General features: G+C 42.0%; 1 protein-coding gene across 2 annotated transcripts; it reads right to left on the bottom strand.

The window, feature by feature from the left end:
- Positions 1–24,367: 24,367 nt before the first annotated feature.
- Positions 24,368–241,556, bottom strand: rbm19 (RNA binding motif protein 19). 2 transcript variants are annotated; one of them, XM_078421227.1, is made up of 25 exons: positions 241,469–241,556; positions 235,130–235,312; positions 232,818–232,943; positions 230,400–230,438; positions 230,115–230,301; positions 228,109–228,356; positions 227,231–227,302; positions 226,607–226,685; positions 222,578–222,649; positions 221,429–221,629; positions 220,388–220,518; positions 217,441–217,562; positions 216,778–216,874; positions 212,206–212,316; positions 210,153–210,353; positions 206,243–206,327; positions 193,232–193,356; positions 179,744–179,804; positions 178,783–178,862; positions 176,378–176,433; positions 173,253–173,366; positions 151,346–151,451; positions 147,700–147,820; positions 85,340–85,431; positions 24,368–25,798 (listed from the first exon to the last, which is right to left on the bottom strand). In XM_078421227.1, exons 1-24 carry the CDS (start codon positions 241,502–241,504, stop codon positions 85,361–85,363), a joined length of 2,724 nt encoding a protein of 907 aa, XP_078277353.1. In that variant the 5' UTR covers positions 241,505–241,556; the 3' UTR covers positions 24,368–25,798; positions 85,340–85,360. The 2 variants fall into 2 exon arrangements, with proteins under 2 accessions (XP_078277353.1, XP_078277352.1); XM_078421226.1 differs by having other exon boundaries at positions 227,231–227,305.
- Between the last annotated feature and the right edge of the window lie 46,055 nt (positions 241,557–287,611).

Consider the following 287,611-nt stretch of genomic DNA (forward strand, 5'->3'; position numbering starts at 1 on the left):
TATAAATATAAATGCACACATAAATATATATGCATACACACACAGATAAATAAATAAATATATATATATATACACACACACATATATATATATACACACACATACATATATACCGATCAGCCAAAACATTATGATCACTGACAGGCGGTGAATAACATTGATTATCTTGTTACAATGGCACCAGTCAAGGGGTGGGATATATTAGGCAGCAAGTGAACAGTCTGTTCTTGAAGTTGATGTGTTGGATGCAGGAGAAATGGACAGGAGTAAAGACCTGAGCGACTTTGACAAGGGCCAAATTGTTATGGCCAGACGACTGGGTCAGAGCATCTCTGAAACGGCAAGGCTTGTGGGGTGCTCCTGGTCAGCAGTGATGAGTACCTACTGACAGTGGTCTGAGGAGGGACAAACCACAAACTGGCGACAAGGTGTTGGGGCGCCCAAGGCTCATCGATGCGCGAGGGCAACGAAGGCTATCCCGTCTGGTCCGAACCGACAGAAGGTCTACTGTGGCACAAGTCACAGAAAATGTTAATGGTGGTCACGGGAGGAATGTGTCACAATACACAGCGCATCGCACCCTGCTGCGTATGGGGCTGCACACGAAGGACCAACAGCGTATTAGGCAGGTGGTCATAATGTTTTGGCTCATCAGGTCATAATGTTTTGGCTGATCGATGTATATACACACATATGTATATTTATATACATACACGCACATACACACACACATTTATATACATAAATATTATTGATATATGTGCACACAAATATATATATATATATATATATATATAAATGCACACATAATATGCACACACATATATACAAATACACACAGACATATATATATATACACACACATACATGCACATTTATAAACATAAATATTAATATACATAAATATTAATACATCTGCACACAACTACACAACTATATATATAAATGCACATAAATATATATGTATACACACACATAAATACATGAATAATATATAGAGAAATTGGCTTTGTATATATAAAGATGTGCAGCAGTAAAAGGTGTTACAGTTTTGGGCCATGAATTTACTCGTTTTGTTTTGTGATCTGCCTGATTTTTTCCCTTTCCCATTGTGTTGTGCACATATCACAACGTACTCTGTGTTTTCGCTGCTTGGTTCAGAGGCTGTAGTTACCAAATAAATAATTATTTTGAAAATGCTGTCGGCTGTTTAAATTGCCTATTTTTTTTTGTAATAAAGAAATCTTCATTAATATTTTATAATGCAACTCAATCTTCTAAAAACCATTTCATTTAAAAAAAATTAAAATCTCGTCATCCCGAATCTATTGTGCTTGAGGGGCTGCCAGGCAGTCTCTGGCAGCAAGGCTCTGTGACTGGGGTTGGGTAGTTGGGAAGACCATCCTCTGTTTTATTTCTACTTCTCACTGAGTTTCCGCCAAGATTAGTAACTCCATCAAAATTTACAGCTTAGCCCCCCTCCTATCACATTCGATAAAATGCTTATCATTGCGTCTGTTTGGTTAAAGTCATGCATAATCATGAAATACATGTATTCATGTGTTGACCGCAAATTCAGATGGTTTTATGTGTCACAGGACAGTATAGCTTCGGCCCACAATGTCCATGTCGAACATGATGCCAAGTTAAAACTCTGCCTGCACATGATCCGCTAACCTTCTATTTCCTGCCTATCTAAAAGCCTTTTGAATGCCCAAACCTGCCAAGTTACGCTTCCTCAGTGGAAGAAACAGTGAATCAATAAATTCTTCGTCGTTTGACGAATCGGTGCTCTTATGTTGAACCACACTTAAAAGGGGGGCATAACGTAACAAAGTCCTACCTTCAAAGACACAGAAAAGATGTGCCCATTCCAAGCTGGACATCCAGAAATGTCACGGTCCATCAGCAGCAGCAGAAGCACAATTCATAATTCAATTATGAATTCATTCATGAATTCAGCACAATTCAATATGTTCATCACGGTGGCACAGTAGTAGAGTTGCTGCCTTACAGCGCCAGAGAACCGGGTTCGATCCTGACTACCGGTACTGTCTGTATGCAGTTTGTATGTTCTCCCCGTGACTGCGTGGGTTTTCTCCGGGTGCTCCTGTTTCCTCCCACACTCCAAAGACGTGCAGGTTTGTAGGTTAATTGGCTTCGGTGAAAATTATAAATTGTCCCTAGTGTGTGTAGGATGGTGTCAGTGCACGGGGATCCCTGGTTGTCGCGGACTTGGTGGCCCGAAGAGCCTGTTTCCATGCTCTATCTCTAAAGTAAACTAAACTAAAATACCCCTCACTCACTATGACAATCAGGATGGGAATCAATTATGGCTCAGTGATGAGCACAGAAGGGCAATCTAAGAGCAGCACCAAACATACCTACTAATGGGTTGATAACCTGGCGAAGCTGGTGTATCCACCAGCAACAGTTGCGTACAACGGACTACACTAAACAATCGCACAACCAATGGATCAGATCAAAGTCCTGCAGTACAAGCATAACTAATCGGGAATGGAAGAGAACAATTGGAGTCACAGATGCATAACGCACAGAAACAGGCCCTACGGCCCACCACGCCAACCTTTTTGCACATCCACACTGATCCCATTTGCCCATAAAAGAACAACATAATTCTCAAGATAGACACAAAATGCTGGAGTAACTCTGTGGGACAGGCAGCATCTCTGAATAGAAGGAATGGGTGACCATGTGGGTCGAGACCCTTCTTCAGACTGTCAGGCGAGAGGGATATATAGAGATAAGGATGCGTAAGGTGCGAAAATGAGATAAAGGGGATGGAGATCAAGGAAAATGTAGAATAGATCATTGTTAATAATATATTTTATTTTATTTTATTTTTATTTTTTATTTAAAATTGTTAGCTCGGAGAAGGTAATAACAAAGCATGCAGAGATAAAATGCAATGACCAGACAATCAGACTGGTCATTCTCAATCTTGTTTATTTAAGTCTGTCTAAAAATCTGTTTAAAATGCCTTTTAAACTTGTTGCATCTGATTCCAACACTTCCATTGTCAATGTGTTACAGATATAAACCACTTTTGGTGTAAAAAAAGCCTTACCCCTCAAATCCCCTTCACAACACCTTGCCCTCACTGTATGCCCTCTTGTTTTTGACGTTCTGGCCAGGTGAGTTGGATAGATGAGGTTGAAGCATCTGCAACTGTGTCCACCAACGGTACTCAGTGCCACCAGAGATCCCACCATCATAGAAGTCAGTTCCCAGCCAATTTGATTCAGTCCACATGACAGCTCGAAATGGCTGAGAGAACTGGATTCAGCAAATGCTGTGGAAATAGATGACATTGCAACTGTAATACTGCAACCTAGAAGTAGCCGTGTCCATGGCTATGCTGTTCCAGTACAATTACTGGCATCTTACTTGACCATGTGAACAATGACCCAACTATTATATCCTGTTGACAAAATGCAGGATAAATCCACTCGAGCCAATTACTGTCTCAAGCAGCCTGTTCTCAGCCATTGCAAAGTGATAGAAACTGTCATTGACAGTGCTAGCAAGGGCAACTCACTCACCTTCTCACTGATGCTCAGTGCGGTCTTCACCAAATCTGCTTTGCATCAGGTCTCATCATGTTATAAACAGGGTTCCAAGAGCAGAGAGTGGTTGGCCTTGGCATCAAGGCAGCTTTTGCCTGAAAGTCTCATTAAGCAGAGCTTGGAGACACTGAAGTCGGTGGGCATCAAAGGGAAAGTACTTCAGTGATTGGAATTATAGATACGTTGCCCAAAGGAACATGGCTGTGGTTGGAGATGAATCATCGCAGCCCAGGACTGCAGATGTTCCTCCAGGCAGTGTCCTAAGCCCAACCGTCTTCAGCTGTTTCATCAATCACTCAGAGGGTGGTGGTGATGTGAAACGAGCTGTCAGAGGAGCTGGTTGAAGCAGGTCCCATAACAGCACATGAAAGACACTTGGACAAGTGCATGGACAGGAAAGGTTTCGATGGATATGGGCCAAATGGGACTAGATTAGATGGGGCATCATGGTATGCATGGACGAGTTGGGCCAAAAGGTCGGTGTCCATGCTCAATGACTCTATGACCTTCCTTTCATCATGAATTCAGAATTGGGCATGTTTCCCAAAAATTGCACAATGTTCAACTCCATTTACAATCCCGCATCAGATGAAGTAGCCCATGCTGCACACTGTAGAATCTAGACAACAACTAAACATGGGCTGACCAATTGCCAGGTTCATCTATGCCACGGAAGAGACAGGCATATCTCCAAGAGGGAATCAGTGTTCATAGAAACATAGAAAATAGATGCAGGAGGAGGCCATTCGGCCCTTCGAGCCAACACCACCATTCATTGTGATCATGGCTGATCATCCACAATCAGTAACGTGTGCCAGCCTTCTCCCCATATCCCTTGATTCCACTAGCCCCTAGAGCTCTATCTAACTCTCTCTTAAATCCATCCAGTTCCACTGCCCTCTGTGGCAGCGAATTCCACAAATTCACAACTCTCTGGGTGAAAAAGTTGCTTCTGACCTCAGTTTTAAACGGCCTCCCTTTTATTCTAAGACTGTGGCCCCTGGTTCAGGACTCGCCCAACATTGGGAACATTCCTTCCCATCCATATCCTGAGGATCATCCCAGATCAATTTAAACCCCTTTTATCCTGGTGTCTAGAAGATCTGGTCAGAAGCTGGGTGTACTGCAGCCGGTCACTCACCTGTGATATCCCACATCCTTTCTAAAATCTAAGAGAGACGCAAAGTGCTGGGGTAACTCAGCGGGTCAGGCAGCAGAAAAAGGAGATAAAGGATGGGTGAATGTTTCATGTCGGGGCCCTTCTTCAGACCCGAAACAGAGATGGGGCATGACCTGGAGTTCTGAAAAAGATCCTTTCACTCCTGAGATGCTGCCTGTTCCGCTGAGTTAGTCCAGTCACTTTGTGTCTATCTTTGGTGTAAACCAGCATCTGCAGTTCCTTGCTACACCCTTTCTAAGATCTGCAAGACATAGAATTGTGTCCACTTGCTGTGCAGCGCCCAACATCCATCGAGAAGCTGTACATCGTCCAGGTTAGAGCAGCCCACTGATCGGTACCCTAGCCACCGTGCTAAACATACACCCCCTCTACCACTGGCACAAGTTGGCAGCAGTGTGTACCATCTATACAATGCATGGTATGTACTTGCCCTGGCTACACTGACAACTCAAATCCGCAACCTCGACCACCAAGAAAGGTGGGCAGCGGGTATTTGGAAACACCGCTGCTTGATTGTTACGGGGAATAAATTCTGGGATTCCCTGCCGAACAGGTTCTGTGGGAATTTATTCACAAAATGCTGGAGTAACTCAGCAGGTCAGGCAGCATCTCAGGAGAGAAGGAATGGGTGACGTTTCGGGTCGAGACCCTTCTTCAGACTGATGTCAGGGGGACTGATGTCAGGGGGAAGGATATAGGTGGAGACAGGAAGATAGAGGGAGATCTGGGAAGGAGGAGGGGAAGAAAGGGACAGAGGAACTATCTAAAGTTGGAGAAGTCGATGTTCATACCACTGGGCTGCAAGCTGCCCAGGCGAAATATGAGGTGCTGTTCCTCCAATTTCCGGTGGGCCTCACTATGGCACTGGAGGAGGCCCATAACAGAAAGGTCAGACTGGGAATGGGAGGGGGAGTTGAAGTGCTCGGCCACCGGGAGATCAGTTTGGCCAATGCGGACCGAGCGCAGGTGTTGAGTGAAGCGATCGCCGAGCCTGCCGATGTAAATAAGTTGACATCTAGAGCAGCGGATGCAATAGATGAGGTTGGAGGAGGTGCAGGTGAACCTCTGTCTCACCTGGAAAGACTGTTTGGGTCCTTGGATGGAGTTGAGGGGGGAGGTAAAGGTACAGGTGTTGCATCTCGTGCGGTTGCAGGGGAAAGTGCCCGGGGATGGGGTGGTTTGGGTAGGAAGGGACGAGTGGACCAGGGAGTTACGGAGGGAACGGTCTCTGCGGAAAGCAGAGAGGGGAGGGGATGGGAAGATATGGCCAGTGGTGGGGTCCCGTTGTAGGTGACGGAAATATTTGCGGATGATTTGTTGGATCCGCTGGCTGGTAAATACCGTCGATTTGTACCAGCATCTGCAGTTATTTTCTTATAGGTTCTGTGGGAAAGTCTTAACCATGGGGAACACAGCAGTTCAAGAAGGCAGCTACTTAAGGGCAAAAAAGGATGTGCATTAAATGCTGACGTTCAGATCCTGGAAAATAATTGATTTTAAAAAATCGACTTTATAAATGCTAAAGAATTCGAAAATAACCTACGTTTGTGAAAGAAGAGTCTTATTGATTGGTAACTTTCAAAAATGAAGAAGTGGAAATAAATTCAATTTATTCTTTTGGTTTTAAAAACCATACACCTATCAGTAGGAGGTTTTGTTCTAAACATTGAGAAACCTGACATCGCTGTTGCCACTTAGTTGGCCCATTTAAAAAATAAGATTCATTCAATTGTTATTTAGCACAAAAATTAAATGTGGATCCCTAATGGCTGGCCTGGTAAATATGCCGCCCATCCTGTGACAGAGACACATAGACCTGGACACCGAGGGCTTTTTGTTGTTGCTTATGTCCTAGAAATCCTTGGGGAGCTTTATCTCGTCCACATAAGATGCGCTTAATGGATGGATGGATGAAATTCTGCTGGGTTTCGCCCAGAGAGAAGAGAGAACACACGAGGCACAATGAATTATGGAGGTCTGCCTTGTTGCAGGGATAAATGTATTGCCAGCTTGCCCTCTGAATATTCTACTTAACCCAGAGTTATTTTCTTTTGCTGAGGAGATGTATGTGAAGTATATTAAATTTAAACTGAATTCAGACGATTATAATAGAGGGGAGTTCTTTAATATTCTCCACATAATAGTCTGGTGGCTTTCTATCTCTTCGGGAATGATAAAGTTTCTGTGTTGAAAATCATTAAAGTGAAGAATTAGGTTAAATATGGCTCACTGCAGCTCTAAGGCTAAGGTCATTCCTAGCTGCCCAGAGAAGAAACATTTAGTTCGCAGACCTAATACTTTGTAACATTCATTCAACCTCAGTCCATATTTCACTCAAGATTAGGCACTTGAAAACATATACTGAAAGCAATGCTGTTTTCTTTCTGTGTGTTCCATTCATTTTGCCAGCTTTCATAGGTGTGGTTTTAGGTTCGATTTCCCAGAGCTCTACTCAAGGGGAATGTACACTTCTGACACACAGTTCACGTTTCGGAGACATTACTGTTTTACAATAAAGCCTCTGGAACCCAGACGTTCTCTCACAGCTGTGTACTTCTTTTTTGCATGTGTAGAATAAAAATCACAGTAAATATATGATTAATAATGGATACCAAAGTCTTGAGCAAATTGTAAATGTCAATAAGGATTCCTGCTGCATGTTTGATTCTATTATATCAGGTGGCCTCTGATGGACACTTGCACTGATAGTTCAGGCTTGCTTTCTTTTAAAACCTATTACCGTTCAGCATCTGGACATCTTCGAAGTGAGCAAGGTATTCTTTTTGTGATCTCGTCAGTGATAATGAATTATATTTTTGGATAGAAAAGAAATAAAAATGAGAAAAGGCAATCATAATGTGTCATCATCGGGCACATCGTTTGAAAGACTTGGCTGTTGTTGACAGACAAGCTGACATTAATAAAGACCTGCCTGTGCAAAGTTTGATTACAGATGTTTGTCGGCACTGGGCCTGTCCTTGTTGGCGTTTAGAAGGATGAGGGGGGACCTCCTTGAAACTTACTGAATAGTGAAAGGCTTGGATAGTGTGGATGTGGAGAGAATGTTTCCAACTAGTGGGAAGAGTCTAGGACGAAAGGTCATTCCTTTAGGAAGGAGATGAGGAGAAATTTATTTAGTCAGAGGGTGGTGAATCTGTGGAATTCTTTGCACAGAAGGCTGTGGAGGCCGTCAATGGATATTTTAAAGGCAGAAATAGATAGATTCTTGATTAGTACGGGTGTCAGGGGTTCTTGGGAGAACACCGGAAAATGGGGTTAGGAGGGAGAGATAGATAAGCCTTGATTGAATGGCGGAGTAGACGATGGGCAGAATGGCCTAATTCTGCTCCTATCACTTATGACGTTATTTATAAAGACTTGCCTGTGCAATGGGGTAACAGGTAGTACAGTTGCCAGACAGCTGCATGGACCTGGATTTACCGATGACCTTTTACTGATGTTGTCTCTCAGACTTTGTCCGTTTCCTTGGGAGTTTCCTCCAGATGTTCTGGTTTCCCACTGTCGGGCTGATAGGTTTAAAGGCAACTGTTAATTCATGTAATTAATAAGTCCATAGATTCTAGGAGAAGAATTAGGCCATTCAGCCCATCAAGTCGACTCTGCCATTCAATCATGGCTGATCTATCTTTCCCTCTCAACCCCATTCTCTTGCCTTCTCCCCATAACCCCTGACACCTGTACTAATAAAGAATCTGTCAATCTCCACCTTGAATTATCCATCAACTTGGGCTCCACAGCTGTCTGAATCAATGAATTCCACAGATTCACTACCCTCTGACTAAAGAAATTCCTCCTGTCTAAAGGTGCGTCCTTTTACTCTGAGGCTATGACCTCTGGTCCTAGACTCTCCCACTGGTGGAAACATCCTCTCCCCATTCACTCTATCCAGGCCTCTCACTATTCAGTAAGTTTCAATGAGGTCCACCCCCATCCTAAACTCCAGCGAGTACAGGCCCTGTACTGTCAAACACTCATCATATGTTTAGAGATACAGCGCGAAAACAGGCCCTTCGGCCCACCGGGTCCATGCCGACCAGCGATCCCCGCACATTAACACTATCCTACACCCACTAGGGACAATTTTTACATTTACCAAGCCAATTAACCTACAAACCTGTATGTCTATGGAGTGTGGGATGAAACCAAAGATCTCTGAGAAAACTCACACAGATCACGGGGAGAACGTACAAACTCCGTACAGACAGCGCTCGTAGTCAGGATCGAACCCGGGTGTCCGGCGCTGCATTCGCTGCAAGGCAGCAACTGTACCGCTGCGCCACCCTGCCGCCCTTAGATTGTTAACCCAATCATTTCTGGGATCATTCTCAAAATGGAAAACAAAATCAAAGAGGAGTTGACGAGCATGAATGAGGAAATAAGTTGCCAGGGTAAAGGGAAGTCAGGAGTTTGGACCAATGTGATTACTGTCTGATGGACCAGAAGTCTTCCTCTTGTGTCATGATGAGTAGCAGTAGAGTTGCTGTCTTACAGTGCCACAGACCCAAGTTCAATCCTGACCACGGGTGCTGGCTGTATGCAGTTTGTACGTTTTCACCGTGACCTGCTCTGGTTTTCTCCCACACTCCAAAGATGTACATGGTGTAGGCTAATTGGCTTGGTAACATTGTAAATTGCCCTGGTGCGTGTAGGACAGTGGTCGTGTGCGGGGATGGCTAGTCAGCACAGACTCGCTGGGCCGAAGGGCCTGTTTCGGGGCTGTATCTCTAAACTAAAGTAAACTAGACTATAATTTCAGACTTCAGCCTCTTAGCCCAGGAGGCTGGTGCCTTCACTTTTTCTAACGAGCATGTACAAAATTCACCACCATTTACCTTCCACATCAAGACTTTAGGCATAGATTTGGGGCCATTAAGTTTGTATTGTGAAAGCTGAATCAAAAACAGATGATAAAATAATACATAACACTGCAGTAGTTCAGGAATCAAATAATTTAAAACAGACTTGGTCCAATGTCATGCGATTACATTATTGTCCATTATGTAACACTTCCTGATTAGTACGTCAGCATTACATTACATAATCACTTCTTGTCAGTATGGGTGTCAGGGTTTATGGGGAGAAGGCAGGAGAATGGGGTTAGGAGGGAGAGATAGATCAGCCACGATTGAATGGCGGAGTGGACTTGATGAGCTGAATGGCCTCATTCTACTCCTATCACTTATGACCTTATGACTTCCATCTTCAAGCAGCATCAATAAATTTCCACATCAATTGAAACTCTCTGCTACCGTACCAAGCAAACCAACTTAGAAACTCACTTGCAGCAAACTCGATCTCAGCAATCAGATGGCATTCATGAACTGCTAACATTTAAATCTTGAAATCTGTTTCCTAAACTGATTAGATTGGATTGCTGACTTACAGCTGACTTAGTGCTTTCCTGTATTTTACAAGTGACTGCTGTTTGATACAAGACAAGTTTTCTCTCAACAATTTTTGTGTCAGAACAATGTACTTGTCTGGTTGTTGGTTGTTATACACTGGTCATTTGTTGTCCAGTAGGAATATAAATATTAATATAATCAAGGTATCTGAAAATAAGAATATTTTGACCAGTCGAATTGGAGAGGGGTTATTAATTTACTTTTCATTGACATTTGGCTTTTCCACAATCGTTTTCATTTCCTTCTTTTTTCTCTCTTGCAAATCCTAATCCACGCTAAAGTCCAATTCCAAAGGAAGCCATTTTTAAGTGGGAGTAAATAGTGAAAGTTTAAAAACGAATTGACCATGGGATACTGCAATTCTAGCCAATATCTTTAGGTGTGCATTTTGCACCCAGGTCAATGGATAACAGGAGCAAAACTCTGGTTGGTTTGCCCATTCATACTTCAGAGCACCAAGAACCCATGTGAAGCATCCTCTACTCTTTTGATTGAGGTGCATCAGTTAGCATGGGAGATAAACCAGCCATTCATTGATAGAATTCAGGATGTTCACTTGAATATACGTCCAAGATCACACAGAGGTTCACCTGCCCGCTGAATAAACTGTTCAAAACAACATTTATGTGAGTCTCAATACCAGACACAGGAACAGCTTCTGTTATCAGGCTTCTGAACACCCTTCTATAAGTTAGGGTACTGTCCAATTCAACTCTACTCCATTGCACACATTGGACTTTGTCTCTGGTCCTGGTGCGCTGCAATGCTGAGAACTGTATCTGCCCTCTGTATCTTTCATTTTGCTCTACCTGTAGTACCTTGAATTTGATGTGATTGTATTTATGTACAGTATTATCCGATTTAATTGCACCCTTCTACTCTAGTAAGGCATTCCTTACATTGTACACTCGCTTCATGCAGCACATTCTACTGATAACGCTTGTTTGTAGCACCTTGTGACGCTTTGCTACATCGAAGGTGCTGTATAAACAAGTTGCAACCGCTGGTGTCAGATATGGATGCGAGATGTGTCCCATTCACCAGTTCTGATTTCCTGCTCGGAAGAAATAAAATGGAAATATATAAAATGTGTAAAGTGAATATGAATCAGAGTGTTCATTTGCCATATGTACCGGAACAAATACATTCTTACTTGCTGCAGGTTTACAGGCACATCAAACGTAACAATATTAAATATACAATAAATGATCATTTATTGTAAAGGAAAACTGGTCATGTTAGTGCAAACAGTGGTGCAACTGGTAGAGCAGCTGCCACACAGACCTGGGTTCCATCTGACCTCAGGTGCTGACTTTGTGGAGTTGGCACATTCTCCCTGTGACCATGTGGGTGTGTAGGTTAGTTGGCCTCTGTAAATTGCTCCTAGTGTGTGGTGGTGAGTGGATGGGAAAGTGGGAAAGTGGGATGGATGGTCGCCGTGGACTCGGTGGACCAAGGGGCATGTTTCCATGCTGTATCACTAAACTAAACTAAACATTTACTTCCTCATTCACTTCCCACACGCCAGCGACAATTTACCGAGGCCAATTACCCAACAAATCTGCATGTCTTTGGTATGTGGGAGGAGTCCAGAGCACCGGGAAGAAACCCATGCGGTCACAGTGAGAAGGTGCAAACTCCACACAGACAGCGTCCGAGGTCGGTATTGAAGCGGGCCTCTGGCGCTGAGGAAACAGCTCGACCGGTTGCATCACTGTGCCGCCCTGTACCTTTATGTGAAGTATCAACTTGACTGCCTGAAACATGAGCGAATGATAAGATTCAAGAACCCGTCCTCTATCTGTACTTTCTACGGGGCGACAGCATTAGATTTTCGGCACCGCAAACTGGTCGGTTACCTCTCAGAGAGAAACATTCATGCACGACAGACCGGATTTTCATCCCATCAATTTCAGGTTGCATAATGGTCAGACTCTGCAGAATTACCGCCGAGGTGTTAAAGCAAGCATTTAATTATCATTGTGTTGGAGAGCTATAAGTAATAATTGCCCTGACCTTCTGGAGGTATTCTCCTGATGGAACTTTAACGGGAGATTGGTGGAATCCCAAGAGGTGTGCGGAGCTGAGGTTTCTCAAAAGCTTTGACTGTCCCATTGCCAAAGTTAGTGAGGTATGGGGAGGGGGGCAGCTTCTGCAGATCTTACTTAATGTTTAGTACAGGAATGTGTGAAACAAATCCTCCGCAGTTTTTTAAACAAAATTTAAGGATTGAAGCAAAAGTTATTGGGGAAATCTTGCTACCGCAACATAAAAACACAGTACATGCAAGATCCTTTTGTTTAGTTAAAATTAATTATTTCCCTTGTGTCACTTGATTCAGGTGTGGAAACCTAGATTTTTTCATTCACAAAATACATTTCTTAGCACCAATTATTTTGTTACTGATGCTCTTATTTATTGATGAAGTAAAACTGAAAGATGTAAATAGGGAACAAAGATGATGGATGGAATTTACATTTTTTTAAATAAAAACAGTCTGTTCCCAAAATTGTGGTTAAAAAGAACATTAAAAATTAATGTCAATGGATCCTGTTCATCTTAAGTATTTCCTTCTGCTTGTCGTAAGAGTTATGTCCTTCTAAATTGCAGTTTTAAGAAATGGTCATTCATCGAATATGCCTTATCTTGCACCCTGTTAGGGTAAGTTTTTAGATACCTTTTCCCGTGTGGAATTAGTGGGTGGCAGGTCAGAATTCGTTACGGAAAGCCAATGCATCACATGTGCTGAGAACAAACTGGTGTTGTGCAGATGCATCGCAACACCTTTTGTGGGTTTTTGCTGTAATGTTGTTAAGGCGTTCAACTTCCTCGAGTATATTTCAAGACACGTTTTAACTTGTGTTGAGAAAATATAGATATCAACTCCAAGACACCGCTGACAAACAAAATACGATATTTGAATTCTCACACTTCAGTTAACACCTTCGAATGATTTTCGCTGGCTGGACCTTAGCTACTGCCCTTTATCAACAGTTGCAAAAACACAATTTACACCATGCCAGCCCACACATGTTCTGGTGATTATTCTAGCTCACTATAGCAGAGATTCATTAGACGTCACAGGCATCTGCATATGCACAGTACGTACTTCCAAGATACAGTTTAAAATTCTACCAGTGCCACTAAATTGAAAAAAAATTGTCCTGCAATTGTTTGAAGGAATTTAATGCATACAAATCTCAGCGAGCAGGACACATGGGAGACAGTTTCACTAATCGGGCATGAAAACAAACAAGATTAAAGTACAGCAGTCATCTGCAGAATCAGCCATGTGTGCTGTTCACAGCTCAGGACACAAGCAAAACAGCCCCAACCTCATTGTAAATTTCATCCAAACAGAAATTAACCATTCCATCACATAAAAACAATATTCATTAAGGTTGCTTCTAACAGACAGATTACAATACCTGAACACAGGAATAATAGTTGATTTATGAGCTGGCATTGGATTAACAAAGGACTGAAAAAACAGGCAGAAAAAAGCCTGTTTATAAATCAAGATTTTTTTTCAGCCTTGTTTTCTTAAGAGTTGGAATTTAAAAAAAATATTGGTTTGGGGTTAGTAGTCATTCACAGTCTGGGTGAAGCATGTAGCTCCAAGCTCCTTAAATGCTTTCTGCTCTGCTTGTAAATTGCATAAATTTATTCACATTATTTTGCATTCTTGATGTATATTTCTTTTCAGCTAAACTGTGCTCCATCAGAATTCAGTCTCCTGGATAAAATGCTGCTGTTGTGAACACCACTTCCATCTCTGCTGCAAACTGTTTACAGTCTCCAGGCCTCCCACCTCTTCCTTGCATCTCACTGAAATGTGGTGTGACACTTCTAAATTTCATGCAATTTCTTGCACAGCAGTGTATGAAATAAAACACGCAGGCGGCCAATGTCTTTCCCAATTGTTGTGACGTGTGCTGAGAGGGTAAGTAAAATTAACTGAGCGAAACTCGGCCTCTGCTATTAAATCAACATTTCCCGCTAATAAGTGAGATGGAATCTCAGCTTTTGGCTCTCCTTGAACAGAATAAACAATATGAACATTTCTGAAATGATTATTTTCATCTGCTCAAAATCTCTTTCCAGAAAGTTTGGTTTCAGTCGTGCGGCTATTTATACTGCGTCTCCTGTTCTTGTTTTGGTTTCCCTCAAATTATCAAATAGCAAAGAGAATGATTTGACATTGAACCCCAGTTAAGCTGTGCATGTGTTTGATGGAAAATACAGCTCTTCCCCTCCACTGCCAGAAAACTGTATTAAAGAACATATGCATAGATAGGAATAAGCATACCTTGTGTTCATTTCAAAGCTCCAGCAATGATGTTTCACACTAGCAAAATTAAAATGTAGATGTTAGAAAAATATTACAACGCCACATTCTGCATTGCAACTGTTTTCAAATGTTTCACCTAATGAAAATGAGCGCGTCACAAAAATAATATGTGGCTTTAAATCATACCTCCTAGGGACTCGGAACAATAGCTTTCGATGAACTGGTGATTCACATGTACTCTACAGATCTGGTGTACTGCATTCAGTGCTGATATGATCTCCTTTTTATTGGAGTAACTCTGTTACTCTAAGTCTGTCACACTAATTCTCATCCCACTCTCACTGACCTTCATGTGTGCAGCCCCCTGCATTGCACGTCTAACCTTGAGCAGCAGTGCCCACCTTGCGGTCTGGCCCTATTGTTGTCTGTGGGGCTCTGTATTGAATTAGACAACTTCAGGTAACATACAATTCCTTATTTTCTTTATGTGCGAACTGGCCTGTTCTGTGGCGTTACGCACATTTAACATTAGCCGCATTATTCTCTCCCGACAGACGCAGATTGTCGTCCTGGACATTTCCAGCATTCTCCTTTTAGTGTAGAAAGGAACTGCAGATGCTGATTTACACCAAAGATTGATTGGAATAACTCAGTGGGTCAGGCAACATCTCTGGAGAAAAAGTATGGGTGATGTTTCGGGTCAGAACCTTCGTTCAGATTCTAAGTGTGAGGAAGGGTTCCAGCCCAAAACGTCACCCATCCCTTTTCCCGCCATTCTCCTTGTGGTTTCAGGATCAGCAGTGGCATCTCTTTGTTTTTTTTGTTTCTTTGTTTTTCTATTTGACCAATGAATTAATTAACTTGTAACATTGGAATCTCCTCAGTAAACCTCAACTTCACCCAATCGAGAGATGTTCCCTCCACTGTATCCATCCCTCGACCTCTTTTCTTGCAACTTCACGAATGTTCTCACTTTCTCAGCTCTGACAACGGGTATTCAACTTGAAATGTTCCCTGTTTCCTTCTCCACAGCTGCTGCCTGATCTGCTGAGTGTATACCAGCATTTTCTGTTTTTGTATTACAAAACCAATCCCATGACTAATTTGACTTAAATAGAATATACTTTTAACTGTTTGGTGTATGCTGCTGTAAGATACTTCTTAAAATATTTAAACAGCATTTTCTAAAAATAAATTCTGAACATTTATTTCCTCACAGGAGGGAACTCCACTTACATGTTGACATTTTGTAGCTGGCACTTGGCTCAATCAATCTTAAAGATGCACTGGTGTGGACAATAATTGCTCCCATTCTTGGTACGTCAATCCCAGATGTATATTAATGAATTTGAAGGGACTCATTGTAGGTGTCCCATAAAAACGATCAGACTCTGAGGCATTTTCTATTATCAGTAATACTTAATTATCATGTTCATAATTGATAGGAGCAGAATTAGGCCATTCGGCCCATCAAGTCTACTCTGCCATTCAATCACGGTTGATCCAACTCTCCCCCTCAACCCCATTCTCCTGCTTTCTCCCCATAACCCCTGACACCTTTACTAATCAAGAATCTATTTCTCTATGCCTTAAACATATCCATTGACAGCCTTCACAGCCTTCTGTGGCAATGAATTCCAAAGATTTACTGCCCTCTAACTAAAGACATTCCTCCTCATCTCCTTCCTAAAGGAATGCCCTTTTATTCTGAGGCTATGACCTCTGGTCCCGGACTTTCCCACTAGTGGAAACATCCTCTCCACATCCACTCTATGCAGGCCAGGTAAGTGTACAGGGTAGACCACTGCATTACAATATACATGCATAGGCTAAAGCAAATTGTTAATCTACTTCTATAAATGTCCCTTACGTACAAATTAACGTTGCTTATCTTGTTCAGAAAATTACTCTACACTCAATTCTGATTTTGTTGTCTGGTTACTATTTTCCCTTTTCACCATGTCACCATTCCATCCGGAACAGGCAGCATTCAGTTGTCATTTGGATGTGCTTGCATGTCGACTGTGGGCACCCACTTATATTCATTCAGCATGGAGTGAACAAATGATCCTGAAGAAGGGTCTCGACCCGAAACATCACCCATTCCTTCTCTCCTGAGATGCTGCCTGACCCGCTGAGTTACTCCAGCATTTTGTGAATAAATACCGTTGATTTGTACCAGTATCTGCAGTTATTTTCTTACAAACACCAGGGTTCTTTTCAGTCAGGTTCAGATGATAATTGAGGCATGATTATTTAGTTTAGTTTAGAGATACAGCGCGGAAACAGGCCCTTTCGGCCCACGCCGACCAGCGATCCCCGCACATTAACACTATCCTATACCCACTAGGGATAATTTATACATTTACCAAGCCAATTAACCTACAAACCTGTACGTCTTTGGAGTGTGGGAGGAAACCGAAGATCTAGGAGAAAATCCACGCAGGTCACGGGGAGAACATACAAACTCCATACAGACAGCACCCGTAGTCAGGATCGAACCCAGATCTCAGTGCTGCATTTGCTGTAAGGCAGCAACTCTACCACTGCGCCACCGTGCTGCCCTGTTCAGAGGGCAATGTTGCCCTGGATAATTCTGAGCAAGTAGGGACAACTGATATTACTTGGCTGCAATGGGATTAGTGCAGTGTGTGGAGCTGCAATTTATTTAATGCACGTAAGCTAGAAACTGGTGAATACACAGATGGTCTGAACCCCTTTTTGCCGCAAGCAGAACCCAGTTCAGACCTGCGCCACCCAGTTAAATACAACTGGAGTGAATATGAATGACATTTTTAATTTGTATAAGTTTCTGTCAATTCCAAAAGAGAAAATAACACCATAACTCAAGGAATGTGGACAACAAACAGTAAGATTAAATCCATAAAGTTTGTAGGCAGACATCAGTTAATTTCCTAAACCCCACGGGATTAGTTTTTATGCAATGGGTCTCAGTTAGATGAATGATGGTTGACTAATTTTAAAAAAAGATACAGCATGGAAACAGGCCCTTCAGTCCATTAAATCACCCATTCACACCAGTTCTACGTTATCCTACTTTTGCAGCCCCTACGCAGTTGGAGAAATTAATAGTGACCACTTAACCTACAAACCCGCACGTCTTTGGGATGTGAGAGGAAACTGGAGCACCCGGAGAAAACTTACACGGTCACAGGGAGAACATGCAAACTCCACACAGACAGGACCTGAGGTCAGGATCGAACCCAGGCCTCTGACACTGTGAGGCAGCTGCTCTACCAGCTGCAATACTACGATGCCCACCTGTAGGAGGTGAAGGAGATGCAAGAACTATTGCTAAATTCTCTGCTCAACTGCCATTCAGGCATCGGTTTCAAACATTAAATCAACTAGACTCAAAGCATTTGCTGGAGTCCCTGCAATACGACAAATTGATTTTCATTTTTAATTTGGCAATTTACTAACCTCTAGTCTCTTATACGACCCAGCAGAGGCATTCACAGTTTACATTAGAAGAATATGAAACAAAGAAAAACTAGGCTGGAAAAGAGTATTCACCTTTGCAACTGCTACTTTGTCAAGTGTGGATTTCCTTCTGCAGCAAGAGGATCATTTCTCTTCAAGAACCTAATCATCATTCTTTCTAAAAAGTGGCTGATTTTGAAAATGATAAACCAGTATCTTTATTATAAATAATTCTGCTTCTATCAGTGGTGTACAACTGCTAGACTGGATCAGAGATGACCAGATCACCAATTTGGATTCCATTCATGCAGTCCTGAACTTCCTATAAGGTGCTTGCTGCAGAGCACCGACATGCAATGGTTCAATGGTGCTTCATGTCACATGTGCAACTGCACAGTGATTCTTTTTGCATTTTTACACATGCAAAAATGCCATGCGTGCCCGCCATTTCCCAAGTCCAGTCTGCCCGCGTGCTCGGTCTACTGGAGCAGTTCCCAATCCAGGTAAGCCCCAGGCTTCTGCAGGGCCTTCCTCTATCACTCTATCACTCTCGCCCGATTTTCTTGCGAACCGATGTCCCTCTCCTCGCCCAGGTATCTTTGTGTCCGGGGGGGGGGGGGGGGGGGGGGGGTGCCTTCTGCAGCTGACCTTGAAGGCGCTGGAGGCAATACCCTGGTTCACTCTCCTACCGCCCTTGCTCCGTGCGTCCGACGTGTCCAATGGCTCTCTCTCTCGGTAGCAAGACTGTTCTTATCAAGTACACGTGGAAGTCTGGGCACTGACACAACTTCCTTCCACTGAGTTGGCCCCCTCTATTAAAATATATAACGTCACTTAAGTTACACCATGTTTAAAATGAAAAGAAAAATGCTGGATATACTCAGCAGGTCTGGACGCATAGGTGGGAAGAGAACCAGACGTCATGCTTCAGGTCGAAGACCTTCATCAGAACTCCAACGCCTGATTACAGGCAAGATGGGAATGGGACACCAAAGAGCGTGAACAAGGCAAGTCAGGAAGCCTGGTTCGGGGAGCAGAGTAGGTTAGACATTCCTGGAATAGAAGTGGCATTCAATTTAACTAGTAAGTGAAAAATGGTACATTGTGTTTCCTAGTCACCCCTGTGGAAATGGAAGCGTAGAATCATTATTGAAACAGGAAGCGGAGCAAATGGTAGATAACGAGTCCTTGTAGAGGTAATTATCAGGCCCATCTCCTTGCAGTTTCCCTGAAGCCTTGTAAAGTATGTCCCCTTGAGGCCTATCCAATTCCCTTTTGAAAACCTTTACTGACTTGGTTTCCACCTACCCAAGAGTTAGAGACACAAGGAAATCAAATGGTGGTTTACCAAAACAAAATCCATGTTCTCCGCATATGTTGCCTGACCTACCAGGTTACTCCAGCACTTTGTGTCTAATTATTTTACCCTGGAGGTAATTAGTCCCAGACTATGGCCAGAATTGGATGTTGTACTTCAGTTGTATCCGAACCAGTGTTTTATAAAGATTCAACATGACCTTTCTGCATTTGTCCATTCTGCCTCTTTGAAGTCCGGAACTCTTTATGGTCTACTTAAAATTCTCTCAACAGATCCTGCCACTTTCAAAGAAAGATGGGCCTATAGACCCAGTTCAGTTCAGTTAAATTTATTGTCACGTGGTACAGTGAAAAGCTTTCGTTCCGTGCCAACCAGTCAGTGGAAAGCCAATAGATGATTACAATCGAGCCATTGATAAGGGAATAATGTTTAGTGCAGGATAAAGCCAGTAAAGTTCGATCAAAGGTAGCCCGAGGGTCACCAATGAAGTAGATAGCAGTTCAGGACTGCTCTCTGGTTGCTTCTAGGTTTCTTCTGTTCCAGCACTCTTTCTCCCTTCAAGTCAAGGTTCCCTGTCCTGTTGTTTTTACCCCTCCATTAATGTAAATATTGTGGCTCCAACCCACTGACCCCTTTCATAATTTGAAACATAATCATGCACCAGACCATACATGCTCAATGCCATGGCTAGATCAGTGGCAAATGATCGTTTTGTGACAGCATCTAGCAAACTAATGACAGAGGGTGGCAGCGCAAATATTTGGAGAATATTATCTGCATTTCATGTGCATTTATATATTTCAGAGATAAGTCATGAACGTAGATAAATACTGCATAAAACATTCAGATGGCTCTCAAAAGCGGCTAAGATTCCATTTGTAAGATTTTGCATAGTCTCTTTAATTAGATTTTATAAAAATACCATGTAAAACTCATGTGGAAAAAATATGCATTCCTATTCAATAAATGGAGTGTTTCCATTTAAGAGTTTCATGTGATTTTCACAAAAGATTTATACCGTGCAAACCGAAATTTAGTATTTTAGCATAAAACAAATGTGCTTGCATATTTTGCAGAAAACATATAATCCCATTATTAATGGTTTATTTGAAATGCTCAGAGTAAAGCATTATTTAATATAACATATGCACATCTTTCAAGAGAGAGAGCTGGATAGAGCTCTTAAGGATAGCGGAGTCAGGGGGTATGGGGAGAAGGCAGGAACGGGGTACTGATTGAGAATTATCAGCCATGATCACATTGAATGGTGGTGCTGGCTCGAAGGGCCGAATGGCCTCCTCCTGCACCTATTGTGGTACTACTAAGCATATCCCCACGGATGTAAGCAATCCATTTACCTGTTTATAATACAAAAATTAGTAAACCTTAAAGGAGATTGAAGGAAAAATCTCACTTTTCTAATGCTATACATTTTTAAGAAAGTCTCATCCTCTCGATGGGCCTCACGTGTGGGGCATTTGAATTTATTCAATGGTGCTTTTATTGTCACATGTGCAAACGCACAGTGAAATCCTTCTATTCCATACAGTCCAGTACAATATTCCCATACCTAAGCACGTCCTTGATTAGGATGTGTACAGAAATAGTCTACTGAGCTCACATGCAAAAGACATGTTAGCACCATTTTCAAAGTCCAGTCTGCGCTCTAGTTTTTTAAGAGCTGTGCCCGATGCAGGCAAGCCCCAGGATCGGGGCCTTGAGCCATTGACTTCCTTGGACGCCAGGTCCCTCTCCTCGCCCGACCTTCTTTGTGCCTCAAGAGGCGCTACTCGCAGGAGTCCTTGAGGGCGCGGGAGGCCAGACCCCTCTCCTACCGGCCTTGCTCCTCACCCGGCACGTCTGGCTTGGCAGCCTCCTCCTTGTAGGTCTTGTGTTTTTTTGTTGTTTTTTTTAAGCTTGCAACTATTTTATTTTGAATGACATGGGAAGACACTTTAATCAACATTTTATGCCAGAGGCAAGAACACTACCAACAAAAAAAGCCAATTACTACAGTTTAACAATTGCCGCCCCCCCCCCCCCCCTCAAATGAAGAACCAAGTGCAAGGTAGATTCCTGTGAAGGAAGGAACTGCAGATGCGAGTTTAAACCGAAGATAGACACTAAAAGATGGAGTACCTCATCAGGACAGGCGGCATCTCTGGAGAGAAGGAATAGGTGACTTCTCGGGTCGAGTCTGAAGAAGGGTCTCGACCCGAAACGTCACCCATTCCTTCTCTCCAGAGATGCTGCCTGTCCCACTGAGTTACTCCAGCTTTTAATGTCTATCTGCAGGGTAGATTCTTTCTGGATGTTGGAGTCTGACAGGGTGCGACCATCTTCCACCCAGGTCTTGTGTTCGACTGCATGGGACAGGCATGGGTCGGCTCGGCAGCTCTCTCCCTGCTGGCCGCGCGCGGTCCACCGGGAAAGGATAAAAGACCATTCCTTGATTGAAACAATACAAACATTACCGCAGAAAATGTAAGCTAGATATCAACTGCAAGCTCATTTGCAACGTGTTTGATGAAGGTACTTTCTTCAATCTAATTGAACTGTAATTTGGGATAAAATCTTTTTTTTCTTTGAAATGATGTTTAATTTTCCAATAATTGATGACTGACAAACTGAATAATGTAATAAACTCAGATATTGATTTTCCTGGTGAGGTTGAAAACTCACTGATTGGTACAATTATTTAATACATTGTTTGCAAAAGATAAGACTGTATTCTACAACTTAAACACTTGGGGAAAAAAAAAATCTAAAATGAAGCCTAATTCTGAGCCTCACACTCTTTTCTCATCGGGATTTTTCTGCAGCTTCTCAATTACCTCTCACTAGCTGACCCAGGGAAGGCAGCCTCCCAGCCTGGTGGACAAGGCTTTCGAAAAGTACCAGGCTTCTTTTACATTGGCCATTTCTAAGGCTGAGATTGACAGATTCATGATGAGTAAAGGTGTCAAGGGTAATGGGGAGAAGGTGCAAGAATGGAGTTGAGAGGGAAAGATAGATCAGCCTTGATTGAATGGCGGAGTGGACTCGATGGGCCAAATAGCCTAATTCTGCTCCTTTGACTTATGAAGTGGCAACACAAATACTGAGAAAGAGTTGGGGAAATTAAGAGTGGCGTGAGTCTGGAGATAAAGAGGGAAGCAAGTCGGCAGCAGCGAGGAAGGCAGAGCAAAGATGATAATTGCAGGAAGATAAATTATTTTTATTTTTTATAATGAGCAATGCCACAGGAGATCATCGGCTGAGTTACATCATGTAGTATGTGATTAAATGGTAAAACTGACTGTGCTGTAAACTAGAGAGCAACTTACTGATTGCTAGATAGAACTGACAGTTGTTGATGGTGACTATTCTGCTATCAGGTTTCACAGTTGGCTGAACAAGGGCACCGACAGTAAAATACATCATTTTTGCATCTCAGTTTGCCCAGGCCATGCTCGGACTCAGCAACAGGAATCGAGCACTGACTTGGGAGAAATATCATGTACTGTGATTAAAGTAAACCAATATACATATTTTGAAAAACCTTTGTGAGAATTATTTAGTTCAACAGCAAACCACCATGCCGAAATATGTAATATCTGTATATGTACAATAAATGTTTACGTGCGTCTTTGTGTTAAATGTCAGCACCATAAAAACTGGCTCCAAATCAGGCTGTAGATTATATCTGACCTGCCATATCGCTGACACTGGCAGTGGTCAGTGTCTATTGAACAAGCGCAAACCAACGGAGCCGTCTTTCAAAAAGGTTGGAAACTGGTGGATTATGAGAACGTATCTAGACAGTTCTGGCACTGCTAAACATTCAAACATAGCCCAGTACAGCACCAATCTGAGACTTAGAAATCTAGGAATTCAAGTGCGCAATACTACTTTTCTAATAGTGAAATATTTTTTCTGAAGTGAAAGGTGATAATCATTCACTTTGACAATCTACGTGAACATTACTGGGTACAAACCTTGCACTTGTGCCCCAAATTTCCAAATCAGGAGTGTGTGGGCTGTCTCTTTTCCATCTAATGTCCTTTTAAGAACACTGTTAAGAAACATAGAGCATGTCATCCTGGAAGCACCCAGGTCTTTCCAGCTCAGCACCTGCCAACTCAGGTTATTGCTGTTGTTCATTATGGACCAACCCATCTCCTGCCATACATCAGCTCGGTTGTTAACTCCATTATCACCTCCTCCCCCCACCCCTGAAAAAAGAGAACCACTATTTCCAGCCCGGCTTCTGATTTGCAGACTCAGAACTGGATCCCAATGCTCCCTACATTGATGGTGCTCCTTCCTAATTGCCACCCCTACCATTGATTCTGCCAGTTATTGTCCCAGTCCTCCCCCTTTATCAGCTCTTACCCAGTTATAGAGCCCACTCCACACAACGTATTTTGCAGTCCTGTTTCCTGCCCTCCCATCATTGAAATGCCAATCTAGATCACACTACGCCCCACATCCCCAGTAACACGCTGGTGGTCCTGATCTTTTGACCATCAGACTCAACAATACACATATTGGTCTTGAATTCATCTCTACTTCCAAGATTTATGCTTCAGTACTGCATCTCAAACACCAGCCGCAGCACAGGTTCAGCTGGACATGTCGTTGCCAATCCTTCTCTCTCATTGGAACCTGTGCTGAGAAAGTATATCTAATATTTTCATCGAAGGGCCAATGATTGAAATGTCCTTTGGCACCATTTGCTTTGACCACCTCCTCTAAGGGTGCATTAGAATTTCCAGGGAGCTCTGTTTACCATGACATTTCTAATAGGGCAAATGCTTTCTGTTCTATTCACAGAGTCAATTTGAAATTGGGCCTTTACTGCGGATGTATTTGTAAGCACAATTATACACAAGTGTGCTACTTAAAACAGTATTGCAATAATATGATCAAAATGTCAATGACTCAAGGAACATAGTCAAAACAGTGTCAAAACTAAATTAACTTCACTGTGGTGTAAGTTTTATCTTATGAAAACAAAACAGAGTGTACTTGTGAATTCTATGATTGTGAATGCGATCCCATTAAATGTTGTTTAAAAACTTCAATGTTCTACATTCACACCTTGAATTTTATTATAAAAATGATTTTGTGCACTATTTCAATGGAGCTTTTCAAATAATAATAAAAATGATCCAAGGTGAGATTAAAGAATCATAAGTAGAGCAGTCCAGTGACAGCGGGGATAGCAGCAACAGAAATCTAATCAAAACGGTGGCATGAAACACTTGAAATGCTACATAATAAACATAAGAGGTAAATTATGTAACTTACTTTTAAGCTTGCATTCAGCAATTGAGCTTTAAGGCTAAAGTGCTGAACCCTGTAACATTAATGGCTCTGAATGCAACGTTTCAGTGTCGATGTGTACATTCACAAACGTAATAACGAAACACGTACTTCAGCCTTCAGTTCAGACCTAGCACCCATTATGAATGTAAATGCTTGCAAAATGCTGATGTAATTGCTCTTTCATGCCTGCAGTACCACAAACTATGAATCTAGTATTTAAAAAAAAAGAGATTTGCCCAAAAGCCAAATAAATACTCTTTCAATGGAATATGGGATAATCCAGTTGAAATGTTTAAGATTTGCATTGGGTCTGCAATTATAAACATATTGTTGTGTTGAATTCTTTATTCTTCAGTGGATGCCACGTTTGAAACTACCTAGCCTCAGCTTGTTGGTGTATTTAAAGGTTTGATGTGACCAACACAACACTTCAGAACGCAAGGCACACATGATATAAACTGTCATCCTTTTACTGAGTTTTCGCGAAAAGCTGAGCTTAGTTTTAAGACAAAAAATAGTTCAGAAAATATCAGATAGTACAATACTTTAAATGCAAACTCATAACAATAGCAATGGTTCATTAGGAATAATTCCCTCCCTCCCTCACAGCCAATACTTTAAAAATGTACAAAAATAGAAATTCAGTGAAATTCGTTGCCATTAATCTTGAAAATCAACAATAAACCACTGACTATCCACATTCTCGGGCTTATGACTGATGTACAGATGTTGTGCTATTCCCTCTCTCCAATAGCAGGATCAATACAACTGCACGATATTCATGCGCATGGTAGATTTCTTCTGCTATTAGTTTTCATCTTCCAGTCACTATGTGTCAGGCTTCAAATTACCTCATAAAGTTTATTTAGTATTCCATGAATACATAACCAGTTGGCACAACGGTTTTTCATCATGTGTTTGAGATGGGAGTTGAAAAATCGATTACACTGCCGCTACTTTTCACAAACGTTGCTCAATAGGTTGTAGAGTGTGCCATTCATGCATTATGATTTATGACCAGACTGCAAACACTCACTGATATCCATCAGAGTTTGTGCAGGCTGTGCTGTTTGCAGTTAAGAGTTTCTCAAAATACAGCCAAAGAACATTTCAGATTTAAAAAAAAGATGGCCATTTGACTTCTTCCAATTTGCTGATGGGACCAAGGTGTTTTAAAAAAAAACTTGAACTTGTTGGTGCTTTTCTTTGTTGACGCTGTCCTTTGCGTTTCTTGGGACACCTCTGAAAAAGAGAAACAAAACTGGAAATAAAACTGAGGTTAAAATACAAAAAAATAACTGTAATGACTTTCACTGTTATTTAGTTCCATCAGTAAATAGATATAACATCTAAGGTTGCTAATTCTTTTCTTTAATGGACATTATGAACATACAATTTAACCCACAAATGAATTGGCATCTAAATATAGTAAAATAATTTTTCTTCAGACTTTGCCTCCCCATCTCAATTTTGCTCAGCTTCAAATTTAGAGATAAATCAGCAGATGTAAAAACACTGATGAGATGGATCAAATACAATAATTTAACAGCTTTTACCATTACAAGTGTGATATATTATGTACGTAGAGAGCTTTTTAGCTTTCTACTGCCTTGCTGTTGTATTTATTAAAGTATACATTATAAGATGATAACTGGTGTACAGATTTCTGTAAATATTTTAGCCGTGTACTGAAATAATGCCCTAAGGTTACAAGGGAAACTAATAGCCTGGCTTAATTCAGACAGCCCTGAGGACATAATTGCAAACTGAAGGTACCTTTTGCAGCTGATTTAATACTGTAGTTCAGAGGCCAGAAAATTACAGTTAATTATTTCATTGTTCCCCAATGCTACAGTCACTGTGAGTAACCAGAGCACTTTTTCATAACAGTTCACTATTGCTTAATTCTTTAATTACTTGATCATTCTACAAAACTTCAAAGAAATGCATTAAATCTACGTTATTGAATGTTGATACTGAATGTTGGTATCTTCCAAGATTTGACTAAAAGGAATGATCAGATTGTCGGAAGCTGTCCATGGCCTGAACCCGCTGGCTGCGGTACCTGCCTGTGTTTACTTTCTCTATTTTTAGAGGATTGAGTGACCATGCTTCTGCACCCAGCAGATATCCACTGGGCCAGAGCAGCCTCTGAGCGGCCGGCAGGTCTCAGGTATGCTCCCCTGAACAACCCTCATTGGCTTGTTGGCCAGTTAAAGACTGTAAAAGCCTCCATAAATGTTTTAAATGCTTGTCTGATAGAGAAAGACATTTTAAAAAAAGTATTACAACGGAGTTGTCATTTAAAAAAATAAAGGCATATTAAAAAAGCAATAAAAAATAATTAAGTAAATAATTTGCCTTTTCCCACAGAGCTGGTGATACCATGAGATTATCATTCCAATGTCAGCTCTTCCTCGTATAAGGTTGAGGACTGGACATGCAATGCATCCAGAGTCTCTTTCCAACATCTTACCTGTCTGCCACTAGATTCAATGGTGAGCCTCATGTGCAGTGGATAATCAAATACATCAAAAATATGTTTGTCACAATTCTTTTGCAACAACCTTTTACGTTTTTAGAAAGAGAAATGTAAATCACAATATATGCAGCTTAAGGATAAAGCTTCCGGAGGTACAGAGTCCTGAGAGTCTGTGGTTCCCTTTGGTACAACAAAGGCCTATGTATTCTGCATGTAACTACTGGATAGATGAAACATATTGCCAAGTTGGCAAATAATTAAGATTGCACTTTCAATAGTACTATTTATTATTACCCAGTGCATGCAGTTCAGTGCAAAACCTCGATTCAGAACAGTGGAAGAGTTAAAGTTAAACATTTCACCCGGAATTGTACAATTGCAAATTACAGCCTGCGACAGTTCAAAGTTTTCTAATTTTTTTCCAATGATGACAGTGCCTTGAGGTAAAATGCTTCACCCAAGTAAATGCTTTAAAAAGATGCACTAGTTAGTTGATAATAAATCTACATCCATTAATAATGGTCAATAGGCCGAGTCTATTGCCATTCTGCCACTAACAATGATTAACAAGATGTACAACATATCATGAGAAATAGTTGAATCAGCTGATAGCAGATATGATCTTGGACAACACACAGAGAGGGGGATACACAATTCACTAGTCCAACTTTAAACATAAGATTTACTTCACTTAAAAAAATATATTTATTAATAACATAATGCAAGTTTACAACTCAAGACTTTATCAAGAGCTTTTTAGCATAATAATGCTCTCACTTCAGTACAACCTCTTTACCATGACCATGTTATTTTCTGTTTCATTTCACATTTCATTTTTAAATAAATAAGTTACCCTTTCTAAAGAAACATCTGTTTTTTCTGCAAACTGAATTGATTTTTTTTATCTGCCTGTCCGCCCGCCTGCCCACCCCCATTTATCTGATCATGGTGCCACTCCAGACACTTTTTCGCCAGCTTCATCTTCTTCCACTCCTTATTAGCCATTGTCCTTGACAGTTCTGTATCTTGGATATCTTCTCAAGACCACAATGTGAGCAGAGAGCTAAGAGGCAGTGGAGTACACAAACATGCTTTTGACAGTAATGGGGCTTACCTGTCACACTATTAAAGACGTACTTTCAACAATACAATCTCTAAGTAAAGAAACAAACTTAGAATGAAAAGGCAGAATTCAATTGGAACTGCAACAAACAAATATACTGGGTACAGACAGGATTTATAACTGAATGGTTATTTTTCAGGGATATACCATTTGTCCGGCAGGCCTATAATGTGCCTGTGAGTGCTTTATATTATTAGGACTGACACTGTTTGATAGTTTATTTTTCTGTAAATTATTCCTTTCCATTGTGTATTCAATGTTTCATCTATTTTATCTACGCCCATGCATACAAGATCTCACACATAAACCAATCTTGAACAGCTTTATACAACTTGTGAAAGGTGCAGATAGGAATAAATGTGAGAAAACAACTTAAACAGGAAAGTAGTAGATTTAGAATTTAACCTTTAAACAGTATGCAAGCATACTGCAATCCAATATGTTATTGCCTTAAGGAATAAAATAAGAAAATCTGTTTTTTTTTAGGATTCAATTTGTTCTGCAATATTAACAGAGTGGAAAAGAGAGTTTGAATGAGGCTGTTAATAGACATTATTCAGATTGACCAATTATATAGGGCTTTAAAGACACTGATACAGAGAGAATGAGATAAATTTGCATCTAGTAAATTGGTTTCTGACAGGACTGCAACAACCTTTCAAGTTGGTGATGCATGGAAATTAGAAAAATTTAGCAGGCAACAAGCTTCACCACAAAGTTTTACGTTTATTTCGCAAATGATTCGTACATTCTAGCTTGTAATGTTTTACAAAATTGCAGGTATTTGTAAATCTCTTGTTCTAAAACCTCTTTAGAGAAATGGTGAACAGTGCTTGAAATCAAATACCAGGATAGAAACACAGTAAATTTCACTTGACACTATGTTACAATTGTTCATATATATTCCACAATGATTTTGTAACAACCACTAACAAAAATAAAAATGTGACTCAATATATCAGGAGTAAAAGGCTGATTTACATTCCTAATAATAGGCAGTAAGACCTAAAGTCGAGTCACATATCTGTGTGTAGATGTGACATGCTGTGTGTCCATGTGTCAAAAGCCATTATCATACCTCTTGTGAAAAGTCAGCATTCTGATCCATGGGTGCCGTGAAAGTGCAACTTGCCACAAATATAGCATAGCAAAGTTGTATGTAGTTAAAATTAAATACATACATCAGCTAAAAGAGGGCAGAAACTAGTCCCAAAAGAGCAGCAGACGAGACGCTTGTGTGATAGGGTAGTAACCAGTTATTGTAGTTCATATGGGAATCAATGACTGGTCAAAACATTTATGAGGTGTGGCTCTGAAATAATGAAAAGCTAGGGTCAAAATTAAAATGCAGAACCTCAAGGGTAGCAATCTCAATAATTAGTATATCAACATTGAGTAGAATGGATCAGAAAGTTGTATGCGTGTTTCATAGAATGGCATGTGACCTAAGAGCACATCGGGCAATAGCAACATTACTGGGAGATGAGAGCTATTCCAATGAAATGGATTTCAGTTCATTTGGGCCGGGAAAAGTCTAATTGAATGAATGAAGGAATATAACTTTATTATCATTCAAACCTATACACCAGACGAGTGCATATTTGAACAAAATTCCGTTGCATCTGGCTCACAATGTAACACCAAATAATAAAAATCGATTAAAAAAAAAAAGTGACTCGCACATAAAATAATGGCGACGGATTATTGCGAATTCAAGAGTCTGATGGTTCGGGGGAAGAAGCTATTGCAGATTGACACAAATAGCTTGAAGCTATTTACACAAATAGTTTGAAGGATAAGCTGTGACCATTGGGAAGTACCTAATTTCCAAACTGTGCAATGAGATAAAATTAATTGGAAATCAAGGGAAAGGCCATCACAATCTATATACTAAAACCATCGTTTGTTTGTTTGTTTGTTCCTGAACTACAGCCAAAACGGTACACGATAGCGCGACAATTTTAGGCCCACCGTACTCACCGTCGACCCTTTGGTGCTAATGGAAGAAGTTTCATTGAAATCGGTGTTATATTTTTAAAGTTATTCACATTTTAAAGTTTAAATCTATCTCCTAGGGAGGGAGGGGGAGGAGGAATGTGGGAGGGGGAGGGAAGGGGGGGGGGGGGGGGGAAGGTGCTGCACCAATGCATGAGAGGTTTAGGCCCAACGGGTCCACTTGGTCTAGTTTAATATAAATTTTGAAGCAGCAGGCAAGCAGTTCCGTCAGAAACTAGTGCCTTTAATTTGAAACCAACTAGGTGGCTGGAAAGTTTAAAGACCCCTACTTCGATGAGAATTATGTGTTTCGGTCATCTAAGGTGGTAATTAAAAAGGCATATAACATACGCTATAGACTTTCAATTTTAGAGACAGTGCAGAAACAGGCCATTTTGCCCACCAGGTTCGCTCCGACCAGCGATCGCCCGTATACCGACACTATCCTACACATTCGGGCTGATTTAGCAAACTTTACCGACCAATTAACCTACAAATCTGAATGTATTTGGAATGTGGGTGGAAACCAGAGCACCCGGAGAAAACCCACGCGGTCATGGGGAGAACGTACAAACTCTGTACAGACAGCACCCGTGGTCAGAATCAAACCCAGGTCCCTTTTAATACTGAACATATGGCATAAAGCATGTAAGCAAGTGAATGAGAAAAAGTTAGAAGTCACAGCAGTGATTAACAAAAAAAATGAAGAAAAATTATGAGTAGCCAAAAAAAAAGAAAATTTGTTCATAAAAGGTTCTACAGATGTGTAAAAAGATAAACAAAAGCCACAATGGGCTCCTTGGGGGTGAAAGCAAGTGCAATTGTGAATGGGAGCAATGAAAAGATGGAGGCATTTAATATTACCAATGAGAAATGAGTTCCTTGGATGTGAGGATCATTGGAAAGGCTAACATTTATTGTTTATACCTAACTGCCCTTGAGAAGGTTGTGCTGAGCCACCTGCAATTATAATACGGCTGAATAATTTGTGAGGCCTTTTCAGTGGATAGTTAAAACTCAACCACAATGCCACAGAACTGGAGTCACATCTAGGTTTTTACAATTCAAAATAATAGTGTTATAGAGATGCACAGCATGGAAACAAGCATAAAAGGGACTGTTAAGATATCTCAAAGAAAGATAGGCAACTGGTTAAATGGATAACCATTCATTTGTATGTACATGAATCAGTGAAGGTCCTTCTACTATCTCCAATTTAATAAATAACTTTGATTAAAAGATAAAAATATAAGTTGTGCGTTGAATAGGAAAATTCAAAAAGCAGAACCTCGTAAATGTTTGTGAGAAGACAGAACTGGAAGTGTGGCTTTGAAGCAAGAAATAAACATGCAAATACAGCAAACAATCAGGTTAGAAAATAATAAGTTGTACCTTTACTGCAAAAAGGGTGGATTTCAAAAATAAGAAAGTCTTGCCAATATTGAGGAAAGATACATTGGCCTTGGAATAAGTGCAGCTGTGGTGAGGGGGTTAATCTTTGTAGGGTAACCAAGACCTGTGGTCACTGGAATGTGGAAGAATGAGATATAATCTAATTAAGTTGTACAAGATTCTGAGCAGGATTGACATGGTAGATACTAAGAAGCTGTCCGGAATGAGAGCGCATTATCTTAGGACAAGACAACTTGGACTGGAAGAGTGATTTCTTTGCATAAATGTTGGGAATTCACCTCGGGAACCAAGGATGCTTGGTTATCAAGTATAATATTAGAATTGATAGATTTTTGAACAGTAAGGTGATAAAGGGACATAGTGATTGAGTGAGAAAGTGAATGTGAGATACAGGACAAATCAAGATAGTACTGATAATTGGAGCAAGCTTGGAGGACTGTAAGGCTTACTTCTGCCATTATTCATGCTCCTATATTTTTATTCCGACTAACTTTATAGTGAAAATGCGGGGAAACTTTGTTAATCATGGCAAGTCAACAACTCTGTGTAATATGGTATTCCTTGTTTTTCAGCTTTTCTTCATGAACTACTACATCAAAACATATAGAACAGGCCTGAGTTTTAAACTGAGTTACTCATTTACAAAGACAAAATGGTAATTCATTTACATTTCAATAAAACAACCAGTGTAATTAATTGGAAAGAGTAATTATCAAATTTTCTTTGGACAATTGATGGTGACAATATAGTTCAACATTGATTGGCATGATTTAGGATTTCTAGCTTAGAACAGGTTCAAAGATCATTACTGCTCCACACATACATTTTGGTTTTGTTTGGAACTTCTAATTACATTTCTGGATAACTTTCATAAAGGACAAGCATTTATTTTCACCCATTTGAAGCTTCTTTACATAAGCTACAATCAAAACTGTCAGTCTTTTACATTTCAGTCATAGAGCTAATCAGTGTAGAACCAGGCCCTTCGTCCCAACTAGTCCATGCTAACCAAGTTAATTAATTGAGCTAGACCTACTTGACTGTATCTGGTCCAGATCCCTCCAAACCTTTCCTATCCATTTACCTGCCCAAGAGTCTTTTAAATATTGTAATTATACCCACCTCTACCACTTCCTTTGGCATATAGTGTAAAGTTATAAAAAATATCCCTTCTTAAAAATGTATACTAAACAAAAATCTGGAAATTATATATATATATATTTTTTTCATATTTTAATATTGTGTTTCTTAATTATTGCTAACTTCTGCAAGAACAACCGTGTAAAGTTGAGAGAGCTTCTCTTGAATAACTGGTAACATATCATAATCAAGTAACATATAAAATGCATAAAAAGGGGGAGGTTATTTGCTAGATCATTTCTATCTGGCTTTAAAGTTATTTGCGAGATAATTTCTACCTTGCTCTAGAAATTAAGTAGCTATAAAGAATCCTACCAACACCGTCTACAAAAAGTATTTTTTGAAGAACTTTGAGCTACCTCTTCAGACAAAGAGCTTTGCAGGACATGCCTTAAATGCACAAATTAGCATAGTAATTTAACATTGAAACTGCATTAGATTCTTGACTCCTCATAAACAATGCCACCGTGATCAGGCATTATTCATAAAAATATGCACAAGCAAGATCGAGGAAGAGCTTGAACCAATGTGTCGGGGGAAGGACACAAGCAGCATGAAAAAGACAACAAGCTGCACAAAGGATTGAAAGGAGTGAATAGTATTCGAAGAATCCGGGGTCAGAAAGATGCGTGGCAGACGAAGGTGGCAGCTAACATCCAAATATAGTTGATCGGTTGCAGGCACAGCAGCAAAATGGGATTAGGATTGTGTGCAATAATAGACATGGATCAAGTAAGAGGAGGAGAATGTGCACCGCATATTCTTGGCCATAATACATTGAGGAAGGGTAGAGAAAAAACATGGAGGTGCAAAATGGCAAAATAGCAAAGATACGAACAGAGCAACAGAAAGACATAATTTATCTGAAGTCTATTTCATTGAAATGAAGACATAAAGGAGTGACCATCTTGTTTGGCGTGGACACTGTGGGCCAAAAGGCCTGCGCCTTTGCTGTATTGTTCTATGTTCGATGCTATATGCCATAGGCAATCAAAGAATTGAAAGGAGATGCAGGTAGCAGAATAGTACAGAGAATGGCTGCAGAAATTAAGTGGTTTATAGCAGAGAGAGGTTAAGGCATCTGATGGAAGGGTTAAAAAATTTGAAGGGATCTGCAGGCAAATAAAGAAAACATGCCCTACGAAGATGAAAGATTGGTAAAAGGAAGGTGGATTTAAGCTAATTGGTAGAAGAGCCAGAGCAGTGGAGATTTTTTTTTTCAAGTAAGATATCAGGATCTGGAAGTCACTGCAGGAAAGTAGATTCAATAATCACTTTCAAGAAGATTTTCATTGAATTCCCAAAAAGGGGAAAAAATGCAAGACTATGGGAGAAAAGTGGGGGAATCATTGGAGTGTTCACTCAAAGAGCTGACCAAAGCTCAATGGACCAAATGGCCTCACTGTAATGCCTCGGTTTATGATTTCCTAGAATGCTTTCATGACAACAGAACCAGCTGCATAACTTTTGTAACTGTCTTTACCTTTAAGAATCAACCTCTGGTATGATCCCAAAGTTCAGTTATTATTATTCTGGTACTATTATATAAAGCTTATCTTGGAAGTATCTGATTAAATTTATGTTTGGTGAAATAGTGGAAATAGTGTCAACATATTCTAAATGTATTACATTTAGTTGAATAAATTATATATTAAAGATGGAGAAAAAAAAATCACAAGGAAACTTTGTATGAAGTTCTATTTTAAATACTGTAGGAATATAACTTATTTTGTGCATTGCTATTCATTATTTGTTAAACAGTGGGACACAAGTGGCATGCGTAAAAGATGCATTAAAGAAGTAGGTAAATGTGATTGTTTGGAAGAAATATCATTGGTATTCTGTGTCTTCCTATTCGATATTGTAACAGGACTTTTCAGAAATAGGCTGTATGTCGGCTCTGTGCAATTCAGAGGTCATGAATGCCTTTACGTAAACACAAGAATTCCCCACCCCCAACACCATGCAGGTAATATTTTGGCAACATGCATTTTCTAGCTATATGTTTTATTTGTCTCTGGTACAAAGTAGCTCTGCAATTTAAATTCATTGGATTTTCCAATCAGCCTAGCACGCTCCACCAGAAACAATAAAACAGTCTCCGCCGTTCTTCTGCTGACTAGCCATGCAGCAAAGCAGCTCCCCGCTACACACATCAGTGGGCCTTTTGGAGACCAAAGCTATTCCTGTAGTGTATGTACGCTCACTGCCTACCAAATGATTAATAAATCTGAAGGAGAGACAGAAAGCAAATATATTTGCCTCTGTATTGTTAACTCATCCTATGTTTTATTGACAAAAAGTAAAGGCAACCAACCATCAACCTGAAATATGTTGACTATAATTTCAGATTTTTATAGGCATACTGTTTCTGTGCTTCAAAGTCCATTAATAATATGCAGTGCAAAAGCAAGATAAATCCATTTGAAAACTATGAACAGCACCATTAAATTCCACCTTTATTCTAATTTTTAAACAAAGCTGAAGGTAGTTGCACAACATTGCAATTTATTTTTTCCTTCAGTGATGGTAGAATTACTCTATTAATAAACTTAATTTTTGTTGCTGAATCCCCCTATCTTATAACATGGTTTTATAGTTAGGGTGTATTAACAGAATTTCCTATTGCTATTTTAAATGTCAGAACCAAACAACATCAAAACTCCAGGCATGTACAAAAATCAAGTACTTAAAGGAATCTAGAGGTGGGACTTACTTTAAGATCCAGTTAAATTTAGAGTTGGAATAAATAACAGCTTGTGATAGAGATTCCAAGGAAAATTACAGAAACAAATGTCATACTGAGTTATCTGTCATCAGATCTTTTCTTCCCACTAATATTTGATGCACAGTTTCCATACAGGCAAATACTGCTACACATTGGGGATACATGAGCACAAAAAAACGTCTGCACAAAAACATACATAACCACACATGACCTCCCCCTCCCCTCCCCTCCCCTCCCCATACACACACACATACACACACACACACAGATAATGAAAACTCTTAATGATGGCAAACTAGGCAAAGTGTAAGGGCAAACATAGGAGACTATGAGATTAGGAGGGGAATGGGTAAATAAGTGTCAGAAGAACTGACTTCGAAAATATTTTAAGGTCACGCATTTTGGAAGTAAAAATAAAGAATGAAAATACGGTTTAAATGGCTTTGCATATAAAACAGCGGTTATGCAGACACACATAAATCCTAAGAGTTGGTGGCCAGATTGAAAGAGCTTTTACTAATGTAAATTGGATCTCTTCACATTGGTATCAAGAGGTGTTGAATACAGGTTATTTTGTTCCATGGCAAGTTGTAAAATTGAACTCAATAAGTCCATTAATTAATTACCCAACACGTGAAAATGACTGATGCCTTGTTATAAAAAACACGTTTAAAATAGAAAATAAGGTATCTTTACCATTGTCTTATGCCTTGACTTTGCACCTTAATATTTTCAAGGCAAAATAGGGAGGGTAATAATAATAACAACAGCTTGGCAATATTTTCCACAGTGCAAGAGCAAAATGAAGTAACACCTAAATTATCAGTTGCAGAAGCCTACAGTGATTTCAGCAATGTGCTCAGTAACTATGGTCTACAGAGTATGAAAATACAGAAGAAACAGTGCAATAAAAATCTTTATGAGTTGCTGCGAGATGATTTTGTAGGCAACGAATAGCAAAAGGTCCAAGTGTATCCCAAAGAAATGTATAAGAGAACAGATTTAAAAACTCTATCAGAACATTCTCCATGACTTTGTGTGAAATAAAAAAAAGGGAACTACAAGGTTCACAAAAGATAAACTGACCTTGAGGTAGGTGCAACACAGGATCACCAGACTGATGCAAGGACGGGGAGTAATATTACTGAATTATGACGTCGGGTCTCATAAAGTTCTTGTACTCCCTCATATGCAAGATTGAGCCAGGCGTATTTGGGTAATTTCAGCACTTCTTCATGTAAGTACCAGCAATGTTTTGGCTTTTCACGTGAATATGGAAGGCCCAAGGTTGCCCTCAGTTGGTTTCTTCAGAGGAAGTATAATTGGAATACATTCAGATTCCAGTTAGAAGCTCCTAGGTTGTGACAACGCTACAGTACTGACCGCAGCGACTGTGAACCTCAATGGACTTCCTTTGGTTGCACTGACTTGGGTTTTTGCACTATTATCATGCTTATTACTTTATTGGATTAAAAAAACCCGTTATATATAATCTGTGCGTATCGCATTTTTTGGCCTGTTAAGTTGCTGTAAGTATTTTATTGTTCTGTTGTTGGTACATGACAATTAAACACTCGACTCTTGAATTCCCAACATTAATGGTGAGGAATCTGCACTAACACCCAAAGGCAGGTTGCATCCAGATAAGGACTGCTCTTTATTAATCTTAAAGGAGGGGGAGGACTGCAAAGAACTGAGGCAAGTAATTGCAAATATAGATTTTTTAAAAGTTTATTTAATTTTAGTAATTTTATGCTTTATGCGGTGTAATGTGTTTTAATCATTTTCATTGTTTTAAAATTTTTGGACAATTTCATCTGCAGGCCAAGACTTGGCACAAAGCATGGATTAGCCATCTGTCAAAGTTTGTTTCAGCATTTCCAACTCTCTGTACCCAACTCTCATGTGATCCCAGAAAAAACAGACAAAGTGCTGGAGTAACTCAGCAGGTCAGGAGCGTTGCTGGAGAACTTGGATAGAGGATGTTTCGGGTTGGGACTCTTCTTCAGACTGATTGTACTGGGGGGGGGGGGGGGGAGAAAGCTGGAAGAGAGGCGGGGCTGGGCCAACGCGTGGCAAATGAGAGGTGGTTACAGGTGAGGGAGAGGGGGGAATTGTTTGACAGGTGGGTGGACAAAGACACCCAGATGGAAAGAAAACAAAAAGCTGTGAGATAAAGAGATAAGGAGGGAAGATGTGCAAAATGAGAAGTCAGAGGTAAGGATATAGATGGAAGGGGATGAGAGAAGGGGAAAGGGTTGTTGTTGATTAGTTACCTAAAATTGGCGAATTCAATGTTTATACCATTGGGTTGTAAGCTATTCAGGCGGAATATGAGATGGGATTCCATTATGTTGCGGCCAACCCCGTCAACACACTTGCTTGCGGTAAACTGGCTCTGGATGCTTGCCCCTGCCTGGGTGACGTCAAAATCTTGGTCAGAGGTGAGAGTGGGCAGCTTGCTGCTCTCAAACCAAGGAGAGGATTCAAAATAGTAAAGGAGAAAAAAAAGGAGGACAAGCCAAAATTAGAGCCAGCACATTTAGTCATAAAAACAAATAGCTTTTCTTTTCACAAAAACGTCAAAAATGATGGGCTGATTGTTGGTCTTAAGATTTGAACCATCTTTTTGACAATCTGTGGAGCAAAGTCAAACACAAATCAGTTTGTGACACAAACACAGATTTGTGGCACAAATCAGCAGAGAGGCTGAATTGTTTCGCCAGGTGTTCCTAGCTTCCAAAAGATTAACTGGAAGTTAAACCTCTGTACTGCTTGGAGAACATTTTCAAACCACTGCAATGCTGACACCCATACCAGTTAGATTATTAATAATGCATTAATTATCAGTCGTCTTAATATTGATAAATTCACAACTAAAAAACAAATCACTGTGGACTGACTGTTTCACTTTTAAAGAAAACTTATTTTTGTAAGTTGAAAGGTTTATATATTGAACATGAAAGCAGATGAGAGGTCCAAGATTCCAAAAATCCAATTGTATAAATTACTGTTTCCAGAGAAATTAAATTGACCACTGAATGAAAAAATAACTGGATCATGTGCTGACTTTTCTGTTTGAGATATGGGCATTTTTTAGAATACTTACAGTCCAAACGTATCAATGACACCAAAAGTTTATGATTATTACAGCTTCTTCATTCTTGGATGGGCAGGAACAGAAAAATAAGCCAGAAAAAGAGAGCCTTTCTGTTTCCAGATCATTAATGCAAATTCCAGTGTGTGGATTTATTATGTAAAGGTAATTTCTGGTACATTACTGGAGCCATTGCTCATTTGCAGTTGTCTCAAGAGAACTGCGGATAAAAACCTGTGCTACGACAATGCCTTTAAGAACATAGCACATAACTATTTTGCAGAAGGGGGCCAGGGTTAAAACTGGCGCAGGCTCAGTGGCTACATTCATTTCCATGGCAGGAACAGTGCTGAGGAGGATGGGCAAGTTTCAGGTAGTTAATATTTTTCCAAATTAATTGGTTTTCTTTAAATATATGTCACAGTTTTAAAGTATTTTCTATTGTTTTATTTATATTTTTAACGTAAGATTTTTAAATGTTTGATTATTTATCCAACACTCTAAAAATCGTTTGTGAACTTTGAGAACTGGTATTCTGGGTGGCTGTGAATGAAGGATGTGATTTACTTTTGATTTTTGGGGATGGGGCCTGCTACTGCATCAGGAAGGCCCCATGCTGTACCGACTTTAAAGAGACAGCTTCAGAGACCAAAACTGCCTGTTAAGGCATGCGCAGGTGGGAGAGTAAAAGAATGGGAGATGCAACGCTCACTGAGGTGGGTCAGACACAACTGTGTTGTGGACTGCTTTAATGTTGGAAATAGTGTAGCAAGAGCTTTATATCACTCACACACTCTCGAGCGAAAGTGAAGGGTTAAGCTTCAACCACTGAAATTCTGGAAGGAGGAAAGAAATTATCTCCGAAGGGCAGAGATGGTTCACTGACACAATACCCATCCTTGCACCACAGTAAAATAGGCTAACGTTAGCAAAGTCTAGTTGACTACATCTGCAGACGGTACAAAGACTTGCATGCCAATATAATTTTATTACTTCTATACACCAATTAATGTTCAAATGCACCAAAACCTGCTACTACGTGCAGGACTTAAAAGAGTGCTTATACAGATGTGAATGCACATTATTTTACACATTGAAGGCTTCTATCAGCAAATCAGTAGTCTGCTTGGCCATGAATCACTGTCAACTGCAGTTGACTTAAACTCACTGATCAAACCCATCACACAGCACTAAACAGTGGCCTGGAAGTGAATGTTTGCTATCTGATGCATATGGATCACAGTGAACGTGAATGGTTTGATCTGATTCTCACATCAGCAGCATAAGCAGTTTGTGCTGTCCATTGAGCAGAGTTTTGCATCTCTGAAGGTTTTTAAATAAATTGAAGGGACTTGGTAACAGCTCATGAACATTACTATCATGAACATTACTGCAGTATATATTCAAAAAAAAGTTATAGAAGATGGCCAGCTAAGAATATCCAGATTAAACAGTCAGTCATCATTATTACACAGCTGATGACAAGAAAAAAAATCTCTCCAACCTTTTGACCATGTTTCCCCCTGGTCTTTGAGGCGTTCATTGTAATCAAACCCTTTCGCCAGCCCCACCTGCTCCTCTGCATCTTGGCAAAGTGACTATTTACCAGGGGAAAGCTAGTGTTTTGATCACACTATTTTGCTGCATTGGAGGGATAACTTAAGATTGAATAGCACTGATGACTGGGAACTCTGGCTGTTTTCATGCTTTATCTAGCAGCGATTTGCTAGTTATGCATGAGCTATAGTCTCAACGTGGGAATGTCCTGGTCTGTATAGCTCAATCTGTTAACAAACTGAATTTTGCAGGATGGCCAAGGAGAAAGGCCATCACCACTCTTAACATTTATCTTGAAAATATTTCCAACCAAATAAAAAAGATATTCTTCAAAATGATGCAAAGTGGCAGCTGTAACTTAACTACCAGTAACCAGGTTTAACCACATCCCAATATACCACAGGTACAGAAAGGCCAATGAAATCATGGAAAGAGTTAACAACGTGATTTCCTAATCCATCCACTTTGTCTCTGTGCACGTGTGAACATGTGCATGTGTGTGTGTGAGTGCGTGTGCATGTGCGCGGGCATGCTTGTTGACTCACTAACAACAGAGACATTTGTAACATTGCTCTTTGTAACATGAAATATTATGCCTTTGACTTCCAATTATTGGCCTTTTTGCATGAAACACAAGAATTAAATATTGACATTACAAAGACAATGATGGAAACCATTTATCCAATTATAGACAATCAAAGAAATTTGGATTCCATAAATTGTAGCTTAAAGATACTTTGCTTTCCTTTCACCCGTGTTAAATCATCATGTTGTGTTAGATAACTGCCAAAAATAATCCAATGAGCTAATGAAATTTTTAAAATTTAAATCATGACATGGAGAAGATTCTCGTAGTGACCAAATAAATTTATTTATACATAATATATATATTTATATAATATGTTTATATACATCAGCCAATTAACCCCCCCCCCCCCCATGTCCCTCAACTGTATCCACCTATCACTTTCCAGGCATTGTGCCATCCCCACCTCTCTCCCAGCTTTCTATTACATCAAATTACATGTAAAAAGGTCCCAATCCAAAACATCTTTTGTTCATTCCCACCACAGATGCTGCCTGAATTGCTGAGTTCCTCCACCACTTTGGGTTTTGCTCAAGATCCCACAATCCACTTTCTTGTGTGTGTCCTTTCTACCAGTGATATGTGTCCTTTCTACCAGTGATATGGGTGAGCATGCATATGGTCTCGTGGGCAAGTTGGATCGATATACCCCCCCCACTCCTGCCCTCCCCATCCACGGAACACCCACATTTTTCCCACCATCTCCCAGTCACTGCTCCTTTCTTTTTCCTCGTTTACATTCATTTTCCACCCTCTGTCCTCCTTCTCCTAGTTCATACATTTCCTTTTTATCCCACCTCTTTCAACTCCCTCCCCCCTGCCCCTTCTACCCATATATTCCTCCGTCGTTGCATTATAATCCTCTTCTCGTATCACTTGCCTGGCTTTAGCCCACCCCCACCTCCCTTTTCTAACTTTCTCCTTCCCCCCACCCCTGCCCATACGCCATCAGACTGAAGAAGGGTCTAGACCCAAAATGTTAACTAATCATTCCTCCCCAGAGAGGCTGCTGCGTTCCTTCAGCACTTACTTTTTTGTTCTCCCTGGTATAAAGGCTGGCATTACTCTGTGCATTAGAGGCTAAACAGAGATATGATTTTTTTTGAGCGAGATTTCAATGGATTACTGTCACTCAAGTAACAATGAATCACTGTTTTTAGCAGGAGATTGTAAAAAATTGGAAGGTACAGGAAAACTGAAAAAAATTGATTTGTTTTTCACTAATTAAGAGTAAATCAGGTTCCCTTAACTAATGAGTTTGAACCTTACGAGCTCAGCAGTGGATGAATTACTCTTCAAAGAACCACCACTGTCATATTACATCCCATCCACTTATGCCATCAACAAACTATTTTGAATATGGCTCCAAAGAAAAATAGATCACCATAAATGAGTTGCCAGAGGAGGCAGTTGAGGCAGGCACTATAGCAACGTTTAAGAAACATTTAGACAGATACTTGGATAGGATAGGTTTAGAGTGATGTGGGCCAAATGCAGGCAGGTTGGTCTAGTGTATTTGGACATATTGGTCAGAGTGGGCAAGTTGGATCGATGGGCCTGTTTTCTGTATGACTCGAAACATGTCTACTTTTCCTATCACCTCATACATCCTCACTTTCACAAGCTGAAGGCAAGAGCTGGAATGACTATCAGGTAATTTAGCTCCGTCTCAAAGCAGCATGGTGGGAGGTTTTGCTGAGATGTTGTTGAACTGTCAGTAATTGTAGGTAGTGCAGTAAAATTTAAACAAACTTTGCTTTTATGCCCAGTAAGGTAACAGATACCAAGTCTGAGAATGAAAAAGTATTTTGCTTTGCATGCCATTATTGCACCCTGATGGCACCAAATATTCTCAACAGAAGGTACAGAATATCCATAGGTAGGATGAGGTTCCCTTCACTCTTCAAGAATCCAAGACACAGAAGATAACCCCTCGTTAGAAAAAGGGGATGTGTTCTTTTATCTCAAACCAACCATCCTGTGTGACCCTCATGCCTGAAATTTTAATTAAGACAGAGCTTTTAGCTGTCTCTGTGTTGTCATTATAACTGCTCTGGCCCAAAGACATCCAGACAATATAAAAGAAAGAATTTCATCCCTTGAATTTGTAAGCAGAACGAGAATAAAATGTGCAGCTCTGCACACCGTCTCCGGTGCTTGGATGAAATGACCATTGGAAAAGGCCGTGATTTTAACTATTAGCATACTATAAGCAAGCTCTATGATTAATGATTCACTTGGTGATGTGCGATTATGTGATTTACAAAATACCATACTGTAATTTGAACAAATGAAGAGACTATGATGGTTTAAAGCCTTGATTTGCTTCAATATACCATTTTTTTGAAAGGCTACAACCTTTACATTTTTTTTATCACTTACCAATTTAAAATATTTTGTAGGCTTTTCTTTACAAAAAATGCCCACGTTGCTTCTATAGATTCATCAATCAGGTGCCTATGGCACTGCTACAGGACAAATCTGATCATTATTAATCAAAGATTTGTTTTCCCTGAATAAAATCAGTGTGTGCAGCATTGATTACCTAATTGAAGAAAAGTTTCTGAAATCTTTACAAGAATAGTTTAATGCAATTAGAAACAATTTTTCAATGTTTAAGTCCTTGATATGCTCACAGACAGACACATGTGGTCTTCTATCTCCTTTCCATACTTCCTTTCTAAAACAATAGCAGTGGGTTCGTGAAACCCATGCAGATTTAATTTTGTATGCTAAATGGGTAAAAAAAATACATATAGCAGGAATTTAATGTAACTTTGTTAAAATGCCAAAACAGGGAGTGGAAAGAATGAGAAAATGAAGGCAATTATAAGCTAAACTATTAAAAAAACAAGAAACAAAACACTGAAAATAGTGAAAAAATAACAGAAAGAATATAGATTAATAGAAGAAAAATAAAGTAAAACTTTCTGGTTTAGAAGATCAAATCCAGTTAAATAAAATGCAATCTTCTATAAGTCCTTAATTCTCACTCTGCTTAATAAACAGGAATCGCTCGTGACGGTATAATGTTGTGTCTTTAAAAGGTGTATAAAATATTATTGCAAAGGAGTTAAATCATAGAAGAATTCTGTAATTTATGATTGCATTGTTTATTAGATAACACAGGCTTATTTAGGGCAGAATATTTAATGGCAGGTGGAAATTCCTTCATACAGCACTTGTCCACAGGCTTTGACATTTTTCTGGCTACAAAGTGACAGCTGACAAAATCATTTGGGTCCACAAACGGCCACTAGGCCACAGGTCATTTGTCTAAGAGAGCCCAGATCCAGGATTCATTACTTGAAACACTGCAAATGACACGGCCCTTCAGGCAAGCACTGCACACTCTACACTACTGCCTCCACCAAATAAAAAAAACATGCAATTTCCAGCAGCCTGAAGGAACATAGAAAATAAACTGCAACTACATTAATTGCAAATTGGAGATGCTGCCAGTATTTTCTTTCAAGTAAAATGAAGAATAGTTGTTCTTTGTGTGCGACAAAGTGGAACTTAAATGACATTCAACGGCTATAAAGTTTAAATTAGAATGACAGAAATGTTGCATGCACAATATAATTTATTTATTTTTGTTATGGAGAATGCTGTCCACGTTCTTAACTATTTAAGAACATTTTGTATTGCTGCACAGAAATATTTAATGTAGAATAGCTTTTACATCATGAAACCATCCCAAACAATACTGCATTAAGCAATTCAATATTCCAAATTTCCAATTGTTAACAGTACCTATATTACCAAGAGTAAATGGTCTCTTTACATGTGAAGTGGTTTTTCGTACAGAAATGATGCTTTAGTACTCGGAAGGTTATGAAAAACTAAGTGGAGAAGGGCAAACTAATCAGTCTGCATGCCCTTTCACCCCCAGGACCACGTGCAAGGCTAATACGTTCTAGCCCAGTCGGTTTACAAGTGACCCAAGGTCCAATGCTGACAAAAGGCCTATCTTCCCTCAGCCTAAATGATTTAAGTTCTAATCAAACATCATTTATACTACATCTCATAGCTGTCTCTCGAGATCTACTCCCACGTGAGCTGTTGCCATGACAACTGGTGTCTCATTTCAAATGTGTCAGGTTATATTATTGTCTTCATGGTTCTCTGATAACCTGCATCTCTCCAACATGCTTTTCTCATTCCCAGGAGAAACACACAGCTACCCTCGAGTCTGCTTGTGTGTTTTTGTGTCATTTTATTTAGCTAGATATGAAAATGAGACACAGATGTTTTGTCTGCTATCTCGCTGCTGACTATTCTGGCGGTATAATCGGTCTGCTCAGCCACTGCTGTGTTACACACTGACCACATCTACACAGCTAACTGCAAATGCTGTTTTACATACTGGAAAATCAGCTGTCAGTAGACCTGGGTAATGTAACTGAACCAATGCCAATGACAATTTGAAAGCATTCAAAAGCAGTGTACTAAAATAATCACTTCTTCTGACAAATACTTGCTTAGAGCAAAATGCATCAATTAATTTTTGGGGTGGGGGATTAACCTCTTTGTTATGCAAAAGCTATCATTACAATACCATGTTGTGGATACCACCAAGATGCTAGTAATTTTAGTCAGCAGTATTTTTACTTATATCTTTAGCTGAGTTGCATTTCTGAAGAGGATATTTCTTTCAGTGAATCCAACTGAATAGGGAATGGCATTACTTTTGCAAGATTTAGAACAACACTATAAACTGAAATGCAGATTTTAGGCAATGAAAAGTAGAAAATTTGATCAAATCTAGGTACAGGATAGAACTCGATGAAATTGCAACATGGGTCAATAAGGCCACAAAAAAATCAAACCAGGCACCATGGTTTATGTCTTGAGGGAAAGAACTGAAAAGTAGATAAACTTCTATTGAACCTTGGTTACCGCACATTTGGTCAATCGTGCACCAGTCTGATTGCCATATATTAAAAAATACTTACTGGAACAACTTCAAAATTTTGAGGTTATATCTATAAGCAAAGTGTGTAGAGGATTGGTCTCTTTTCTTCTGAAAAGGCTGAAGGCTGTCAGTATACCAAGCTTTAAAATTGTGAAGGGTTTTGATAAGGGAGGCAAAGATAGCGTTTGCATTTGTTAAAAAGAGAAAATTTGGAGGACCATTAAGTTACCAAGTAGTCAAATGGGAAATTCAGTCCAAATTTTTTTTAGGCAGGATGGTGACAACGTGGAAGTCATGACAAGTAGTTGAAGGGGTGGCAAGATAAACACGAGGGAAAAGTGAATGGTGGGTTATGCTGATAATTGAGTTAAATGAGGAAGCAGAGGTGGACATGTGAGTGGGGCTTGGTAGGTCAAATGACCAGCTTCTGCGCTGTGCTTTAAATGTACAACATAATGGCTAAAGCTCATGTAATAGGTAGAATGTTACTGCTGATGCTTAATAGGTTAATATTTATATTCCCAATAATACAAAACCCTCCTGTAAATAAGCATAAAACACAAATGGAAAAACATGGGTGGGATAGTGACACAACAGCACCAGACACCTGGGTTTGATTCAGACTATAGGTGCCATGTGTGTGGAGTTGTATGTTCTCCCTGTGACTGCACGGGTTTTCTCCGGTGGTCTGATTTCCTCCAACATTCCAAAGACTTGCAGGTTTGTAGATTACCTGGCTTCTGCAAATTGCCACTAGTGTGTTGGATGTGAAAGTGGGATAACATAGAACTAGTGTGAAAGGATGATCGATGGTCGGCATCAGGTCGGTGGGTCGAAGGGCCTGTTTCCACATTGTGTCTCTCAACTAAACATTACTTCAGAGTGCTGACCAGGTAGCCCTAATTTTGCAGCAAGTATTTTCAGTGTATATTATTTAGAATACAGAACACAAATAACAGAAAACAGAGATAAACACAGTTTATTCATTTTGTTAGTTTGCATGGGAAAAATTAAGCTGTTGAGATTAGAACTATGACTTGCTTCAATACAATACCCAAAATCCAACAGCCTATGTTTCTTTGAAGTGAAATTTCAATTAGTAAAGAAATATAAGCAAGCTTTACAATTGAAAGCAATTGCGCAATATCTGGTGAAACTACACTATTGTAATAAAGTTCTCGTAGAAATTTGTCCTTGGTTACACATGCAATGTACAATATGACATCACTGGATGCTTTCTAAAGTATGGTTCTATTAACCTCAAATCAACTTATGGAGTACAATACACAACTGCTACTCTTTTGCATGCTTAGTGTAAATGACTGAGAACTTATTTCTGTGTGTTAGCTTTTGAATGTTGAAAGGCAATACGGGGAGAAAAGATAAGGTACGAGGGTAAACCAGCCAATAATATAAAGGAGGATAGTAAAAGCTTTTTTAAGTATGTAAAGAGGAAAAAAATAGTCAAGGCAAATGTGGGTCCCTTGAAGACAGAAGCAGGGGAATTTATTATGGGGAACAAGGAAATGGCAGACGAGTTGAACCGGTACTTTGGATCTGCCTTCACTAAGGAAGATACAAGCAATCTCCCAGATGTTCTAGTGGCAAGAGATCCTAGGGTGACAGAGGAACTGAAGGAAATCCACATTAGGCAGGAAATGCTGTTGGGTAGACTGATGGGACTGAAGGCTGATAAATCCCCAGGGCCTGATGGTCTGCATCCCAGGGTACTTAAGGAGGTGGCGCTAGATATTGTGGACGCATTGGTGATCATTTTCCAATGTTCTATAGATTCAGGATCAGTTCCTGTGGATTGGAGGGTAGCTAATGTTGTCCCACTTTTTAAGAAAGGAGGGAGAGAGAAAACAGGAAAAAGGGAAATTATAGACCAGTTAGTCTGACATCAGTGGAGGGGAAGATGCTGGAGTCAATTATAAAAGACGAAATTGCGGAGCATTTGGATAGTAGTAACAGGATCGTTCCGAGTCAACATGGATTTATGAAGGGGAAATCATGCTTGACTAATCTTCTGGAATTCTTTGAGCATGTAACTAGAAAAATTGACAGGGGAGAGCTGGTGGATGTGGTGTACCTCGACTTTCAGAAAGCCTTCGACAAGGTTCCACATAGGAGATTAGTGGGCAAAATTAGAGCACATGGTATTGGAGGTAGGGTACTGACATGGATAAAAAATTGGTTGACAGACAGAAAGCAAAGAGTGGGGATAAATGGGTCCCTTTCGGAATGGCAGGCAGTGACCAGTGGGGTACCGCAAGGTTCGGTGCTGGGACTGCAGCTACTTACAATATACATTAATGACTTGGATGAAGGGATTGAAAGAACCATTAGCAAATTTGCAAATGATACAAAGCTGGCTGGTAGTGTGAACTGTGAGGAAGATGCTATGAGGTTGCAGGGTGACTTGGACAGGTTGTGTGAGTGGGCGGATGCATGGCAGATGCAGTTTAATGTGGATAAGTGTGAGGTTATCCACTTTGGTGGTAAGAATAGGAAGGCAGAGTATTATCTGAATGGTGTCAAGTTAGGAAAAGGGGACGTACAATGAGATCTGGGTGTCCTAGTGCATCAGTCACTGAAAGGAAGCATGCAGGTACTGCAGGCAGTGAAGAAAGCCAATGGAATGTTGGCCTTCATAACAAGAGGAGTTGAATATAGGAGCAAAGAGGTCCTTTTGCAGTTGTACAGGGCCCAAATGCGACCGCACCTGGAGTACTGTGTGCAGTTTTGGTCTCCAAATTTGCGGAAGGATATTCTTGCTATTGAGGGCGTGCAGCGTAGGTTTACTAGGTTAATTCCCAGAATGGCGGGACTGTCATATGTTGAAAGACTGGAGCGACTAGGCTTGTATACACTGGAATTTAGAAGGATGAGAGGGGATCTTATCGAAACGTATAAGATTATTAAGGGGTTGGACACGTTAGAGGCAGGAAACATGTTCCCAATGTTGGGGGAGTCCAGAACAAGGGGCCACAGTTTAAGAATAAGGGGTAGGCCATTTAGAAAGGAGATGAGGAAAAACTTTTTCACAGAGAGTTGTGAATCTGTGGAATTCTCTGCCTCAGAAGGCAGTGGAGGCCAATTCTCTGGATGCAATCAAGAGAGAGCTAGATAGAGCTCTTCAGGATAGCGGAGTCAGGGGGTATGGGGAGAAGGCAGGAACGGGGTACTGATTGAGAATGATCAGCCATGATCACATTGAATGGCGGTGCTGGCTCGATGGGCCGAATGGCCTACTCCTGCACCTACTGTCTATTGTTGCCTTGATTTTGTGAACTATTCTAAACCCAGAAATGGTCACAAAGGAGCACCTGCCAAATGAATAGGCTAAATAATCATAATCTTTTTTCACATCCTTGGAACATCACTGGCTTGTTTATAACTGTTGTTCTGATAACCTGAAAGTTATTCGATTTGCTGCTCAGAAATACTTGTATAGATTAATTGCACACATTTTGTGGGTGTTCGCCTTAATTGGCAATAAGTAGGGAAAACTTGATCAGCTTTCACCGATCGGAAACTGAGGTAGTTTTGATTAGTTTTGGGCGGCACGGTAGCGCAGCGGTAGAGTTGCTGCTTTACAGCGAATGCAGCGCCGGAGACTCAGGTTCGATCCTGACTACGGGTGCTGCACTGTAAGGAGTTTGTACGTTCTCCCCGTGACCTGCGTGGGTTTTCTCCGAGATCTTCGGTTTCCTCCCACACTCCAAAGACGTACAGGTATGTAGGTTAATTGGCTGGGTAAATGTAAAAAAAAAATTTTTTAAAAATTGTCCCTAGTGGGTGTAGGATAATGTTAATGTACTGGGATCACTGGGCGGCACGGACTTGGAGGGCCGAAAAGGCCTGTTTCCGGCTGTATATATATGATGATGATATGAATATAACTGATTCAATAATTCTTTATAAGCCAATACTTAAATAAGGTAGCTAGAAAACCTATGCTTCATTGCAAGGTTGTTGCATTAAACCCAACTTTGAATATACTTCTAATCATCTAACTGAGCATAGCACTGGGCTTGTGATTTAATTTTGAAGTTTAGACTTCACCTTTCAGTTGTGCATATCTTTGATTTCCCCTCTTCATTAATCTCAACTACAGATGAGAAAGTAGATAACTCAGCACTTTGGAAGTGTCAGTGTTGCTAAATTATCAGCATTCACTAGCTGCATGCAAGTGTTTTGGGATAAATACTCTCTCCAATCTTTTCTGCCAACTTCTCTGTGTGGCAAAGCTCTGCCTTTGTTGCAAACACAGCATTATTGTTGTGAAATGATAAGCTCAAGATGCCTTTTTGGACAACTAGTAGATTGTGTAGAGGAGGTAGTTCCACAAGTGCACTTAAGTAAGGAGTTCCAGGATTTTGACTTGGCAACAATACATCCAATGGAGGTGTGGGCATTCCTATGATCTGCTGTTCATTCTCTTCCCACTCGGTGAAGAGTGAACACTTACTAGGCGATATGAAAAAACCCATGGCAAGTTGCTGCAAAGCAGCTTTCAGTACAAATTACAGCCACTATATTCTGATAGTGGATGTTTTTCAAGGTAGTACTCAGACTGTCCATCAAGTGTACCGCACTGTCCTGCAGTTCATTTGATGGACAAAAACAAATGATGCTGGAGTGTATTGCCAGCACCTGGGGAGAATAATTTTAAAACATCACAAATCGGGTCTGTAACTTACAGGCTTCTGCACCATTTAGATGAATTAGCAATCTTACGACCACCCCGATGGGCACTGAGATCGCAACCTTCTGACACGCAGGCATGGTAAGTGCATTTCCTGGATCTGCCGGAGTGATCTCCATTTTGCCTGGACACATGTTCGCAGAGCCCAAAGATTTCTTGATCCATCACAAGGAGTGAATAGCGTCATCGGGAAAAGGGAAAGGTGGCTGCGCCTGCTTCATGATAAACTTCATGATGCATGTACTTGGTGGTATTGTCCAACTCCTACTCCCCCTACCTGGAACATCTAGTAATGAAGTGCTGTCCTGCCTACTCCCAAGAGAATTCATCTGTATTGCCTATAGGCAGTAGTAGACTCCAAGCAGACATTCAGTTAGATCTTGAGGAACTGTAGCCAGGGTCATCAAACACCAGAAAACACACTCCAATGCCTTCTCCATCATTGTGATGGACTTCAACGATGGCTAGCTTGAAGAAGATACTTCCAAATTACCTTCAGCACATCTCCTGCAGCAGTAGAGGATCACAAACCCTCGACCACTACTACTCCACCATCAGAGACATGTGTCACTCCATCACTCACCACTTTGGAATCACCTTGCTGGGCTATTTCTTCTTGCTCATAGATAGCGATTGAAAAGTGCGGCTCCGGTGAAGACGATTGTGCAGAGCTGGTTGGGGAGGCAGAGGAACCACCCTGCAACTGCTGAGACTTGGTAGACTGGCCGATGTTCAAGGACTAGGCAATGGACCTGAATGATACACCATGGTTGTTACCTACTTTATAAGGAAATGTGTGGAGGAATGTGTTCCTACCTAGGTCATCCGAATGTTCTCCAACCAGAAGCCTTGGATGAACTGGAGATGCAGTCTACTGAGGACCTGATCTGCGGTGTTCAAGTCAGGTGATTCAGAATTATGTAGGTCCAGGTACACTGTCCAGCAGACCATTGCGAGCACAAAGAGACACTTTGGAACTAAATTGGAGGCTCACGCGGGCACTTGGCAACCGTGGAAGGGGTTATAACATCGTACAAGGCTCAAGTGACAGCAATGTATCACTCCCAGACAAGCTCAAAGCTTTCCAAGTTCACTTCAAAATCTCAGTGCCCAAGATGAGCAAGGTGACATGACTCGACAACTACCAACCAGTGGCACTCATGTTCATTGTGATGAAGTGATTCAAGAAGTTGGTTATGATGGTTCTGCCTCAGTAATAACCTGGACCCACTTCGATTAATCTCCCTGCACAACAGATTGACAGCAGATGTGATCTTGCTTGCTCTCCATTCTGCACTGAACCACTTAAACAGGAACACATTGGTCACGCAGTTATTCATCAACCACCGCTAGGAGTTCAGCACCATCAACCCTTCCAAATTCATCATCAAACTCAGGAACTGGGTCTCTGCTCTTCCTTTTGCAACTGGATCCTGGATGTCCTCATCACAAACCTCAACTAGATCGGCAACATCTCCTCCTCTGTGACCATCAGCACAGGGGCAACCCAAGGCTGCATGCTCAGTTCCCTGTTTTACACTCTCTTTACCCATGACTGTGCAGCCTGTCACAGTTCCAACATAATCCTGAAATTCACCGATCTCACCAGCATTGCACAGAGTACAGGAGGGAGATTGTTAATCTGGTTCAGAGGTGCCAGAATAACCATCATGCCCTCAACATTAGCAGCACCAAGGACTGATCGTCGACTTCAGGAAGGGAAACCCAACGGACCATGTATCTGTCTTCATTGGCAGTTAGGCAGTGGAGAGAGCGAACAACTTCATGTTCCTGGGCATACACACCTCTGATGATCTGCCTGGACAGCACCACCTCAGTCACTGTCTCTTCCCACTGCTATGATCAGGAAAAAGGTACAGGAACCAGAAAACTCCAGACCCTTCTTCTGAACCAATCTGAAGAAGAGTTCCACCCAGAAACATTGCCTGCCCATTCCTTCCCCAGATGCTGCCTGACCAGTTGAGTTCCTCCAGGACTTTGTGTATTGTGTCTTCGAAGAACTAAAGCAACTTAGCAGACTTCAGGCTGGTATAATGTACTTTTAATAGGAAATACTATTGTATAGCAAAATTTGTTTCACTTTACATCCAGGATTAAGCAAGTCATTTGGAAACGGGTTATATTTTGTTCATCAAACGCTTTTGTCTATTTAAAGAAACATTGAAGATAGTGTAGTGGTATGGACAGAAAGAAGTGTTCAAAAAGGTAAAGCAATGAGCAATTGGTTTGCATATTTCGAGCGTGAATCAAGGATTGCCTCTGCTGGGCTAAAGCCTCACTGCTGTTTTGCCAAAGGTTTTGGGTGAGTGGCCAGCAGCCTGCAGCAAGCTGGTAATGATGGTGGACAGATGACAGCACCAGCAGCTTAAGTGCACCATTAGCACAGGTGAATGGTGGTGTCGCTGCTCAGCGATGAGATTTTGATTCACATGTTACAGAGTGAACTAATAATAAAGTCACAACTTCCAAATTAACATTGAGTTTGGCAAAGCCCAAACGTGATTATAATTGCAGCAAATCAAATTCAATACCATCAAAGAAATGTCTCAGGTACATGAAGAATCAACCAGGAAACAGAGTAACTGGTGTCAACATTATTTGTTTGTACTTATTCAACCACAGGCTATTTAAGAATGATATTCATTCTGCCATGCCTTTATATGATATTGTTTTTGAAGTAAATTCTTTTTCAAAGAGTGTGGTCCGTAGCATCACATTCTGCACGAAAAGGTTTAATAAATAGGAATGAATCTATATAAAGTGAAGGAGCAAACAAATATTCCAAATGTGAAAGTTAATTAGTATTTTGATGTGCAGAGTTAGGCAGTGCTGAAATAGAGCTCCCTCCAGATATTCTTAACAAGGTGAATTCTTTATTCAACATGCAAGGGCCAGGAAGATGCTTTATTGAGGCAAGAAGAAAGGGCAAATGAAGCAATTTATTTCACTCTCATCAACTGGCTAACATCTAGGTGAAAATCGTGTTACAGAAATCCTTACTCAAAAGTTGCCCCATCACTTTCTTGGTCAATAAATGTTGTAGAAGTCATTTTTTATGTGCGTTGAGCAATGCTGTGAAAATGCTATCTGACAGAAGAACATTTGTTTTTGCAAGCTTAAAAGAACAAATATGTGACTGAAAAATACATAGTGAATACCCTGATGGAAACTGGCTTAAAATAAGTAAAATTGCTTGCAGAGACTGAAGAAACTGCAGATGCTGGAATCTTAAGCAAACCACAAAGTGCTGGAGGAACTCAGCGGCTCAGGCAGAATCTGTGGTGGGAATGGACAGCTGGCGTTTTGGGTCGGGACCCCTCTTCAGACTAGAAGGGTAATTTTTCCTCAATTTCCCTTTCTTCACACCTCAAAAAATGCTTATTGAAATAGAGCACAGAAAATATATTAAATTGAATTAACTGTTTGATTATATATTTGATTTTTTCCTCTGTTTTGTTTAAGTTTACAGATACTTGACATCGGTTAACAGGGTATAATTAATGAAGGCATTCCTTTATAAGTGATCCTTTTTTCCTGAGCACTATTTGATTCTCAGTGTATTTAAATCAGTCCTGACAGCACTTACTTAATTACAGACAACAAAGTGGGTGAATTTAATTTCTAGTTGGACATTCCAATTAGAAGACTTCAACTCTATTCGCAAGAAGTGAAATTTTAGAGTACAAGTAGGAAACTTAGATTTAGGAACTGCAGTGCGATTCTGTGAAGGAAGCTTTTAGAGACAGGTTGCCAACTCAGCCAGCAATAATAACGAGAGATAAGTGTCCCTTTGAGATAGGTTAGGTCATCAATAAGCTATTTCCCCCTTTTTTGTATTTTAATTAGAACCAAAAGAATGTGCAAGATATCCACAAGGCTCCAGTGTGCGTGCTAAAAGGGGAAGCAAATGCACATTTCCTTGACAATCACATGAAACTATTAATGATCAACGTAGAGAAAGTTCGAAGAGTGATCTTAATCACGTCAAAAGAGCAAAGACAGAAAGCACAGAGATAGATTTTTTCAAATGTCCAACAACAGTTAAAAGCTGAAAGAATGAGTCTTCACACATGCAAAAGTTAATTTTCAGAAAAATATATTGTGTTTGGCAGTAATTAAGGCTGATTATGCTGTTAAAAAGGATAACTGGACTGAAATGGGTAAGACTTAAGTTTCTGGGGACAGATTTTGCCAAAATCTACAACTTCTATGACGCTTGAGTGGAACTGAAGATGAAGCTATCGAGTGAAGTTTATTTTAATGTAGATTCTGGATGAGTAGCACTTGTTAGGTAAGAAATTCTGGATCTCCACATTTAACTGTGCATGTCTAAATTTGTTGTCAGATATGTCATAAATAATGATGACCTTTAAAAAAAAATAAAAACAGTAAATTCCTTTCAAGACCTCCAGGACAGAGATTCATTGGACTTCCACAAAGAAGTGATGTAAAGGGAGTACAGTTAAACTGCATCTCCTTTTGGAAGGTCAAGACTTTAATTTCTTAATTCATGTCACTGCAAAGAGAGCTTTGCAAGCTTATGTAGTGTAATTTAAGGGCTCCTGCCCTTTAATAATATCAAGGCCAACATGCCTTGCCAAATTATAGAATAGGGACTACAACAATCACTGCATAGAAAAAAAAACTGTTTCCTTTTCCATCGGCACATTCAAACATATTTCTAAGAGATCTTTGAGCCTAATTATAATAACAGAGAAGTTGATCAAACAGAATATTAAAATGATTATTAGGGGTTTGCGAAATACCGGATACATTTGGGTTACAAGCAAGTTTAATGACAATGCTAAAAGGGGAATAAGATATGATTTATAGTGGCTTCTCTCCAGTCTTTAGGAAGCACCAATTATTATCAGATTTTATTCATGGTAAATTATTAAATGTTTAAAATAGATACTTTAAAAAATGGCATGCCATGCAGAATACCCTTGCCATGTGGGTGTTAAAACTTCCTTCAATACACATGGATGCCCAAGGATGTGAGATTAGGCATTTCCCTTGCGCTGTCAGATTTAAGGCAGTCATTGTAGAGTGTAGACACTTTTCAAACCTCAAAATGCTTTAGTGGAATTAGAACCAATTCAGCCCATCATGAATATGCTGGGTCCCGAGCAGAGCAATTAAATAATTCAAACCTCTGGCCCATTCTCTGCAACGTTGTGAGTTTTCATTATCTAATTCCCTCCTGAAAGCCAAAATGGAATTGCCGCCACCAAATCTGCAGGCAGTGCATTCAAGATTCCAAGAGCATGCAGTGTCAAAAAAGTTTTTCTTTATGTCATTTTATTCCCTTCCCCTTTATTTCTTTCTACCTGTGACCTCTAGTTATAGATCGCTCATCTAAGGGGAACAGCTTCCCCCTTAGCTCTGTGCAGACCCATCATTCACAAACATCTGATCTCTCTTCTGCTTTTATGTAAATAAGTCTCAGCAACTCCCATCTATCCTTGTATCTCGTCCCTCATCTCACGACCATTCTTGTAAATCTTTTTTGGACCCTCACTAATTCCTTCAAATTGAAGCTCTAGAGTTAACCAGAACGGGACACAATATTTAAGTTTGATCCTGAATTGCCTCCCCTCATTGTTCCTACCAACATATATCATCTCAGATTTTTCTGCACTGAACTGCATCCCATTCCACTGCCTGGTTTCTGTCGCAATTTATTATTATTCTCTTTGTAGTTCACAACTGCAAGTTTTATGTCATTGACAAGTTATAAAATGTGTAATGTTTAAAATTATTCCATCAAATTTTTCCAATGCCTGACACTCACTCCTATGTGTGAAAATAGCTTATTTTAATCCACCCCTTTGGTTCCTTTTATAGCTTGAAAACTTCAATCAAATCATCTATCAACGTAAAAACCAGGAAACACTACCCTCTCTACTTCCATCTCTCTTCATAAATTACCCTTGGAATCCAGATAACATTTGGGTAAATCAATATTGCATTCCCTCCAAGAAATATATCTTTCTAAGAAGGACTTCTCAGTATTGCTCAGGGTTCCTTGGGTGCAGTTTAACTGTTTGACTGTGTTTTTACTCCCTTCGGCTCCAACCCAGTTGATATGAAGGTCAGTATTCCAACGGCCCTGTTCTACATTCAACAACGACATTTTACTGAATTGTCTTCATGGACCCTAAATCTCTTTGGACCTTCACTGGCTCGAGCTCTTCAACAATCAGGAAAATCTAAAACTATAACCACAAGCATCTTTCTGATTTGAACCTGATTGGAAGATAACCTGCACTTGCTACTTGACAAATAGCGAACTTAGAAGACTGGTGCCTTCTCAAAGGTTGAATGATAATTTTTTAAAGATCACATCATTTTATTTTTCACTCACTCGCCAATGTGCCAAAGCTTTGACTTGCTTTATTACTAAAAGCTGTTTTCAAACTGTGCTTGAGTTTCGACTGAACATCTAGAAATAGCACGTATATTTTGTGTTAATTTAGAATTAAAAGTTCACCATAATTGGTAAAGATTTGTTTAGATGATCATTAACGAGGGTAGTATATTCAGTGCTCTGACCGATTTTTTAATACATTAACCAACATCAGAAAAATAACTGAAAACAATTAAAACCTCCATCTAAATCTTTATGCTAGCGTAGGGTTGAGGGGTAACTCTTCAATAAAATACTGAAGATTGGACCTGTCACTGTTCTATTTTAGTGCGGTAGTTGGGGAAACTGACCATTATAGTCTTCTGAATCTATCAAAAGGCCCCAGAGTTGGCATTTCATTACACGTATTGAAGTCTGGGAACAGCATAACAGGCTGAATGCCGGGGTTATGGGAATAGTCAGCATGATCAAGCCTCTTTCTCTATCCCATCCCCAACACACCAACAGAACTATTGGTATTGGTTTATTGTTGTCATATAGACTAAGCTAATAGTGAAAAATGTTGTTTTGCGTGCTATGCATGCAGATCATACCATACACGAGTACCTCAGGTAGTACAATTATTGGTGTTATTTAGACCTAGAAACTTGAAGCCCTCGATCATCTCCACTTCAGCACCAATAATGGAGAGTGGGGCGTGATTTCACCTGGTTTCTGAAGTTGATGACCAGGTCCTTTGTTTTGCTGACATTGAGATATTGTTTATTCTCCATCTTCTTCCTCTACTGTCTCGTTATTGTTCGGTATCTGTGCCATTAATAGCAGTGTCACCTGCAAACTTATAAATGGAGTTAGTGCAGATTTGGCCACGTAATCTAGAATGTAAAGGAAGTATAGTGTGGAGTGAGGCAGCCTTGGAGACACGCCGTTGCTGAGAATTATCGTGGAGGAGGTTTTCCATACCTCAAGACTGCATGCACGTTGAATCACCATGGTCTTGTATAACCGCAGTAAAGCATTTTCATTCAGCAACTCAAAGTCCCTCCAAACAATAGGCAACATACCATTTGCTTCACAACTGCTTTTGGACCTGCACATTATCATTGTGACTTGCATCCAGACATTTAGGCTCCATTCAAAGTCTGCATTTCTCAATCTCGCACTATTTCCAAAACAGTGTCATTTTCCACTCTGTTTACTAAAATGCTAATTGGACTACACCCCAGGGTTCTGAAAGAGGTAGCTTCAGAGATTTTGGAGACATTAGCAGGGATCTTTCAAGAATCACCAGTCAGAAATGGTCCTAGAGGACTGGAAAATTGCAAAGGCTTTGTCCCTGACTCTGTCTGAAGAAAGGTCTTGACCTGAAACATCACCTATTCCTTTCTCCAGCAATGCTGCCTGCCCATTGAGTTACTCGTTTTTTGTATCTATCTTCGTTTTAAATCAGCAACTTCAGTTACTTCCTACATCCCCCCCCCCCCCCAATTCTATATGCACACACCGTATTGGTCAACCTCATGCCTGGAAGCTTATTGAAATCCATCTGAAAATTTAAATAAATCACACCCACTGCTTCCAATGTACTCCCCATCCCCCAAGAAATCCAATAAGGTCAGAGAAGTAAACATAAACCTATCACTTCTATAGATGAATAGACTTTCTGGCAGATTTAGATAATTACAATGTGAAATTTACAAAGCTGTTTGGATGGTAAATTTAGTTCTAAATTTTGAATATTTTAAGGCTTGGATTGATAGAAAATATAAAATATGATAAATTGACGTTGACTCTACGTCTAACAGTGGGATGATAGACTGCATTCACTCTGGTATCTCAGACTTTGAGCTGCAGGAACATTTGAGGTTCTGGAACAGTGGCTTATCCAGAGGGATGTATGAGGTCAGAATTGTGTTCAAAATGTAGTCTGCGTAGGAAATGAGCTGTCAGACTCAAGTCTCTACATGTACCCACAGATTATATCAATGAACCTCTCTACAGAAATCTGTGGGCAAGGCGTAAAGAGGAACAAAGGACTTTAAACAGAGGACAGTTCCATGGGTGATGATAATAGCTGTCTGCTCAGTTTAAAAAATACGCAAGAGGTTTGTCAACTGATGCAGTCACAACGGCACCTCTAACAAATGTAGAATTTGTGTTTCATGCTACTATGAAAGTTTTTTCTTGCATAAAGGTTGAGGAAAAAATAGTTGGTAGTAAATAGATTATTGTTTAACATTAGAACAGTGCCATCTACTGGACTGTTAGCAGCATTGCAAGCGTTGTGGCTATTTCTTCGTTTTTTAAAGTTCAGGTGGTAGTCGGCTGACTGCATCAAAGATATATTGGCGTTTGGCATTTTAAGTGTTAAGTCATTCCTTGGAGAAATAAAAAGAGAGCTAAGCAAATGCTTTAACAAAAAATATTCTCCTTTTTCTCATTTTCATTGCCTTCTTGATTGGACAGTATCTTCTGAAACAATGTCATAGCTGTTTTGTAGATAGGCACAAGGGTGGTGATTTTCAAAGTATAAACCAGGGAGGAGTGTTCACACACTGCCATTCCTGCTAATGATCCAGCTCCCCTTAATCTTGATCCAGTTTGGAATTATACTTTCACTAAAAAACAAAGACTAAATTAACTTTCAATTATCAATGGAAGAGTGTGTGTTGTGCATACTCTTCCCATCGGTATTGTGATGCTCAGCAGTTTGCTCAATACAAGTGATCCAGGACAATCTCTCACCTCACTTTTCTCCAGGATCTCTCTGTTGTGGGAGCATCTATCTACAATGATCTGTAACATGAAGCTTAGAAAGCAAATGGACAAACCTGCACCTTATCATCACATTTCTCATGGATAGTTTACTATTCACAGTTTATAATGAACTGGACTATGAAAAAGGTCCACCTCATTTTTAGTTAAAGTTTAAAATTGTCCAGAATAAAATACCCAGGAATGGGTTAACTTCTGTTTGTAAATGTTGAAGCAGATTTTTTTTATTTTATCATTGGTTACATTGAAAGAGGCATGAGGTGATATTTGCCTTTATTCACTCAAACAGAATGTGCTATTACCACCCATTTTGCTCTCCACGAATGTGATTACATTACTCATCAGTGTCGTCACAGAGATAGCTTCCATGTGCACAATCTAAAGATTTGGGAAGAAATAATGGAATTGTTATCTGAAATTTTAATTCTGTTTTTCTGTCTGACTGACTTTCTGAGGATTTCCACCCTTGTCTGTTTTTGAGTTGAAGCCTGATGATCTGCAGTGTCTGGAACCTGTCCAATATATTTTTCCACAATATCACCATGGATTCTTAACACATTCAGTTCTTTTTTGCCATTTTCAAAATAATCTGATGCATCCTTTTTGACTACGAAGTAGACTTTGTTACATCTACCTACAATTTGCCAGGTATTTATTCACAAAATGCTGGAGTAACTCAGCAGGTCAGGCAGCATCACAGGAGAGAAGGAATGGGTGACGTTTTGGGTTGAGACCCTTCTTCAGACTGATGTCAGGGGGGCGGGGCAAAGGAAGGATATAGGTGGAGACAGGAAGATGGAGGGAGAACTGGGAAGGGGGAAGGGAAGAGAGGGACAGAGGAACTATCTAAAGTTGGTTTACCAGATTTTTGCCAGATACAATTTGCCAGAATACTAACTACTCATTTAATCTGCACGTATCTTTTTACAACTCGTTGTTTTCATCTAATCCTTCTTACTTTAACAAAGTTATCAGTAAATTTGGATATACAGTTCTCAATTCCTTCACCATACAAATGTTATAGATCTCGAAAGGACCGCACAGGTCACATCCTGTCGAATGAAGAATATATTCAATTATTTTTACTACTTAATTTCATGGAGTTGCTTCCAATTCCATGTTGCCATTCTTTTCCTATCATTGTATTGTGTGAACCCATTGAGTATGGCTTGAATAGAATGCCTTGCATTGAATATAAACAACATCAAGTCTTTTTTGATTTAACACATTAACTGGATTTAAAAAATTCAATTAGATTGACTTACACTTTATAAATTTATGCCAGCTCTCTGATCAATTCTTATTTGTTGGAGTACTCAGTTTGCTCCTGACAGGCAAGTAACGTTGTCACAATGGGCATTAGGCTAATAGGTCTATAATTTCTCAACTTAATCACTCTCACACTTTTAAACAATGGAGTAATGTTGCCAAATGAACTAAAGGATGAATTTCAAATTAAGATCACTTAGCAACCTTGAGTTGAGCATTTACAATTCTGTCATCTTTTAATATCTTGGAATGGTATGGGATAGGTGATGATGGTGGAAGTGCTGGGTCCTGGAGGATGGACTGTCTCAGTATTTCCCCGTTGAACTTTAAAATCTAATAAGTTGATCTTTTTTTAAATGTTTCCTCCCGCAGAGGTATTTTATCCTTTTAGTTCATTATGAAGATCAATGCAAAGAAAATATGTAGAGAGCTTGCCAGTAATTGACTTTCAATTATAATATCCTGGATTTTGCACTAAAATTACTACTGATATTAAAGGCATAAATTGAATAAATGCTTTTATTAACCATACGTGCACAGTTAAATGCGGAAATGAGAAAGTGCCATGCTCCTCCAGAGGCCTTGCTATTCTGGTATTTCCCCAAGAGACATGGATCAGTATAAAGTTGACATGTTCCTTTACACACCTACCAAACATGGTAGGCAAACATGTTGGTAAATCTTTGCTGCCATTATAGATCATTACCCCCACTCAACCAGTCAGACGCTCAGCTGCTGTGGAAAGTAATTTCTTCAGCTTTAAATTATTGCTGGAGATTTTTTAGGACAGAATATGTTTTTTTGTATGCTATCTCCCTACATCTTACATCTCCCACTCTGACTTTCTCTTGCTATGCACCTCAATAAAAAAACATTTTCAGTCTGGTTGAGGAATTACAAAATCACTAGCTCTGTTCATAGATATCTTGTAGCGAGCACCATGCCAAAATGTTCTTCCCATCATAATAGGATAGAGTAGTAGAGTAGAGCATGGATAGAAAGACTGATAGTAATGAATGGTTGGTGCCATTCATTCACCTCTGTCCACTGAATCCGTTCTAATACCATCTGCATTTGTCTTTAAGGATATAAGAAAGTAACTGCAGATGCTGGTACAAATCGATTTATTCACAAAATGCTGGAGTAACTCAGCAGGTCAGGCAGCATCTCGGGAGAGAAGGAATGGGTGACGTTTCGGGTCGAGACCCTTCTTCGGACTGATGTCGGGGGTGGGACAAAGGAAGGATATAGGTGGAGACAGGAAGATAGAGGGAGATCTGGGAAGGAGGAGGGGAAGGGAGGGACAGAGGAGCTATCTGAAGTTGGAGAAGTCGACGGTCTTTAAGGAACCCACTTTACCCTTAATCTACTTTCCAAGTGTTTTAGCTGTCTTGGAATATTTGTCTTCAATTTCCTTTTTACAGCTCTTCCTACTTGCTTTATACAAAGCTCTCTTTTAATGCTCATTTACATCCATGCAATTACACTATTATTTGTATTAGTTTTATAATTGTATGCATTCATTTCTTGTTGACCAAAACCAAAGCTTTATACAAAGCAAGTAGGAAGAGCTGTAAAAAAGGAAATTGAAGACAAATATTTAGGAATATGTATAAGCCTTGTTCCGAATGCATTTTGATCCTATATCTCCCCCTGGTCACCTACCCAACATATAAAGACACATACACACGCACACACTTCATCTGCAGGTTTTGCCTGTTATTAGTGGCACAGTGGTGCAGTGCAGGTTGTAGATTAATTGGCCTTTGCAAATTGTCCTCAGTGTTTAGAGAGTGGATGAGAAAGTGAGATAAAATATCGATGCCTATCCAAATCTCAAACCTCAGAGGATGCAGAGATTTACTGGACTGATGATGGACTCGGGGTAAACAGACTGGGATTGCTCTCTTTAGCATAGAAATAGTTAAAGGGAGGTTGATTAGAAGCTTTCAAGATCATGAAACGATTTGACATGAAGAGAATCTATTTCTTCCGGCGGAATTATTTCCAGCAGATTTAACCTAACCGGCAAATGTAACATAGCACTTTTGTTTTACACACCAACTTAAGAGCATAAGTATCCCAACTGGTGAAAGTAAAACTAATTGAAACCATCAACTGTGAAAAGATTTAATGCCCATTCAGTTACATTGCCCCAATAGTTCTGCCCTTTAAAAAAAAATCTATGATGCCATTGACTGATTGGTTGAAAGACACAACATGGAAACAGGTCCACCAAGTCCATGTCGACTATTGATCTCCCGTTCATACCAGCTCTATGTTATCCCACTTTAGCACCCACTCCATGCACACTCTTGGGGCGATTTAAAGAGGCCAATTAACTTACAAACCCACATACCTTTGAGGTGTGGGAGGAAATCCAAGCAGTCAGAGAGAATGTACAAACTCCTCACCGACAGCAATTGTCAGGATTAAACCAGAGATTCTAGCACAGAGGCATTCTAACTGTGATAATTATCTGTGTTTCACAGTATGGTTACTGTTCTAATTTTCTGTGCATTTTAAAATAATATGTTCTTGCTGGCAGTAGCCACACATACTTCGAGTGTTTTGATCTTCCACTCTTTTAACATGAAATACGATTATTTTTTTTAATCAGGAAATTGTTGTTGTTTGGGTTTTAATTTAGTTGCACTGTGTTGTACAATGACAAAACCTTTTTCCAAGACATTGGCTTTAAGCAGCTGTTGGCAGAGGGATTAGCGAGGGAATTTTGGAGCTCACAGCCTGGCAAGTTAAAAGGTACAGTCACTATTGATAGAGTGGTTAAACCCCAGGTCCGTTAGCAGGCCAGAACTGAAAGAGTGGAGATATTTCAGAGCATGGATTTATTTCAGAGCATTACAAACTTGGATGAGGTGATCGAGATCGGCAGGTGGAGGTGGGCAATGGCTAGATTTGTGCAAATATTAAACGTGATACATTGCTTAACAGGTAGCCAATTTAAATCATGTTATCACAGGGGAAGCCGGTAAATGGAATTCAGTGCAACTTTGAACACCTGCAGCAGAGTTTTGAATGAGGAAGGCCAGCTATTCAAATCGTCAGGTGACGAAGTGATGACATGGATTTGGGTTTCTGTAGCAGTTGATCTCAGGTATGGCTAGATTCAAACAGAACAAATGCTTCTATATTTAATCTCGAAGAAATTTCTCAACCTAAATGTCAACTGTGTATTACCCTCCACAAGTGCTGCCTGACCATCTGAGTTTCTCCAACAGAAAAGATACAAAATGCTGGAATATCTCAGCTGGTCACGCAGTATCCCTGGTGAGCATGAATATGTGATCTTTTAGGTCTGGACCCTTCTTCAGACTGATTCCAATAATTTGTTTTTGCACCAAATTCCAGCATTGCAGCTTTCACGTCTCCTTCGTTTGCATCCACACTATCAATTCATACAATATTGGTACCTTCATCTTTTGATTTTTTTTGTATTTTGTGGCTGTTGAAATGAACAAGAACTTTTAAACAGTTTTTAATTGAATGTTAAACCTTTCAAGTCCTACTATATCGACACAAATGACTGAGCTTGCTCTTTTATAGCATCCATATTAATACATTGAATATTTATGTCTTTTCATAATTCCATAACTGTTCAAAACTGCAAAATCACCAGAGTTTGGCTTTATTTTATAATGTACGTTTCTTTTGGATGTTCCCATAAATAACGCAAGTTTAATTGATCATGAACTTATTAAAGAGTCCAAAGCTCTTGACGTAACAGTTCACTGTGCCATCAATTTTACAATGCCTGTTGCATTATTATAAATGTTCTTGCATTTGAAAAACTAAAAGTATTTCTGAATCCTGCTGCAAAAGCAGCTGTCACTGAAACCAAACTCCTCTATAGTATGCAGATAGGATATGACTGTACAAAGACTTTGGACTTGCTATTTATGAATACCTAATTTAGGCTGAAGCAGTGTTGCAATGAGGATGTGCTACAGTCAGAGGTGCTTTTTTCTGATAGCAAATGACTAGAATATGTGTTTGATATGGCCAGATTTTTTTCCATAGTTGGCACCAAACTAAATCGTGTCGTTAACCATTAATTTACTTTTTGTGAGGTATTGCCATACCTGCTTATTTCAAAATGATGACAATATAAGCAGACCACTATCAATAACTGACCACAGTTTGTAGAGAATGCAATATATTTCCATATAATTGCAAGTAATATTTTCTTTTAAATGAAAAATACTGCTCATATTAAATGTGTATTCATGACTCGGATTGTGAGTGCACAAGTAACAGAAATCAAGAACAAACTAGATCCGATCCCCAGGCCATGTCAGGTTCACTGATCGTACCCTAAAAAATGCAAGAACGTTCATCCTAATAACAATGTTTCCCTCCTCTATAGACAGGGAACATTGTGGGAGTTGTAATAATTTTATTCCACCTCAGTGCCATTATTGACCCAGCATTTATTTGATTAGTACTTTAACTGATATGGTCATTAGGAGGAGGATCTATGAATATATATTAGGGAAGGCAAGCTTTGCAAAAGCCATTTTACTTTCCTTTTCCAAATGCACATTAACTTACCTAACTCGTGAAGATAATTAAAGGTGAAAAAGAGTCTGTTTTTTCTTTCCGCAGATGCTTTCTGACCTGCTGAGTGGTTTCATCATTTTTTAATATTCATTTCAGATCTCTAGCATCTGCAGTTTTTGAAAAAAACCCATACTTTTCAGCCTTCAACTCAAGCTAGCTGGAATTTACCCTTTATTGATTTTTCAGTGTAGGTATTGGATCAATTTCCCTCCTGGGATAAATAAAGTTCTATTGTATCGTATCGCTGGCAAGGACCGCACTCATTTTCGGGCCCTAGTTGTCTTCAGGAAGTCACCTTCCTGAGTGCCTTAATTCTTTCTGGTGAAGGTACAGTGTGGATGGTTTTAGCTTTTTGAATGTTGTCAGAACTGCACTCATCCAGACAAGAAGGGAGTATTCCACTGTGTTCCTGACATATGCCCTGCAGAGGATGGAAAGATTTTGACGTGTCAGGAGTTGATTCATTCGCCCACAGATGCTTGGCTACAGACCTACCCTTATAGCCACAACATTATAGCCTGGTTCATTTGAGTTTCTGGTCAATGGTGACCTTCAGGATGCAGAAGGTGGGGGTTTCATCAATGACAATAGATATCAACCGCAGGTCGTTAGACTTCCTCTTGTTGCAGATAGTTATCGCCTGGCCTTTCTGCAGCCACACATCAGTCCAGGGGTCTGACTAAACAAAGACATGTATTGTGCAGGAAGGAACTGCAGATGCTGGCTTAAACTGAAGATAGACCCAAAACGATGGAGTTACTCAGTCGGTCATAGGTGATGTTGAGTCGAAACCCTTCTTATTGCCACATTTGGTGAGGTATACTGCACATGAAATTCAATATTGTGCCATCATCAAACATCCCCTTGTGATGGAAGATGATCATTATTGTTGCTGAAGATGCAGAGGCCAGGAGACTGTCTTGAGGAAATTCTGTAGTGATACCTGGTCAACAATGAATGACCTTCAAAACCAACATCTATTCTCCTTTGAGTCCTTTGTATGATGCGTTTTCACCTGGATGCCCACTAACTTCAGTTTTTACCACTGCTCCTTAATGCTGCCTTGATATCAAAGGCAATAATGCTCCTACTTTATCTCTGGCACTCAGCTGTTTGGATCAAGGATGTGATTATGTCAGGTATGCAAACTAGGCATCAGTGAGCAGGTTATGGTAAGGTACGTGGCCCTTGACTGCTTTATCAATGACATTTTCCATCATTGTTGATGATTGAGGGTAGACTAGCTAGATGGTAATCAGCAAGATTTGATGGTCCTGCTTTTTATGAACAGGCCATACCTGGGCAGTTTTATATGTTGACAGTTGGTTATCGGTGTTAGTACTGATACAGCTTTGACAGAAGCACGGCCTGTCCTGTAGTGTAATCTTCAGTACTACAGTTGAGATGTTATCCGGTCCCAGAGACTTTGCTGCATTGAGCACTCTCAACAATTTATTCTTTCAGTTGCTGCAAGTCAAATTGGCTGAGGTCTGGCTTCTGCAATTGTGAGTATCTCAGGAGGATTTCCAAGATAGATCATGCACTGGGAACTTCAAGCTGAACATTGCTGGTCCTGCTCGCTTTGATGATGATGATTTTCTGAGAGTCTTCTTTTGTTAGCTGTTTAATGTCCACTAACATTCATGGCCAAATGTGGCAGATCTGCAGAGGTTTAAATCTGATAATTTCTTGTGGATCGTTTAGCTTAGTTTATTGCATGCTGTTTAGTGGTCCCATAATCCTTTTGTTGCAGTTACACCAGGTTCGTAACTCATTAAAAAAAGTCACCAGTCTTTTTGCAGTCCTCACTCAGTCAGTTGATCCAAAGGGTATGCCAAGATGAAGTTCACTGTGGTCGTGAATATTTCTACCTGCTGTCGATGATCCTGTGCACTTCATAGATGTCATGTTTTGAACTGGGGTGGAGATCTCTTCTAAAACTAACCCAAGATCAGATTGCTGTTTGACCATGTCAGACTTTTGTTTGACTTATTATCTGTGGGACTCCCAATTTAGACACCTGATGTTGATGAGGAGGGCCTTTCATAAGTGAGTGGGTTAGGAGATACCACTGTTAGAGAAAGAAGGAAATCGGCCAGAGTGCCCAGTCATCAGTGCTATTCAATCTTAAGCTACTCCTTCAATGCAGCAAAATATTTTTCCCAAAGTATAGACACTAGCTTCCCTCTGGTAAATAGTTACTTTGTCAAGGCGCATTGGAGCAGGTGAGGTTGGCGTAAGGGGTGTGATCACAATGAATGCCTCAAATTAATTAATTAATTAAAATCGTTGAAAACACTAGCGACGCAGTGGTGCAGGTTTCCGAAGGGCACGGTGAGGATGCACCACACATCTGCCCTCCATACAGCTGGCAAGCTCTTGTCTCTACATATGCGTCTTCCATCAACGTCTTAGGTGTCGTCTTGTTTGGTCGTCCTGGTTTCCGTCTTCCATGGGTGGGGTCCCACAGCACAACCTTGTTTGCTGGTGTTTCTGGAAGGCGGTGGCAATGCCAGCGAGCCTCATCCTTCTTGACCTGATCTTCTCGGTCAGAGGTGGAATCTCCGCATAGAGCTGGGCGTTGATGGTGTGGTCCCTCCAACTGACATTTTGAACTTTTCTGAGCATTCGGGTGTAGATACCATCGAGAGATATGGACAGTGCTCGAGTGAGAGTCCATGCCTCACACCCGTACAATAATATTGTCCCTACATTTGCATGGAAGAATCTCAGTTTGAGACCCTTAGACATCCGAGACGTCCAGATTTTCCCCATGTTATTGAGGGCTTTCCATGCGAGCACTTTCTGGACCTTAATGTCATTCTCCGAGCGCTGCATCCTCGCTCCCAGGTACTTGAAGTCCTCCACTTTCTTGAGAGATGCACCACCACTGGTATTAAGAGGCTCATGGTCACCACCATGAACGCCATGTACTCCGTCTTCTTGGCATTGAGGTGGAGGCCCACTTTCTCGCACTCCGTCTCGACAAAGTGGGTCGCCACCTCAATGCCAAGACGGAGAACGTGGCATTCAAAGGTGGCGACCATGAGCCTCTTAAGACCAGAGGGAAACATTGTCAAAAGATTGGAAAGATATTTTCCAATCATCAGCACCTCTTCTAAGTGTTGTTTAACATAGAAGTGTACCGATTCATCAGTTGACAGAGGATGTAGGTGGTAATCATGAGAAGTTTTCCTTACTCATGTCTGCCTGATGCTGTGTGACATCTTGGGATCTCGTGTCATTGTTCTGGACTTCCAGGACTATACCTTTCCACTCCTACCAGCAGGTGTGTCTTAGTTGTGGGATAGGTCAGCCCAAGGTATGGGAGGAGTCCAGCATACGTTTTTATGGTATGACTGTGAGTACAACCATGTCAAACGGTTGTTCGACTAATCTGTAGCACTCTTAATTTAGACACCTGATGTTTATGAAGAGGGCCTTTCAAAACTGAGTGGGTTGGGTGATATTTACCTATTAATGCAACTGGTTTTATTCTTTTCCTGCTTCAGCAAAACTGTTATGGAACAACTAAATTGCAGAATAGGCTCAAGAGTCTGAATGAACGTAAAATGTAATACTCCAAAATCCTCCCACTTGTCAATACATAGAAATATTGTTTTTAAGTGAGAACATTCTTGGACATTTTTTAGACTTTTCATGCTATACAAGCTAAACTTTAATGAGCCATATTACTGTCAGAGTGAAACAACTTAGTTCTTTAATTATAGTTCTAATATGATTATTTTGCCAATCTAAAAGCTGGATCACAAAACTTTACATTAGTGGATTCAAATAGTCAGAAGTTGCATTCATGCACATGTAGTTAAGAGTCAAGAGTGTTTTAATGTCATATCTTCCAGACAGAACAATGAAATTCTTACTTGCAGCAGCACATATGTTAGAACAGAATATGCTAAACAACTGAAACACTGGTAAGTTAAAAGGATCAATATTATTTCAAATGCAACTATAGTTGACAGAACAATGATCGCCACAGGCAAAAGTTTAACCAAGTCAGAGTAATGGTAGAAAACAAAAAAGGAAAACATTATTTTCTGTGCATTGTAGAAGAATATTACTCCGTGATCCATATGCACATTTATTTCCAGTTCATATCATTCAGATTATATCTGTTTTATGGATATAATGTGGCTGAAGTTAAGTAGACAATTTGTTTCAAATATAATCTCAATGATTAAATTGCGGAATACCCCAGCAGATAATGTGTCTGGATAGAAATGGTTAAGACAGGAAATGTTGAAATTAACACTTTTACGGTTGGAGTTATAAAATGTGTCAGATTCTAAAAGAATAACCAAGAGAGATCTCAAGGCATGATTCAAACAGGCACATGTGGCGAAAAATTTAGTTCTAGGCAAGCACAAGCAGCCCAACTACAAATGATTCTTGTGATTTTAAAGATCAAATATGATGCCTCAAAATTATGGTCAGAAGCCAAATATTTTCATGCAAAAGATTTTTAGATTAATACGTAAAGAATAAAAATACTATAAAATGACCAGGCAGTAACTTGGCAAAATCATAAACCACTGAATGTTTTCATGAGCAAAAATGTTATCATCTAATGATATAAATAAATATATCAATCATAATTATAACAGTGGGACAAAGAACGGCAACTGCCAACTTATCCCGGATCTTTTTCAGAATATTCCCAGTATATTTTAAAACAAACCAGGAATTTACAAAGCATTTTATCCCTTTAAGGACTTAGAAAATAACTCACTAATTTGCTACATCAGTATATTCTTTTATTTGAGTCTATAATGTTCATTGCCAGCTATTCTCATTTCTGTTGTCAGAAATTCAATAATCGAACTGTTAGTCTTTGTCTGCGCATTCAAGACAGTCTGTATTTCAAACAGAAAATTAGTACTCATTGGTGTCCCCCAGCAGGACTAATGTCAAGTAAAAGAATGATCAATCAGCACTCAAACACAATGAAGTGTTCTTAACATTTCAGCAACAATGCTCAATGTGCTCACAACCACCTCCACACAGCACCATGATTGCATCCTTTCCATTTTGACCCTTGCTTTTTCACCCCTAACGTCAAACCCAAATCATTTTTTCTGATTCTCCCTTGCAGCAAGGACTGACAGGTGAGAACGAAGCCCTTGAAAATCATCCTCTCCAATTCCCTTCATACGCATCAGCCAGACAAGCCTGGGTGATTTCTAGCTACAAACTGAGAAATTACCATTTGAAAAAAGTGCCATCAGACAGTCTGTCTCGAGGGTGAAAATTAAAATCTTCTACCTTGCAAGATCCAGAGGGAATTCATATTCACAGAATTTCAACCCTCATCATCAGAGGAGCTTGCCATAGAACTGACATCTTTTCATTTCATCAGGCTTATGCTAATTTTAATAGTACATGCCCAACTTTAATATAGAAACAGGTTGAGCAGCACAGCATGCATGGCACCCTATTCAACGCTAGAAAGTATTGTTAATATAACATAAGCATAAAAAATTTATTTTATAAATTATGAAATTGAACTTAATTTTTTGGTTTGAATTAAGTATGTTTTAAATCAAATTCAGAGAGAATATGAAATAGTAAGAGTGATATTTTAATACTTTTGTACATTATTTTCCTGGAATATAAAAATGACCGTAAACAATGTTATAATACTCCAAGTATTTGGTACTTATTTTAGGTGTGGAATTCTCTGCCTCAGAAGGCAGTGGAGGCCAGTTCGTTGGATGCTTTCAAGAGAGAGCTGGATAGGGCTCTTAAGGATAGCGGAGTGAGGGGGTATGGGGGGAAGGCAGGAACGGGGTACTGATTGAGAGTGATCAGCCATGATCGCATTGAATGGCGGTGCTGGCTCGAAGGGCTGAATGGCCTACTCCTGCACCTATTGTCTATTGTCTATTGTCAGGTTAGAATTAAACCCTTGAAATCCAAGAATAGTATATTTAATACAAGTTCCATGTAGGAATTCTAAAATTGAGGCTGCAACTTTTAGACCGTACATAATTTTCAACTATATATTAAACAAAGCATAACGCAAAGCACTGGAGTAACTCAGGCAGCATCTATGAAGGATTTGGATAGGCAACGTTTCGATTCATCATGCTTCTTTGGAGATGGTCCGAAGGATTCTGACCCGAAACGTCACCTATCATGTCCTCCACAGATGCTGTTGAAACACTGAGTTACTCAAGTGAATTGAATTGAAATGAATAAATTTCATTAGCCAAGTATATATACATACAAGGAATTTGCCTTGGTGCTTTGCTCGCAAGTGACATGACATACAGTAAACAATTAAGAACAAAAATTATAATTTACATATGTGAAGAATGAAATAAAATACCAGAGCAAATGGAGGCTGCAGACTTTTGGTTGTTGAGCAGAGCGACTGCTCGTGGGAAAAAAAACTGTTTTTATGTCTGGCTAAGGCGGCTGTGACAGTCCGGAGTCGCCTTCCAGAGGGGTGCTGCAAAGAGTTTGTGGCCAGGGTGAGAGGGATAGAGATGATCTTACCCACTCGATTCCTGGCCCTTGCAGTGTACAGTTCATCAATGGGGGGAAGGTTGCAGCCAACAACCTTCTCGGCTGATCGAACAATGCGCTGCAACCTCCGGATATCATGCTTGGTGGCTGAGCCAAACCAGACCATGATGGAGAAGGTGAGGACAGACTCTATGATGGACTCAAGTGCTGTGCTTTGCTCAAGATTCTAGCATCTGCAGTTCCTTGTGTCTCTATATAGAATAGATTTAACATTCCTGTCCTATTTTTGAAAGGATACATATTTACGATATGGTTATGCAGTTGGCAGCCTTCTCCATCCAAGTGAAAGTGAGAAGAAAGGAAATTGATGTGCAAGCATTGCTTTGCTGCTCATGTTTAGGTTGTAGTCATAAAGTAACTTAGTTCTTTGACATAATAATGAGCAGATATGAACCTGACCGAGGTGGGGAAAAAAATTCTACTCCCTGCAGAAAATGCACAAACGAACAAGCATGGATTCCGTTTTACCTTCAACTTTATAGATTTATATTTCTAGTATTGTAGGCGTTTCTTGCTTCGTGTATCTTGTTTGTATTTATTGGCTTTAACAAACAAACCACATTAATCCGAGCTATTACTTGCTTGTTTCATTTCTCCTTGGTAAATCAACGATTTTTGAGAGAAATAAATTTGGCTACCAATGCATTTGTAGTATCTTTGTGATACATTATCATATCTTGTTTACAATCTGAAACACGATATTCAATTAAACAATATCCATGGTACTTCATTGGACCACATCAGTACCCGTTTCCTATTCGCACGTTGCACTAAAACACGCCCAAATAATGAACAACTGAAGATTTAGGAATATTATTACAACAAGAGCATTTTTTCCGAAGTATAATACCTCATGTAATTTTGTATCTTTCTTTGTGGTGTTCTCACTGGAAGTGAGCCCATGTTTCATAGTATTTTAGTCATCCAATTATTGCATACAACATGTCAACAACATCAACCAAGGAAGGGCATATATACTGATTTACAGTATTTTCTTGGAGATATCCAAACATCTAATATTGAGTGGGAGGAAAAGACAGACAAAAGGGCGCAAATGGTTTTGCTGAAGGTTGAAAGCGAGTGAAATGGATGATGTGAGAAATAGAAAGTAAAGATTTTTCAGCATTATTACTTGGTATTACAATTACATTTTCATGTAGTCAATGTTGCCACTAAATGAGGGACCAATAAATAAACTAATATTTATATCTATCCAAAAATGTACCAATTTTTATCAAGTAGCTTTTTGTTATTGTCAGCAAAATACAAAAAGCCCCCAAAGTATGGATGCATTGTAACCATCCATGAATGTCACTTGTTCTTGGCTGTTCTATGACATTACTCTTCACTGCTAATTATGCATACCTATAACCTCGCATTCAAACAAGCCTTCTTCCTTATTCATATATTACATGTGTACACTCCAGATATTCTCAACCCTTCTACACCTACAAGGACTTACTCAAAATTCAGCGAAACTGAAGCAAACCGATTTGTTTTTTTTAACCAACTAAATAGACAATATCTTTTTAATTCACATCATAGCCAAATGTTTTTTAACACATGTCAATTCCAACCCATGGAATAATTTTGTGGAATAAGTGTTTACATTTAAAAGAGAAAGTCAACCACAAACAAAAACGAGAAATTTCTCGTGTTAAATTTACAACACTAATATTTCTTACCTAATTAGTTTGTGGAAATTTGGTGCAAGCGATGTATTTTCAAAATTGGCAGAAGAAGATACTTTAAAAAAATAAGTTAGCTGAAATTAAAAATGCCCCAGCATACCACCAAGTAGCTGAGCGATAATCTGAAAACAGGTTGCTCCTGTGTAATAGGATTAACCCGTAACCATTATTCCATTTAAGAATACCTTAACAAACTGTAACATGACAAACAGCGTAACATTTTACCTGCATCCAATCTAACAATGCTTTGTTTCTTTCTTCCCCTTTTCCTCAAGGACATGGGGACGTTGCACCCACCCACTAAAATGTGTGCATTTCTCTTCCAAATCTCACGTGTGTTTGATTTGTGATTATTTGCACATTTGGTTATTTATTCTTTTTAAGCGTAACAGATGTAAACATCTACAAAGAGCTTCCAGGACGTCTGTTTTAAAGACATCCTGCATACCAAACAATATTTTGTAAGATACCACAGAAATCTTGATAGCAATAAATAGAACGATGAGAGAAGTGGCAGGTAACTTTACACACTCGTTACACTAGTGCAGCATTTTTCATTATTACTAAACTCATTATCGTATGATTTTTTTTTAGGAAAGGCAAGTGGAGAAAGCAGAAACAGTCCAATAAAGGGTATAAAACAGGAAAATAGTATTTTATTTGAATCATATTTTACAAACTATGACTGTGACCATCTGCACTATGCATCACATTGAAATTGCCCCGCATTAAAAATTCACCATCAAGTGAATTTTCAAGGGATTTGCAGTAATTAGATGACAAAATGCTGGGAAATCTCAGCCGCACTGAAGATGTTACTCCGGGGTCAAAGACTCAACACTTTCAGCTGGGTAATTTGTAAGTGTCAATCACGCTCAGCCATCAGAGAACAGATCTAACGGCTGAATTCTAAGTAACTTCACAACATAGCCTTCAGCTATGAAGCCTGCTTTTGAAGTACAAGGGTATTTATTACAGAGGCCAAATTTGAAACAAGCTACATTTTAAAAAAATGCACATTATTATACCAATGTGGATTTTGAAGCATGCTGCTCATCACCAGAAGCAGGATTGAATCTACCGCCACATTCATCCTTTACAATCATCAACATCACCTCAAAAACATGAGAGCAGTAAACACATCTTAATGTTGGTAAACAGACCCTCGCCCTAAGACCAGGATCATTATCTACATGACAAGAAGCTTACAACATGTTATTTTAAGTGGCTCACTAACACATCTGTTGTTTGGCATGATACTAAGTTCTCTTACACGGCATCAAATTTGAACACGTAATTAGCTGCGAAAAGCAAAATAGAGTATTTGTGATAGCAACCACAATTCCTTATCACAAATTAATGATGCTCATTTCAAATTGACATCTCCATTAAAAGGGTAACTGCATTTTCCCTTTCCAGGTCAAATGAAACCAGACTAAACTGACATATCCTAAAGCTACAGTACATCAAATGTATTATGCAAAAAAAAAGTCAGTGTGGGTCAAAGACTATGTAAATAACATTGCAGCACCTACAGGAGAAACCTTATCCTTATTACAACACATTGCATAACGTTTTTCCAGAAGAGTTAAGGGAAAGAGATCGAGAAAACGTCAGTTTCACAAGTCATTTGAAAATATTTTAATTTTCATTAGAATCATAAAGCTTGTCCATGCCGACCAAGTTGGTATTATGGGATATGCCTGCATTTGGCCCATCTCCCTCTCAACATTGAGGGATATCGACCTCCCTATCCATATGTTTGTTCAAATTACTTTTGAAAGTCGTAATTGTATCCCTTCTATAGCTTCCTCTAGCAGCTCGTTTTATCACAAATAAACTGCGTAAAAATATAATTCCCAATACTACTTTGCACAACAGTTGTGACATGGATCAGGATGCAGATTTCCAGCTTGCTCTAGAGATCTTTTTGGAAAAGTATTTAATTTTGTTCATACATGTAATTTATTGATTATTCAACGAGCGTTTTTCCATTTCTTTATATCTTCTTGGACCATTACTTCAATTGTTCCTTTTCCCACGTTTGGTTCTGGCTGATCTACTTTCTTTCACAGAAAACTATTTCCAACTTCTGAGTGACAATGAAGGACCAATGTACCAGAGAGAGTTAAGACTGAACATGGTGCTTCATTAGTTTCTATTACGTTCCAATATTGTGTCTTCAAATGTTTTTGTAATACTCAATTGCTACTAACGTTATAGCTGAGATTTGATATTTTAAGGGAAAGCTTACATTGGTTCTATGTGTAGGCCATGTACTCACTCAATTCACCAGCTTCAGTGTTGCTCTGGCTGCCAATAGGTTAATAAAACCAAGCTAAATAGAGTGCCCTGCCTGACATATTTCCCTGTGAAGAAAAGCCTGGCATCTGTCATTTACATTTTCACAGCAACATGGATGAGATCAGGAACTCACTGCCTTAAGGATTAAATCGACGGTGTATCTGGTTTTCTAAAGAACTATGCCAATATGTTACAGTGGAAGGTCAACAATTTAAAATAATGGAGGTAAGCTGGGAGCCTCCTTACTAAAACAAAGGAGAAAACATATTCCACACAAGAGCCACATATCCAAAAAAAAATAATTCTAATCCACGTCTCAAACTGAATATTGTGGTCATTTATTTTTAAATGTTGAAATAGTGATATCAACTCGTGGAAATAATTAAGCGGCAAGCAAAATCATATAATATTGACATTTGCTCATCAGTATTTTTTATTTAATAATGATTTACTGATGGATGTCTTTGTTTTTGGTAAATGAATTCACAACACGCATAAATCCAATGATGATTTACAGAGGTGCAATCAGACAAAAATATGGAGAGTGTGGGAAAGTAAGTAATAGGAAAAGGTGAGAAAATGCTTGATTGAGCGATATGCTATTCCTTCGGAGTTAGCAAGGGGAAATAAAGTTAAAATAGAGATGTACTTTGGAGGTGCTTTTTGCTACTGCTGGTATGTAATTAATTGTGCTTTCTTAAAATCTATTTTATAGTTAATGAATCTTGTGTCATTTTTCAATCATTCAATTCCCTCGCTGTAAGAGAAGGCAAATAGCCTGCCTATAGGTCATTTCCAATGTTGATAAGAGGTGGCTGTTTGCTGGAGTTTGCTGCCATATCAAGGCTCTACCTTTGCCTACTAATAGTTACTGCAATTCAAAACTGATTCATGTGTGAAGTGCTGCGATTCCCTGTCAGCATTCACAGATGTTTCACAAAGCATGAATTGTTTAAAAAAAACCCAGCAAATGTCATCATCCAAAAGTATAGTTGCAGAAAGAAATTCTGCTCCAGAAATGCAGTACAATTTTAATGAGCTTTATCCAGTTATGTGCATCCACTCCCAGTCTTGCAATGCCAAAATCCAATATTTTAAAGAAACTGATTAAATGAATGTAGATTAATAAACAACTACTTAAATACTTAAAATAAGTTCAAGTTTGTGTCCTTAAATTATGACAAATTTAAATTAACTCTAACACCTTTCAAAATTCAGTAACCTTAAATGTATTTTTCAAGCAGAGTTGAACCATACTCTCATACAGCTTGTTCAGAAGGACTTAAAATGCAAAATAATTCATGAATTCTCACATCTCTTTTTTAATTGCCTCACTTTTGTAGGTGTATTTTCACCATTCTTTTTAAATATGCAGAGAACCATTTGTCATGAATGAGTAATTACTCTGCATTATCTATGAAAATATATAAGTATGAGCACGAGCCAGTGAATAATGAACACTTATTTTATTCAAGTGTACCGATGAGTTTAGTGTATGTAGAGGATCCACATTTGAAAGCAAATGCAGCCATTTCTAAAACAGCGAGGGTGCAAACAAGCTTGCTGTACAATAAGTAGATCCACATCCCTAATACTCGAGAAAATAACGTTAAAAGCAGCCCATCCTACTCCTAGGGCCAATGGTGTGTTTATGGCAAGAGAGCAAATTGCTTTCAGTATAGAAATTCCAGCCATGACATATTAAAAAAAATTCTACATACAAGTATAAAAATAAAACATCCAGAGATTTTGAACTGAGCAGAAACAGATCCCATTGTTAGATATAACTTTACATGCACTGTACATCCTTATACTTATTAACAGCTTAACAAAAAAGGTTTAAGTGACTCATTAGATTCTGTCACATGATCAATTTTCTTTAGCAATCAGAGGTTGCTCAGTGATTTCCTTCTATTTCTCCACATGGATTCTTTAAGAAAAAGGAAACAGGTGTAATTTTTTTGACAACTGTCATGTACTTGTAGATGCATTAAGAAAAAAAAAAAAATTCATTGCGCTATGCACAATATTGTTTATTGAAGCAACTTCCTAAAATCCAATTCAAGTTGAAATCATAGGTGTTAAGTTTCCTTTCAATATTCCTGCATTCTTTTTGATTAATCAGCCGGCGGAAGCCCACAGGTAGTCCAAGGTTTCACTGAGCTTGCTACCGGCACACCTCATTCCCTGATCTCATTCTCTGCAGATCTGAAGACTGGCATCTCTGGTCCAGATATGGACAAGTGCCCAAATCCGGAATGGTAACACGGCATTGAAATGGCAAAATCAGGCGACGCAGAACAAGTCCTCCCATGAAGGGCCAGAAGGCAAAGCCTTTGAATAAAACGACCAACCTTTAGAATGGAGGTAAGGAAGAATTTCTTCAGCCAGAGGGTGGAGAATTGGTGAAATTCTTCGCCACAGACGGCGGTGGAGGCCGTCATTAGGTATTTTTAAAGCGGGTATTAGTAAAGGCGTCAAACGTTACAGGGAGAAGGCAGAAGAATGGGATTGAGTGAGAAAAATAGATCAGCCATGATGGAATGGCGGGGCATAATCGACGGCCAAAATTCCTAATTCTGTTCCTATGTCTTACGGACCACTGGAAGCCGTTGGTTTGAACCTCGTGGTTATGGAGGAAGTCCCTCGAATTTTAACATAATAACAGATTTGTGGGGTTGCTGGAGGACTCCCCATCTGACAATTTCCAAGGATTGCATTGGAGAATTACCAGGTTGATTTCAATGGGTATTCAAGCTCTGCAGATAATAGGGCAAAAGGGAAAGTAATTTTTGTTTATTTACTTAGTTAGCTTTCAGATTATTTCATGTGGTCTTAATAATTTTTTATAAGATTTTAATAATGTAAAATTAGTTTCTTCAATTTATATTTCTAAATTAAATGCAATTCTAGTTTTGACAGAAGTCAAATCTCGACCTCCAAGTTGGTCTTCCGTCAAAGCTTGTCGGGGGCAATTTGCACTAGGCAATGTGAGATCAAGTTGCCAATAAAATTCTTGCCACCAAAGTTGAGGCTGTTAATGTCTGGTGACAGTAAAAAGCATTCAAAATGTATTAACAATCTAAAAATAAACCGACTAAAAGAAAAAGACACCTTTAAATCATTAAAAACAGCAAAAGCACAAATAATTAAAATTTATAACAATTCACATTTTTCCTCAAATTTTACAATCACTATTCAAATTAATGGACAACGCTCCTGCTCCAAGCCTATCTTGGCACAGGGTCTAAGAGCAGTACAATTGATAGTGAAGTAGAGCAAGCTTCTGCCCTATTGTTAAACTCCCTGCAAGGAACAGTGATGGCATGCAGCCAGGAAACGACTGGCAGAGCTTAGTTGGAAGTTTAGAACTTCTGCGTTTAAGCTCGAGTCCCAAAATTTGCTGGCACATCAGAATTATGCATATGGTATAACGGCCAAATATTCAGTAGAATTTTCCGTCAGCGACTAACTGCCCATGCTCGCTGACAACTACAAGTTACAAGTGTCAGCAAAACAGAACCATCAAAATTTATTGGCAAGGTCTGGTCTAATAAATTGCTATGCAAGATTATAAAAGAATGTGGAGAAGTTAACCTGCAGAACAGCCAAGATCAAACTGAACAATGACATACACCAAAGAGACTGAATCACATATGGAAGCTTGTGTCCATCAAGCTTCCTTTTTATTGAACTTTCAGTGAAAGTTTACTGACAAGTGCCTTTTGTGAGAGAAGAAAAAGTCAGCCACTTAACACCAAATTAAATCCAAGATTATGCTGGTACTAGTGATCACATTTCTACTGGTTATTTTTAAGGCAACAATCTCAACAAAGCTGATTCTAGTCCTGCTGGTGAAACAGCACTCAGTGTGCGCGCGCTTCAGAATGTAAATAACATTACTTATCATAGCATGAGAAAAATTCAAGCATAGAAATACTGAAATAAGTCTGGGTAGGACATATAGGGTAGGTCTGATAGGCACAATCCATGATCAAAACTGCCACGTTTGCAAATTACTCCAACATCAATGAACATTAAAAATTACTCATGCCACTGAAAAATGTTTGTAAAATTATCAAATTTGTATTCATTTGTATTGAAGCAATCATGTACATTTAACTCGAAACATGTACATCCCCTGAAACTGGCCCATCACCCTTGCAACTGTTCCCCTTCACTGAAATGAATAGAGTTGCTGAAACTAGTGCATACTCAGTTGCTTTAATCTAGGGCATACTAAGTTGGCAGATTCCATAATAGCTATTGGAAATCAGCACCTTCAGGAAACTTGAGACTTCAGAGCTTATCACATTTGTGTGAAAACCACTATCTCGACTATTAGTAAAATGGCAGCTGTTCTGCCTCACAATAAAAAAAATACCTGATGAGTACTTGGGGGGGGGGGGGGGAGGGGGGGGGGGGGGAAATCAGCCTTTCTTTTCTTCTCTATGGCCCTACATTCGTGGTGTAACTTATTGCAGGATTTGGGAATTGATCCACCTGAGCAAATGCTGGGGAATTTCAATAAACAGATCTGTGTTGCTGAACTCATTGGGAAGTCCAATGGCAGACCGGCTTGACAGACACAGGTACAGATACAGTGCCCACTGCTGACCAGGTAGTTCAGGAATTCCATTTTTGACGAGTAATATGTGGCAGTTTAAACAGGCCCATTTATCATTACCTGTAACACGAAGCTCCTGAAACAGACAATCTATTTGTATAGAGTTATAGAGTGAATGTGGAAACAGGCCCTTCAGCCCAACTTACCCACACCAGCCAACAATGTCCCAGCTACACTAGTCCCACTTGCCTGCGCTTGGTCCATATCCCTCCAAACCTGTCCTATCCATGTACCTGTCTAACTGTCTCTTAAACAATGGATAGTCCCAGCCTCAACTACCTCCTCTGGCAATTTGTTCCATATATCCACCACCCTTTGTGTGAAAACGTTACCCTTCGGATTTCTATGAAATCTTTTCCCCTTCACCTTTAACCCATGTCCTCTGGTCATCAATTCCCCTACTCTGGCCAAGGGACTCTGTGCATCTACCCGATCTATTCCTCTCATGATTTTGTATATCTCTATAATATCCTCCCTCATCCTCCTGTGCTCCATGGAATAGACCCAGCCTAATCAAACTCTCCCTATAGCTCACACCCTCTAGTTCTGGCACGGGACACCTTCTTTCCCTCATGGAAAAGGAAATAGATGAAATCATTTCATTGGATAACCTCTCTGATATAGCAGTATTGGTATTTGAGAGCCATGTGTAGCAAGGTACAATGAAACATTTTGCCAGTAAGCAGTAAATTGGAAGATGTAGTAGAGATCCAAGGCAACCACTTATTAAGATCTGTGACCTTGAGCTCCACGAACAGCACAGTCCAGGCGTGTGCATAGTCAACGTGTTCTTGCAGAATATCTCATTTCATTGATGAAAGCCTTGGAAAACCGGAGCCTACTAATGTATTGTTGTCCAGAGGGCTGACAGGATGTGGTACCACTGAGAATTCTGTGGGAGTGAATACTCATTGATTACTCTGAAACTGCATAAACAGCTCGTCGTGACCATAGTCTCACAAGGAGCACTGTTAGGAGTGTCATTGCTAAGAGCATCTCAGGAAATAAATACTGGAGAAAACCATCCCTGTCATCAAGGAAATGAGGAACTGCAGATGCTCGTTTACAAAACAAAGACACAAAGTGCTCCAGGCAGCATCAATGGGTCAGGCAATATCTCTGGAGAACATGGATAGGTGATGTTTCAGGTCAGGACCCTTCTTCTGACTGGTCATCGAGGTGTATTCTCGGCTAAGGTGTCCAAATTGTCTTCAATCAGTTTTGAAATTGCCTAGTCAGGCTTGGGGATGTCAGCCAAGTAGCAATAAAATATTTCAACGTATTATTTCTGGTCGATTGAGATGTTGCAATATGATTGTAGTGTCAAACTTTTGTATTCCAAATCACATCGACAAGATGTGTGACATCATCAGCAAACGTCTGATACCAGTAGTAGTCAGGAGCATGGACCGAACAGCATTTAAAAGTGCATGTCCCCGTTTCACGATTGGCCTCATTTCATCTAGAAATGAATGGCCGTGTGATCTGCTCTGGGCAAAATTAAATTCTGCATGATTGGTGTCTATGGAAAGCATGCTGTACGAATTCAGTTTCCTATTGAACAATCAAGAGCTAGTAGTTGATAGTTTACTTCATTGTTATCTGTACCAAGGTACAGTGAAAAGATTTTTTGATGTGCGCTACCCAGTCAGCAAAAAGACCATAATTACAATCAAGCAGATACAGTACAAAGGGAATAATGTTCAGTGTAAGATAAAGTCCAATAAAGTAAATCCATATTCATCCCAGATGCACTTGTTTAGACTCCTCACATTTACACTGATGAATCTGCCAGGTTGGACCTGATGTATGAGCAGAGCACCCATCTGCTTGTACTGTATGTGATTATTACCAGCATTGCTAAGAAGAAGCCAAGATTATGGTGCTACATTTTTTAAATTATTTGTTCGTTTCATAATGTTAATTATTTGAAAGTCTTACATTTTTTTTATTTTTGTCCTTCATTTGAAAAATAATAGCTTTAAAATATTTTAAATTATTTAATTCAGTAGATGTTAGAAGTTAATGTCAAAGCCACTGAGAAACTTTGACACTTTTGCTGACAAAGCCAGGTATGACTTTGCCAGCTGATAGGCTTCCAGAGGAGAAATGCAACATAGCTTTTTCTGGCCCACCCATATTTTCCCTCTATTTTATTCAAGTTTCTGCCAGTGCTCAGGGCGTTGCAGTTCTGCTCACCTGCACCACGGGATTTGGGCTTCTGCATCTGTACAAGTTCATGAGAATGGGGAATGTGAGTGGCTGCCCTAGGCAGCAGTTCCTACCAAGGACCATCTGGCCTTTTATGGATTGCATTTAGTTGCTACCTAATATAAATAAATCAGATCTGAAAAATGTATTTGCATTTTTACCAAAATACAGAATGACGTTTGTGAAAGGCATCCAGATAATATAATGCAACTCAAATATTTTGGAACTTGGGGATCAGGAACTGGCAACAACTATGTGGAAGCCAACTACATTGAAAATGACAATAGGAAAAACATGACATGCTGAAATACTGTAAATATCAAATATTAGAGGGCACAGCTATAAGGTGAGAAGGGTAAAGTTTAAAGAAGACGTGCGGAGCAAGTATTTTTACCCAGAGGGCGCTGGGTGCCTGGAATGTGCTGCTGGGTGTGATGGTGGAGGCAGGTACGATAGCGGTATTTAGGAGACCGGTGGATAGGTACATGGATTTGCAGGGAGTGGAGGGATATGAATTATATGCATGGATATAAGAGTTGGTCTTGACATCATATTTCGGCACAGACTTGTGAGCTGAGTTACTCCAGCATTTTGTGTCTATCTTGTGGGCTGAAGAGCCTATATCTATGCTGTACTGTTCTATGTGAGATGGATAATGTGTGCATGAATATACACACAAACATATACAGAGAGAAGACAAGTTTGCAAACACATGCAAGTTTGAAATATTCATCGGATAGATGGGTCATTCATTATCTATGTAACATTTTTAATAAATCCTTATTGCAGGAAAAAAAATCTATTTTCATTTGAATTATTTTATAGAATTCTAGGCTAAACTTTGTTTCATGTCAGACATATCTCCTGAAGTGGCAAACCGTCAACTCTTCTAATTGTGCAGATCACTACGCAGGAAAGATGAAATACAGGTTTTTCTAGAGGTAAATCCAGCTGAGTGCTGAAGTAAAACATTATATTGTGCCTACTAGCAGTACGTTTGTTTAAAAATAAAAGAGAACTAAGCAAATGTTTCAATCATAAACCCCCCCCCCCACGATATATTAGTCCATTTTATCTTCAAATTATCTGCAATGGTAGAATGGAAATGGATACTAGTTTGTCTTTGGAGATATGCACAAATATTCACACTCTCACCGTTTTGAAAACTGGCAAGCCCATGTACATTTACATGGGATGGTCAAGTCAAAGCTTGCTTTGTGAACCAATTTAACCATTAGAAGATCTTCTCTCGGCAAGCACAAACCTACAAGTCGACAGAATGGCAAGTGTGGACCCTGGAAATTCTGGACCATTGCTATAATCCAATTCAAAATATCAGTGCATATCATATCATGCTGCAAACATATAATTATATACAGTCAACAAATCCTGTCTGAGCCGCAGAGTATTTCCAGCATTTTCTGTTCTTATTTCAAATATTCAATACCTTCAATTTTTATTTTACAAATTGACAAGGCACTAGCGTAGGCCCATCAATTCCATTACAAGAACTTTACTGTATACTCTTATTGTTGTCATTGGCACCAATTCTTTTCATTTATTTTAAACAGTTATAGATCCCAAAAGGGTAGATGGTCATTTTTCTTTTCAAAAACACATTGTTAACAGTTGAATATTCCAGTCAAAATAACAGCATGGGTAATGACACCAGCTACTCTATTTGCAAATGCTACAACTTCAGGCAAGGAACAGATGTGTAGTTAAACAAAAAGAAAACAAAGCTGCTATTTAAGTTCTGTTACTGCACCATTAGTTTTGTGTAAAAGGAATCTTGCTGTTTGGCTTATTCCTGAAGGAATTACGTTCCTCTCAAGGCACAATAGATATAAAATAAGTTCACCATAGATAGTCAAGTTTGGCCCATTCCAGGCTCAGAACCCTTAATAACAACCGAATCAAGCAGTAACAAGCTAGAGTTTTTTTTTGTTTTGGTGCTGAAAATTAACCATGATTTGAATGAAAAGGCAAATTTATGCTCAAAACAATTTAAATGTAATTCTTCCTGGTGAGCATTTGTTCCCGCTCTGTTAACTCTATATTTCCTTTACTTTTATTTTCTGCACCTGATTCGGCACTGAATTTGCACAAATCATTTGCACCTTTTTTGGTGGTGTGCAATTCATTTTCCAATTTTATAAATCTGACCGTACAGGATATCCAGCCAGTCGGTACTCAGGCACCATTTCCCTCAGTAACGGTAACACCTGCACTTTCATGTATCTGCCACCCAAGAATTTAAAACGTGCAAGAATAAATATAACTAATGGCAGATGTCACTGAATGCCCTGATTAGCAAGTTATGACCCATTAGCAAAATATCACAATCATTATATTATACGTCTTCACCAGCTTTAGTAGCAAGTTAACTCTACTACCTTCAAAGGCCAGTTTTTGTCATTTCTTTTGGAGTTATAATCAAAATAGTGAAGGCAGGCCAAATTCTGCATCCCCATCCTTAAAAAAGACAAATTGCTTTGTATTGCATTTATAAATCTAGTCTTATGTACATGGTAGAGCAAAAAGTCATTTTAATGTCGAAGGGTTAACATTTACTTCTAATTATATGCACTGCAGAATGATTTTGAAATAAAATATAGAATAAAACTATACCTACTTTCAAAAGGATAAATAGTGATTAATCTTCTCCTTCCACATCATCCATAATTTCATCCAGGATTTCGGCCCGTTTCTTCTTATTTGGAGAATCTATTGTGAATGAACACGCAGAAAGAATAAAGAGAATTTAATAGAAGATATGAATTTGAAGACAATCAATATGCAATAATTAAATTTGATTAGCCCCCACACCCCCATTTCTTGAATCTCATTTGCTCAGCAGTAATAAATAGGCCATCCATACAATAGGCTGGGAAATTGGATTTGGGGAGTAGTAATAGTGGGATGCCTAGAAATAGAACAGTAAGCAGCAAAGCATGAACTGTCTATCATTTACATCATTAACACCAACAATAGGCTGGCATGCTCCTGCAGATGAGCAACTGATTAAACCAATGGCTATTAATGCTCGGGCACAATGATAGATTTAAATTTTAGGTGAAGGAAAGGAATGAAAATTAAATACATACAACTAGGTTTCTCATTGTTTAAGGGCAGCTTCAGTATGCGGGTCACTTTTGAGAAATTCTTAAGATAAAGGTATTAATTGTTACGATGCTCCTATTTTTTAAATTGTAAAATTATGCAGGCATTTTTGTAGTTAATTATATGCAACCATCACGACATCTCATTTGGAATAACATTGTGAAGAATCTTTTTTTTTAAATCACATCATTTATAAATGGCATTTAGTTTCCCAGTTGTTACACTTCCAATTAGTAAATACAAATTATGAATAAATTAATTTTCCTTTATTTGATAATAACTGGATTTCTAAAAGAAGTAAATACGTTAATAAAACTTGGGGCCACTACCCTAAAAGGCAAAAGAATGCTCACATATTGCTGTACATATGCACATAAGCAACACTGCACATATTGCTGCATGTTGAAAATACGATGCACAATTCATGCCCAACTTTTTTTTTACCCAACAAATCATTACGTTTTTATTAAATGAGACACAAAGTCAATGCTAACTAAAATGCACGAACTGTATAGACATATTATTCTGAATCTTATGTTTCCATTTATGGCTTGTCTTCTCTCCTAATTCATTTGACGCAATGGATGCTGGAAAGCAAAAGGCTTCAGTTTTTAATACAAACCTTCCAGTTCCAGCATTCAAAACCAACTTGCAATACTATTCTTGCAAGCAGTCAGTAATTATTTGTGTGTGAACAAGATAAAAGCAATTTCCAGCATGTCGTGCTGCTAAAGGAACCTTTTCTCAGAAGTGAGGCAGATAGGACAGAGCTTGAGAAAGATTTAATCAGAATTTGCTACTTTTTTTGATACAGAATAAAAAAGTTTACTTATAGAAACAGGCAGGGTTTTGAAGTACAGGCAGGTTTTATTTTAGAGAAAGAATGATCAGATGTGATTACTGTATAAAAAGAGGTTTTCTTAATTTATTCTGGTAACAATGATTGTTTAAAGATGGGGAATTACGTGCATATATCATTTGGATTAACAAATGTGTTCCGATCTTTAAAAGTCAAATTCTTAAAAGACTTAACAGTCATTGCATGTCACATGCTGGGAATTGTTTTTATCTTGTTCATGCACAAATAATTACTAATGGCTTTGTGGCCAAGTTTGTGGATGATATGAAGATAGGTGGAGGGCTAGGTAGTGTTGAGGAAGTAGGGAGCTGCAGAAGGAATTGGACCAGTTAAGAGAGTGGGTAAAGACGTGGCAGATGGAACATAGTGCTGCAAAGTGTGTGGTGATGCACTTTAGTACTAGGAGTAAAGGTACTTTCTAAATACAGAGAGGATTCAGAAATTGGAGGTGCAAAGGGACTTGGGAGTGCTGGTGCAGGTTTCCCAAAAGGTTCATTTGCAGGTTGAATCGACGATAAGGAAAGCAAATGCAATGGTAGCATTCAGTTAGAGGAGACTAAAATATAAGAGCAAGGATGTAATGCTGAGGCTTTTATCAGGCACTGGTGATGCCACATTTGGAATATTATGAGCAGTTTTGGCCCCCATATCTGAGGAAGGATGTGCTGGCTTTGGAGGGGGTTCAGAAGGGGCTTACAAGAATGATCCAGTAAATGATTGAGTTAACATTGAGGAACATTTGATGGCTTTGGGTCTGTACTCTTGGAATTTAGAAGGATGTGGAGGGCATCTCATTGAAATCTACCGGATAATGAAAAGCCTGGTAGACTTCCAGAGAGTGATATAGAGTGTACGTGGAAAAGATGTTTCCAGTAAAGGGAGAGTCAGGAACCAGAACACACTTCCTCAGAATAAAAGAATGGACAAAAGGGGGAATTTCTTGAGTCAGAGGGTGGTGAATCTGTGGAATTCATTGGCCAAGTTATTGGGTATTTTAAAGCAGAGATTGATAGATTCTTGATTAGTAAGAATGTCAAAGGTTATGGGAGAAGGCAGGGGTATGGGATTGAAAGGGAAAAGCAGATCAGCCATAATTTAATGGCAGAGCAGAGTTGACGGGCTGAAAAGCCTAATTCTGCCATATGCAATCTTTGATGAAAATTTAATGTTTCAGTGATTACAATGGATTTTGAAAGCAACGCAATTTAACTCAATAGTATGAATAAAGATGTAGGAAACGATTTTAAAGATAGCAAAGGTGAGTATAAAAAAGGATGAAAATTAGGAAGGAACATATGGAGCAAAATGGATAGCAAATGTTAATGAAAATTCAACAGTTTTGATACTCAAGACCTATAAAATTGGACAAAGTAATCAAAAATAGATATTTGCAATTAATTAAATGCCTTGTTCATCAAATTATTATTGAAACTATAACAGAGTGTTACTTAACTGTGTGTTATATGCTAGTTGTAATCTAGGAATATAATCTATTGCACAATTTACAATGTTATCACACATTATCTTTTTAATTTGTAGCTTCTAGCTACTCAGAAAGAGTAAGAAAAGGGTGATGGAAAAGTTAACAATGGATATTAACATGGGAAGTGGCAGTAACCATTTTATCAGTTTTAAGTTGATTAATTTTATGCCCTTTTACATAAAGGTTGTCAAAAAGTCAAATTTATTTTGGGTAATATTGCCTGTCAAGGATCATCAGAGTACCACAACAATCAGCTAAGATCTGCATTTATAGACACAAAAACTGGAGTAACTCAGCGGGTCAGGCAGCATCTCGGGAGAGAAGGAATGGGTGACGTTTTGGGTCGAGACCCTTCTTCAGACTGATTTTCGATAGGGGTTATCTAACTTCAAACCTGAACAGCATTTCTTTAAACATCATAAATCAGTCTCTAAGGGTTTCTGTATTATCACGTTTCTAAATTATAGGGGTGTACATTCAATTGCCCTCACATCACACTTGCTGGGGGCCCTGGACAACGCAATTTATTTTGCTGTGGTTCCAAGCACAGACTTTTGCTGGGAGGCTGGCTACCAACGCGTTAGTACAATGCAGGGTTCAAGTTAGTACAATGTCCAGCTTCAAGTTTCTGGGCACTCACATTTCGGAGGACCTAACATGGTCCAATAACACTGCTGCGCTGGTCAAGAAGGCACAGCAACGACTGTTCTACCTAAGAACGCTGAAACAGTCTGGTCTACCCCAACAGCTGCTGACGACATTCTACCACTGCACTATAGAGAGCATCCTAACACATGGCATCCCTGTGTGGTACCTCAGCTGCACAGAGGCAGAGAGGAAAGCTCTTCAGCGGGTAGTCCATAGAGCTCAGAGGACCATCGGAACACAGCTACCAGCCTCGGAGGGCATCTCAACACACGATGCCTCAGAAAAGCCACCAGCATCCACAAAGACTCTTCACACCCCTGCAACAGTCTGTTCGAACTCCTTCCATCGGGCAGACGATACAAGGCCATCTACGCCCGCACCTCCAGACTCAGGAACAGCTTCATCCCCAGGGCCATAGCTGCTATGAACCGGTCCTGCTGAGCAAGATGGTCACATCGCAGTGAACCGGCACAGATCTACTTGCACTTTATTCTGTTTTAAAACTGTTACAATTTGTTTCATTGGGTTGTTTAAATTAATACTGACTAGCTAATTAAATTATTACATCGTATGGGAGGCGCATTCTCAATCTCGTTGTACCCCTGTACAATGACAATAAAAATATATTGTATTGTATTGTTTCTCCTAGCTGTATCGATAGACAGCTTTGGGCTTCGTCTTTGGTCTTTGACATCCACATTCAAAATCAGCGTTAAAAATATTATAATGATTATTATAAGAATTAATGAGATCTTCCCCATTGTTTTGAAAGAGTCAGCCATTTTTTAAAATAAAAAACCTCCTTTGAAAAGAACCTCTAAATGAACTTGATTTAAAAACTATATTTGGTACCAATTTCTCTTTTACAATGTCATAAGAGATCAACTAGCAAAGTAGGAAAAAACAGGCTTCACTTCCTGTCAACTTCTTAATAACAGATTATTGGACCACTCTCATTCTGGAAACTGCCTACTAAAATAGCAAAACAATAACATTTAAAATAAACAATCAACAGTCCTTTGTTATGCAACTTCCTGAGGAGTGAAGAATATCAATCTTCCCTTCTACCCAAACTATTGTAGTCTATCTATTGTACTTGGGTCTAACGTCATTGGATTTATTTATGGCACATCTGATCTGTTTGGATAGAATGCAAAACAAAGTTTTTCACTGTACCTTGGTATACTTGACAGTAATAAACCTCATATTATCCCCTATTGCTTCTCAATGCACAACGCTGTAAAATTGTCTTCTCAATTCTTAATACCTCAAATCCGATTGGGCCAAAAATGGTGGCATTCACCTTCTTATCATTAGATTAAGAAACAAAATAAACATAGCTAACAATTAATCATAGTAAAATATTTAACGGTAATGATGGTCACAAATTGCAAGCTTGAAACAATTAAGCACAACAACTTAACCATAAAATTATCACTGACTCAACTGTGCAATACTCATAAATGCAGTCTGATTATTCACACAATATTGATTGGTGTCCTGCTGATAGTCTCAAGATCTGGAAATTTATAGTAACATAGAAAATAGGTGCAGGAGGAGGCCATTTGTCCCTTCGAGCCAGCACCACCATTCATTGTGATTATGGCTGATCATCCACAATCAGTAATCTGTTCCTGCCTTCTCCCCATATCCCTTGATTCCACTAGCCCCTTGAGCTCTATCTAACTCTCTTTTAAATTCATCCAGTGAATTGGCCTCCACTGCCTTTTGTGCAGAGAATTCCACAAATTCACAATTCTGGGTGAAAAGTTTTTTCTCACCTCAGTTTTAAATGACCTCCCCTTAATTCTTAGACTGTGGCCCCTGGTTCTGCACTCCCCCAACATTGGGACCATTTTTCCTGCATCTAGCTTGTCCAGTCCTTTTATAATTTTATACGTCTCTATAAGATCCCCTCTCATCCTTCCAAACTCCAGTGAATACAAGCCCAGTCTTCCCAATCTTTCCTCATATGACAGCCCCGCCATCCCGGGGATTAACCTCATGAACCTACGCTGCTCTGCCTCAACAGCAAGGATATCTTTCCTCAAATTAGGAGACCAAAACTGCACACAATACTCCAGTTGTGGTCTCACCAGGGCCCTATACAACTGCAGAAGGACCTCTTTACTCTTATACTTAAATCCTCTCGTTATGAAGGCCAACATGCCATTAGCTTTCTCTACATCTATTTTCTCTATTAGGACGTTCCTTAAGGTCTGCTGCTTAGTTTTCCACCCTCATACCATAAATTGTTCACTATCAGTTTTGTGTCTTATAATACTGCAACGCATTTTGTGATATTTTGATTATATCAAGGGCAAAATGTAACTGGAAGATGCAATTGATATAAACAACATTGATAGCATATGCTCTGACTCGCCACTACATACATACAGGTATTTACAAACACCAATAGACATTGGCATATTACATGGTAAAGTATTTCTGTCTTTCAGAAGTCCAAGCACAAATTAATTTAGCACATAAGACATGTTAGGCATTAAAAAGGCATGGCTGCATGATAATAAGGACAGGGAACTAAATGTACTAGATTATAAGGTCAAGGTAAAGGAAAATGGTCAAGGGAGGTGTCGCCATGGTGATTAAGAGAAACCCATTTCAATTAAGGCGACAAAATGAGTAAATAGGAAGTGGAGACTCTGTGATTAGGACAGCCTAACATCCTAGGCTGGGAAATTACCAGAGTCAATAATTAAGGACTGAACACTTTAAAATTTGGTGAGAGAGTCTGCATCGAATTGCAAATAGAAGGTCATGATTAACACAACCGATTGATTTTTTTTGAAGAAGTGGCAATTGTCGACAGGGGAATGGCTTTATGTTATTTCATATAGAATACCGGAAGGCATTTGAAAGAGTCCATCATAAGACTGCTAGCCAACGTTAAAGTGCAATGAAAACAAAACTTTGACTAGGTGAAGAAATGTCATGGACATCAGAGGAGAAACAAATTGATGGGAACTCAATGGAACAAATTTGATATGTTCACTTTTTAATTATAAATACTGGTATATTCCTAGCATTGGGCCAACAGTACTGCATTTATAAACAACCAAATGTTTACGGACTAGAAAACCATATATCTTAGTTTGCTAATGACACAAGGATTAGCAGGATTGCAAGCTATGCAGATGGAAGAATGAAAAGAGCAAAGCGATTTTAACAAATAAACAAATCAGGCAAAATTATGATAAATGCATATCAATAAAAGCCAAGGTAAAAATCAACCTATTTGAACCTAAAATGATAATGTGCACAATTTTCTAAATTATGAAAAAATTAGACAGTCGAGTCTAAAGACACTGTATCTGACCACTTAGGTCACCAAATATTATGGACAGTGCAAAAATCAAACAATCCAAATTGTTGTCTTCATTCAAGTGGTTGAAGACAGATTATGCAAGGATAAAAGCTATGCTGCAACAATGAAGTCTTAGATGATGGAGGAAGCAAACTGAGCATCAAATATCATAAAGGATTATTTTCCTTATACTTGGGTCTCAAATGTCGCTGGAAGTAAAGGATTTAATGGCAATTACTGATTACTTTTTTTTATTTTTTTAAATTTTATATTTTTATTTTTGAAAAGCATATGTACAAATAGAAATAAAAGACAAATTTGTTACAAAGTTCTTACATAGCTTCAATTTTTAAATTTTTAAAGAGAGAAAATAAAAAATAAAGAAGAAAGAAAAAAAAACTATAAACTATTGGGAAGAGAGAATAATTTTTTTTTTTAAAAGGTATAACTATAAAAATTAAAGGGGGTAGATCCGGGAGACAATAACCACAGTTGTACATCCAACCCTAAACTCAAGTTTCAACTTTTAATTTAAAATTTTTATTTTAGTCCTGTGCCAAACCCATTTACTTTTCTAAAAATTCAATAAATGGAGACCATATTTTAAAAAATAACTCAGGTTTGTCAATTAAGGCAAATCTTATTTTTTCCAAATGCAGGGTCTCTGTCATTTCCGTAGTCCACATTTTAATTGTGGGGGTTATTGTTTTTTCCCAAAATTTAAGTATTAATTTTTTCGCAGTTATTAAACTTTAATCAAGAAAATGTACCTGACTTGTTGTAAAGTTTGTAGTATGTTCTGATAATCCTAATATAATTAATTTTGGATCCATATCCAATTGCTTGTTAATAACTTTAGAAACTATTTTAAAAATCTCCAACCAGAAATTTTGTATTTTTATGCAAGTTACGAAAATATGAGTTAAATTAGCTTCTTGAAATTGACATTTATCACAAATAGGAGAGATACTAGGAAAAATCCTATTTAATTTCGTCTTTGAATAATGTAATCTATGTATTATTTTAAATTGTATTAAGGAATGTCTAGTATTTAATGAACATTGGTGTATATGTTGTAAACTTTCATCCCATATATCTTGCATTATGAGTTGATTCAATTCGTCCTCCCATGCTCGTCTATATGATTCTGATGACGGAATGTCAGTATCTAGGAGAGTATTATAAATAAAGGATATTAATTTATTTGAATTATAATGTCGATTCAGGCATACATCAAGAGTTTCTGGACCTCTAAACTTATATTCTTGCATGTGTAATTTTACATAATCTCTAAGTTGTAAATATCTAAAATAATTATTAACATGTAATCCGTACTTCTGCTGTAAATCCTGAAAAGAAAGAAAAGTTCCCTTATGATAAAGATCTCCCACCCTTTTAATTCCATAACTTTTCCATTGAGCAAATCCTCTATCCAAGACAGACGGTTTAAAAGAAGGGTTATTCGCAATAGGGAGGAAAGCAGATAATTTACTCAGTTTTAAAGTAAGATTTAATTGTTTCCAGGTACGGATAACACTGTGTATAAAGGGATTACCTTCATATGTTTTTTTATTTAAATTTATTGGAGCTAAGAGGATCGCACCAATATCAAATGGTAAACAATCCTCTTTCTCCATCTTTAACCAATCCGGTTGTTGATCAGTGTCATCCAACCAGCAGGTTATATTTTTAATATTAACCGCCCAATAATAAAATAAGAAGTTAGGTAAGGCAATTCCTCCATTAGTTTTAGACTTACATAGATGTGTTTTATTTATTCTATGAGTCTTGTAGTCCCAAATAAAATTAGTAATAATTGAATCAATTAAAAAAAAAAACTTTTTTGGAAGATAGATCGGAATTGCTTGAAATAAGTATAGTAGCTGTGGAAGAAAGATCATCTTTATAGCATTACTACGACCAACTAATGATATAGGAAGTGTTTTCCAAAATTGGATATTTCTGTGTAATTTAGTAAGTAAAGGAGGAAAATTTAATTTAAATAAAGAAGTATATTTCCTAGTCACAATTACTGATTACTTTTGAGAAACGTACAATAACCCACCATCCTGAACAACTGCAACACTTAGAGTGGAAGGTTTCCTAGATTCTGAGCCATTTAAATAACAGTAGCCAACAGTAATAGTTGGAGGAGATGTGCAAGTTTGAACGCGCTTGATGCCCTTTTCCATCTAGTTAGTATAATAGTAATAGTAATAGTTTATTTATTTGTCATTCCACTCCTTACAGATCATGCAACGAATGGGACGAAACAGAGTGCCTCTGGGGGCCATAGTGCAATAAAAATGCAAAACATATAGATAGGGATGACAGTGCAGTACAATACGATACAGTACAATACATATAGACAGGTAAACGGTAAAAGGTAAAGCATTTAACCTAGAGTTTAAAGCATGTAAATGGTGAATTTAAAACCATCAATGAGAGCAGGTAAATTATTGATTGCACATTAAATGAGATTGAGATTATAAAGTACAGAGTGCTAGGTGAGGTGCTACAACCCCCCCCCCCCCACCCCCACACCTCCTTGGGTCAGGTGGGGCAGTTCAGTAGACGAACATCCTGAGGGAAAAAGCTGTTCCTGAACCTGGTGGTTCTGCAGCTAATGCTCCTCAGCCTTCTTCCGGAAGGCAGCGGGTCAAATAGACCTTGGAAGGGGTGAGAGGAGTCCCTCATGATGCTGCAGGCTTTACTTTTGCACCTTCCTCTGTAAATATATAACAAGTTTACGACGCAAGCAGTGATCATTCAGCCCGTCATGTCCATACCACCAAAAAAATGGACAACGGCTGAATCCCACTTGATGTATCCCTGATCCACGATACTGCAGACTATGAGTCTTCAGGTGTTCATAGACACCTTTGAAATGTGGTAAGGGCTTCTCCTTCCTTTGTTTTTTCAGAAAGTAAAGTCAAGGCAGCTACCATTCAATTTCTTCAACTTCCCTTCTACCCGTCTAAAATTATCTTAAACCCCCAAACCCTCTGGTTTCTGATGCATCTCTATTCAGAGAGGTAATCCCCTTCTGCTCACCATATTTAGGCCGTTCATAATTTTAAATAATTCAAATTGTCACTCAGTCTCCTGTTTTCCCCAATGCAAACATCCTAACCTGGGCTTTCTTAACTCGTATCTGTAATTTACAAGCCGACAAAAGTCTTCAAAGTCCCTGATTATGCAATTTAGGATCCACAGGCTTTTTTTGTGCTTTCATAATCTTTGTGTCAAGTGGTGATCCAAAATGAGCACAGTACTTTAACAGATGTTCAATGCTTTATACTGTACTCGCATGAGCTCCCTGGTCTTGACTTCTATGTTTCAGCCAATTGAGGCAAATGGCCTATCACCACCTTGTCTACCTGTCCTGCTATCTTCCGGGGTTTGCGAAGACGCACACCAAGTTCCCTGCATTATTTGTTTATCACGTATTCTCTTCCCCCTTTGCCTCCCTGATACATTTCAATCCAGAGAAGTGAGAAGTAATGTAATTATTCCATTGTTATCCTCTTATAGCTCATAACTGTCTCTCCCACTATCAATGTTTTAATTTTACTATTATTTTGAATTTCTTAATTGTGGCCCTTCCATTTAAGTCCAAATCAATTATGAAAAACAAGGGGCCCTAGTACAGAGACGTATGAAGTCTCATTGCTCTTGAGTCTCAGATTCCTGCTGATCATACACATAGGATTTCCACAACTTGCCTCTTTCCCTTGGATACTCATAATACCTGACCGTGAATTCTAATAAATGCTGTAGTCAGAACTGTGCATATTACTTCAAAAGCTGTATCCTTATCAATGCTCCTTGTTATGTCCTAAAATAAAATCAATTGTTAGTCAGATATGAATTTCCCCTAACAAATCCACACTGACTTGTGCCTGTCCAAATTCTGATTTATACAGTCCCTTAGATTTTTTGCCCGCTACCAATGTCAGATTGATTGGCTTGTAATTACAAGGTCTATCCTTTCCTCCCTTCTTAAACTATAGTACCACATCAGCATCCTTCCAATCTCTGCAACTCTGCCTGAAACCACAGAACATTGAAAAATTGTAGTAAAAAACTTTGCTAGTTCCCCCCTGGTCTATTTTCGGGATCTAGGGTGTGATTTTTCGACTCTTAAAAATACTGAACTCCTTGCAAATGTCCTCTCTTTTTTATCCTTTCTATTACTTCACATTATTTCCTCTTAATGTCATCATCAACCCTTTCTACTGTTAAGACTGACGGAAATTATTCATTGGGAACCCAGGCCTCCAAACTCAAACTGCCATTCTGGCCTCTGGTCAGGCATACTTTTTCTGACTTACCCTCCTTTCCTTTTATTAAGAACATCTTAGGATTTTTCTCGACTGAGAATTGAGAATAAACCCTGCAATGAAGTCTGCAGAAGGGTGATGCTGGGGGAAAACAAACTGAGCAAGTTACAGGTGAATAATAGCAAATTGTTATTTTGCAATTCTTCCCTCAATTTGCCAGCGAGTAAGAATATATTAATGCAGCAGAAATTGCCTGGACTTATGTGTCCTGTGATTGGAGGACAAGTCTGGGCAACTTTCCATTTTGCCAGTTAGACGTTGTAAATTATTTCCAACTTGGATAGAACTGATGCTCTTCCAGAGCACATGACCTTCATCACCACAGTCAGGTCACTGTCAAGGTTCACAGACTTTATGATGTGCAATGCACACAGACTTTTCCTGATTCCATGAACCGAGCTAACTTAAGACTAGCATTTGTTGTGGTGAAAGTCTCAAAAGAAAGCAGAGACAGATGATCCATACAGTTTTTCTGGGTGAAAGTGGCTCCAAAGACTTCTAATTTGATTTCTGCACTTTGCACTTTGGCTGCACCTTTATGGAGAATGGAATGTTTAAAATATTTTCCCAAACAGAAATGCAAAATTAGTTAGAATTGAGTTAAAAACTGCCATTCTAGAAAATGATAAAACACTACGTAAATTAATTTCAGAAGACAATAATGGAGCACCAATAATATTCAACTTGGCACATGAAATCTGAGCATTTGAAGTTGCTGGTGACATGTTCCAATCTCCCTTGTAACTAACTATATATTACTTTTCACTGATGGACAATGATTCATATAGTGCGTATGTAGTGTGGACGGTAATTTAGTAAATCTAAGAAAATAAATGCTTGAACCATCAAGGGGTAAAAGAGAGAAACGAAGAGGATAGAACTGGGCAGAGCTTTTGTCACGATTTATGTAATAATATTTCTGGGGTGTACTGAAAGTTAAGTCACAATGCATTCTACGCTTGCTTTGAACAGAAGGTCAGTGGAATTATGTCATCTATTCCAACAGCCTTGGTTGCACCTGTTCCCATGGTTATTGTCGCAGATGTCAGATCGGTCTACACGAATGAACCCACGGAAGGTAACTAGCTCTGTGGGAGTCCACGGCCATGTTCACAGGCCCTGTTGGGAACCAACTGGTGGGAGGATTTATGACATCTTTAACCTCTTCCTATAGTATATCATGCTCAGGTTCCCTCTTGCTTTAAGATGATCAATATCATCCCCGTGCTACAGAAAGGCAAGGTATGTCTTGATGACTACTGTCCAATGGCTTTGACATTTACCATCATGACATGCTTCGAGAGGCTGGTCATGTGCGTCTGCTCAACATACAGCCTTGATCCACTGTAGCTTACCTACTGTTGCTACAGGTTCATGGCAGTCACCATCTCCCTGGCAGACATAAAATGCTGGAGTAACAGTGCAACAGGCAGCATATCTGGAGAGAAGGAATGGGTGATGCTTCAGGTCGAAACCCTTCTTCAAACTCATCTCTAGACCATCTCCCTTGTCCTTCACATAGCTGGAACATCTGGTTAACAAGGGCACTTACATCAGACTGCTATCAATGACTATAGGTCTGACAACACCACCATCCATAATATCAACCAAACACATCTCCATATTCATGTCCAAACACTTGGATCTTGGAGTCAACACCTCCCTCTGCCACTGGATCCTTGACTTCTTAATCCATAGACCACATTCAGTGAGGATCGGTGACAAAACATCCTTCATGATAATTCTCAAGGATGTTCTTTCTTGTACTTCCTATACATTTTGCAGTCAAATTCTACTCGAGAGATCCATTTACAACTTTGCAGATGACACCGTGTTGCGGGCCACATTTCAAACAACTGCAAGACAAAGTATAGGAAGGAAATTGAGAGAACTCTTACCAACTTTTACAAATGACCCGTAGAAAACATCCTATCAGGATGCATCAGTTTGATTTGGCAACAGGTCTGCCCTAGACAACTAGAAATTATTGAGCGTTGTGGATGTAGCCCATTCCAACACTGTGTAGTCAAGGTAGTTGTGGTAGTGTGGTAGATGGTAGTTAATAGACTGTACCCTGTGATAGAGACAGAGAGAATGAAAAAAGGAGAGAGATGCCAAGGGAAACTGAGGGCAGGGTGGAAGATTGTGGCGAAGTTGATTAAATCAACAAGTCCTGCATGGATGTAGATGCTGATGTAGCAGAGAAAAAGTTGGGAGTACATTTGGAACGAGGAGAGTTCAATGTAACCAGTAGGGGCCTCAGCAAATGTCAATGGCCACATCTATGACTTGTAGAAAGTGAAATGAAAATCAAACTTGTGCATATATACAACAATAAACTCAACTTGACTTGAATGACTGAAAGGTAGGAGGCCTCGAGCTGATTTAGACCCTTGCCTTTCCCAGGGTCTTTTGTTCAGTCTGGGGTTCTTTGAATGTTGGACTATTTGGGAGGAAACAAATTTGGCAAATATCATTGTTTACCTAAAATTAACTGCCAACAAGGTAGACCTAATTTCCACTTAGACAACGGACATGAAAAACCCTGGTGATATCGCTTAGCTCTATTCTTTAGTTGTGTTTGGGGAGCTGTTGAGGTTACTTCCCATTCCAAGCAAGGGTATGTACGGGAACTATCATCTCTTGAGTGTGAAACAAAGGAGGTGACTACATCAGCATAGGCAAGGAAGGGCTGATGAACACGGAAAGGAATGCACCGAGGGGTCCACCTACTGAACAAAGTAGGAAGTGCAGCAGGCAGTTTCTTGACTGCATATTGTGCCTGCAAACAACCAAGGAGTCATGGGCAGTCAAAGAATTGGAAGATCCAGCTCAAGGGCAGGGGTACAAGTTGGCTCCTTGAGTAGAGGAGATACATCACATGACAGATGTGACAATTGACTCAATAGCACACTCCTGGCATGAAGTCACTGTTAACAGTGTCCTGAAGTATGACTATTCAGTGTGCCCTCATCCTGCTGGTTCCATTGATATGGTACACTGTGCAAAAAGGTTCAAGGCCTTTGCACAGGAGTTTTGTGCAAACATGAGTACTGTGACACAGCAGTTAAATCATTCGTTGAACTAGCAAGTAGCATTCTGGACGACTGATCCAGAGATACAAGATCAAACCCTACCATGCCAGCTGTGAAATTTAAATACAAGTAATTAAACAAATCTCGATTTAAAAATAATTTCTGTAACGGTTAACATGAAATTACTGAATTGGTGAAACACTGATCTGGTTCTCTAATGTTCTTCACTATTGGAAATCTGCCACCCTTACACAATCTGGCTGCCTGGCCCATATGGAACCCCAGACCCACCAGTGTGGTTGACTCTTAACTGTTCCCTCACTCCATGAGGCAATAAAGGTCATTGCCAAAAATTAAAAAAACATCCTGATAAACTGCAGCAAACAATGGTGCATTCAAGTAAGATGAAAAGGTGTAACATTTGGGAAATTTTAGGCAATAGGGCAATAATAATGTTGCATGTCTAAGACCGCTTCTTAACAATTGATGGTTGAATTTACATATATTACTATTAATGATCTCCGACAGACCTCCTCTTTTCTTCTTGTAGAGGTGGCCTTAGAGCAAAAATGCAGCTCTACTTGAACATAGATACCACTCATGTAATGGAATGCCATTATTGAAATTGAATGTGGAAGTATGAGATAATGGTGATCAAACCTTGATTGCCACTTAAACTGATTTCATAAAATTCAAATACAGCACAACTGACATGATCATATATTGCATTTGCACGTTTACTTATAAACAATGTTTTAATCCTCTCTGACCTACAGCGTTAAATTTTACAGACCAATTTTACAGATTTTAAAATATAATTTCCTGTGATCCAATTAAAAATTCAACAGATGTAAAAACTACAGTAGATGCTAGTGGTTTAATTAAATAAGAAACCTACATTTAATCATTGAAAGTTAACTGGAGAAAACACAACATATGAACGGTAGTCTGATAACAAAAAAAATGGTGTTGTATTTGGTTTGCTGCTAAATGTGTAAATACGTTTAAAAAAAAATCATTTATGACTTAAGCTGCAGCAGAATGATGATAAATAGTGCAAATGCTAGAAAACACCAATGAAGTATAAATTACAGCTTTGAAAAAAATGCATTTTGGTTTTGTGATTGCAGCTAATAATGCATTTTCAATTAATATGGAAGAATGCAAATTCGTTGCACAATGCCCAGGGTACTGCTTCTTTTCTATCTGTTTCCCTAATTCTTCTCTTCCAATTATCTTTCTAATGCAACAAAGGCAACTAAGAGGATCACATATTTCTTTAACCTTCCAAAGTCGATGTTTCCTGCTGAGCTGCAATCATTTTGTTAGTTTAACCATAAAGCACTTCTTATTTTACTCTGCCTGGAGATCTACAGGCCATTTTATTAGTAGCCCATCACAGACTTATCACTATATTGTGCAAATGGTTAATGCTGCTGCTGTAAACAAATGATTTTTAAATAATATTCCTTTAAAAAGTCTAAAGATAACTTAATTTTACTCAACATGCTTCACTAAACATTTTAAGTTTGGATAAAATACATGTTAGGATGTTTGGATTTTCATAATTATCAGTTCTTTGCTCTACAGTTGGCAGAGTGGGGAACAATGATTCCATTTGTAAACGGTTTTGTACTGCTTCGCCTAAATATCAGGGCAGCACGGTGGCGCAATGGTAGCATTGCTGCCTTACAGCGCCAGAGATCCGTGTTCGATCCTGACTAAGGGTGCTTGTCCGTATGTAGTTTGTACGTTCTCCCCATGACCTGCGTGGGTTTTCTCCGGGATCTCTGGTTTCCCCCCACACTTCAAAGACATCCATGTTTGTAGGTTGATTAGCTTAATATAATTGTAAATAATCCCTACAGTGTATAGGATAGCGTTAGTGTATGGGGTGATCGTTGGTCGGCGCGGACCCGTTGGGCCGAAAGGCCTGTTTCCATGCTGTATCTCTAAATTAAACTGAACTCTGAATAAGTCTCCAAGCTATATTTGAGTTTTTAAAATATATTACTACTTTGTAATTGTTATTATATTCTGAGATGGTATTAAGATAATTTGAAGTGCAGGTTTATAACATTGAGCACTTCATAAGAATTTGATTCTGACCCACTCAATAAGGTCTCGAAGCATTCCGTTTCTTCCTCGATCGTAGAACCAACCAATCCCAATCTACTAACACTCTCCTCCGCCTAGCAGAGCTGGTTCTTACCCATAACAACTTCTCCTTTGACTCCTCCCACTTCCTCCAAACCAGAGGCGTAGCTATGAGCACTCGCATGGGCCCTAGCTACGCCTGCCTCTTTGTCGGGTACATCGAACAATCCCTGTTCCGGGCGTACACCGGCCGCATCCCCGAACTCTACCTCCGCTACATCAACAACTGCATTGGTGCTACCTCTTGTACCCATGCAGAACTCACTGACTTCATACACTTCACTTCCAATTACCATCCTGTCCTTAAATATACCTGGACTATCTCCGACATCTCCCTCCCGTTTCTGGACCTCACCATCTCCATCACAGGAGACAGACTAGTGACTGACATCTACTATAAACCCACTGACTCGCACAGCTATCTGGACTACACTTCTTCCCACCCGGTTTCCTGCAAAAAGTCTATCCCCTACTCCCAATTCCTCCGTCTATGCCGAATCTGCGCCCGGGATGAGGTGTTTCACACTAGGGCATCAGAGATGTCCTCATTTTTCAGGAAACGGGGCTTCCCCTCTTCCATCATAGATGAGGCTCTCACTAGGGTCTCTTCTACATCCCGCAGCTCCACTCTTGCTCCCCCTCCCCCCACTCATAACAAGGACTGAATCCCCATCATTCTCACCTTCCACCCCACCAGCCAGCGGATCCAACAAATCATCCGCCAACATTTCCGTCACCTACAACGGGACCCCACCACTGGCCATATCTTCCCATCCCCTCCCCTTTCTGCGTTCCGCAGAGACCGTTCCCTCCGTAACTCCCTGGTCCACTCGTCCCTTCCTACCCAAACCACCCCATCCCCGGGCACTTTCCCCTGCAACCGCACGAGATGCAACACCTGTACCTTTACCTCCCCCCTCAACTCCATCCAAGGACCCAAACAGTCTTTCCAGGTGAGACAGAGGTTCACCTGCACCTCCTCCAACCTCATCTATTGCATCCGCTGCTCCAGATGTCAACTTATTTACATCGGCGAAACCAAACGCAGGCTCGGCGATCGCTTCGCTCAACACCTGCTCTCAGTCCACATTAACCAATCGGATCTCCCGGTGGCTGAGCACTTCAACTCCCCCTCCCATTCCTAGTCTGACCTTTCTGTCATGGGCCTCCTCCAGTGCCACTGTGAGTCCCACCGGAAATTGGAGGAACAGCACCTCATATTTCGCCTGGGCAGCTTGCAGCCGAGTGGTATGAACATTGACTTCTCCAACTTTAGATAGTTCCTCTGTCCCTCTCTTCCCCTCCTCCTTCCCAGATCTCCCACTGTCTTCCTGTCTCCACCTATATCCTTCCTTTGTCCTGCCCCCCTGACATGAGTCTGAAGAAGGGTCTCGACCCGAAATGTCGCCCATTCCTTCTGCCTGATGCTGCCTGACCTGCTGAGTTACTCCAGCATTTTGTGAATAAATACCTTCGATTTGTACCAGCATCTGCAGTTATTTTCTTACACTCAATAAAACATCTGCACATTAAGTACACAGCTTCACTGGAAGCAATGTGTAGCAGTAATCAGAAGAATTTTAAGGTGGTACACCCAAAAGTATTATCAATGAAGACTTTAAAAGCATAGAATAAAACATTGTGCATGCATTTTTCTACTGACAGTGAGTTCTTCTGTAATCCAACAAAGGAATCTGTATATAGAATTCTACATTCTTACTATTCCGTGCGTAAATAAGTTTCTACTGAATTCTCTCTTGACTATCTCATAGCTCTATTTATGTACAAAAATACATTTTCTGGAACAGTAATGATAACCCTAAATTTTTAGGTTGTTATGGACTAGGATAAGACAGTGCCGCAAGGTAAAAGGTGCTAAATTGGGGAAAGGCGACTTAGAACAGCATTAGGCAGGAGTTGGGAAGAGTAGATTAGGAGCAACTGCTATTGGGTAAGTCCACATCTGACATGTGAGAGTCATTGAAAGGCCATGTGGTCAGAATTCAGAAGCAATATGTATACGAGAGGAAGAGAGATATGGATGGCAAGGTTCCTTGGATTCGGAGAGATGTTGCACATTTAGTCAAAAAGAAAAAGGTAGCATATGTAAGGTTTAGGAAGCTGAGTTTGGACTGGGCTTGAATACAGTAAAGGAGGCAGAGCACAAAACAGGAAATAAGGTGGGTTAAAATCATGTCTAATAAATCCGATTCAGTTTTTTGAGGAGCTGATTGATGAGAGTAGTGTAATGGATGTTGTTTACATGGACATTAGTAAAGCTTCTGATAAGGTCACCTGTGGTTGTCTGATCCACAAAATTAAGACACATGGGATCCATGAGGACTTGGTAGATTAGTTTCAAAACTGGCTTGGCCACAGAAGTGGTCGTGGTAAAGGGGTGTTGTTCTGACATAGTGTTGTCAATGAGCATCGATCAGTGCTGAGACTTCTGTTCTCAGTGATATACATAAATAATTTGGACAAAAATGTGGGTAGCCTGATTTAGTAAGTTTACAGACGACACAAAAATGTTTGAAGGGTCTCGACCCAAAACGCCACCCATTCCTTCTCTCCAGAGATGCTCCAGGATATAAATCAGTTGGAAATGTGGACAGATAGAGATTAATCAGAATAAGGTGAGGTACTGAACATTGGGAGGTCAAATGCAAGGGTAAAGTGTATGATAAATGACAGAACCATGAGGAGCATTGAAATACAGAGGGCTTTCTTTTCACAGAAAGTAAGAAAGCCAGTGTAAGAAGGAATTGCAAATGTTGGTTTACACCCAAGGTAGACACAAAATACTAGAGTAACTCAGGGGGACAGGCAGCATCTCTGGAGAGAAGGAATGGGTGATGTTTCAAGTAGAGACCCTGTCTGAAGAAGGATCTCGTAAGAAATACAGTCCGTTCATCCTCCCCACATGTACTTCCAATGGCATCTTTTGAATTCTTCTCCCCATCCTCTCCTTTGCCTCTATTATTTACATTGTATGGGAACCATAATTGGAGACATTATTTTAAGTGCAGCTTAATGTGGGTTTGAAATATCTTTAGACTAACTGTGATACCTTGAGCTCAGACACAGAATAACAAGTTAACTCACTGCTGACCGGAACATGACTACACAGCTGTACTGTGGTTTATTCAATCATTTACAATCCTCCAATCAAAGGTGGCGCTATTACAACTCCTTCCACCCTAATAAAAAAAATATTTCCTTGTGGACATTTTGTTTTGAAAATAACCAATGGTATGAAATTATTACAATCTTGTCGGATAGTTTAGATTTAGATTTAGATTTAGATTCTACAGCGCGGAAACAGGCCCTTTCGGCCCACCAAGTCCGCGCCGCCCAGCGATCCCCGCACATTAACACTATCCTACACACACCAGGGACAATTTTTACATTTACCCAGTCAATTAACCTACAAACCTGCACGTCTTTGGAGTGATACTTTTATATAACCTGAATAAAATGAGGGCATCATGCATATATGTTGCATATACATTGATATGTGCATTTCAGAAAATAAGATCATAAATTTAACCTAACCACTGGGTTTCTACTTCTTTCTGGGTATCTTCCCTGACCAAAAGTTTCTGACTGTTCAGAACCACTTGGACTCATTTTTAATCGAGTCAAGCCTTCCTTTTGACTTACATTCATAGATTCCAGTCCATCAGTCAATTTTGTTTGGCTGTCAACCCCACTTGAACCTCCATTTTCAGGCTGATTCAAACGCTCACTAACTTGTGTACCTTCTTGTACCATTTTTGGTTCATCTGGTACCTGTACTTGAGTGGTAACCCAATTATCTGACTCGTCTAATTGGTCTGATTTCAACCCTGTCATAGGCATGACATGGTCAATGTGTACTTTCCTCACCTTTCCACTTCCAAACATCTTGACCAAGTATGTCCGTGGTCCGCACTTTCTCACTACTCTTCTAGGTAACCACTTCACCCACTTGCGATTATGGTTTTTCACCTTTACCTTCTGATTCAACTCAACACTCCTTTCCATTACTCTACTTCCATCATGATATGCTTTTTGTTTCTCCTGTTTCTCTTCTACTGTTTGAGCCAAGTTTGGTTTCAACAGTGAAAACCTTGTTCTGGGTTTTCTTTTCAAGAACAGTTCAGCTGGTGTTTGACCAGTAGTGGAGTGAGATGTATTTCGATATGTAATCAGAAAGTTAGCCAGTTTGTGAAACAAAGACAACTGTCTTTTCTTTGGATTTGGATCCAGCAGTTGTTTGACTAATGTACGCTTCACAATTTGCACTGTGCGTTCTGCTGCTCCATTGGAAGCGGGATAGTGTGGAGCTACTCTAGTGTGTTTTATAGCATTCCCTTTCATGAATTGTGCAAACTCTTGTGAACAAAATTGTGGTCTGTTATCAGACACAATTTCCTCTGGAAATCCATAGGATGCAAACAACCCTTGCAAAATGTCCATCATTTTGCTGGATGTCGTATTTTCCATCGAAAACACCTCAACCCACTTGGAGTGACTATCAATCACATTGAACAATTGTTGTCCATCTAACTCTGCAAAGTTAAGGTGTAATCTTTGCCACACTCCAACCAGCCATTTCCATGGCTGTAGCGTACTGTGGGTGGATTATTTCCAACTGCTTGACATGTGCTACACTCTTTCACAGTTTGTTCTATGTCCTTATCTAGACCAGGCCACCATAGCTTCTAGCTAGACTTTGTTAGACACATTCCCAAATGCTGATCATGAAGATCTTCTAGCAATTTGACTCCATATTTTTCAGGTATTACAACTCTCGCTCCCCACATGACCCAACCTTGGTCTACTGAGAGTTTGTTCCGACGTACAAAGAATGGTTTCAGTTCTGCCTCTGAATTCGGCAGTTTGTTTGGCCATCCATTTGTAATATATTCCTGCACTCTTGACAAAAATCTGTCAGTGCGTGTGGCCTTCCGAATGTCCCCTGATGTGATAGGTAACTCATCTACATGAGATAAGTAAGACAAGTCCTCTCTGTTTGGGGTAACCTCTGATTCCAAAGGTAATCTAGACATGGCATCAGCATTGCTGTGCTCTGCTGCCTTACAATACTGACTATCATACTGGTATGCAGACAATATCAATGCCCATCTTTGCATTCTGGCTGCTGCCAGAGTTGGTATGTGTGCTTTTGGATTTAGGATCATTGTCAACGGCTGGTGATCTGTCTCGATTACAAACCTTCTACCATACAAGTATTTGTGAAACCTTCTAACGGCAAAAATCTATGCAAGAGCCTCTCGCTCTATTTGTGCATAATTGGCATTGAGTGTTCTAGATGCAAATGCGATTGGGCTTTCCTCTCCATTTTCTAACACATGAAAGATCACAGCACCAACACCGTATGGTGAAGCATCACATGCTAACTTCATTGGCTTATTGACATCGTAATGAACAAGCATTGAACTCTCTGCCAACTGAGCTTTACATGACTTGAAAGCTTGATCACATTTACGTGTCCACTTCCATGGTACATCTTTTCTCATAAGCTCATTCAAGGGATGTAAACAGATGGACAGATTTGGCACAAGCTTCCCATAATAATGCACTAATCCTAAAAAGGATCGGATCTCAGATATGTTTCTGGGAGCGGGCGCATTTTTGATCGCATCAACTTTACCCTTGGTGGGGTGTAGACCATCCTTGTCTATCTTATGACCCAAGTACTCTTCCGAGTTCTGAAAGAACTCACATTTCTGTGCCTTCACTCTTACTCTGTGTGTTTCAAGTCGTTTGAGTACCACTTCCAACCTTTCATCATGTGTCTGCCTGTCAGGGGCTGAGATGAGGATGTCATTCAAGTAACACACCACACCTTCAATTCCCTCTAGAATTTCTGTCATTACCCCTTGAAAAATCCTTGGGGCTGATGATATACCAAATGGAAGCCTATTGAGTTTTTAGTTTGCTGAACTGCAGCTTGTTCAACTCTTCCGCTGGTTGTCTAGAAGTTGTCCAAACTTCTCTAGAACCCCTTTCTGCCATATCCATTGACAAAGCAGTTTTACAAGCTGTTTCAAAAGTCAGGTCATACACTGTCATCAGCTTACTTCGGATCTGCTCACTTCTCAGTCCACACACGAAACGGAACCAAATCTACCCAAAACTTCATCCTCAATATTGATGGTCTCCCAGTATCCACCTCCCCTCACATCCGGAATCTTGGAATCATCTTTGATCAAACCCTCTCCTTCGACAAACACATCAAACACATCACAAAGACAGCCTTCTTCCACCTCAAAAACATTGCCCGTCTCCGTCCATCCCTCTCCTTCACAGCTGCAGAAACCCTCATCCACGCCTTCATCACCTCCCGTCTGGACTACTGCAACAGCCTCCTCTATAGCTCACCCTCAAAAATCATCAGTAAACTTCAATACATTCAAAACTCCGCTGCCCGTCTACTCACCCACTCCCCGATCCGTGACCATATCACCCCCGTCCTTTACAAGCTCCACTGGCTCCCCATCCCCCAGAGAATCCAATACAAAATCCTCCTCATGACCTACAAAGCCCTCCATAACCTGGCCCCATCCTACCTGACTGACCTCCTCCACAGGCACACTCCCACCTGCACCCTCCGCTCTGCTGCTGCCAATCTCCTGTCCCCCCCATCCGGACCAAACTCAGATCCTGGGGGGACAGGGCTTTCTCCATCGTTGCTCCCACCCTATGGAACTCACTACCCCAAACCGTCAGAGACTCCTTCTCACTCACCACATTCAAAACATCACTGAAGTCTCACCTCTTCAGCACTGCCTTCAACCACTGAAGGTCACCTCATCTTCTGTCTCCTTTCTCTGTTCGTTTACTTATTTATCTATTTATTCACTTCTCTATGTTCTAGAAATCCCTGTAAAGCGTCTTTGAGTGTTTGAAAAGCGCTATATAAATGTAATGCATTATTATTATTATTATTAATGCCCGGTCTTGGAAATTTCCAAAATTACAATGAATTGATAATCTCTTGAGTGTCACGATAAAATTACTAATATCCTCCTCTGGAAGTTGGCATCTCGTTCCAAACGATAGCCAAATGCGCATACGCATTGCACACTACATTCACGTGTGAAAAATGACTATTATTTCCAACAGTCTATAGTTCTTGGCCTATCATGAGTATATTGTACTATTATAGAAAGGTTGTTGAACAGAAATACTTTTCACAACAAAAGAAAAAATTGTTATGTTTTGTTCTTTCTATTTTGCTTTTTCCTTACACATCCCAATTCTCTTGGTATAGAATAAATGCACAATGGTCATAAAATGTACGACTAAGTTATGAAGAAAGAGTTTCATTTAAAAAACTGCACATACCTAATTTAATTGAAGACATACTTGCTCCAGTGGTCTTCAACAGCAAATCACAACGGTTCATGTCCCCCCCCAACCCTACTCCCCACAACTCCCCTCCCCCCACTTTCCCCCCAAATCCACTCTCCCACCCCTCCTCCGCCACTCCCCTCCCACCCCCACTCTCCCCTTCCCCCTCCCTTCCTCCCCACCCCCCGACCCCCACTCCCTCCTCCCACTCCACTGCCCCACTCACCCTAACCCCCTCCCCTCTCAACATCAATGGGCCTCATGCCTGGCGGCGAGGCGAGGGCGGGCCGGCGGCGAGGCCGGGCAAGTCCGGCGGCGAGGCCGGGCGAGTCCAGCGGCGAGGAGGGGCGAGTCCAGCGGCGAGTCCAGCGGCGAGGCGGGGCGAGTCCAGCGGCGAGGCGGGGCGAGTCCAGCGGCGAGGAGGGGCGAGTCCAGCGGCGAGGAGGGGCGAGTCCAGCGGCGAGGAGGGGCGAGTCCAGCGGCGAGGAGGGGCGAGTCCAGCGGCGAGGAGGGACGAGTCCAGCGGCGAGGAGGGGTGAGCCGGGGCGATGCAAGCGGCGAGGCACGTATTTTGCAGAAAAATGTGTGGCGAAATCGGAATGGCGGAAATGAAATAAGAATGTGGAAACTTACCGCCAAATTCGGAAGGATTGGGAGGTCTGCTATGTATAATTGAACAGCAGTGGTCCACCACCTCCTTGTCTACCATTATCCACATTCTTCTACTGCAAACAATCACCTTTTACACCCACTCTCTAATTTCTGCCTTTGTAATTCATCATCTCTGATTTACATTGCAGCTTTATAACAATCTGGTCATGTTAAAGCTTTATAAAATTGTGGTTAGGCTGCATTTGGAGTATTGTGTGCAATTCTGGTCGCCTCAGTACAGGCAGGACGTGGAGACTTGAGAGAATGTAGAAGAGGTTTACCAAGATGCTGCTGGATTATAGGGGTTAGCTACAAGGAGAAACTGGACTGGGATTGTTGGGACTGGGACTCTCTGGAGTGTCAAAGGTTGAGGGGAGACCTGGTAGAATTTTATAAAATTACTAGCACAAGTGTGCCCGTTGGGCCCGTCCTTGTAGGGTTTCCATTGTAACCGGGAGGGGAGTGGGGGGGAGGGAAGGGGGAGGGAGGGAGGAGGGGGAGGGAGGGGGGGAGGGGAGGGGGGGATGGAGAGGGGAGGGAGGGGGATGGGGGGAGGGGGGGAGGGAGGGAGAGGGAGGGGGGTAGGGGGGGAGGGACCTCCCCTTTTCCCAGTACCCATCTTTCCCCGTTGGGCCCGTCCTCGTAGGGTTTCCATTGTAACCGGGAGGAGAGGAGGGAGGGAAGGGGGAGGGAGGGAGGAGGGAGGTGTGGAGGGAGGAGGGGAGGGGGGGGGGGGTACGGGGGAAGGGTAGGGGGGAAGGGGGAGGGAGATGGGGGTAGGGGGGAGGGGGACCTCCCCTTTTCCCAGTACCCCTCTTTCCCCGTTGGGCCCGTCCTCGTAGGGTTTCCATTGTAACCGGGAGGGGGGGAGGGAAGGTGGAAGGAGGGGGGAGGGGGAGAGGAATGGAAGGGTGGAGGGAGGGGGGGAGGGAGGGATGGAGGGAGGGGGGGGAGTTAGGGGGGGGTGAGGGAGGTGGGAGGGAGGGGGAGGAGGGGGGGAGGGAGTGGGGATGGAGGTGGGAGGAAGGGGTTGAGGTGGGAAGGGGGAGGAAGGGGTTGAGGGGGGAAGGGGGACCCAGTACCCCTCTTTCCCCCACCACCAAGCCCCCTCCGCAACGACCCCTGTTGTCCCCCTCCCCAGTCCCCATTCTCAGACCCCCCCCATTCTCTCTCTCCCCCAGACACACTCTAAGTGCTGTTTTCGCAACACTTGCCCCGGTTTCCCCCACCACCAAGCCCCCTCCGCAACGACCCCTGTTGTCCCCTCCCCAGTCCCCATTCTCAGACCCCCCCCATTCTCTCTCTCCCCCAGACACACTCTAAGTGCTGTTTTCGCAACACTTGCCCCGGTGGCCCCATGCTGATCTGTGTATGTTAAGTGACTTGCAATAAAAAAGACTACTTTAAAACAATCAGTGCTTTTTTTGAAACATTCGCGGTTACTTAGTGCTTCTCACGGCGATCTGTAAGTGCATTTCGAAACAATGTAGCACCCATCTCACACAAGCATTGTGACGTCACAAGCTGAAGACCTTGAAAAAAAAGGTTAGAAATAAAAAAAATTAAATTTAAAACCCCTGTAAAGAGTAGACACCCAATAGCAGCGTCCATTGTGACGTCACAAGCTGAAGACTAAATCCGCACCGCAGCGCCCCCTATAGAACCTTCAATAAATCAGGGGGGGCAGCTCTTTAGAACCTCTGTAACTTAAAAGATATGCGACCGAATTAAATAAAAATATAATTTTCTAGTAGCGATCAGCGTTGTGATGAAGTGTCGCATAGATAAGGTAAAGGCAGAATCTTTTCCCTCGGGTGGAAGTGTCAAATACTGGAGGTCGGCTTTAGAGTGAGAGCGGGAATGTTTTAAAGAAGATGAATGAGGCAAGTTTTGTTTTTGCAGAGTGGGTTGGTGACTGAATTGCACTTCCGGGGGGGGGGGGGGGTGTGGGGGTGATGAAACAAATATGATAGTGGCATTTTTAGAAACTTTTAGATAGGTACATGGATATACAGAGAATGGAAGGATATGGATCAAGTGCAGGCAGACCAAATTAGATCAGATCATCATGTCTGGTACAGACATCATGGGCCAAAGGTCTATTCTTGTGCTGCATTGTTCTCCTTTCCTTCTGTCTATAATGAGGGACTTTTTCAAAGGCTTTTGGAAAATCAAGTTAAAATTGCACCAGCATTATTGTCTACACTTAATTACATCCTCTAGTATTACTTGTGATTAATGCAGCACTTCATTGGGACCATTGAAAATAAGAAGCATTACATTTAGACATTTAATCACAAAATGCTGGAGTAACTCAGCAGGTCAGGCAGCATCTCGGGAGAGAAGGAATGGGTGACGTTTCAGGTCGAGACCCTTCTTCAGACTAAACTACATTTAGACATAGCCTTGAGTGGGAAACAGAATAGTGAAAGGACATGGGATGCAAATTCCAGTGACCAAACTCAAATGGCTGAAGTCATGAGTGTACACATTTACAAATATCAGAATTCAAGAAAATGTTGTTTTGACTTAAGACTCAAGAATGATACAAAAATGGGGAGGTGTTTGGATATGAAGGGATTTGAATATACTAATAGGAATTTTACATCTATGGTACTGATGGATAAGGTGCTGGTAAGCTATCATTTGCAGGGATGAGGGAGAAAAATAAGGCAGAACATATGCACTGCAACACCAAGGTGAGATGAGGTGTTGAGAGTACAAAGAGTTATATGTTATACAAAGGTGCAAGATGGAAATGTTACGGAGTTGAAAATAGGCAGTTTTTAGAATGTGAAGTGGGTTAACAATCTCAGTTAAGGATCAAAAAGCAGGCTGAAGCTTTGAACATCAAAATGAGCATACAATTATACAAATGGTTGGCTAGTGAGGGAGATAGAATTTGTAGCAAGAGCCTGGCACTTGTGGTCAGAATCCAAAGGCTTGTTCATTCCGACGTTAATTGGTGAAAGTTAATGGTCACATTTGTGCTCACACTTGAGTGTGACGCAGTGACTGGCTGATAGCTGAGAGTGCAACCATGTTGAAAATGGCACCAAGACAAGCTCAGTACACAAATAAAAGAAAACTTAAGACACCATCTTAAGATGCTTTAGGGATTAATCTGTCCAATGGAATTTAAGAGGAATGAGAAGATATGCATTGCATAACGAGATTACACAATAAAATGTGGTAAGAGCTATCTTCAAAATTAACTTGTTGGGTTGCATTTGTGGGTTGTTTATCCAAGCAGTGCCAGTGGAGTTAGATAGATCTTTTTAAGTAGCAGTGATGTACTGCAACCAATCTTACGAAGAGAAGCTAAAGATATATAGATTTTTCGTATAAAGCAAGTCAATGAAGTTGATATGTAGAATAGATTAGATATTTTTGCGTGGCTTCTTGCCCATTTCAAAGACAAACTATAAACATGTTTGTAAGTAAATCTGATCAGTGGATGTGCCTGTTTAAAGGCAAAAATTATTATATGAATTGACAGAGGACGTATTAGTTACCCTCTGCATTCCCCAATTTGAACACATAACAATCAAGATAAATTATTAAAACAGGACAATGCTAAATCGTTGGTCATAGTTATTAGAAAAAAAACTTTAGAAATTAATATGCTATTCACACAAAATTTGCAGAAGTATGACCCATAACAGGAGCAACTTAATCAGTCTCAAACCAAGCTTGCTGCCCGACAAAAACATCACATCAGCTATTCCCATGCCCATAGGCATTGCTGACAGAGCTCATCTCCAAGCTGTAAAAGGCAAGCTACTTTTTTTAAAAGCAAAGCAACGTGCAAAGTTGGCTGGAGGCTGTGATCCTCATACTGTAGCAACTTATAGAGCTGAACATAGGAAAGTGACATTGAGCAGTAACACCCTTCTCAAATACAGAAAATGAAATAAGGAAACATTTGGTGAATAGGAGACAAAGACCAGAAAACTAATTGAATTACTGGGATGAAATTTCCTGGATCGGCACTGCCAAAAACGGACTCGGGTAATTACACAAATCTTTCTGATAAACTTGCCGACAGTAACCTATGACATTTTCTGCAAATCTGATTAGCGTAACCTGTTAAGTGCAAAAAGCATTCAACCCAGATCCTGGAAATAGAGAAAATAATATAGGGCCACGTTGAATGTTGGTACCAGCATATAAAGTGTAGTAATAAGCATCAGCAATTAAATGTGTGTTTGGGTGTGGTATTTTAACTTCTCTTTATGAGTATCAAATGTAAAATATTACTTCCAGCATCTTCATGGGAACTCGTATTTTCGGAGCTGCCACCCACAGGGGTACTCAAGATACTCCAATGAAGTGATGCTTGAAGTGAGAATCAGAATTTAGTTAATGAGCAATAGTGTTACAGCAAAAACAATTGTTTATAAAAGTGGGGTGCTAGATCATTGAAACTGGCATACATTAAAACGATACAAAACCCTTATACCAGACCTCTAGATTCATTTTATGCTCAAGATTAGCAATACACTGTCGTAATTTTTGTGCATTTTTCTAGGAAAGTTCATCTAATTTGGAGGATTGAAGGTAAACCATGGAAGGCACAAATTCAGAGAATGAATGCTTCAATATTAATTGACTTAGGCAAAGGTAAAGGCTGGTAATAATACTGAAGTGGAGAAAGGAGTCTATGCAATGGAAACCATATGGTCAACCAGGATACCAAGATTAGAACATCTGAGTTGGCTTTAGGAGTAGAATCAAAGCAAAGGGAGAGTTTATGGCAGAGACCAAATACAATAGACCTATTCTTTCATATGTTTAACTACATTAACCTATAACTCTTTCAACACTGGACCAGGATAAGCAATGCTTTGAAATCATAGTACAACAATTTGGTGTATCATTTCAATGCTGTGGATGTAATGAAAATGAAATGAGAATAATCTTTATTGGCAAGCCTATGACCAAAGGTACATTATTTTTCTCTTTAATTCTCTCTGCCTCTTAAAAACATGAGAACATATCAAATAAGAATCGACCATTAATTCCATTAAGCTTGCTTACCATCTACTCCAACTGCATCTTCCTATAAATATTTATTTTCAAACTGTATTCAGACTCTCACTTTCACTCAGAGAGACTGTAACTAAAACTGCTGGGATAATAGATACTTTATAATATAATCATTACAATAACAAATCTAGTTCTGAAGGTGATGACTGGATTACACCATGCAGTTTTTATATCTCACCCTAATGTCTATTTATTTTTTTAGCTTTGAAGATGAATAACAAGAGGTTATCCATTTCTGACACATACCTCAATCTACCTTCAATTTGTAAACTGCCTGCATCTGGAATGCATCTGAGATAGTTATCAGCAAGGAATGATGCAAATATTCTTCCTGGAGCTTCTGATGAATCTGCCGTAATTTATGTTCAGTGCAAACTAATATTGGAGGGTTAATATCATATACATACAGCCGGAAACAGGCCTTTTCGGCCCTCCAAGTCCGTGCCACCCAGTGATCCCCGTACATTAACACTATCCTACACTAATGTCAAATTTGTTACATTAACAGTGGTAAAGCTTTTGGTTAAAATATTATTTTCCAGGCAAAATTACTTATATGCATGGTAGACACGTCGTGACCTAGAAATACCAAAGCAATCAAAACTATGTATAAATACCGAGTCTCACTTGTGAACCAATTACAACCCTAGGAGACTAAGAATTAGCATGAAGAAATTCAGTATGTTTGAACAAGATTGGACTCTGGTTGTAGAACCAGCATGACACTCAAGAAAACCCCTGGAGAGCAACATAATAGAATGAAACACCTAAATTCCAAAAACAAAAGATGGAAAAAGCAAATGCAACAAGATTGTCGAGTGACAATGTGCATGCAGGCAAGCCATAAATAACTAATACCATTTTATTTATTTTTTGAAGAAGTACAAATGTATTCAACGCTTACCATAAGTGAAACCTTCTGGCAACTGGATATAATGGTTAGTAATCCAATTACAACATACCAGAATGTGGAAAATCGATTGCACATGAACACTAAACCAATGATATTGCCATAATGACAAACTATAACAGGAAAATAATCTTTCAGAAACTACTACTTAACACTCTATGCTCACTTCTAGAGGCTCAAATAGCCAAAATAGTGACGTTATGAAATATTGTACAAAAAATGTTATGGAGTAAATACAAATTAAAGAAGGGATTGTAGAACACTCGTCATTTTAACCTGTTTATAGACAAATGCCATGCACCATACATTTGGAATGGCAGTGATCACATTGATATTCTCCCATTGTTTCTTAAGGGCAAAGTATAAACAGGAAATATGTTTTGCAGCTAATAACAGAACAAAAATATTTTTAATGGCTTCATTCTTTATCTTGAGCTCAATGGACAAAACCTATACTAGTTAAACAGATGAAAAGAAAAAGTATTGCAAATATGGACCATTTCTGTATCTGTCAGAAGAGCTCTTTATTCCACAGGTACCAATATCCTGGGGGGACAGTGTGTCGAGGACTGTATGCTAGCAACAGCTCATTGGTTTGGATTTTGCTCTTCATATTTGGCACAAAAAATGACAGCAATTTCTGGATTTCAGAAGATGCATTGTTCCATACAAAAACAGGGATGTATTTGTTTGCGATGTATTTGTTTGCGATTCAGCAAGCTTCAAGGGAAATTAGTGAACTGACCAAGAAATAAAAAACATTTATGAAATAGATTTGCTATCAAATATCCTAAAAACCTCCCTTGTTTAAGATGTAACCGAGATGTTAACGCTATGCCAAACCACAATTAAAGATTAGCAAACTTCTTAATCGTACAAGTAACTTCATTTATACAAATTATACAAAACACATCAGCCCACGCCATCAAGCCTCCACCTGCACCAATCCTATGTAACAGCACTTGGTCCATAGCCTGCGGATGCCTTGAGGATTCAATGGCACATTTAGATACAGAACCCTCCATAATGTTTGGGACAAAGACCCATCATTTATTTAATTGCCTCTGTACGCCACAATTTGAGATTTGTAATAGAAAAAAAATCACATATGGTTAAAGTGCACATTGTCAGATTTTAATAAAGGGTATATTTATACATTTTCGTTTCACCATGTAGAAATTACAGCAGTGTTTAGAAACATAGTCCCCCCCCATTTCAGGGCACCATAATGTTTGGGACACAGCAATGTCATGTAAATGAAAGTAGTCATATTTAGTATTTTGTTGCATATCCTTTCCATGCAATAACTACTTAAAGTCTGCGATTCATGGACATCACCAGTTGCTGGGTCCTCTCTGGTGATGCTCTGCCAGGCCTGTATTGCACCCATCTTTAGCTTATGCTTGTTTTGGGGGCTAGTCCCATTTAGTTTTCTCTTCAGCATATAAAAGGCATGCTCAATTGGGTTCAGATCGGGTGATTAACTTGGCCACTCAAGAATTTACCATTTTTGAGCTTTGAAAAACCCCTTTGTTGCTTTAGCAGTATGTTTGGGATCATTGTCTTGCTGTAGAATGAACTGCCGGCCAATGCGTTTTGAGGCATTTGTTTGAGCTTAGGCAGACAGGATGTGTCTATACACATCAGAATTCATTATGCTACTACCATCAGCAGTTGTATCATCAATGAAGATAAGTGAGCCAGAACCTTCAGCAGCCATTCATGCCCAGGCCATAACACCTCCACCACCGTGTTTCACAGATGAGGTGGCATGCTTTGGATCTTGGGCAGTTCCTTCTTTCCTCCATACTTTGCTCTTGCCATCGCTCTGGTATGTTAATCTACGCCTCATCTGTCAACAAGACTTTTTTTCCAGAACGTGGTTGCTCTTTTAAGTACTTCTTGGGAAATTGAAACCTGGCCATCCTATTTTTGCAGCTAACCAGTGGTTTGCATCTTGCAGTGTAGCCTCTGTATTTCTGTTCATGAAGTCTTCTGCAGACAGTGGTCATTTTCAAATCCACACCTGACTCCTGAAGAGTGTTTCTGATCTATCAGATTGGTGTTTGGGAATTATTCTTTATTATAGAGAGAATTCTTCTGTCATCAGCTGTGGAGGTCTTCCTTGGCCTGCCAGTCCCTTTGCAAATAGTAAGCTCACCAGTGCTCTCTCTCTTCTTAATGATGTTCCAAACAGTTGATTTTGGTAAGCCTAGGGTTTGTCTCGAACAGTTTTATTCTTGTTTCTCAGTCTCATAATGGCTTCTTTGACTTTCATCGGCACAACTTTGGTCCTCATGTTGATAAACAGCAATAAAAGTTTTCAAAGATGATGGAAAGAGTGGAGGAAAGACTAGGTGCTGAGAGCTCTCTTATACCTGCATTAAGGAGGCATTTAAACACACCTAAGCAATTACAAACACCTGTGAAGCCATGTGTCCCAAATATTATGGAGCCCTGAAATGGGGGACTATGTATAAACACTGCTGTAATGTCTACATGGTGAAACCAAAATGTATAAAAATACCCTTTAATAAAATCTGACAATGTGCACTTTAACCACGTGTTTTTTTCCTATTACAAATCTCAAATTGTGGAATACAGAGGCAAATAAATAAATGATGGGTCTTTGTCCCAAACATTATGGAGCACACTATATTTATGAAATATTGTTAAAGTCTCTGCCTTCATTATGTTGTCAGGCAGTACATTCCAAACTCCACCCAGCCCCCAAATGAAAAATTCTTCCTTTTATTCCCTTAAAATAAACTCAAGTCTATCCGCTCTCCTCATTTCTGCAAAACTCCATCCCAGGCAACATTCTAGTGAAACTGCATTGCACCTTCAAGACAATCATGTCCTTTCTGTGACAACCAAAGTTAAGTTAGTTAAGGCCCCCCTCGGTCATGGCTGACCATGGGTGATGCATCTTGGTTGTTGTCTGCTTGCTCCAAACCGCGGCTAGAGCAGCGTCGATGTGTGGTCGGATGCAAGCCTGGGCGATGTCATATGAAGGACAGGCTGTTGCAGCACGTCCCCCCTCTCCACATCGCTGATTGATCCAAAGGAACAGCAGAGCCGTTACAGTTTGGCACCAGCGCCGTCGCAGGAGCTGCCAGAATGAGGTTGTAAACAATGACAAACTGCCTTAGGGACTCCAACTCTGAATTTTTCTTGAGGTTTACTCCTGGAGCTTTTTCCATGACTGGATATGGTCACAAGGCAGTGGAGGTTTCAGATCAGAGTTTTCCCTCTCCTAGATGGACTGCCTTCCCAGGCTGACGAGCCTCATCTGCCCGAGACTCGTGGGGGCGGGAGCGTCTACCTTCCCGTCTGTAGCACTTCTCCGTGGATTGTCACCTTGTCGTGGTGGAGAAGCTTGTGTGGTCCCGAGATCCTGAGAGCGATGCCGTCTGGAGCTATGCTCCTGGTAGGGTCACCCATGGCGGTAAGGTCGAGGGGGAGGTCCCTGACAAAGAGCAATCCAACCAAGACCTCAACGGTGAAGCAGGCGGAGGATGACGGCTGACTTTAGTGGAGCGTCATAACGGCTGGGAAGGCGAATGAAGGCTGCAGTAACAACCAAAACTACACACAATATCCCAGCATTGGTTTCATCAGTGTTTATTTTACAGCTATGCCATAATATTTTATATTCGATGTCCCGACTAAGAAAAGCTTGCTTCCTGTAGGTCCTCTTTACCACCGTCTATTTGTTCTGCAACTTCCAGGATCACACAAATATTTCATTGTGAATCAAATTTTGATTGTGAAATACCCAACTGAAGCACAAAATGTACTAGATACACAGCTGGATTTGATTTTAAGTAAGATTATTTGTGGTATTTCAGTTACAATCTTACGTTTATGCTTCCAGTAATCAATCAGAATTCTGTAAAATCCGAGGATCATGCTCTGCACATTTGATACTTTGATCACAAGCCGATGAGATTTCCATTTGGAGAATGCCCCATATTTTATTTCCAGTGGTAAAGGATCTAAAGCGTTTCTAGGACATGCTGTCCTTTAGTTGAGTACCCCAAAATTGCTTTTCCTTTTCCATTTAATTATAATTTTTGATACTTTGTCCACCTGGCATTGTAACTTTTATTGATGATATTATTAGTATAACTTAACTTTCCCCATTATTTGCTAGCTAATCTCCGTCAACAACCTGACATACATTTTAAGTACCCCGTGATATTTTCCACAGCAAAGTTGCAACATAAATGCAAGTAGTGCATAAATGTGCCACATTTATGAATACAAATAGAAATACGAATCAAATACAAAAGAACTGGCTTGTAATCAGTCAATTTCATCAACTTTCAATCTACAGGTAGTTCTATGATTATGCGATGTTATATTCCTAAGAAATGTCATTTTATGAAAAAACAGTTTATAAAAAGAAAAATGGGTCAGGGGCTAGAGTTTCAGACTCGTAATTACAAAATCATTATCCCTGTAGATTACAAAAAGTTAAAAAAAATATCTATTAAGTTTTTTTTTGTTACAGCATGCTAAAATTATTAAAGGCTATATGTTAGATTTGTTTAATAGAGTAACATTGCATGAATGAATATCAGTATATGTGATTGCTTGTCAATTTTAAATGGCCTCCTCCAATAAAGGTAGCAGCTATGTTCTTTTTATCAGTGAATAATGTTTGCAGCTTTTGAAACTCAGAAATATAAAAGAAACTTATTATTGGATTTCATATTTTTGCTCTCATTTCACTCACGCCGTCAGGAAGCCGATATAGGAGTCTGAAAACTGAGACATCCAGATTCAGGGACAGCTTACTAACAACCATCAGGCTATTGAACACTACAAAGGACAAGTGAACTTAGAACTACAAACTGTTTTGGTTGCCCTAGGGACTTAGGGCATTGCTTTGTTTTACATATTTGTATATTTTTAAAAATATTTGTAATTGTTATTTATTTTTTGTAATTTTTCCTTTATTATGTTATTTATTAAGTACTGTGTTTACAAATCTGTCATGCTGCTGCAATTAAGAATTTCATAGTTCAATTCCGGTACACTTATTTGACAATTAACCATTCTTGATGATTGGCAAACTCAAACTGAATGCTCGAATGAGAATTAGATGCAACACAATCAATGAATAGGGAACACTATTACATTATTACATCAGTCTGAAGAAGGGCCTTGACTCAAAACGTCACCCATTCCTTCTCTCCAGAGATGCTGCCTGTCCCGCTGAGTTACTCCAGCATTTTGTCTACACTTTTATATTACACAGGCCTAATTGGTTATACACCAGGGGGTGCCGACGATGGCTGCCTTGCCAATGGTCTGTCTGTCTTTTCTTTCTGTTTTGTTATTTTAAGTAGGTGTTAAAAGTATGTTTTAGTTTTGCTTGGTTTGTTTTGTGTGGGGGGTAGGGGGGTTTGGGGGAAACCTTTTTCAATCTCTTACCTCGACGGAGGTGCGATTTTTTCCGTGTCGTATCTCCGTCCCCCATTGCGGCCTAACATCGTTGAGCGGTGCGGCCTTTCCTGGAGACCGACCCAGTGCTTCAACACAGGCGCGGACTTACCATCGTGGAGCAGCGATCCCCTTGCCAGGGATTGACTGTGAAGAGCTCCGACCCCTGTGGACTTTAACATTTTGGAGCCCGGTTTAAACATCGAGGTCGCTGGTTAGAGACTGTGGCGACTCCAAGTCGTGGTGAGTTTCAACTGTCCCGATGAGGGAGTTCCATCATCCTGATGCGATGGCCTCGGATTGCCGGCTGCGGGAGCTTTGATGGCCCCGACCGCGGCGAAGAAAGAGGGAGAGATTGGACTTTGTTGCCTTCCATCACAGTGAGGAATGTGGGGAGCCGCTGTGGTGGATGTTTATGTTAAATTTTATTTTGTGGCTTTGAGCCTTACTGCTTTTCACTTGGTGTGGGCGCATGGTAACTCGAATTTCACTGTACCTTTTGGTACATGTGACAATAAACCCATCTTGAATCTCTTGAATCTTATATTGTGATTTTGATTGCGAACCAGAGAACTGTTTGAAAGTAACTTTGCAAATTGGCTAGCAGAAAAAAAAACTGTCCTGGAAAAAAACCATTTCCATGTAACTTCCACACAGTAATCTGCGTCATAGCAGACAACCTGTACTTTCATGTTGAGATTTTCGGCATGTGAATCCATTAACTTAATTTCAGATATACTAGCATATTCTAAGTGCCAATTCTCCTTTTGTACACAGAAGTCACAGATTATGCTGAGCCTTTATTACCATCAGACTAAGAATCTTTCTTTCAGTACAGCTATACTTTTCTGAAGTATGGGTCCATTATCTGTTCATGCATTATTTTTATAAACACTTTCATTTGACGTACTGCTGTAATTCATATTAAACATGTATTCCAAAGATTTTAAAGCTAACGCACAAATTAAGTTCACGAAGACTACAAATGAGAAAAAATTAAAATGGTTTGACTTTAAAATGAAAATCTTGTGATTTTTTAATTAAATCTTTTTACTACAGAATAATTTCTGCAGCTTTTGAAACTCAGAGAAATATAAGAGAAATTTATTATTGGCACAAAACCCAAACTGACTGCTTGATCAACCATATGATCACACTAACCAAACAAGTCACACGGCAGATTTTTTCTTTAAATCACGTTTGGAACCAGTATTATAAAATTTAGGGAAATTGCCCAACCAGATCATTCGATACTTAAGTACATTGCAGATATTGTTTTGAAGCAAGATAAAATGATGAAATCTTAATTACATTTTGTTTCTGACAATAAGCTTATCTAAGCATAAACAAAGCACACGACAATGAAGAGTGACCTTTGAAAAATGAATGGAATAAGGTTGTGATTTTAAAGCCAGAGTTCACATCATTTGTTTAAGCTGAATATCAACATTACCAATTTATAACAGATTCAGATTCTGTGACGTACACGCCACTGGAGTTAAATGGGATTACTGTGGATAGGGTGAGCAGCTTTAAATACCTGGGAGTCCACATCACAGAGGATCTGACATGAACAACACACATTGCCGTACTGGTGAGTAAGGCAAGGCAGCGCCTTTACCACCTCAGACAGTTGAGGAAATTTAGAGTTTCTCTGAGGATCCTTCAGTGCATCTACTCTGGGGCTGTAGAGCATCTTGTCCGGGAACATCACAATCTGGTTTGGGAACAGCTCTGCCCAGGACAGGAAGGCTCTGCGGAGAGTAGTGCGTTCGGTTGAACGCACTATGGGAACTACACTCGCCCCCCTGCAGGACCTATACATCAGGAGGTGCAGATCCAGAGCCAGCAACATTATGGGGGACCCCTACCACCCCAGCAACAGACTGTTCCAGCTGCTATGGTCAGGCAAATGCCTCCGCTGTCACGCTGTAAAAACAGAGGATGAGACAGAGTTTCTTCCCACAGGCCATCAGGACTGTTAACTCTCATATCACCAGGAACTAATTTAATTTACTGTAATTTATTTTTTGTGTTAATTTTTTTTTTTTCTATTCTGTTTTGTAGTTTAGCACAATCTGTGGGCGTTGCTACTTTCATTTCACTGCACATCTTGTATATGTATGTGACAAATAAACTTGACTTGATTCTATCAGTATAGGGAAACCTTCAGTTATTATATGGACATGTAATTCTGTTCAAACATAATACAAGCACTGATTTGAAAGCTTGGCTTTAACAAAACTGAAAGTAACCACTTCCATTGGGATATGTAACAGTTTAAGATTTTTCTGTTTATGTAAAAGTCTTTATGAGAGGAACAAATGTAGATACAAGTGCCAATTCATGCTGCACAGTGAATTCATTTAAAAAATGTCCCTCAACATGAATTCAACTCTTAATAACAAATGTTGAGACTGTTTGCATTCATGTAATCAGAGACATATAAAAGCTATTGAAATTGCTGTAAAAAAAAAAATCACATTAATTCATATCATATTAGACAAGAAATAATTAACATAAATGAATTAAAGTAAAATAACTATGGAATAAGTAATTGAATTGACTTGCCTTTCTCCTCCTAACTTGCAGGTTTGGAATCCCATTTGGAATGAAATATTTTTTGATCCTTTATCAGATCTGGCTTAGGTAGGCAATGAAATGCTGAATTCACAGCATGATTGGGCTCACCAGTGGACGCCACATGGAGGCTGAACCAGCAACCCATAGCCAGTAAGGATAAAGGCATTCAGCAGCTCCCACATAGGTGTCACAGATGTACATCCACTCTCTTATGCCCAGGATATGCTAAATGACAGGTGCTGGCATATGTATGGGCTTACTTGCAAGTCAGGTGACCTTACTGAAAGACATAGGATCACTTGGGGGCACGATAGGAAACAGCTCGGTATGTTTCCACGACAATCTTGAATGAGGTGACATTGTTATAAAATTAGGGGACAGTAATTTAAAGCTAAGATATGGAGGAACATTTCCTTGTGGAGTATGGTGAATCTCTGGAGGTGTGGAGGCTGATTAGGTAACAGAGAACAATGGGGAACTGGCAGAGAAGAGGAGACAAGGCTTGGGGAATCCATCCATGACCATATTGAATAGTGAGGCAGACTTCAGGGGCTCAGTAGCCGACACCTAGACCTATTGAGGGCGTGCAGCGTAGGTTTACTAGGTTAATTCCCGGAATGGCGGAACTGTCATATGTTGAAAGACTGGAGCGACTAGGCTTGTATACACTGGAATTTAGAAGGATGAGAGGAGATCTTATCGAAACGTATAAGATTATTAAGGGGTTGGACACGTTAGAGGCAGGAAACATGTTCCCAATGTTGGGGGAGTCTGGAACAAGGGGCCACAGTTTAAGAATAAGGGGTAGGCCATTTAGAACAGAGATGAGGAAAAACTTTTTCAGTCAGAGAGTTGTGAATCTGTGGAATTCTCTGCCTCAGAAGGCAGTGGAGGCCAATTCTCTGAATGCATTCAAGAGTGAGCTAGATAGAGCTCTTACGGATAGCGGAGTCAGGGGGTATAGGGAGAAGGAAGGAACGGGGTACTGATTGAGAATTATCAGTCATGATCACATTGAATGGTGGTGCTGGCTCGACGGGCCGAATGGCCTCCTCCTGCACCTATTGTCTATTGTCTATTTTCTTATGTACTCCATATCTCCAGCTAAAGAATGAAGTAGCTATATAATATTCAAGTTATTACTTCTATTTTATTAGAAGGCTAGTTTTGACACAATGGAGTCGGCTCATTAATAACAGATTTGTGGTTTCCCAAGTGTCAAAAATCCCTTATTGTACATCGAAGCACACACCAGAAAAAGATCTCACAATTCACCATCCATCAAGTTTCATAGATTAAATTAAATTTTCATCGATACATTCATGTCCAGTGCAGTCTAAATGTCCAATGTAATAAAATAAGTCAGACTGGCTATTGTGAAAGACTGCTTATTAGATATTGACTTTGAACTTTTGTTCCCAGGAATGATGGAGCAAGGAGCTTAATTTTACATAAAGTATGGAATCAGGACAGTAAAGGTCAAAATAACTTGTTAGGGGATACAGTTCATGCAGATTTAAAATAGCCTTTTGACAGGTCATCAGCCTCAAAAATAGTTCTGCTTCTCACTCCATGGATGCTGCATAACCCACTGTGTTTCTAGCATTTTATGTTTTCTCACAGTAGTCACGCTTGTTTTATAGAGCGTGCTATTTTCAGAGAATGTTTGTGATATAATTTATCGCTCAGTAGTATTTCCAAAACAAGAGGTATACAACCTGGTGTACGAAACTTTTGAAATCCCTACTTACACTTAGCAATAAATATAACATGAGGATGACAGGAGATAGATCAACAGTGGGACTGCACCATGGTGCAGCGGTAGAGTTGCTGCCTTACAGCGCCAGAGATCCGGGTTCGATCCTGACTACGGGTGGTGCCTGTGCAGAGTTTGTACGTTCTCCCCGTGACAGTGTGGGTTTTCTCTGGGTGCTCTGGGTTCCTCCCATATCCCAAAGACGTGCAGGTTTGTAGGTTAATTGTCCCTAGTGTGTATGGGTGATCAATGGTCGGCGTGGACACGGGGTTCGGAAGGGTCTGTTTCCGAAGGGTTTGTTTCAAACTAAACTACATTTTCATCTATTTAGAATTAAACTGGTGAAACAGAAAAGAAAATAAGTAAAAGATGGACAGAACTGACCATCAAACATAAGTATTCACAAGAGCACATTTACACATTAAAAAATTCTTATAGATTTCATGTTTAAATAAAATTATGTAAAATAATGTAGATGGACAATTTTTCAGAAGACAATGCAATATTAATCTCAACCTAAAAGTTATTTTTAATCAAATTGAAATAATTCAATGCAGAGCCAAAATTTGGTCCTAAATTAATCACAAAATAAAATGTACTATATTTGTTCCACCTCTCCAATTTCAGATTGTGTTCATATTCCATGTTATATAAGAGCCTAAAGATCTTATAGATTACTTTACAGCCTCTTTCAACAAATATTGCACACTTGCTTGTATGATATCACAAACAATTTGATCCCAAGCAACTTTATTTTCTAGCATATCTAGAGAAGATCGAATAAATTATTGGGAAATTCATTGATCTGAATAAAGTAGGCAAACCATCCAAATAAAAGCTTAGCTCAAACTCTAGAGACAGAAACAAAAACATGAAAATTCAATATTAGGTAGGAACCTACACCGAAGAAAAAATATATATTCTAAAGTGGGTGTTGCCGTTAACAGAAATAATTATAAAAATAATTATATGCTGGAGACTTAAAATATTTGAGTCCTGGAGTTATACAATACAGAAACGGGCACTTCAGTACACCATTCCCACATTGACATAAGGCACCCAGCTACACTAATTTTATGTTATTCCCACCAACCTCCATCTCCATCCTCATCTCCACCGCTCCCTTCTGATTCCTAGGGAATGAATCGCGAGGAGCAATTTACAGTATCTCAATAACCTTTCAACTAGTACACCTTAGGCATGTAAGAGGAAGTCAACGTCGTCACAAGGACTGTAACCAAATCAAGGATAAAACCAGTCTCTGGAGTCGTTATGCTGAATCACTAACTGGTGTGCTAACAAACAATTGCAGAATCAATACCAGCTGATCTTGATACCAAGTTTTGGAAATTATCTAAAAAGCAAAAGAATATGCATAGGAATAGATGGATGAGGTACAGTTGGGATAATTCAGGGATAAATAAGATGGAATCCCGCTTTAAAAAACTGTTTCTAATTAAATAAATCTGAAAACGTACTATTCTAAATACGTTAAAATTAGTTCCAAAGCGCCATTGTCTCTAAGCATTTTGGGCCAGACATTGCGAAAAATAATGCAAGTGCATAAACAGATTCATGCTTAAACTATATTATGCACGTTAGAATATTTTTCAATTTTAAAAGGTGTTACATTACATAATTGGCAGTTGACTGTAAAAAATCTCTTATTGTTTGATTCTTACAAAATGTCATGCAATTTATCCTTAACCTTTATGGCTGCATTCTCTATCAGACCCGTTGAACTATTCAAGTTATATTTACAAAACTACAAAGTCAATCTGAATGCTTAGAAATACTGCATTTTCTCCTTCATTTAACATTGAAATCATTGTGAAGAACCATACTGTTCCTGAATAAATGTAAATCATAAATAAGTTATGGTAATAATTTTACCATTTAAAATTGCTCCTGCTTATAAAGTGAGTAAAAACATTAAACTGGTTCATGTTTCACAATATTTCAGATTACATGGCTGTAACTAAAAAGCAATTGAAACCCCGCGGGCAACACATTTTATTTTCTCCGTTTGGGGCCTCATCAAATCTTGCTGTTAATACAGTTCTCCAGATGAAAGAAATACACATCATCAGATCAACAGTGCATCAGATTTGCTGTTGGCAAAATAACCTAGTGAGAACTCATTTCCCCTGGTCAGGGTACTGTGAATTGCAATATACTAATAAGCAAGGAACAGAGCTTCATTTTTCTTTCCAGGTGAAAACACCAAGGGAGCAAAAAAGGTGCAAAAATTTACACCTTTTCCAGTTTAAAATTAATTTTGAGAATAAAATAATTGTCCTAAATGTGATGCTATAAGCAGCTATGGTATGTATGCTATGTTATCTAAGCAACTGCAACTTAAAGAATTTTAAAAATATTTTCAGCCACAAAGCTTTATACCAGTTCTGAATAATAGCACAAGTATGAATCATCAATTTATGTCAAAAATACACAATTACTCCAGCTTTGTAATGTCTCATACAATTCCTCCATTTTAGTCATCATGTTTTTGGTAATAAAATATTATTTTGAAAAGAAAATAATCCTAAAGCTGTAGAACTGCACTGAATGATAAAGTCAATGTCATGCATGAGACACATGGAAATTTCAAAGCAGGTAGACACAAGGCAGGTCATGTGACAGCAATAAGATCATCCTTTCTAGCATTACTATACATATTAACCAGAGGCTATTTAATATTCACTTGCAAATATTTCAGATGACTAAATGGCAACACTGTCTATGCTAATGCAATATTTGAATATATGTCTATAAATAACTGGAAGTCGCTGCAGTACCGTATCACTGCTATTTGCCATGACAATCACGCTCACTTCTAGCACTTATCAGGCAGGTTTATCACTTGCACTGCAACACTGGAAAGTAACGATGAATAAAATCTGAACAATTTGCCTGGGGAACACACATCAAAAAGAATTTTTGTTCTGGCAATAAATAGCTACCACTAAATCATTTTTGAAGGAACTAAGAAAAAAGTTGTATATTCTAACAACCGTCTGATTGTCGGGCTGCCACAGGGGCTGAAATCTTTGGACTCTAGTACAAACTAAAAAACTGAATGGAGTAAGATTAGGCTTACACCATGCTGTCCTCACTCACACACATTTATCTGGGTTGGATGCAAAGGATTGAACAAGATGGGCCCCACATCCCCCCAACCCGCCCCCCCCCCCCCCACCCCCCACTGGAAGATGTCCATTGAACTCAAAGTAGGCCTTGGCTGGCACACAGTTAAAGAACTACCAATAAACTTCCTTGACAGCCTTTACAAAAAGGTAAGGCTGCCTTCTGACTAAGTCTTAGTGCCTCTGTAATAACTTAAAACATTTTGAAACATTTCAAAAAAATGTTGCTGTCTTCTTGTTGCGTTTGGGCAGCAGAAGTTATGTATCGCCCTCCAGGCACTGTAATAACTAATAAATCGCAACGGTTGCTGTAATAACTAATAAATCTTTTTTTTTTAACTAATGAAAATATTAAACTATTGATTATTAAAGTTTTAAGAGTGGAGCCTTGTGCAATACTGGTAAAAAGCTGTGGTAAATCACAAATGATGTAATTTTAGTTTTTTTTAATCCAATACGATTTTCATTCAGAAAAATGTTGAGTATGCAAATTGCTGTACTTATTTATAATAATAAAAATCCTTTGATCGTCCAGTTAGAGCCAAATTCAATGAATGAATACAAATTCAATTGACCTGCCCAAAAAAAAGCATTAATTCCAGCAGAGTATAAACGAGCATTGTGATGGTTTGAATATTGTGGAACAAAACTCAACTGAGATGATCACAGGCAAAATTCATTATGTTCCAAAAGGAACTGCATTGTGCTTAATTTTTCTAAAGCAATCTTCTATACATGTAATAAAAAGCAATGCTGGCTATTTCTACCAGTTCTATGGGAATTATACTGCTTCAGTCATGGTTGAATCCCTGTAGAAATATTCCAAGAGCAAATAATGTTTATCTTTCATCTCGTACTTTCAAAAGCTTAATTTGTAGTCAAACTGGTTTGGTGGCATGGACCATTAAAAAAAAGAGTCGACCACAAACAGGTAAGAAAGTCATGAAAATGCATTGTTAAGAAAGGGAATTGTGCTTGTATTTTCCAATTTACACACAGCTCTCAGGGAAAATAGGGATTTATGATAGGGTATACTTTCATAGACAACAGATAACCACAACCTACTAACCTTCCTTATGAATGGAGAGTCACCATATATAGCTCTTCGGCCCAACGGAATCAAGGTATATGGGGAGAAAGCAGGAACGGGGAACTGATTTTGGATGATGAGCCATGATCATATTGAATGGCGGCGCTGGCTCGAAGGACCAAATGGCCTAGTCCTGCATCTATTTTCTATGTTTCTATGTAACATTTGATAATCGGGCCATATTCAAAACTGTTTACTTCGCAGTTAATAACCTGTGCATCATCTAGCAATTTTACCAAAGATAGCTGAGTTTTTGGATTTAATTTACCTAGCCGACATATCCTTCAGGAAATTGTATAATTCTTCAATCCACATTAACAAACTTTTCACTGATTAAAACCTGACATGAAGAAATGTTTTGAGAATCAATATTAATGACCAATACAACTGCACACACAATTATTACTATTCACCAAAAAGGCAAGGGTAGGATTTCAAACAGTTTAAAGAGAGAGATCATGGAGTGCATAATTCAAAGATAACAAGATATATAGATAAGTCCCTTTTAAAATACAAGGGCAAAGATGTTATACTGGAACAGTAGCATGGCTATTGTTGACTATTGTGTGCAGTTATAATCACCTTACTACACGAATCTCATCATGGCATAATAATGTAAAAAGGAGTTTTTCAAGATGTTTCCAGAGGTAAAGAATTCCAGTTTTAAAGTGAACTTGGCGAGGATCTTTTTTTCCTTAGAATGAAGAAGGCAGTGAGAAAATTTAACTAAAGTACATGAAATCATGGAGGAGCTGAGATAGTGCAATTGCTTTCAACTTTTCTACTTTTATCTGCCTTCCTTATTTTTTGACCTCAGCTATGAGACGTAGATACAATAGATAAGAGATAAATGAGAAAGAATGGCTGAAGGGGATTTAAAGAGAGAAACATCACTTAAGTATGGGTAGGGTTTCAAACTTTGAAGTGGTGGTTGAGGCAGGGAAGGCAAACATGCTTTAAAAAAATGGGAGGATGTGAACCACATAACTTACAACGATACAGCCTGAAAACTGAAATTAAAACAAAATATCATAGAAATGTTCAGTAGGTCAACATCTGTTCTCTCTCCACAAGTGGTACCCGAACTCTTAACTATTTCTATCGGTTCCTGTTTTTATTTCAGACTTTTAGCATCTGCAGTTGTTTTGCTTTTTGAAAATTGTGAATACAGGAAAAGCTTAACTCAAATTTTGCCCATCACGGAATGATTCTTCTTTGCCATGAATTTCAGTGTTTCATTGTACTTAATGAAACAGTGAATCGATCTATAAATGGAATTTCGTGCACATACACATTTATCCAAATCAGCAACATAATATTCAAGCAGATACCCGCACATATCAACACATACGTAAACAATCATAAATACATCGTAGTAAGGCAGTATACAAAGGTGTCATCTATTTTATTGACTCTTTCAAATCAACTCCTAGCACTAATCAGTTCGGACTGGCACAACACAGACTTCCAGTTGCGCACTCTGGATAAAACTTAAGTATTAATTCAAAGAGATTCACTTTCCAGTTTCTTTTTTCTTTGCTGCTGGGAAACTCCTTTTTTCTCAGTATTTTCAAAAGTCTAAGTTGACATTAGGAGGTCACTGCATTTAGAACTGAAAGTATGAATTAGCAAAGAAATATGCCAATGAAAGATATATTAAAATGTGCAACTGATGAATCAGCTGTCAAGGTCAATAGAGACCCTCAACAACTTCTCCTTTGACTCCTCCCACTTCCTCCAAACCAGAGGCGTAGCTATGGGCACTCGCATGGGCCCTAGCTACGCCTGCCTCTTTGTCGGGTACGTCGAACAATCCCTGTTCCAGACGTACACTGGCCCCATCCCCGAACTCTACCTCCGCTACATCGACGACTGCATTGGTGCTACCTCTTGCACCCATGCAGAACTCACTGACTTTATACACTTCACCTCCAATTTCCATCCTGCCCTTAAATATACCTGGACTATCTCTGACATCTCCCTCCCGTTTCTGGACCTCACCATCTCCATCACAGGAGAAAAATTAGTGACGGACATTTATTACAAGCCCACCGACTCGCACAGCTATCTGGACTACACTTCTTCCCACCCGGTCCCCTGCAAAAAGTCTATCCCCTACTCCCAATTCCTCCGTCTACGCCGCATCTGTGCCCGGGATGAGGTGTTTCAGACTAGGGCTTCCGAGATGTCCTCGTTTTTCAGAAAACGGGGCTTCCCCTCCTCCATTATAGATGAGGCTCTCACTAGGGTCTCTTCTACATCCCGCAGCTCCGCTCTTGCTCCCCATCCCCCCACTCGCAACAAGGACAGGATCCCCCTCGTTCTCACCTTCCACCCCACCAGCCAGCGGATCCAACATATCATCCACCAACATTTCCGTCACCTACAACAGGACCCCACCACTGGCCATATCTTCCCATCCCCTCCCCTCTCTGCATTCCGCAGAGACCGTTCCCTCCGCAACTCCCTGGTCCACTCGTCCCTTCCTACCCAAACCACCCTAACCCCGGGCACTTTCCCTTGCAACCGCACGAGATGCAACACCTGTCCCTTTACCTCCCCCCTCAACTCCATCAAAGGACCCAAACATTCTTTCCAGGTGAGACAGAGGTTCACCTGCACCTCCTCCAACCTCATCTATTGCATCCGCTGCTCTAGATGTCAACTCATCTATATCGGCGAAACCAAGCGCAGGCTCGGCGATCGCTTCGCTGAACACCTGCGCTCGGTCCGCATTAACGCCACTGATCTCCCGGTGGCCCAGCACTTCAACTCCCCCTCCCATTCCCAGTCTGACCTCTCTGTCATGGGCCTCCTCCAGTGCCATAGTGAGGCCCGCCGGAAATTGGAGGAGCAGCACCTCATATTTCGCCTGGGCAGTTTGCGGCCCGGTGGTATGAACGTTGACTTCTCCAACTTCAGATAGCTCCTCTGTCCCTCCCTTCCCCTCCTCCTTCCCAGATCTCCCTCTATCTTCCTGTCTCCACCTATATCCTTCCTTTGTCCCACCCCCGACATCAGTCTGAAGAAGGGTCTCGACCCGAAACGTCACCCATTCCTTCTCTCCCGAGATGCTGCCTGACCTGCTGAGTTACTCCAGCATTTTGTGAATAAATCGATTTGTACCAGCATCTGCAGTTATTTTCTTATACTGTCAATAGAGAATGATGTAAATGTATCATGCAAATGTATGCAACACTGTATAATTTCATCCCTTACATGCAAATACTGAAGCAACCTCAAAAATAAATCTTCACATGGTTTTCATATCATTATGAAAATATTTGATTTATATTGGGAAACAAATAAAACTGCATATGCTGGAAACTGTAAGAACTCAGCCAGTCAAGCGGCATCTGTGGAAAGTGAACAAAGAACATTACAGCACAGGGGTAAGCACTTTGGCATCAGTCTATGCTGACCACAATGCCAAATTAAACCAATTCCATCTGCCGGCACATGATCCATATCCCTCTGTTCCCTGCCTGTCATGTGTCTGTCTAAATGGCTCTTAAACATTACTATCATATCCGATTCCAGCAATCCACCTCTCCCTCTCTCATATCCCCTAGTAGCACATTTCAGATTTAAACCTTCCCCCTCTCACCTTCATGCTATTCCCTCTAATATTTGACATTTCCATTCTGGGGAAAAGATTCTGACCGTCCACTCTACCTCTCAGAATTTTATAAACTTCTATCAGGTCTCCCCTCAGCCTTCGATGCGCCAGTCAACATTTCTGGTCAAAGTCCAAAGAAAAACACAAAGTGGTAGAGTAACTCAGCGGGTCAGGCAGCATCTCTGAAGGACATGCATAGGTGACGCTTTGGGTCAGGTCTCTTCCTGCATGTCCATCCAGAGATGCAGCCTGACCCGCTGAGTTACTCCAGCAATGTGTTTTTTTTGGTAAACCAGCAGATTGAGTTCCTCCAGGTCAAAAACCCTTCATCTGAGACAGATGAAGACACTGGGGTCTTTGCACTTGAAACAAACAAATTAGTGGTAGTCTAATAAGCATTAAGCAAGACAAATGGTAAATGGGGTTTTGTGATAAGGGTGTGGGAACAGAGGAATAAGGAAGATTTCCAGGAACTTTACAGTGCTTTGGTGAGATCACACCTGGCGTATGGAATATTGTGGTCTCCCCAAAATTAATGAAGAATAGAGTCATTGTGATGTTGGCATCGGGCTTCTGATTTTGGACTTCAACTAGGAACCAATGTGAAGCTGAGCAGGCTGACTCCATACTAACTACGGACGACAAAAATTGGCCATTTCATTGGAAAAACTCAAGGCAGATTGACTATCACTGCTTCCTCTTGATGGAGTGTATAGAAATACTGAGATACGGAGAGATTTCTTCACTCAGACTGAGTCTTTGAAACTCTCTACTGCAGAGAAATATGGAAACTTGAACGTTGAGTACGTTCAAGGCCCGGATGCATGGTAAAGGGAATCTAGGGCAAGGGGGAAGAAACATCAGACAGCAATGCAGACTCGAGGTAGAGGGACGACCATAATTTTACCAAATGGTGAAATAGGCTCAAGGGGATTATGGTCCGCTGCTCATATTTCTTATGGTTTTGAGTCTTTAGCACGGGGACAGAGACGAGCCAAGAGAAAGAAAACAATAATGTCCAACACAAAATCGGTGCTACATGCAATACTTCTTCCTTCTCTCCTGAGATGCTGCCTGACCTGCTGAGTTACTCCAGCATTTTGTGAATGCAATACTTTTCACATATATATAAACAATTACATACACCAGTGAATAGATGCAACCATTTCTTAGTTCACACAACAGTGAAAAAGCAAAATATCGTTGATACAGAACACTGAAAAGAAATAGAAAATGCCAAAAATATTCAGTAAGTCAGGCTGTATCTGTGGCTGGAACAGATTAATAATCTGCTGAAGTCACTTTCTTTAAGCCATGGGCATCATCATGCCAATCTTGACAGTTTTTATTCTCATCCCTCCAGTATAGGTCCAGCATCTGAACTAACCATCTGCAGCTCTGCAGGTCAGAATGAACTCCAGGCCTCTCTGATACGAATGTTCCGTGAAGCAGACCAGTCTGTAAGTGGCAAATTGTCCTCAGGTGATGGACTCAAGAAAGCGAAACTGGAGATGCTGGACCTCTCTCAAAGGTGTTAACTATTTCTAAGAGATTTTAGTTTCCTTTAGAGATTCAGCGTGGAAAAAAGGGCCATCAGCCCACCGAGTCTCAGCCAACCAGCTACCCCCATACATTAGCACTGCCACACACATGGGAAAATTTACAAATTTTTACCGAAGCCAATTAACCTACAAACCTGAAAGTCATTGGAGTGTGGAAAGAAACCGGAGCACCCGGGGAAAACCCACGCAGGTCACGGGGGGAACGCACAAATTCCGTAAGGAGAACACCCACAGCCAGGATCGAACCTGGGTCCCTGCCGCTGTAAGGCAGCAACTCTACAGTGCCAACGTGGCGCCCTTGTCTTTGACTATCAGCCAATAAAGAATAGGTGAGAGATTTAAGTAAACAAAATATGGAAAAAAATTAACATACTTCCACAAAAATACAGTTTAGTTATAGAGATTGAGTAAAATAAAAACTCACTTGAGTTCATACTTGCATCAATGTTTTTACTCCAAGTCAACAACCCCAAATGAATGGGATCTCACTATGCATATAAAACTGAAGGGTGATCAAAAACAGTGTGCATCAAACTTCTCAGTTCTGCACAACTTCATTCCACTCCCAGAGTTCAGACAAAGTGGGAAATCAGATTAACCAACAGAGAGCTAAATGTTTCTCCATGGAACTGCCATAGAATTATCAGCAAATCATGGTTTGTTAACTATTTCTCTCTTCACAAATGCTGCTTGACATGGACTTCTGACTTTTCTGTTCTGCTTCACAGAAACGTCTCTTTCATGAAAATTATAGCAAATGGACAGGTAATAGTAACTGAAATAAGCCATGTTCAAATTCATATTATTAAATATATAATATATTGCAAGGGAGAAATAGTACTTTCTGTAGATCAGTGCATGTTCCTTTAACATAGTGACCTCACCACTACTAACCACTCCCCATTGTCTCTTGTATAATTGTAGCTTCCCCACCTCCAGCTCGCTCTCTAGTTCCAGTGATGACCACCTTCAGCACACCGTTCGGCAGGTTCCGTTTCCTCCGCATGCCTTTTGGGATCAACTCGGCAAGCGAGGTTTTTCAGCGTACGATGGAGCAGCTGTTTGCTGGGTTGCCGTGCGCCATCATTGTGGATGACATCCTGGTGTACGGGAGGGACGTCGCTGAGCATGACCGACACCTCCGCCAAGTCCTGGACAAGGCTCGTGAGATCAATCTCAAGCTTAATCGAAGGAAGTGTCGGTTCCGCGTTGAGGAAGTCACCTACGTCGGCCACGTTTTCACGGCGGGGGGCCTGAAGCCAGACCCCGAGAAGACGGCGGCGATCACCGAAATGCCCGCTCCCACTGACGTGCCCGGCCTGCAGCGCTTCCTGGGCATGGTCAACTACTTGGGTAAGTTCATACCCGACCTCAGCGAACTGAGTGCCCCCCTGAGGGAGCTGACCAAGAAGGACAATGCCTGGGTCTGGCTCCCGCACCACCAATCGGCCTTCGTGGCCCTGAGGTCCAGACTCGCACGGACCCCCACTTTGCAGTTTTTCGACCTGAACAGGCCAATCGTCCTCACCTGCGATGCATCTCGGTTCGGCCTTGGTGCTGCCTGCCTGCAGCTCTACGACGACCGACAGCTGCCCGTCTCCTATGCCTCTCGCACAATGACCCCTGCTGAACAGCGCTACGCCCAGATTGAAAAGGAGCTCCTTGCCGTGGTGTTCGCGTGCTCCAAATTCAGAGACTACGTTCTGGGAAAAACTTTCACCATCGAAACTGACCACCAGCCGCTGGTGTCTATTTTAAACAAGCCCATCCACGCAGCCTCGTCCCGCTTGCAGCGAATGATGCTGCAGCTGCAGCGTTTTACATTCGAAATCGTGTACCGCAAAGGCAAGGAGATGTTCGTGGCAGACACTTTGTCCCGTGCCCCACTACCTTCCATTTCCCGCCATCCGTACGAATCGGCTGACCTGATGGTGTTGAACGTCAACATCGTTCCATCTTGGCAGATGCAGTCCCTGGTCACACACACTGCCGCTGATCCGAACCTTCAACAGCTTGAGGGCGTCATCCGCCGTGGCTGGCCTGAACGACGGTCTTCCCTGCCGGCTGGTGCCGTGCCCTACTTCCTGGTTCGGGATGAACTGGTGCTGCACGCGGGCGTGGTGGTGAAGGGTCACAAGGTTGTGGTGCCGGCTGCGCTGCGAGATCACTACTTCCAGACTGCCCACAACGGACACCCAGGGGTGGAGGCCACGTTATCCCAGGCCCAAGCACAGTTTTACTGGCCTGGCATGGTCAAGGACATCCGGGACAGGGTCTCCGCCTGCGCTGCCTGCAACAGCCTATTACCTCATCAGCAGCGCCAGCCTCTCCTGCAGCAGCCGGCTCCCGAGTTGCCGTGGATGGCTGTTGCCGCCGATATTTTCGAGTGGCGTGGCAAACACTACCTGGTCCTGGTGGACTCCTACTCCAGCTGGTTCGAGGTGGACCTGCTGCCGTCCCTCACGTCTGCTGCCGTCATCGGGAAGCTTCGCCGCCACTTCTCTACCTTTGGTTCCCCGGCATCTCTCCAGTCCGACAACGGCAGCCAGTTTACCAGCGCGGAGTTTGCTGCTTTCGCCACCCGGTGGAACTTTCGCCACATCACCAGCAGCCCCGAGTACCCGCAAAGCAATGGACTTGCAGAGCGCGCTGTTCGCAGCGCTAAGGAACTGATGGAACGTTGCCGGCTTGACAGTTCGGACTTGTACCTTGCCCTCCTCAACCTCCGCAACATCTCCCGGGACCCCGCGCTCGGTTCCCCTGCCCAGCGCCTCATGTCCCGCACCACTAGACCCCCTATCCCCGTCTCCCAGCAATCCCTGCAACCCACGGCTCGGAGCACTGCCGCTGTCAGGGAGCGCATCACTGAAAAGCAGCTCATTCAGAAGCGCTCCTTTGACAAATCGTCCCGTCCCCTTCCACCTCTGTTCGCGGGCCAGGTTGTCCGGATGGAGTCCACCTCCGGTCACCACCGGCTGGCCGTGGTCGTCGGCAATGCTGACTCTCCACGGTCGTACCTGGTCAACTACGAGGGCACCGTGTACCGTCGTACCCGCCAGCACCTGATGCTGGTAAACGAGCCTGCACCGCCTCCCGCGGTCCCGTATTCACCTCCCGTCCAGTCCCCGGTGCCTGATGTGCCTCCTGCTCCGGTACGTCCGCAGTCGCCCCAGCCCCCTTCCCCTCCCTCGCCTGCGCGTGTATCGCTTCCCAGTCCTCCTCCTTCCCCTGGTTCCCCAGCCTCTGTACCCGCACCCGTCCATGCTGTTCCTTCGACCGGAGGGGATGGTGGGTTGCGCACCCGCTCTGGGAGAGTGGTCAGGCCGCCTGTCCGGTACGGTGTGTACGAGTAGTCTGTGTTGTGCTGCATTCTATCTGCTCCCTGCTTGTAGTTTGAGCCTAGCGCATGAGCCATGGTCACTTTTGTTTCCAAGAGGAAGGATGTAGATCAGTGCATGTTCCTTTAACATAGTGACCTCACCACTACTAACCACTCCCCATTGTCTCTTGTATAATTGTAGCTTCCCCACCTCCAGCTCGCTCTCTAGTTCCAGTGATGACCACGGACAGCTAGGGCATATCTTGTGTAGTGACATTAATAAACAATATCCAGTAAAAGACTCTGTGTGCAAAGGACGTCTCTTTACACTTTCTTCTTTGGATTAAACAATCATGTCAAACTTCCTCCTCTGTTGCATTTTTAAAAATTTCTCATTTCCACTAACTTTTCAGTGCATGGTTGTATAATTTTTTAATCTTGTGTGTTAATACTTTGATCAATGCTGCGAGCAACAGCAGCCTCCATAATCATTTCCAGATTTCACCTGGCAGGAGACTACAGATGGCTGTTGGCAGCAAAGGACTGAAATGTTGGCAGTACACCACAAGAACAAGTCAATAGTAATTTAGCTCTGCCTTCACAAAATTTCCTCATGGCAACCATCAGACTCCCTGGAGTCTAAAGACTGAAAGCTTGAATCAATATTGTTATGTAATACATAAAGGGTAAAAGAAAAATACAGGTGTTTAATCATACATCAGAAATTATGGAAGTGGATCCACAGTCACAATATACAGCTCTACTATTTAGTTCCCCACAAAACATCATTGTCTATCAATGAAGATTTCTTACTCTATTTCCCAAACTTCCAGTGTTGATGACATGTGATAAAGAATACATGGACCATACACACATTTAAAACAATTGTATCTTCTTTCACGATTAAGATTTAGCGTGAAAATCAAATTGCATAAACTACTTGATGCATTCAAAATATCACTGTAAATTTTGTTTCTTAAAGGTTGAACAACTCTTGACCTTTAGGTCTTTCATCATAGTAATTCCTGTGGTTCTTCGCTATACTTGCATTATAGTTGGAATGGGAATTTTGAAGATGTCGCCTGCTAATGTTACGGTTGCTTGACACTGTATGGATTCCATTTGGTAACGGAAACAGCAGGATGCTTACAAGGCTGAATAGATGCTCCCAAGTCTGGTTGGAACGAGTTAGTACTGACTTCAGCTATAAGCCGCAGGCTAAATAAACTACAGTCATCTCAAGACTATTTACCAGACTAACCCCTATCTTAGACTCGCGGGTGGTAACAGAACCGCACACGGCTTATGTAGCACACAGAACGCTAAAGCACAGCTGTGCAAATGAAAGTTTAGCTCACTGTGTTCACAGTGCATGCAGGGCAGAGAGAACGGGCACAAACTAGATACAAAATATTAAAAACAATGGCCTCTTTAGATTGAAGACCAATCGTTCAAGGATGAGTAACGCCGCTGTTGGCCAATTTGTAATAAAGAAGTTTCTTCTGAAAGTGAATTCAGACTTTATGTGCAGTCTTTCCATCTGCAACATTCTGTAAACGTAGCATTATAATTCACCTTGCTGCACCCACCGGGCACGTTAAATAGCAGGTTTACTCACATGCCAGGATATCTTTCACCTTCACTTGAAACTATTTCTGCATTTTCAGAAGAACCACAATATATATACTGCAAACGCAGGTTTGTACTTATTGCATTTGCATTGTCCTTAACCTTGTAAGAACACAAACTTAAGCAGAAGCAGGTACAAGGTCCTTCAAGTCACTTCAGAGATGCAGTTATTTAATGGATCAACTGATTTAAAACTTCATCTCCATTTTCGTGACTGGATCACCATTACGCCTTAAATCCACAAGTCCAAAATTCCCAGCCTTATTTTAATGATTCAGCAACCATAATTCTCTGTGGCAGTAAAGTAAAATGAATCACAACCAGCAGAAGAAACAAATTCTTCTTCATCCCAGTTTTAGTTCACCACTTTTTCTCCTGTGTCTGGATTCTATCAGCAGGGGAACAATCCTCTTTAACTAATCCTTTAACTAGTTAGCATCTAACTAGACCGGGTCCTTCAGGGGACCTTTACAGTTCAATGAGAGCTTTTACTCTTCTTCTAAATTCCATGATGCATTCTGACTCAACTGTTCAACCCTCCCTCATAAGACAATTACTTCTCCTGAAGAATCAATATAATAAAACTTTATTGCATGGCTTCTAAGGCAATTGTACATTTTGTTAAGGACATCAAAACTATTCGTAATACTCCAGGTTGTCTTACCAAAGACCCATACCATTCTAATAAGACTTTCCCACTGTGGGAGATGACTTCGTTTTTCATTTATGAGAGCTGAACTTAAGGAATACTTTCTCAATCTCTACAACTCTATCTTTTAGATGTCAAACATGTAGACCATCTATAGACACAGAAAGCTGGAGTAACTCAGTGGGACAGGCAGCACCTCTGGAGAGAAGGAATGAGTGACGTTTCAGGTCGAGATCCAAAACGTCACCCATTCCTTCGCTCCAGAGACGTTGCTTGCCCCACTGAGTTACTCCAGCTTTTTGTGTCTATCTTCGGTTTAAACCAGCATCTGCAGTTCCTTCCCACACATGTAGACATCAAGTCCAGTAGATTTGTTGGTCTATATTCTCATTAATTTGGCAAGTACCCCTTTCCCTAATTCCCCCAGGATACTGGATGTACATGGAAAGTATCCAACATTGCCAGAATGGCAAAGGTTTAATACTAAAATAGCTCAATGAAACTAGCAGCAGTGAAACTGCTCGGCTTTACATTGCCAAACTAGAGTGTAGCATATATAGTGAAACTCCAGTAATATAGTACAATCAGGACTCTACCGATTTGAATGTTTTTAATATCAACACCCCAGTTTTTATTAAAATGGAGATGCAAGGAAATTGAGATGCTGGAATTTTAAGCAAAACACAAAGTGCTGGAGTAACTCAGTGTCAGGCAGCTTCTGTAGAGAAACTGGATAGGTAACGTTTCACGTTGGGACTTGAAATATCGTCTATCCACACCCTTCACAGATGCTGCCCGACCCGCTGAGTTAATCCAACATTTAGCTTTTTTAATACTTTGTTTTTGGATGTTACACAGAATTATGATAAAATTCCCAGAGAACAAGTAAATTAAAAACGAATGAGAGCACAACAAACATTACTTGGTCAGCCCATGTCAAACCATAGGTATCTCCGAACAGTTGGTTAGTGGATTATTGGAATTTTATTGTAGCCAACCTGTACCACAAAGGTTGCTGTTCTTTCCTCAAAAATGTCAGTGCCGCATCCTTCAGCATTTTCTATCATGTTGTTGACCTTGAAGAACTTGTCCAAATATGCCAAATAAACACTAAATGCTTCTTTCACTTTATAGAATTTGAGAGTTTCCAGCAATCTCATTTTGAGCCCCTTGTTGTGTGTATTAATATTATTTTAGTTTTGACAAATGTCTTCTCTTATACCATGTTTTTTCAATTTGTACACTCAACCAATCTTTTCCAGAGCCTTTGACTCTGTGTATCCCATCTACATTGCCTGTATAGCGTATTGTGGGTACTTTTAAACTAGTTGAGAGTAGAATTTCACATAATCAGTGCAAACACAATCAGATCATAATCAAACACAAGAACACAACTGCTGATTATGGTAGTTATCTTCAGTTGAAGATGCCAACAAGGGGCACAGTGTTGCAATAAGCAACCAAGTGCCTTGGATTCCGAAGGCAGTTGCAACATACTAATTTTAAAGCAGCATTTTCTTTAATAGCTAAGAGACATACACCACATCCACTATCTATCACTAACTATCCATGAATAATAACGTTAACCATTATCAACCCCCTCTCAAGAATATGAACATGTCACCAGTCTATATCCCCCTCACTGTAATCGGATTACTGACATTACCCTTATAGCAAAATAGTGCTTATGAAAATCACAAAGGACATGAGCATGTAGCATCATTCATTCCTGCCCTCTGTGACTGCTCTGCAGCCTCTGACAGTGAACTACATTATCATCCTTCAACACATTTACTCCATCATCCCCACTTTTAGGAATTGCCTTAGCTTGTTTCCACTCCTATCTATCAATCTCAAAACAATAACTCTGTTACCCATTCTATTATCTCTGGAAACGCCAAGGATCCATCTCTGCCATTCTCATCAACCCTTATTTTCATCACCTTTGTGTTATCCCATAGTGAACATTTTCTGTTGATGATACTTTGACCTTTTCCCTCAACAACTCAGTTAACCCCTCCAGTGAGTTTTTGTTGTCAGACTACACGTTTATAATCCTGCATTTCATTTGTGGGAGCTGAACTCAAGGAATGAGGAGCAATATAATTATGATAAAGCTCTTTAATGAATTCATGCAGTCAGAATTCAACACAAGAGAAACTCTTGGAGTTTAAAATACTGCTTTTCCTGAATTATAAATGCAAGAAGATTTCAGGGAAACAAAAGTATTCATGTTTGATGGTGTGCTGAACACTTCAAAAGGAATATTGTGCATAATTGCCCAAAAAATAATGACAACATGCAAACTCAACAAATCCTTCCTGAGTAGTAAATTGTGCAGTTTGCAATAGATCTAATGGCTGGCCTTCAACGAAAGCAAATAGCTATTTAGATAGATGAAAGCCTAAACATTATATAAATGTTATATGCATACCAGATTTCAACATTTCCATTTCTGTGGAGATTACGTGAAAAAAGCAGAGCAAATAAAGTGAATACTATGCAAGAAAATTGGAATAACGTGGAGGTTGGCAACTGAAGACTTTCAAATAAAGCAAGGAGGAAAACAGTAAGAGTTTACATGAAAGGCACAATGACTGAGAAACTAGTCACGAGCGGATTAAGACAAAAAGTGAACTGCCCTTCTACATGCTTCTTAAACTTCACAACATACATCTCAAGGCACTGTAAATGGGACTAATGCTGTGTCTGCAAAATCTTCCAAATTCACTGGAAGGAGCTTGGTCAAGAGGAGGTACTTTGAAAAAAAATGCTCATTAATATGCTCACAAGTTTCCCTGAAGAACTACAACATCCCCAACAGCCAATGGGAGACCTTTGGCCCAACACCACTCAAAATGGAGGAGCATTGGGGATGGTATTGAAAACCTTGAATTCATGCATCATAAGCACAAGGAATTATGTAATTGGCAGAAAAATGCAATTTCCCCTTTAGCCTCATTAGCCAGTTCTCAACCCACAAAACCATAGGAAAAGAAAGATAATGCGAATCTTGAGGACTCACGTAAGAAGAAGAAAAGTTAAAACTCCAGGTCAGAGGATGCATTTAGGAATGCAACACTCCAAGTTATTACTCAGGGTGAATACAAAACAACCATGGAGTGAACCACAAAATCAATTCAAAGCTCTTGAAATCATTCTTAATCAGGGTTGGGAAGAGAGCTGGGAATGTGCTGTGTTTTGCAGATGACTATGTGGGTCATCTCAAACTGTATGATTTCCAATGCTGATTAGGGGTTTAGAGACAATACTGAATTGAGTAGAAAAAGGAGTGTTACGGGAAGAGATCAGCAATCTTCAGAAGTGGGAAGAAGGTGGATTTGGTAGAGAGATTTAGTATATAGAGACTGCATAGATTAAGGTAATAGCACAAATGGTAACAAATGAAATTGTTGAGAGAAGCAAGATAATATTAGTTTTCCATTTTCAGCTGGGGAGAGTTGGAAGATCTTGGCTTCAATGGAGAGGTGAAGTTGGATTATATATATACAGTATAAAAAACAAAATTCTAGAGGAACTCAGTGGGTCAGGTAACATCTGTGGAGGAAGTGGACAGATACCATTTTGGGTCGGAATCCTTCACATAGATATATGGGCCTTCTTTTTGGATAAATGGATACACAAGTGGAAGAGAGAGATATCATAATTAACTCTTATTTTTCTTACCTGAGTAATGGGAAAGGTACAAGGACACTGTATAATCAGAAGCCATGAAAAAATGAATACTCCACATATTAAGGCCTGAACAAATAAAAATTACCAGTAACATACTGATGATTTTTATTTGCCAAAATATATTGCGTAATACTGTGGGTTGTTGGGAATATAAAAAGTTCATTTGGCTTGATAGCACAAGAAAGTGGCAGAAGTTCAACATATTAGGTAGTATCAAATAAATAATTTCCATGGAGATGCTAGAGGTTGGAAAGAACCTTGAAAACAATCAGTGTAAGAAAATAACTGCAGATGCTGGTACAAATCGAAGGTATTTATTTCACAAAATGCTGGAGTAACTCAGCAGGTCAGGCAGCATCTCAGGAGAGAAGGAATGGGTGACGTTTCGGGTCGAAACCCTTCTTCAGTCTTGAAAACAATCACATTAGTTTTAAGTTTCTGCGGACTGCACACATTTATTACAGGCTTTTGATGAAAGGCAACTGCATGCAAGTCATGATGCAGGATTTTGACCGAAAACAATGACAATTCCTACCCCCCCTCAACCTCACAGATGCTGTTCGACCTGTTGAATTCCCCCAGCAGATTGCTTATTGCTCCAAACTCCAGCATTTGCAGTCTCTTGAATCGTCAACTACCGTTTTTTTGGCTATTGCCATTATGGTATATTTAATTAAAGTATTAGATATCACAATATAGATTGATTTCCCAGTAAACTTAAAGGTCAGGGATTTGGTAGTAAGTAGCAAACTGGTAGTCTTCACAATAATCTGATGATTACTTTTGCAAGGACTATCCTTTTGCTGCTGGTTGTCGTCAAACGTCAACTAATTTATAGGGCAGCACTGTGGCGCAGCTGGTAGAGCTGGTGCCTTACAGCGCCAGAGACCCAAATTCAATCCTGAGCACAGATGCTGTCTGTGTGGAGACTGCATGTTCGCCCTGTGACTGCTGGGTTTCCTACTCCAGTTTTGCCTCACATCCCAAAGACGTGCAGGTTTGTCAGTTAATTGGCCTCTGTAAAATTGCTCCTAATGAGAAAGAAGGATAACATAGAACGTGTGTGAATGGGCGATCGCTGGTCAGCATGAACTGGGTGGGGCTATTTCCCTGCTGTATCTCTAAAACCAAAAACTAAATCAGTTCAGATCAACAGAAGAGATGGCCTGACCCCCAAGGAAATGTGAAAGGCCATATGTGAGCAGGAAATACTGTGAAATGCTTTTGTGGTTGAAATCACTAGTGCAATTTTTTTTCCATTAGTGTGTGTGATTAATGCATTAATTTGCAATTGTGTTAATTGTGCATGTTAACAGTGATTAATTAATTGCCTTTGGCTCCCAGCTACTTTGCAGACTGAGTGTTTACCTAAGCAGTAATAATGACTTTGGACATCACCAAACATTCATGGACCTCATCTATCAAGTGTAACTTTTTCAGGATATTTTAAGCAAGACACATTTGCAAATACCTTAAGTTCACCACGATATTTCAGCTCCTCAGACTCTGGTGGAGTAGACTGGCTCATTGAGAGCAGTTTTGGAATCTGTATATTAAGCAATACATCCAGCAACAAATAACAAGCTGCTGTCATTTTGACAGTATCACAATAGCAGGTGCTGATAGTTTTGCTGTATTTACGATTGAGAAATACAGGCTAATAATAAATTGAATCAATTCTTCAAAGTTACAGTTTTCTAGTTTTGTTTGTGATTTTACTTCACTTGCACTTTGAGGATAAAGATTCATGTTGTTTGAAAGAATTGCAAAGAGCTTGTACAGCACAGTCATGCAGTGGAAATAGAATATTTATTTTAAGTATAGTAGTTGGCATCAATAGCAAATAGCATCCCATATTCCTTGACTGGTACATCATTTTTTGACACAACTATCCGATCTTACCTTGTCCTGTGCTGTCAAAATCCAGGATTGCATGTAATGATCAAAGATTTTGACTAACCAATTTTGATTTTGGGTGGGAGGGCACGCAAGATGGAGGCAGGGAGGATGATAAGGAGGGAGGGAAGGTGAGAAGGAGAGAGGGAGGGTGAGGAGGAGGGAGGGAGAGTGAGAAGGGAGGGTGGGATGGGAGGGTGAGAAGGAGGGAGGGAGGGTGAGAAGGAGGGAGGGTGAGAAGGAGGGAGGGTGAGGAGGGAAGGAGGGTGAGAAGGAGAGAGGGAGGGTGAGAGGGAGGGTGAGAAGGAGGGAGGGAGGGTGAGGAGAGAGGGAGGGTGAGGAGAGAGGGAGGGTGAGGAGGAGGGAGGGTGAGGAGGAGGGAGGGAGGGTGAGGAGGAGGGAGGGAGGGTGAGAAGGAAGGAAGGAGGGTGAGAAGGAGGGAGAGAGGGTGAGAAGGAGGGAGAGAGGGTGAGGAGGGTGAGAAGGAGGGTGAGAAGGAGGGAGGGAGGGTGAGAAGGAGGGAGGGAGGGTAAGAAGGAGGGAGGGAGGGTGAGAAGGAGGGAGGGAGATTGTGAAGGAGGGAGGGAGGGTGAGAAGGAGGAGGGAGGGTAAGAAGGAGGGAGGGAGGGTGAGAAGGAAGGAAGGAGGGTGAGAAGGAGAGGGTGAGGAGAGAGGGAGGGTGAGAAGGGAGGGAGGGCGGGTGAGAAGGGAGGGTGAGAAGGAGGGAGAGAGGGTGAGAAGGAGGGAGGGAGGGTGAGAAGGAGGGAGGGAGGGTGACAATAGACAATAGGTGCAGGAGTAGGCCATTCAGCCCTTCGAGCCAGCACCGCCATTCAATGCGATCATGGCTGATCACTCTCAATCAGTACCCCGTTCCTGCCTTCTCCCCATACCCCCTCACTCCGCTATCCTTAAGAGCTCTATCCAGCTCTCTCTTGAAAGCATCCAACGAACTGGCCTCCACTGCCTTCTGAGGCAGAGAATTCCACACCTTCACCACTCTCTGACTGAAAAAGTTCTTCCTCATCTCCGTGAGGAGGGAGGGAGGGTGAGAAGGAGGGTGAGAAGGAGGGAGGGAGGGTGAGAAGGAGGGAGGGTGAGAAGGAAGGAAGGAGAGTGAGGAGGGAGGGAGGGTGAGAAGGAGGGAGGGAGGGTAAGAAGGAGGGAGGGTGAGAAGGAGGGAGGGTGAGGAGCGAGGGAGGGTGTGAAGGAGGGAGGGAGGGTGTGAAGGAGGGTGAGAAGGAGGGAGGGTGAGAAGGAGGGAGGGAGGGTGAGAAGGAGGGAGGGAGTGTGAGAAGGAGGGAGGGAGGGAGAAGGAGGGTGAGGAGGGAGGGAGGGTGAGAAGGAGGGAGGGTGAGAAGGAGGGAGGAAAGGAAGAAGACCAGAAGACAGAATAGACAAAAGCCCAAAAGAGATGGGAAGGGGTGAGTATGCCCCAGGACCATTATCACAGAGATCTCTTCCTTTCCTTTCTCCTTCTGTCGACCACCAAAAACCCGACCACACCATCTCTCTTACTCTTGGAGCAAACACAAAGCTGCTTACATCGCTCCATTAATGCCCTACAGTGTGACTAATCACAATATCTTTCTAAATAACTATTCTCAATAATTTCCGCCTATTGAAGTACTAATTTGCAACAAAATTTGTTTACCATAGTAATGCTCGGCTGTTTTTCGGCGTAATGCCTCCAACGTATCTTCAGAGTCAGCCCATTCCAGTACTAAACGTCGACCAAACAAGTGAGTACTATGGCAAAGAGCATTGAAGGCTTTCTGCAGAAAAAAAAACCTGAATATTTCTGACTTCCTATCAATACATTTTGTGCTAATTACTATTGTTGCCATTCCCAGAAACTTCACAAATGATAAAGAACAATTAAATAAACTACTGACTTATGTTTATTGCATACAATATGTTTAACACTTGTATAGAAAACAGCTGCAAGAGCAGAACTACTTAGTCTTATCACAGTACAAATATTTGTTCCACAATTGGCAAGGAAGTATACGATAAATTCAACCACGTTGATACAAAAATGCTATAGAGCCAAAATGGTCACGTAAAATGACAAATCACCATTAAGCTGAAGAAATAAAGCATGAAATGAAATAAAGACTGAAAATTTTAACTGCTGGAATTAGTTACCACTGTTGAGTACAGCGAGAGTTAGTAAAGCCTGCTGGATAATCAGAATTGCTTGATGCATTGTCTGATACTTTTGACTGCTCTAGAAAAGCATATATCTAGAATTTCATTGGGACCTGCAAATTACTGGTTTTGGGGAACAGTGTCAATAACTGAAGGGGTTTTAGGGAAAACAATAAATATTAAGTAGAGAACAACGGAAACAAAAACTCGTCTATAGTAAAATCTGGGCCAGGGGTTTATGACTAATTTGCTGAACAGACTTAAAACTCAACTGCCTAGAAATGAGCTGGCACCTCGACAGGCATGTTAATTGAGTACAGCAGAGTACGCCAATAACCCCTTCAGCCTTTAGTCTGCCTCCTGAAAATTCAGGAGTAGTTCCATGCAAAGTATGGGGTGCTTCAAATTTGTCCCATTACATTTACATTAACGTTGGGAACTGAGTGGAAGTTAAACTTGTATTAAGCACAATCCACTGATGATGACATTCCCTGTTACTATTAAGATCTTCTTAAGTCTGTAATGATTTAAACTCTTCAATACTTCATTTTATGGTGATCTCAATAACCGCATCCATAACATGGTAATATTCCAATTTTAACGCAATTGTTTGACAGGGAAAATGTTTAGGACGATATGCTATATGTTCCCATTGGTTATTTTTGTAAGGTTGTAAATTATAATCTATTCTTTATCAGCTTATTACAGATTAAAGGCACACTGCAAATAAATATTTGGATAGGGTTAAAATGGGTTAAAGATTCATGATATATTTCACATTTAATATTTATCACAGAGGGTTTTGGTTTACTGTTGTATGAAACAGTATTTTTGTTTGGAATAGGCTCTTCCAAAAATTGGTCAAGTTAAGCTGATTGAGGCAGTTTTGACCACAGCGAATGATGCGTAATGGTTTAATCACTGCCTACTTGAAGCACTTTTGTTCAGTATACTATATGGGGACCAAAAACAAATAGAATCTGGAGATATTTTGCTCAAGCTTCAAGCTGGCTTTGACAGCAATGTAATCAAACTCTCCAGATCTTCGCAGAGTACCTCATCAAATTAAAACTAGGATCTGCTTCAAATCCACTGCAAACATTTCAAAATATTAAGAACAACCTGAAATTAACTTAGATGTTCATTACAAGTTCATCTAGAAAGGATGCTTACCTTAAAACAAACCCAAACCTATATGTTATATAACAATAGAGATTTAAATTGAGTAACTAGCAGGGACAGCTCTTCGGCATTCGTTTTGTGAGGATATTCTCGACAATCATGCACTGATGCACAAATGCAGAAGAATTACACTTGCTAACTGTTCTTTACCATCATTTTCCTAACTGTGCATGGACTCCTCAAGTTGCTGCAATTCTCTAGTATTTGCAGACTAGCAAATCTGCCTGAAATGTTAGACCTGACGCAGAAATAATCTCTCTATTCATGTATCTGTAGATGGACTAATTGAAGGAACAGAAATTTAGACATTAATTTGTTTTCATTTATTGTTTATAGATTTATAATTGTTAAACTTGCTGTATTATGAAGTGTTTGTAAATTCTAGCTTTAATTTTAGTTTTTTAGATTAGAGATAGCATGGGAACAGGCCCTTTGGCCCACCAAATACTCGCCGACTAGTGATTAAATTGTCACACCAGAGACAATTTACAATTTTTACTAAAGCTAAATCGACCTACAAAACTGTACGTCTTTGAAATTTGTTTTCACTTTTTAATTCAATTTAGTTATTTGTTTAATAGATTTTTATTATTTCATAAGAGCCACATAAATTGGGGGGCTCAGTTGAAATTTCAGTACTTTGTTTGACAAGAGGGGCTGTTGAACATTTTCCATGCTTTATCTAAAGTCAATCAAACGTCTCACATCTTTCCTGTAATGTGGTGACCAGAACTGCAAACACTCCAAATAATACTCCAAATATGGCCCAACTAAAGTTTGATACAAGTGCAAAATAACATACCGACTACTATAGTCAATGAAGGCAAGTGTGCCATATACCTTTTTTTAAACCATCCTATCTACTTGTGTTACCAGTTTCTGGGAGCTATGGATTTGCACGCCCAAATCTCTCTGTGTTTCAATGCTGTTAAGGGTTCTGCCATTTACTGTACGCTTTCTTATTACATTTGACTATATGCGACACCTTTCACTTGTCCATATTAAACTCCGTCGGCCATTTACCTGTCCATATTTCAAACTGATTTACATCCTGTGTTATCCTTAGACAACCTTCTTCACTATCCATTACTCGGCCAATTTCCGTGTAGTCTGAAAACATACAGCCTACCTACATTTATATATGAGCCCCGACCATGTGGAACACCATGGGTCACCGACATCAGGTCAAAATATCACCCCTCCACAACTATCCGCTGTCTTCTACAACCAACCTACTTTTGAACCCAATTGTTTATGAATCCAATTATAGCGGTTTAAACGTTTTAGCTTTAAATTATTTTATTAATTATTTGAATCTTTTTGGGTCATTTTTAAATGTTTTTGATCAACAATGGCATTTGAAAACAGTGAAAAGACCATTTGCAGCAGCAAGATGTTAAAAACCACCAGGGTGGGGCTCAGGATGGGGGTGTAGTCTGATTCCAAGGCGATGCTATTGGCTCACTCCAAACAAACCACAATCGCAAGTGGCACGTTTGGTTCTAGGAACAATGTAAGGGATGAACAATGCAGTGGGTTAGATCGAGCAACATCCAGTCCATAGACACAAAAACTGGAGTAACTCAGCAGGACAGGCAGCATCTCTGGAGAGAGGAATGGGTGATGTTTCGGGTCGAGATCCTTCTTCAGATTGAAGAAGGGACTTGACCCGAAACATCATCCATTCCTTCTCTCCAGAGATGCTGCCTGTCCTTCTGAGTTACTCCAGCTTTTTGTGTCTATCTTTGGTTTAAACCAGCATCTGCAGTTTGTCCTTGTATACTGGATTCATTACACATCCAGCCCGTTGAAGTGGCAGGGATAAGCATTTGACAGAGGCAGCTGCGTATTCTAAGTCCTGAAGGAAGACTTATTTATTCCCTAGTCACAAAAGTAAGCACAGAGTGATTAAATCATTTTGTTTAGAAGATTTGTACCTAACTAGATTATCTTGCTGAATAATGTACCTTTGCTTCTTGTTTAGTGAGAAACTCAACAAATCCAAAGCCCCTGTGTGTGCCAGTTCCTCCCATTTTCTTAGGCAATCGGACACTCTTTATTTCTCCAAAAGTACTGAAACAGAAGAAAAACATATTGACAAATTCAGAACATTTTTATACTGTGTATCCAAAACAACTACTATAGCTAAATGTTATGAACAGATTTGGCATTTCTGAATTCTAGGCAATGAAATGACAAATTTTAGTGTGCTTCACTTGAGAAACAGCACACATGTTGATTTGGTGGCAATGTAAAACATTAAAAAGTTTAGACTGTTTTAATGGTTCATAACGTTGCCAAATATTTACATAAACAAACATCACTTGTATTTAACTTCTATTCGATAAGGAAAATTCCAGACTTGCTTGAGAAACTGATGGAAACATCAATAAATTAACCTTAATTGACTCCGTAACTGAAGTAGTTTTTTTATAAAAGTAAAACGTAAAGGCTATTATTGTTGTGTTTCTGTACACCTCCCCAATATTGGCTTAAAAACGTTCTTTTTCTAGCTGTAACATCTATCAACTTTATTTAATCTCCTACACTTTACAATTTAAAATAGTTCATAGCCGTTGAGTACAATGCACAGGTGAAAAACCTTGCTGTTCGCTCATAGTGAAGATCCTAAAAAATATTTTCAATCACCAGCATTTTTGACAAAAAGTCTCTTGTTGGCGAAAAAAAGAGATAGGGACAGGTATGAAATATTGCAAAAAATAGTCAGCGATTTAAGACGAAAGATGGAAAGATCTTTTTAAAAGGGATGAAAAGCAAACGGCGATTTTAATTTAAAGGCTCAAAACTTCAGTCACAATGCAAGTGCAATGCACGAGGAACATATGCTAGTTTGACCCTGACACAGCACATATCTGAAATCGGTGCTCAAAACTCATTAGTATGATTGCAGCAGTGCCAATCACACTCCTTAGTATATTCACAGAACCCTGCATCGACATAGAAGGACAATCAAAAGCACCCACTGACCAGGTACTAAATATTTAACACAAGCGAACAGTGAAAAATCATTTTGTATTGGTATTGAGTATATATATTTATTTTTGGTACTTTGATTTGGCTGCAGCATGTTTTCATGATTTGCACCAAGATGCTCAAGAACAAAGGGACAGTAACTGAAAAGTGGCAGAGATTAAAGCCAGGTCAGCTTTAAATGATCATTCCTAAATATCCTTGAAAGGGTGCCGAGGATCCCCAGCTGACCTACTGCAATATTTGTACTTAAGGAAATCCCATATTGCTATTAGATAACTAACTTTAGAATTGTGACCCAGCAACAATAAAAGTTTAGCTTGTAAACTATATTGGAGGATACAGGGAAGCTGTCCCGTTGTTCCCCCTGAGCTTCAAAGGTGCTTTTATTTGCAAAATGCAAACGCACAGTGTTTTTTTTTCTGATGAACAGTCCACTACAATATTACTATACCTAAGCATATGCTTTAGCGCCATTTTCAAAGTCCAGTCCACACTCTAATTGTTACAAGTGTTACCCGTTTCAAGCAAGCCCCAGACTGTCGCGTTCCTTCACCCACTGCCTTCCTTGGATGTCTGGATCAAACAGTGAACTAACGTCCCTCTCCTCACCCGCCCACCTTTATTCCCTGGTGGTGCCTCCCACAGCTAACCTCAAGGGTGTGGTAGGTCAGACCCCAGTTCCCTCTGATGGTCACAAAAAGCTGGAGTAAATCAGTGGGACAGGCAGCATCTCTGGAGAGAAGGAATGGGTGAGGTTTCGGGTTGAGACTCTGCTTCAGACCAGTTCCCTCTCCTCTCCTACAGGCCTTGCTTGTTGCCCACTGTGTCTGTTGTCTTCACAGGTTCCATCCTCCTGGTCTCTGGGGCTGGCTCGGCAGACTCCCCCTTCCAGGCAGCGGTTTGCCGGGTCTTATGAGCAGGGGACCGTCTCGGCAGCTACTCCCTGCATGCCATGATCTGTCGGGTAGTATTCGGCCATGGTGGACTGGCTTGGCGGCTTTCCCCGTAGGCTGCGGCCATTCAATAGCTTCAAGCTATGGGCAGTTGTACATAATACTCCACCCCTCCCAATGGGTGTTAAGGAAGTCTTGAAGCACTGCAAATTATTTTATAGATTGTACCCACTGCAGTTACCTTATATTGCTGGACACCAATGAATGTTCAAATGGAGAAGGATATACATCAAGTAGTTTGCAGGATTCTGAATGCAGTGTTTGGAGCTGCGGTCACCTAGTTAATAAAATAACTTCCTTCACATCGTCAGGTGGTGTCTTGTGGACGTGGAAGGTCTTTGCTCAACGTAGAACTGAAATCACTGCTGAATAATATGCAAGATTTCTTCAATCTGGGCATCTTTGCTGCTCAGTACTCAAGATAGGGTCAAGTTTACTTAATGTGCTGACAACTACGGAGAGTTTACAAATGTAGGGGTGGGATGCAATGGTGTCACACAACATCAATCACTCTATCACATGAAATCAACTGGGCTAGGGTCTCCATTGGAGCATACCAGCTCGATTCTGAGGCACTTCACCAATTATGAATCTCAGTTAGAACTCCCTTTGAAAATCTTAAGTCTTCAGGCACATTATTCCTGTCAGGTTGATGAAGGATTGCTGTACCAAGGAGAGTTTTGGTAATTGACCCTCAGATCCAGAGCTGTTCTTCTCCATCTCTTTTAACCCTCTCTGGCAAGGGGAGCTCATCTCTGGGCACTGACGTCCCTGTCCTGATCATGTTAGAGGTTGAGTTGGGTAAAGACAAACTTCCATTGCATATCAACTGTCACCAGAGTTCTCAGCAAAAATGTCCACCAATTCTGTAAGGTATGCTCCACAACTTGAAATCATTTCCAAATTTGGATGTAGCAGTCCTGGTAAATGTTGAGTACAGGAAAAAGATCAATTTTAATGGAATGCTGGGGTCAGAAAACAATTCAAAAACATCTCAGTTGGTAATCTATTTCCTTATTAGTGGCACTAGTAAAGTCACTGTGGATGAGGTGAAATTAACAATATACTTTTTAAAATTAGAATTACTGAGTTGCCATATTGTGATTTGTTATCTATCAATGTTATAATTCTTTCAATGCTTTCCCGAGCATTTTACAAAAAACTTTTTGCCATCTCTAACTCAATATTCTTGCCGAAGCAGTAACGATTGGGACAAATACTTTAAAAATGTAACCTACTGAAACTTAATTTGTGTATAATGATATTCCATCCCAAGAAAAGCTAGTCAATACAGTTTTACGCCATTACTAAAGATCACATTTAATGCACTAACTCTCAATGCATTTTTTAGTTAACAGCTAACACCTTCAAAATGGCGGCACTGCCCTAGCAGCTGCCGCTCACCTGCGGTCCATTTGTCTTTGTGTTTTTGTTGGTTTTTTTGGTCTTAATTGTAGTTGTGATGTGGTGTTTTTGTGTTTGTGTACTATGTGTGTATGTGGGGGGGAGGGGGAAACTGTAACACTATAAATATGTGTCCCTTCAGAACGGAGACCCGACCTTTGTTTTCTGGGCCGTGTCTCCGTTCCTGCTGCGGCCTACCATCGGCCCAACTCCTGGAGCTGTCGGCCTCCAGGGCTCTGGTTCGCAGAGCCCGCGGATCGGACTTACCACCACCGGAGCCGGCCGTCTTCGGAGGCTGCGGGAGCAGCTGCGACTCGCCTTAGGCTCGGGCCGCGTGGATGCCGACATCGGGAGCTCCGGCAGCGGCAGCGTGTTCGCCCGCCCCGGATCGCGGGGCTTGGGGCGCGGACATTTCACCGTCCGGCGCGGCCTAAGATGGCCGCGGGATATTTCTCTGCTGGGCGGGGGTTTCAATGTCGGGAGCCACGACTGCCCCGACGTGCAACAACAGCGGCAGCGACAGCGACAGCGTGTTCGCCCGCCCCGGATCGGACTTATCATCGGCGGAGTCGGCCGTCTTCGGAGGCTGCGGGAGTGGCTGCGACGCGACGCGCCTTGGGCTTGGCCCGCTGTGGACCGTCCGGTGCGGCCTGCAACCACAACAACCTGACTGCGGGCGAGGCACAGCGGGAGAAGGGAAAGACATTGTGGCCTTCCATCACAGTGAGGAGAGAGAGGACTGGAGGAGACTCACTGTGATGGATGTTTCTTTGATGGATGTTTCTTTTTTGTGTGTTTTTTTTGGGGTTGGGTGGTTTGAGTGCCTGTTTGATGTTTTTATTGTTGGACTGTGTTTTTGGGGGTTTTAGGGTGTGTGATTTGAATGCCTATTTAATGCTTCTATTGTTGGACTGTGTTTTGGGGGGTTTTTGGGGTTGGGTAATTTGGGTGCCTGTTTAGTGCTTTTATTGTTGGACTGTGGGTGATTGAATTAACATTTTGTTCAAGATGGCCGCGCCGTTGTGTTTGGCTGCCTGCCACTGTATGTTTCTTTTTTTTTCCTAGTCAGATGTGCAGCACTTTGGTCAACGTGGGTTGTTTTTAAATGTGCTATACAAATAAATTGACTTGACTTGACTTGACCCATCTTTAAAACAACTATGCATGGTTTCAAGGAAAGGATAAAGTAATTGATTCTGCACTGATAGAGAAAGGCAACATTCAAGAACTTTGGCAGACCAGTTAAATTAACTCAGATCAAAAGTCGAACAGAACATTGCCTGCTTAAGGAAACTTCTGACAGATGATTTGATCAGGTTTAAGTTTGTTATTGGCATGTGTTCTGAAGTAGTGAAAAACCTTTTTGCATACTATCCAATCAGATCAGATAATATATAAAAATATATAATCCTTTCCGTTAAAAATATATTACACAGAACCTTAACAAATGATTTAAAATTCAATAGAAAATAGCAATCTACAAATAAACAAAGTATAGAATTTATTGGGTCTACCCAAAACAAACACCTGGCAAATTACCCAAAATAAGAAAGGAACACTAGAGTGATTATTCATAAAATAAGGACCTCCTCAATTATACCTTTTCTGATTTTTAACAGCCATAGTCTCATGCCCATGTACAATATACTTTCATTTTAATTACATTTAAGTTTTTCATACTTAACAATTCAACATTGACGTACAGGTATACAATACAATACAATACAATACAATATATCTTTATTGTCATTGTACCCAGGGGTACAACGAGATTGGGAATGCGCCTCCCATACGATGCAATAATTTAGGTAATTTAGACAGCAGCAACCCAACGAAACGAACAGTTGTAACAGTTTTGGACAGGGTAAAGTGCAAGTTGATCTATGCGTTGTGGCCATCCGGCTCAGCAGGACCGGTTCATAGCAGCTATGGCCCTGGGGATGAAGCTGTTCCTGAGTCTGGAGGTGCGGGCATAGAAGGCCTTGTATCGTCTGCCCGATGGAAGGAGTTCGAACAGACTGTTGCAGGGGTGTGAAGAGTCTTTGTGGATGCTGGTGGCTTTCCTGAGGCATCGTGCATTGTAGATGCCCTCCAAGTCTGGTAGCTGTGTTCCGATGGCCCTCTGAGCTCTATGGACTACCCGCTGTAGAGCTTTCCTTTCTGCCTCCGTGCAGCTGAGGTACCACACAGGGATTCCATGCGTTAGGATGCTCTCTATGGTGCAGCGGTAGAAGGTCGTCAGCAGCTGTTGGGGTAGACCAGACTTTTTCAGTGTTCTTAAGTAGAACAGTCTTTGTTGTGCCTTCTTGACCAGCGCAGCAGTGTTATTGGACCATGTTAGGTCCTCCGAAATGTGAGTGCCCAGAAACTTGAAGCTGGACACTCTCTCCACACTGACCCCATTGATAGAGATCGGGGCATATTCCCCGTTATGTGACCTACGGAAGTTGATGATCAGCTCCTTGGTCTTGGTGGTATTTAGGGACAGGTTGTTATCCGAGCACCAGTCCGCCAGGTTCTGCACCTCCGCTCTATAGTTTGTTTCATCCCCGTTGGTGATCAGCCCGATCACCGTTGTGTCATCTGCAAACTTGACAATGGTGTTGGTGTCGAATGCAGGAACACAGTCGTGTGTGAAGAGGGAGTAGAGCATGGGGCTCAGAACACAGCCCTGTGGTGTGCCGGTACTCAGGGTGATAGTGGAGGACAGGTGCGGGCCCATTCTCACTGCCTGCGGTCGTTCCAGCAGGAAGTCCAGGATCCAGTCACATAATGACGAGCTAAGGCCTAGCTGGTGGAGTTTGGTGATGAGCTTGGTGGGGATGACCGTGTTGAAGGCGGAGCTATAGTCTATGAATAGCATCCTCACGTACGTGCCCTGTCTCTCTAGGTGAGTCAGGACAGTGTGAAGAGCCAGAGAGATGGCGTCCTCTGTAGATCTATTTGCCCTGTATGCAAATTGATGTGGGTCCAGTGAGTCAGGGATGCTGGATTTGATGTGTGAGAGGACCAGCCTCTCAAAGCACTTCATGACAATCGGCGTTAGGGCAACCGGGCGGTAGTCGTTCAGGTTGGAGATCTTTGCTTTTTTCGGCACCGGAACTATGATAGCCGACTTCAGGCACTTGGGGACCGTAGCCAGAGATAATGACAGGTTAAAGATCCTGGTGAATACCTCAGCCAGCTGTTCAGCACAGTCCTTCAGTACCCTTCCTTGAACACCATCCGGTCCTGCAGCCTTGCGTGGGTTGACCCTTTGCAGAGCGCGTTGTACCTCCTGTGTGCTCAGTTGCAAGACCTGTCCCACCGCCTCGGCTGGGGTTCTTTCACTCAAGGTGGTTTTGCCAGTTTCAAAGCGGGCAAAGAAGGTGTTAAGCTCGTTGGTCAATGCCATATCGCTGTGGGGGCAGGCAGGGCTGCTCTTGTAGCCAGTGATGTCCCTGACACCCTGCCACATGCTTCTGGTGTCCGTGGTGTTGAAGTGGTCTTCCACCCGTTGCCTATGGGTGTCTTTGGCCCTTTTAATACCTTTGCTTAGGTGTGATCTGGCAACACTGTATGCTGAAGTGTCACCAGATTTAAAGGCATTGTTGCGTGCCCTCAGCAGGTTCTGTACCTCCTTGTTCATCCAGGGTTTCCGGTTTGGGAACATCTTTATCACCTTGTCCTCCGTGACATTCTCCACACAGCAGTTGATGTAGGAGAGCACAGTGGATGCATATTCCTCCAAGTCTACCTCTATCTCTGAACCGTAGGTTGCCTGTTGTGCAAACAGGTCCCAGTCGGTGCGATCAAAGCAGTCCTGGAGTTGTAGGGTGGCATTCTCGGGCCATATTTTGACCGTCTTTATTGTGGGTTTGGTCTTGCGGATGAGGGGTTTGTATGCGGGCAGTAGAAACAGTGAGAGGTGATCGGATTGTCCCAGGGGTGGGCAGGGGAGAGCTCTGTAGGCGTCCTTTACATTGGTGTACACCTTGTAGGTTAATTGGCTGGGTAAATGTAAAAATTGTCCCTAGTGGGTGTAGGATAGTGTTAATGTACGGGGATCGCTGGGCGGCACGGACTTGGAGGGCCGAAAAGGCCTGTTTCCGGCTGTATATATATGATATGATATGATATGATATTGCACTCTGCACATTAGACCAAAATGAAGCAATAGCCTAGAATTTGCAGTAAATATCATCATAATAAGCAACAGAGAAACTGAAACTACATTCAATGCTAACCAAGTGCACCCAGCATGATCAGGCATTTATCTTCAGCATTTCTTGAAACACTACAGTGTGCAAATTTGGGATTATGGAAACCACAAATGAATCTGCACGTTCTCTTTCAAAATTCTGCCTATGAAGTATTCAAGGAGGGAAATCTAAGTTAAGCAAAAATGTTCTGCATAAGCTATCATGACTGCTCCAGCACCTTGAACAATCATTCAAAAATAAGCAGAATGTCCCAAACTGTGCAACATCTGTGTAATGACAGAACCGATTTATTAGATCTAATAGGAGATGCGAGAAGGGTGGCTGAAGCGGAGGTTAAAGGAGACATCAAAACAGCTGCAAAACAGATGCAACACAGTAAATCCACTTTGTTCTGTAGCCTTTTCGTGACCTTTAATACAATGAAAATTCAAATGTTAGGCTTCAAGAGATGCTTGCCATTATGAAATTGGCACTGCTAGACTGAAGGAACAAAGCATTAGTCATGTAGCTTTAAGACAAATCCACCATCAGCCACAGGGATCACAAGTGTAAGCACAAAAGAGAAAGCACGACAACGAATCTGAAATGTGGACTAGTACTTTAAAATCAGAATTGCAGAAAAAAAGTCATTATTTAAGACCCTTAACTCTTCCGTTTAATTGTAAACAGTTAATCGCATTGAATGAAATTGATATGTTAAATGTAGATCAAAATATAGACGTCTGTACATGCCATATTAACAAGCGTTAGAATTTAAAGGTTGCTTTCCACTCAACATTTGTTAAAACATTTTTTAAAAGTCTTTTATTGAGTGAATTTAGAATATCCACTTCCTATCTAATACAATATTAATATATTGACAGACAAAGGGGGGGGGGGGGGGGTGTCCATTATTGCCAATTGTCCACTGTAACAGAGTGAGGTATTATCATTGTATAAGCATTCTCGTCAGTGTTACCATCTCACAGAGAAGGAAATGGCTTTGAACTGAGCCCGAAGCCAAACACTTCCCCAGTCCGAGTGAGGCTCGGTCCATTGCCTGTGTAGTATTTTATATCAGACACTGGGGAACTGACGGGCGCAGTGAATGTCAACGAGTTGCAAGGGATATCCAGTAATGGAAAGTACCCCCCCACCTCGACCTGAGCCCAGTCCCAGATCGCTTGAGTCGGAATCAGCTCTTTCCTGAGAGAAGAGGGTAGTTCTGAGAAGAGCTATTGGATTCAGGTCTGTACAAGGTGTGTTTTTTTAATTACTTTTTGGCTCCTACTTTCTTAGTTTCACTGCTTTCACTGATTTCGGCTTCGCCTGGGCTTCTATCAACTTATTGGCCATTTTCACCTTTTTGACTGCGGCTGGGGAGACAACACGGGCCTGGGGCGGGCAGTCAGGGCTGCGAGTGGCAGAGGAGTCAGTGCGAGCCTGGCGTGGCGTGGGCAGCCGGAGTTATAAGTGGCAGGGTTGGCAGTGCAAGCGGAGGGTGGTGTTGGGAGCCGTAGGTAGGTCCGCTTGTTATAATCGAAATCCGTAATAAATGGCAATAATCTGTAAGAACCTTGTTATAATCATTTCAGTAGCACTTGAACAAATTTTCACACAATTTCAAGGGATTGGGGATCAACCATGCAACAACCCCCCCCAATCTTACGATAGGTTCAAAATGTAACACCAAGCCTTCAGAAGATTGGTCTTCAGAGCGGCAATATTAAGTTCAATATTGACAAAAAAGGTTGCATTAACATTCTTTTTCATGTCAAATATGCAACAGCATCACTTACCACAACAGCATCATCAGTTGAATAGTGCAATAGGGTTGCACAATTGATCATCATTTGGAATGAAAAATTCCAATGGCATTGTAGTTTTTACATTGAATGATATACAATGGAGCCCTGTGTAACGGCAGTTCGGGTTAACTGAAATCCACCCTCACAGAATTCAAAATTCACAGACAAAATTATTGAGATACAGAATAAAAATGTGCTCTCATAGTGAGCAAATGTAAATAAACATAAAATACAAAATAAATTGTCAATTTTTACAAAGAGGGATTGCGTGGCAGAAAATCATGATGCGAGTGATTTTCTAAATAAATAGAGCAGGGTGATTTTGAAACTTACCGCCAAAGGGGAAAAAAACAGATGGTATGAATGCAAAGTGGGTTACATGGAGTATGAAGTCAAGTACTGTTTCACAGGAAGTGCTTTGGAGCATTATATACACAAAAATATGAAAGAGACAGGTGCATTCCTGTTCTTTGATATTGCTCACCATAGGATACAAGCAATGGACGAGGTACAGAAATGCCAGACCAAGACTCAAATCTGGACTTTAAAATGTTTTAATAAGGTTCGATTAGGTTCACGAACAGTGCATTACAATACCATAAACAAACACCTTTCTGTAAGAACATTTATTGTCATTTATATAGCATTTTCAACACAGGAAAAAGTTTGAAGACAGACATAATATGACATTGAGCCATAAAGAGAGATATTAGTGGAAATAACCAAATTAGGGTCAAAGAAGGGGATTTTCCAGGAGAAAGAGTTTGAGGGATTTAGAGAGGCTACCCAAGAATTTAGGGTATTGGCAGTGAGTAAGCCAGACCCATGTTTTACGGCCTTTTTTCCACTTTCATTTGAAGTCTTCCAAAATCTCGCATGCCACAAGTATCATCTACCAATCGGACACCAGTCGCATCTTTTCGTCTCCTCCTTTTCACTTTCCACAGGGCCCACTCCCTCTGCAACTCCTTGGTTCACTCATCCCCTCCCAGTCAACCACCCCCTCCATTGGTATTTTCCCCTGCAACCACAGGAGATGTAACACCTGTCCCTACATCTCCATCTCTCCAGGACTTGCTGAGTTACTCCAGCATTTTGTGTCTACCTTCTTCTTCACCTCCATCCAAGGAGACAGAGGTTAACATACACTTGTTCAAACTTTGTCTACTGCATTTGCTGCTCCTGATGTAGTTTCCGTTTTGTAAGTGAGACCCGCGTAGACAAGGCAACCATTTTGCCGAACGTGTGCGCTCTGTACAACTCTCTGGGTGAAAAGGTTTCTTCTTACCTCGGTTTTAAATAGCCTCCTCTTTATTCTTAGACTGTGGCCCCTGGTTCTGGACTCCCCCAACATTGGGAACATTTTTCCTGCAGCTAGTTTGTTCAGTCCTTTTATAATTTTTTAAGTCTCTATAAGATCCCCTCTCATCCTTCCAAACTCCAGTGAATACAAGCCCAGTCTTTCCAATCTTTCCTCATATGACAGTCCCTCCATCCCAGGGGTTAACCTCGTGAACCGACGCTGAACTGCTTCAATAGCAAGGACGTCCTTCCTCAAAATAGGAGACCAAAACTGCACACAATACTCCAGATGTGGTCTCACCAGGGCCCTATACAACTGCAGAATGTGCCTCTTTGCTCCTGTACACAAATCCTCTCGTAATCCCTGTAGTGTAGTCTATCCAAAAAATGCATGGCAACAAGGATTCTTCGTCAGCACACCCTAAATGATACAGAAATAACTCCACGCCACTCAACACACTGCATCAAGAAGATATCAATGGACCTTTATAATGTCTGGGTCAAAATTTTGGAAATGTCCACATCATATAACCAAGATGTTTTTGGTCTCTGCCCTGACAAATAGATGTGCAGAGGTGAACACTTAAAAGGTAATTGTGAAGTGCATGCTTAGTTTTGAAATCACTTAGATATCTAGATTACAGTTACTAGCTGCTTTATTCAAATGCTTTGACACAGATGGCCCTGACAGTCAAAGCTCCCTGCCTCTCTTGCACATGCTCCATGGCTCCTTCCTTAAATATCAATTCCTGATTAACAATGTAACACAGTTAATATTGTGATCTATTGTAATAATTCAGCATAGTTACAACAAAAAGCTAAAAAGATTTACGAAGAACACCAATATTTATAACAATTGACAAAAACATTCACTGATGTCGCAACACCGAAGGAGGATTGCAAAACTAGGACAATTTCTCCTTGCAAATATAGCACCTTAAAACAACGAGTTGAGTTTACAATGTCCAACTGTTTACTTTTCACTAAACCTAATTCTCCGGAATAGCTCTGACTAATTGTCTAATGTTATTCAAATATGTATCTACTTACGTATCCACATTTTCAAATTTCTTAGTAGGTACTGAAATATGCCTGCATTGCAGACAAATGTTTTAAATTAATTGGGCTAAAAGATATTAATAATTTTATTTCACACTTTTTAAGAAAGTTACCAGAATTTATTTTAAACAAAATCATAATAAAATCACAACATTAAGCAAGTGATGTTTAAAGAATTTTCTGAAGTTTGTGTGACTAGGTAAAATATCATTGTCTAGTTCAAAGTGCATGTTAGAGTAATTACTTGTAAGCATGTTCTGGTCATTGTCATGGCCAGGTACAAGCCCGATGATATTGATACACCACATGCCTATTTTTAAAAAGAATCCTCGTCACTATTGCATATTACTTTAATGGGGAAGACTATCGTTGCAAATGCAAGCACAAATGTTGATGGACTGGAAGATAATCTTGATATAGTTTATTTTGAAATCAGTAGTTTAGCTGAGCTTCGAGATACAGTACCAAGACATAATAGAATTGTGTAAAGGTTATAAAATTATGAGAAGGTATCACAAAATTCTGAGTAACTCAGCAGGTCAGGCAGCATCTCTGGAGAGAATGAATGTGTGACGTTTCGGGTCGAGACCCTTCTTCAGACTGTGAAGGGTCTCGACCCGAAATATCACACATTCCTTCTCTCCAGAGATGCTGCCTGACCTGCTGAGTTCCTCCAGCATTTTGTGATACCTTCGATTTGTACCAGCATCTGCAGTTATTTTCCTACATAAAATTATGAGACATTGTTTAGTTTAGAGATACAATGTGGAAACAGGCTCTTCAGCTCACCGAGTCTGCACCCAACAGCCAGCAATCACCTCTACATTAGTTCTATCATACACATTAAGGATAATTTACAGAAGCCAATTAACCTACAAACTTGCACATCTTTGGAATGTGGGAGGAAATCCGTACACCTGGAGAAAACCCATGCAGTCACAGGAGGAATATACAAACTCCATATAGACAGCACCCGCAGTCAGGATCATACCCATGTCTCTCCTGTCAGAAGGCAGTGACTCTACCTCTGTGCTGCCCAGTAGTTTTATTAATACACTCACGACACACGTGCAGGGGGGAGGGTGCTACAGCAGTTAGAGCTCCAGAAACCTGGGCTTGATCCTGACCTCAGCTCCTCTGTGTGAAATCTGCACACTCGGTGACTGTGTGGGTTACCCCAGGTGCTGTTTTTCTCCCACATCCCAAAGATATAAAAATCTGTTACATGGCAACTTTTAGTTTAGTTTATTGTATAATTAAGCAAGGAACAAATGCACCAAGTAAAGTGCATATTGTAAATATGAATTATACAAATTTGCTTAATTTGTTCATTTTAGTTTATTTTCTCGTTTTGTTATTTTAAAGGCCTGAATATAGTTTTAGGATCACCACATTGAAACAGAAATACACATGTGAAAAACCAATCAATTTGGTGCACTTTTGGATGAGAATATTCTATTTATTTTGGCAATAAGAAACAGTAGTCATCACGTTGTTCAGACAATTTGATTCCAAGGTATATTTATTCATGGTGAGAACAACTTCTTGCATTTGAGGCAGCAGAAATTATGTAACGCCCTCCAGGCGCTGTAGCCAGTGCAATGTGCTGTTGTCAAGGGCCGTGAGGTCTACACCTCCACCAGGGGGACGGAGGACAGTGTAGTCAAAAATGCCGTGCTGCGCTGTTGGCTGGTCTGCTCCACACACGCAGGCTGCTGATGGACGCAACCCCCAACGATGCATGTTGGTGTTGAACCGACCGACCCCTGTGCGGAGCCGGTTCAGGGCGACCCACTCTTTGCGGGGCATGTCCGAGCCGGGTGGGGCTGTGGTGTTCGGTGCGACAATGAATTGAGGAGGTGGCGATGTGTGTTCCCAGCTGGTTCTCCATGCTCCTAGTATGTTGAAACCGGAGCCACAGAGGGTCACTGCATGACGGGAGAACGGGCGACGAGATGACAGGCGTTGAGGTCCCAGTTGCTGTGAATCCTGGGCGAGGTGGTGCAAAGGATGTTTGGCGTCTGATGGGGCCTTGCACACCAGCCTATGAGTGAAGAACTCTCTGCGAAGCTTGGCGGGTACGATACCGGCGAGCACCGGCAGGAGATCCGTCGGAGTAGGGCTTAGGCAGCCAGTGATGATCCGCATGGTGTCGTTGAGGGTGGCGTCTAGCTTGCTAGTATGAGCGCTGCGGCACCATGCTGGGGCGGCGTACTCAGCGGTGCTGTACACGAGTGCAAGAGCACTGGTTCGAAGAGTAGATGTCCTGGCGCCCCATGACGATCCGGCCAAGCAACACAGGAGGTTGTTCCGTGCCAAGACTTTAGCATGGAGAGCTTCAAGGTGTTGCTTGTAGGTCAGCTGCCGATCTAGTTTCACCCCGAGGTATGTAGAAAATAGGTTGTAGGGTAGGGGTGACCCATTGAGGGTGACGGGTAGCTGGTGTTGAGCTTCCTTGTTGTTCAGGTGAAAGGCCGTTGTGGTGGTTTTTGCCATACTCAGTTTTAGTCTCCAGGTCTTAAGGTAGCCCGCAATAAGTTCCATAATCCGCCGAGAGCACATCCTCAACATTTGACCAGCTCTTGCCCGAGTGCAGTAGGGCCAAGTCATCTGCATATCCATACTGGCGCGAGGTTGTGTGCGGCAGATCGCTGATATACAGATTGAAGAGCATGGGGGCCAGTACCGAGCCTTGGGGAACTCCGTTTCTTAGGCGTCGCAGTCGGCCCAATCTTTGGAAAGCTCCAGGCGCTGATGGGCACCTGTCAGCACCCTTTTCCTCTGCAAAACATTCTTCTGTCATCTCTCAACTGAAATGTGGAAAAGCTCAGGGTCTTGATAACATCCCCCCAGAATTCCTGAAACACTGCGGTCCAAAATGCCTGGCCTGCCTCCGTGAGTTTTACTCCTCTTGCCTCATTGGTCAGTCCATTCCGAAGATCTGGCGGAAAGTCACCGTCATTGCGCTACCAAAACCAAACAAGCCTGCGGGCGACCCAAGGAACTATCGGCCCATCTCACTCCTCTGTGTCCCGTACAAGCTCCTCGAACGGCTTCTCCTGGCCCGGCTCCATCCAATCGTTGACCCTCAACTACCCGCTGAACAAGCCGGATTTCGGCGTGGACGCTGCACCACCCACCAAATAGTCAAGCTGACCAATGGTGAGGAAATAAAAGGGAAGAGAAAAATGAAAAGCAAAACATAATAGGAGCCAGAGTAGGTTAATCAGCTCCTTGAATCTGGCCCTCCATTAAATAAAGTCATGATTAATCCAATATTGGCATCAACTCCACCTACCAACAACCCTCAACTCTCTTGTATTTCAAAATGTCTATCTTCTCTACCGATTCAATGACTGCTCTCGTAACTCACTGGGGTAAAGAATTGCAGCCTTCTGCGAAGGAATTCCTCCCCATCTCTTAAGGTCTATCTAAGGATGACCCTTATTCTAAAATTCTACTGCCTAATTCAAGATTCACAGGGGAAACATCACTCAATATCCATCATCAATTTCCCTCCCGTTGTATTTTATTAGGATCAGCAGTCGTGCTTCAGTGAGAATTTTGACCCAATCAGTTCAACCTTTCTTCAGATCATCCCTTTCATCCAAGGAACTTCTCAACTGAACCTTATCTGCATTGCCTCCATTGATAGTAAACCATTCCTTAAATGCAGAGGCCAAAACTGTATACGGTATTCCAGTTACAGTCCGACAGCCCCCCCCATAAATTAGAATTAAAAAATGTCTCTACTTTTACACTTGTAGTATAATACATTATACATTCTGTGTCTCTTTTCTTGAATTAGTTTCTTCAATCATGGTGTTACATAAACATTTGTTCTATTTGCAATTATTACCTCCAGCCTGCTCTTTGATTTGCTAGTATCATTAGTGTGATATTCGCTTAAGTCATAAAATATTGTCAGTTGCATTCGTGTAATAATTTGCTCAGTTTTCAGATCTACAGTTGTGAAACGTATCAACAGAAGCCAGCAATCGCAAAACATATGGCCAGGTAGTAATGAATTATCGCCATCCACAGGAATTTCACAAGAAGCAAAGTGTTTCAGGCACGGAGGAGGAAAACAGCCAGCGTCTGAGTGATAAAATATTTACTCTTTCTGGAAACTGCACATATCGTCAGCTAAGGCAGGTTCACCTCTGATTCTATCACTACCTGACTGCTGGATATCCACAGATGTGTGCAAGAACCAGTGAAAAGGCTCCCAAACCATCACCAGTGGCATTATCCTGAAGAAAATTAAAGAGGGACTTTTCTTTTGAAAACAGCAGTCAATATCATCAAAGACCCACTCCATCATGGCCACGCTCTAACTTCACTCCTACCATCTAGAAGGTGTTATAGGAGTCTGAAAATCATGACAGCCTGGCTCAAGAATTGCTTCTTCCCAATAGCAATCAGGCTCCTGAACACCACACAACTATGAACTAGGGACTGTCTTTGGTTGCATAAGTAGTTAAGACTATTTTTGCATCAGTATTAAACATTATCCATGTGTGTTTTGTTGCAGGCCTGTAATGCTGCTGCAAGTCGAAAATTCATGTTCTGTTGTTGATGTAAATGACAATTAAATATTATTGACTTTTGACTGTGCTCCAATTTTTTTGTAAAAGCGTTGATGAATTTTCAGTTACAAATGTGGCACCTAGGCCGGGTGAGGCGGTCGATTTCGCCTCATCGGCACTTCTTCATCGATTGGCGAGTCGAATTTTCTCCCTACAACCGGGGGTCTGGGACTCCGACCTGGCCTGAGCTGGCAAATCCGTTCTCATAGTCGACCTCCGAAGCTGACTGCAAGCCGGTAAATTAATCCCTCGGCGGCCTAGGTGAACTGTTCCAGTACCGTTCGACTCCTCAGAGACAGAGACCTCTGTTGACCTGGCAAAATGGATAATCCAGAAAGGCTCTGGAATCAAGGGTGCCAGAAAATCGGTGGTGGTCCTGTATTGCCATAGATCATCTGCTTAACAATAGTACTTCAAAGCTTAGTTTTTTTTAAATGGGGGGCCAGGATATGACTGAGGTAGAAAGAATATTGGAAAAGATAAATAACCATATAGCAATTTTATGCATCAACTCAACCATGTGAAATGATAGCCATGACCAAAGTTTAGCAATGGCACTCTCCGTGATGAAGTGGAAACCGTACAATTGTGAAGCAATGTCATATTATTTCATCATAAAAGAAAACAAATTACATCATACAGAAAAATAATTTATACTAATCTCAGTTTTATGTTATTACTGCTCTGTTTCCCAATTCCGACCACGTACTAAGTCCAGCTCCTATCCTGGGGCAACGGGTCCAAAAATCCGACATCACCAGGTTCAGTATAGCAACTTTCCTATAACTATTAGGTTCTCAAAATGACCTGCAGTCCTAATCCTAACTTAGCAAAGGAACACAATGGACCACATTTTGCCTTGCCGTGGACCTTATTCAAATTGTTTTGAACTAATGACTTGTTTTTTTGCAATCTTTTTCTTTTCAATGTCTTGAGAATTTACGTATAATTTATGTTTTTGAGTGGTGTCTGTATGCCTGTAATGTTGCTGCAAGCAAGATGTTAATTCTACGTGTACCTCACTGTCCTTGTGCAAACTCAACTCGACTTCACTTAGCTTTATTCAAATAAAATCAGGGACTGAGGATGTCGAGCAGACTTCATTTTCAGACAATGCTTATTTGTCATGATTTTCCTTCCCTTTAACGACTATATATTTAAATGTTACATACAAACTAAATCAGCAGAGAGACAGAGAGAAGTTTGAAATCTGGTTCATGTTGAAGTTCAGTTTTAAAACCTGGATCACAGTATCTAATCAAGGAGGCCGTCATATCATATCATCATATCATATATCATATCATATATATACAGCCGGAAACAGGCCTTTTCGGCCCACCAAGTCCGTGCCGCCCAGCGATCCCCGTACATTAACACTATCCTACACCCACTAGGGAGAATTTTTACATTTACCCAGCCAATTAACCTACATACCTGTACGTCTTTGGAGTGTGGGAGGAAACCGAAGATCTCGGAGAAAACCCACGCAGGTCACGGGGAGAATGTACAAACTCCTTACAGTGCAGCACCCGTAGTCAGGATCGAACCTGAGTCTCCGACGCTGCATTCGCTGTAAAGCAGCAACTCTACCGCTGCGCTACCGTGCCGTCATCTGAATCTCCAAAGGAACAGCAGCGTACCATGATCAATTGGATGAACTTCATGGAACATCCTTTAAAATCCAAGGATGTGCTTCAATGACAGACCCCTTACAATGGCTTGGGTTCCTTAAATCTAGACTAAAGTTGCTATTAAAATAATAGACAAAAGAACTTGGAGAGATGAAGAGGATTATAAAATCTAGGTTATTCTAATTCTTAAAGTTTGAGCATCATAGTTGACCTTCATCCTCCAGCAAACCGCTACCCCTGTATCTGAAGCCCTCATTTTTTCTGAAATGCTTATTCATGCTGGAGTATTGCAGAAACGTTATAAATCACATGCCACTGGCGTCCCGAAGGCCCCCCTCCATTCACACATCATACATGTGGAGGATGATACCATTTATAAACCATATGCAGAAGTGCCAATCAATTCTGGGATTAGATTTCCTATTCCAAAATTGCAATGCAGAACATAATAATATTGTGCTCTGCAATGTTATTTCTAGCCCATAACTTTTTCATTCTTTCTTGCCTGAAACTGGGAACGCTATAAATGAGAGCCTTCTCTGTTTGTTAAATCTCTATTTGTTTCAGATTCTCCAATTCTTAATCCATTTTGAAACAACTGAAACCTAAGCTAATTATTAACTATTGTGAAAATATGAAACAAAATGGTAATTATGGCCTTCCATGCATTAAACACTTATGGTTAACATTTATTTAATTCTTTGTACAAAACTTAAGTTTTCTGATCCACAATGCAATAAACATAGCAAACAGATATTGATTGAATTTAATTTGTAGTGTTATTGTGCCCTCTGGTGATTAAACACAAGTCTGATATTTTATTCATGGAAAGCATTTTTATTTATTATTTATTTATTATTTATGTTTTATTGGAAGCATTTGTGTTTAAAAAAAAGACAATTTTGTAGTGTAATGAACAGCTTCAATTTTAACACTTTTCAAAAAGAGCATTTAATTAAAAAGAGAGAAAGAAGGAAAAGAGAAAGAAAAAAGGGGAGATATACCCGACAACCCACCCATGTGTCCGCTCATCCAGCCCTACGAGTGATTTTGAATTGTGTTCAAATATTGTATTGTTCGAGAAAATCAATAAAAGATGACCATATTTTTAAAAATTGCTACATTTTGTCATTCGAGATATACCTAATTCTCTCTAAATGTAATATGTCCGTCATTTCTGTAATCCACAACTTCACTGGAGGAACTTCAACACTTTTCCAGAATTTAAGTATGAGTTTTTTTGCTAATATTAGTCCATAGCCGACAAAGCGTTGCTGAAAAACAGTGAATGTACTACATGCTTCTGATATTCCCAGTATTATCAGTTTTGAGTCTGGCTCTAATGGGATTTTCAGTATATTGGAGAAAACGCTGAATATTTCCGTCCAAAAACTTCCTATTTCTGTACGTCTGATATTTTCAACCTAATGTTCTTCAGTCCCTGGCAGGATAAAGTAACATGCCTAAAAGTGGATTTCACCATGTGGTGGGCTAATCGGGTGCGATGTTTGGCACAAAATGCTTTCCATTTGTCACAAAATGGCGGCACTGCCCTAGCAGCTGCGGCTCACCTGCAGTCCATTTGTTTTTGTGTTTTTGTTGGTTTTTTTTGGTCTTAATTGTAGTTGTGATGTGGTGTTTTTGTGTTTGTGTACTATGTGTGTATGTGGGGGGGAGGGGGAAACTGTAACATTGTAAATATGTGTTCCTTCCGAACGGAGACCCGACCTTTGTTTTCTGGGTGTTGTCTCCGTTCCTGCTGCGGCCTACCATCGGCCCAACTCCTGGAGCTGGCGGCCTCCAGGGCTCTGGTTCGCAGAGCCCGCGGATCGGACTTACCACCACCGGAGCCGGCCGTCTTCGGAGGCTGCGGGAGCGGCTGCAACTCGCCTTAGGCTCGGGCCGCGTGGATGCCGACATCGGGAGCTCCGGCAGCGGCAGCGGGTTCGCCCGCCCCGAATCGCGGGGCTTGGGTCGCGGACATTTCACCGTCCGGCGCGGCCTAAGATATGCCGCGGGATATTTCTCTGCTGGGCGGGGACTTCAATGTCGGGAGCCACGACCGCCCCGACGTGCAGCAACAGCGGCAGCAGCGTGTTCGCCCGCCCCGGATCGGACTTATCATCGGCGGAGCCGGCCGTCTTCGGAGGCTGCGGGAGCGGCTGCGACGCGACGCGCCTTGGGCTCGGGCCGCTGTGGACCGTCCGGTGCGGCCTGCAACCACAACAACCTGACTGCGGGCGAGGACAGCGGGAGAAGGGAAAGACATTGTGGCCTTCCATCACAGGAGAGGACTGGAGGAGACTCACTGTGATGGATGTTTCTTTGATGGATGTTTCTTTTTTTTTTGTGTGTTTTTGGGGTTGGGTGGTTTGAGTGCCTGTTTGATGCTTTTATTGTTGGACTGTGTTTTTGGGGGTTTTTTGGGGTTGTGTAATTTGAATGCCTGTTTAGCGCTTTTATTGTTGGACTGTGGTTTTGGGGGTTTTGGGGTTGTGTGATTTGAATGCCTATTTAATGCTTTTATTGTTGGACTGTGTTTTGGGGGGTTTTTGGGGTTGGGTAGTTTGGGTGCCTGTTTAGTGCTTTTATTGTTGGACTGTGTTTTTGGGGGTTTTTTGGGGGTGTAATTTTGATGCTTATTTAATGCTTTTGTTGTTGGACTGTGGGTGATTGAATGAACATTTTGTTCAAGATGGCCACGCCGCTGTGTTTGGCTGCCTGCCACTGTATGTTTCTTTTTTTTCCTAGTCAGATGTGCAGCACTTTGGTCAACGTGGGTTGTTTTTAAATGTGCTATACAAATAAATTGACTTGACTTGACTTGACATCGCCCCAATCGGAATAAAGATATTGGGAAAATTAGCTTTAAGAATTGTTGGCTTATTTTTCACTCATGCTGTCTCACAACAGGTCCACAAAGCAGCTGCCTATGTGGACCAGCAGCTTCCGGTCTTTCATAAAATCACAGAAAGTGGCTCTTATGGACCACTTCAACCATGCCGACTGTGACATCTAACTATGTTAACCTATTTCAATGATTTAGGTGAGAATGTGAAAGAAATGGAGTTTCATGCAAATAAATACAAGGATTGCATTTTGGGAACTCAAACCCAAGTGGAACTTTCACAGTGAATAGCAAAGCCCCGAGGAGAACAGAAGAACCGAAGGATACAAGTATATAGTTCCCTGAAAATGTTATCAAAGGTGGGCAGAGTAGTGACGGTGGCTTTTGGCATGCTGGCCTTTATCAGTAAGCATATTGGGGTGGGAGCTGCTTTACATCCTTGTCATCCACCCTGGGCAGTTCTACGGAACTGGCAAAATTTGCAGTAAAGCGTCAACTACGGTACTCTGAAGGACCAATTGCCACTTTTGATTGTTGCAGTTGACGTACGAAAGAACAAGTAAGCATATTGAGTATAGAAGTTGGGATGTTATGTTGCAGATACACAAGATACTATAGTATTGTGTGCACTTTTAGGTCATGTGGAAATAGGAAGGATAAGCAAAACACAAAATGCCTGAAGAACTCAATGGGTCAGGCAGCATCTGTGGAGGGAATGGACTGGTGTTGTTTCAGGTCGGGAACCTTCTTCAGACTTCTTCTCGGACTACCTCCTCCATCTCAGCCTTTTATTATTTTATATTCGGTCATATCATTTCTCAGCCTCCAAGGAAAACAAACCCAGTCTAACCAATCTCTCTTGCTTGATTCCTCAAGACCTCCAATATAGGCAACATCTGTGATTTTTTTTCTGCACCCTCTCTAGCTAAATCACATTTTTCTTTAGTGGCAACCAGAATTGCGTACAATACTTTGCGTGTAACCAAACCAATTTTATGTACATTGTAAACTTTGAAAAATATTCAAAACGGAACGTCATGTTCCTAAACTTTCCTGTGCAAATCACTTTCAGCTTGATGATCAGCAACACAAAACAATTTCTTACCTGAAAAGTTCCCGTATTTCTTTTACTTTGGCCTGGAAAGGAATATTTCGAATCAAAATTTTGGAGGCCTTCTGATCCTTTGCTTTTTGGAGCTTTCTTGCTGGGTGCACAGACCTGAATGTAAAAAGACCTTAGTTTCAAACACTGCTAAAAATCTGGATAGTCCATATAAACAAAATAACAAGAATCAAAGAATAGTAACACTCAATATTCAACACATGGAAAGATGGCATTGGCGATTACATTATTTGATAAAAAGCATAAGATTTGAATGAAAACATGGCTACCGCTTTTTTCATTCAAACTTGCCCGTACATTTGTTTTGTCAATATCAGAGTTTTTTAAAAACTTAACTGGAACTACAACATTAAAACAGCTTCATGAAATACAAGTAAACCAAAGTAAGTGATAAAGCGAGGGTGTCAACAGGATTTGGTACCGTGACAAGCATTAATCATGGAAAAGATAATGCAAGCCTCAAATGTGTAACTTTATGATATAGACTTGACAAGGATAAGTAATATTTCCCTGTTGATTTCTTTATTGAAATGTTATTGATGAAGCAATGGCAGAGTTATGCATTAAGACGCATCTTAAATCTAATCTTCAAAGAGGTTGCCTAAATATTTTAACATTCATTGTTAAATAAAACAAGATTTATTTACCACTGAAAAAAAAGTTCGCTTTCTCATCTCATCTCTACTGCCTTCAGTTTGATGTCTTTTTAACATGGCTTTGAATGTTTTCATGGCACCAACAAGGGACCAATGCAGATCAATCTATTACATATACACAATGTATTTGTTTATGAATAGAACGTCAAGTTAGTCTTCTTCAAATGGATAGATCTTCCATCAAATTTTTATTATAAACTTTGTTTATGAGCTGGGGGTTTTTTTTGACAGTGGTAAAAATGATTGAATGTCAAATCTGTTCTTCGTATTAATTAGTCAATCCCCCAATTGCACTAATGATCAACAAACAGTCAAAAGGATCCACAAATATTCTCCTTCTATGATTGTACAAGCCCAACAAGTCAGGACCCCATACCCTATCCTCAAGATTAGATTGATGTGTTGCTGATTTCTTTAAAACAGGTAAAATTCATTTACATTCCAAGATATTCGGAGGATAATCAGACTGTTATAAGTATGCAAAAAAGCTAAATGGCAGGAAAGCTTAATGCATTAAAAAATACAGCAGTTGAAACAAAGACCAATTGACAAATACTTGATAGTGTAGTAAAACGCCTATCATTCAGAAATCCTGATGGGCCAGCATCTGACACAGTCAATAGTCTGGAATGTGAGCCGTGTAGCGAGATCTGGGAACCCAGAGCATGGCTGGGGCCCGGGTCAGGTCTTTGGGCTGTGTGTGCAGCTGGAGTTTGGATTGGAACCCAAACGCTAGGGTTCAGAAAGGTAGACAGGCTGGCCGCCAGAGTGCTGATATATTTCATAGAAAATAGGTGCAGGAGGAGGCCATCTGGCCCTTCGAGCCAGCACCCCCATTCATTGTGATCAAGGCTGATTGTCCACAATCAGTAACCTGTGCCTGCCTTCTCCCCATATCTCTTGATTTCACTAGCCCTTAGAGCTCTATCTAACTCTCTTTTAAATTCATCCAGTGGATTGGCCTCCACTGCCTTCTGTGGCAGAGAATTCCACAAATTCACAACTCTCTGGATGAAAATGCATCTTCTCACTTCAGTTTCAAATGGCCTCCCCTTTATTCTTAGACTGTGGCCCCTGGTTCTGGACTCCCCCAACATTGGGAACATTTTTCCTGCATCTAACTTGTCCAGTCCCTTTACAATTTTATATGTCTCTATAAGATCCCCTCTCATCCTTCTAAACTCCAGTGAATACAAACCCAGTCTTTCCAATCTTTCCTCATATGACAGTCCTGCCATCCCGGGGATTAATCTTGTGAACCTACGCAATGCCTCACTAACAAGGGTGTCCTTCCTCAAATTAGGAGACCAAAACTGCACACAATATTCCAGATGTGGTCTCACCAGGGCCCTATACAACTGCAGATGGACCTCTTTACTCTTATACTCAAATCTTCTCGTTGTGAAGGCCAACATGCCATTAACTTTCTTCACTGCCTGCTGTACCTGCACGCTTACTTTCAGTGATTGGTGTACAAGGACACCCAGGTCTCGTTACCTAACCTAACTCCATTGAGATAATAATCTGCCTCCTTGTTTTTGCCACCAAAGTGGATAACCTCACATTTATCTGCATTATACTGCACTTGCCATGCATCTGCCCACTCACTCAACCTGTCCAAGTCACCCTGCAACCTCCTAACATCCTCTTCGCAGTTCACACTGCCACCCAGCTTTGTGTCATCTGCAAACTTGCGGGTTACTTCTAATTCCATCATCCAAATCATCAATATATATTGTAAATAGTTGCGGCCCCAGCAGTCTTGCGGCATTCCACTCACCGCTGCCTGCCATTCTGAAAAGGACCCGTTTATTCCTACTCTTTGCTTCCTGTCTGCCAACCAATTCTCTATCCATGTCAATACCCAAGCTTTCCTGCTCCTTTTGAACTGATTCCCTGAAAAAATATTATTCCTCTGTATAATATATTCAAAAAACTGAAGTGAAAGTGTATTATAGGAATAACATCCAAGAATCTGAAAAATCTACCATGGACGCAGGATTATCAGAGCTTTTCTGTACCATCAATTAAGCAAAATATGTAATGTCAAGAGCAAAACCAGCATTGTCCGTCTTTGCACTACAGGAGTATCTGTGCTACTGTGTGTGAAAATTAGATTCTGATACAATAATTTTTTTAAATAGTTATTTTAAAGGTTTGCAAATATTTTGTAAAACATTATTTGCTTACCAAATGTAATATATTGTTCTCACTGCAGATTGCATAGTCCCAGAGCATAACATTCACCATTCACGCTTACTTTTGAAACCCACTCCAAGCAAAGACAAAATATCAGTCCATTTCACCTACTCTTTCCATTCTGTTTCATAATTACTGATCAACACTGAATGATATAAAGTATATTTTGTATAAACCCTTCCTCTTGAATGACAGCAAAATATATTCAAGGATCCAGTAAAAACAGAATAAACATAAAATAAAAATACATACTTCGTAACTCTGTCCGATAGCTTCAACTCCAGTTGGTGATCATCCAACATAATATGCTATGGTTCAAGAACAAAAAGGTAAATGCCATAAATATTCAAATGAAATTTAGAGAAGTTGAAATATTTTTAAATACCCGAGAGCTATGGTGAAAACTTGCACTGAAATTTTAAGAACCAATACTGGGAGACAGTGAAATATTGTCAAATTTAAAATACAATTCAGAAATTACCTGTCATGGTTTAGTTTACCTCATGCTAACATTCCAGTACTAATGAGTATAAACATACAAGTCTCCTCGGTACTCTATGTTTTCTGCAATAAAAACTGGCTACCTTGTTTGCATTATTTATTTCAGAGTCAGTGTGCATAAGATGAGAAGCTAATTTATTATATTATATGTACATGGCGATAAGGCAACTTTCAAAGTAAATCACGTTTAAGGGCTTGAAGTTTGAATATAATCTTACTGAGGATGTGCTCATTTTTATGAATGAAACATCTATAAAGTTCGACATTATAACTCAAGCACCAGCAGCTATGCATGACTACACCAGCCTTTTCCCAGCCCCAGCAAAAGAAATTCATATCCAATTAAATGAATGACAGTCAGCAGAAGATAAAGCCAGGTACGGCAATCATGTGCAATTATTATTTTAGCATAAATACTCAATCTGTCAGTTCATTCCGTTGCTACATTCCATGTGGAGTCCAGTGATGAAACTCCATCATGCTAAATTCCCCTGCATTAGCGATGGGGCAATTCTTTTTAGGACTGAGTGATGTTAATTTCAGCTACTTGAAAAACTTTAAATATATAAAACCTTTTAATGTTGCAATTAATGTACCTGTGAATGTTTCCAACATTTGAAAAAAAGTTAAAGTTGGAAGGACTTTGACAGTATGTGCGTCATTTGAGGGGTAGGAATTCTTTACAATACCACCAGAAGTCATGCTTCCCTGACACCACACTGTTGAAGTCCAGGCTGCGCACCGCACTAAGTATGGGTTTCGGGTAAGAAAACAAAATGCTGTAGTAACTTAGTGGGTCAGGCAGCACTGCTGGAGAACATGGATAAGCGACATTACAGATTGGAACTTTAATTCAGACTGATTGTAGTAGGGGGGAAAAAACTGGAAGAGAGATGGGGCCAGGACAAAGCTAGACAGGCGATAGGCGGATATAGGTTAAGGACTGGGGAGGGGGGGGGGGGGGGGGAAAGGAGAGAGAAGGGGAAAGCGGCCGGATGGTGGGCAAAATTGGTGTGCATTCCAGTGTGGGGCACACAGGGTAATAGGCGAGAAAATGAGGGGGATGCAGAGGCTGGTAGGGTGAAAGGTAAGGACTAGGGTAACTATATCCTTGTTCTGTCGGGGGGGGGGGGGGGGGGGAGCAAGACCAGAACTGTGGGTCAGAGGAGACATGGGGGAGAGATCCATTTATAACGGCACGGGGAAAGTCCACATTTACTAAAGCAAGAGGACATCTCGGATCCCTGGGCATGGAAGACTTGATAATGTTTATACACACACTTAAATAACTTGTGTGATAAAGTGTTTTTTATTACAGTAACTCGATTCTAAACGTTGCCTATCCATGTTCTCCAGAGATACTGCCTGTCCTGATGAGTTACTCCAGCTTTTTGTTTCTACCCTGTTACTTTGCTCTAGATTCCAACATCAGCAGTTGTGTCTATGGGTTTAGGAAGGGTGATCATTTGCTTGCTATGATTTGATTCAGAAGATGTTTGTGACAGAGGTCATGAAAAGGCACAATATAAATGCAAGTTCTCCCTTGTGTACTGAAAGTTCATTGCAACAATTACATTCAGCCAACAGCTGAATTCACATTCACAATGAAAAAAACTTTATTAAACGTTATTTAAGTGCCTATAGAAAGATTACCAAATCTACACCTAGAGATCCAGAATAAGTTTTAAACTTATTTGACAAAAATGCTTGAACATTATAATTTAAAACAAATCACTGATAACTACGAAACACTATTCCTATCCAATCCATTGAGGAAATCTGAACTCATGCAAATTTCTGCAACCTCAATTCAGGCAAATAAAAGGTTTTGACCAAACATCTACTAATGTGAACACGCACTACTACACTATTGAAGAAAAATGAAATGCCATACCAAACTATCAGGGTCTGGCACACATTGATTATTTGGTTTTAACAACATTAGTCATTCTCACTTGCATATCTGTTTAAATACCATCTCACATTTACAATTCTTTCAGCAAAAATTAATAATTATACCATACAAAGAATTTAAAATCTGAATAAATTTCCACGGCACTGAATTTTTTTAAAGTCCACTCTCTATGACGAGGGGAGTATTAAGTAAAGGAAATATTTGAAATAATATTCAACAAATACGATGAAAATGTGATTACCTGTAGCAGTTTTAGAGCTTTGTTGGCATATTCTGGTTTTGTGTATTCCACAAAGCCATATCCCATTGACAAAAGGGAACCTGTAAAAGAAAAAAAAAAATCAGTGACAGCTCAAAGCGATTATTCACAACTGTGGGTCACCCGATTTCTGCACAGTTGTTCATTAACTGCATCATCATTGATTCCACACTGCATACAATCCATGCACGATATAATCAAGATCAGTGTGAGAAATGCATAACCCAGTCCGTTTCAACTGCCACAAAGAAGGTGCAGTCCACGAAAAAGAAAGACAAAATAATTGTATTTCATTGTACAAGATAAATGCCATTAGGTGTATGTATAGCACACAACTAGAATAGCCCACAAATAACTAACATATAAATTGCTGAACGATTGGCAAATGCTTGTTAATGAAGAGACTGGCATATTTTCTGACAAACCCCAGGATAACCCATTTTAATCTTTTAAAACCTTGTCAGCGTTAAAAGCAATTGCAGTACTTATAGTAGCAGCAATTTACAAGAGTATACAAGCACAGCATGCTTCCAAACTGGAAGCAACTAATTTTGAATCTAAGTAGATAGACCTTAAGCAATATGGAATGCATTTTAAGCTGACTTTAACTTGAATATAGTGTTTAAAAAAATATAATTATAATTAATTGATCATTTATAATTAGTGAACTGTATGTTGAAATCAAATCACAGCAAATACTTGGAAAGTACATTATTGGTACTTTAAGTAACTATTTCAAGCAAAAGCATAAAACAAATTCTATAACTTTATGTTTCCTCAAATATATTATTTGCCCAATTATCAAAATTGTATTATCAAAATCATATATTACAAATTCATGATATCTAGATGTTCTGGGTTATAAACATAAATATTTGTTTAAATTCAAATGATCTCACAGCAAGTTCTACATTGAAAATTGCAAAACAAAAGAGCTTCTCACCTGTCCTGCTCTTCTTTTTTGAAATACTGCAACTTTTTAATGATCCACATTTGCTAAATGCCTTGAAAGGAAACACATTCAATAATGAACAATTATTAAAATCATAGAATTTGTGTAAATATGTGAAATAAACTATTGTTGCAAGCACAAGCACAATAAAGTCTAAAGTTGCAAATAACGTAGAGCTGGCTGCATGCACTGCTATACATTGCCAGGTATGCTGCAGTCAGTGAGGGAGTCAGGCAGGAGTAAGTGGCAAAGGTCAGCAGTGTGATAGAGCACTTTCACTTGCCTGGATGGATGCAACCCACTTTGTGCAGGACATATCAACCTACTTGACTGCCAACTCAATTAACACACCACCCGAATAATTTCACATCCACTTCCACTGTGTGGACACAATGTGCACCATTTACAAAATGCACTGCAATTAACTGCCTACTTCATTCCAAAAACACCTCCCAAATCAATGACCACTACCTGGAAGGAAAGGAAAATAGATGCAAGGCAACACTACCACCTGCGGTTTCCTCTTGAGGACATACACCATCCTAACTTGTCATTTCCTTGGACATCACAGGTTCAAAATCCCGGAATACCTGACACACAGAAACATAGAAAATAGGTACAGGAGTAGGCCATCCGGCCCTTCGAGCCAGCACCGATAATGGATGATCATCCAAAATCAGTACCCCGTTCCTGCTTTTTCCCCACATCCCTTGATTCCCTTAGCCCAAAGAGCTAAATCTAACTCTCTCTTGAAAACATGTACAGTATCTTTAGCAGGATGGCACAATTACAAGGATTAGGATTGGGCTATAAATGCTGCTCATGCCAGCTATGCTCACTTCCTATAAAACGACATTAAAAAGTTCATAGGTTTTGTTAAAAAAAGTGCAAAGCAATCTGCTGAACTGCTCAAGTCATGGAGTGTAATTGCCCCCATTTAATTTTCTTTCAGAATCTGAATTATTTGTGGATATTTGTTTCTCTAATTCTACTGATCCATTTCTCATCTACATCAATACGCATTAATTTATTTTTCTTAATTTGTAAAGGAAGCTAATAACAGCCCAAAACAGTGTTAACAATGAAAAACTAATTTGAGCCATTAATTCTATTTTTTTTGTAAGGAATGTGCAGGAACCTCCTGACTTTAAATGCTACCATCGTATCAAACAAAAAATAGGATGATTCATGGTGGGTTTCATTAAATCCATGGGCAATTTTCTACCTACAGAATGCTTTTGTCTGGCTGACTTCAGTGGCTGTTTATCTGTTCAATGATGGTTCATGAGAAGAAAGGATTATCATTTGAAGGGTCCAATGTGGCAGAGTTTTGAGTACTGCAAAATCATGGTATATAACATATGACCTAACTCAGAGGCTCCTAGTGTGTGGCCGTTGATTATTATCTGACTGAGAGTAAGTACAGTATGGTCTGAGAGAAGAAAATGAACAAAGGATATGGCAAGATCCAAGAGAATTATAGTACTGAGTAGACAGCTGATGCAGAAGTAAAAAATTCATACCAAATACTTTAAGAAGCTTGGAAGATAAAATATTGTTGTCGAACAAAGGACTGAATTAACAAGAAGGTTGCAGTTTAATTTTAAGAGTCTTGGTGACTTTACAAGATAAGTGCATGAATAATAGCAAGATAAATCCTAGTCAATAGTTCTCTGCCCCACACAATATCTTCTATCAAGTGCAGAAATGATCAGAAATGGTTAGAGGTAAGCTCCAAAATTGCTTCATTAACTGTCGAGATTTTCAGCTGTGGAGACTAATGAAAGGCTGCATGTTGGAAGGCATGGGAAAAGTTGTGACCAACAGATACACGGGACTTTGTTCATTGGCTGTTGGAATCAAGCAACTCTCCAGCGTCATGTGCCTTGAAATTAAATATTATATTGGTAAAAGAAAAGGCAAAATCGTACTTCTCCCTGGCAGCAGATTAAATCACTTATTGTTCAAACGCAGCTCAGACAGCAGTACTTTGGCATGCTGTGATGAATGTGTTTGAGGCTTATAAAGAAATTACAGGACAAGAAAAACTTAATATTCAAACAACAGGCATCGATTTGTAGATTCGTGTTCTGTATAAGACTGAATTTGTGGATGTGCAGAGGGGAAAAAAAAGTTGGCAATTTGACAGATGACAGGCAAGCATAACAGTGATCATGCATTTCAAGCTGTATCCAGAGGACAGAGGGGAGCAGCTCGTCAACCATTAGTACTGGCAAAATACATATGGTGAAGACGTTAGTTTTGCATAAAATTCAGAAGTCATTATCTCAAGTCAATTTCATAGAATCACATGAACTCCACCACCATTATTTTCAAATATATTTAGAGGAAATAGATAGCGACTATGGAGATAGAATGCATAACAGATAAGAGAGGTGGCACAGCAGAAGTTAAAGCTTTAAAGATCTGTGGTGCTGTTGCCAGAGGTCAAAGCAATTTTGATCATGGAAAAGAAGAGGCTGTCACTTACCTGGAGGATGACAACAGGCTTTATAATCTTAACCTCCTACCTCTGCATTTTAATAATTTGAACATTGCCTGCCTGCCTGCCTGACCCCCCCCCCCCCCCCCATATAGCAAGGGAAAATACTCAATTCTGTATAGTTGTCTTTGAAAATCGATTACAGATAATGCTTATAGCTGTGATGCACCTAGAGATCCCAATAATAAGGTCTGATGACACCAAAGTGGTTCTTTCGAAGCAGAACAAGAAGTCACATTACTGCTGGAAAAGCATCTGTTGGTAAATATAATTGTTTTATGAAAGTTCCTCTTAAAATTGTAAATGTCTGCATATTCTAATTTTAAAATCAGAGATATTGATTAGAAAAACCCATACCCAACCCTGCACATTACTTAGGAAAAAAATAGAATTAATGGTTCAAATTAGTTTTTCCATATATGGTAAATTTTCTAAAAATGATTTAGCAAATTATGCTGTCAAACACTCAAAAATCACTAATCATTTTTCCTGCATCTTAAGTATTCGAGAATTATTGCTACATGGCAATCTAAGCAGAAACCAGGCTGATCATAAAAATGGTGTTTGTGCCTTCCTATAATGAAAATATCAAAGTCTAGTGTCATTTAAGTGGTCCTTAGAAAAAGTGTGTATTTCCACCTGATTCCCCCCCCCCCTAAAAATTCAACGGACAATATATTGAGTTAGATGCAAAGTTCTGCATTGGATTCATACTAAAATCTACGAAGCTCATACTTATATTTAGTCAACTTCTCAAATGTTTGTCATTACTGAGCTGGCGCGTCCAGCAAGTATCTGAAATTGATTGCAATTAGCACACTCAATCAGCAAAAAAATGGCATTCCCCATCAATGCATAGCATAGATAAAAGCCCATTTCACTGTTCAACATTTTACTGATAAAAGATTTGCTTGCTGCACGACTGAGTGCCCAAGTTGCGACAATGGAAAACAATTTAAAAACACTTAATTCAATGCAATGATGATTTGAAAGAAAGATAATCAAGCCAAGATAAAAGTTTTTGTTACTTCCTCCACAAATGGTTCCCTGTCTGAGCATTTCCAGCATTCGGTTTATATTTCAGATTACCAACATCCACAGCTTTTTAATAAACTTTGTTAGTATTTAAAATACCCTTTGTTAGAAAAATGGAGAAACACTACAGTACCAGGAAATAAAATATCCATGATAACTGGTCAGAGAATATAAAGAAAAAGACCCAGGTCGTTTAGACTTTTCATTATTGCTTATTTTAAACTGCATTGGACTGGGACTATTCCAATTTTATGTTGTGAGCAGGCAGCTGGCAACATATTGAACATGCATGCTGTTCAAACCAGGGAATGGGGGAGCTGTGTCCAAATGTACATGGCTCAACTGACAAGACAACCAGTTACCAGCAACATTTTCCTTTCTGAATTTATTAATATGAATTTACATATTTAGCAAAAGTTAAATAATGTGACAAAACTAAGTCAAGCATCCTAGCAAGATTATTTATGAGAATGGTTAAAAAAAAACATTAGTTAGCAGTAAAGGGCTCAACTGAGGAGAAACACAAGTGGTGTACTTCAACATTAACCTCAAATCCCTTAGAATGGAGTACATATATCTGGCATTCATTCTACACAATAAAAGTTCAGGAAAATAAGGCGTGGATGAATTACATCATTATGTATATTACATTTTGATTTTATTGAACCTGCAGTAACATCTTCACCAAAGCTGATCACCCCCAGTGAAGTCAAATGCAATGGTAGAAAAATTACAGTCGGCAAGTTTTCAGGAGGTCGGAACTTGCATTTAAAATATAAATCAGAACAAGGAATTTCCAGCCTATTTTTTTTTCATTAACTCATAGCAGACTCCGGGGAGATTACATTATGATTTATAAAATTATGAATAGCCAAGAGAGGGTGGATAGGAATGACCTATTCTCCCTACCAAAAGGGATCTATAATTAGGGATAAAGATTTTAGTTGTAGCAAAGGAGAAAAAAGATACTCATTAGAGTCATCATGGTGGCAGTTCTGGAACAGCCTGAAAGAGTGCTGGAGCGAAAAATCCTCTTCACAGTTCAAAAATTGCCTCTTTTTATGCTGTTAATTACTATGATTTCAGGACTTAAACAGTGAAGGTACTGTAGCCCCTGGGCTAGCTTGAATGTGACCATTATACAGAATTCTGGATAAATTATTCGATAAATGCCAATCATTGAAACTGCTTGCCTCAAAGCTATTCTCTCATTTCTTTCCAAAACATGTGGCCATCTTCAAAATCCAGGCCCATCTTTTCAGTAAGTCCACATCTGAAACTTTCTATCCAAGTTTCTTCCACTGCCACAGCACTCACATGATTCTTCTCAAAGATGGAAGAATATTTACTGTTATTATGATGGAAGGAATCTATCTCTCTTCATCTTTCTCACTTTGCACTCAGGAAATTCATTGTTCTGGTACCTAATTCAAGTATATAGTTCCCTGAAAAGGGGAACGCTGGGTAGATAGGGTGACAATAAACTAAACTGGTTTAAAAAAAAAATGTTCACTGCTTTAGCACATGTGACAATAAAAGCACCATTGAACCATTGAAAGTGGTGTCACAGGTAGATCATGTAATCAAGAAGGCTTTCGGCACATTGGCCTTCATCAATCAGAGTACTGAGTGTAGAAGTTGGGAGGTAATGTTACAGTTGTACAAGACATTGGTGAAGCCACATTTGGAGTATTGTGTTCAGTTTCGGTCACCTTGTTATAGGAAATATGTTGTTAAGCTTAAGGATACAGAGAAGATTTATGAGGATATTACCAGGACTTTTGAGGGCCTGCGTTATAAGTAGAGATTGAGCAGGCAAGGACTTTATTCCTTTGAGTGCAAGAGAATGAAGGGTAATCTTAGAGGTGCATAGGATCACGAGAGGAATAGATTGGGTATTCAGTGGTCTTTTAGCCAGAGTAGGCAAATCAAAAACCAGATGACATAGGTTTAAGGCGAGGGGGGGGGGGAAATTTAATAGGAAATTGAAGGGCATTTTTTTTTAAAAAACACAGAGTGGTGGGTATATGAAACAAGTTGCCAGAGGAGGGTGATGAGGCAGGTACTGTTACAGCGTTTAAAAAAACCATTTGGACAGGTATTTGGAAGGAGTAGGGTTACAGGTAATGGGCCAAAAGCAGGCAGGTGGGACTAGTGTAGATGGGGCATGTTGTTGGTATGGGCAAGTTGGGTTGAAAGGCCTATTTCCATGTTGTATGACTATGACTTCAGCTGTACCGTCGAACACTGACCGGCAGTCTGGTCCAACTATCAACTATGATTCTGTTATGGCTATAACATCCTTGCTCCATGTACCAATCTGTGGCCCGAATACATCTGCTTTACCCATCAGACCTTTTGCACTGAAATAAATGTAGTTTAGTCTTTCGAACCTTTGTCGTTTCCTGCCTTGCCCCTGGCTGTCCTGTACACTGAACTTACTTGCTTTGACATTTATATTTGTCTCAACCTGCCCATCAGCCAAACTATTACTTTCGGTCCCACTTCCTCTGCTGGACGAGTTTAAACCCTCTCTAGCAGCACGAGCAAGTCTCCCTCCCAGGATATTGGTCTCCCTCCAGTTCAGGAGCAACCTGTTCCAGTTGTTCGGAACACTTCTGTCCCAGAGGAAATCCCAATGGTCAAAGAACCTGACCCGTTCCATCTGCCACTCATCCATCTGTCTTGTCTTCCTATTCCTACTCTCATTAGATTGTGACAATAAGAGTAATCCAGACATTACCGTCCTTGAAAAGATCCTGCTTTTTAACTTTCTGCCTGGCTCTCCATATTCACTCTGCTTGACTCCACTCCTTTTAGTACTTATGTCATTGGTATCAATGTGTACAACAATTCGCAGCTGCTCATCCATTCCCTTGAGAATGTTCTGTAACTGCTTGGGACATCCTTGACCTGGCACCGGGGGAGGCAACACACCATCTTGGAGTCCCATTCACGGCCATAGAATCTTGTCCGATTCCTTGTTATCAAACCTCCTAACTACCACTCCCCTACCTCTAACGTTCTCTGTCGTTGTGCCACAGACCTGGCTGCTGCAGCTCTTTGAAAAACCGTCTCCTCCAACAGAATCCAAAACTAGACACTTTTATTCTACATAATACTATATATGTTTTTATTTGTAATTATGCTCTGTATTTAATCTATTGGGTAATAAACATTACTCTTGGGCAGATGTTTAGAAATTTTACTTTCAAATGAAAAGATATGTAAATCTCTTAATGCCTTAGCATTACGCCACATCAAATTTTCCTACATATGAAGAAACTTAATTTATACTGCAACCTAAATGATCGCAGAAGGTCATTATGGTCTGTTAGGTACTTAAAAGGTGCAATCTCTGTTCTCTAAGAATTTGGCAAAATATGACAACAAATATCAAAGTGATAATGACCAAACATTTTTTTCAATGTTGCTGGCTGAGATCAATATTGGCCTGAACACCTGCTGTTCTTCATGTCATGGGATCTTTTCCATCCATCTTGGGGGGAAGATGGGACTTTGGTTTAATGTCACTTCTGAAAAATGGCATCCTTACAGGCCCATAATTCACAGCACTGCTCTGGAATGTCATCATTGATTTTGTGTTCAAGTAACAATTATGCAAGAGAAACATGTCAACGCTACAGAAGTGTTCCCTAGATGCTTGGTTGGTAGCGCAGATTATTTTGAAATGTTAAAATAAACTTAAGTTTAGGATGATGAGATTTGTAAAAACACATTTGTCATCACATCCATCCAAAAAAAACAAAGCAGCAAAATACTAAATATTTCTTATTCTGTTTTGATCTTTCATATTTTTGTGGTTTCAAATATAGTAACATCAAATTGATAGCAGATGTGTATTTTCATGAATGGTTTGGGAGCTTTCTTAAATACTATGTACTGAACACTTCCACCATACTTAAATATTCCACTTGGTGGAAATTTACTACTTCATATCACATTGCTTAATTACTGAACAATTACACTAGGAAATATCAAAAAGCTCTTGTTCCCTTTTTGATTTTGTATTCATTTAGAATAAATTACACAGAATAGATCTGTCTTTGTCTACAGAATATCCAAATATGTTTCCAAAAGGGAAAAAAATCTGAAACAAGTCACTTTCATTTAGAGCACTTACTGCTGAAGGAACTCAGTGGGTCAGGCAGAGTCTGTCGAGAGGAATGTTTAAACGAGGTTTTGGGCCGGGTCCATTCTTCGAGTCTGAGGGGCACTGACCCGAAACGTCATCTGTCCATTCCCCTCCACAGATGCTACCTAACCTGCTGAGTTCTTCCTGCTGTTTGTTTTTTGTTCAAGATTCCAGTTTCTGCAGTTTCTTGTGTCACCACTTTAGTTTAGAGATTATTGAAAAATACTTCTTATATAAATAGTGATTAAGGGCCTATACTCTTGGTTTTGGAAGAATGATAGGCAATCTCATTGAAACATAAAAAAATTCTGATTAGGCTTAGCAGGGTAGATGCTTCTCTTGGCTGGGGTACCCAGAAACCGGGGTCAAATTAAGGGGACATTTAAAGACAGAATAAAAATGGCTTTACCTGGAGGATAGTAAAGAACTGAAATTTTCTCAAGAAAAGTGTTGGAAGCGGAGTCGCTCAGCATATTTTAGTGAAAGATATAGCCTGGTAACAGGCCCTTCAGCCCACCGAGTCCATGCTGACCATCTATCACCTGTTGACACTAGTTCTATGTTATTCCACCTTCAGATCCTCTAAACACTAGGGGCAATTTACGGAGGCCAACTAACCTACAAACCCACATCTTTGGAATGTAGGAGGAAACATAAGCACCCGGAGGAAGCACCCAGTCACAGGAAGAATGTGCAAACTCCACACAGGCAACACCCGACGCCAGGATCGAACCTGGGTCTCTGGCGCTGTGAGAAAGCAGCTCTACCAGCTGGCTGCCCTTGAAGATAAAGACATACTGATTTTTAGATATTAAGGGACCCAAAGCATAAGAGGTTAGCACAGAAAAGCAAGGCTGTGGATCGAGCAGGAATGAGGGGCCAAATGGCCAAACCTTCCTTCCAGTTCTTACTTCATTGGATACTTAGTGGCACATCTCCTTTAGATGCTTTTCTACATTGAAGACAATTTATATCAACGTGTTTTTATTTATTTCCAAATTTAGTCAAGCTTACAACAGAAATTTGATATCTATCACCAAGTTAGATATCACATTGAATAACCAAAGGTATAAAGTACCACATACATTTCTCACTTAACGAAAAACAAAAAAACTTTAATTTTCTCAATTAAACAGCGAATTTATTATTTTAAATAGCTTTAAAACAGATGAGTAAGGTATTAAAAGCATCAAGCCACACCCACATTTGCAATATAGTTTTAGGAGAGGTTTCCTGAAGGATATTGCAGATTTCCAATATCTGCAGGTTTTTTATTTTCAATCCTGTGGATAGATTTAGAAGCTGCTACCAATAGTTAAGGAAATCTTCATACTGACAAAATCCTTTGCTATTAACTACTATGCTTTTGTTCAACCATAATAACCATTGGATTCCATGAATTCATCAAAAAATTTGACTTTTTAATGAAAATCTAAAATAAGTGCTGCAAATCTGATATAAAACAGAACATTTTGAAGACACTGAACACGTCAGGCAACATCTGTCAAAAGAGAAAATAAATTTACATTTCAGGTCAAATGCCCTTTCTCAGAACTAGGATAAAGAATAAACGAGCCAACTGTAAGTTTCAGTGAAGCCTGGTGAGAAATAGACCAGCCAGAAGAAAAAGCTCTGATAGGCTGAGGCCAGGGTTATGATGGTGATAATCTGGCTGATAGATTATTGAAAGAGAGAGAGAGAGAGAGAAAACAAAGATACGTGTGGAAATTGAGAAATACTACAACTTAGAGCTATAGGAAATGCTCATCTGTGCTAATGGGCAGCGAAAACATGCGGCACAATTTTTTCATGATGGTTTGATCCTACTGAATTTAATGACTACTCACAGTCCTCCATGTCCATTCTTATCTAGTCCAGACACAGATGCCAAACCTACTGGTCTTATGCAGCCCAGAGTCCAGTGACATGGTCTGAGCAATGAAAGGGATCCAGCAGCCCTGTCCCAAATATACACAATAACCAGCAACAACTTAAGGCAGTGAGTGATTATTAATATTTTGAAAGCCTCTAACATTGAAAGTCATTTAAAACTGAAGTAAATCATTAAAAAATAATTGGATGTTTTATTAAATATAAAAACAGCAAGATAAATAAAATTACCTATAAACAGTTCAAAGTGAAAGTTAACTGCTCTTTAGCATCCTTATCTAAAGCTTGAGAAATCCCAGCACAGCACCAGAAAGACAATTCATCAGCACAATGCCACAAAATTCCAGCATTGAACTTTATCAATGCCAGAATGAACGGACAAATTTACTCTTCCAAACCTTTGTGTCCCAAGCTATTGTGGTTGAAATTGTAGGAGGTGAGGTCTGGGACTCGCTGCTACTTAAATGGCTGAAGGCATGATCTGGCCAATGTTTGGTCAAATATTTTGGCAATGTTCACCAATTAAAATCAGCTTCATTTGTCTTGTAAAATGATGTTCTCATGAATTATAAACATGGTATCCTTAATGAAGCTAAAGCGTCCCCAACGTAGTCAGGTATATACTGAAGAGCCAGAAATTATATAATCTTTCAACGTTCAAATGGAAAAAATATTCAAAACAGATCGTGATGGAGGTTTGTTCTGAATCACTAGATAGCTTGTTTGCACATTCCATAATCCTTGGCATTTCAGTGTAATCTCATGAAGAAAAATATCATACTTTGCCCAGAAGCTCCATTAGTAATTAACACCTGTTCACATTAATATTATTTGCCCCAATGCTACCAAATGACTTGTGAATAAGAGCAGACACAACTATGTGCAAGTTCTGACATTGTAGTTACTGCTGGAAGGAGTACCCTCTCTGGTACATTCGAGCAGCACATGGACAATGTTGATGTTATTATTAAAAAGTTATATTGAATTTGGTGGAGAAAGTTTACATTTGTCCATTTCTATGCAAGTAAATTTTTGATGGCATGTCATAATTGCTGCCTAACAATCTCTCATACTTAAAATAAACCTTTAAAATGTGAAGACACAAAACATTGGGGTAACTCAGCAGGTCAGGCGGCATTCCAGTTATGGATACGTGACGTTTTGGGTCAGGACCCTTCTTCAAACTGATTCAACTGTAAAGTCATCCTTTTTAATTAAACTAAAATTAGTTTTGTTTAGTCTACTTTAGAGACACAGCGCGGAAAAAGGCCCTTCAGCCCACCGAGTACATGCCGACCAATGATCACCCGTACACTAGTTCTATCCTACACACGAGGGACAATTTATAGAAGCCAATTAACCTACAAATGGGTAGGAAGGAACTGAACATGTTGGTTTAAACCAAAACTGGAGTAACTCAGTGGGACAGGCAGCATCTTTGGAGAGAAGGAATGGGTAACGTTTCGGGTTGTGACCCTTCTTCAGACTAGTTCGGGATAAGGGAAACAAGAGATATAGACGATGATATAGAGAGATAAAGAACAATGTATGAAAGATATGTGAAATGGTAACGATGATAAAGGAAAGGCCATTGTTAGCTGTTTGTTGGGTGAAAACAAGAAGCTGGTGCAACTTTGGTGGGAGAGGGATAGAGAGGGAATGCCGGGGTTACTTGAAGTTAGAGAAATCAATACTCATACCACTGGGCTGTAAGCTGCCCAAGTGAAATATGAGATGCTGTTCCTCCAATTTGCATTTAGCCTCACTCTGACAATGGAGGAGACCTAGGACAGAAAAGTCTGTTTGGGAATGGGAAGGAGAATTAAAGTGTTTAGCAAACAGGAGATCAGGTAGGTTCAGGTGGACTGAGCGAAGGTATCCAGCGAAACGATCTCCCAGTCTATAGACAATAGACAATAGGTGCAGGAGTAGGCCATTCAGCCCTTCGAGCCAGCACCGCCATTCAATGCGATCATGGCTGCTCACTCTCAATCAGTACCCCGTTCCTGCCTTCTCCCCATATCCCCTCACTCCGATATCCTTAAGAGCTCTATCCAGCTCTCTCTTGAAAGCATCCAACAAACTGGCCTCCACTGCCTTCTGAGGCAGAGAATTCCACACCTTCACCACTCTCTGACTGAAAAAGTTATTCCTCATCTCCATTCTAAATGGCCTACCCCTTATTCTTAAACTGTGGCCCCTTGTTCTGGACTCCCCCAACATTGGGAACATGTTTCCTGCCTCTAATGTGTCCAATCCCCTAATTATCTTATATGTTTCAATAAGATCCCCTCATCCTTCTAAATTCCAGTGTATACAAGCCTAATTGCTCCAGCCTTTCAACATACGACAGTCCCGCCATTCCGGGAATTAACCTAGTGAACCTACGCTGCACGCCCTCAATAGCAAGAATATCCTTCCTCAAATTTGGAGACCAAAACTGCACAGTACTCCAGGTGCGGTCTCACCAGGGCCCGGTACAACTGTAGAAGGACCTCTTTGCTCCTATACTCAACTTCTCTTGTTATGAAGGCCAACATTCCATTGGCTTTCTTCACTGCCTGCTGTACCTGCATGCTTCCTTTCAGTGACTGATGCACTAGGACACCCAGATCTCGTTGAACATCCCCTCTTCCTAACTTGACACCATTCAGATAATAATCTGCCTTTCTATTCTTACTTCCAAAGTGAATAACCTCACACTTATCTACATTAAACTGCATCTGCCATGTATCCGCCCACTCACAGTCTACATATGGTCTCGCAGATGTATAAGAGTTCACATCTTGCACAACGGATACAGTAAATGAGATTGGAGGAGGCGCAAGTGAACCTCTGCCTAACCTGAAAGGACTGTCGGGGTCCCTGGATAGTCGAGGGAGGAGGTATAGGGACAGGTGTTACATATTCTGCAGTTACAGGGGAACGTACCTGGGGAAGGGATGGTTTGAGTGGGAGGGGATGAGTTAACCAGGGAGTTGGAGGGAACGGTCTCTACAGAAGGCAGAAAGGGGTGGAGATGGGAAGATGTGACTAGTGTTAGGATCCCATTGGAGGTGGCAAAAATTTCAGAGGATTATGTGTTTTATGCGACGGCTGATGGGGTGAAAGCTAAGGACTAGGGGGACTGTCTCTGTTGCGACTAGGGGGAACAAGGGCAAAGCTACGGGGTACCGGAAGACACGAGTGAGGGCCTCATCTGTGATGGGAGGGGGGAAGTCCCGTTCCTTAATGAGGACCTCACAACGACTATCGCCTACTCCTAATTCCTCTGTCTGCGCCGCATCTGCGCCCAAGAGGTGGTGTTCCATAGGAGGACGTCCGAGATGTCCTCGTAGGAACAGCTCATCTTGGGCGCAGATGGGGGAGTTGGGAGTAGGGGATAAGTGTAGTCGAAATTGTTGTGGAAGTCAGTGGGTTTGTAATAGACTTCAGTTGATAGACATTTCCTGTGATGGAGACTGTGAGATCAAGAAAAGGGAGGGAGGTGTTGGAGATGGGTTGGTTTCAGCCTGCACTCAAATTTACTTGAACAATCTCCGATACCTCCTTCCCCTTTCTTGATCAGTTTGCTCTCAACTTAATTTTTCTTTTCCACTTAAATTCACTGCCCATTCAACATCACACTTCAAGCTAAAATTAAAATTTCCTGATATAGACTCTCCCATGCTAAACAGTGATCCTTCAATGCAATTGATTATAGAGATCACCAAGTTTGCAATTATGACTTGGGTCCCTGTTCCTCTACTGTTTCATGCCAAAATGGCTTTCTAATCACAGGATTATCCACATAAATTCTCTAGGCAAATGGAATCAATAGCGGGCAGTTTGTTTGTCAACAACTATAAAATTTGCACCACTAACTTTGCCTTTAGGAACCTAGAAGAAAACTTACCTTCTTCAAAGTTTCTTCAGCTGTTGAAAAATTTAGATTTTTGACAAATAGTGTGCATCCTGGAATACATTCATCCTCTTCCTCACATGAATCATTTTCATTTGTTGCTAGTTCATCTTGATCATCTGCAAAATAAGAGAAAATTGCTCAGTTTCTATTGGCCATTTTCCTATTGTTAACATCTAATAATTATTTGCCAAAATAAAGTTTTACCAGTGCTCTTTTCATTCTGATGACTCGCTTGATTTAGTGCCTCATTTTTGACAAAACAAATAGGCCACTTTAAATTTTTGGCTCAAACATTTTTGTCCTTAAACAAGAGCAAAATAATTTATCAATGAAGTTGGAACCTTGCAATATCTCTAGAACTGAGCAAAACTTGCATCAAAACTTGCGTCATCCGTCAAAACTTGCTTGGTTTATAAAGGGCTGGACAAGCTAGATGCAGGAAAAATGTTCCCAATGTTTGGGGAGTCCAGAACCAGGGGACACAGTCTAAGAATTAAGGGGAGGCCATTTAAAACTGAGGTGAGAAGAAACTTGTGAATTTGTGGAATTCTCTGCCACAGAAGGCAATGGTGACTGGATGAATTTAAGAGAGAGTTAGATAGAGCTCTAGGGGCTAGTGAAGTCAAGGGATATGGGGAGAAGGCAGGCAGAGTGACTGATTGTAGATGATCAGCCATGATCACAATGAATGGTGGTGCTGGCTCGAAGAGCCAAATGGCCTCATCCTGCACCTATTTTCTATGTTTCCATATTTTTAACTAAAAAACAAAACAAAAAAAAACCTTGCTTTTTCATTCCATACCTGTCAAACCCAAGAACTGTTTAACAGACTAATACAAAATTAGATAGGAAGCGCAGTCAACTATTTGGTAAAATATTGTCGTGTACTGCAGTTCAATCTTGTCAGTAGTAATGAGCACAAGTGTGCAGAATATCTTTTTGACAGCCTTGCACAATATTAAATAAAACACGCTTGGAAGATACTTGCCAAAAGCCAGAGGAAGTAGTTGAGGCAGATAAAATAACATTTAAAATGTCATATTTTTTATTTCCCAAAATAATCTTTATTCAGATATGGACAGGTACATGGATAGGAAAGGTTTAGAGGAATATGGATTAAGCAGGCAAATGAGACCAGCTAATTTGAGGCAACTTGGTCAGCACGGACGAGTTGGCCCAAAAAGCCTGTTCCTGTGCTGTGTGATTCTCTGTAACAATCAATGAAGGGATAAAGTGACCAACTACCTATTTCTGAACTTCTTTCTTGAATGTAGCTGCAGTGCGATATGCATTCTAATATTTATTTAACTTTATAATGATCATTAAGGTTGGCTCTTTGTAACAAGTAAAGGCCTAAAATAATCTGTGAAAAATAAAGGTATCTTTAAAATATTAACATTGGCCTTTAGTTTCCTGAACCAAGCACAATTGCAAGAAAACCTCTGTAAATACAGAAAATGAATTCTTAAAAACATCAGAAAAATAAACCTGCAGTTTGGATTTACAAGAAAGGCATGCTGGTCACGATTTTGGAATCTCTGCGCTGAAATCTCTATAATGAAGAGACACCATCAAAGGAGAGTTAAGCATTACTTGGTTGATAGATACTACCCTGGACTATGAATTTTAACTTGCCTGCTTACACTGAATTTGGCACAGTCAAACGTTATCTCTGTGCTGATTGATGCTATTTTTTTTAAATGTTAGTCTGCACTAGTTAAGTTTTATCAAGAGAATGTCTCTGGTATCAATTGAAGCCATTCTTTCTCAGGCCAGTTAAAATGACGTAAATGTGAGTTCAGGAGTGCCCAATGAGGCATGGCTGGGTTTAAATTTATAGTGCATATCTACCTTGTTCGGAACAAAGTGGTGAACACCCTGTTGTTCTTGTGTCGGATTTTGCGCAGCACAGCAAACATGCCAAGATACAGAGTCACATTTGAGTACTATTAGTTTTTACAAATAAAACACCTTGCATCTTCATGTAGAACAATGACTCGTGAAATTTCATTGTTAAAATCAGCCATAAATATTCCTGAACCGAAGGAGAAATATTTAGAATGACAATCAATGCTTAGTTGAGTTACAAATAAGGTGGAGAACATTATGAAGAGGCCAAACGACTAAAAATTGAATTGAATGTTTTACAAATCCTTTTTGATGAGAGGTCAAGAAAGGACAGTGAGGTGCGTTAGTTAAGCATTTTCCTTCAGGATTGTTTGTTACAGGCATGCGAGTGAAGTAAAAAAAGAGGAAAAGAGCCGAGCGCTTGCGCGAGGCATACGGTGGGGGTCAAAAAATTGGAACATTTTTGAAAATGTACACAAAATTACCCGTTTCAAGCCTCTTTTAGTGCATTTCAAAGTAAAAACGGACATTACAAAATAATGTGAAAATGCTACTTATATTAATAACATTATTATTTTAATTAATTTAGTTATATAATCTTGCACTTAAATTTAATATTTACTCATTACAGTTTCACCACTGATTTTCCGGCACTCTTGGTCCAGAGCTTTGCTGGTTTATCCAGCCAGCCAAGGAAGTCTGCTATGGGGATAGATGTGCTGGCTCCAGCTGGGCTGGAGTTCCAGAGCCTCAGTCACAGGTTGCAAATTCAACCCACCGATCGCCGCGGAAGTCCCAATGAGGTCGAGATTGGCTGCCTTGCCAGCCTAGGTGTCACATTTTCAGGGAGACTTCCAGGGCACGGGAGATTTCTCGCAGAACCCGTAGCAACCTCTAGCAGAACCCTAGTGTTCATTACAAGTCTATACATCGTTTTTTTTCTTTCTTTCGATCCCATTTCTCAGTTTATTTGGCAAAGTGAAAAACGCGGAAATCATGCAAAACGCGGAAATCCGCGGAAAATTCACATGCCTGTTGTTATGGCAGCGAGAATCAATTATTACCCTACAAACTGCAGTGACAAATAAGTTGTTTAGTTCATTATGGTCACGTGTACCACGGTCCAAATAAAAGCTTTGTGCTGCGAGCTATCCAGTCAGCGAAAAGACTATACATGAATAAAATCAAGCCGTCCGCAGTTTAGATCCAAGATAAAGAGAATAACGTTTAGTGCAAGATGAAGTCCAGTAAAGTCCGATTGAAGATAGGCCGAAGGTCTCCAATGAGCTAGATGGTAGGCCAGGACCTCTCTCTAGTAGGTGATAGGATAGTTCAGTTGCCTGATAACAGCGGGGAAGAAACTGTCCCTAAATCTGTAGGTATGCGTTTTCAGACTTCTATACTCTGGCCAGAGGGGAGAAGAGGGAGTGACCAGGGTGAAACCAATGAATGTAGGGTAAGTTATCAGACTGCCCAGTTCTCTATTTTCTCCCATGTTTACCATTACAAATTAACAAATACATATTTAACTCAATGCATTGACGTATGGGTAGACCATTTAGAACGGAGATGAGGAAAAACATTTTCCAGTCAGAGAGTTGTGAATCTGTGGAATTTTCTGCCTCAGAAGGCAGTGGAGGCCAATTCTCCAAATGCATTCAAGAAAGAGCTAGATAGAGCTCCTAAGGATAGCGGAGTCAGGGGGTATGGGGAGAAGGCAGGAACGGGGTACTGATTGAGAATGATCAGCCATGATCACATTGAATGGCGGTGCTGGCTCGAAGGGCCGAATGGCCTACACCTGCACCTATTTTCTATTGTCTATCAATTATTTGCACACAAGCCATTAAGGTCTCTTCCTTTAAAATTATGTTGGCCCGAATTTAAACTTGAGCAATCGAATGTTCCCTGGTAGACAACTTTTAAATATTAACCAAAACCTCAAATTATCCACACGACAGATAATACGGTCTTTGCCTTCAGCAAGGATGGCCTCACTGAAATTGGTCATTGCAACACCTGTATCAGTAACCTCATAGAAAAGCAAGTGCAACACAACCAGTGGCTGTCATTGTTACAAATTTCATACACTTGGCTTCTGTAGGCTAGAGTTCAAGATAGCTGTAACACCTTGAAGTTTGCCATCCGCAGTTGAATAAGGAAAGTCACTGATGTTTTCTACATTTTAACAGATAAACTTTCACAATTGTGAAGATTCCAGGTGTTCACAAAATGCAGGGTGCTATTGGCTATCACACACTCACAATGCATGTTGTCTCTGAAACATAATCCAAGTTAAAATTGTGACATTCCTCAATAACTAGCTTGTGCAAATTGCTGAGTGCCCATTTAGGGAAGTTATACAATTTAGTCCCTCAGGAAAAATAGAGAAACAAATTTGGAGTTATCTGAAACTGTTCAGGTTGTAATTTGCTGAGTCACAAGACTTGGCACGTTACAACTCTCAGGACTTAACAGTGAATTCATCACTTTCAGATAACCAGTTTTTGCACATTGCATAAGAACTAGCCAGTTTTGATTAGAAGTTATCAACCCGAGATGATAATTCTGTTCTTCCCTTTACAGATGCCACCTAATCTGCTGAATATTTTCTAACATTCTCTCTTTTTACATCAGATTTTCATGATCTGCAGCCTTTTGGTTTGCAAGTTTGTTTTAAAATTTCAGCGTTTTGTTTTGCTTTATTTCTCTCTCCTGTTTTAATTCATACCCGTATACCTAGAATTTCTCAAAGCACAAGCCTTCTCAAAGCAAAGCACGATCCTTCTCAGCGAGGATCACCAGTACCTGTATCAGCCTATCTCTCTTGTTCTCAATCCTATCAATAAAATCCCATTGTTCTCTTTATTACCTAGCTTTCCTTTTAACTTAAAACATGTTTGATTTAGAACTTTTCTCAGCTCTTTTGAAATTCCACTAACAAGTATAAACCCCTTAGTTGCCCATGACCTGCTGAATATTTCCAGAATTTCCTGTTTTTCTATCAGTAGCTGTGTGTCGAGAGGGATGCGATCCATGGCAATAGTTAGACCAATTAAGACTGTAACCAGATAAGAAAGAGCAGAGAGGGCCATGTTGTCCCCCCAGGCTGATCTGGCATTCAGTAAGATCAGGGCTGATCTGACCTGAAATAGGCTGCGGGATTTTTCTCTGCTCGGCGGGGGCTTCAATGTCGGGAGCCACGACCGCCCCGACGTGCAGCAGCAGCGTCTTCGCCCGCCCCGGATCGCGGGGTGTGGGTCGGCCCCCTGCGGACCTTTCACTGTCCGGCGCGGCCTGGAACGTGGCAACCTCAGCAGCCTGACCGTGGGAGAAGACGGCAGGGGAAGAGAAATGACATTCTGGCCTTCCATCACAGTGAGGTGACTGGAGGAGACTCACTGTGATGGATGTTTCTTTTTTTTTGTGTTTTGTGTTGGTTGGGGTTGTGTAATTTGTTTATTTTATTGCTCTTATTGTTGGACTGTGGGTGACGAAATCTCTTCTAAAAGACTTGTTTTTTGGATGACGAATAAAGATATCCTGAATCCTGAATATTGGCCTCTGCTCCATTCTTCTGCTTGTTCCCCATGATCTTTAAACCAAAAATCTTGCTTTCTTAGCCTTGGGTATATTCAACAATTTTCCACCACAGCCCCTGGGATGCTAGCAAATTCCAAACACCCACCACCCTCTGAGAGAAGAAATTCCTCATCTCATCTTAAATCAGCAACTCTTTGTTCTGAATATAGGCCCTCTTTCATGAGTGTTAACATCCTCTAAGCATCAACCCTTTCAAATCCCCTCAGAATTTTGCTTCATTAAGACCACCTCTCACTCTTTTAAACTTCAAAGAATACTGACTAAATTTGCACAATCTTCCCTCAAATACAACTTCATTTCCTAAATCAACCCAGTGAACTATCTCTGATCTGCCTTCAATGTGTGGATATCTCTTCATGAGAACAGGACTATACACAGTATTCTAGATGCGGTCCCACTAATACCCTGCAGAGCAAGACTTCCCTACTGTTATAGTCCATCTCCTTTACTTTGCCATTTAGCGTCCATTTGCCCCCATTATTTGTTGCGCCTGCAGGCAACTTTGCTTTCCAATAGGTATTCTGGTATTGCATAGATTTCAAGTGGTATTTTTGCTTTGAATATTATTTTTTGGTTACTTAAGTTTGTATTCAAATAAGGTGCATTTCCTGTTAATAATACATGCAAAAATACATCCAAAACAATGCCATAAATCAGTAATTTTTAAAGTATATTTCAATTACTGGTGGTGCATGTTGATTAACTTGTCTAAATCAATTCCTTATGAGGTATCACTGCAATCATAAAATTGTACATGGGTCAATACCCCATTTTAGTGCACGACCTCCAAAGGCACTTGCCAACATAATGTTAAAAAAAATGCATTCTTGGAATGTGCTGTCATATAAATATATATGTGTACAGATATATATAAAATATATATATATAAAGATAATACTTAGTGCCAGAATTTCCCCAAGCAAATATTCTCCATAGTTGTATATATCATCTATCAAAATCACATTTGCACATCACATATTAATATGGTCACAAATTTGCAGATACAAAAAGGTTGACTTGAATAATCAAGTATTTTTAATTTCTCCTATTTATTTCAAGCCAAAGAACATTTTAAATATTTCATCTCCTTAAATTTAGTAAGGAAGGTTCTGTCAACTCAGGGGAAATTAATAAATCATTGACAGTTAATCCATCAGCAAAAAGATTTAAATGCACCTCCATCTGTGGCTTGTACGATAAAATGCAGTCACGCAAAGCAAAAAGCAGTTACATTATTCTTGAGCTAAAAAATTCTGACTCTTTCTGCATGCAAAGCACATCCTGCACAACAAAAGCTATTATCAGTGAACTGCAGCCTTCACTAAGCATTCCCCTGAAGTTCATTATCACAGGACCTGGGTCTCGGCACAGTAAGATAATAGCTCCCTGGTGACTAGTAGCCAGATTGGCATTGCTGCTTTCATTCTCAAAGCTCAAGGCTCACCTCCCCCAAAGGCCACTGTTGCAGCCTTATACATGGTATAAAAAAAACATGGAAGTTCAAAACGAGTCATGTCCTTGAAGAAGAAAGAAGAGTGCTGGGTTTAGTATTAGCCTGCCAGTACTACAATACAATTATATGTAGGACTTGTAGAGTATGCATGACGTTGTATTGGACAACATACACAATTTTCTCCCCTCGTATTTTTTCAGGTGTTCACAAAAGGTATTATTTTGATGCTGCTGGGTTTCTTAACAAAGGCAGTGTTTTCTTAACATAGTAACTTATTTTACAAATGCTTTAACATTACATGCTTTCACGAGTGGGTGTAGTAGCTGCAATTGGAAACACCAGAAAGCTAAAGTCAGATTAAAAGGAAAAAGAAAAGGTTAAAGGTTACAGTGGCATATTCTTATGGAGTTGGCTACACACATTCCATTACAAATAGTTTTTTATTACAAATACCTCCAGAAATTGATAAAGAATGTAAAATTTCAATCCAAAAGAAAACCATTCCAGGTGCTGGAAATCTGAAATTAAAACAGAAAAGGCTGGGAATACTCCATAGATCAGGCAGCAGCACTGACCCAGAATGTCAACTCAGTTTATCTCCTTACAGGTGCATTTGGATTTAATCTCATTTGAATCCTACGAGATGTAAATGGAAGGTATATATTCACAAAATGCTGAAGTAACTTAGCAGGTCAGGCAGCATCTCAGGAGAGAAGGAATGGGTGACGTTTCGGGTCGAGACCCTTCTTCAGACTGATGTCAGGGGGGTGGGACAAAGGAAGGATATAGGTGGAGACAGAAAGATAGAGGGAGATCTGGGAAGGAGGAGGGGAAGAGAGGGACAGAGGAACTATCTAAAATTGGAGAAGTCGATGTTCATACCACTGAGCTGCAAGCTGCCCAGGCGAAATATGAGGTGCTGTTCCTCCAATTTCCGGTGGGCCTCACTATGGCACCGGAGGAGGCCCATGACAGAAAGGTCAGACTGGGAATGGGAGGGGGAGTTGAAGTGCTCGGCCACCGGGAGATCAGCTTGGTCAATGCGGACCGAGCGCAGATGTAAATGGATGTCTTTTATCACAATATGTATTTTTGTTTAACTTTTGATACTATCTGTTAAGTAATGGGATCAAAAGAATCAAAGAAATGCAAAAAAGTTGTATGTCATGATACCTACCTCGGATGAAAGATATGAGAATGTTAAATATAATTGTTTTCAATTGAACACTTCAAAAAGACGAGGATCCTTTTCGTGGTTAATAGTGCAATTAAAAGCATATTTAGCTCAAAATTACATGATCATGCAAGTTATTGTATTTTTTTCTTAAAATAGCTCATTAGTTCTAAACATAAAATATGCCTGGTAGTGACAAGTATCTATTTCTTGGCAAATCTTTTCTTACGTTTTCTACGCTAGCCAAAATATATAAAAGTATTGACAAATGGCATTTCTTGCAGCAATCTATACAGGTACAATTACAGTGATCTTTTGTTAATGACACCAGATTATGGAAGCACAATTTAAAAAATAATAATAATAATGAGAAGACCATTAAAAAAGTGTGCAAAGTATCATCTTCAGCAATGGCTGCATTGACTGGGTAATAGAACTCAGAGCAAAACATTAGCTGGATCCAAAACAAAACATTTACAAGTGTGTCCTCAATGCTATCCAATTACCATGAACTCAGAAATGATTCATTGTAAAGGAAGAGTGCTAGGTGAACGTTAAAATGCAATCTTAACATCGAACGTACGCAAAAAGAAATGCAGAGGTACAAATGTTAGTATGGTTTAAAGACAGCTTTAAAATCAGCTTATGTACGTTTATTTTATCTGATCATTGTATTAATATAAATTATAGTTAGCAACAGAATGTGACCAATTCCAATTATTCCATAATTGACGCAGTTGTTTACTACATGCAACTAAATGATCATTTTTTAAATGTTTATATATTACCAACTGCTGAGCTTGTGGTACTGCAAAATGTCTCAAATTAAAATATTTATAAAAAAATAAAAATCAATCTGCTGTGATCAACAAAATATACATGGCAAATATGCACGGTAAAACATTATCTAAAGTTTACTTTACCACTGAAGCGGGCTGTATAATTAGTTACCAAACCACAAGGAAGTTCTGCAGCAACTGCTTAGAAATGAATGAAGTTGGACTGTTTATTCATTTATAGGGACTGTTAAGCAAGTTCATGGGCATATGCCCAAGTACAGTGGGAAATCGGTATAATGAAAATCTTGCTTGTATAAGCATCACAGGCAGACTCAGACAATATCTGGATATAAATTATATAAGACAGCGAGAAGAAAAAAGACTGTAAAAATAAGATTAGTGAAAAGCACAAACTGGATAACACTTGAGACGTCAGCACTTTTATGCCTATCCTTAATCAATAATGAAGCAGTAAAGTCAACTACACTGCATCTGGAATTACATAAAGGCAAGACCAGGCAAGGACAGGATTCTTTCGCTAAAGATCAAGTGATCAAATGCGTTTTAATGAATTTTCAGAAGTTTTGTGCACATCATTCTTGGCAATAGATTTTTTAAAGAAAATTCCAGACATATTGAAATAATAGAATGTAAACTCCCCGATGAAAAATAATTTTAGCTGATTGTCCATGTTAGCCCAGTCCATGTTGAGCAATTCACAATGTCATATATTTTATAAATATATATTTATAAGAACAGCCATATGGGCTCTGAAACATGGACATAAATTCAAAACTCAATCTGCTGAAATCTTTTCAACCTATCAAAACTAAATCTACAAGACTTACTTAAAAAAATATTATTAACACAGCAACTGTTTTGTCCTACCTCCTGGTCAACTAACAACACTGTCAGGTTTTTTCCCCCGGATAGTATTCCTGTGCAGCACCTTGCAAAATGTTAACATATTACAAACACCACATAAAAGGAATTTGTTGTAACAACGATCCAAATAATTTCATTGAAGATTAAATCAGGAGAATAACTGATAGTGACAGTCCTAAAAAGTAGGAAATATTAGGATGGCAAAGGTGATCATAAGCTTACTTAAACCAGAGGGAGAGATTTCAAGAGTCTTGGCACATGTGAGCATAGCTGCTAATCATGCAGCAATTCAAATTAAGATGCCCATGACACCAAAGCATAATATGCAAAACAATTTTGTTATTTGTGAGAGATTAGAGAGCTCCTTTGAGAAAGGTGAAACTAAAATTTTCCTGGTCCAGGGGAGAAAAGTGTGCATCAAGAATAATGCTGTGATGGACCTGCTCCCTTTCATTCAAATTGTGCAGGTACTACTACCATTTTACATTTACAATAGGTGCAGGAGGAGGCCATTCGGCCCATCGAGCCAGCACCGCCATTCAATGTGATCATGGCTGATCATTCTCAATCAGTACCCCGTTCCTGCCTTCTCCCCATACCCCCTGACTCCGCTATCCTTAAGAGCTCTATCCAGCTCTCTCTTGAATGCATTCAGAGAATTGGCCTCCACTGCCTTCTGAGGCAGAGAATTCCACAGATTCACAACTCTCTGACTGAAAACGTTTTCCTCATCTCAGTTCTAAATGGCCTACCCCTTATTCTTAAACTGTGGCCCCTTGTTCTGGACTCCCCCAACATTGGGAACATGTTTCCTGCCTCTAACGTGTCCAACCTCTTAATAATCTTATACGTTTCGATAAGATCTCCTCTCATCCTTCTAAATTCCAGTGTATACAAACCTAGTCACTCCAGTCTTTCAACATATGATAGTCCCGCCATTCCGGGAATTAACCGGAATAATTGATGATCATTTGTTTCTATTTTAGTGTTGTATTGATCGGCAAATGTTCTGTGGATTAACTGAAGAGGACTGTATGCCATTGAAAGTTCCAGAAAGTAATGAGAAAGTCAACACAATTACAACTGTATGCTCACTGATACTGTAGGAATTCGTAGTTTCTAGTTTAAAAAAAAAATTAACCAAATTAAACTTTAAAATTTATCTTAATGAAAGAGCTACATCATCTGAGCAAGATAAATTACATACTTTGTATCAACCTTTTGTACTGTGGGGTGTATACACTGAATAAATATTTCAATTTTAACTTGTAGTCAGCTGCAAAGCACTAATGGATTTAATGCACAATTATACAGGCAAGCTCTTATTTCAAAGGGAACATGGATTATCTTCTGTGGACACAAAACTCAAAAATTACATTTCAAATGCAAAACATTGCAGTCACCTTGCTTCGTTTTTGAAAATTTGAGAATTATGGCTATTGGGAACCACCATCAATATTTTAAAAAATTCCTTCTGAAACCTAGTTCATTAGGCTTCAAATAACCTTTGAGCTCAATATGTATTTCATCATTAACTTTCACAATAGTAAAATGTGAAGTCATTTTTGAATTAGCAATATTTTTATGTGAAGTGATATTCCAAAGTCATGTCAGCAATTATGAAAGCTTAAAAGCTTGACTCATTTACCTTCTGCACTAAAGTACAATGATTAAAGACAAAGACATTCAAGTAAACAGATGTAACAATTACGTAATTTACACTATATTGAAACCAGACAATTTACTCTAAAATAAGTTTTCAAAATTTAATGATATACACCCCTATGATTTTTGACACAATTATGCTAATTGTGAACGCTGAACTTTCTGCCCAAGCATATGTAAGAGTTTTCTGTGTGAAAAAATTATTACAAGCATGTATTGACAGAAATTCTGTTGCGAATTAATTATCTTAATACATAGTCCTCCTCGGGTTATGGTAGGGTTTCGTTGTTGAGAACTATTGGTAATCCAAACAGTTCACATTGAAAATGTGGCCAAGAAATGAGTTCCCACATGGTAGAAGATGCCTACAGCAACCGGCAAAATCTCTCCTTTCCACCTGTCTCTTGTTCATACGTACAAACGGTGTACTATTCAAACATTCAAAAATTGGGTAGGACCTGCTTACTACTGGCAGGATTTTGTTGGTTAATGCCAACAAATACAGTCCCAAATGGCAAGTGATGCACAAAAATCCTGAACTTAAAAGAGATATTGAGCACGGTGCAGAGCTCAAATTTGCAAAAATTAGGGTAAAGAAAATGGCTCTCAGAACCTGCGCCAGGTTGTTTAAAGTTTATACTTAATCATGCTTTGAGTGATCACAGCTACTTAAATTAATCATCAAATTAAAGTATAACACATTTAAAACCTACTAGCAAAATTATGGCAGAAGCCACCATTCATAGATTTGGCAGATTCTCTCACCACCAATATTCATGCAGAATTACTTTTAAGTCCAGGATGCTTGTGGGCCAACAAGATACATCCACTGCATCTGCACCAGGTAAGTTCAGGTTTGGGACATCTATATAGGCTGTGATTGCAGACAGCGGTACAAAGCTGTAAAATCTATCCTATTACACTAATCCATGTCCAAGAAATTCATCCCTGGCAATGTCATTACTGTTCAAACTAGAACCATGCAAAAGTATTTTAGGTGAAAAATGGAAAAGGAGAAGGCGGAGTTTAGAAATTCAAAGGGCAGAGAGACAAGGCAAGGGAAGAACAAGGTTGCTTGGAGAATTGCGAGCTGATGGGAAATGGTGCAGTTGCAAAACCAATGGAGTCACTGCCTCCTAATATGAGAAACTGGGGTACAATCCTGACTGTGCATTCTGCCTGTAACCACATGGTGTCCTCCGGATACTCTGGCTTTCTCTCGCATGCCAAAGTTGCTTGGTTTGGTAAATTAATGAGCTACTGTAAATAAGGTAGAATCTGAGGAGAGTTGAAAAGAAAGTGCGGAGAATAGAAAAAAGGAATTAATATAAAACCAGAGCAAAAGGATGGTTGATAGTCGATGCAGACTTTTAAGTTAGAAAAGGATGATTGAGAAAAAGGTAAGAGAGGGAAAAATGTGAAAGAGAAAGGCAATAGACAGAAAAACAGAGAAATGTGTGAGAAAAAAGTGAATAAAGCGAAACAAGAGGAAGGATCGAGACCACATTTCTACACCCACCCGGCCTTTACGAGGTGATTAGTTTTATAAATATCCACACGCAAATTGTGAACACCCCATCATTTTTCTTAGCTACCTTTATCACTTTGCTTCTTTTCTGCGACTGGAGTAGAGAACACATCCATCGGGGCCCATTCCAGATAAAGAGGAACATGCTGGAACTAAGTATAAAAAACAGATATTTTTGAGAGCATTTTACTTGAGCAGCGTTAAATAAACCAAACTTTAATGACAAGTAGGCAAAATACTAAATACTAAATATTTTAAGGCTTACATGCCAAGGTAGCAAATACCATAATAACAAAATTATAAATGGCAAATGGGAACTTATCATTTTGCTATTAGCAAGAACAGCTGACTATATGAATGCTCGTATCAGGTCACTTGTCTACAAATAAAGATTTTGATCATAATTGACAACTTTTAAAATATTCTGGAGTGGTGAAATGGCAAATGTGATTTTAAATAATGCAGCACACACAACTGAAATAAATGTCTGGTGTAACTAGTTGTTGCTGGCATTTATGTGCCTCACAGCTTGTCCCATTTTAGTAGATCTACCTCAGCCTTGAATATCTTTCAATTTCCTTCTCTCTAATATATTTCTTCTTGAACGTATTCAAAGCCATTCGCTTCAAACAGTCCTTGCGATAATTGGTTCCACATTTTAAATACAGATTTTTATTTTTTTTAATTGTATTTCCCTCTGGACTTAGTAGTGTCTATTCTGTAATTGCAGTTCCTAGGTTTGGATTCTCTCTTAAATGAAAACATTCCACAAATACCTGCCCAACCCATTATTATTTTACAGATCTCAATTATGTCATTCTATGTCTTACCTTATTTTTCTCCTGAAGGAAATATTCCAATCTGTTAAATGTTTCACTGAGTTTTTGTAAATCATCCTTATAAATCATATTCTACATTTTCTCCAGTTTGTGCTTTTTTTTCCCATTCTACAGACCAAATATATGCATATTCTCTCTGCAGCCTGACCACAAAACCACACGTTTAAAATGACATCCTTAGTTTTGATTTCTATACCATACGATAAAAAAACAATGCTTTGTCGGGATTTGTATTTACTCTGCTCATGTGCGGCTTTTCATGACTCGCTCACCTACATCCCTTGACACCACTGCACTTCCACCAGCTTTTTAAAATAATTTCCCAAGATATAGCTGACGCCTATTTTCCCTACCAGAGTTCAACATCTGGCATTTATTCACGTAAAAGTTAATTTGGCAGTTCACTGTTCAATCTGCAAGTTTCTAATGTCAGGCAGAATGGTGCATTCTACTCGTAAGTACGGATCACTAACTTGGTATTATGAATGAATGAATGAATAAGTTTATTGTCCAAGTATGTGCAATATACAAGGAATGTGTCTTGGTGCTCCGCTCACAAATTACAACACAAACATACAGTTAACAATTAAGAATAAAGCATAACCACATCAATAAGGATACAACATTATGGTCTAAACATGCGGGTGCAAATAAACCAGAGCAAAACAGAGACTACAGACTTTGGTTATTGAGTAGAGTTACTACTCGCGGAAAAAAAGCAGTTTTATATCTGGCTGTTGCTGCTTTGACAGTCCGGAGTCGCCTTCCAAAAGGAAGTGCTTCAAAGATTTTGTGGCCAGGGTGAGAGGGGTCAGAGATGATCTTGCCCGCTCGCTTCCTGGCCTTTGTAGTCAATGGGGGGAAGGTTGCAGCCAACAACCTTTTCAGCTGATCGAACAATCCGTTGCAGCCTCCGGATGTCGTGCTTGGTGGCTGAGCCAAACCAGACCATGATGGAGAAGGTGAGGACGGACTCAATGATAGCAGTATAGAATTGGACCATCATTGCCTGTGGCAGATTGTGTTTCCTCAGTTGCTGCAGGAAGTACATCCTCTGTTGGGCCTTTTTAACTGTGGAGTCGATGGTGGCCCTCCATTTAAGGTCCCTGCAGATGATGGTTCTAAGGAACTTAAATGACTCCACAGATTTGACTGTGGTGTTGTTGATGATGAGTGGGGAGAGAGGAGGGAGATCTCTTCGAAAGTCTACAATTAGTTCCACTGTCTTAAGAGCATTGAGCTCCAGGTTGTTGCGATGGCACCAGGACGCCAGCTGTGTCACTTCCCGTCTGTAGGCAGATCCCTCCCCATTCTGGATCAGTCCAATCAGGGTTGTGTCATCCGCAAACTTGAGGAGCTTGACAGAGGAGTCCGTGGAGGTGCTGTAAGAAAATAACTGCAGATGCTGGTACAAACCGAAGGTATTTATTCACAAAATGCTGGAGTAACTCAGCAGGTCAGGCAGCATCTCAGGAGAGAAGGAATGGGTGACATTCGGCTGAGATTCTGCCTGACCTGCTGAATTACTCCAGCATTTTGTGAATAAATAGTCCATGGAGGTGCAGTCGTTGGTGTAGAGTAAAGGAGAGGGGAGAGTACGCAGCTTTGTGGTGTTCCTTTGCTGAGGGTCTGCGGGTCCGAGATGTGCTTTCCCAGCCTTGCATGCTGCTTCCTGTCTGTCAGGAAGTTGATGATCCACTGACAGAGGGGTTCAGGCAGTCAACTGGGAGTGATTGGAGTGTAGTAGCACTGGCACAATGTTAAAAGCAGAGCTAATTCCACAAACAGAATCCTGGCATAGGTCCCCTTGCGGTCTAGGTGCTGGAGGATGAAATGCAGGCCTAGGTTGACTGCATCATCCACCGATTTATTTGCCCTGTATGCAAACTGCAGAGGGTCCAGCAGGGTGATGTTTTTCAGCTGGGCCAGCACGTCTTTCGAAGGTCTTCATGACTACAGAGGCAAGTGCGACAGGCCTGTAGTCATTAAGACCAGTGATCCTTGTCTTTTTGGGTACAGGGACAATAATGGAGACCTTGAAGCAGGCAGGGAGAGTGCATGTTTGCAGGGACTGGTTGAAAATGTCTGTGTAGATCGGTGCCAGTTGTTTGGCACAGAGCTTGAGGGTAAAGGGGGAAACATTGTCCGGTACTGGAGATTTCCGGCTTTTCTGTTTCCTGAATAGCCCCTGCACCTCCACAATTTCTATTGTTGGAGACGGAGAAGTGGCCAGACTAATGTTGGGCAGTGGACGAGGTTGTGAGTATGTGCAAATTGGTCATTGCAGAGGGGTGGGAAGGGGCCAGTCATTGCAAACTGGAGTCAGTCTGTGAGTAGGTGTGAATTGCTGCTTGGGGGGTGGGGGAGGGGAGGGGATCCCAGGATTATGTTTCTGTTTCTCGAACCTGCAGTAAAACTCATTCAGGTCGTTGGTCAGCTGACGATTCACATCTTTCTGATTCACAGTTGTTTAAAAATATAAATTACTAAAGTACATTAGATCAGTCCTCCCAGCACTGCCCATCATAGATAACAGACCTACTGGTTCTCTAAACATGTCCTAATTTGTCATCAGTATCAAGATATACTTAATTATGTTTTTTTTTAAATTATCCATGCTGCGAATGATGACAGAAAACTGACCCTTTCAGCAAACTAATTTTCTCTTTCTTATTAACCAAACATTTAGAATAACTGTTAAAATAAATATATTTTCTCCAGTTGTTTAGGGAAAAGTGTTAATTTTAACACCTGTATTAGATAAAACACTATAAATGACAACTTAAGTAAAGTTCTCTCTTGATCCATTCCTTTCAGTAGAATACATAATTTCAATTCTAGTCTGACAAAGGGCCTCGACCCAAAACATCACCCATTCCTTCTCTCCAGAGATGTTACTCCAGCATTTGGTCTACCTAATTTCAATTCTAGCATAGGTATAGAAAGACGTTTTAAATCTTAAAACTGAAAAATTGGATTTATAACTCAAATTAAGTTCATATCTTTCACCTGGTTTCTGTTATTTACTGACTGATTTGACAATTCTGCCAGGAACCTTCATCGCTCTCTTGCAACCTTGCTTTGAAATGAATAACAAAGACAAATTTCTATTCGTATTGATCCGTGCAAAGAGCATACCTTAGAATAAGCAAGTTTTGTAAAAGCCTGTTTAGCCTCTGTAGGCTCAAAGAACTCCACAATGGCGCTCACTCCAGCTGGTGGAAGCAAAACCCGTCCAACGTCTCCGTGTTTCTTGAATAGATTCTCCAACTCACCCACTTGGGTGTCTGCAGGAATATTCTTTACAAGGATAACTGCTTTACTTCTTGGTCCAGCAGCCTAGAGGTATAAATCGTAAATATCACAACCAAAACCAAAATTGCTTGCAACTTCATTTAAAAACATGGGGGGGGGGGGGGGGGGGGACAGAAAATGTGTAGATAAAATCCAGTTTAGACAGCACCTAAGAGAGAAAGAATTAATGTTTCTGGTCTATGATCTTTCATCAGGTCGTGAAATGTAAGTAAACAATTCACTTAATTATGTATTTTTATAAATTATCCATGCTGCGAATGATGACAGAAACAGACCCTTTCAGCAAACTAATTTTCTCTTTCTTATTAACCAAACATTTAGGATAACTGTTAAAATAAATATATTTTCTCCAGTTGTTTAGGAAAAAAAGTGTGAATTTTAACACTTGTATTAAATAAAACACTATAAATGACAACTTAAGTAGTTCTCCCTTGATCCATTCCTTTCAGTAGAATACATGCAAATGGATTTTTATACACTGCAAATGGATCAATTGAAATTATGTATTGTCTTTCTGCTGATTGGTTGTCATGCAACAAAAAGCTTTTCACTGTACCTCGGTACACATGACAATAAACTAAACTGAAATGGAAGAGGGAGAATCTAGATCAAGCAGTCTCTGCAGAAGCCAAGGGATGGTCAAAATCATGAATCAGAACTCAGCATTCAGAAAGAGAGAAAAGTGGAATTTGTATGATTTTCCTGCCATGAAACATAATTAAAAATGATGAATTCACGCGCCTGGGGCTATGACCAATAGGTCTGAATAATCTCCGTACCTCCATTAAACCTGTGGTGGATCAAATGGGAGATCACACATGTAGACACAGTGCACCACACAAGACATTACGCCTCACCATTCTAAATCCGCCTGACAATGTACACACTGTTGAGAGTATTTTTTTTGCAGTTATATTTTGCGAATTTACAATGAATATTCTGGTTACACCAGAAGGCTATTATTTCATCATTGTTTTACTGGCTTTTACCAGGTTCTAAACCTAACCTTTCATATTCCACATATCTTCCTCTGAATCAAATGTCGACTTAGAATTACCTTCAATGAATGCAAAGGTATTCCCATGAATTCCATAACAATTCAAAGTATTTTTTCTCAACTTCTTCTCGTCTTATTCATATTTTCCTGATCAAAATCCTACTTTTCTTTTAAAAAATAAAGCTTCAATTTATTCATTTAGCATTCCCTGTTCCGGAACAGTCACAGCTTCTCATCCCAAATTTTATCCTGGTGAACCTACATTGTAAAATCTCAAAAACCATTAGCATGACTGTGATCCAAAACCCCTTATAAATTAAACATTCACATAGTTCAGCAAACTGTTGTCAACATACAAATGCGCTTGTACTGTAAATTCACCTTTATGAAATCTAGAATGTTAATCCTGGAATGACTGTATATAATTAAAAATTTCAGTGATTTTTTTCAATAATTATTTTCCTTCAATAAATACATACAATAAAGAATATCAGGAAAATAAAATAACTAGCAAATGAAGCAATTTGTATTGATTTTAAAAGTTTGAACGAGGGCAGAAATACAAAATAAATTACAAAGGGTTAACTTATTCTTCAGATTTGCAAGTACATCATATTGAGAAAAAAATGTGGTCTATCCATTTTCCTTGAAATAGAAATAATTAAATTGTCAAATGAAGAATGGCTTAAAATTTCTGTAGTCTTTTTCAGCAACCATGTTTGATGGAAAACATGCTTGGGCTGCTGGACAAGAGATTAATTACCACATGCTTTGTCAATAGTGCAAAAGGCACATTAATGTTACTGCATTAATGCATTAATCAACGTAGTGTATTAATTAACGATGTCTGTGGCGTCAGCTGCATTTGGATTGTCTTACCTGACTGAATGAATCCAAGCTAACTCCATTATCAACCAAGAATTGCCTGGTCTCTTGAACAATCTGTGTTTCACCGAGCGCCATACGGACTGCAACACTGCCTTTTCCTTCCTTCAAAACATGAAAGCAGTTTAAATTAGAGTACATGAGTAAAAAGCAGGCTTGGACCATTTGTCATTCAATAAAATTATAGCCAATTGTCAAGGGCCTCAAAGAAACTTTTCGGCTTGTTTTCTTCAACCTTTTGACTTCACTATCGTTGAGAACTCTATCTCAATTTTGAATTTATTTAAAAAGGTGGCCTCACAACACAGATATAAAATGCCAAAGATTCATAATTCTATGAGAAAAGAGATTCTTTCTCATTTCATATCTCCTGTATTTCAAGTTGATGACTATTTATTAACTGTAGCGTTGTCCACCGTAAATTTTAACTGTCTCTTTCCACAAATGCCACCTAAACTGCTGAGTATTTCCAGCATTTTCTTTTTTTTGCAGGTTTTAAGCACTTGCAGTTTTTTTTCCTTTCAGTTAAATGGCAACTCATTTTTCTGAACCACTGTCCCAGAATTCTAGTATCTTGTATTTTCATTCTTCTAAAATGATCATAAATCAAACTTGCTCAACCTTTCCTCATAAAACAATATTTTCATGGGTGACATTTCGGATCAGGACCCTTATTCAGACTCTGAAGAAGGGTCCCAACATGATACATCACCAATACTTTTTCTCCAGAGATGCTGCCAGACCGACTGAGTTACTCCAACACCTTGTGTCTATCTTTGGTATAAACCAGCATCTGCAGTTCCTTTCTACACGCATCAAAACATAGATAATGTGTCCTGGACACTGGTGGCTGGTTCAAGGTGATCATAGAATGGATTCTGGGCATATTTATCTGGTTTGCCCTTCTTGACAATTGTTCTGCTGCATCTGCATTCCTATTTTGAGTTTTACATGGTAAAGTCTAATAGTTTGAAATTCTTTCATACAACAAGAACTTTGAAAGCTTTGTGGATGAACTCTATTCAAGACCTGACACCCAAATGTAATCGAAGGTAATCGAAGGTATTTATACCCTTCAGACCCGAAACGTCACCCATTCCTTCTCTCCCGAGATGCTGCCTGACCTGCTGAGTTACTCCAGCATTTTGTGAATAAATACCTTCAATTTGTACCAGCATCTGCAGTTATCTTCTTGTACCCAAATGTAATCAGTCCTTTGGTTAAAAAGCAGAATATCCCCAGAATTTTGACCCGAACCTCCAAATGTGTATGATACCCACACGTGCCATGACAAGAGTTGAGATGCCAAACAATATACAATACTTGTCTTCGCATCATTTCAATAAAATTATTTTGTACATTCAAAACTCACGAATGGCACAAATCACTCACATTGACTTAACTTGGAAGAGGATACCTGCTTCAGTATTATCTAAAAGGACAAAATGTTTCTCCAAGTCTGCTGCTGAGACGTCTTACGAGATCTTCTCACCGAAAGCATCTTTTTAAATACAGTTCTTATTGTTTGCTCCCACCTCTCATAGTCCAAGGTCCATATAATGCGGATTCTGCCAGCACCCACCTGAATGATTCTAGGTTAATTCCATTTCTGCGCCTTCAACCCAGGGCCGCTGCCTATCTATCAAACCAATGCCAACACAACCGGTTGCATCTTGGACTAGGCACAACTGCATCATAACAAAATCACTCCACAACTCCATTCCTCTCAATCATTTAAACAAGCATCGAGCCACCTGCACCACTGCCCACTCTCTGCCACTGCCCCATTCCCCAATGCCACTTGTGACAATGCTGACTCCGAGCATGATCCTTCCTACCTCCCTCAAAACCAAAATCAACCATCTACACTTTCTCTTTGTGAAGCATGACCTACAAAATCTCATTCATCAATGTTTATGCATAATGGACCTATTTAATTGGGCTTCGTGTTTAACAGAATTTAACTACTGAGTTTTAGTTTAATTTACAGATACAGGATGGACAGGCCCTTCGATCCACTGAATCCATGCCAACCATCGATCACCCATCCATACTAGTGCTATGTTATCCTATTTTTTCATCGACTCCCTACACACGAGGGACATTTTGTTTTTAAAACAGAGGCCACTGACAAACCCACACATCTTTGAGAGAAAACCGACAGAGTCATAAGGAAAACGTGCAAACTCCACATAGACAGCACCCAAGGTCAGGACTGAACACAGGTCGCTCTACCAGCTGCACCACTGTGCCAACCTGAAAGAGCTGCTTTCAACAAATCTAGTGCAAGCAATACACCGTCAAACTTCATCCATAAATCTGCACATCTCAACCTCACTACGTTCTTTGAGAAACAGAATAATTTCTAACTTATATTTGTGGAAGTAGGCTGCAGTGTTTTCAAAACAGCTTCCAAGGCATTTAGTAATTATTGAAATAACTAGACTATTAATTCTCTCTATCCAAATCTAATTTTAATTTAAGAATATAACATTAAGCTCTTTACATTATTACATTAGCTTATATAACCTATTTGGGCTACCAAATTATCTAATGTTCCAATACAGAAAATTACTTCAACTTTATTGAACAATAACATTACTAATCCACATCTGTGAATGTCATTGCATAAGAACAAAGCAGGCAGCATGTGTTTCTTTGAAGAATAGTATTTTTGCAAATCAGCTTTATACCCTCAAGGTAAGTTTGAACTAATTAACAATAGATAAGCATTAGAACAAACATTTTTTTTCCAATGGCCATAAATATAATCCAAAGACAATTTTCTACAATTAAGTTAATTGGTGTAATTTTGGTTACTGTACCCCAGCAAGAATGACATCTTTGGTAGGTAAAATGTTGCAGTTCTCCAAGAGTTAAATTATTAGGACAGATGCATAAACTGAGCTGGTATACACTCTAAACAAAATTCGTAGCAATTTTATTAACATTTTCACAGGACAAGAATAGATAGCAGAAAGATTTTTTCCCCTCCACTGACAAGATGAAGGAATGTAACCAAAAAGCAGAATCAGGCCATTTGAGAAACATGACAGAAAACAATTATTGATGTGAAAGGGCATAAAATGCACATTATGCACAAATGCAACGTTATTAAGACTGCCTTAACTAATAATTTTAAATAAGGTAGTTTTCAGAGGATGAGCAGGTGAATACAGTTAGGATGAATGGTCAATTTCAGTGCATTAATACTCCTTGCATGCTTAGTTTAAGTTGAGGCATTATGTCAGGACAGATGGGTCCTTATTCTGCAGGTATAAGCCTACATGCCATCAATATGCAGCAGAATGAGAATTTTGTTGCAGACCTCACACAAGCACTGTAAATGCACAAAAGTCATCAATGGGAAAATTATTTCCATTAAACCTGAAGTGGTAAACTGATATTCAATCCGGCCACTGTGTTCTCATTGATAGTGCTTGTCAGATTTTTATTCAGTTACATTCCATTGCTTCCATAACTAGATTCTATCATATTTGCGCTTTGGTGCTGCTACATACTCTTATCAGCCAATTAGATCTACTTTTTATAACTCAGTTTAAATTTTAGCAAACATTCCAATGGCCAAAAGAAAAGCTTAAATTATTTTTAAATGTCCAATGCTCAAAATATCCTGGAATAATAAGAGCACAGAATCTATGATAAACAATGAGACCAAAACGGAGTTTAGTCCAAATTATTAGACTTCTTTCTCTGAAGATTTTTAGTTATACTGTTAACTATGATGTACAACAGTATTTACACGTGATATAACAGATCGGCTCCATCAGAAAACATTTGCCTGGATTTTCTGTACTTTGCCAACTGTTCCACACAATCCACATCAACACACAGAGCCTTGCTGCTTGGCTGCAGGACTGTCTGCAAAAGCAAAGTCAGCGTTCCAGATATGGTCCATGCAAATTCAGGAGGATGGGGGCCATAAGCAACTCCAGAGGCATATCACTGAACTTGTTTTCAAAAATAACAGATTTGGATCCATGTCTCTATAAACAACTATTGCCTCCCTTGAAGTACTTTTTTTCCACATGCTAAAAGTTGTGCATGAGTGTTCACACAAATATGGGGACGGGCTGGGGAGAGTCAAGGAAGAGAAAGAGGGGAAAGGAGTACTGGCATTATTCTCTTACCACTGAATACAGTGAGGATACAGTGAATGAGGCAAGAGTTAACAGGAAAATGAAGAGTAAAGTACCAAATTGCTGCTATCATCTGAGAATGAAAAGCTAGCCAGTTTTTAAAATGTAAAATGAAAGAAAGCGATCCTCTGGTTCAAATGAATCCAAATTGTCAATATTAAAACATTAGAGCCCTCATCAACTAGTCCAGCTGTTCATATCATAGAATAGTTGCAGCACAGGTCACATCGTGCCTGAACTGGTTACACATCTCTAAACATCATTCCTAACTAAAACAAAAGGCTTTTTTTGCAATGAAGTGATCCAAAAGAAAAATCAGAACTACTTTTAAAATGCATTTCTGTCTTGTAATATTTTTACTTTTTATTGCAAACCATCAGTTAAAATGACTTATCCCATTACTTACATGATCTAGCACTTGACTTTTGGTGGCATTGTACTTTGCTGCTATTGCATCAGCAACAGCATTACTTCCAACAAATAAGGTGTTCCAGTTATGCGAGCTAGAGTAAAAAGGAATACAAATTTATGCCCAATGTAAAAACAGATATTTAAATTCAAAAAACCCAAAGGAATTCTTATCTCTTAAAATCAGTGTCAAAGACCTGAACATTGTTTCACCAGTGAACGTCTCGACTTTTAACCTTATAAATAGATGAAAGGTTAGTCTTGAACAATGTGAAGATGGTTGGGCCCAAGACGTTGCCACGGGAAACTCCATCAGTAAGGTCTGAGGTTAAGATGACGGGGCTGAAAATAACACTTCACGCCCACAGACGTCAGCTTCAAGCTTTTTGATGCTCTCCTCAGTTACAAGCTGCCGAGGACAGTCATTCAGATCAAATCAGGAATTCAGCTCTATACTTAATGTTTACGTTAAAGTTGTAAGGCAGTCCGAAGTAAGTAGTCCAAGCAAAACATTTACCAAATTATTAATAAGTTCTATTTGACAGCACCACTATGATCTGGTCTACAAAATTAGGCAAGAAAATGTCAACCTGGGAATGGTCTCCAAAATACAATTAGGGGACACAGAAGCTTTAAAATTGTAAATGTGCTGATATCCAACCTGTTACTTCTGGCCTTTTCTTGAGCTGCTTTATTTCTCTTGAATGCAGAGGAACCCAAGTTACTATCACTTTCATCTTTCTCCTCTTTTACCATTGATGGCAAAATATGCATCATCCTGCCCTGAATAGAATAGAAAGTGAATTCTCTGGTTATTTCTCTTTTTACCAATTGTTACTTGCATGTTCTATAAAGGATTCTTTCTTTTCCATTATGTAAAGGCACTGGGGATGATTTAAAAATAATACGTTTAAGAACTTAATAAATGTGACCCAACTGCAGTATTACAAGACGCTGATAAACCAATGTACTAACATTATCACAAATGTGTAACTAACGATGAGGTCAATACGATTAGTATATTTAAGAAAATGTTAAGAACACAGAACAGATAGTACAGCATAGGAAAAGGCCCATAATGCCTGTGCCAAACGATGCCATGATCTATACAGTACTCGGCCATTCCCTGCACATCATCCATACCCCTCCATTCCCTGTATTATGTACCCATTAAAGCCTTTAAACACCACTATCATATAAGCCTACGCTACCAGCCCTGGCAGGACATTAGACACCCACCACCCGCTGTATTAAAAAAACTGCTTTAAACTTTCCCCCTTTCACCTGATAGCTATGTCCTCTAGTCTTTGATAGTTCCACCCTGGGAAAAAGGTTGACTGGCAACCCTACCTATATCTATGCCTCTCATAATTTTGTACACTTCTATCAAGTCTTCCCTCAACCATTGGTGTTCCAGCAAAAACAAAGCCTCTACGTCCTTCCTGTAATGAGGAGATCAGAACTGTCGCAATATTCCAATGTGGCTGAATCACAATCCTATAAAACTGCATCATGACTTCCTAACTTTTAAACTCAGTGAAGGCAAGCATACCATACTATTGCCATGTTTGATTGCGTTTAACTTAAAAGTCACACATTTCTGGACTTGTATCACAGGGTTCTTTTAAAACAACATCCAGTAAGAGTTTGAGATGCTCTGCATACTACTCAAATGAATTAATGCAACAATCCTGGAAATTTCCTTAAAATATATAAAAAACTCCAGAGTTTAAAAACTCTGCTCAATAAGACCAAGAGGATTATTTTAAAAGATTTATTGGCAGTTACATACTGCAATCCATGCCAAATATTTGTTGCACCACTCCCAACCCTTTACATTAATAGAAAAAGTACGCTGAAGTGGATATGGTTTTTGCTAAGTAATACATGTACCAAACCAGCTTGTTCATTCAATAAACCGCCACAGAGATTCATTGCGAGCTTGTGTGATTTATGCTCTCTGGTAGTTAAGAGAACATGAACATTCTTACAGTTCTCTGACAAACCAACTTTATCCACTGCTTTAGGCAAGAAAAATAACAGGCAGTGAAAAATCCTGACAAATGCTCCTGACAGGATGAAAGCTATTAATTAAATAAAGCAAACCTTCATTCGTGATTTAAGATCTGCTTCAGTCTTCTATTGGACATCCAATGCAGAACAGAATTTTATGCAGATGGTGTGAAATGTGCACAGTGCCACACGTGCAATGGTCTCAGTGTACTGGAATATCACATATCCAAAAGACCTGGCAACAAGATTTCTGCTGCATCCTAAAAATAGCCCCCCCAGCTATAGTTTGGGAAAACCTGAACCAGAATGTTAGTTTGTTTGATGCATATTGAAGATGTTCATTCAAAGACTACTTTTCAATTTTCCCTTTCTCAAAGCTAAAACTAGATAAAGCTGGAAAATATGGATAATATACCTCTTACAGTAAACCCTCATTTTAACAGTCGTCTTTATAACGAACAGACCTTTCGATGACTGCTCATGCCGCCCCCCCCCCCCCCCCCCCCCCCAGCTTACACCGCCTCCCCTGCCGATTACCGCGCTGGCTGCCCATTCCACTCCACGGCACGCACCGCCTCCTCCGCCGCTTACAGCCCTGGCTGCCTATGCCACTCCCCGGCTCCCACCGCCTCCCCTGCCCATTACAGCCCTGGCTGCCCAATCCACTCCCCTGCCCATTACAGCCCTGGCTGCCCAATCCACTCCCCGGCTCGCACCCCCTCCCCTGCCCATTACAGCCCTGGCTGCCTATGCCACTCCCCGGCTTGCACACCCTCCCCAGCTTGCACACCCTCCCCTGCCGCTTAAAGTGCGGGACGCTCTCGCCGCTTCACTTGCTGCTTAGACCAATGGCTGCCTGCCACCACTGGCTTGCAGCGCCTCTCAGCCTCTTACACCGCCGTTTGCCCGCACAATTCCTGGCTTGTGCCACCTCCAGGCTGTACTGTCCATCGTCATACCTGGCCACTGATCCTCACCTGCATTCTGGCCACCCACGGGCCGCGGCCATTGACTCCGCCGATCACCACCTCTCCCACGGCCGCCAGCAGGTCAACTCACTTGGATTCCAGCACCAGTTCCGGACTGAGAGTCTAAATAGTCTCAACCTGAAACGTTACCAATCTATGTTCTCCAGAGATGCTACCTGACCTGCACTTTGTGTACTTTTGTGTATTAACCAGCAATTGTAGTTGTTTGTTTCTACTACTCGTGCAATAATACAGGTGCTCCTCAGCTGATGATGGGGTTTCGTTCCGAGAATCCCATCGCAAACCGAAAATATTGTAAGTCGAAATGCGTGATCACGAAATGCGTGATCACGTGGCTGGAAGCGATCTGTGGCTCGCTACAGGTCGGTGCCATTTGCACCATCGCAAAGTCGAAATATCGCAAGTCGAAGCATCGTAAGCCAGGGAGCACTTGTACCTTAATCTGGTATAGCACACAATCGGCAATAACGGCATTCGCCCGATTGGAATCTTTTAAAATTATTTAGTCTTTATCAAAACACAGAATTAAATCACTTTAAATGGTGTTGTGCGGCTGGGTTACATTTTGAATTAAACTAAAAACATGTTGAGTTGCTACAAACATACCTGAAATACATCACCATCTAATTCAGCAAGGGCCCGCACTGCATGTTCGGGTATCATAAATGTAATGAAGGCAAATCCCTTTGGTGTCTTGGTTAGATTGTCTATAGGAAAGTGAATCTCTGACAATGGACCTGTTGGTAATTAATGGAAATGCAACATTATAAATTATTATTATGCAATTATTTTAATATAATCAGATTTAATTCTCTGGCTCAAGCTGATACCAAATCAGAAAAATGACGTGTAACATTTCTAAATGAAATGTATTACTTATCAAGATGCAGTATTGGCTGAAAATACTGGGTTTTGTGCCTTCATGAAAAATCCAAGTTCCGAGTCATCATCCACCTTCACAGAAGTCGATTATATATCTCACAATGTACTTGGACCAACTATTTATGGAATTCAATAAGTCTTTCTTATTTACTTGCTAGCTTAAAGACTTCACTGATTTCACTTGTGTAGCAAACAAGTTGCTTAATAAATGGCAGCCAAAAAAATCAGTATGCCAATGTTTTGTCATGAGCATAATAAAATAGTGAATGCTTCTTTAAACACTTATTTTAAAAGAAATCAAAAACAATGGGTCAGACTGCTGTCTTCCATTCCAATGCCTTGCACCCCTCACCATCTCCTGCAACATAACAGTTTTAGGCCTCAGTTCTGTGATCACCTGCAGTTGTATTGGGCAGTGAGCAGAGACCATCTTCAGATCTCACCCTCTGTACTACACTGATGATCTATGATAGACTTTGTCAATGGCTATGATAATCAGAGGCATTTAAAAACACCTGAAATTAATTTCGCAAATGACTCAAAACATAAAACGAGAAAGATTGGGATGGTTGTGGAGGCAGATACGATAGTGGGGTACAAGAGGCTTTTAGATAGACGCATAGAAGTGCACAAAATAAAAGGATGTGAATCATGTACAGGCAGATAAGATCAGTTTAACTTGACATCATGTTCAGCACAGACATTGTGGGCCGAAGGACACATTCCTGAGCTGTACTGTTCTATATTCTAATATTAGCCACTTACCATATTTAGAAAAAACTTTTTCTAAATCGTCCTCTGCACAGGTATATGGTAAATTTCGAACAAACAATCTCCCTGATTCAGAGACATCCTCTTCCACTTCACCTGCTTTCTTTTCCCTTTTTAGCCATTTTTGGTTGTCTGTTCTAACTGGTTTAGTTTTTTGTGCATTATCCATTCTAAAAAGTTCAACGTATCTTCTACCTTTAAACAAAGCAGAAAATATTTTTCAATCACAAGTTTTGACAACATTACATTTTTACTTTATAAGGATAGGTTATACAGGTTCAACACTGATTTTCCGCCTATAATCCGGACAATATAACGAGAGCTGTTGAAATTCCCTGAGCGGCCACAGATGCCACGGTAAACTGAATGTGAATGGAACGACTTGCCAACCGTCTCCCCGGTCGTTTATAGCCCAATCTTCTGAGCCCACTCCCGACTCGCAAGGTGCACCAGCGAGCCTCTCACCTGCTGCAGTTTTTTGCTGTCAGCAGCTTTATCTGTTCCCTGCTCAACCAACGCCACCTGCTTGTCCTGTCACTCTGTCCAGTCAGCCCCCCTCCCCACACCGCCACTTCCTCCTTCCCTTGGAGTCATCGACATATTCCACCTTGGAACTGACAGCAGATGAGAGAGCTCGAATCCCCAGTGACCGAGCGCATCCTGCCGTTGGCAACGAACTGAAGAAAGCACGTCCTGGAGGGGGCTACGACGCAAGCCACAACAACAGCCGTATAAACCGGTGAAGACTGGTGCAGACTGGAGGAATTGGCGGCATGAAACAGCAGCACAGCAGATGAGAGAGGCTTGCTGGTGCGCCCCTTGCGAATCAAGAGGAGTCAGAAGCCAGGTCTCCAAACGGCCGGAGATAGTGGGAGCTGGGGATGGATCAGCAGATGATTCCATTTACATTCAGTTTACATTTTATATTCGTTTTTTTTTTTTAAGGTTCTGGCATCCCCATGGTGTTTTAGAGACATGAGTGGAGTGTCATTAGGGGCCAGGAGTGTATTGTTATTTCATTATCACATGACTCCTGTTGGTCCAGAAAAACAGACACTCCAGAAAGACAATGGAACTGAGGGTGCCGGAAAGTCGGTGTGCAACCTGTAGAACAAGGGTGACTGCCTTATAAAAACATCTTACCCATGTACTCTCTATCTCGCTTCAAAGCCTTTTCAAGGTCATCTTCGGATTGGAAATCTACAAATACATATCCTGCAGAAGAAATATATTCCACAAAACTGAATTTATTTATCAAATGCAGCATCACTTTCTTAACATGACGAATATAAACACCGTCAAATTCAAAAGTCACATAATTTCAAATTGTTATTATGAAGCAATACATGAAACAAAAGCCAAAAAACCCCAATAAATGACCAAAAATAATGAGTGTTTAATTTGTTTCTTAATAGTGGAAGGGTTTAGTCCAATTACAAAAGCTAACTTCATGCGGTTGGTTATCTTTCCCATACCAGTCCAATGAGTTTGGCAACCAAACTACTAAAGTTTTGTTCTTAAAAATGTTGTGAAAACAATTTGAAAATAATGGAAGCATTTTTTTTCCAAATTAAAAGGAATTTGTTCAGATCAAAATATTGATAAGCTGTGACCATGTGCCAGCTCTGAACAAGGATAGGATTTGCAAAGGGACCAATAAAAGAAGCATTCCTGAAGCTAGACTTAAAGCTACTTTTCCCTTTTGATATGCTAATCATTGGGTTCATTACCTTTATGATTAAGTTGCCAAATCAGTAATCTAGAGATGTTAACTAATGAAGCATGTTCAAAACTCATCAAAGCAACTAGAAAATTTAAATTGTAAAGTGAGCTAAGTGGAATCAAAAGGTACTACCAGAAATTAGTGACAGCTGAAATCATCGGGTTGTCAGATAGATTTATCTAGTTCACTAACATCACTTTGGAAAAAAAATATGACTCTTCAACCACGTCCTGAAATTCCCACCATCACTTTTTAGCCAGTGCAACGCAATCTACACAATTTCATGAAATAGGAGCATGAATTCGCTACAGTAAATGGGGTCAAACCACTTTGCAGCTACCTATTTAACAGGGGATTCATTCATCAATGCAGAAATTTTTCCATGTCTGGTCAATAAAATGCAGCACAATATTAATCTGGATAATTACTTCTCCATTTTATAAATTGTCGTCAGACGGCATCTGATCAACAACAAACAGTCTAAATGAATAGTGTGCCATGAAAAGAAAAGAGGAAAGCACTCCACTGATTAAAGTCAAAAGTAGTTCAAAGCAATGCGGTTGCAATTGTTTGAGGTGTATCACCTCAGACACAACACAACAAAAAATATAAGAAATTGAAGTGGCAGTAGTACATCAAGTAGCCTACTCTGCCTTTCTATATCATCATTAATTCTATGTGTCAAGTTACTTTCTCCGACATTGCACTGCACTTTAGCAAGTCCTTTTGTTATTGTACTCAAACCTATTGCATCAAAGTTAAACACAACTTTTCCATTCCCGACTGCCTGGATGTAACCTTTCAACATCTTCTGAACTAGTACACTCAAGACACCCGGTATATCCTCATCACCTCAAAAATATTTTAATTTTCTATTCTTCTGGCCAAAGTGCACAATCGTACACTTTTCCATATGTAATTGGTCACCCACTTGTTTAACCTATCTGATTTCTTTGGAGCACCTTTGTGTTGTTCTCATGGTTTCCTTGATATTCATGGGCATGATTATTTAAAATACAGATATTCTTGTGACCACCCTGCATCACAATACATACCGTGGCTACAAGAGCAGTTTAAAGGGCAAGGACATCGCCTATATATTCTCCTTGAATTTACAAGTATGTCCAAGTCCTTAAGGGAGGCACAGCTGCTACTTCACAGTGCCAGAGGCCCGGTTTCAAACCTGACCCTGGTTAGTGTTTGTGTGGATTTTGCACAATTTCCCCATGACCATGTACTTTTCATCGGGTGCTCTGGTTTCCTCTCAGATCCCAAAGAAGTGTAGGTTTATGGATTAAATGGCCACTGTAAAAATTACCCCTAATGTGTAGGAATGGGATGAGAAAGTAGGATAACATACAACTAGCGTGATGGTCAGCGTGTAGTCAATGGACCAAAGGGCATGTTTCTGCGCTGTAGCTCCAAGCAAAACGTATCAACCTTTCTATAAAATGTATTGCCATTCCTCTATGATAAATGGTTCCAAATCCTAGTTCTGGCCTAATAGTACTGTACAAACACATTCACTACAAGGGCTGTAAGCTTCCAGGAGCCATTACTGATTTGGACACATCAAAAGCTGACTAGAACCAAAATATTCCAGGTATGGACAGGAGGAAGAAAGGTATATTGTAACTGCTGAAGTGCAAGTCAGAAGCGAGTGCAGACAAAGGCAAATTTTTATTTTTTGACTTTACTTGTTGATGACAAGATAATTGCTCAAGCAAGATTCAAGTGGCATGCTACTTGAAATTGTCGCACAATTAAGAGCTCTATCTAGCTCTCTCTTGAATGCATTCAGAGAATTGGCCTCCACTGCCTTCTGAGGCAGTGAATTCCACAGATTTACAACTCTCCGAGGAAAAACTTTTTCAGTCAGAGTTGTAAATCTGTGGAATTCACTGCCTCAGAAGGCAGTGGAGGCCAATTCTCTGAATGCATTCAAGAGAGAGCTAGATAAAGCTCTTAAGGATAGCGGAGTCAGGGGGTATGGGGAGAAGGCAGGAACGGGATACTGATTGAGAATGATCAGCCATATCACATTGAATGGTGGTGCTGGCTCGAATTTTCATTAATGTATGCGATAAAACTGAAATCAAACTACACATTCTAAAGTGTGACACACTGAGTTACTCTAGCTTTTTGTGTCTATCTTCGGTTTAAACCAGCATCTGCAGTTCCTTTCTACACTCTTTAAACATTATACATTTGCCAATATTTAAAGATGTCCAGAAGTAATGAACGGGTTATGTCTTTTCAAACTTAAGTTGATTTTGTCCACTATTTAGGGGGAGAAAAAAAAAGAAAAAGAAAAAATCACAAAAAACACTTAATTTTCTTTTTTAGAAATACAGTGTGATCCTTCAGCCCACTGAGTCCATGCAGGCCAGCAATCACCCTGTACACTAACACTATGGTACACACTAGACAATTTTATCGAAACCGATTAACCTACAAACCTGTAGGTCTCTGGAGTGTGGGAGGAAACTGGGGTACCCGAAAAAAACCTCATGCGGTTACAGGGAGAACGTACAATCATTGCAATCATGTATTGTTTTCCACTGATTGGTTAGCACGCAACAAAAGCTTTTCCCTGTACCTCAGTACACGTGACAATAAACTGAACAAAACACGAAACACGAAACTGTCTGTTCGGAGAGCACTCGAAATCCGGATCGAACCCGGGTCTCTGGTGCTATGAGGCAGCAACTCTACCACTGCGCCATTCTGCCGCCCCAAGGGAAATAGTAACCATACCATTACAGCATTTTGAGACATGCATAAAAAAAAATACAAAACTGTAAGAAAGAAAATTACTGAAACTAGAGTGGACAAACTAATTCTGTTGTTCATGGGCATGAACGAATGGACGTCGGACTTTTGAATTTAATAATATTATGGGAACTTGTTCTTACACAGGCACTTGTGTTTGTGTAAACTGGGGACAGCCTGCGTCAACAAAATAAATTGCTGTTTATCACCATGCAATAAACTCCGAGTACAAGAGTATTCTGTACCATTTCGTACATCTATATACTAAAACTCTCGTTTGTTTGTTTGTTTTGCTCCTGAACTAAGCCAAAACGGTACACAGTAGCACGACAATTTTAGGCCCACCTTCCTCACCGTCATCCCTTTGGTGCTAATGGAAGAAGTTTAATTGAAATCAATGTTATATTTTTAAAGTTATTCACATTTTAAAGTTTAAATCTATCTCCTAGGGAGGGAGGCGGGGGGGGTGTAAGGGTGCTGCACCAATGCAGGAGAGGTTTGGGCCCAACGGGTCCACTTGGTCTAGTAACACAAATATTGGATTACTTAAGATTTCTAACAATGCAAAATACAGCACAAGTATCAAATCTTTATTTCATCTTTGTTAGAGATACTAAAATGTGCATCACTCTCTAAGACAAATTATTGATCAAGAAGGTGAAGAATTAGTTACAGACCTGTAGCATTGCCATTTGCGTTTTTGACGATTCGAATGGCTACAGGTTTCAAAGGAACAAAGAATTCTCTTACTTGTGTCTAAAGAGATAAAAACACATGAATGCACATGAAAACGTGTGTGTGTGTATATATATATTTTTTTCAAATGTAATCAAAAATGAACATTGTTTTCTTTATTACACTCCCACTTTCTTACTCTTACATTTTATCTGTCTCTATCTCGGCCCCTTTGCTTTTCCCTCCTGTTAATTGTACATTTATCAGCCCACTGGAAATTATTATTGTTTTTCTTCTTTGTCTCATATGTCTAATTTGATTCTAATCAGTAATTTCATTTTGTTAGTACATTTATAAATATAAAATATTGTAACGTTCAAAGGTTCTATTATCCTGGTCGATATGCACCACATATTCTGCTTCAATATCTATCCATTATGCCATCAAAAAAGCTGAAAACAATTGCCACCACCTGCGTAAAATACCGAAGATAATATTAAATTTCAGATGTAATTTTTTTTCTCTGCTTCTGCTGACACTACAAAAGTAAATTTTCAAATTGTACATTTTTCACACCGAGATTATGTAATTAATGTAAAAGAAAACAAAGCACAAAATAACTATACCTCCTTCACATTAAAGTGAGCGCCTCGGAGCTTCAAAGTATACTGTGTAGTAGCTTCATTCTTATTGGATTGCTTCTAAAAATAATTACACACAGGTCATAATACAATACCATAAACTCATGTTCTATATTTACAGATTTGTCAGGCAGTTTTAAGTTGGATGATATAAAATGTTGGAATCAAAAATATATTGCAACGTAATATGGATGGACAGGTTTAGAAGGATATGGGCCAAACGCTGGCAAGTGGGATTAGTGTAGACTAGACCAAGTTGTGCCCATTCCTCGTGGAGGGGGGACAGGGAAGGGGAGAGGGTGACACTCGCCTCAGCCCCACGGCGCCAGCGCTACAGCCAGAGCGAGCAGTGGACCCAAAGCCTCTCCTGTATTGTTCTAGCATCCTCACCCCCCCACTCAAACCCCCTTATTCCCCCTCCTCCCCCAACTCAACCACTCCATCCACCCCCACCCCCCTCCCCCACCCCATTCATCCCCCTCCCGTCCCCTCCCCCGCACTGTATGACTCTATGACTGTGTACAGTCAAAACGTTTAGCCATATACAAATTTCTTTCTTTAATAATTTATAGACAAAATATTTTAAAACAATATTTTCAGATCTTAAATATTGAAGGTACTTGGCTAGATAAATGTCTATCTTTTCATCTTCTGGAACAACCTAATCATAATGAATTTAATGTGACGTCTCTACTATCATGTATATAGTTAGGATCTTTAAATAAGGCAATCTACTCAGAAAAGCAGGGGGATTATAAATCACTGAGTTAATTGGGGAAAGAACCTTAGTGACACCAATACTTTCCCTGGACAGGCATTAATTAAAGCACTCAGAAAATCTAAAAATTGAAACATTTTCAAACCTTCAGTGCTTCTTTCTTCTTAGATTCTTGTCCTAATTTCTCCAGTTTTCCATCTTGTTCCTTATCGTCATCAATTGTGTGTAATAATGCATTTCCTTCAGAGGATAACTTAATTTCTTCATCAGTCTCAGATCCTTCATTAATTTCAGAATTCACTTCTTCTGTCTTAACTACTTTTGATCTTAAATAATCCATGTCCGATACTGTTTTCTTCACTGCTAGATTTTTGTGTCTTTTCTTTTGTGCACCTGGAAGTTTAAATATTATGAGAAAGTGAGTTGCTTCCAGATCATGACCAGTACCACTTTATTAATACGAAAGATCAAGTATATTCAGGAGCATAAATCCTTCCATACAACATGGGAGCAAAGCTTATTTCTTGCTCATTGCCTTCCCTGCAGAAGGATGCCAGTTTATTTAGTAGGCAAAGTCAAAATAAATGCTTCTGCCCCTCACAGATAAGTTAAATATGATGATTAAGATGACATCACAGAACAAATCAGAAACAATAACTAAAGACACATGGAGGACAAAGAGTGGATCATTTCCAATATTTGACATTCGGCTTCTGGTGTGCTGTTATTCACTGCATAGGCCAGGATATCAAAAGGGCAACCTAAAGAGTGCCATCTACAAAATGAGTTAAAAAAAAGTCAGACAGTAAACCCTGCTTTGTCGGATTTTGGTTAGGGAAGATGGACGTATAGGCGGCCGCCAACACCACTCCCCGCTCGCACCGGCTCCCCTGCCACCTACAGCCCCGGCTCACACTGCTTCCCCTTAGGCTTACAATCCCGGTTGCTGACACCACCCCCGGCTCACACCGCCTCCACGGCCGCTTAAAGCCCCGGCTGCCACCATCGACCCTTACCTGTACTCTGTCCGGCTGCAGGCCCTGACCCGTTGGCTCCACCTATCCTCACCTCTCCCCCAGCAGGCCTGGGCAGGGTCTTTATCTCACCTGTATTCCAGGCCCAGTTCCGGATTGAGTGTCTGAAGGAGGATCTTGACCCAAAACGTTACCTATCCATGTTCTCCTGAGATGCTGCCTGACCTGCTACTCCAGCACTTTGCGTCCTTTTGTCTATTAACCAGCAACAGCAGCTGTTTGGTTCTACTACTTATATAATTATCATTGTACAATGATAAATCTTACTTGGTTATAGTGGCAAATTTGCAATAACAGACACCATTCCTCCTCTACGGTCTGCTATAATGAGGGTTTACTGTATTTCAAGTCATCTGGTGGTATAATTAAAATCTTGGATCATCTAACATACTGAATGCATCCAAGATTTCCCAAACAGAAACATTAAAAGAATAAAACTTAAGTTTCAGCTTAAAACAAATTCCCAGGACACTTTAAAAGAGGTTTTACACTTTACAAGTTAAAATTAACAAGTTTTTAGAGATTTTTGAAAATGCTTCTGAAGCTCGTTAAGCACCAAGATGTCTTTGCAATTTATCAAATTATTTGAGATTTTTATAGCCATTCCTTTCCATTTAATGAAAAAAAAACACTGATCCCAAGCTCTTCCTCTGGCATCCAATGTTTGTGTGCAGCCTCCTTCCCAAATGCAAACTGGTCCCGTTTCCACATTCCCACACATATGTTGAGATATCAAAAGTTACTAAGTTAGGCAGAGTAAAGATGGCAAATACTGAGTTTTAACATCAACACACTGCAAAATCTGGGACAATATTAATCGTGAACTATATTTCCACAAATTAATCCTACATTGGCAGTGGAACATGACCTTTTGCACCACCATGGACGTTATCTAATTGTGCTTTTCAGGCGGTTTTTGCCCAATGTCTTGTACAATTTAAGTTTTAATGCATTGTCCTAGACTATGTGTCTGCAATGCTGGTGCAAGCCAGATTTTCATTGTACCTGTACCCCACCATATAACAACTTTGTTTCACTTTGTTTGGTGAATTTGTACTCGACTTTTGACTATTAAAATCTGACCCGTTTACTCCAATGCAAGGCTATAAGTGTTTACCTTTTGTTCCCTTGATATCTTCTTCCTCACTCAGTTCTTCAGAATCATCTGAATCAAAATTTAGATAATCATCTACCTTTCTTGCCTCTTCCTTCTTTCCAGATAAAGTGTCATTTGTCCAGGTTGGTACTTTGCAACGTTTCTGATGTACAGCAAGAAATTCTTCAAAGTTGCTATCTTTCTTCAGCTTTAGAAAAAAAATCAGCCATCACATTTCACACGAGTTATTACATATGTTACTGATTGAAAAACCAATGTATTCCAAAACATCAAATTTCTACTCACAGATTCAAGCTCTTCAATGGCAAGTTTCTTTTTCTTATCCTGTAACAGCAAAAGGAAATCTGAGCCACAAAACCTGAACGAGTTAAAAACCCATCATCGCATTTTGCTAGCTCTTAATTTGCCCTCAAAACAGATAATGAAATAGCGCAATGCTCAACCTCTACCACAAGATGTCAGCAAAACACTTATGTAGAAAACATTCCAATAGAAATTTAATTTAGGCTTTAAATTTCTCAATTGAAATATAACATTTTTACTCCTGTTTATTCCTAAAATCTTAATAGTTAAGATAAACTGCTTGCTCGATTGTTTCCACAACTTTTCACAGTATCATATTCAAGCTATGATATGATAGGGCGGCACGGTAGCGGTAGCGCAGCGGTAGAGTTGCTGCTTTACAGCGAATGCAGCGCCGGAGACTCAGGTTCGATCCTGACTACGGGTGCTGCACTGTAAGGAGTTTGTACGTTCTCCCCGTGACCTGCGTGGGTTTTCTCCGAGATCTTCGGTTTCCTCCCACACTCCAAAGACGTACAGGTATGTAGGTTAATTGGCTGGGTAAATGTAAAAATTGTCCCCAGTGGGTGTAGGATAGTGTTAATGTACGGGGATCGCTGGGCGGCACGGACTTGGTGGGCCGAAAAGGCCTGTTTCCGGCTGTATATATATGATATGATATGATAAGCTCCTGGTTTGCTTAAAGCAGGATGCCACCCTGCGACTGCCAGCAAGCAGCCACCCTTTGTTTTTGCTGGCAGTGCCCTGCAACTAATGCCTCTATCAGAGGGACACCATTACCAATTGCAGGACACAAACCCTTGTGTTTCTGTTACAGCTGCCTCACACACACACGCATCCATCAATGGGAAGCACTTTGGTTGGTTCAGAGTGCTGCAGGACAAATAGTACAATAAGCAGAGCAAAGGAAAAGACAGAGCGCAGAATATCGTTCTCAGCAAACTCAAGTAGACTTAATTCAAAGTGTTGAATTCGCACAACTGCACAGAAACTAGTTGATCAATCACATCACCTCACAATGACAGTCTGCAATAATATCACAGCTGGTAAGCAAAGGGCATCACATGCTTTTGATTAGAAATATCTTCAAAATGAAGTTTTGCACTTGATAAGGACATAATGTATACCACAAAAGGAAAACAAACTCTAAGAAATCTTAAGTGTCAGTAAATTATGAAGGAGGCTGCAGGGAGTAGGTGGCCCTAGGAACCAACTTTTAAAGGACCAACAACCAAGTCAAGAATTACAGCTAGTTGAAAAAGAATGATTTCTTTTGTAGGCAGAAAGAGCAGAGGTGCTGAACACTAATGACATCCATTAACGTGTCATTCTAGTTATCATATTTCGAAGACAGGCTAAGAAAAACAAGCAAAAGAGTAGGAGCTCAAGCAAGCTAGCTTGAGTGCTTTTCAGCTGTTTTGCTTGACTTGTTCTAGCAATTTGTTCATCTGACACAGGACGACATTTGTTTGTTTAGCTGACAAATGAAGTGGCATTATAATTTATTTTATATAAATAAAATAATGATTCTTAGAATAGTAAACAAAATTCAAAAATTGATGCTGAACAAATTTAATTAGATGATGACTCCTAAATTGATGGAGATTTAAATGTCAGAAAGTGGTGCATAAATTAGTATTTTTTACCTCCATTATTGCTAATGTCCTGTAAATTGAGGCATATTACACTAGAGTTGCCAACAATGTCACTAAAGTCGATTGGTTTAATTTTTTACCACCTCTAAAAAGACTATTATTATCAAATATGGTTGAGGATTGAAGGGGGATTCTTTTAGGCTGCTGAAATCTAAACCAAAAAAACAAACAGCTGAAAGAACTCAGAGGACCAAAAGACTGCAGATACTGGAATCTTGAATAAAAAACAAACTGCTGGAGAAATTCCACAGATTGAACAGCATCTGTGGAGACGATTTTTGACATTTTGGGTCAAGACATTGCATCAGGTTTATTCTATTGCCCCTCTTAATACCACACAACTCATAACACTGAACAGCAACGACACAGATTGTTAATGTAGACCCAAACATTAGAAATCTAGCTCAGTAAAACACTTTCATTCATCAGTTTAATTATTTTTTACGAACAGGATTACTCCTCTCAAACCTTTATCAAACCACGAGAAAATAATTTTCCAGACCAAAGCTGTAAGTGACAAAAGCAATAAAGTAAATCTGCGCTGCGTTCTGCTCAAGATGGAAAGAATGTTATAATAAAAGCAAATGTCAAATGCATACCTAATATACATAAAACATTCTTTATGTTCAAACAAATAGTGCTTTTGAATTGCACTTAGAACAGTGATTTATCACATTTAAAATTACTTGAAATTTATTAAAATAATAATGGCAGAGCATGGGTTTACAATACATTTACTGTGTACCTTTTCCTTGTTTTGACCTTCTTGTTCCTCTGGCATTTTTGGTGTTTCTCCAGTTGAATTTTTTTGAGTGTGTTTACTCCATGCTTTGGGCAATCCTGGATCCCCAAATGATTTGCAAAACTCCACCTACAATAAAGAGTTTAAGTGTTAGCTCATAGTTACGGCAGTGGAAAAATTTCCTCGCACCGTTTGAAGGCAAATTTGGAATTTGGTAGTGGTCAAATTTTCACCAACGTCATAAATAGTATGTAAATAATTGCCATAATTTCTGTTTGGTTTAAGACACATACCATCAAAATATTTTCCTTGATCTCCATTCCCTTTGTCCTATTTTCACACCTTACAATCCCTTATCTATGTATTTCCCTTTCCCCGGACATCAGTCTGAAGAAGGGTCTCAACCCAAAACGTCACCCATTCCTTCTCTCCAGAGATACTGCCTGTCCTGCTGAGTTACTCCAGCATTTCGTGTCTCTCTTCGGTTTAAAACAGCACCTGCAGTTCCTTCCTACCCATCAAAATAGTTTGCCCCTACTATGGGGGCACAAAGGGATTACCCCCATCCACCAAATCGAGACGAATATGTATATCACCAAACTTTTGGTGATAACCCTACCTAATTTTTTTTTTAAATTGCCTTAGGACAATTACACTGTAATTGTCAATACAACAATGTACAACAGTCTCAATCATACTAATGTAACCATTGAAAATGCCTTTCAAACAACTCTAGAATATGGGAGCAACCCATTCAGCCCTAATTTCCAACTTGATTTTATCTTCTTAATTAAAGAAAATTTAAATTTCAGCCACGACGGACAGGAACTGAAGAACTTTCACGGTGCTTTGAACATCAAGGACACCGAAACTCTTACTCACGCGGTGCACCTATCAGATCATTTAAATCATTCCCACTGAGGATAACACACATTACAGCAGAATGCATCTCCAAACCATTAAGGTAACAACACTTAAATATGGGTAGATAGTTTTCCTTTATAACTTTAAGATCTGGGTAGGAAAGAACTGCAGGCACTGGTTTAAATCGAAGGTAGACACAAAATGCTGCAGTAACTCTCTAAGATCTGGGTATTGGTTAAAGAACAAGTTCACCGTAAATCGTAAAGCTAACATTGCAGGATGCAAGATTTTAAAACTAACAACAATATCCACTGCAGTACATCTGCTGCCAATTCACAACCTTTGCCCCTCATCAACCTCTGTGCCATTCAGCATGGAAAACCACTCCAACACTCTCCATTGTATTGCTCGACTAGTGAAGCTGCTGCCTTACAGTCCAGAAACAGGCTTCAAACCTGATCAGAGTTTGCACATTTTCTGTGACCATACTACTTTCCTATGGATGCCTCAGTTTCCTCCTACATTTAAGACAATGATTTCCGTTCATTTCATATATGAAATAGGCGACAACGCAGCCAGTAGGGCACAAAGTGAAGGGGGAGGAAAACAACAAACAAAGGGGTTGTTTGTAGGTTACCTAAAATCATACAATCAAAAGTTGATACCGTTAAGCTGTATAAGATGACAGAGAATCCTGGCCGTTTTTGTAATTAGTCTTAAAATCCAGGCCATTGTTTTTTTGGTCTTCTACAAAATATTTATTCCTTGCTTCTAAGTGGGTTATTTTTCCAGAAACTCTTCAGATGTAATCAGACCTCAAGTTATGCCAAATAATGTGTCACATTGAGTTGAACTAAAAATTGCATGCCTAAGAAGGAGGTTATTTCCACAACAGTTACTTTCGCAGTTTTCGAAAAGACCTTTGCTTTCTTTGATTTGTCCTGTGACTTCATCTTACTCCACACAATATCTCTTAGTCATCTCTATTTTCCTACATTCTTCAATCTTCAAAATTCTATTCACCTCCTACAATGTCCTGCCATTTAAAGTTGCCTCATGTACATGCTGGTATGCCCTCTTTAGGCTTTGCTGTCTCTGAACTACAGTCTGTAGTAAAATAATTAAATGTCTTGTGGTGGAATGATGGTACAGCGGTACAGGTGCTGCCTTACAGCGCTAGAGCATTGGGGTTTGAACCGGTTTAGTCTAAGGGTGCCATCTGTATGGAGTTTGTACGTTCTCCCCGTGACCGCGTGGGTTATATCCAGGAGCTCCAATTTTCTCCCACATGCCAAAGACCTACAGGTTTGATTGTCCTGGGAAAATCCTGCTCAGAAAATCACCATTGAAGATTGAGAGGCCTTACAAAACATGAAACCAGCTAGACTAGGGCAACCAGAATTTAAGATCATATTTTTCTAAATAAATGAACAATATTCAAACATACTTACTGCAATCCTGGAAGTGTCTATGTAGCTTTTATTGAAATGTTTGAAAGCAGCTTGCGCTTCCTCTTCTGTTTTGAATCCAACAAATCCAAACTTTCTAAACTTTCCATTTTTTGTGAATTTTAATGTGCCGTCTGTCAACGTTCCAAAGGCACCAAATAGAGATTTAAAGCGTTCTTCTTTCATCTGGGAAATGAAAAAATATCTATGAACAGCCTAAGATCAAGCAAGAAAAACATTTGTCAAGAGGAGCACGAATTGCACAGGCATAGAGGGTGTGCACAACGTGCTGGACTGCGGGGTTAATAAAGAAGGTTGCACCCTGGTCAGTATGGACGTGCCAGGCCAGATGGCTTGATTCTATGCTCCACGATTCTAATATGCTCGTTTTTAGAGACATCATACACACTTCCCTTTACAACAATTGGGTGTTGAAATATTCACCCTAAATAGAGGCAATAATAATATTAATATTTAATATAGAAGAAATAATACTTCAGACACACTTTCTAACCACTTTAACGTTAGAGATTGTGCCATAAGTTGACAAAACCTTAACTCTGGGAAAGCAGCATTAGCCCAGTGATTAGATATTCTGCACCAACTCCAAGAAAATATTCAAATGGTAAAGAATAGTATTTCTTTGCATTAATTAACTATGGCTCAAAATATCATAATATGAATTAGAAGTTAGTTGGGCCAGTTCTAGATCTCATTCGGATCATCACGATGTTAATTTCAGTTATCCATTGGCACAGTAATTTAAAACGATAATCTGGGGCAATGAACTATATGAAATATTCATTGTCCACTAACTTATTACCCTCTGATCAGCATACTTGCAAGTTTGCCTGTGGAATGTTGATAAACTTCAGTGCATTCTTCAAGAGCTGCCTTTCATGGTGTCCACTATCCCCTGTTGTCATGAGTTTTGCATTTAAAGCCACGCCGCCGGCAAATAGTGGAACATAAGAGTGCCCACCTGCAGCCAGTGCCCAGTATGGCCAGAGAGAGTTGGGGGAGGGAGTGACAGGAATATGGGTACATTTGTAATCGGATCCAGGATCTAGAAAGTGGGTCAGTTGTATGACTTCTGTAAAAACTTACAAAGAAGTTGTTGTTTCCATGGAGAGGTTCACTGTATGTCAGTGCTACCTTTGGGTCACTGCCTGCAATTTTAGTTGTAGCTGCAATTATTTGTTATCTAAGGAAAATCTGTGCCCTCTATCCTGTAAGATTTGAGAAGTTTTCCCTCATTCTGCAATCACCACCAAACCAAAGAGCTGCAGTTTGGACATTTTAAACGGGAGACTGGGGCTGATAGCGGAGAAAGGCTGTGGTCAGTTTACCAAGGGATGTCACAATCTGTGGGTCCTAAGATGGCTGCAGGACCTCGTGACCAGCCACAAAAGTAAAAACCTTACAGCCCAGTCTCTAGGTTTCTGCAAAGCCACGGCCAGAACAATGGATAGGTATTGGCCATGCAGAAACCTGCGAAACCAGGTCGAAGTCCAGACACTGGGGCGCTGACATCAGCATACTCACAATGCCCCAAGCCGACCAACAGTTAATCTCGTTAAGGGGGCACAATAGCCCATAGAAAACTACCTGGTAGGTGATGGGAAACCAGTTAAACCCATCACCTCGCAACAAAATACCAATTAACACCGTCTGGCCATCCCCGGTACCCCCGGACATAAGCGCAGATCAGAGAGAAAACTCAATACATATCTTTTAAACAAAGAGATCCCAAGATCTGGCGGGAGATAGGACGGGTCAGAATAGTATAACTGGCCACGACTTTTGGGTTTTAAACTCAAGTCAAACGGATGCAGGAGGAAGAAAAGACAGGCAAGAAGAAGCGAAGTGCAAGAGAGAGGAACAGGCACGCAACTCAAGAAGAAATACTGCAAGAAAACCTGCAAGGAACGCAAGCCAGGAGAAAGACGAAAAAGACAGGCAAGAAAGACACGCTCACAGCAGGGACAGCAACGCTCGCAACGACTGGCCAGGAACGCAAGAAACGGAAGGAAGAAACTCAGGGGACAAGCACGACCCTCACGGAAAGCAGCGGAGAAGCAGCACGAACAGCCAGTAACCCCAGTAATAGCCCCATGGTGAGCATGTACCCCGATCCTGCACATCCTGGACATAAGTTTAGTGTAGAGGGGAGGGTGGTTTGAATAAACGTGGGTGTGTAAAGGAATATGTGTTGGTCAATTTTGCGATGTGTCGTACGTTCCCCATCTTACAGTCGTGTATATGTCTTGTAGAACTGTGCGTTTTAGAATTCAGAGAAAAAGGTATTCATGTATATGTCTTGTAGAACTGTGCGTTTTATGATTCATAGTCAAAAGTATTCATGTAATTCGGTATATGTCTTATAGATATGTCTTATAGAACTGTATAAGTATTCATGGACAATAATCCCAAGCGCTCAATAAAAGCCTTTTCCATTTAAACCCTGGTCTTCAAATCTGGTCTGGTTGAGTTTTTTTTCTGCACTATCAACGCTCCTGCATCTAAGTCCAGTGTCTAGAACCGTAGGGGGTGAGTGGGTCGAACCACTCACGGGGAACCAGTGTGCGCGGCCTGGTCAAGGGATCAGAGCAAGGCACGGGGACCTTAGGTCGGGCGAAAGCTCGGCGCAGAAACCCCTTACAATCCCTCACGAACAACAAGAACTGAATGTATGATCACTATGTCAACAGGAACAAGCAAGCACACATGTCTTTAGCACACCGAGTTGTAAGTAGCAAATGTTATATCATGGAAGTGTTATAAATTATATTTTACAGATTTCTTATTCAATACTTAATTCACTTCAATGGTCTTTTTCTTAATATAACAATTTCCACATAACAATAGGTGTCACAGGCAGGTGAACGGCAAAACAAGTTTGAAGGGTAGTGAAGCTGACAGTTACTAGGTAAGAAACCTTGAATAACCTCATCCAAAGCTATTATTCAATCCTTTATGCAACTCAAACACACTCTAAGATAGTCTTATATTCCTACACATGAAAAAAGAATCACCACACCCTTGTGCCTTTGACAACAAACTAATCTGAATCGGAACTTTGTCCTACAAAATACTACTCGCAATTCCCTAACACCAAGACCTCAGCCTAAGCCTGGAGAGGGCTCCTGTGACGTGGAAGACATCCTGCCTGGTTCCTGTATCAAAGAGGATGCCCCAGCTCCTCCAATGACTACACATCACAAAGTCCCAGGAGAGGCTGGTGCTCACTCACCTGCGACCCCTGGTTAAACCCTACCTGGACCCCCTGCAGTTCACTTACCAAACAATGATCGGGGTTGAGGACGCCATCATCCACCTGCTCCATCGTCCCTATGTTCACCTAGATAATCCTTGAAGCATTGTGAGAGTCCTGTTTTTTTACTTCTCCAGTGCTTTTCACAGCATCCGGCCGGCACTGCTAGGGAGCAAACTGACGAAGATGCGGGTGGATGCTCCATTGGTGTCCTGGATCATCAACTACCTGACTGGACGACCACAATATGTCAAGCTACAGAACTGTGCCTCGGACATGGTAGTGAGCAACACAGGGGCCCCACAGGGGATGGTCCTCTCTCACTTCCTGTTCACTATCTACGCCTTCGACAACAGATATAACTCGGACTCCTGCCACCTGCAGACGTTTTCAGATGACTCTGCAATTGTGGGCTGCATCAGTGCAGGGAGGGAAGCTGAATGCAGAGGTGGAGTCAACGACTTTGTTGAGTGGTGTGGGCGGAATCACCTGCAGCTCAACACCGACAAGACGAAGGAGTTAGTGGTGGACTTTCGGAGAAGAGGAACACCTCCTGTCCCCTGTCTCCATCAATGGTGTGGATGTGCAGTTTACAGGGAGTACAAATACCTTGAAGTGTACCTGGACAGTAAACTGGACTGGACTGGTCCAGGAAAGCTGAGGCCCTGTACAAAAAGGGACAGAGTCGGCTGTACTTTTTGAGGCTCCACTTCTTCAACGTCTGCAGTAAGATGCTGCAGACGTTCTACCAATCGTCGGTTGCCAGTGCCATCTTCTTCGTTGTCGGGTGCTGGGGCAGTAGGGTGAAGGCCGCAGACATCAATAGGATTAACAAACTCATCAGGAAGGCTGGCTCCGTCCCGGGGGCAGAGTTGAATTCATGGTCTTGGAGTGGAAGACGCTCCTCAAACTGCAGAGTATCTTGGTCAATCCAGCTCATCCCCTCTATGATACATCGGTCAACCTGAGGAGTACCTTCAACAACAGACTGGTTCCACCAAGATGCAGTACAGAACGCCACAGGAGATCCTTCTTCCCTGTGGCTATCAAACTGTCGTGGGGTAGACTGACTCCCCTCCCCACCCCCCAATATTTGCACATCCCAATCCTTTCCACTTGTCACTTTAATTTCATATTTCATGTATTTTGTGTTTTATGACTGTTGGCAGATCAATTTCCCTCCTGGGATAAATAAAGTTCTATCGTATCGTAATCCACAGATCATCCCCATCTGTGCCAGCAGACCTACATTAATGGAGGCACGAGGATGCTGGAATCATGAGCAAAAATAGTTCAGGAGGAATTGTCCTCTACTGAATTCTGCTGACACTTCGTGCTTTGCTCATGATTCCAGCATCTGCAGTTTTCTGTGTCTGTGGGGGGAAGTGAACAGACCACAGACTGCTTGTTCGAAATAAGGGTCCCAACCTGAAATATCACCTGTTCATTTCCCTCCACAGATACTGACTAGCCCGCTGAGTTCCTCCAGTACTTAGTGTTTTTGCTTTAGACCTACAATAGTTCTCCATTTCAACATTCTTACCCCACTTTCAGATTCCTCCACGGTGGAGTTCTCAGCTCTGTGACCTCTTGCGAGACCCACACAGACTCCCGCACTACTCTAAATCCATCCAGGAGTCAGGTGGAACCTGTGGTAGCAGCTGTCAGATTTCTCTCCTCAGGCCCCACACAAAGTCTCAACACATTCCCTCTCCTCCTGCTCCCGGGATCTGGCCTCGCTGGCCGAACCGTAGACAGGACGGACGAAGCAGATGACAGACTGATTGCCCTTCATGGTGTCCCCCATCTGAAACACTGTCTGTACATGTTCCTCCACAGATGCTGCCTAGCCTGCTGGAGTTCCCCCAGCACTTTGGGGTTTTATTTTGCTTAAGACCAACATTAGTTCTCCATTTCAACATTTTTAACCTGCGTTCAAATTCGTCCACCGTGGAGTGTTCAAATGCATAAGTGTTGGAAGAAACAGAGTTAATTCGGGTCAATGTCCCCACTGAATCCTTACTTGCTGAGGGTTAAGACTGCTCTGAAGCGCCTAGGAACCGCCGGCCACGCTGTAGGTGCTGCAGCAATGCAGACCTCAATGGTGGTCTAACTAACTAACCCCCCCCCCTCGCTACTACTGAACCCCCTTTGCTGCTACTGACCCCCCCTACTACTGATCCCCTCCCACCTACTGATCCCCCTCACTACTACTGATCCCCCCCTCGCTACTACTGATCCCCCCCCTACGACTGATCCCCCTCGCTACTACTGACCCCCCCTCGCTACTACTGACCCCCCCTCGCTACTACTGATCCCCCCCTCGCTACTACTGATCCCCCCTCGCTACTACTGATCCCCCCCCTACGACTGACCCCCATCGCTACTACTGACCCCCATCGCTACTACTGACCCCCCCCCTCGCTACTAATGATCCCCCCCACTACTGATCCCCCCACTACTGATCCCCCCCGACTACTGATTCCCCCCTACTAATGACCCTCCCCCACTACTGATCCCCCCTACTACTGATACCCCACTACTACTGATCCCCCCCCACTACTGATCCCCCCCCTACTACCTGATACCCCACTACTGATCCCCCCCACTACTGATTCCCCCCCCCACTACTGATCCCCCCCTACTACTGATACCCCACTACTACTGATCCCCCCCCACTACTGATCCCCCCCCCTACTACTGATACCCCACTACTGATCCCCCCCACTACTGATCTCCCCCCCCGCTACTACTGACCCCCCCTCCCTACCAATACAACCCTTCCTCCGCGTTGCTACTATCCCCCTCACCCCACTACTAGCCCCCGCTCGGTGCTAACCCCCACCCCCCTCGCTACTACTACCCCCTCCTCGCTACTGCTAACCCCCCCTCGCTACTCCAACCCCCGTCGCTACTACTACAACCCTCCCCACGCGTTGCTGCTATCCCCCTCACCCTACCCACTATCCCCCTCACCCTACCCACTATCCCCCTCACCCTACCCACTATCCCCCTCCCCCCGCGCCGGTGCTGCTGCTACTGCCCCCGGCTCCATCTCCATCACCTACCCCGCTCGGCAGGTTCTTGATGATGAGCCGCGACATCCCGCCGGCGCCGCTGATAACCCCACGCGCACACGACCAACCGACCGACCGACCGTCTTCCCAGAAGGACTCGCGGCGGTCAGGACCAAAGATACTAGAGGAACAAGATAGACCACTCGACCCTAAAAACCGTAGTACGTCACGGCGCCATTTTAGTAGGCAGAAACTTGCAGAAACATTTAAAAAATAAAATAACAAAAATCTGTGAATCGATAGATGAGATATATTCTGTATTTTAATGGTATCATCACATATGCTGTTCCCCCAAAACGCTGATTACACTGCGAGGGGCATAACGAACGGCGGGTTTTGCTTACTAAAATGGCTCCTTTGCGTACTACACTTCAGTATAGGCGAATTCAACGGAGTGGTCCATCTTGTTCCTCTAGTATCTTTGGGCAGGACGGCAGGCGGCGAGGGACATCCCGCGCTCGCTCTCTCGCAAACGGCGGGCCGTCCCCGGCGACCGTTGGCCGAAGCGCCGCGCGAGTGCGCGAACCGGACCCCCCCTCTCCCGCGCGCAACCCCAATGGGGGTCCCACTGCAGGCAGTCACTGACATGAAAAACACATCACTCAGCTCTTCATTAACGGTTTTATCTCTTCGTTTAAAGCAACGTTAAACTCAACGAGGGGAATCATTCTCCAATGACTGTAACTTGCTAAGTAAGTAGTGGTCTCATCTACTACGGTGCTTCATTTATTTCAACTTAATCCTCTCAGTGGGTAATGTGTGGGAAGGAACTGCAGGTGCTGGCTCACACCGCGAAGATAGACACAAAATGTTGGAGTAACTCAGCCGGTCAGGCAACATCTCTGGAGAAAAGGAATAAATAGGTGACGTTTCGGGTTGAGACCCTTCCTCGGACTGAGAGTCAGGGGAAAGGGAAACTAGAGGTATGAAGAGGTACAAAGAACAAATTAATATACGAAAATAGAAGGTTTTTGTGGAGCAGACAAAATGTGTAGAGAGGAACTGCAGATGTTGGTTTACACCGAAAATAGGCACAAAATGCTGGAGTAACTCTGCGCAGCAGGTAAGATTCACACTCCGATAATAAAACATTCCAAAAGTGCAAGACCGTCATATCAGCTACATGGAGAGGGTATTCTTGTTTTTCATTTGCACAGAAAATTCAGAAACTAAATGTCGCGGCATTATATGGAACAAAACTTGGATTTACACCACAGTACCTGCTAACATACTCCTGTAATGTTCACATATAATAAATATTTCCATACATGCAAAGGAAGGATTACTTGCCTTCTATTACAATCCTTTCACCAGAGGATCATATTCCTTGAAAAACAAACAAAAACTATCTGAAATGAAAGAAAATGATAGAAATACATAGCAGGCTTGGTAGAGTCTGTAGAGGGAGAAATTGGGTTTAGTTTAGTTTCATTTAGAGATACGGCTGGGAAACAGGCCCTTCGGCCCACTGAGTCCGTGCAGACCAGAGATCACCCGGCTTTGGTTTGTGCCTTTTACAATTAAAGTATTTCATGAAGTTGAGTCACTCACTGTTCCTATTGTAAGAATCACTGCAGGCAGCATCTCCTGACACAGCAAGTGATAATCGTTTTTATATCATTGATGAGGGATAAATATTGATCAGGACACCAGTCATCATATTTGTCTGCCCTAATGCCACCAATCTCTTCATTACCATGATATTATCTACTCCTGATCTCCTTGTATGAAGAAATTGCACAATAGGTAACTCCAAAGACGTACAGGTATGTAGGTTAATTGGCTGGGTAAATGTAAAAAAAATTGTCCCTAGTGGGTGTAGGATAGTGTTAATGTACGGGGATCGCTGGGCGGCACGGACTTGGAGGGCCGAAAAGGCCTGTTTCCGGCTGTATATATATGATATGATATGATAATTCAGATTGATGACTCATTGTTGAATTTGGAATGGCATGAATCCGTGTCAGTTTAGTTCAGCGTAGAGATACAGCATGGAAATAGGCTCTTTGGCCCACTGAGTCCACTCTGTCCATCAACAGCATGGACTCAGTCTTTGGATTGTGGGAGGAAACCAGAGCACCCTGAGGAAACCCACGCAGTCACAGGGAGAATGTTCAAACTCCACACATACAGCACCTGAGGTCAGTATTGAACCCGGGTCTCTGGTGCAGTGAGGCAGCAGCTCTGCCAGCTTTGTAACTGGCATCCTAAAACATTTTTTTTTAATTGAAACTGCTCCAAATACATTCTGGGTGGAAAACAAGGTGGATAAATCCCCACGGCCTGATGGAATCTTTCCCAGGATACCAAGGAAGGAGATTTCTGTATCTGTGACAGAAATCTCTGTATCCTCTTTGGCCACAGATGAGGTCCTGGAGTTCTGGATTAATGCGAATGTTGTATCTTTCTTTGGGAAGAACGATGGGGATAATCCACGAAACTATAGGCCAGTGAGCTGAGATGTTACCTATATTAGTCATAAGGAGATGTTGGACAAACTTAAATTGTTTTCTCTGGAGCATGGCAGCGTGGCGACCTGATAGAAATATATAAAATTATAAGAGGCATAGCGTTAGTAGATAGTCATTTTCCCAGGGTGGAAATGTTAAATTCCAGAGGGCATTGATTTAAGATAGATGGAACGTTTAAAGGAGAGGTGTAAGGCAAGTTTTTATTTAAACAGGGAATATTAGGTAGATAGGAGATGATAGAACCAGATATAATAGCAATATTTAAGAGGCATTTAGACAGACACATGAACAGGTAGGGGATAGAGGAATACCGTTCATGAGAAGACAGATAGGATTAGTTAGATTGGCATCAAGGTCACGCAGACAAAATGGGCCAAAGAGCCTGTTACAATGGTGCGCTGTTCTGGTCAAGACCATACTGTTTTATATATATATATATATAAAAAAACAATGATAGTACAAAGATAAAAACAATACTCCCAAGTCCACTGTGGTGGTGGGCCGGATCTCCAACAACGATGAAAAGGCATACCGGGAGGAGGTGGCTGATCTGGCACTCTGGTGTCAGGACAATAGCCTCCTCTTGAATGTCACTAAAACAAAGGAGCTGATTGTGGACTTCAGAAGGGCTAAACATCCAAGGACATACACGCCACTGGAGATAAATGGGTCTATTGTGGATAGGGTGAGCAGTTTTAAATACTTGGGAGTCCGCATCGCAGAGGATCTGACGTGGGCAACGCACATTGCCGCACTGGTGGGTAAGGCTAAGCAGCGCCTTTACCACCTTAGACAACTGAGGAAATTCAGAGTGTCTCTGAGGATCCTTCATTGCTTCTACTCTGGGGCTGTAGAGAGCATCCTGTCCGGCAACATTACAGTCTGGTTTGGGAACAGCTCTGCCCAGGACAGGATGGCCCTGCAGAGAGTAGTGCGTTCGGCAGAACGCACCATGGGAACTACACTCGTCCCCCTGCAGGACCTATACATCAGGAGGTGCAGATCCAGAGCAAGCAAGATCATGAGGGACCGCTGCCACCCCAGTAACGGACTGTTCCAGATGCTACGATCAGACAAACGCCTCCGCTGTCACGCTGTGAAAACGGAGAGGATGAGACGGAGCTTCTTCCCACAGGCCATCAGGACTGTCAACTTTTATAACCCCAGAGACTAAATTTTTGTCGACACTAATAGTAACTTATTAACTTTATTTATATGCTGTAACTGTAATTCTTTTTGTGCACAACCCGCAGGCATTGCCACTTTCATTTCACTGCACATCGTGTATGTGTATGTGACAAATAAATTTGACTTGACTTGATATATTTTGGAGTTTATTGGGAAGTTGTAGTGTTTAATAGCCTGATGGTTTTGGGGAAGAAGCTGCTCCTGAACCTGGTTGTTACAGTTTTCAGGCTTTGCTTCATTATTCCCGGTGGCAGGGGTGAAATGAGAGTGTGGCCATGGTAGTGTGGGTCTCTGATGTCGCTTGCTGCCTTTTTGAGGCTGTGACTCCTGTAGATCCCTTCGATGTTGGGGAGGTCAGTACAGGTGATGGATTAGGCAGTGTTCACCACTGTTTGCAATCTTCTTCATTCCTGGGGGTTCAGTTGCCAAACTGGGCCGTGATGCAATCAGCAGTATGCTCTCTACTGTGCACCTGTAGAAGTTCAAGACAGTATGCATCAACATACCAAATTTCAGTCTTCTAAGGAAGGAGAAGCATTGATGGACTTTCTTTGTGATTGCATCAATGTGCTGGGTCCAGGACAGCTCTTCAGAGATATGCACACCCAGGAATTTGAGGTTTTTGACTCTCACCACTGTCACATCGATGAAGATAGGATCGTCAGCTTTCCCCTTCAAAAATCAACAATCAGTTCCTTGGTTTTAATGACGTTAAGAGCAAGGTTGGTCTGGCACCATTTGGTCAGTCAATCGAGCTCGCTCCTGTACGCTGTCTCGTTGCCATCTGTAATTTGTCCAGCAACAGTGGGGTTGTCAGCAAATCTGAAAATGTGTTGGAATTGTGTGTACACAATCATACATATAGAGTGAATAGAGCAGGGGGCTGAGCACACAGCCTTGAGGAGTTCCTGTGCTGATGGTTATCGAGGAGAAAATGTTGCTGCCAATTTGTATTGACTGTGGACTGTTGATGAGGAAGTCGACCATCCATTTGCAAAGAAATGTACAGTTCCGTGAGCTTGGTAACCAGTTTGGAGGGGATCACCCTTTCCTTCTCTCCAGAGATGCTGCCTGTCTCGCTGAGTTACTCCAACATTTTGTGTCTACCTTCACATCCTTCATTGATCTGTTGTGGTAGTAGGCAAATTGTAGTGGGTCCACGTTCTTGTTGAGATGCTGATATGTGCCATAACCAACCTCTCAAAGAACTTTATCAGCATGAACATTAGTGCCACCTGTTAGCTTATTTTCCTTGACGACCGGTATTATTAATGTCCTTTTAAAGCAGGTGGGGAGTCAGAAATGAAAGGCTGAAGATGTCTGCAAATGCTCCTGCCAGTTGGTCTGCACAGGTTTCAAAAACTTGACAAGGGATACCATCAGGTCCAGACACTTTCTGAGGGTTCAACCTCCTGAAGGATTTTCTGCAACAAAGATTGTAATCCCATCGGAGGCTATGGTGGCCCTCGAAGGCAAATCAGTATTCTCCCTGTCAATGCATTGAGCTCGTCTGGGAGTGATGCATATCTCCCTGACTAATTGAAAGCAAAAATATGTTTTCGCTACATCATTATCTTCACTTCTGTTTGTTCTCAAGTTCTTATGTCATAGGATCAGATTTAGGCCCTGCGGCCCATCAAGTCTACTCCGCCATTCGATCTTTCCCTCTCAACCCCATTCTCCTGTCTTCTGCCCATAACTTTTGACATCCTTGCTAATCAAGAACGTGCCAATCTCCACTTTAAAAATACCCAAAATGCCTCTGTAGCCATCTGTGGTAATGAATTCCAAAGATTCCCCACCCTCTGACTAAAGAAGTTCCTCCTTATCTCCTTTCGAAAGGTACAGCCTTTTATTCTGAGGCTGTGTCCTAGGTTCTGGACTCTCCCATTAATGGAAACATCCTCTCCACATGCACTCTATCCAGGCCTTTCAATATCTGGTAACTTTTGCTGAGGTCCCCCCTCATCCTTCTAAACTCCAGTGAGTACCGGCCCAAAGCCTTCAAATGTTAATCGTGCGTTAACCCAATCAACCCCGGGATGATTCATGTAAACCTCTCCAATGCCAGCACATCCCTCCTCAGCTATGGGGCCCAAAACGACTGATTTTACTCCAAATGTGGTCTGTCCAGTGCCTTATAAAGCCTCAGCATTACATCCCTGTTATTATATTCTAGTCCTTTCAAATTAAATGCAAACATTGCATTTGCCTTCCTTCCAATTCAGCTTGCAAATTATCCTTTTGGGAATCCTGCACCAGCACTCTCAAGTCCCTTTGCACCTCTGATTTCTGAATTGTAGATACAATCACTAAGTCATTGTTATCAAGAAAGGAGACAAAATGCTGGAGAAACTTTGTGGATGCTGCAGGTCAGGCAGCATCTCTGAAGAAAATGGATAGGTTTGGGATCTGTAGCAGAACATTTCAGGTCGGGACCCTTCTCCAGACTGATTGTAGGGGGGGAGATGAAAGCTGGAAAGGCAGAACTAAGCATAGCAGGTAATAGGTCGACACTGGCAAGGGGGGAGTTTTTAACAGGCAGGTGAATGGAACAAAGCATCCTGTGTTGACCTATTACCTGCCATGCTTTGTCCTGCCTCTCAGAAGAGATTTAGCAGAATGATGCCTGGATTAGATAGTCAGTACTATGGATTGGATGGACAGACTTGAATTATTTTCTCTGAAACACCGGAGATTGGGAGGAGACCTGATAGAAATATATAAAATTATGAGAGGCGTAGAAAGGATAGACAGAACGTTTTTCCCAGAATTTGATTCCCTATAATCAAATATAGAAGGCATAGCTTTCAGGTGAGAGGGGTAAAGCTCAGTTTAGTTTATTGTCACGTGTACCGAGGTACAGTGAAAAGTTTAAAGGTGTGTGGGGCAAGTTTTATACAAAGAAGGTGGTGAGTGCCTGGAACTTGTTGCCAGGTGCGCTAGAGGCAGATACGATAGTAGCATTTAAGAGACTTTTGGATTCACACATGGATATGCAGGGAATGGAGGGGTGTGAATTATGTGCAGGCAAATAAGAGTTGGTCTTGGCATCATGTTTGGCACAGACATTTTGTATTATGAAAATAACTTTATTGGAAATCCATATTTTAATGTATTTCTTTAGAAAGTATCAGCTATTTGATCAAGCAATGCTGGCTTTACACTGAACCAATTTAAGAAATGTAAAATATATCAGTCAATGTCGGTGGTCATTAATTTCAGCTGGCAGACAAAACATTATCGGCAACAAGTATTATGTCAGTATATTCATGTTACTTACGTTTTCTATTGAAATGTATGCATCCTGCCAGATAAATATCTGATGACTTTGTAAAGAATCTGTATATAACAAAGCACATTTAATTTTACATATCCCTTTTAGCCTCCAAAATTATATATCCTCACAAAGATATTTGTCTTTTCTGTAAGGCTACTTATTTGATTAGTAATAATATATAAATCGGTCACATGTTTAAAATCTATTTGTGATGTGGACAGGATAAAACAGAAACACTTCAATACAAACCTTTAATTTACTCCTCCCATTCTGGGTTTTTTTCATATAATTAGCTCACATGATTTATAAATTCTTCGAACCAGGTTTTGGAATCTGAAATACTTTGATAATCATCTTGCAGAAATGGTTTTAGGTCAAGTATGAGTAAATTCAATGAACCATAAGACATCAAAATAAATTACTTAATTGCAGTTGAGATCAAGGCCATTTCAAAATGAAGGACACATAAAGTTCAAGTAGGTATCTTCTGAAGAGAAGTTTTAATAAGCTCACATAAGCATCCCCATATTTCTCTGAATCATCGCTGAGAGGTTCAGATTGCTATTGACCCAGATGTGTATAACCATTGGCTACCTTGGATCGTGTGAAAACTTTCAATGAATTGCTATAGCACAAATAGCTACCTGATGAGCCTGTGATGAGATGCACATACTTCCTCACCAGAACATCAGACTAAGCAACAAAAGGGAGTGTTTCATGCATTATAAGGAATCAGTTCGTTTCACAAAGGGGCAAATGGCATCCTTCCAGCACTACAAATTTCTGTATGTATGAAATAATGCAGACGGTGTCCAACTTAATGCAGTTTTTTTCTTGACCAACATAAACTATCAAATGATCTTGCTCCAAAATATTGCACACTACATTTCCCAGTGATTACATGTATTACAATTATTTACAAGTTTGGTATGTGTAATAATATTGTTTTGGTTCCTATCCAGTTAATTTGTTCCATGCATCTGGACTCACCTGCTCTACTTAAAATAAGCAAATAAAACAAATTGCTGAAGGAACTCAACAGGTCAGGCAGCATCTGTTGATATGAGAGGAATGGTCGACATTTCAGGTCGACCCAAAATATCCATCGACCTCCACAGATGCTGCCAGACCCACTGACTTTCAGCAGTTTTTTTAAAGCAGATTAGAGTAATCACAGTCTCTTGTATCTTTATTTTAACTTTATCTTAATCCTTTAGTTATTTCTTAGTATTAAGTTTGCAGTGATGCCATTGTGTTCAGTTACATTAAATTAGGGTGAAAGTATGGTCTTAATTGATGTCGAGGGCTAAGATGCTGTAGCCAATTTCTTTCCCTCCCCCTACCAAAATATGATGACTATAGTTGTGATTCTGTTGGTCTGCTAGCATGACATTAAGCAGGTGGAATGGACCCAAACACAAGTTTTCTTTCCCACAAAAGACCAAAAGAGAGGGTCCCTATCTCAAGTGTCTTCTGGCAGCAATGTCCAAAATGTTTACCTCATGCACCAAGTTTTTCAATACAAGCATTCACTGAGATCACTGTGGTTTGGATTTTGTAACTTCTGATAATTTCAGATCGTGACAGCTGGTTAATGCCACGTAGTATGAATTCTCTCCATTAAATTGAAAATAGTGTGTGATCACCATGCAATGATTTAAATAACCAAATAAATACACTTGGGATATAGGAAAATAACTGCAGATGCTGGTACAAATCGATTTATTCACAAAATGCTGGAGTAACTCAGCAGGTCAGGCAGCATCTCGGGAGAGAAGGAATAGGTGACGTTTCGGGTCGAGACCCTTCTTCAGTCTGAAGAAGGGTCTCGACCCGAAACGTCACCCATTCCTTCTCTCCTGAGATGCTGCCTGACCTGCTGAGTTACTCCAGCATTTTGTAAATACACTTGGGAGTTCTGCTATGCCTGCCATATTTCAGTTCCTGTACTGGATCACTGACTATAAAGAGATATTAGAATTTTTCTGAAACCGTGGATACTTACTCCATTATAACTCCTGCTGTAAATGCAACGGTGAGATTCATAAATAGCGATGGAGACAACCATTGGGTCCCTCAAGCCGTGATCAAATGCTTAGATTGGTCTGTGGCTAGTCTGGAATATGAACCAGAGAGAGTTTTCTACTTCATTGTTACCACTTGCTTCCTCCATAGTAAAGCTGTTATTCAGACACAGATTTTACCTGCTGTCCTTCAACTGTTACAGAGTGAAGGGAATGACCAAGGCAGATAATAGTGAGTCCCTTCCAGGACATGCTATCAGTGGATACTTGATCTCCTACTGCTCAGCTGAGTAGGTCAGGGTTAAATCAATGGGATTTCTCAGCGTGTTTCAGATGAATGTTTCATGAAATGCACCACTTAAAAATTATCACTAGATGGTGGCAGACACCAACAGATTAAGGTGCATAGTAACTTACACAGAAAAATCCAGTCTCTAGTAAAAAACAAGCTGTGGGACAGGAAGCATCTGTGGAGGGAATGGACAGACAACATTTTGCATAAGGACCCTTCTTCCACTCCCTCCACAGATGCTGCCTGACCCACTGAGTTACTCCAGCACTGAGATCTGACCGAGTGTTTCCTAGGACATTGTTGGAAGCAAGAGGAAAAAAATTACAGAGCCCCAGCAGAGATAATTGTAACATTAATAGCCATAATTGAGGTGCAAGAAAACTGGAGGGTGGCTAATGTTGTGCCTCTACTTCAGAAAGGCTGCAAGGAAACACCTGTGAACTGCAGAACAGTAAGCCCAACAAGTGATTAGTGGGGACTCAGAGGTAGGATCTCTATGCACTTGGAAAGTCAAGGACTGATAGGGATGGTCAGCATGGCCACAGTAATTGGTGCTGGGTCCTATGTTGTTCATTATTTATATTAACATTTTGGATGTGAATGTAGATGGCACAGATAGTAAATTTGCGGATGACACTAAAATCGGTGGTCTAGTGAATGGTGAAAAATATTCTCTATGATTACAATGGGATCTTGATCAACTGGGCCATTGGGCCAAGAAGCGGCAAAAGTAGTTTAATTTAAATAAAGGTGTGGTGCTGCATTTTTGAAAGACAAACCAGGCCAGGACTTACACAGTTAATGGTAGGGTCCTCGGAGTGTTGTAGAACAGAGAGACTTATGGGTGCAGATGCATAGTTTCATGGAAGTGATGACATAGATGGGCAGGGTGGTGAAGAAGGCATTTGGAACACTTTCCTTTATTGGTCAGAGTATTAGTAGAGGATATTATTGTTGCAGCTGTAGAAGATGTTGGTAAGGCCACATTGATTGTGTACAGTTTTGCTCACCCTGCCATGGGTGTCCTGAGTTATAAAGAGAGGTTGGAAAGGCTGTTTTTTTCCCCCCTGCAGAGGATGCTCATAGGTGACTTTATAGAAGTTTATAAAATAACAAGACCAAGTGGACCCAAACCTCTCCTGAATTGGTGCAGCACCCTTCCTCCCCTCCCTCCCTCCTCTCCCTCCCCCTCCCTCCCCGCCCCTTCCTCCCCACCCCTCCCTTCCTGCCCCTCCCTCCTTCCCCCTCCGCCCCCTCTCCTCTCCTCCCCTCCCCTCCTCTCCCCCTTCCCCCCCACTCCATCCCCCTCAACCCCCCCTTATCCACCTTCCCCCCCTCCCTCCACCCCCTCCCTCCCTCCCTCCCTAGGAGATAGATTTAAACTTTAAAATGTGGATAACTTTAAAAATATAACAACGATTTCAATGAAACATCTTCCATTAGCACCAAGGAATGACGGTGAGTAAGGTGGGCCTAAAATTGTTGCATTATCGTGCACTGTTTTGGCTGTAGTTCAGGAACAAACAAACAAACAAACCAATGAGAGTTTTAGCATAAAGAAGATGAGGGGAATAGATACGATGACTAGTCAGAATAGGGGATTCTAAAACTAAAGGGCGTGGATTTAATGTGAGACTGGAAAGGTTTAAAAGGGTCCTTATGGAAAACTTTTTCACACAGAATGAGCTGCCAGAAGAAATGATAGTTGAGTACAATTTCAACACTTAAAAAATACTGGGGCAGGTAATATGGATAAAAAAGGTTTGGAGGGATGTGGACCAGGCTCGTGAGCCAACTTGATCAACATGGAGGAGTTGGACCACAGGTCCTGTTTCCATGCTGTATAATGCTATAACTATGAAACCCCAACTACTAGCCGGGTATGGTATAAACGTTGATGTAATGTACATAGTATTGGTGGTGAAATGGTTAGGTTATTAATAGTACCCCAGAGTTTTGTACATTTATTATGGGGAAATGTTTTCAATCCTTCCAAATTGAAGTGGGATTGGAGTTTTGTAGGGGTTCCATTCTATTCTTAAAAATAAAAAGGGATTCTGAAATTTACAGCTTTGGTAGAGTTTACTTGTGTTTATTTGTTCCTGCTTGTGTGGGATTTACAGTATCTGCTTATCACCAGAGCTGTTCAGAATCTGGAACTGGGGCTTATTTGTCATGGTTTGTTGCAAGGAAATTTTAAAAGTTTTACTATTTTTAATCATGCTTTCTTTGGCCGCCAAATGCATTAAAGTGGAGTACTTATGAAGCAATGTTGCCATCACAATCAATGAAACAAACAACCTGTTTTTAATATTATTGATACTAGGACAAATGCTGCTCATACAGGCACTGCATTTCATTGTGCTACTTGAGAGACTACAAGAGGTTTATATAAGAAACATGCTTTACATTCATGGATATTAAATTCTTATTTGTTGCTACACACTAATAAGTAACTAAATCCTGGTGGCTGAGATCAACCTGAGAGCAAAATCTCCAATCCATGCCCATCTTATTCAAAACCACATCTTTGTAAGCTTAAGGATTATTTTTAATGTTACTACTGTAATGATGTTTATCATTGATGGGAAATATTTGGTGGGTCTATGAAAAGAGAGAGAAAAGGATGTACAACCACAAATCTTTATTAATAAACCTTGAAGAGAAAAACAAGGAATTTATGCTAAATTTTAGTTGAAAACATTGGTTAGCCTCAAGCTGGAGCACCACACACAACTCTAGGTACTATATTTTGGTGAAAGTGTTAAGGCACTGGAAAGGAATTGAGGAGATGTGCTAGAATGTCATGACTGAGAGGCTTCTGTTTCTACAATGTTGGATAAATTGCTTCACATTAGAGCTGAGAGATTAGGAGTTGATTAAAAAGAGTTGTTCAAATGATGTGAATTCTGATAAAGTAAACGTGAAACTGTTTCTACTGGTAGTAGGGATGGGATCCCCATCATAGATTTAACGTTGGGAATTATACCATACCAGCCCACAGTCCCCTCCATCTGTTATGAGTTACAATTTCAGGAAACTAAAGCCTAACCCCAAGCTGCCTTGGATGTTTCCATCTCTGATGTTAATGAGAATGAAATGGGGTGGTTGAATAATCTGCTCTACAGGTGCAGGTTATGTATTTACAATTTTATGAGAATGTGCTCCTCAAATTAGCAGGCTGCAAGTCATATTTAAAGAATTTGGGAAACACAGTAGCTGAAGGGAGGAGTGTGTATCAAGATCCACCAGGTCTTTGAAATTAAGAATTACATTTACATTATGCGTTTCTCAATCTCAGCAATAGCAATTTGAGTTATATATGTTTGAAATGGTGTATTCTGTAATATAGGAAATTTATGAACTTTAGCAAGTGGACATGCATACAGCTGTTTTCCACATTTAGCAATGTTACAAAATCTAGATGATCTAACTTTGGTGATATTATTTGCGGAATGAATACTCTCTGGAACAACAGAGAACTTCTGTATTGAACTTCAAACATCATTGTGGGGACTTCAATTTAACATCTCACAGGGCGGCACAATGGAACAGAAGTGGAGATGCTGTCTCAATGTCAGAGACCCAGATTCAAATCTGACTACGGGTGCTATCTGTGTGGAGTTTGGATGTCCTCCATGTCACTCCAAGGGTTTTTCCTGGTGCGCCCGTTTCCTCCCATATGTCAATAACGTGCAGGTGTGTAGGTTAATTCGCTTCTGTAAATTGCCCCAAGTGTGTAGGATGCAAAAGTGGGATTACAAAGAATAAGTATATGGGTCGTCAATAGCTGGTGTGAACTTGGTGGGCCGAAGGACCTGTTTCCATGCTGTATCTCTAAACTAAACTAATGTCATTTAAAAGGCTCCTTAAGCTTTGCAGTTATCCCTCAGTGCATTTTGATGCAAAAGGGTCTGGGGTTGGATTTGAGCTCGTAATTTTTAGTCAGAGATGTGAGTGCTTTCAATTGAGCCATGGCTATATTGTTTGTGGACTAGGAAGAATAGAAATGTTTCCTTCAGGCACCCATACAAATGGGTTCCTTCTGCACAATCTGATACCTCTAAATCTATAATCCAAGATTACCACCGCACACTGCATTCCTCCATACTGCCCTTGAACTGTGATTTCCCCAAAACCCTCTGACCCCCAGTTAGCCCCTCACCAACGATCCTTGATCCATGATCTCCCTCTTCGCTGATAACTATCATTAAAATGTTATCTTCCCCAATGTTGCATTTTAAGATTACTACAACAATGTTTCGGGTCAGGACCTTTCTTAAGACTGCCTGTGGTTGGGGTTGCGCGGGGAAGAAAACTGGAAGAGAGAAGAGGCAGGCCAACGCCTGGTGAATAATTGCTGGATGCAGGTGGGGGGGCTTTTGAGTGACAGATGGTTAGACAAAGGCCAGAGATGAAAAGACAACAGTGTGAGATAAGGATCATAAGGTGGGAGTTGTGATTTGTGAAGCCGGTGGTTGGAATATTGGTGGAAGGGGTGGGTGAGTTATAATGATTAGCAAATGGGAATTCAATAGGATATTATATCTCCCGACCCAAAATGTCACATATACATCTTCTCCAGGGATGCTGCCATAACTGCTGAATTACTCCAGAACATTGAGCCTTTTTTGTAAACCGGTGTCTACAGTTCCTTGTTTCTTCATCATGCAAAATACAACAATCCACAACCTTTCTATTTTTCCCATATTTCCCTGATCTGCCATGCCGTACGATCCATGATTATCCAGGAGTGCAGTCCACAGTCACCTCAATTATTATATCTCCACAGCAAGATCTTCCCACTATCAAACACTCTGATCCATGACCTTCCTTGAATTATGCCATGAGGCACGTATCTACCAAGGTTTTCACATATTACTAGATACATCATAAAGTTGTTTTGCAAAATTATCTTTTTGTTTAAAAAAAAAATCATTCCGTTGAAGTAGATGGAGTAAATGTTAGAGGCAATGCTATCTACTGTCCAGTTATATATGCAACATTTATTATTACTGACTGGGGATGAATTTCAAGCCAGATACCTCAGATCAAGTTCCATTGCCTCAATGTGGGATTGGAGTGCCAGCCTGCATTTTGTACTAATGAAAAGAACGTTTTTTTAGCTCCTAACTCAGTCAGTGAGAGTTGCGGGAGGAAATTACATTGAATTAGTAATGTATTTCACATCGGTGAGCCACAATATACCTAGCCACAAACCCACCAACAGGTGATAAACCCATGCAAACCTATCAATAAAAAGTGTAGAAAATAATTATCCTTTTCATATCTGTATGCCCATTCTCTTCTATTGTAAACTGCATTTTTGTGTACGAGAATCTGTTGGATTTTTTCACTTATAATTGCTATTGAATAATGTAAATAAACAATTTGCATCTTAATGAACAGTATTTTCTTCATAGTTACAATGACATCATCAGTTTGAGTCTATTGTTCAACAAGTGAGAATATAAGAAACTGCATATCTCCTTAAGTCAAGATTGGAGTTTTCAGGCACTGAGAAGTTGCAAGATGACACCAGAATGTGGTGACTCTCTACTGTTCTAGAAGAGAATCAATTGTACTCATGTATGAAGGTATCACAAAATGCTGGAGTAACTCAGCAGGTCAGGCAGCATCTAGGAGAGAAGGAATGGGTGACGTTTCGGGTGAAGACCCTTCTTCAGTCTGAAGGGTCTCGACCCAAAACGTCACCCATTCCTTCTCTCCTAGATGCTGCCTGACCTGCGGAGTTACTCCAGCATTTTGTGATACCTTCGATTTGTACCAGCATCTGCAGTTGTTTTCGTACTCATGTATGATATAATATGACTGGAAAGCATGCCGAATAAGCATCTTTTAATTTAATTTAATTTAATTTTTAAATTTTAAATTTATTTTTTTATTTGTATATGTAGGTTGGCACAGGGTCAACGGTACAATGAAATGTATTTGACAAGACAACGGGTCACCTCAGCAGTAATATTCCAAGGATAAATAAGATAAAAAATGACATTAGTAAGGTAAAAAGACAATATTAAAATAATCAACATATATGATGTGAAATGTGTTTATGAGTTCAGAAGCCTGATGGCCTGATGGTAGAATAGACAATAGACAATAGACAATAGACAATAGGTGCAGGAGTAGGCCATTCAGCCCTTCGAGCCAGCACCGCCATTCAATGCGATCATGGCTGATCACTCTCAATCAGTACCCCGTTCCTGCCTTCTCCCCATACCCCCTCACTCCGCTATCCTTAAGAGCTCTATCCAGCTCTCTCTTGAAAGCATCCAACGAACTGGCCTCCACTGCCCTCTGAGGCAGAGAATTCCACACCTTCACCACTCTCTGACTGAAAAAGTTCTTCCTCATCTCCGTTCTAAATGGCCTACCCCTTATTCTCAAACTGTGGCCCCTTGTTCTGGACTCCCCCAACATTGGGAACATGTTATCTGCCTCTAATGTGTCCAATCCCCTAATTATCTTATATGTTTCAATAAGATCCCCCCTCATCCTTCTAAATTCCAGTGTATACAAGCCCAATCGCTCCAGCCTTTCAACATACGACAGTCCCGCCATTCCGGGAATTAACCTAGTGAACCTACGCTGCACGCCCTCCATAGCAAGAACATCCTTCCTCAAATTTGGAGACCAAAACTGCACACAGTACTCCAGGTGCGGTCTCACCAGGGCCCGGTACAACTGTAGAAGGACCTCTTTGCTCCTATACTCAACTCCTCTTGTTACGAAGGCCAACATTCCATTGGCTTTCTTCACTGCCTGCTGAACCTGCATGCTTCCTTTCATTGACTGATGCACTAGGACACCCAGATCTCGTTGAACTCCCCCTCCTCCTAACTTGACACCATTAAGTCTGTCTTAAGTCTGGTGGTACGTGCAACCATACTCCTGTATCGTCTGCCCGACGGTAACAAGGAGAACAGCCTGCGTGCTGGGTGGCTGTGGTCCTTGAAGATGCTGCGTGCCTTCCGCAGGCACCGCCGGTAGAAAATGTCTTGAATGGCCGGGAGACAGTTGCCAGTGGTGTGCTGTGCCGTCTTCACCACTCTCTGTAGTGATTTGTGGCTGTGGGCCAAACAGTTCCCGTACCAGGCTGTAATGCAGCCCGTCAGCAGGCTCTCGATGGTGCATCTGTAAAGGTTTGTGAGGATGCTGGCGTTCATGCCAAACTTCCTCAGTCTTCTCAGCAAAAAAGAGCCGCTGGCGGGCATTCTTTGTTATTGTGTCCGTGTGCAGAGTCCAGGAAAGGTCCTCAGTGATGTACACACCGAGGAACTTAAAGCTGCTGACCCCTTCAACCTCAGCATCACCGATGTGGATGGGGAGGTGTCCACTCCCCCGCTGTCTCCTGTAGTCCACGATTATCTCTTTAGTTTTGCTGACATTGAGAGAGAGGTTATTTTTCTGGCACCAGCTGTTTAGTGCATTTACCTCCTCTCTGTAGGCCGTCTCATTGTTGGCTGTGATGAGGCCCAAGATGGTCGTGTCGTCAGCAAACTTTAGGATGATGTTTGAGCTGTGCTTGGCAGTACAGTCGTGCATGAACAGGTAGTACTGGGGAGGACTGAGCACACAGCCCTGTGGTGTGCCTGTGTTGAGAATTAGTGAGGAAGAGGTGTGGCTGCCAATTTTCACCACCTGGGGCCTGCCCATCAGGAAATCCATCCGCAGATGGACGTCTCCAGTCCAAGATCAAGGAGCTTGGGTTCGAGTTTTGAGGGAATAATAGTATTGAATGCCGAGCATCTCATTGTATCTCTGTACCAAACCAAGTAAATCCTATCCATTATTTTGGGCAGCACAATGGTGCAGTTAGTAAAACTGTTGGTGTACAGGTCCAGTGACCCAAGTTCAATCATGACTGATAGTGTCTGGAGCTTGTACAATATTCCTATGATTATGTGAGTTTCCTTCAGATGCTCTGGTTTCCTTCCACATCGCAAAGATATTCAGGTTGATTGGTTATTCACAATGTATATCACCCCCGCCCCTCACTCCCCTAAGTATGTAGAGTTGATGGGAACATGAGGAGAACAAAATAGAATTAGTGTAAATAAGTGCTTGATGGCTGTTGCAGACCTGATGGGTCAAAGGGACTTTTCTGTGCTGTATGGCTATAAAAGACATGGATGACTCACTAACATTTTATGTAGCTATCAAGTTAAATTAATGCCAATGTATCTCCACGCTTCACATCAGAGTAACAAAGCATCTAATTAACTATAGTTATTTGGGATGTCTCACTGTAGTAATAGGCTATATATCAATGCAAATTTTCTTTCAATTAGTATTTTCTTGAAATACGCACAAGAACCCATGTGTGGCTACATATCAGACTGTCAAAGGGTAATGTTAGCAGACTCAATGGCCTGGAAGTAACAATTAACCTTAAAGGGCTTTAAGGAAAAATGGGTGGTTTTCTATTCCAGGATATCAAAAGAGAATTAGGATTAAATTTGTGAACCATCATTTTAATGGAGTCAATAGACTGAATCAAACTGATTGACAACTGGCAGTTCCATGCGGAACGCCAGCTGTCAGCCATTTGCACTTAACTACATTAGAAACATCCGCATGAACATCCAATAGAAAAGTCCAGATTAGATGGCAACTAAAAGCTAAAAATGTGAAACTAGAACAAGCTTTAATACACAAAAGCACAGTAATACAAGAGAAATGTCAAATTCACTTTGAGATAACAAAAGGGAAAGGGAATTTTTAACCAAATAAGTTTTAATTTTGTAGTTAACAAAATGAAAGTTATGTGTCATATTTTGCACAAAACTATTATTTTTTCAAAATTCTCCATCAATTAACAGTGTCTGGAAACAGTTAGCAGAATCTGATTTCTAATATTTTGCCAGCAGTTTCAGACTCCATCTACACCATGGATCGACACAAAAAGCTGAAGTAACTCAGCGGGACAGGGAGCATCTCTGGAGAGAAGGGATGGGTGACGTTTCAGGTCGAGACCCTTCTTCCATCTACACCTTGCTGCCTCGGCAAGACCACCGGCATAATCAAGGACCAGTCTCACCCCGGTCCCTCCCTCTTCTGCCTATTCCCATCAGGCAAGAGGTACAGAGGTTTGAAAATACATCCAGATTCAGGGACAGTTTCTTCCCAGCTGAACTGAACGGTTCTCTCATCAGCTTTCGGGACTTCCCATCTACCTCATTGGAGACCTTTGAAATATTCTTAATCAGACTTTATCTTGCACTAAATACTTTGCCTGTTGCCCTTTATCTGTACTCTTTATCCTTTATCTGTACAATGTGGATGGCTTGATTGTACTCTTGTGTAATCATCTTTGACTGGACAGCATGCAAACAAAAGCTCAGTATATGTGACAATAATAAACTAAACTAAACTAACTAAACTAGATACTGCTCAATTCATCATATAGCAATCATTCATTCACCAACAATCCCCATCAGTCTGAACTCGTATCTAATATTCTTTTACTCCACTTAATTTAAAAATTGGTAGCATCACTATAAGCCTATGCACACATCTCACAACTTGCTCAAATTGCTAGGTATTTGACCATGAGAGCCATATCAAACAATGCATTACACTAACACACTTCCTCTTGACTTGTAGGACAAGATGACACACAACTAGAAGCAATAGAAAGTTGAATCAAACGAAACAGGTGTACCCATATGCTATCATCCCCGTGGAGTAGATAATTATTGAGATGGCCATTGGAAGATGTAACCATGACATATTTCCATTATTAACACTTCGTCTGACATACCACCACCTCTCCAACCTTCACTTATTTGTAAAATGATGAACGTATGTGCATTGCTTTTACCCCAACTCTTATGTACCTCACAACAAAACACACCAGCATTGAAACTTGTAGCCACCAAATCAGATAATGACCAGTCTGAAGAAGGATCTTGACCCGAAACATCGCCCATTCCTTCTCTCCAGAGATGCTGCCAGTCCCGCTGAGTTACTCTGGCATTTTGTGTCTACCTAATGATACATCTAGTCAGCTCCACCATTTGACCAAGGCTGATCTAATTTTCTCTTTCAACCCCATTCGCCTGCCTTCTCTCCATAATCTTTGACACCCTTATTAATTAAGAAATCATTGTACATATGATAGAGTCAGTGGAACTTTACAGAAATCAGAATGGGAGGAAGTATAATCAATATAGGTGTGGAGTTGGTAGCCTTATAATGGATGTTTATACCTATTCTTTGAGAAAGTTTCAGATAGATTCAGACAGGGAAGAGAGGAATCATCGATGAACCATAAGAAAGTAACAGCAGCATGAAATTTGGAAGCAAAAATTATTAAACCTTTGAATTTAACAAAATAAATGTAATTTTTGTATTGCTGGGAGAAGAACTTTGATCCTCTAATTTGAAATCGGAATTTAACAAGTCTGAAGAAGGGACTCGACCCGAAACGTCACCCATTCCTCTCCAGAGATGCTGCCTGTCCCGCTTAGTTACTCCAGCTTTTTTGTGTCTGTCTTCAACCCAAATAGAGAGTTCACTTAAGGCTGCCCCAAATATTTAGCACATTTAAATTGATGATCTATTCACTCTCCATAGCCTCCATAACAAAATTGAATTGCCAATGCAAATAGTTTCCAGTGCAAGTAGTTTCCAGTTGATAGGCAGGAAGCAGCATGTGAGGCTGGGAAAGCACATCTCAGACCCGCAGACCCTCAGCATAGGAGCACCGTAAGGCTGCGTACTCTCCCCTCTCCTTTACTCTCTACACCAACGACTGCACCTCCACAGCCTCCTCTGTCAAGCTTCTCAAGTTTGTGGATGACACAACCCTAATTGGACTGATCCAGAATGGGGAGGAATCTGCCTACAGATAGGAAGTGACACAGCTGGTGTCCTGGTGCTTTTGCAACAACCTGGAGCTCAATGTTCTTAAGACAGTGGAACTGATTGTAGACTTTAGCAGAGGTCCCCCTCCCCTCCCTCCACTCACCATCAACAACACCACAGTCACATCTGTGGAGTCACTTAAGTTCCTTGGAACCATCATCTCCAAGGACCTTAAATGGAGGGCCATCATCGACTCCACAGTCAAAAAGGCCCAACAAAGGATGTACTTCCTGCGGCAGCTGAGAAAACACAATCTGCCACAGGTAATGATGGTCCAATTCTATACTGCCATCTTAGAGTCCGTCCTCACCTTCTCCATCATGGTCTGGTTTGGCTCAGCCACCAAGCATGACATCCAGAGGCTGCCACGAATCGTTCAATCAGCTGAGAAGGTTGTTGGCTACAACCTTCCACCCATTGACAAACTGTACACTGCAAGGGCCAGGAAGCAAGCGGATAAGATCATCTCTGACCCCTCTCACCCTGGCCACAAACTCTTTGAAGCACTTCCCTCTGGAAGGCGACTCCGGACTGTCAAAACAGCCACAGCCAGACATAAAAACAGCTTTTTTTCCCCCGTGAGTAGTAGCTCAATTCAATAACTAAAAGTCTGTAGTCTCTTTTCGCTCTGGTTTATTTCACTCACATGTTTAAACTGTAATGTTGTATTCTAAATGTTTTAATGTTTTATGCTTTGTTCTTAATTGTTTACTGTATGTTTGTGTTGTTACTTGCGAGCAGAGCACCAAGGCACATTCCTTGTATATGTACATACTTGGCCAATAAATTTATTAATTCATTTATTCATTCCTTCATTCAATTAAATGATGCAGATAAGACCAAATATTAGTTCATATTGAGTCAGAAAGTCAAACAAAGAGGCTAATTTTGATGAATAATTATTAATTCCAAGGAAAACATTGGAAGAAATTATTCATTTAGGATGATGTTTGGATCAATTTGGCAGGTGGGGAAGTTGAGGCAGAAACATTGTTTGCTGTAAATGGATCCAATGCAAATCATAGAAGCTTAAGTGAATCAAGGAGGTAAGCTTGATGAGCTAATTGGCCTTTTCTTACCCTTGACTTTTTATATTGGTCTGTATTATTTCTGAGACCTTAATCTTAATTTTTGAACCTAATCTTGGTCTGTTGGATTCAGATAATCCTCAATTCACTGAACCTTTTGGCCAGCTTTGACTGGATAGATAAATAGCCATAGAAACCAGAAGTAACTTGAGTAATTTGATGTAATAACTGTAATTGAGAACAGTGTTTTGTCCAGTTAAAGGAAATGAATTATGTTCAGCATTCTCTGATCAGTATGTGGCTATTGCACACTGAATCTCTGATAAATTAGAAGTAAGCTGGTTAAAAGTGACTGAACAATAAAAGAACCAACATACTTGCAAAAATAAGAGACCAAACGCAGGAGAATGAAAAACAGAAATGGTGGAATTGCTGAATCACATTCTGCAGAGAGTAACTGAGTTAATGGTTCAGATCAATGACTTTTCATTGGAATTGAGAAAACAAAAGACTGATGCGTTTTAAGATGCAATAAGGGGAGCAACAAGAAAATTATAGAAATGGGGAGGCCAGTGATAGGTTGGAAAGTAGGAGAGATTACATGTCAAAAATAAATATTAATACAAGGAGAAAGAGGGTGATAAAGTGAAGAAACATGTTGGTTTGGAAGAGCTGTAGGGACAAGGTGAGAGAATCATTAAACAAAATTATTGAAGGAAAATACTTTGTGCACAATAAATTTCAAATAAAAATGGTGGTCAAGCTGATTATATGAAAATAGTGGACACAATAGTGAGTCCAGAAGTCTATTATATGGTATTGAACATGAAGTGCTGTTTTTTAAACTTACCATCGTCAGTAAAGGGCGGATGTCTGAAGACAGGGAGGTAAAATGCAGAATCAAACCATTCTCCAACATGGTTCTGGACTGAACAAAATTATTCCAGAAAGCATTTATAAATTCTGATTTGGTCTCCTCTGTGTACATGCTGCGAGCATCAATTTCATTTCCCGAAATTGGAAAGAAGAGCGATTAATCACTTATCATGTGGAAAGTAAATTTAGAGAATGGGATAGTGGGAAATGAGAAAGTGAAAAGATAGTCTTATATTCAAGGATTGAGATGGAGATTGAACCAGAATATTTCAATGGGGTTGCCTTTATCAGAATGCTGAAAGGCAAGGGAAAGATTTGCATCATATTGGAGTTGGAGGAAATATTGAGAATGATCCACTAAATATTAAGTCTTGCAGAGTGGAACAAGAGGGTAATGGGAATCTATCCTGCTCCCCAGAGGGAGGAGAATGGATAAGAATAGAAGTGAAGAAAATGGAGTGAATAAAATCAAAGGTTCTGTCAACTATGATGGGGAGAACTCTTGGGTTAGAAAACAAAGTTATTTTAGATCTGTGACCTGGAGATTTTTCCCAAATGACCAGAATATATATTTTTAATTATTGAAGATTCAAGTCAAATCTATTGAGTTTCCAGGTGTGGAGTTGACTTTGTAGTTGGAAAACTGACTGCTGGGGTATGGTAAACCCTTGCAGTCAAATGCACCATCTAATTGGCATTGTGAGCATCTATGTGGAACTCTCATGACTTGGCCTTGTTACAATCTACCAGAGTGCAGATGGTACCAATCCGTCAGTGTGCTTTAGATGGATATATGAAACAATTGAAAAAAAGGCCCATTTCTCATCTCATGCACTATTTGCAGTATTAGCATCAAGAGTGTCCCACTATTTCCATTCTGTTTGACTTTGAAATGAACTTGTGGTCAAACAGAAGGGTGTCTATTTCAACAATGTCTTTGGTTTCCCTTTGCTGAACACTGGAAAATGTTTTGTTAAATGTATTTTTTTCCTCAGATCAAATAGGAAATGAAAAAAATACATTCATTTCCTATTGAGTTTATCCAATATTATAAACATTTTTGGAGTACCAAGAGGCTGTTAAACCATGGCAAAATAATTACCATCTAACTTATTCAGAATGTACCTTGAAGCAAGTAAGCTCAGAATCTGCTTAATCAGACCAATCTGAGTTGTGGTCCTAAATAAAGAGCCTATATTTCACCCTTCTTTGTAAAAGAATAATACATAGTGCATGGCATGATGTATTAAAGAATCAAGGAACATTGGGTGTACTGATGAATATGAGCCATACCAAAGGAGACTATCTAATTTAATAATAAATGCTAGATACCCTAGAGACCAACTCATTTCATGGTTCATAAAACAACTCCGAACAGTATCTAAAACTTCAAATATGTTACTACAGTCACCATGACCCATTAGTTTCCATTGAAATCTTATTAGTTATTTTGACTGCACGTATGAAAAACTAGATAAAATTGCTTTCAAAGGCTATTATGTCGAAGGACAAATATTACTAAACAAGATAATGCCTCCATAATCAAATTATAGTTGTTAAACATATTAATATGTAGTAAAAGGGTAAACAGTTTGTAAGGGATTCTCTTTGTGCAATTTCATTATGATATTTTGTAACTTAATCACTTTAATTATGTTAACAAAGAGAGAGGCTATGTTTGTCTGTGAACTAATGGAGAGTCTTCAGCAAGTATTAGTTACTATATAATAATGTAATTTTTGAGCTCCTCCTACAGGATGGAATTGGAGTATTTTTTACAATTTCTATTACTGTTGTGCAGCTCGTGAGCTCAGTGTTCTAAAATAGCCAATAATCTGACTGAACAAAATTGAAAAGTTAGTGTTGTATTTGACAGTCACATCTGACGAGTGAACAAAAAAAAACCTTTTGATGACTGACCAAGTGAAACTGTGATACCAAGAAGAGAGGAGGAAGCGTGAGTGAGACCTGGAGCTGCAGGAGAGTCAGAGCGAGACTCTGAAGAAGGGTCTCAACCCGAAACGTCACCCATTCCTTCTCTCCTGAGATGCTGCCTGACCCTCTGAGTTACTCCAGCATTTTGTGTCTACATACCATAAGAAAAGTCTGAAGAAGGTACCCATCTGAAACAACCTCTGTCCATTTCCTTCCATAAATGCTGCATGGCCTGCTGAGTTCCTCCAGCGCTTAGTTTTTTGCTTGAGATTCCAGCATCTGAGGATCCATGTGTCTCCACTGTAAGAAGTGTGTCTGTTTCAAGTACCCAGTAGCATGAATCAGTCAAATCTGCATTATTTAGTCAAAGTCTACCAAGTGAGTAAGATCAAGACTGTTGGAAAGTAAAGTAATGCAGAAAGATGTAATTGGATAAAATTAAAATTAAAATGATAACCATTTGTAAAAACTAAATCAGAAAAAATACATAACTATGTTGTTTTTTCTAGAATTTGCAAACTGGCTACCCACATCATCTCTGAGAATTAAATGCAAATTGTAAAAGATTTTTAATGGGAGTGGCACAAAGCCACTGTTTGAACATTAAATGGAAATACTCTGGTTTGTCAGTGTCAAGAAATTACCGATCCTTTTTACAGTTTCCACATGTACTCTCTGAATAATGCTTGGAGACTGAGACCATGACCACTTGTTCCTGCAACCTCACCAAATACTCCCATTTGCCTACCAATGAGTCAAAGTCTACTGCTCCAAGACAGGAGCAATAAACATAAATTCTTGCAATTATTTCCATACTGACTATTTCTATGTATTCATTGGGAAGTTCAGCCAAAGATTGCAAAATACAAAATATTACCACTCTGTGATATCTCTCAATCCATCCCTGCTCATATGACAACTCTGATATGATTGTGGTCAGACCCGAAACGTCACCCATTCCTTCTCTCCTGAGATGCTGACTGACCCGCTGAGTTACTCCAGCATTTTGTGTCTACCTTCGATTTAAACCAGCATCTGCAGTTTTCTTTTCCCTAAGCAGATAAGTATCTTGATTTAGTATCAAACACTCAGTGGCAGTATCAATACACATTTTACAATTCCAAACTTACAAGGCTGGGATGAGTGGCGGGAGCTTTGGGAACCAATCTATCCAGCCTTGCTTTCAAAACTTTGGACTTTGCAATGGCTCTCAAACTGTGAACTGCAGTGCCACCAGTGTCTTGTGATGGACAAAATTCTCTGACCATTTCCAGCAATATCATAATTTTACATGCAATTTCAAATGTTAGCTTCATCATAGTTTTGACTTAAATTGTTCATCTGGCAGTCCAAACAGAAACTTACTGCTGAGTCAAGATAAAAAATAATACCAAACTTGCAAAGCAAGAATAAATTCTTCAAGGGAACAATGTACTCTCAAATTATTTTACCTTGCTTCTGATTCTTTGCTATAATCTTGCAGGTTTCTGCTATCTCTAGCAGCTTCAGATTAAAGTTTCTTCACATCATCTTTGAAGAAAACAGAAAAATGTTTCTCCTTTCACAGCAGGATTATTTGTTACTGTGCCATATGCTTCTTGCCCAATCTTTGTCAGCAGCACTACATATTTATGTCTGTTTATGACATATTTTAGGCTGTCAAAACCATGCCACTTTCTATAAACTTCTGAACATTATTTGTTCCAAAGAATATATCTGGTCATTCAAAATCTTTACCGACCATGTGAGATTAATATCTTTTTGTTAAATGGAATTGATGACATTTCCATTGCGGAGCGTCATCGGACAGATATCTTTTGAAATTTGTATGATTATGGAAAGAAGAAAACAGTCAGCCAGTGGAAATTGGTAATCTGTAATTGATCCCTACTCTAAAACAAATGATTTATGCACACAAAATACTGGAGTAACGCAGCAGGTCAGGCAGCATCTCTGAGAAAAGCATAGGTGATGTTTTAGGTCAGGACCTTTCTTCAAATATTTGATTTAAGTATTAAATGGGTTACAAATATTGCATCAATTGAATCAGATTTGATTGGTGCGATGGTATACATACTCAATTTGGTTGATTCTTTCATGCAATATAGGCTTCCCAGGCAAAGTTGACCTTAATTCATGTTTCATCCTTAGCCTCCCATGCAAAGCAATGAACACTCTTGCAATGCATTTGCAAGCTGACATATATGTATCAAATGGATTGGTGAAGCTGATATTAAGCGGGTCTTTCCCTCATCTTGGTAATCTCACCAGCTGCCATGGTCCTTATCTGGTAGCTGCGTCCATCAGATTTGATTAATTTCAGTCAGTAGTGGTTCTGTTAAACTTCTCTTAGAGGTTAATAGAACAAGGTGGACCCGTTGGGCCCAATGCTCTCCTGCATTGGTCTAGCACCCTCCTATCCCCCACTCCCCAACCCCATTTCCCCTCCCCTCCCCCCCTTCCCCTCCCCCCTTCCCCCACCATCCACTCACCCACACCATCCCCCCATCAACCCCCGTTATCCCCCCCCCCACCCCCCTCATCCACTCCATCCCTCCTCAACCTGGGCATCAGTCAGACCCCCACATCCCCCTCCCCTGCAATAGATTAATATGTTCATAGATATACAATATTACATTTTATATTCTTACATTATTATATCTTAAGCATTATTATTATATTATATATTCATTATTTTTATTCTTACCCTGGAGGTGGGTGTGTGTGTGCCGCGCTGCCCGCTGGGGGTTGTAGTCCGGTGATGGTCCGGGGCGCTGGGGCTGGGTGGGAGAGTGGGCAGCGCGGCGGCGGGTGGCGCGGACAAGATGGCAGAGCGGGAGGAGGAGTAGACGGAGAGCGGCCGCCATTGTTGTTGGAGTCGTCGACGATGCTGTCGGTTGAAGCGGGCGCTGGAGGAGACGTATGAAGAGGAGGAGACGAAGCTGCTATTACCCTGGAGGTGTGTGTGTGTGTGTTTTCAGCGCTGCCTGCTGAGGGTTGTAGTCCGGTGATGGTCCAGGGCACTGGAGCTGGGCGGGAGAGTGGACTACACCTCCCAGCGGGCAGCGCGGCGGCGGGTGGCGCGGACAAGATGGCGGAGCAGGAGGAGGAGAAGAAGGAGAGCGGCCACCATTGTTGTTTGAAGCAGGCGCTGGAGGAGACGCGGGAGGAGGAAGAGAAGAACCTGCCCGCTGGGGGTTGTAGTCCGGTGATGGCCGGGTGGGAGCAGGGACTCAATGACACTGTCGGTTGAAGCGGGCGCTGGAGGAGACGGAGAGGAACCCAGGCGGGTTCCGCCTCCCTCCGAGCTCCCATTGGTCAGATAGTGGTTCTGTTAAACTACTCTTAGAGGTTAATAGAACAAGGTGGACCCGTTGGGCCCAAAGCTCTCCTGCTCTCGACCCTCATTGGCCAGATGACTGTTGGGTTTCCATAGTGATGTCTAACGTGGCTGATGGCCAGGGTAAATGGAAGAGTGATTTTCTAAACTTTAGAATGTTAATAACTTTAAAAATATAACCCCGTTTGAACTAAACTTGCCACTGCAGACCCCAGGACAATGGTGAGTAAGGTTGGCCTAAAATTGTTGCGCTATCATGTGCCGTTTTGGCTGTATTTCCAGATCAAGTGGATCGAACAAACAAAAACGGACAAACTACCGAATATATATACAAACAAACAAGATGAGAATTTTATATATAGACTAGCACAAGTGTGCCCGTTGGGCCCATCCTCGTAGGGTTTCCATTGTAACCGGGAGGGGAGTGGGGGGGAGGAAAGGGGGAGGGTTGGGGGAGGGAAGGGGGAGGGAGGAGGGGAGGGGGAGGGAGGGGTGAGGTGAAGGGGGGGAGGGGGAGGGAGAGGGGAGGGAGGGGGGTAGGGGGGAGGGAGGGGGGAGAGAGGGGGGGATGGGAGGGGGGAGGGGAGGGGGGAGGGGAGGGTGGGGGGAGGGAGGGAGGAGTGGAGGGAGGAGGGGAGGGGGGGGAGCGGAGGGGGGAAAGGGGGAGGGAGAGGGGAGGGAGGGGGGATCAAGTGGATCAAACAAACAAAAACGGACAAACTACCGAATATATATACAAACAAACAAGATGAGAATTTTATATATAGACTAGCACAAGTGTGGCCCGTTGGGCCCGTCCTCGTAGGGTTTCCATTGTAACCGGGAGGGGAGTGGGGGGGAGGGAAGGAGGGAGGTGTGGAGGGGGGAGGGGAGGGGGAGGGAGGGGGGGAGGGGAGGGGGAGGGGAGGGGGGAAGGAGGGGGAGGGAGAGGGGAGGGAGGGGGGGGAGGGGGAGGGGAGGGGGAAGGGGAGGGAGAGGGGAGGGAGGGGGGGAGGGGGAAGGAGGGAGAGGGACCTCCCCTTTTCCCAGTACCCCTCTTTCCCCGTTGGGCCCGTCCTCGTAGGGTTTCCATTGTAACCGGGAGGAGGGGAGGGAGGGAAGGGGGAGGGAGGGAGGAGGGAGGTGTGGAGGGAGGAGGGGAGGGAGGGGGGGAGGGGAGGGGGGAAGGGGGGAAGGGGTGGGAGGGGAGGGGGGAAGGGGAGGGAGGGGGACCTCCCCTTTTCCCAGTACCCCTCTTTCCCCGTTGGGCCCGTCCCCGTAGGGTTTCCATTGTAACCAGGAGGGGAGGGAGGGAAGGGGGAGGGAGGGAGGAGGGAGGGGAGGGGGGGGGAGGGGGGGGAGGGGGAGGGGGGGGGAAGGGGGGGAGGGAGAGGGGAGGGAGGGGGGGTAGGGGGGAGGGAGGGAGGGGGGAAGGGGGGAGGGGGGAAGGGGGAGGGAGGGGGACCTCCCCTTTTCCCAGTACCCCTCTTTCCCAGTACCCCTCTTTCCCCGTTGGGCCCGTCCTCGTAGGGTTTCCATTGTAACCGGGAGGAGGGGAGGGAGGGAAGGGGGAGGGAGGGAGGGAGGTGTGGAGGGAGGAGGGGAGGGGGAGGGAGGGGAGGGGGGTGGAGGGGGGAAGGGGGGAGGGAGAGGGGAGGGAGGGGGTAGGTGGGGAGGGGGAGGGAGGGGGGAGGGAGGGGGACCTCCCCTTTTCCCAGTACCCCTCTTTCCCCGTTGGGCACGTCCTCGTAGGGTTTCCATTGTAACCGGGAGGAGGGGTGGGAGGGAAGGGAGGAGGGAGGTGTGGAGGGAGGAGCGGAGGGGGAGGGAGGGAGGGGAGGGGGAGGGGGGGAAGGGGGGGGAGGGAGAGGGGGGAGGGGGAGGGAGGGGGGAGGGAGGGAAGGGCGGAGGGAGGGGGACCTCCCCTTTTCCCCAGTACCCCTCTTTCTCCGTTGGGCCCGTCCTCGTAGGGTTTACATTGTAACCGGGAGGAGGGGAGGGAGGGAAGGGGGAGGGAGGGAGGAGGGAGGTGTGGAGGGAGGAGAGGAGGGGGAGGGGGAGGGGAGGGGGGAAGGGGGGAGGGAGAGGGGAGGGAGGGGGGTAGGGGGGGAGGGAGTGGGGAGGGGATGGGGGAAGGGGGAGGGAGGGGGACCTCCCCTTTTCCCAGTACCCCTCTTTCCCCGTTGTGCCCGTCCTCGTAGGGTTTCCATTGTAACCGGGAGGGGAGTGGGGGGGAGGGAAGGGAGGAGGGAGGTGTGGAGGGGGGAGGGGAGGGGAAGGGGGGGAGGGGGGAGGGAGAAGGGAGGGAGGGGGTAGGGAGGAGGGAAGGGGGGTGGGAGGGGGACCACCCGTTTTCCCAGTACCCCACTTTCCCCGTTGGGCCCGTCCTCGTAGGGTTTCCATTGTAACCGGGAGGCGGGGAGTGTGGGGGGAGGGAGGGAGGTGTGGAGGGAGGAGGGGAGGGAAGGGGGGGGAGGGGAGGGGTGAAGGGGGGAAGGGGGGGAGGGGGAGGGAGGGGGACCTCCCATTTTCCCAATACCCCTCTTTCCCCGTTGGGCCCGTCCTCGTAGGGTTTCCATTGTAACCGGGAGGCGGGGATGGAGGGGGGAGGGGAGGGGGGAAGGGGTGGGAGGGGAGGGGGGGAAGGGGGGGAAGGGGGGAGGTGGAGGGAGGGGGGGAGGTGGAGGGAGGGGGGGAGGTGGAGGGAGGGGGGGGAGGGGGAGGGAGGGGACCTCCCCTTTTCCCAGTACCCCTCTTTCCCCGTTGGGCCCGTCCCCGAGAGGTGAGGGAGGTGAAGGAGGGATGGGGAGGAGGGGGGGAGGTAGTGGGGATGGAGGTGGGAAGGAGTGGGGAGGAAGGGGTTGAGGGGGGAAGGGGGACCTCCCCTTTCTTTTTTCGAAACACTTGCCCCGGTGGCCCACGAGCATAGGGGCCCCATGCTGATCTGTGTATGTTAAGTGACTTGCAATAAAAAACACAACTTTAAAAAACAATCAGCTGCTTTTCGCAACAATGTAGAACCCATCTCACACAAGCATTGTGACGTCACAAGCTGAAGACCTTGAAAAAAAAGGTTAAAAATAAAAAGATGTAAATTTGTAAAGAGTAGACACCCAATAGCAGCTGCTTGTCCATTGTGACGTCACACGCTGAAGGGGGGGGGGAAGGGGGGTCAGCTCGAGCTCATCTCACAGGGGCATTGTGACATCACACGCTGAAGACTAAATCCGCACCGCAGCGCCCCCCTGAAAAGGGGGGGGGGGGGGGGGGGGGGCAGCGCTTTAAAACCTCTGTAACTTAAAAAATACGCGACCAAATTAAATGAAAATATCACGGCCGAGCGAGCGCGAGATTGGCGATTGAGGCGGTGCGAAAACCGTGGCGCTACAGTTCGCCTTTTTTCCGCAATCGATGTTACGTACGGTTCAGGTCATTCCCAAAAATATATATTAATATATCTACATAACACAAGATCTGAGTTTTAATAGTATACTAGCACAAGTGTGCCCGTTGGGCCCGTCCTCGTAGGGTTTCCATTGTAACCGGGAGGGGAGTGGGGGGAAGGGAAGGGGGAGGGAGGGAGGAAGGGAGGGGGAGGGAGGGGGGAGGGAGGAGGGGAGGGGAGGGGGGAGGGGAGGGGGAGGGAGGGGGAGGGAGGAGGGGAGGGGAGGGGGGAGGGAGAGAGGATGGAGGGGGGTAGGGAGGGGGGAAAGGGGGAGGGAGGGGGACCTCCCCTTTTCCCAGTACCCCGCTTTCCCCGTTGGGCCCGTCCTCGTAGGGTTTCCATTGTTACCGGAGGGAGGGAAGGGGGAGGGAGGGAGGAGGGAGGAGGGGAGGGGGAGGGGAGGGTTGGAGAGGGGAAGGGGGGGGAGGGAGAGGGGAGGGAGGGGGTAGGGGGGGAGGGAGGGGGGAGGGAGGGGGGAGGGAGGGGGAGGGGAGGGGAGAAGGGGGAGGGAGGGGGACCTCCCCTTTTCCCATTACCCCTCTTTCCCCGTTGGGCCCGTCCTCGTAGGGTTTCCATTGTAACCGGGAGGGGAGTGGGGGGGAGGGAAGGGAGGAGGGAGTGGAGGAGGGAGGGGGGAGGGGAGGGGGAGGGAGTGGGGAGGGAGGGGTTATGGGGAGGGGGAGGGAGGGGGAAGGGGGGAGGGAGGGGGACCACCCATTTTCCCAGTACCCCTCTTTCCCCGTTGGGCCCGTCCTCGTAGGGTTTCCATTGTAACCGGGAGGTGGGGAGGGAGGGGGGAGGGAGGGAGGAGGGAGGTGTGGAGGGAGGAGGGGAGGGAAGGGGGGAAGGGGAGGGGGGAAGAGGGGGAGGTGGAGGGAGAGGGGAAGGGAGGGGGACCTCCCCTTTTCCCAGTACCCCTCTTTCCCCGTTGGGCCTGTCCTCGTAGGGTTTCCATTGTAACCGGGAGGTGGGGAGGGAGGGGGGAGGGATGGAGGAGGGGAGGGGGATGGAGGGGGGGGATGGGAGGGGGAAGGGGTGGGAGGGGAAGGGGGGAAGGGGGGGAGGTGGGAGGGAGGGGGGCCTCTCCTTTTCCCAGTACCCCTCTTTCCCCGTTGGGCCCGTCCCCGAGGGGTGAGGGAGGTGGGGAGGGATGGGGAGGGAGTTGGGGAGGAGGGGGGGAGGGAGTGGTGATGGAGGTGGGAAGGAGTGGGGAGGAAGGGGTTGAGGGGGAAGGGGGACCTCCCCTTTCTTTTTTCGTAACACTTGCCCCGGTGGCCCACGAGCATAGGGGCCCCATGCTGATCTGTGTATGTTAAGTGACTTGCAATTAAAAACACAACTTTAAAAAACAACCATTTGCTTTTCGCAACAATGTAGCCCAAGCATTGTGACGTCACAAGCTGAAGACCTTGGAAAAAAAAGGTTAAAAATCAAAAAATGTAAATTTGTAAAGAGCAGACACCCAATAGCAGCTGCTTGGCACAGGGGCATTGTGACATCACAATGAAGATTAATCCGCACCGCAGCGCCCCCCTTCTGTCAAAACTTCGATAAATCAGGGGGGGCAGCGCTTTAAAACCTCTGTAACTTAAAAAATATATGACCAAATTAAATGAAAATATCGCGGCCGGTCAGACGGGAGGTTGGTGATCAAGGCTGTGCAAAAACCGTGACGCGACGGTTTACAGTTTTGCCGCAATCACTGATATATACACAAACCCAGGATACAAACATATTTATAAACAAGAAGTGAGTTTTAATAGTATACTAGACCAAGTGGGCCCGTTGGGCCCGTCCTCGTAGGGTTTCCATTGTAACCGGGAGGCGGGGAGGGAGGGGGGAGGGAGGGGGGAGGGGGACCACCTGTTTTCCCAGTACCCCTCTTTCCCCGTTGTGGGATGGGAGGGGGGAGGGGAGGGGAGGGGGAGGGGAGGGAGGGGGTAGGGGGAGGGAGGGGAGGGAGGGGAGGGGGGAAGGGGGAGGGGGGAGGGAAGGGGGGGAGGGAGGAGGACCTCCCCTTTTCCCAGTACCCCTCTTTCCCCGTTGTGCCCGTCCTTGTAGGGTTTCCATTGTAACCGGGAGGCGGGGAGGGAGGGGGGGAGGGAGGGAGGAGTGGAGGGAGGAGGGGAGGGGGAGGGAGGGGGGAGGGGAGGGGGAGGAGAGGGGGGGAAAGGGGGAGGGAAGGGGGTAGGGGTGGAGGGGGGAGGGAGGGGGGAGGGGGACCACCTGTTTTCCCAGTACCCCTCTTTCCCCGTTGTGCCCGTCCTCGTAGGGTTTCCATTGTAACCGGGAGGCGGGGGAGGGAGGGGGAGGGAGGGAGGAGGGAGGTGTGGAGGGAGGAGGGGAGGGAAAGGGGGGGATGGGAGGGGTGAAGGGTGGAGGTGGAGGGAGGGGGGAGGGAGGGGGGAAGGGGGGAGGATGGGGGCCGTCCTCGTAGGGTTTCCATTGTAACCGGGTGGGGAGGAAAGGGGGAGGGTTGGGGGAGGGAAGGGGGAGGGAGGAGGGGAGGGAGGGGGGGAGGGGAGGGAGGGGGTAGGGGGGAGGGAGGGAGGGGGGAGAGGGGGGGATGGGAGGGGGGAGGGGAGGAGGGAAGGGAGGAGGGAAGGGAGGAGGGAAGGGGGGGAGGGAGAGGGAAGGGAGGGGGACCTCCCCTTTTCCCAGTACCCCTCTTTCCCCGTTGGGCCCGTCCTCGTAGGGTTTCCATTGTAACCGGGAGGAGGGGGGAGGGCGGGAAGGGGGAGGGAGGGAGGAGGGAGGTGTGGAGGGAGGAGGGGAGGGGAGGGAGGGGGAGGGGAGGGAGGGGGTAGGGGGGAGGGGGAGGGAGGGGAGGTAGAGGGGAGGGGACGGGGAAGGGGGGAGTGAGGGGGACCTCCCCTTTTCCCAGTACTCCTCTTTCCCCGTTGGGCCCGTCCTCGTAGGGTTTCAATTGTAACCGGGAGGGGGGGGAGGGAGGGTGGAAGGAGGGGGGAGAGGGATGGAAGGGTGGAGGGAGGGGGGGAGGGAGGGATGGAGGGAAGGAGGGAGGGGGGAGTTAGGGGGGAGGGGGGAGGGAGTTGGGGAGGGAGGGGGAGGAGGGGGGGAGGGAGTGGGGATGGAGGTGGGAAGGAGGGGGGATGAAGGGGTTGAGGGGGGAAGGGGGACCTACCCTTTTCCCAGTACCCCTCTTTCCCCGTTGGGCCCGTCCTCATAGGGTTTCCATTGTAACCGGGAGGGGGGGAGGGAGGGAGGAGGGAGGTGTGGAGGGAGGAGGGGAGGGGGAAGGAGGGGGGGAGGGGAGGGGGGAAGGGGAGGGGGGAAGGAGGGAGGGGGTAGGGGGGAGGGGAGGGAGGGGGATCTCCCCTTTTCCCAGTACCCCTCTTTCCCCGTTGGGCCCGTCCCCGTAGGGTTCCATTGTAACCGGGAGGGGGGGAGGGAGGGTGGGAGGAGGGGGGAGGGGGAGAGGGATGGAAGGGTGGAGGGAGGGGGGAGGGAGTGGGGGAGGGTGGGATGGAGGGAAGGAGGGAGGGGTGGGAGAGGAGGGGGGAGAGGAGGAGGGGGGGGAGGAGGGGGGGAGGAGGGGGGAAGGAGGGGGGAAGGAGGGGGGAGAGGAGAGGGGGGGAGAGGAGAGGGGGGGAGAGGAGAGGGGGGGAGGGGAGAGGAGAGGGGAGAGGAAAGAGTGGAGGGGGAGAGGAGAGGGGGGAGAGGAGAGGGGAGAGGGGGGAGAGGAGAGGGGGGGAGAGGAGAGGAGAGGGGGGGAGAGAGGAGAGGAGAGGGGGGGAGAGAGGAGAGGTGTCTATTTTACTTTAAAATAAACAGCATTCTTTGTTGAAAAAGAAATTAATCTTATCTATATAGCAGAAGCGGGAGAGGCGACGGCGACTACACTTCCCGGCGGTCAGCGCTGCGGGGAAGGGAGGGAGGGAGGGATGAGGTAGGGAGGAGAGGAGAGTGGGGAGGGAGGGAGGGGGAGAGGGGAGGAGAGGGGGAGGGAGGGTGTAAGGGAGGGGGGAAGGGGAGGGGAGGGGGGAGAGGAGAGGGGGGAGAGGAGAGGGGGGAGAGGAGAGGGGGGAGAGGAGAGGGGGGGAGAGGAGAGGGGGGAGAGGAGAGGGGGGAGAGGAGAGGGGGGGAGAGGAGAGGGGGGAGAGGAGAGGGGGGGAGAGGAGAGGGGGGGGAGAGGAGGGGGGGAGAGGAGGGGGGAGTGGGAGGGAAGGGGGAGGGGTGGGGGGAAGGGGGGGAAGGGTGGAGGGAGAGGGGAGGGAGGGGGTAGGGGGGGAGGGGGAGGGAGGGGAGTGGGAGGGGAGGGGGGAGGGGGGAAGGGGGAGGGAGAGGGGAGGGAGAGGGGAGGGAGCGGGTAGGGGGGAGGGGGAGGGGGAGGGGAGGGGGGAGGGGAGGGGAGGGGGGAAGGGGAGAGGGAGGGGGACCTCCCCTTTTCCCAGTACCCCTCTTTCCCCGTTGGGCCCGTCCTCGTAGTGTTTCCATTGTAACCGGGAGGAGGGGAGGGAGGGAAGGGGAGGGAGGGAGGAGGGGGAAGTGGAGGGGGGAAGGGGGGAGGGAGAGGGGAGGGAGGGGAGGGAGGGGGGTGGGGAGGGAGGGGGGTGGGGGGGGGAGGGGGGTGGGGAGGGAGGGGGGTGGGGGGGGAGGGGGGTGGGGAGGGAGGGGGGTGGGGGGGGAGGGAGGGGGCCCGTCCCCGTAGGGTTTCCATTGTAACCGGGAGGGGGGGAGGGAGGGTGGAAAGAGCATCCCTCTCCCCATCAGAACTGCCCCCTCCATCGACTCCTTTAAGTCCAGGCTCAAAACCTATTTCTCCTCCCTAGCGTTTGAGGCTCATTGAGGAGGCGCTGTGAACTGTTTGTGTGCTATTGTATGTTTCATTTTTTTCCTTAGTACCTAATCAGATGTACAGCACTTTGGTCAACGTGGGTTGTTTTTAAATGTGCTATACAAATAAAATTGACTTGACTTGACAGCCTTTCGCAACAATGTAGCATTGTGACGTCACACGCTGAATACCGGGGGGGGGGGGGGGGGGGGGGGGAAGGGGGGTCAGCTCGAGTTCATCTCACAGGGGCATTGTGACATCACAATGAAGCACCGCAGCGCCCCCCTTCTGTCAAAACTTCGATAAATGAGGGGGGGCAGCACAGTTAGACCACTGTAACTTAAAAAATATGCGTCCGAATTAAATAAAAACATCATTTTCCAGCAGCGAACCGCATGCTGATTAAGGCGGTACAAAAATCGTGGCGCTACGGTTCACCGTTTTGCCGGAATTGCCGTATTCAGCCGACATCAGTGGAATATATATATATATATTCAAGATCTGAGTTTTAATAGTATATAGACTAGCACAAGTGTGCCCGTTGGGCCCGTCCTCGTAGGGTTTCCATTGTAACCGGGAGGAGGGGAGGGAGGAAAGGGGGAGGGAGGGAGGAGGGAGGTGTGGAGGGAGGAAGGGAGGGGGAGGGAGGGGGGGAAGGGGGGGGGAGGGGGGAGGGAGAGGGGTAGGGGGGGAGGGGGAGGGAGGGGGGAGGGGAAGGGGGATGGAGGGGGACCTCCCCTTTTCCCAGTACCCCTCTTTCCCCGTTGTGCCTGTCCTCGTAGGGTTTCCATTGTAACCGGGAGGAGGGGAGGGAGGGAAGGGGAGGAGGGAGGTGTGCAGGGAGGAGGGGAGGGGGAGGGAGGGGGGGAGGGGAGGGGAGGGGGAAGGGGGGACGGGTGAGTGAGAGGGGAGGGAGGGAGGGGGACCTCCCCTTTTCCCAGTACCGCTCTTTCCCCGCTGTGCCTGTCCTCGTAGGGTTTCCATTGTAACCGGGAGGAGGGGAGGGAGGGAAGGGGAGGAGGGAGGTGTGGAGGGAGGAGGGGAGGGGGAGGGAGTGGGGGAGGGGAGGGGGGAAGGGGGGACGGGGGAGGGAGAGGGGAGGGAGGGGGGTAGGGAGGGAGGGGGAGGGAGGGGGACCTCCCCTTTTCCCAGTACCCCTCTTTCCCCGTTGGGCCCATCCTCGTAGGGTTTCCATTGTAACCGGGAGGAGGGGAGGGAGGGAAGGGGAGGGAGGGAGGAGGGAGGTGTGGAGGGAGGAGGGGAGGGGGGGAGGGGAGGGGGGAGGGGAGGGGGGAAGGGGGGGAGGGAGCGGGGAGGCGGGGTGGGGGGGAGGGAGGGGGGAGGGAGGGAGGGGGGAAGTGGGGAGGGAGGGGGACCTCCCCTTTTCCCAGTAGCCCTCTTTCCCCGTTGGGCCCGTCCTCATAGGGTTTCCATTGTAACCGGGAGGAGGGGAGGCAGGGAAGGGAGGTAGGAGGGGAGGGGGAGGGAGGGGGGAGGGGAGGGGGGAGGGGAGGGAGAGGGGTGGGAGGGGGACCTCCCCTTTTCCAAGTACCCCTCTTTCCCCGTTGGGCCCGTCTTCGTAGGGTTTCCATTGTAACCGGGAGGGGAGTGGGGGGGGGGTAAGGGGAGGGAGGGAGGAGGGAGGTGTGGAGGGGGAGGGGAGGGGGAGGGAGGGGAGGGGGAAGGGGGGAGGGGAGGGAGAGGGGTGGGGGGGAGGGGGAGGGAGGGGGAGTGAGGGGGAGGGGAGGGGGCAAGTGGGGAGGGAGGGGGACCTCCCCTTTTCCCAGTAGCCCTCTTTCCCCGTTGGGCCCGTCCTCGTAGGGTTTCCATTGTAACCGGGAGGAGGGGAGGCAGGAAAGGGAGGGAGGGGGGGAGGGGTGGAGGGGAGGGGGGAAGGGGGGAGGGAGGGGAGGGAGGGTGGTAGGGGTGGTGGGGGAGGGGAGGGGGGAGGGGGACCTCCCCTTTTCCCAGTACCCCTCTTTCCCCGTTGGGCCCGTCTTCGTAGGGTTTCCATTGTAACCGGTAGGGGATTGGGGGGGGGGGTAAGGGGAGGGAGGAGGGAGGTGTGGAGGGTGAGGGAGGGGGGAGGGGAGGGGGGAGGGGAGGGAGAGGGGTAGGGGGGGAGGGGGAGGGAGGGGGAGGGAGGGGGGAGGGGAGGGGGAAGGGAGAGGGGGAGGGAGGGATGGAGGGGACGGGGGGGAGTTAGGGGGGAGGGGTGAGGGAGTGTGGAGGGAGTTGGGGAGGGAGGAGGAGTTTTAGGAGGGAGTGGGGGTGGAGGTGGGAAGGAGGGGGGAGGAAGGGGTTGAGGGGGGAAGGGGGACCTCCCCTTTTCCCAGTACCCCTCTTTCCCTCCACCACCAAGCCCCCTCCGCAACGATCTCTCTCCCCCAGACACACTCTCAGTGTCTTTTCACAAAATTTCCGGTCACTAAGCTTCCGGTCTTAAGCTCAGGGGTGACCGAGCTTTTGCGGTTGCAGCTCCTAGACTGTGGAACAGCATCCCTCTCCCCATCAGAACTGCCCCCTCCATCCACTCCTTTAAGTCCAGGCTCAAAACCTATTTCTACTCCCTCGCGTTTGAGGCTCATTGAGGAGGTGCTGTGAACTGTTTGCGTGCCACTGTATGTTTCATTTTTTTCCTTAGTACATAATCAGATGTACAGCACTTTGGTCAACGTGGGTTGTTTTTAAATGTGCTTTACAAATAAAATTGACTTGACTTGACCAAGTGCTTCTCATAAAAAAATGTAAATTTGTAAAGAGTAGACACCCAATAGCAGCTGCTTGTCCATTGTGACGTCACACGCTGTTCGCAACAATGTTGCACCCATCTCACAGGGGCATTGTGACATCACAAGCTGAAGACCTTCAATAAATCCGCACCACAGCGCCCTCTATAAATTAGGGGGGGGGGGGAGCGCTTTAAAACCTCTGTAACTTAAAAAAACATGCGACCGAATTAAATAAAAAATAATTTTCCAGCAGATAACCGCGTGGTGATTAAGGTGGTGCAAAAATCGTGGCGCTACGGTTCACCGTTTTGACAAAATCAGAGAAACCGTTGTTACGCGCATACAAGGTCAAACCCCCAAAACATACACAAGATCTGAGTTTTAATAGTATACTAGCACGAGTGTGCCCGTTGGGCCCGTCCTCGTAGGGTTTCCATTGTAACCGGGAGGGGAGGAAAGGGGGAGGGTTGGGGGAGGGAAGGGGGAGGGAGGAGGGGAGGGAGGGAGAGAGGAGGGAGGGGGGTAGGGGGGAGGTGGATGGAGGGTAGGGGAGGGGGGAGGGTAGGGGGAGGGGAGGGAGAGGGGAGGGAGGGGGGTAGGGGGGAGGGGGAGGGAGGGGAGGGGAGGGGAGAAGGGGGGGGACCTCCCCTTTTCCCAGTACCCCTCTTTCCCCGTTGGACCCGTACTCGTAGGGTTTCCATTTTAACCGGGAGGAGGGGAGGGAGGGAAGCGGGAGGGAGGGAGGTGTGGAGGGAGGAGGGGAGGGGGAGGGAGGGGGGAGGGGAGGGGGGAGGGGGGAGGGAGAGGGGAGGGAGAGTGGAAGGGGGAGGGAGGGAGGGTGGAAGGGGGGAAGGGGGAGGGACGGGTCCTCCCCTTTTCCCAGTACCCCTCTTTCCCCGTTGGGCCCGTCCTCGTAGGGTTTCCATTGTAACCGGGAGGAGGGGAGGGAGGGAAGGGGGAGGGAGGGAGGAGGGATTGGGGGACGGAGGGATGGAGGGAAGGAGGGAGGGGGGGAGGGAGTGGGGAGGGATTGGGGGGAGGGAGGGATGGAGGGAAGGAGGGAGGGGGGGAGGGAGGGTGGAAGGAGGGGGGAGGGGGAGAGGGATGGAAGTGTGGAGGGAGGGGGGAGGGATTGGGGGAGGGAGGGAGGAATGGAGGGAAGGAGGGAGGGGGGGAGTTAGGTGGGGAGGGTTGAGGGAGGTGGGGAGGGAGTTGGGGAGGGAGGGGGAGGAGGGGGGGAGGGAGTGGGGATGGAGGTGGGAAGGAGGGGGGAGGAAGGGGTTGAGGGGTGAAGGGGGACCTACCCTTTTCCCAGTACCCCCCTTTCCCCCACCACCAAGCCACCTCCGCAACGACCCCTGTTGTCCTCCTCCCCAGTCCCCATTCTCAGACCCCCCCATTCTCTCTCTCCCCCAGACACACTCCAAGTGCTGTTTCGCAACACTTGCTCCGGTGGCCCACGAGCATAGAGGCCCCATGCTGATCTGGAGGGAGGAGGGGAGGGGGAGGGGGAGGGGAAGGGGGGGAGGGGGAGGGGAAGGGGGGTAGAGGGGAGGGAGCAGGTTAGGGGGGGAGGGAGGGGGAGGGGAAGGGGGAGGGGGGAAGGGGGAGGGAGGGGGACCTCCCCTTTTCCCAGTACCGCTCTTTCCCCGTTGGGCCCGTCCTCGTAGGGTTTCCATTGTAACCGGGAGGGGAGTGGGGGGGAGGGAAGGGAGGAGGGAGGTGTGGAGGTGTGGAGGGGGAGGGAGGGGAGGGGGAGAGAGGGGGAGGGGAGGGGGAGGGGAGGGAGGGGGTATGGGGGAGGGAGCGGGAAGGGGGAGGGAGGGGGACCTCCCCTTTTCCCAATACCCCTCTTTCCCCGTTGGGCCCGTCCCCGAGGGGTGAGGGAGGTGGGGAGGGATGGGGAGTTAGTTGGGGAGGAGGGGGGAGGGAGTGGGATGGAGGTGGGAAGGAGTGGGGAGGAAGGGGTTGAGGGGGGAAGGGGGACCACCCCTTTCTTTTTTCGAAACACTTGCCCCGGTGGCCCACGAGCATAGGGGGCCCCATGCTGATCTGTGTATGTTAAGTGACTTGCAATAAAAAACACAACTTTAAAAAACAATCAGCTGCTTCACACAAGCATTGTGACGTCACAAGCTGAAGACCTTGAAAAAAAAGGTTTAAAATAAAAAGATGTAAATTTGTAAAGAGTAGACACCCAATAGCAGCTGCTTGTCCATTGTGACATCACACGCTGAAGGGGGTGGGACGGGGGTCAGCTCGAGCTCATCTCACAGGGGCATTGTGACATCACAGCTGAAGACCTTCAATAAATCCGCACCACAGCGCCCCCTATAAATTAGGGGGGGGGGGGGGTGAGCGCTTTAAAACTCTGTAACTTAAAAAACATGCGACCGAATTAAATAAAAAACAATTTTCCAGCAGATAACCGCGTGGTGATTAAGGTGGTGCAAAAATCGTGGCGCTACGGTTCACCGTTTTGACGAAATCAGAGAAACCGTTGTTACGCGCATACCAGGTCAAACCCTCAAAAAAAATATACACAAGAAGTGAGTTTTAATAGTATATAGAAGATAGATAGATAGATAGATAGATAGATAGATAGATAGATAGATAGATAGATAGATAGATAGATAGATAGATAGATAGATAGATAGATAGATAGATAGATAGATAGATAGATAGATAGATAGATAGATAGATAGATAGATAGACTAGCACAAGTGTGCCCGTTGGGCCCGTCCTCGTAGGGTTTCCATTGTAACCGGGAGGGGAGTGGGGGGAGGAAAGGGGGAGGGTTCGGGGGAGGGAAGGGGGAGGGAGGAGGGGTGGGGGAGGGAGGGGAGGAGGGAGGGGAGGGGGGAGGGAGAGGGGAGGGAGGGGGGTAGGGGGGAGGGGGAGGGAGGGGGGAGGGGAGGGGTGAAGGGGAGGGAGAGGGGAGGGAGAGGGAGGGGGGGAGGGGAGGGGGAGGGGAAGGGAGGGGGGGGGGAGGGGGAGGGGAGGGGGAAGGGGGAGGGAGGTGGACCTCCCCTTTTCCCAGTACCCCTCTTTCCCCGTTGGGCCCGTACTCGTAGGGTTCCATTGTAACCAGGAGGAGGGGAGGGAGGGAAGGGGGAGGGAGGGAGGAGGGAGGTGTGGAGGGAGGAGGGAAGGAGGGGGGGAAGGGGGGGTGAGGGGAGGGAGAGGGGAGGGAGAGGGGAGGGAGGCGGGTAGCGGGGGAGGGGGGGAGGGATGGGGACCTCCCCTTTTCCAGTACCCCTCTTTCCCCGTTGGGCCCGTCCTCGTAGGGTTTCCATTGTAACCGGGATGAGGGGAGGGAGGGAAGGGGGAGGGAGGGAGGGAAGGGTGAGGGAGGGAGGAGGGAAGTGTGGAGGGAGGAGGAGAGGGGGAGGGGGAAGGAGGGAGGGAGGCGGGTGGAGGGGGGAGGGAGGGGGAGGGGGGAGGGAGGGGGAGGGGAGGGGGAGGGATGGGGAGGGAGGGAGGGGGACCTCCCCTTTTCCCAGTACCCCTCTTTCCCGTTGGCCCGTCCTCGTAGGGTTTCCATTGTAACCGGAGGAGGGGAGGGAGGGATGGGGGAGGGAGGGAGGAGGGAGGTGTGGAGGGAGGAGGGAAGGGAGGGGGGGAAGGGGGTGGAGAGAGGAGGGAGAGGGAGGGAGAGGGGAGGGAGGCGGGTAGCGGGGGGAGGGGGGGAGGGAGGGGGGAGGGGGGAAGGGGGGAGGGATGGGGACCTCCCTTTTCCCAGTACCCTCTTTCCCCGTTGGGCCCGTCCTCGTAGGGTTTCCATTGTAACCGGGAGGAGGGGAGGGAGGGAAGGGGGAGGGAGGGAGGAGGGAGGTGTGGAGGGAGGAGGGAAGGAGGGGGGGAAGGGGGTGGAGAGAGGAGGGAGAGGGGAGGGAGAGGGGAGGGAGGCGGGTAGCGGGGGGAGGGAGGGGGGAGGGGGAAGGGGGGAGGGATGGGGACCTCCCCTTTTCCCAGTACCCTCTTTCCCCGTTGGGCCCGTCCTCGTAGGGTTTCCATTGTAACCGGGAGGAGGGGAGGGAGGGAAGGGGGAGGGAGGGAGGGGAAAGGTGAGGGAGGGAGGAGGGAAGTGTGGAGGGAGGAGGGAGGGAGAGGGGGGGAAGGGGGAGGGAGGCGGGTGGAGGGGGGAGGAGGGGGAGGGGGGAGGGAGGGGGAGGGGAGGGTGGAGGGAGGGGGAGGGGAGGGAGGGGGAGGGGAGGGGGGAGGGAGGGGGACCTCCCCCTTTCCCAGTACCCCTCTTTCCCCGTTGGACCGTCCTCGTAGGGGTTTCCATTGTAACCGGGAGGAGGGGAGGGAGGGAAGGGGGAGGGAGGGAGGAGGGAGGTGTGGAGGGAGGAGGGGAGGGGGAGGGAGGGGGGAGGGGGGAAGGGGGGGAGGGAGAGGGGTAGGGGGGGAGGGGGAGGGAGGGGTGGAGGTGAGGGGGGAAGGGGGAGGGAGGGGGATCTCCCCTTTTTCCAGTACCCCTCTTTCCCCGTTGGGCCCGTCCTCGTAGGGTTTCCATTGTAACCGGGAGGGGAGGGAGGGAAGGGGGAGGGAGGGAGGGAGGAGGGAGGTGTGGAGGGAGTGTGGAGGGAGGAGGGGAGGGGGAGGGAGGGGAGGGGGGTGGAGGGGGAAGGGGGGAGGGGGGAGGGAGAGGGGAGGGAGGTGGGTAAGGGGGGAGGGGGAGGGAGGGGGGAACGGGGAGGGAGGGGGACCTCCCCTTTTCCAGTACCCCTCTTTCCCGTTGGCCCGTCCCCGTAGGAATTCCATTGTAACCGGGAGAGGGGAGGGAGGGTGGAAGGAGGGGGGTGGGGGAGAGGGATGGAAGGGTGGAGGGAAGGGGGAGGATTGGGGGAGGGAGGGATGGAGGAAGGAGGGAGTGGGGGGAGTTAGGGGGGGATGGGTGAGGAGGTGGGGAGGGAGGGGGAGGGAGTTGGGGAGGGAGGGGGAGGAGGGGGAGGGAGTGGGGATGGAGGTGGGAAGGAGGGGGGATGAAGGGGTTGAGGGGGGAAGGGGGACCTCCCCTTTTCCCAGTACCCCTCTTTCCCCCACCACCAAGCCCCCTCCGCAACGACCCCTGTTGTCCCCTCCCCAGTCCCCCTTCGTGGATGGGGGACCGAGCTCAGGGGTTACCGAGCTTTTGCGGATGCAGCTCCTAGACTGTGGAACAGCATCCCTCTCCCCATCAGTACTGCCCCCTCCATCCACTCCTTTAAGTCCAGGCTCAAAACCTATTTCTACTCCCTAGCATTTGAGGCTCATTGAGGAGGTACTGTGAACTGTTTGCGTGCCACTGTATATTTCATTTTTTTCCTTAGTACCTAATCAGATGTACAGCACTTTGGTCAACGTGGGTTGTTTTTAAATGTGCTATACAAATAAAATTGACTTGACTTGACTTGACCAAGTGCTTCTCACCGCGATCTGTATTCGCAACAATGTATCACCCATCTCACAGGGGCATTGTGACATCATAAGCTGAAGACCTTCAATAAATCCGCACCACAGCGCCTGTATTCGCAACAATGTATCCCCCATCTCACAGGGGCATTGTGACATCATAATCTGAAGACCTTCAATAAATCCGCACCACAGCGCCCCCTATAATTTAGGGGGGGGGGGGGAGAGCTTTAAAACCTCTGTAACTTAAAAAAAATGCGACCGAATTAAATAAAAAACAATTTTGCAGCAGATAACCGCGTGGTGATTAAGGCGGTGCAAAATCGTCGCGCTACGGTTCACCGTTTTGACGAAATCAGAGAAACCGCTGTTACGCGCATATATATATATATATATATAACACAAGATCTGAGTTTTAGTAGTATACTAGAACAAGTGTGCCCGTTCAAAGCGGGCCCGTTGGGCCCGTCCCCACACCCCCCATTCTCTCCTCCCCCAGCCCCACTCTTACTCTCCAAGTGTGCCGTTGGGCCCGTCCTCCTGATCTGTGTATGTCAAGTGACCACTATAACCTTCTTTTTTTTTTTTTTTCCTAATCAGATGTGCAGCACTTTGGTCAACATTGGTTTGTTTTTAAATGTGCTATACAAATATAATGGACTTGACTTGACTTGACTTGACTTGCAATAACAAAACAATCAGTGCTTTTCTGGAAACTTTTCGAAACAATGTAGCCGTCACAAGCTGAAAACTAAATCTGCACCGTAGCGCCCCCCTGAAAAAGGGGGGGGGGGGGGCAGCGCTTTAAAACCTCTGTAACTTAAAAACACGCGACCAAATTAAATGAAAATATCACGGCCGAGCGAGCGCGAGATTGGCGATTGAGGCGGTGCGAAACCGTCACGCTACGGTTCGCCGTTTTGCTGCAATCGCTGTTACGAATATATCAGGCCAAACCACAAAAATATATATATACAAGATCTGAGTTTTAGTAGTATACTAGCACGAGTGTGCCCGTTGGGCCCGTCCTCGTAGGTTTCCATTGTAAACGGGAGGGGAGTGGGGGGTGAGGGAAGGGGGAGGGTGGGGGGAGGAAGGGGGAGGGTGGGGGGAGGGAAGGGGAGGGAGGGAGGAGGGGAGGGAGGGAGGCGGAGGGGAGGGGGGAAGGGGGGATGGGGAGGGAGAGGGGAGGGAGGGGGTAGGAGGAGGGAGGGGGAGGAGGGAGGGGAGGGGAGAGGGAGGAGGTAGGGGGTGAGGGAGGGGAGGGGAGGGGGGGAGGAAGGGGGACCTCCCCTTTTCCCAGTACCCCTCTTTCCCCGTTGGGCCCATCCTCGTAGGTTTCCATTGTAACCGGGAGGAGGGGAGGGAGGGAAGGGGGAGGGAGGGAGGAGGGAGGTGTGGATGGAGGAGGGGAGGGGGAGGGAGGGGGGGAGGGGAGGGGGGAAGGGAGGGGAGGGGGAGGGAGAGGGTAGGGGGGGAGGGGGAGGGAGGGGGGAGGGGAGGGGGGGAAGGGGGGGAGGGAGGGGGACCTCCCCTTTTTCCCAGTACCCCTCTTTCCCCGTTGGGCCGTCCTCGTAGGGTTTCCATTGTAACCGGGAGGAGGGAGGGAGGGAAGGGGGAGGGAGGTGTGGAGAGAGGAGGGGAGGGGGAGGGAGGGGAGGGGAGGGGTGGGGAAGGGGAGGGAGAGGTGTGGGAGGGGGTTAGGGGGGAAGGGGGAGGGAGAGGGAGGGCAGTGGGGAGGGGGAAGGGGGGAGGGGGGAGGGAGAGGGGTAGGGGAGGGGGGAAGGGGGGAGGGAGGGTACCTCCACTTTTCCCAGTACCCCTCTTTCCCCGTTGGGCCCGTCCTCGTAAGGTTTCCATTGTAACCGGAGGAGGGGAGGGAGGGAAGGGGGAGGGAGGGAGGAGGGAGGTGTGGAGGGAGGAGGGAGGGGGAGGGAGGGGGGAGGGGGAAGGGGGGAGGGAGAGGGGAGGGAGGGGGGTAGGGGGGAGGGAGGGAGGGGGGAAGGGGGACCTCCCCTTTTCCCAGTACCCCTCTTTCCCCGTTGGGCCCGTCCCCGTAGGGTTTCCATTGAAACTGGTAGGCGTGGAGGGAGGGGGGAGGGAGGGAGGAGGGGAGGGGGATGGAGGGGGGAGGGGAGGGGGGAAGGGGTGGGAGGGAGGGGGGAAGGGGGGAGTTGGAGGGAGGGGGAGGGAGGGGGGGAGGGGAGGGGGAAGGGGGAGGGAGGGTTGAGGGGGGAAGGGAGACCTCCCCTTTCTTTTTTCGAAACACTTGCCCCGGTGGCCCACGAGCATAGGGGCCCATGCTGATCTGTGTATGTTAAATGACTTGCAATAAAAAACACAACTTTAAAAAACAATCAGTTGCCTTTCGCTACAATGTTGCAACCATCTCACACAAGCATTGTGACGTCACAAGCTGAAGACCTTGAAAAAAAAGGTTAAAAAAAAAGATGCAGACA

The sequence above is a fragment of the Rhinoraja longicauda genome, chromosome 25 (assembly GCF_053455715.1).
Source record: "Rhinoraja longicauda isolate Sanriku21f chromosome 25, sRhiLon1.1, whole genome shotgun sequence".
NCBI classification, from domain to species: Eukaryota; Metazoa; Chordata; class Chondrichthyes; order Rajiformes; family Arhynchobatidae; genus Rhinoraja; species Rhinoraja longicauda.

Coding starts and splice junctions, on each gene's coding strand:
- rbm19 (XM_078421226.1), bottom strand. CDS start 241,504: ATGTCGCGGCTCATCATCAAGAACCTGCCGAGCGGG. Junction 230,302..230,399: donor CCATTGAAGAGCTTGAATCT/GTGAGTAGAAAT, acceptor TTTTTTCTAAAG/CTGAAGAAAGATAGCAACTT. Junction 212,317..216,777: donor AAAGTCAAGTGCTAGATCAT/GTAAGTAATGGG, acceptor CATGTTTTGAAG/GAAGGAAAAGGCAGTGTTGC.